The sequence below is a fragment of the Struthio camelus genome, chromosome 3 (genome assembly GCF_040807025.1).
Source record: "Struthio camelus isolate bStrCam1 chromosome 3, bStrCam1.hap1, whole genome shotgun sequence".
In the NCBI taxonomy this organism is placed as follows: Eukaryota; Metazoa; Chordata; class Aves; order Struthioniformes; family Struthionidae; genus Struthio; species Struthio camelus.
In genome coordinates, this window is record NC_090944.1 from 65,118,311 (window position 1) to 65,322,937 (window position 204,627).

The 204,627-nt window shown below is 40.3% G+C and overlaps 1 protein-coding gene and 2 long non-coding RNA genes across 16 annotated transcripts; 2 read left to right on the forward strand and 1 right to left on the reverse strand.

The window, feature by feature from the left end:
* Positions 1 to 7,798: 7,798 nt before the first annotated feature.
* CEP85L (centrosomal protein 85 like) lies at positions 7,799 to 168,440 on the reverse strand. Of its 13 annotated transcripts, XM_068938139.1 has the most exons (16): positions 168,325 to 168,411; positions 155,195 to 155,237; positions 142,993 to 143,225; positions 142,436 to 142,627; positions 113,697 to 113,858; positions 83,579 to 84,345; positions 42,552 to 42,673; positions 31,394 to 31,511; positions 29,159 to 29,335; positions 24,243 to 24,395; positions 23,808 to 23,962; positions 20,936 to 21,053; positions 20,561 to 20,611; positions 14,344 to 14,451; positions 13,739 to 13,952; positions 7,799 to 12,372 (listed from the first exon to the last, which is right to left on the reverse strand). In XM_068938139.1, the coding sequence occupies exons 4-16, from the start codon at positions 142,455 to 142,457 to the stop codon at positions 12,209 to 12,211; spliced, it is 2,331 nt and encodes a 776-aa protein (XP_068794240.1). In that variant the 5' UTR covers positions 142,458 to 142,627; positions 142,993 to 143,225; positions 155,195 to 155,237; positions 168,325 to 168,411; the 3' UTR covers positions 7,799 to 12,208. The 13 variants fall into 13 exon arrangements, 12 of the variants coding, with proteins under 12 accessions (XP_068794240.1, XP_068794245.1, XP_068794242.1 ...); XM_068938144.1 differs by lacking the exon at positions 142,436 to 142,627 and having other exon boundaries at positions 168,325 to 168,440; XM_068938141.1 differs by having other exon boundaries at positions 142,436 to 143,106.
* On the forward strand, positions 62,303 to 81,064 carry LOC104148475 (uncharacterized). Of its 2 annotated transcripts, XR_695118.2 has the most exons (4): positions 62,435 to 62,831; positions 68,060 to 68,094; positions 74,490 to 74,609; positions 76,104 to 81,064. It is a non-coding gene; the product is annotated as an uncharacterized lncRNA (long non-coding RNA). The 2 variants fall into 2 exon arrangements; XR_695119.2 differs by lacking the exon at positions 68,060 to 68,094 and having other exon boundaries at positions 62,303 to 62,831.
* LOC138066736 (uncharacterized) lies at positions 132,106 to 134,553 on the forward strand. The gene is made up of 2 exons (XR_011140181.1): positions 132,106 to 132,354; positions 132,542 to 134,553. It is a non-coding gene; the product is annotated as an uncharacterized lncRNA (long non-coding RNA).
* Positions 168,441 to 204,627: the final 36,187 nt, after the last annotated feature.

Below are 204,627 nucleotides of genomic sequence, written 5' to 3' on the forward strand. Positions count from 1 at the left end.
TACTAACCCTTACCAGAAGCTGCTTTCCAGCCCTGTTAATGGATACGCTAAGCAGTGTGCACTTTCCAAGCAGACTGAAAGTGCAAAAATGCTGGGAAGACTTTAATTCCCAAATGAGGTATTTTAAGGACAAAACCTCCTTTTGTTTACTGAGGCTGGTATTAATGATGAACCTTGTGAAGGTCAAAGGAAAGCTTAGCCAATGATTTGAGTTTTATTTTTTAAAAGGATCTGTTTTGTATTTATTCTTGCATTCTCAATATGTTTTTAAATCAGGCTACCTGTAGTTAGTTTAAAGCTGTCTAGGACCCCTAAGCTGTTCTCTCAGCTATTTGGGGTAGTTTGTGTGCTGACCTCCATAGCTATTGCAGCAGCAGTTTGGGGAAGATCTGGGATTTCCTGAAAATGCCAGCATTTTGAGAAGACAATTTTCTTTTTAAATTGGTGAAAAATCTAAGTGTTCTCAGCTCCTCTCTCCTCACCTCTAAGAAGCAAGTGGATGTTTCTGAAATACTGGGGTCTGAGCAGACAGATGTTATTCCTTAAATGATCTGCAATGCACACCATGCCGAGCCATAGCCAGCATCAGAGAGGCTGTTAGCCTGAAGTGTGACCAGGCTAGCCCATGCACATGGTAATTTGGACTGGCTGCATGTATGTATCTCCCAAGACAGCAGCAGGATCTGGGCTCTGAGACTGTCACTGACCAGGAGCAGAAAATATTCACTCACTGACTCTTTATGGTGGTAATTTATTTTTATGAATACAGGTGGGCGAAAGGGTGTAAGAAACAGATTGATTATAATTGACTTTTAATTAAAGTGTTTGAACCATAATTTACACTAAAAATATCCGAATACTTGTCTTCCCTATTTCATGGGTGCTAAGGCAGCGGGTGATAACGTAACTAATGATCTGATTGTGTAATAAAGCATGTCTCAGGGCTGATCAGATTATGCCATCAATCAAACCACTTCACAATACATCGCTGTGCAGCAGAGTTCGCCGCAGTGGCAATGTAAGCCTGCACCATCTTGCTGTTAGTCGTAACCTGTATTTAGTCCCTGCAAGTGACAAGCTCCCACAGTTCGGCTGAAGGGCCTGCATTTCCCCATTTTGGAAAGCCTTGCAAAAGCGAGGCTGCTCCTGTCTGAACTATGATGTTCTTCAGCTTATTATTCTTAAATGTCAGTGATGATTTTTTTCTGTGGCTGTTTTGTGGCTTTGACCTGCCATTGAATCATATTTATTATGTAACAGAGTTACTGATTAAAGAAGGGTCCAGAAACTGGCTCCTGCCACTCCAGGTCCCAACATAAAGAGGATAAGGAGGTGTTGTCTGCATTCATGTCCTCAGAGCAGCGGGTGTGAGGGGGCAGCAAGCATTAGAGATAGCTACCATCCCAGGATGGTAGTACTGCTGTAAGAGGAAAAGGGTGATGGTGCGCTACTAATTAATGTGCCAAGCTTATGAAATATGTCATTTTGTTGGGAAACAAGACGCGCTAATTAGAGAGGGGATAGTGGCTGGGTGTGCTTTAGCTTAGGCTCTCTGCTCGTTCAAGTAGAAAATTCTTCCATTTTTATTCCCAAAATATCTTTACGAAGTTCCCAAAAGTTGGGATCCAAGCAATTTAAAATGCTGCTTTCTTACTCTATGCCTTCCCCCAGGGATTACAGCTTTAGGGTGGAATACCAGTCTCTATTCCCTTTTTTTCAAGGAGGTTTATGGTGAGTATTACCAGGTGTTGCCCCTTGGGCTTAAGGCACCCTCCCTAATACAGATAGGCCCTTGTAATGAAAGAGTAGTGTGGGATACCCTTCTGACCTGGTTCAGGTTGGCTTAACACATTTATCTAGGAAAAAAATCTGCTGTTTCATAGTACTTAACCTCAGATTAGGACATGCATTTGTAACACAGAGCTTACTTAACCTGTTCATTCATCAAATATATAAATTGGAATAGCAATGAATACCCATTAGCGGCTCTCGAGATGAGACACGCCAATGCACCTACAAACCTGAGAGGTGAAGTCTGCTTTGGTGGTGTTGCCTCCAAAGCAGCTTTGCTGAGAGATGGAAGATGATCTAGACAGTAAGTAGTTCAGGGAGCGAATGCTAGACATCACATCTAACCTTTTTGTACTTAAACCTTTTTGTTTTCTTTACATACTCTGGAGTCTTTGTGAATTTCTCAAATACTTAGCAACGGTGAGGGAATGGCCATTTCCTGTCAAGATGCAGTAAAAGGACAGATCTGACACCCATTCGTACCAGCTGGCATTATGGTTGACAGTGGAGCTGACTGACACCGAGGGAGCTTTAAGGCCCACAGCCTCTAAAGGGTGTAGGTGATGATGTGGGCTCCTAAGGACGGAGTGGGTGAGGGGCATGTGGGTGCCCTACCCAAGGCCCTGACTAGGATGCTACGTTCAGCAACACGCAGCGGACTCGTTGAGCAGGAAGCTCGGGTTGAAAGCCCCATGGGAGCTTTCAAGTGACTACACTAAGTCCGTGCTTGAGTGGTTGCGTTCATGGTCACGGGCAGAAAAAGGCATAAAGGCAGTCACGTTTTTGAGGACCGCAGAGGGGTCAGATACTCGACTTTAGAGTGTGTGTCACAGGTAAGACCTGTTTGCAATGGCACAGAGGGCCTTCACTACTCCTGGCTGCCCCACTGCACAGCTGCCTTGTGGCTCCAGCTTTGCCCCAGGTGCTGGCTGTGCTTTCAGGCCACCTTGAAGCACTGGGCTCATCTGCGCTGGGTTAAGATCAGCTTCGTGACCAGCTCAAGTGTCCATGCCCTGGGGAAAGATGATCATCTGAAGAAAGTCAATGTCAAGAGTCACCTTGGTCAGTCAAATCTATTTGCAAGGCAGAGGCTCTCCCTTTCTATCGCTGGAACTCCTCCAGTGACGACTGATGAGAAATAGCCCTAGTATGATTTAAACATTACGATATTCAAAATAGCAAAAGGTTAGAAACTGTGCCAGTCCAGCAACGCCTGTCATCCACATTGCCCTGACACTGTATCTTGCTCTTATGAATAGCTAAACCTATTTATATGGCTAGGTGTTTCCTTGCTCTCCCCTGCCAACACCTGGTTACTATGGTTAGAAATAGTAATTTTTTAAAAAAATTCGGAGAGTGATTGTGGAGTCCTGTAAAATGATTTAGTAAATTAATGAGAACAGATATGATTACAGAGAGTATAGTAGGGCTATAATGTATTGCCTATACTCCTTGCTCAAATTACTGCTTTAGCTTCAAGCTCTTAGCTAAATAGATTTCTGTAATATGCTGTCTCCACAACACTGTACTCACTCATAAATACAAGTCACAGAAAAAAGACGAGCAATTAATTTGTCATCAGAGAATCAGTACTGTAGCCTGGAGACAAAATGTTTTAACTTGTTCAAAAGTAGTGATAAAAGGTGTTTGCTTGCTTGTTTCCCAATACTGTTATCATTAGTATTTATAAGTAAAGGGAATTCTTATCCTATTAGAGCAAGTGGTCGCTTGCAGAAACAGACTGGGGTCTAGGTCTCATTCTCTATATTTTCTTTCTGTTCAATTCCTGACATCCTGAAATATTTTAAACTAGACTGCTTTTATTGCTCAGTGTGACAGTTATAGGGACAGGTAAACAGCTAATTTGGATTTATACTCTGCGGCTTCATCTTTGTGCTAACATATATGGAATAAGGTTGATGTTTTCTGTCACTGAAACAACCTGTTGCAGTGCTTCTGTGCCACAGCCAACCCAAATCCCAAGTAAGCTGCTGCCAGAAAAGGAAGGTTTACCTGCTTCCCGTTTCAGGAGGGGGGCATGGTCTCACTTAGTTCTTTCTGAAATTTTAGCGATCCTCCTCTAGGTCAGTGATCTTCAACCCTTATATCAAGGATCATAATCTGTCCACCAATTTGTCGTCTTATAGTGTGAGGATGGATTGGTAACAGCAATGGACTGGCTTGGTGGATTTGAAGAGAGCCAGGAGGAGCACAGCAGTGCATCAAGGGTGGCAGTAAACTCCAGGTATGATGAAGGTCAAAGGCATCTATTAAAAGATCACTGAATTCATGATGTCCTGTACTTCAGGAAATTGTATCATTCTAATGATTTTAAATGGCTGTCAACCACACACCATTACTGCTGAGGAGAGAGTACCAATTTTTCAGTCGGGTTATAGCTTTAAAAAAAAAAAAAAGCAAAAAACTAGGCAAATGTGGTGTCTGAAGGTAATTCAGAAAGAAACAGCTGGATTTTGCTGAAGTCGCAGAGCTGGCAGGTCAGCTCTTTGAAAGAATGGAGAAATCAAGATGGTGAAAAGCAAGGCAAAACCTAGCCTCTTGCTCAGCACATGAGGGACCTCCGTGATAAATACGACAGTGCGAGGACAGAGGCTGGATCCGTACCTGCAGAGATCCGGGCACCACCGTGGTGTGAGCCCGCTGCACAGCATGGCACAGCCCAGGAACGCGCGGGCCCCTGTATCACAGCGTGGTGCTGACAGCCTCCGGCATGCCGCCAGGCTCTTGTTTTGGGCAGCTGCTGCTCGAAATGGTGCAATTATTCCTTAGCAGTAGCTGAGACATGGCACAAGGGACGTGTTTGGGCTCCATGCAAATGACTTCTGCTCTGTAAAGGTGCCTCTGGACTGGCTTTCAGGCTCATGAGGTGCACGACAGCTTTCCAGAGTGCTCCTAGGGGCAGCAAGGGACACCAGGCTCCTAGGAGCAGTCACCTCCCTGCAGGAGGGCAGACCAGGACCATGCAGTGCCCTGAAGTAGCTTTCTGGTTAGTCACCTGTGGCCACTACAAAGCAGTTTTCTGCCAGTCTCAATATAGCAAGTTTTGTTTCAGAGGGTTTCTCTAGTATCCTTCTGGCAGTCAGGGACTATCTGCTGCAGTATATTCTCAGTTTTTAATGCATGGGAGACACGCTTCTATGGTATCAAATTCCCTTCAGTTTGGTCTTGAGGGGAAACTTCAGGCTCAGAGATCTCCCTTTCTACAACCTTTAGCATTACAACTCACTCTCTCAGCAACAAATACCATTTTTTAAAACCAGAACTTGACACTGATATCGTTCTTCCTTCCTCTAGGCAAATGCTTTCACAGGTACAAAGACTAGTAAATCAGTTTTCTGGTCTATTAATATATGTGCTTAAGTTCTGCAGCATAGCTGCCAAACTGTTCATGAAAGATCCTAGAAGCATTAGCTGAACCTATCAAGTTTCCTCCAAACTATTTGTGCAGACTTTAACTCCATAACTTGAAGCATGTTTTTACCTCCATGAAATTAGGACATTCAACATCAAGAGGAAGAATGAGAAAAGCAGCAGCCCCCAAAGGGAGAGCAACTCACATAAAACAAGAGAAATACGCATATTTTATAATTAAATATTATAATTCACAGCATATGCTTTCCTGTGCCACTTGGAAATTCCCCAAGTATACATAACCCATTCATTTACAAAACAAATGACCCACTGTCCTTAGCAAATCCAGCAGAATCGTTTAATTTACATCAAGTAGGTGATCTACTGCAGGTTCAGCTGTTGCAGATAGCAGCATCTTGAAGGAGGACAATGTACAATGTTATTGTCTAAAGTTTAATTTTTAACCACATTTGGAATTGTATTTTGTTTGTGGCATAAAAGCAACAGAACATTTTCTACCACTACTATTGTTAGCAGTGCTTTAATCATGATACTTTGAAACCTAAACCTGACTTTGAAAAGTTCACAAAAGGTCACTCTCAGAAATCTTACGGAAAGTTGGCATCTGTGCAGCCCTTTACATACATTTATACAGAGCACAGAATGTTTTTAATTGAATTAGAAGCACATCACTCAACATTCAGTCACAGGGTCTGAGCAGAGCGAGTGATCTGTACCACATACAATGCATTAGCTAATTTGAGTGAATTTCCCAATGTCTTTGAAAAGATGAGAAACTGTTAACTTTTGTGCTCTGCACAATGTGACATATTGGCAGATGAGCACGACCAGTCTACGTGCAAAGCTCTATCAGCCCAAAAGGGCTCTGAGATATTTGCTAAGAGTTGTCAGAAGAGAACCATTTTCAATTGACTGCACCTTCCTTGGCCCTTCCTCTGCATTTGTGAATATTCCTGTTACATGTTTTAAAATCTTAACTTCCTCAGATCTTTTCCTCAGATTGCATTGACTAACTTAATATTGAAGTGCACTGCTTGGTTAGGTAGTACTACAGGGACTTGCGGTAGTTCATACAGATGATTTCTGACCACCTTAATTATCCTTCTGGCTAGTTTGACCTAGACATTCATTTCTGCTTTCTGAAACAAACAAACAAACAAACAAACAAACAAAGAGCCCTATATCTCCTTTGTGATCCCCAGTTTCTTCCTTGGTACCAGACCCACTATTGCTTTTGCTTCACATCCAGTTTTCTTTTTTTCTCCCCTTTTTGTTACTAGGTGGAGCAATCACACGTTTTGATGAATCAGCAACTTTGAAATTAGTTATCAGAAGCTTTTCCTGTTATTTTTTGCCAAGTTAGTCTGTTCGAGAGTCCTACCTATGGCCAGCAAGAAATGCAGATCTGTAGAAGCTTAAACTAAATGAGAGTCACCACTGCTGCCTTCTCTTTTATGATCCAGATTCGTGCTTCCTCCAGTTAAGGATGTAAAAAGGTAGGAGTTTCATCTTCTTCTCTGTGATCCCTGAAAAAGCTTTGGGATCACTTTTCCCTTTCCACAGCTGGCAGGCAGGAGCCCAGCTACAGAACTTATGAACCAAACTAGATTTAGCACTGATACTCCTGCTATGCCTTAGGGTTTGACTTGCACAGACTTCCTCTGCAGCCAAAACACAGCTCCAGGTTACCTAGACTGACTGTTCTACCCCAGAACTACTATTTTGGCAGAAAAGCACTATCCAATTTTGAGAGCAGAGTTTCGCTTATGTGTCTGGCTGCAAGATAAAGGATAAATGCCTAATACATATGTAGACTACCTTTTATTAATACAGGAACAGCCAGTTTATAAAGCATGTTACTTGATGGGCTTCAAGAGCAAAGGTGTTGCCATAAGAGGTCTACACAGCACCTGCCCTGCCAGTTATGTTGTCTGTAGTAAAGCATCCAGGTGATTTCTTCCAAATGAAACCCGTCTCCCACAGTCTAACACTTTTCATTTGTTATTTGGACTTTCTATAAGATGTGAGGAAAACCTGACTGTGGGGAAACAACCAGCAGGTCTCTCCAGCATAGCCTTTACATCACAAAACATACTGCAGCTTTGTATTTGTTTCCCATTTACCTTTTTGAATAGCTAGTGCTGAACTGTAATATGACAGTGAACTCTCCAGCTTGACTGACTCAAAAGCTCTCAATCTGTGTTTTACTGTAGGATGTGGAAATAAGATTGCACATCACTAACTTTCTCCTAGTTAGGTGTTTTTTGCAGCTTACAAATTTCTCTTGTTAATCAACATTCGAGGTAGGCAACAGCATCCTCCTAAAACAGCAGTAGGAACTTTACAAGCAATTCTTTTCTAAAATCCTTTCGTTGTCTGAAATACTACTTTTGCTACCAATGCTCTGTTTTTTAAGCAAAATTAACACCAGCAAGAGAGCTTGGTCAGCTGATATTTAGATAGAACATATACCCCACTGAAGGAAAGTTAGGGGTGGCTGCTGTGAGGGAGGTTCTTTCACACTGCATTTCTTGTCTCCAGCCACTGGTCTAGCTTTGGTCCCTTCTGTTACATGCCAGGTATTGGACACATGAAAACAATGAAAAAATCAGTTTTGTAACAAAATTTATTTTTGCTCTGTGGATACAAATCCCAAACATCAACAAAACAAATTCCAGTGGAAAAATACCAGTCATTAACAATGAAAACTTTTATTATTTATTTAATAAATAGAACTTTGGCATTCAAAATTCTAGCTGTAAACCCTACTTTAAAAAAAATTACAAAAAGAGGCAAGAACAACAAGCCTAAAGCTGAACCAGTCAGTGGCTCCTTTACTTTTTACAATGAACACATTTTGATTAAGTCATGACAACTCTATTTACATATGAGGTATTCTGAGCGGTTCAAAAATTGAACCCAATTTACAAAACTACCAGTCTTTAGGGACTGATCCAGTACATATGTCAGCTGTGCTTTTAAAAGTTAGCTCCAGACACTCCTCCCCACTGAACTAATGATATACTGTAATTAATATACACAAAATCCACACACTATGATTTGAGTTTCCTGCTCACACTTCATATTCAAAAAAGCTGCATACTACCACCAGCCTAACATCAAAAGCGTATACCTAGTACCTATTGTAAGTACTTATATTTCTAGATGTTATGCAAGAGTCCATACTACAAAAGCCTATAAACAAAATATTGGCAGGCAAGAGGGAAACAAGGTGCAGTCATTGACATTCTAACAACTTATCTATAGTTCATAGGGAATATACGCTTACTTCGGGCAAAAAAAAGGCACAAAGGTATGCAGCTGTGGAATCAATATTGCTAATGAGCTACTGGAATAAATGATCTCTTTACATAATATCCATCGACTTGTTCTCAATCTAAGAACGCAGATTAATTCAAAAGATCTTTTCCCCCACTCACGACAGAACTTGTTAGATCAGTCAGAGGAGCCCAGTTATATCTTCAACTCCACCTATGCAAGAACATTGATAACGACAGGAAAACTGGAGAAAGCTAAGTCCCTGCCGGTACATGGCAGCGTGCCAGTGCTGCCAGTGCTAGGGCAGCAGGCGGTGGAGGAAGCGTTTTTCTTTCTCTTTCTTTCCTCGTGCTCCCACCCTGCAAGCAGTCCAGAAGACTGTTTGAAACAAAGGAAGGAAAGAAACCTTTCGAAGTGAAAAAGGTCGCAATCACTTCAGCTCTTGCAATTACTGCACAGTCACAGGCAGTTTTAAGATGCTGAAGTCTGAGTGGGTGGTTACAGCAATCTCAATCATTTCACAGAATGATCACACTATAAAGCTACACAGCTGAGGCTGGGAACCTAAATCAAGCTTACACAATTGCGCTGCATTCCTTCTATGTAGCAAATACATAGCATCATCTATAGCTTGTCCAAAGACAGTTACTTTGAGTCTTTTTCAAAATACATTCTTGAATACAGTAGTTAATTACTGTAAGTATCTTCTAAAGGATTGTATAAATTCAATCTGAAACTATACAAAAAAACTGCTGTACAAATTTGCTGACAGACAGAACTGTACAGTATCCATTCATTAGCAGTTGCTTTTCAGCCCTTGAGATTGTCTAACAGCTACAGCAAAAAGTTGTCATGACTAAATCTAGGCAATTCCAATGTTAACATTCATTAATCAACTGTGTATTAAATACGCTGAATGAGACCACACACACTACTTTTTAACCAGTTAAACAATCATGCATATCCTAGACAAAGCTTACTCCATTTAGAGGCATCTGTAAACTGATGCATACATAGCAATTGCTACTACTACAATAGGCCAAATTTTAAGAAATCAAGCAAAATACTGTATTACTGTATATATTCAGTCGGTAATCTGTATCTTTGGCTCACACATCCATCATTTACCTCCCTACTTTTAATGTGATTTAGGCAGATAAACTCAGCGTGCTTTAAAATCAAGTGCTTTAAAGTCAACAAAAATATCACAGATTCTGTAATAAAAATTTAAAAATGCAAGTAGGTTGTAGCATCACAATCCAAGTATTACAACTAAAGTGGGACGTCTTTCCTGAGGGACTCTCAACTAATACTTAAAGAGCATAAAAGCTCCTGAAGTGCTTTCCAAATATTAAATTACTAATCTTAATTCTGCTGTACAGTATCACCATTTGAGAGGTGGGACAGTGGAGCCACACCAGTCAAACGACCAGCTTAATAATACAAAGTGACAGAAAGGGACTCAAAAAAAAAAAATCTCCCGTTCCTTTTAAATTGCTCTACTAGACTCATTATTTCCAAAAAATTTAGAAGAATGTGTTACTCGGTAGTTTTTATAACACTTCCATCTAAGGAAATAATGTGCGACTTAGGTATTTCCTCCCTCCCTAATACTTCTAGGTTACTATCTGAAATTCTATTGTTGAATTTCTGATACCAGACAAAGATGCCATGAACTGGGGCCTGTTACTTCCCTGCAGGGCCAAGAACAATGAATGGTATCAAAGGAACTAGCTGTTTAAAAAAAAAAAAAAAATACTGAGGCTCCAGTCATAAAAGCCAGTACTGCTAGAGGCACAGGAAACTGGGAAAGTCTATTTGTGCAAAGATCTTGTTTTCTCTATTTTGCACTAGTATGAAAGTATATCTTCAAAACAATAGAAACAGCAGTGTTTAGACATTAAAAATAAATGGCCTCCTTCCCCCCCCCCCCCCCAAACTGTAGACACTAGGCAATTTCACTTGAGATTTCATTTAGACAGTTTTTAGTGCTTGCAAGGCGGTGGGTCAGTCAGGTTAATCTACCTGAACATAATGTGAAGCAATAACAGAAATAGTAACACTACTTTTCAGATTAGTCTGGATGATGTAGGTTCAGGATAGAGAATACTGTCGAATAAATAAGTCCATATAGTTAAAAAAACAATTTTTAAATCACTAAATTATAAAAATAACATTAAGAGTAACTGTTTAACATGCAACAGAAAGTGAAACATTGCCAAGTTAAAATTGGTAACTTTAGTCTACCTTGCTATATGCTTTTTCTCCTATTAGTTTCGATATCATCAGAAAACTGAAGATGCTAACTCATTTGGTACAGGAATTTTACTTAGTCCTAACCATTAGGCTTTCTAACAAAGATTTCTGCTGTTACCAACGCTACAGGTCAGCTGACCAACTGACTTTCACCTCAGCCGTTCCAAACTTTCTTTAAATATCACATATAGTCGACTCTCCTATTTTTTCTTAGTAATGTAATTTCAGAGTGGTTTTGCTCTTTGCGGATTTTTGTTTCCTTCAGTAAAATGCTATTTTACGCCACACACAACTGCTGAGCTAACCTTCAGTATTGCTGCCGGATGGTGGAGGGGTTAGTATTCCAGCTGTCCCGCAGGAGGCAAATAGCACTGCCAAGTGACACTCACTGAGTAAACTGTGGAACATGTTCTTATCTTTTTTTTAAAAGGTAATCTCTTCCTAAAAATATGGAGGAATTGAGAAATCCCAAACAACGTGGAAAATTTTGCAGTCTTCAGATTGCAACTGAGTAGTCAACACCGGTAAGCGGAAACATTCTGTTCTGAGCCCTGATTTTGCAAAGTGCCAAACACCCGTTTCGTAGCTCTAGTCAAAAATGCTTGCAGTTGTTTACCATCTTAGCAGCGGCCTTCTGGGACAGAACCCTGCATATATAGACTAGCCACATTTTAAAGTGGAGTTAAAGGAAGGAAGAAAAAAGAAAAAAAGCATGGTATGAACACTAAAATAGTCTACTCTTTTTTCCAAACAGCCACATCCCATGCCACAATTTTTTACCTCCCAGCTTCTCTGGGTTTCTGACAGACTTCGTACTTTTGAAAACAACGGGAAGATTTGATAGTCCTAAATTTGATGAATTTCATGCACATGAAGAAGTTAAAACTTGTTTTTGCTTCTGCTATTGGGAGAGCATGCTTGAGATCCATTAGGGAAAATGGCACCTTTTCTCTATCAAATTCTTTAGGCGATTAAAAGAGTAGCCATTTTTTGTAGTGCTCTAGGATTATTCCAATTGCAATTCCTAGAATGAAGTGCAGTCGCAGAAGCCTCTGGCTTTATCACATACAGATCTAGCTCCTTTGACCCTTTGCTCCCATTTCAAAATACAGATGATTCCTTCCTCAAAGGTTTGAATGGCAAGGACAGAGTAGTAGCAAAACAGTAATTTTGATGCTCTCATTCCAGAAACCACATGAAGTAATAAACTGAGTCCTAATGAAGGAAACAAAGTATCCAACCGAAACATTCTTCACAGCTTGTTCCCACATTCAGTAGTTTGGAGAAAGATTTCTTGTAGCTTGTACCACTCTATTCAAACAATGGCTCTCCCTTCCCCACCTGACTCCCAAGATTAAATATGCACAATCCTCACGGATATGCATGTGCAGCTCTATTTGCAATCTTCCAATATGGCTCCTTAATAGAAATGCAAAGACCTGTGACACAGCAGCGTTTAATAAGTCATTTGCTGCTAGATGAAATGTTGTCATTGAGTAATGCAATTGTCCCCCATGTCCTGAGCGTAACGGTCCGACATTATAGTCCTTAATTCATCAATATCTTTCCGTAACTGACAAACATCCAAGAGCTTCTTCGAAAGAGTTTCTGTGCTGTGGTAATTTTCACTCTCTTCAGCTGAACAGCTCAGCGCTGTGAAAAGCAAAACCCAAGGTTAAAGCTTGCTCTACAACTGTGCTCTGTAAACACTTACCAGTCACCCCCCTTCAAAACAGGGTGGGGGGAGATGATGTTTTAATTACATCAAGACAAATCATGCGTCAGTATGATGAAAAGCCAAGAAAACGTGGTACTGTGTGAACATAAAGCCAATTCAGAGCCTACCATTACTTCTCTGAAAGACAGGCTTTTCGGTTTGCACTGAGATCTAGGCTTGCCAGTGGCTCTCAACAACAGTGCTAGGATGAAGAAACTGGGCAGAACCGCCAGGCTAGAGGTTTCAGCAGTATCTAGCCAATCAGAAAAGAGGGGTAGGAGGATTCAGGAAACGAGGTCACATTAGATTATGGAACAGTACTACAGCTGTATTACACCATTCTTCTTGCTGGTTGATGATGGTCTCATGAACTCTGAGACTGTCATATGCTGCACTCCTCAATGCCCCTGGGGTTGCAGCACAAAAGAATACATGTGGTGTGTAGCAGCTTTGCTGCATAGGACAGTACACTTTCCCCTTTCTACTTTGCTGAAAGTTCAGCCAAAAGTCTATCTGACTAGTTCTAATTAACATCCAGAAAACAATATAATACATTCATGTAAAAAAAAAAAAACCACAAATTATTTTGTGAACTTGTTAAAAGAAAAGAAAAAAAAACAACCTTAACACAAACTAATTACACCAAAGTTTTGTCTGACTAGCTTTAGGATGTGTTCTGTGCCTCCAGGTTAGGTTTAACAGCTTAGGAAATCCAAACAACTACATGCACAATTAACTGTCCTGAAGATGGCATTGCCTGGCAGTCAGGTTTATTTAATACATGTAGACTTGCCCCCAAAAACACACCCACAGATGTTTACACTGTAGATGTATACGCCCTCCATCACTTGAGCCCAAGGGCTTTAAAACAAAAAGCACACTTGAAGTAGCTACATCAGGCCTGCTTATGCCTAACCTCCCTCCCTATGAGTTTGTAGGTCTGAACATGCTTGGCAGAAAACACCTGTTAGCCCTCAAGGTGACTGCAGTGCGTCTCAGGAGGGAGAGACATCGGGGTACACACCTTTCTTTCTAACACGGTGAGTATATCCATGACTAGGTCCATAGGAACAGTCATCTGGCTACCTTCTGTCCTTGGAGCTGACAAGGACCTGTGTACTCTTACGTATTTAGTAGCCCAATGTTTCCAGAGAGCTCCAGTACAGTTCCTGCACAACTGCTTCAGTTGCACAGCAAGGGGAAGACTGTGGCCTGTCCAGCTGGCAAGTCTGAGCACTTCGCTAAACTTTTATTCTTCTGTGTCAAAACATGATTAAGCATTAGAATGACAGCATGACTTACATCTGATTCCCAGCAGTAAGGAAAGGTTGGGCTCCTTGCCCTGAGCTCTCTGGGTAAGAATACTGCACAGCGCTTTCAAGTCATACAAACAATGGGACATTTCCTTGAACAGCTGGTCTGCTATGGGCATCTTCTCAGAGACTGGCTGCCTGGCCTGTTCCACCTGCCGTATCTGCTCCCTCAGAGAGGCGTTCTCTTCCACCAATCTTTGGTTCTTCATGAGAGAGAAACAGGAAAAAGGGTCAAGTTGATTTGTAACATACAGTGTAGCAAAAAGTTTTCTGTTTCAAAGTACAAATAGCATTAATGAAAATTAATTAATTTCCATACATAGCATCAATACTTCTCTAGACTCCAAAGCATGACAGCTAACGAGCTTTTACCCAACTGTTTATTCCACGGGACCATTGCTTACTGGCTTTGACACTAAAAATGCTCACTTTTTCAGGTAGAGCTGGTATCTGCTACCTGACTGCACAGCATCCAGCACAATGAAGACTGTATTAAGCTCATGAAGTCTTTCCATGAGTCATCATAATCATATTCTACAAGCTTTTTCCTTGCTGGTTTAGTCTGGGGTTGGGTTTTGAAGGGGTTTTACTTACTTCAAAGAGAGTTTTATTTAATCGCTCTATATTCTTTTCTTTTTCTTCAAGCTCATTTGTTATCTTCTGAACTGCCAACTTTTCTTGCAAAAGTTTCTCTTGCATAGACTAAATTGAATGGAAACACAGGCAACGATTTCAAATTTTCACACTGTACGTTAGCACTGACAAAAAACACATCCTCAGTGAACTTCTACATTCTAGTTATTTATTGCTTTTGCATTACTTCCTCACTTATTTTCTACCATGTTCCACCTGGTAAGTATTTACCTGGAGCAACAACTAACATAACTACCTGCTAACATAACTATTCTAAATATCAGCCAAGCCCTTTAAATGAGCAATATCAGTTTATAAACAAAAAAAAAACCTCATGCAAAATATTACTCTAATAAAAAAATGCATGAAGTCTAAAATAATCATGCAGAACTGTTTATTCTACCCACATAACTTCACTTGAAGTAAGAAGGATATTAATGACAACTAAGGTCCATTTGTGTAATTACTGAGTTATAACTAAGGATTTTTTTGGTCTCTATTTTCCATGAATACTGTGGCAGGGGTTCTTACAGCCTTTCACAACACAGAAGTCACCTGGTGAATTTGCAGTGCAACTGAGAAGAAAGTCCTTGACAGTTTATAACTGAGCAGTGACCTCTGTTTAACACCATTCACACACAAGATCAATCACAATGCTCAGCATCTCTCTACTCTGTTCAGCAACAACTGCAGGTAACTTATTTGTAGTTTATAGTATAGCTTTAGCAGATGGAATAATTATTATTGTCAGTAACAAAGTCAACAGAATGTTTCTAGGATTCTGTTGTACTTAACTCTTGAAGCCTTTTGTGTTTATTTCCAGATCAATCACAAGCAGCAATAAACCCAAACCCAGCAACACTGCAATCAGCTGCTGCCAATTCCTCCAAGTCTTCTTGTTGCAAGTGACTTAACTACTCCGAAGCTTCTCCTTTAAGCAGTGCAAAGCCTACCTATAACACATTTTAATATCAGTTGCATTAGGTTTTGAAATATCTGATAGCTCACCTGATGCATATGCTTTGAGAAAAATCACACTGCTAATCAATTTATTAATTTGAATAACATATGGAATTGCTACATCTAAAACTTCACTGTACTTAACTGTGTTCCAGTGTGATTTAACTTGTATTTTACTTTTTAGTAAGATAAGGATAATCTTACGTCGCAAAGAGACATGGAATCTATAATTCATACGCAGTAGCCTTAAAGCACTATATTGCAACGGAGTTTGACTATCCCAGATTAAATGAGTGAACTGTATTTTGTTTTTACAGTGGATTTCTGATTTTCATCCACAGAGCTGAAACTCAGAAATCATTACATACTTCCACTTGAAATTTTGCGGTGAACTCCGCGTGACCACATTTTACCTTTGTTGTCACAAGCAGGCAGGTTTATTTTGCTACTCGGCTTTTATATCTTGCATGTAGGCCTTTCAAGGTCATTTGACAAAATTCAGAAGAAGGAATAGTCAACCCACTAATCTGAACACTAGTAGGAATGCATACCGATTATATAAACTCCTGATGCTTTATACCCCAGAGATCTTTTCAACTTTCACAAAGGAGGGACGGGAAATTTGTTGTTAATAGTATCACTCAGAAATCTGATGCTCCGCTACCACAGTACACAAAGAGTCCTCCACCTCCCTAACTCAGCAGCACATTAGCATGTAAAACCTGTTACCCAATTTCAATTATAAGATGTAAATCCAATCCTATCTTGCTCAAAATACAGCTAGAGCATTAGTAACAAAGTGGCAGGCTTTGGCACAGTTTTGATTCTAACCTTCCATACGGTGGAACTAGAGATTGTGACGGGGGAAGAGGAGAAAGAGCGTTTCACAAACCATCAGAGCTCACTTTACAGAATAGCCTTGTCTGGGAAGAATGTTTTTCTTGAATCTCTGCAGGTAAAAACCCAGACATTGATCTTCCAAAGCCCAAAACTCTCTTACAGAGAAACCTAAATGGTGGCTTAAATAAAATGCTATGGAAAGGTCAACTCACTCTTTAGTATAAGACACATTTAAATTGCTGCATCCTCATTCTGCAGCTTTATTCAAGGGAGTGTGGGGCAGTATACACGCACATACCTGGAAAAAATATATCAAGCTCACCACTTGATAGAACCACAGCAAACTGTGTGAAACTTTGTTAGTTTGGGGGACTTAAGAAAACAATTAAGCTTTGGTTAAAACAACAACAAAAAAGTGCCAGGCTTCCTATTATGTGAACTACTCCTTAACTGCATGAAAAATGGAATTTTCAGGGCACTAATATTGTGAATTGTAGAGCATACAGAGACTATGCCTATGTGTACAGCTGCCTTATACCATATATATGGCCTACAGAGCGTAAAGGAAGGCATGTATTTGACTTCCCAGCTGTAAGAATCATTAGTGCTGACAAGAAGGCTGAGAATATTGAGAAGCAAAGTAGGGTCAACGCTACGTGGAATTACTAATGGCCTGGCCACACACTGGAGGTACGCAGCCTTGACCAACAATTTCCTAATATAGTCAGTTCAACATCACACAAGCAGCAAAAACAGTCAGTATTTTTCATACCCTTTGCAAAATTGGAAAACAAAAGCGTTAAAATTTAGACATTTAATCTGGATTAAAAGCTTTATTTTTATGTAAGTAATAAAAAGCACTGGGTAGTACTCAGAAATGACTACTTGTTTTTAAACTATTTTCATGCATTTGACGTGCTTCTCAGTTCACGCACACCAAACACCTAGAAAGGAAGTGCCGAAATAACCTGCATCCTAAAGATAAGCTGCAGCAGAGAACACTACTTCGTACTAGGAACGAGGAGGAAGGGAAGGAAGAAAATGGGCTCTGCTCCCTGTCAAAGGAAACCTGCTGTGCCAAGAGAGGGGAGGAAACAGCTCTGCTTCATGCATTTCCTTTGTAGTGCTTGCAGATTAGCATAATCTGCAGTGATGTTGAATAGTCTTTTTAAATTTTTTCTTAAACAGTGTCTGTTGGAAAAACATGGTCATACTAGGCCACACTGAAGGTCCATCCAGCTCAGCATCCTCTGCCTGTGGTAATGGCTAAAAATAAAATGTTTAGGGAGGAGGAGAACAGGTCTCCAAAATACCCTCCCAGCTTCCAAGTATCTTCCCATTTTTATAGTCCTTCATTTATTTCTCCTTCATGAAGGAGTCCAGTGACATCCTGAGCCTCAGTTATGATAAATGCATCACTGCTACCACTACCAAGTACTTGTTTTATATTGGTGTCAATAACAGATATTAAAGGTTTGACTGTGCAGTCCTCCCTAGGGTGGGTAGGTGGCAGGGAAGGTAGGTTTAGAAGTGTTACTTTCCCTAGTGTATTTTCAGAATTACATTTGTTACTAAATTTACACTATTGTGCTGATTACTCCAAAAACATCCTCTAGAATATTCAAATCATATGAACCTACTCAGCTCATGAGTAGCATCATTTAATAGTAACTGTTGAAAAGTGTAAGTCAATGTTTATTTCTAAAAGATATATCTACCTATGCTACCCTAATCTTAAAAATCAGAAGAAGCACATATGCTTACCAGCTTAGCCGAGTCCACAGTGCTACTATGATTTCCCAGTGCTCACAGAGCTCTTCAATTCATCCTTACTTTTTCCCTTTTGCTTTCTAAAGTTAAAATTCGGTGGAATTATTCCCAGCCCTGGCACAATTTGGGTTTGTTGTGACTGATGGGATTGACAGATATACTTTGTGTAACACGGGCACCATACAATCTGACTTTCTTCTCCTGTTTTGTATAAAAATGTTACTTTTGTGATATCTAAATTACTCACATAAACATGGATTTTGTAAAAGCCACTTTAATTTATAGTTCTCCTTTTTCTGAAGATGTGCTTATATTCAGCATGACATCTTTTCAAAGCCAACTAGAATCTTAACCCCTCACACGCAGGAAAACAAACCAACCAAGCAAAACCATACAATGTATCAAGGAAGATCAAAATCACTCCATCATGCTTATAAGCAAACAGAAGCTAGTATTGCTTGATACAGTGCTGTTTGAAGCAGAATTTATTTTCAGTTTGCAAGTTGAAAACAATGACTGGAAATACACGCTCAAGCATAACGGCAAAACGTGGCTGAGGAGCTGGAGTAAAGATCATCTGAGCTGAAGATAAATTCCATCTCCCTCCTAATTGATATAGGGGATATCAATTTTCAATGAACTAATTTTTAAAGCTTGCCATAGAACAAAAGGAGGAAGAAAAGGAAAAATCAAGGAAACAAAGAAATTGTGGTGGTCTACAACTAATTTGAGGGCTAATATCATATTCAAGTCTTATTTTGTGGGGCTTAAACAAAATACATCAAATGGGAAAGATAAGAGAAAGTCATAGAGAACATAACACTACTCCATTCAGTATCATTCAACCTCCCCTACTTGGCATTTCCCAGTATCAACCCCCTAAAGCCATTTCAGACTCTAAGCACACAAAACAGCTGTCTGTATAAATGCACGCAAAATTGACTAATGTTTTAAAAGCCTCAAAATAAATTGATGGAGAGCAAGAGATCAGAAAGTTGAGAAAATAATGAAAAAATTTAGGAAGGGGAAGATGCACGTCGGCAAGTTGTGTATATTTCAACAAAACAATCTTAACTAAACTACAAAGAAGAAAAAAAGAAACTTAGAAAGATTATGGAGTTCAATTTGCTGCTTTTTATTTTTGAATTATTAAAGATACAGAACTACATTTGCTTGAGTCATAGGCAAAATTTTCACCTGCTCCATGAAAACATCTGAATTTGATAAAACGTTGCCTTCTTCAAAACTAGAGAAGCTTAAATAATCATTTTGCTTTTCAGGTAACAGATGTACATTACATTGCAAATTAAATTCCCCTATTGCTTCTCTACTGATGTATTTCATATAATACGGTTTAATTAAGCAACGATATGGTTGTCGGCAGGTATCAGGCTTCTGTTCAATGCCAGTTTTTTACCTGCATTTTAGAATACGGAAGTGCTCAGATGATGAAAAAAGACTTACTTTCCACACCTACAAATAAGCAGACTTAGTTGCAACGTGCAAAATGGAAGTAAGAAAGTACATTCGCTAAGAGTTATGCAAGCAGTTCTATAGCTCTTCATTATTTGGATTTTAGCTCCAGAGAGCACTCCTTTCCCACTGCCGAAGATGCAGGTATTGAGCTGACTGGTTTACTACCATTTTGCTGTTTGCCCAAGCCTACGGCACACGCAACCAAAGCAGAAGCACCTTCTTCACCCTCAAAGCACAACCCTATAACTTCAACTTTGCTGGAGGGCACAGAAGTGAGAAATGCGGAGACAAATGCTCATCTAGTAGATAAATTCAGAAACTAAAATTTATCATATTTGACTCAAATAATTGCTAAAAATAAATGATCTTTTTTTTTTTTTTTCCAAAAAAATGCTCAGCTTTTGTCAGGACAAGATATACTTTCTTCCCTATAACCTGTATAATGTTTCCTTTTCTCCACAACAAACACTGGTCACTAAGTACCTGTCAAGAATCAGGAGCCTGATGTGTTAATCCAACCCACAGAGCTGCAACTGACTCCTAGTAACCTCTGCTGTCTTGAGAAATCCTTGGCTCCAAGCTAGGTACCCAAGATCCACCAAGAGAGTTAAGGTACCTAAGTGAGCGACTGTCAGAAGTCAGCTGAACAGGGACCTGCCTAAACTGTGTGAAATGTGAACTGGTGTGCCTTGGAAAGGCACCTGCATCTGCTAGGGATCTCAGCAGTGAAACTTCTGATCAATGTCACTTTTGTGCTCTGGATAAGCCTTTGAACCCCTATGTTTGATGGGAGACTTTACTGTTATTTAAAGAGGCAGTTCTCACCCTTGAAACAGGCAACCCTACCTGTTGACATCCACCGGACCAGCAGAATAAGGATGCTACATAACAATAGTTTTCTGCTTTATTCTTAGCATCTGCAAAGTGCTAAACCACACCAATGTCAATAATAAATACAATGTAAGGCTGCAGGAAAATGAAGGTCAACTACAGGCCATAAGATTAAGTTCTTGTCATTTCTATCTTTGTTTCCTATGTGGAAAGATAAAAGGATGTAATTCAATTTTAATAGCATCATCTTTATGGACTAAAAATTGACAGCGTAAGTACCAAAATATATGTTCTTCCTTACCTGCAAGTCTAAAATCAGTCCAGCTATCTGATTTTGCTGATTGTCTATGACCTGGAAAATAAGATTGAGTAATTTAAAAGGCTTGAATCTCTTCAGCTCCCTTTTAAAATCAACTTATAGATGTGTAGCCATACATTTCAAATGGCCAATCATTGAAAATGCAAATGACGAGAGTGTTCAATTCTCGCATAACTGGAAATTCATGGAAAATACTTGCACAGACCAGAAACAGACAGGTATTCAAAAGAAATCTGGATTAGCAACAAATGTAAAATTCCTTAGTGAGACAGTTATTTTTAAAATAAATAAAATAAAATAAAATAAATGTATGACTCAAGGTTAAAGACACCACCAAAAGTTAATCTGCAGACTAACCTTACTGGCTTTCTCATTCTTTTCTTTGAGACATTCATTCTCATTCTGAAGCTGCTTTGTGTCCAACATGGGAAGGCGAATACCATCTTCCAGGCATTTTTCTACTTTCTGTTGCAAGCTGTTCAGCATGAAAGAAAGAATTAAGTGTCCTGACAGAAACCAAAAGGGCAGTGTGTTCTAATGACAAATTAGAAACATGCACCGTCTTCCAACCAGCACTGTAAAACTGTACAAAACAGAATCCAGCCTTATGAACGAGCAAACCAACAGAGGATGAATGATGCAAAATCCTGTGCTGGTGGTCTGTATTAGGATATGTGATAAAAAGCTCATCTGTGCACACTCAGAGTGAAGCTCAAAGGAGCAACGGCAGGTAGGGGGACTCCAATCACACCCTGCCCCAGCTACTCCTAGACCTATCACAGGAGCTGCTCAGCCTGTAAAAGGCCTCTTTCCACACACACGCGGGAGCTCAGAGAGACATCGGCAGGTTGGGGAGCCCGAGCAACAAACAGTTAGAGAAACAAGCCCCTGCCCCAGCAGGGCCATGCATGGGTGAAACCCAGCACCATGGGTCAACAGGAGCAGCTCTCCTGAGCCCCTCGCACACAGCGGGGGCAGGGGGCACTGCCTCAGAGCATGGGACACACTGGGGAATGCAAGGGAAGAGCACTTTGGGACTGCGCAAGACTTACTAGGTGATGTTTCAGGGAGGAACCAAAGGTGGAGAAAGAGAGGGATCAAGGTGGGTTTGGGAAGAACAAATATGGGAAAACAGAGGGGTATGTGGATAAAACAGGCCAGTGGTGTGTAAACAGGGCTGGTCAGTGTGTTTGTCTGGCCATACCCAGCACCTAATCAGTGCAGCTTGGCCTATCTTCTTATTCTTATTCTCCTTTTCTAACTATTTTCCTAGCTGAATGGATTCTCTGTTGCATGTGGGTGGAGGTCTGAGTGCCAGCAACTGGAGCCAGACCATGGCTCCCAGGGGCCCGTGTGACTGTGGGACAACAACTGGAGAGATCAGGATGAGTGAAACTAAGCATCAGCAACTGGAGTGGAACCACGGGCAAGAGGGCCCCCATGTCTGCAGTGCCAGCAAACGAAGCAAGTGAGGGATGCAAGTGAGGGTGTGATTGCTAGTGAACATCCAGCTGGACCATCTGGAGAATAGGTGACGTGACCTGGGAGCCAGGATGTGTGGGGGTCTTAGGGTGAGACCACAGAGGCAGTTGGCTGCTGGATGTGAGCCAGGAGAGTCCCAGTCAACTGCCAGGGAGCCCGTGGAGTCTGGGGATGGACTGAGACCTGCTTGCATGCATGCACTTGTGCATCTTTGTGGTCTATACCAGCAACTGGAGTGGGGCTGCCAGGCATCGGGCTCACATGTGCAGGGGCCAGTTACTGGGTGGACCAAGTGTCTCAGCCCAGCTCCTGGAGGGATCCACATTTTACATATGTGTATATTTATAAATACATAAGTATGCTCCGCTAACAGGTCTTTCTCCTAATCAGCCAGAGAAGGGAACAGAATGAAACTGCTGGTGCTGTTTGTGTTTCTGCGAGTGCTGCAAGCATCTGTACATGTTGACCTGTGTGGCCAGCCATGTGTATATGTACATATGTGATGTACACGTGTGCTTGTGCGTGTGCAAATGTGTGCCTACTGGCAATACGTGCTCAGCCTCGTTACTGTCTGGACCTGGGGACATGGAGCTGTGGCAGCCTCACCACTATCAGGCTACTGGATGCACAAGCCCTGATAGTGTATCCCTCAAGCCCTCTGGGACTGATTTGCTGGGGGGAGCATAAAGTCACTTCTGCCAGCTGCTTCCATATGAGGCCATGATCTTCAGACCCTCTGTAGCTCAATTTAAGTTCCCAGGTGTAGCTAAAGCTTTTGCCTGCTCACCTTCTCTCCAAAAGAAAATGCATTTTACTAGTGTTAATTTTGTTGTTTAATTTAGAAACCAGAGGCTACTTCAACTATTTGCAGGCTTTCAGAAAAGACAAAATGATCCCTCCAGATTATGGAGGCATGAAGAAAAAAGGCCTTTCACTTGTAAGATGGAAACAATGCGTCCAACAATTTGGCTGGCAAGGTGTCCCAAGCAGCTAGCCTTTCATCATGGAAACACTTTTAGACTGCTATGGCATGCACATTTACGCAACTGAGGGACACTGAACTGTAGCAACATCCTCATAAATTATTAAGAGTGATTCCCCCTTGCCTTTTTTTTTTTTTTTTTTTTTTTTTTTAATGAGACTAAGTAGTTCCCTTGATTTAACATGTGCCATAGTAATAATGGCTAGGTATCTCACCTGGAATCTTTTCATGGATATCTGTCCCATTTGTTTTTTTATAATCATTCAAGTTCAATGACAGCGCACTAACTGCACTTAAATCTCACTGTAAACATCCCTCAGCCTCAGTGAAAAGATAAGAAACCGTCACAATTCATCATTGACCCTTCCCTGATTTCCCCTCCAGCTGATATTCAGGGAGCTTTTCGACAGTTCGTGATAGGATTAGTTACTAAACAGGAATGCTGACAGCTTTTATACAGTGCTTCTTTGCTGCACATGTTTATTCCAGCCTCTCCCTGGCAGTAGTCCATGATACCACTGCAGCAGCGTGCACAACTTTTAAAAAAAAAAGAAAAAAGAAAAAAAAAAAAAGACAGGGAAGAGTTTCTAGACAGACTTTTCTCTGTGGCACTACTGCATTACACTGTCATTTTGCACAGTAATATATTTATGCCACGAAAAATCATTAGCACTCTAATAGATTAAGACTGCAAAAAAGTGAGGTCTTGACATTAGCTGGGAAAGTATATCCATCGCAGTACACAGTCCAAGCAGCTGTTCATACCTCTGCACTGTTGTGACCAGCTCTTTTTCTTTTTTCTTCTGACACACCAGCTGCAATTCTTTGTCCCTGCACTGTGATCGGGTCTCTCCAAGCTTCTTCTCTAACTCAGTCAGAGTTTCCTGGAGCTGCTTGTTCTTCTCTTCTAGAATTTGCAGCTAACACAGATTATATTAGTCAGACACAAAGCCACATTAGTAGAAGGGCTTGTGGCAGGCCATAGCCTTGCAGTTACCTTCTGCATAATCTTAGGCCTACTTTATCTATCTGTGCATGAGTACCTCTAATATAGCTACAGTGCTTTTTAAAACATTCAGCCACTTCTCTTCCCAAATAGATGATAAAAATATGTATATTAAAACAGTAAAACACTTCACAGCAGACATTATAGAGCTTACATGTATTTTTAAAATGTAAAACCAATTCTTTCTACCTTACCTGTTTAGTTTGACCTTCTATATCATCCAGTGTTGGCAGGTCAGCCAGGTATTTTTCTAAGGTTTCGATTCGTCTCTGTTTTTCTTTGTTTTGCTCAGACTCCTTCTGGCATTTCTTTTTTAGGCTGTTGATGTATCGGTCTCTAGTTTTAAGCTAAAAGAACGGAAGAATACATGTTTTATGATTGCAATGGAAAACAAACCTCCTTTGCAACCAGAGGCTGATTACTCTACGGGAAATGTACTCACAGCTACATGCAAGGGTTGGCTACTGCAAAAAACAAAAACAAAGAATGATTCTTTCTGCTCCACCCCAGCAGCTCCAAGTCACAGACCTGCACTTGACCATTGATCAGTCTCAAAACACAGCTCCTTCACCTCTTCTTAGAGCACATCACGTGCCTCGGAAACCAAAAGTCTTCCAATTCAATGCTTAAATTATATATAAAGTTTTCAGCAGTGTGGGTGTTCATATGCCACAAATGATCAGGAAATATTTTAATCCTAACTCTCCCCCTGGCCTAAACAACAACATAAAAACACAGATCCGCAAGAACCTCACCCAAGAGGAACTGCAGCCAAAAATCTGACCTTGATGCCATCTGACAATTACATCAGAGGACATCAGAATGGAAGAGCTGCTTTCTTAAAGCAGCTTTTCTACAAGCATCTTAATTGTGTATCAGCCTGCAAGAGGTTTTTTTTTTTTTTTTTTTTTTTAAATATTATGTTATGATCCTATGGGAGCCAATCACAAAACATATGCTTGCATCCCCACTATTTACTTGCTTTATTACCTAGGACTAAGAAAGGGGAAGAGAGGCAGGAAAGAGTATTTTCCAATGAGGATCTGATTTAATGGAAAACTATATCTCTGTTGCTGCAACCAACATGTAATAATTCACAGATAACAAACACTTGCCACTAGAGTAAATGTGAAATGTATTTTTAATTTGGTTGTTGGAGACATTCATCTCACTGAGAAAGGAACGTGTGACACTGTCAATGTCAGAGCTCAGTGACGGAGGGTACAGAAATGTTTAAATTGATAATATCTGAAAAGGTTTCCCAGAAACAGCCTTCTAAATAGGCCAGAAAACTTCAGACCGCCAAAATGCTGAAAATCTTTACATCATCTCTTTTTTCAGGACCTCAAAGAGAAACAGAGCTTTCAGGCAGCTCTAAAATCTTTCTGATTAGACAAAGCTCAACTAAAGCCCACATTCACTAAGGCGGAGTTACAATTTAGCCTCAATATTTTGTCACAACATATCCTTCAGTAGCATTTACTTCCTCCCTCCCCTCTAAAAGTCTTAAGGCAGCAATATACGTTACAGTGCGAGAATTCCCAGGAGTCTGGCCATTAGACCACTTGAATCCCTTCCCCTTTGTTTCCCGTGTACTACAAAGGATGACGAGAGGGACTGTTAGAATACTCCAGTACTTCCAGGACACAGATTAGTCCGTTTCCAACCCTTTTTCTTCTCTTGCATACATATGCTGAAGGTCTTCGCCTGCAGTCAGGCTCTGCAATTTCTCTCCTATTCTAAACGTAGCTACGTTTGTGTTAGGATTTCTCCCTTCCTCTCAAAATCCCCAGCATCACCCCAATTCCTTTCCTACCCTCTCTCTCCTGACACAAACACACACACACATTTAAAAAAAAAAAAAGGCTTGTTCATTTATTCTTGCTCACTCTACTGAGAGGAATGAAAGTTTTGGGGTTTGTGTGTTTCCCCCTGTCCATACACACTGCTGATGACTTTGTCAGGGCAGGAATAAAATAGAAAAGCTCTCACCTCCTGGCAATTACTTATTAAAAGGCCACAGAAACCATATGGGAGAACACTGCTCCAGGCAGTCAGTGGTACCGTACAGAAGTCCTTTGTAATTATCCATAGAGGAGGGAGAACGAGGAGCCAGCAGAGCGCAGGTGTCTGAGCTGAATCATTTCCAGCCTAGCAGTCAAATTCTCAGATGAAATGCCCCAGAGCTAAAGCGAGGGCTGCAAAATCTGCAAAAAATGCCAAGAGGCACATGCATGCTTGGCATGGGGAAAAGGTGGAACCCAGGCACTCATGACAAAGGACACTGATAGAGGGTACTGCAATATCTGCCTTAGCAATATCAGGAAGCCACGAGCTGCTACCAAGGCTCCTAGTCAGTCACAAGAAAACATCTTTTGCAGACCGGCATTCAGAGCAGAAGCCCAATTAAATTGCAGTCACCTCAACCCTACGCTAACTACACATGGGAGTCTCAAAAAAATCTTCTCATTCAGGCATCAGTATTATTTATAAAATGGTACAAAAACTCTCCCGGGTGGTATGTCTGCACAGGGCAAAGACAGGTACAATGTCAGCAGTGAGCACAGAGCACTTCTCATCTCTGCTGGCCCTGCAGTTTCTGAAAAGGAAAGCATGACATACATCTACCCTAATGTTAGAAATGACACAGCACTTCAGACCAAGAGGCTCTCTAGCCCAGTATCTTGTCTCCAGCAGCATCTGTAAACAGCTGCCTATGGTGGTGAAAGAACAAGGAAAGCATATTTTCCTAGATTCCAGTTGTTTTCAACTTAGGGACTGTCCTGAGGCAGCTCTGATTTCTGTGTATTTAGAACTCGAACTTCCATGAACTTGCCCGCTCTTCCCTTAAGCTCTCCTATACTCTTGGCATTCATACCAGTCTTTGAAAAATCGTTTTACAGGTTTATGGCCCTTCACATCAGGAATGAGCATCAGCTCCTTTTGCCGGTTATGTATACGGCTCCTACAAGCTTCACTTGATTTCTCTTGTTCACTGGGAGATGCAGGAAACAGCCGATCACCCTCCACCCCTCTGCTGCTGCTTATGATTCTGCAGATTCCCCTCACACTCCCCTTAAGTCACTTCTTCTCCAGTGCAGAGACTTAATCATTCCTCCTGTGATTTTTCTGATGGATATTTGTCTTGTTGCTCTTCTGTGAACCTTTTCCAGTTCCACTGCATCCTGTTTTTGAGACAAGGGAGCTCTCACCACTGAGGACTGACGGCCAATGAAACAGAAATGTCCTTATGTTTTCTTTCCTTCCACCTGCACCAGAAGAGCCATAGCTTGTCCCTTATTCTCAAAAAGTTATCATCTGCACACAATATTTAAATGCTCCATGTTAAAACCTCCGATATAGAAAACATCAATATTGTTTGCAAAAGTAGGGCAGCCAGAAAATTAAAAATTTATGCCAGTAACCTTCACCTGAACTTGTAAGTATTCTTTCAGGCAGGCTCTTGCAAGCAAAGCTCACCTGACTACTAATTTGCTTCAACTTTGTAGCATTTCCCACTCCCCAGCCAAACCTGGCTTTGGGCTGAAAAACCTTGTCCCCTTCAAAAAGGCAGGCACTCACCTGGAAAGAACTCCAGCACAGTTACACAGCAACAATCCCTTTGATGAGTACAGAAATAGTATCTTTTGTCCCCTAGCATCAGTCACCACCCAGGGACACCATGCCCTCTTGGCTTTGGGCTGACCTCCCTGTCAGCACAGCGGAGGGATTCCAGAGATGGCCATGCCCAAGCTCACCACCCACCACTGCTCAGGTCCCCAGCCTGCTGCATCCCTTGGGAGCACGGCACGTGTCCTTCCTCCCTCTGCAGCCTTTCCTCAAACAAAAGGGCACTAATCTGACTACAGAAACACACGTTCTCCCTCCCTGTCCGCTCTCTCCTGGAGAACCTCCTGTGCAGGGCACAGGAGGGACAGGAGGCGAGGAGTGAAGCTGGACCACACAGTGAATCAGGCTCCTGACTACAGACCCTTCAACCAACGCGCTCACTACTACACAGGTCCTCGCCAGTGCCACCACTCGCAGCAGCAGTTCCTACGTGGTGAGGAACACAAGCATTAAAAGCTCACACAGGAGGAAGCAGCAGCATTCGATTTCTTAGCGTTTCTTCTGCCCATCCTGACTGCCGTCTTTAGTGAAAGACGGACTTGCAGGGTTCAGAGGGAACAGGAAGGCAGAACTTGAGAGACAAACTATACTTTCTTCTTTTGCTTCCCACTTGTCACTTCACTGTATCATACTGAAATGGCACGACTCAGTGCCACCTGTAGGAGGAGGCTGAGGCAGATGATGCACCATCCTCTCCTCCTGCTCCTATCGCCTGAACATGCATTTAGGCAAATCTAAGCCCAGCAGTAGGGCCCAGCAATCAAGGCGAAAAAGATAACAGCAGTGAGGTCTCCCTAAACCTTAGGGACCACTGCTCAATTGCACGTTCTCACTTGCTATAAACGAAGGCTGTCAGGATATTCAAAACTACCTGGGGTATTGCTTCAGCTCCTAAAGAAGCCCCTTGTCAGGACAGTTCAAGTACATGGCCATCTAAGACCCTTCCCCTGACCCAAACTAAATTCTGCTTTGTACATCCTATAAAAGCTACAAGAGAATCTCACCCGTTGAGCAGCCACAATCAGTTTGTTAGACGCAACCCAGAGCATAAGGCCTGCATCTACCATTCTAACAACACAGAATGCATTGTTTCACCTTTCCTATTTTTTTTAAGGCTACTTTATTTACTGTAATGAACACTTCTAACTACATGAATTTTTAGACTTGCAGTTGAGCAGCTTTTCTTGAAAACAAGTTTAACTGGTACACGATTAAAACTGTCAGCATGAGGTCTGAAACATGTATTCAGATCATCATTTCTTCTGGTCAGTACCACATCTTAGGGCATTCACTAAAAATTCAAATGTATCTACTGCAACACCTACTACCAATAACTACCAATTTTTCCATCACAGATAAGTTTAGCTACCTTTCAAAAACATGTCAGCAACCCACACATAGTTCAGTTGCTTTCTAGCAGACAAAACATCTCCTGCTGTAACAGTGTCAAAAAGAAATCTGAAATATAAAAGACACTTACTTTCTCTTCCATCTTCTTTTTCTCCTCACTAGATTTGTTTGACATTTGCTTAAGAAATTCACCGAGTTGTAATTCCTTATTCTCAGCTGCTGCAATCTTTCGCTCAAGCTCCTCAAGGTGCGATGTTGGTCTTTCTGAAAACTGAGGTTGCAACGATGTGCTCTCATACTGTGGTTGCTTATAAAAAAAAAGAAATAAAATAATCATACAAGTGTTCACTACTTCAGTAGCACAGCAGAAAACATTCCTTCCACTGTCAGGAAGGATGGGGTTTGATTTTCAAATACTAAAACATGTGGCAGCAGTACGTATTTCAGGAGCCTTCATTATGTGGAGTAAAATATAAGCTGGACATCTCTGCGTTCACAGTGCATACAAACGAACATTGTGGTGCTATTTCCCCCTCAGATTAACAGGGGCAGGAGGGTGTCTTCAAAAGAGGAGGAAAAAAAAAGGAGGTGGGAGGGGGCAAACAAGGAAGAACCATTTCCAAAACAAATCACTGCCACTGCATTAAGATACCATCCCACAAAAACGCTCTGCAAAATGACTACGAATGTATTAAAATAGGAGATGCCCAAACCTCACAGATCATTCTTAAGCAGAGTGTTAATACTAGTCAAACTTCAGAGCCATCCCTGAGGTGCAGAAGGGTGCAGTGAATAGCCCGAGACGACACAGTGATAAAGCTCCAGGCAGAAGGTAGGAGGCCTCCTGCCTTCTGTCCTGTCTAGTAAAACCTGGCTTTCCACTTCACGCAACTAGGTATCAATCTTCTGCTTCCACTGACAGCACAGAGACAAGTTCAGAGTGGAAATTCACTGCATGAGGGACAAAAAGAACCTGAGATACACCCCACCAGGCTTTCAGGTTCATTATTTTTTTAAAAAATTGGTATACGTAAAGAAATTTTACAGACAGTCCTTTTGAATTAATAACGTTCCTTCAGGAAAGCGGATGCAATATCCCTACGTATTCACAATTTACTGACACAAACCATTAGAGATTTTCACTTGAAAATTAACCTAAGTCAGTAAACAAATCAAGTAGAACTCCTAAGACCCTTTATAAGCTCAAAATTTTTGTTTAATTATGAACGATGAAAAGAATCTACTGTTTTAAAGTGTATTATGGTATACTAAGATACGTATGCTAAAATTTCAATTTCTGCAATGTTTTTCAATATCTGAATCTAGCCAGAATTTAAGTATTTTATAAAGGAATTTCTGGAAGCATCAAAAGCCAAACTGCACATTCCTAGATGTCTGAGAAAATTCCTAAATACTTAACTTCACACTGAGGCTCCACTTGAGTCTCTCTTTCCTACCCTACACAAACTGGAGTCTTATCTAGCTCTGCCATTCTAAGGCAAAAGACGTTATTAATTGATTAATTAAGACATTATTAATTAATGTTATGCAGAAGTACGTTAGCTGAGATTCTGGTGCAGCATTTGTGACAAAAAAGTAATAAAAGAGGGACAGATTAACTATTTCTTTGCATATCTGCCTTGAACGTTCTCTTTCTATGAGTGCTTTTAGATATGCCTCAGTGCTGAGATGCAATTTGTGTGCCATAGTACCCACAGCCCTCAAATGAATCTGCACTTGGTCACTAGCCTATGCTACCTCATCTTTATACTTGCTGATATTTGTGCTAGCTAGACTGAAACTAGAACAGATACACCCAAAATACCACACCTTTCCTTTGAAACTAAGATATTCCCTAGGAGTACTAAACCATATCCTACTCCAATGTCTTGTGCAAAAGTACTCCACCAGCCTCTATTTGACTTTTCACATCTCTTCCACTTATTTTACGGTTACTATCTCCCTAGCACCATTTCCTTTTGCGTTGTACCTCTTTCTCCTCTTCAGAAAAACCTTTCTCAGATGTTTTCTGATATTCCCTTCCTGAAACACTCCCCTTCAACATCTCCCTGCATGTCCAGGCTATGTGCACACTGTTACAATCCCTCATTCTTACCCCATATTTATTATGTTTCAAAACAAATCTGTATATGATATTAACATAAATTAGACTTTTGCAAATATAAAGTGAATTACAACACTTACAGGACAGTCTTCTCTATGCAAGTTACAGCTATACAATTACACACCTACCTATCAGTTATAAAAACTTTGCATTTTGGCCTGCAGAAAATAGGCAACATGCTTTCAGATGTCAGTTCCTGGGCAGAAGCACACTTCACTAACAGAAAAACATCCATCTTACCTGAAAATCAGTCATGTAAGGTTCTTCACAGTTCACAAGATGGCTCAGTCTTGCATGTTGAGCTCGTAATTCATTTTCCCTTATCTTCTGATGTAAATTGTTAATTTGCTGCTTTTGCCTGTAATATACAGATTTCAAAAGAAAGGGGATAGAACAGATATTGAGATAACATAACAGTCTTTAGATTTACACTGTAACAATGCTATTCAACCTACTTTCTCTCTCCCATGTTGTCCAGTGAAGCAGTAACAAATACCACAGACAGTCAAATTATGTATTTCATAATCCTGAACCTTCATTAACTGTGGGCTTTCTCCACTGTATCCAGAAGGAAACTAACGTAGTGTAACTCTACAGCCGGAATCTTACCAGGATATGAACTACTAAACTATAGCTGCACGCAACTTCTACATTAAGCATACCCCAAATGACCTATTTTCAAATGAGAATAGTAAGTAAACTGTAGAAATATAATTTGAAAACTCTTTTTTGGGGGGAGAATGGTAATTCTGCCATCGTTTACTCCTCTCACCAAAAGCGCACACAGGAAAAAGCTTGTGAAAACAAACAAAACACACCATTTCACTTGGCCCTCTGCTCTGCACCGTTTCTCTCCATGAGAGCTGACTTTTGTCATAGGCTGGAGAGACTTACAAATCAAAGGGAACAGAAAGAAATTAAAAAGAAAAAGGGATTGTATAAGATAGACAGCATGGCTTTCCCATGAAGTCTTTCTTTTTGCTTCCCTTAAGACCTTTTCAATCAACTGCTTTATGCAAGACATTTCCTGCTACTAGGGTTAAACACTATGCTGCATACTAAACCAGAATTAACCTCTTAAACCAATCACTTGGCCAGTATACACCAGAAACATAATTATATCACTTTTAAATCACAGCTGAATTTGAACTACCATGCCTACAGGGCAAATAGAAGCCAGGTCTCAACTCCAGACAAAGTCACATTAGAGATAGGGAGTTGGAGGTTTGCTATATCCTTCATGGAGAGATGGGCACCTCAATAACTGAACAGGATGAGTTGTCTTACTGACCTATCAGAAATCATTAACATACATAGCTACTTTCCCAATTAATTTAAAAATAATTCTGTGTACTCCTTCAGCTTCACTTCCTTAGTTTAATTTTTACCGTCTTTTTTATACTAAGATACGTTTGCATGCAAGAATGAAATTGTTTCTCAAAACATCTCTAAACATGCAATAGGATTGCATGCATCTCTAAACATGCAATATGATTAGCTCTTCTGGAAATGACGATGCTGAACTGAGATGACTAAATCCAAAAACTTAAGAGCTGATAAACAGCAAATACAGCTTAACTTCAAGAAAATATCTGCCTTTGCACAGACATAAGGGAGTGTCTTAGCCATATAAGTTCTCCTAGCTAGCCATCAGCTGACTGTATCCCAATGATGTGGTTTATAAGAGGAATTCATTATTTAAAAAGAGAGAATGAATATATTAGAAGCTAAACTCTAAGCTCTGTCACAAACGTGATGTAATGTGATGAATCCCTAAAAGCACTCATCTTTCTATGTTGCCTTATTTTTATATCTATAAAGAATTGAGATTAATGGGAAATCAGTTTAAAACAGGATGCAATTCTGTAGTATCTTAAAACAATTCATGCAATGCAATTCATAATACGCAGTTCTGTTTGGGGTCTTTTTGTATGATGGCACTACAAATAAAAAGCCACAAACTTATTTTGGAAGAAGTAGATGAGAAGATTAGGAGAAAGAATATGCTCTTTGCTTGTAGCAGCTCATATATAATGAGCTCAACAGCTTGTGTAATAGCATGAGAAAATATAAAGCGTTGACGAATTTTGTTGCATGCTTGGTTACAGATTGCAAAGTCATTTAGTATGAGATGTCTTAACCCATGATTAAAAGTCATGTTTCCTTTTTTTATCATCTCATTACTTACTGGATAAAATATCTGTTAAAATAACTTTGCCATATTTGTTTTAAAATTATTTAGCCATTTGTCACTCACCCCTGGAGGATACTACATGATTTCCTCTTTGGGGCTGATCATATCTTACCAGCGCCTTCCGTAACAGACGGCAATTCAACAGCCTGAACCAAACATTCTGAAACATTTTTGAACTTCCAACTACATTACCATATTTCCTTTCATAATCCCTTCCCTACCCTACCAAACTCCTGCAGGAAAAAAGTGAAACAAATTAATCCACGACGAAAGAGAGCTGCACTAGCAAAGAGCATGACTATTTTTGCCTCTTCGTTCTGCAAAGGATGATGCTCTCCACCATTCTAACACTTGCCAACAAAACACACAGTACAAATATTTTAAGTCTGCGTAGATCCTGTACAATTTCTTCACGTAACCACCTCTCTTAAAAACGTGATTAACCTCATAGCGCCCAGAAAAAAAAAAAAATTTGAAAACAGACTAGCAGTTACAAGCAAGTTTAAAAAAAAAACACCACAGAAACATATTTACTATTTACATATAATCCTGTAAGTCTTTGGAGACCTCATACCACATGCATTTTATCACTGATGTTGTCATATGCTAAGACAGTTATAAGCCTCTGCTACCCCACAGCTGTTACTACTAATCCACAGCATAACCACGGGCTGTGAGCTTTATTTAAAAGGAGTGCAGAACAGTTCAGACGCTCTCGCAAACCCAGCTTGCGTATGGCACTGGCAACGCTGACCCCAGGGCATGCCTGTTCCCGGTCGATTGTCCTGGCACCTCCAGAAAAACCTTCAGCATTGAGACCCTTTTGAATTTTGACAAATGTTTGCAAACCCTCACCCACTGTTCCCCTTCTCTAATCAGCTGTTGACACTAGCGAGTCTCCCCAGGGGTTTAAGATGTTAAAAAGAGGTGGAATTCATGTTTATTTGCTACAGATACAAGAGTTACCACCCAGCTGCACTCACCTCCCTCCAACCAACTCATTTGCCGGTAATTTTTAAAAAAGACAGGAATTTTTACTGTCTTGCACAGGACTGGAAGTCTCCAGACATTAAGCTCCTCCAAATTTTGCGGTTCTAGAAGCCACCTGTGCATTAACGGGCCGAGGCTGCGGCCAACAGGAGCTCACCCCAAAGACGCTGCTCTGCAGAAACCAGGCCACAGCTCATACCACTAGGTTCAACGACAACACTGTGTCTACTTACCACAAAAATTAGTCCTGCTCACAAATTCCCTGTTTTCTTCTGTGAACGAGTGTTACAATTCTACATTAATGGCAAAACAAGAGCTACTGGCCCATTATGCAAGCTTCCCGGGATGTCTCAAATGATTTCACTCCGTTTCTCTGCCAATCAGAAGATACAAAAGCATTCTTTGTATCTCACTTTAAATTCCTGTCTGGATACCTCTCTCCCATTACCCCCAGGGCTTAAAGAGAAAAGAAAGGGAGGCAATACCCTGCTCTAACCTCTTACAACCAGCCAAAGGGACTCAAAGAGGAGGAAGTTAAAAAAAAAAAAAAAAAAAAAGGGGGGGGGGGAAGCTGCCAAATGCAGGAATAAAAAAGACCCTTTTGAGAGGAGCATTTAGAAGCGTTCACATTTAAACTGATGCATCAAAATGTATGCATCTTTTAACTAAATTTTCTTCTAACTTTTCTATCCATCCTGCGACAAGGACAGCGCAAGGTTGCTTCTCGTGGCGCATCCTGCCTCTGACACTCTTCTCTGCAGACTAAGGTGGAGAAGATTACACGCTAACGCCCCAGGAAGGGTCAGACAAGCTCACCCCACACCAGAGGGCCACGACTCCGCTGACCAAGCTTGCTAGTGTCCCAAGGAAAACAAGTGGTGCCGCTTGACACTTTACCTGGATCCACTCCAATAAGCAAAAAGAAAGGTACAGCCGTAACAGTGAAATATCAACGAGGGAAAAAACACCGATTTGGATTCGTTTGTAGCTCTGTGCTTTGGCTCAAACAATCCTCTTTGGGAACCCCCCTCTCCCCCCAATAGCAGCCAACATTTGACTTAGTACAGAGGACAGGGGACAGTGCAGAACACGGCTCAGCTCAACCGGCAAGCGCCTGGACTGTCTACAGAGACCAGCATTACTAATAAACAAACTGTTCAAGATACAAATTGCTTCTAGGTAGAACGTTAGCATGACATAATCGACTTTCACATCATTTTCTCATGCTCAGATAGGACTAGCTAACCGTAACTGTGGACACAGGCTTACACAGACGCTCACAGGCACACACATCTCAACAGCCCAGTACCACAAGGTTACACATTGTATTCAGCTGGAAATAAACTGCATTACCTGAAACCTGGGACAAACTCATCTGTTCTCTATTAATCCATGTTACCACTGATTGATTCTAACATGAAGGAGTTTTTAAAAACTCATGTCTGCCAGAGAAGCACTTCCTCCTCATAAATCCGTGTAAATTTAAAAGTTAAGTTTCTTAAGAATCCTACACTAGAGGTCAGGAAAAAGGTCCAATATCTTCAAACACTTCAAGGACTTTAGAAGACAGCTTTTTCCACCAGAAAACAGACATTGCTAACTTCATAACAAATCAAACGACAATTGACGCTCACCTTCAAAGATCACGAATTATGGAGAAGTAGCTGCTTTAGGCGAAAATGCATGAACAGATCTCCTCAGAATCGGGACGTAAAGCATAACATAGTACGTGTCCTTCTATAGTACAACTATTTCTTAAGTCCATGACACAGTTAGAGGTATCCTGCTTTGTTTTGTAGCTTAAGAAGCTGGACACTAATTTTCATATCCCTTTGTTTTAAGGGCATGATCTCTTGGGAGACAAGTCCAAACGTGCAGAGTACTGATAGGGAGAGAGATCAGCAGTACACAAAGTCCTAAAAACAATGCAAATACATTTTCCGTAACTCAGAAGATAAAAAGGCCAAGGACTTCTGGTATCACTGAGGCTCGGGAATGAAAACGGCCCCAAATTTCTTATGCAGCAAAGTCTGTTTTTTTGCAAGGCACTTTAAATGTCTGCGGTTCAAAGCAAACGCTACCTTTCCACCAGTCACAGAAGTTAATCTTGACAAGAAGATGGGAACACCACCTCTGGGAGTCAAGAGGCAATCTCTAGTCTGGAGGGATTGCTACTTTTTTTAATTGACCATTTTTCTAAATTGCACAGAAGCTTGAAATGCTAGTCCGGCCCCTGGGAGGTCAGTTAGTGGTGAAGTACAGGGAGGCCAGTTAAAAGCACAGTCAATAACTACGCTGTATCAAATGTTTTCTGCTATTTAGTCAAGCTGGGTGTTAAAAAAGAGCGGGATACAGAGACAGCTGTCTGCTCAGAAAGGACTGCACGCTCCCTCCCACTGCAGGAGTTTTTCAACTTGTGCTGTCTCCTGACACAACAAACACTGAGCAAGCCTTGCATTTCCCCTGTTCTCATCTATGCCAAAAATGAGAACTTTCTAAAAAAAAAATAAAATAAAATAAAATAAATCTACAGAATAGAAAGCAGCTCAGCAGCCTCTCCACAGGAAAAGAGCTGGGATTACAGCTGGTCGCAACTAAATGCAAGTCAACAATGCTGTGTTGCAAAAAAAGTAAATATCACAGGAGAATGGTCTGTACGATGCACTGACACGCAGCAGAAGGGAGGCCTCAACTGTCCTATTTGGACACTTCAGGAAAGATGTGAATCACGTGGAGAGAGTCCAAAGAATAACGAAAGCTACCAGAGGTCTAGAAAACATGACCTGTGAGACAAGACTGAGACACATCAGGAAAAGTCTTCTGATGTTTAACTAATAAATTACCAAACTATCCAACCTAGAAAGATGGTAGAACATCTGTTACTAAAGGCTTTTAAGCATAGGTTACATAAACATCTATGAGGAATGATATAGCTATAGTTTATCCTCCCTGGGGCCTGGCAGATGGATCAGATAGGTCCTTTCTAGCCCTACTTTCTTTCATTATTGCCAAACTTTAGGCTATTATGTAAAATCTAACAAAAGACTGTTAACAATTTCCATTTCATTGATATTAGTAGTATTCACGAGTGAAAAGGTGACATTTTAAAACAGCTAAAATAATTATTCTATAGCAAAATCATCCTGAAAGTTTACTAGTTCAAGATGCAAAAACCTCAATCACAAATCATCAACGCAACTAGCAATATTAAGAAAAAATAAATGTATTTTTTTCAAGTTATTATTGTGTGCAAACATATTTTACACAGCAAGATACTCTGAGAGGGTTCCTTACAGCCTTACTGCCTGCACAGAACTCCCATTTTCACATGCCTTCATTCATATCTAGGGTGGCATAAAACTTTTAACATGAATTCTTTAGAAATTACTGCATAAATATGTCATTCAAGCAGATAATACGTTAATAGTGAAGAATTTAACAAAGCATCCCAAAATCAAAAGAACTGCAGCTTTACATTAGCAGTAGCAGGGATATTATTAAAACACATGCAGTTTGATGTCAACAAATCAAGAGAGGGCAATTTGACAAAAAGGAAAAACAATTAATTCCATTGTCCAAATCAAAACATTTAAGTGCAGTTTCTCTACGGATGGAGAGCTAATGATTTAGCAGCCGTCTTAAGAATTTAGAAGTTATTATGCACTGAGGAATGAGAGCTATTGCCTAAAATTATAGCTTTTATATCTATCTTTCCTTAAAAAGCAGTTTGAATGCCCCTAAGCTGACTGGAAGAGAACATTGTGTTATTCTCAGCAGCTTATGTCATATGTTCAGATATTTGGCGTTTACTCACATACCCTCTCTGTGCAACCCTTGCCAACCAAGCAGTGCCAATACCACGTTGGAGACATCTACAGTGGCAGGCCAGTCTTAGAGACATTCCCAATCTTACCAAACGTTATAATTTCAGCATTGCTGGTGTACTGAGTGCAGGAACGACACAAAGAATTGAAGCGTAACACTGTACTTTACTAAACCAACACAAACACTGCTGGCTCCCTCTGGTGCTAAATACAACGTAGCGTTACATATTAAACTCCTACAGTAGTAAGGCAATGAAATAATCCAGTTTTTGTACAGTGGGCGACAGACGTTCTAGTAATAAGTTTTATAGCTGCAGATTCTTGTTACAGACAAATCCTTATTCACAGCCTGTACCAACACATGTTATGCAGGGAAAAAAAAAAAAAAACCCATCACACACCTCTCAGAAGGCAGTTGTGTTTGCGTGCACAGGCATGCAAGGCTTCCTTCCTCACACCTCATCTTCCCTCTCCAAAAGCAGGGTGGGAATCTCATTTTTTTAGAGCAGACTTAAAAACAGATTTCAATCTCTCATCAGTTAAATGGGCAGGAATCTCTAGGGCAGCTTTGCTCTAGATCCACTGAAACAAAACCACTCCTATACCCACCCATTTAAGCTACTATGTCATCTGCGCTTAAAATATGCAAACAGACTACACATGTCAAATGGATTTTAACCAATCTCTTAGTAAATGTGATGTTCAGCGGAGTGTATACAATGAAAACGAAGCTACTCATTACATTTTAGGAAGCCTAGTGTCTGTTTTTTTTTTTTTTTTAATTCTACTCATGCCTTTCAATTTCCAGCGACAAAAAAAGCCATCCAAGAACGTCAATGTACACATTATTCTCTGCATCTTTTTAACAACACTTTGAAACTCGTTTGCAGCTATTCCAAGCTATTAGACTGCAGATGTAAAATAAGGAAGTTCAGTAATCTAATCCGGAAGGGCTAGACTTTCATTGCCTTTTTGTTGTAGTGTGGAAAGAAGGGAGGCAGGCAGCAGGCTTCTGTTTCCTTTTCTTCTCTCTCCACCCCCCCCAATAAATAAATAAATAAAGGTAGAACAGCTTAAGGAAACTGTTAGGCATGGAGCCTGCAGGGCCTACGCATCAGCAGACCTGGGAATCGCTGCGCAGAAGAAGGCACATGGTGCAAAGCGATGTTAATCTCCTTCACCTCCTGCATTACTGGTGCCCTGGTGCAATACGCAACAACAGAAGAGGGTGCTTTAACCAAAAAACACTTTGATGAAGACCCTACGGTTAAAACTGCAGTTGGTGACAACAGCAAGATAAGGGGGTTTCCAGTATACTTCTTTTCATCCAGCTTTGCCTTGTACCTGCCAGCAGCAGTACAATATTCACAAGCGGGATGCTATACTGTTCCACCAGTTTCCAGACCCGAGGTTCATACGTCTCTCCCAAGTTTCTTTCCCCTCCAGAATTAAACTAGCCTTGCCGACATCTTCCAGTTAGCCATTTGTAAATTCACATTAGATATGATTTCAAGCAATTAAACTTTTTAAACTTCCATAAGTTTAAACCACAAATGAAGCAATAATTCAGCAAACACCTATTAGCAAAACCTCACTCAGTAAAAGAAATGCTCCTCCACTCCCTCAAAGCATGAAGTTTGCAATTTAAATACCATCACCTTGAATTACAATGAACCACATTTAGCAATGTTAAGCTTTTATATATTTATTTTACGCTGCTATTCCCAAGTTAAGTCATATTCTGAAAAGAAGTTTTAGGTAGGTTCAAGTAAACAAAGACCAGGAGCCGAAAGACCTATGTTTATTCCCCAATACCGTCTTAACTCTCAGTGCCACGGCCTGTGCCACCCAAGCGACTTAGCTGTAAAACCTGGATAACATGAAGTTTGAGCTTAGTGCCCTGAAGAAAGATATTACTCATGCTTAAGAATTATGAATATCAAATTTAGTAATAAACATAATACAAAACTAGTGCTTTGCAATAGCATTCTATTTCTAGGTTTTTAGATAGCAACTATATTTTATATTCTCCAAGAGCGGAGACAATAATATTTTATTTGTCGTAGAAGACTACATCTCCTTCAAAAAAAAAAAAAAAAAAAGAAAAATCTGTTTAAAAATCTTCCCTTCTAAATATGCAGCATCATTTTGTACTAATTTAACATACCACAAGTTATCAATTTAAAATAGATTTTATTTCTTTTTCAAATCATTACTTTTAATGCAAGTATTTTGCCAAAATGGAGGCTTACTATTCACAAAAGAGCCTTTTCTGTAGTGTATTTGTAAATTACAGTAATGTAATTTAACACCTGCTTAATGCTAGCACTAAGGAGTAGCTACATTTGCTACTTAAAGCAAATGAATGTAAAATCACTAACTGGTCTTTATTCACTTTAATAGCTTCCAGAATGCATCCTGTCTTTTCAGCCGCATGAAGCGGAATCATCTCAACTGACTTCTGTAAGAAAACCAGAGAGAATTGTATTCTCTATCATTAAGTCACATAAAAAAAATATGTCTTGCAGAAAAAAAAAAAACCTTACACATAGCCATTGGATATCAATAAATAGCTTTTCTCCCTCTGTATAGACAGTATCAAGCAACATCAGCACGTAACTAGGTTGCAAGTTGTCACTTCAGCCAAATGAAACTTCACCTTTGGCTGAAAACACATTTTCAGTGTGAGAAGAATAACGTGAGCTGAAGTTTTAGCTGCCATTGTATAACAAAACTTCACGTAGAGGATGATATGCCCAGCAGAGGTGCCAAAGGCAGCCCCTAGGCACCAAGAGACAGGCTGCAGGTTCTACAGCATTACTATCGATACAGCGAGCCTGGAAAAATTACTGCAGTTTAGACAGCCCTGAAGCAGCTGATCAAAAGGCTCTGACAGAGGAGCTCTCTGCAACAGCTGAGGATGTTTCTGTTCCAACTGCTATCCCTTTGGGAAATCCCCACCTCCACAGCAGAGCAGGATGGTGTGCCCACAGCTCAGCCACTGCACTCCACAACTGTGAAACATGCTAAACCTGGACAATTCCTTGCTCTACTGCAGGTCATTAGAGCTCTTGGTTGTTCATAACCTGGGCCTTTTTATTCACCAACAACCTGCAAGTAGGACTTGGGATTCTAGGTTGTCTCTCCAACGCCTGCCTATAAAATCTACCATGTGCTAGGGTTTAAACTACCACATTGCTGCATTCAAAGAGGATCAGATAAGAAAGACCATGTTTTCCCATTCTGTAACAATCAGGAAGGCTGAGATGACATGGCCCAATGAAACAGATCATACACAAGCCTAATCCTCCTGATCCCAAAGTAAATTGCACCAAAGTTATCTACTTCCACCCATTAAATGAGAGGAACTATTAGATGGAACTATAAAAACCTTCACAACAGATGCCTATCATTCCTGTGATTAACATACCTGCTTTACACAGTGCTCCTCATGCTGAGGGCAAAGCCTCAATAAGAGGGCAGGGCACAACTATTTCAAGATGAGAAGAGCCACTCCTCTTCTAACCAAGAGCCAAAAGTTTATTATTAAAATATAGACTAAGACAAACTATAATTATGTCAACTATAAAAATATCCTTCTTAGATGTCCTAATGCAGCTTCTGAGGACATCTTTATTGTAAGCTTCATTAGGGTAAAGCTCTTAAAAAAATAGAAATAAAAATATAAGGCAGCACACCCAGAGCGTATTTTCCTCATTAAGACTTCAATTCATCTAAACACCAAGAACTCCAGAAATTACTTCAGATGTACCAGAAACTTTCAGCTGTGCATTGCTGTCATGACCTATTTCAGACTGATAGCAATTTCAATATGAAACAAAGTATTTACTTACATACACATAGTAGGTTTATTATCTGAGTAACTTCTACAAACATTCAAATAGGATTTTACCTGTTGCACGTTTCCATAAAGGCCATTTTCTCAGCGCTTTCTCAACTGGTTTCAAATATAGTGAATTTCTCTACTTGCCATGGAAAAGAAAACCATTAAAATGCAGTTTACCAAGTTTCATCCCTTCGGTTACTTTCGAAGACCAGTACAAGCAGAAAGACGTCTGACACAAATCCCCAGACTTTCAAGAAGCTAAGCTAGGTAAGCCGAGAGCACAACTGGCTATTGGTCTCACTCTCTCTTTTCCATTGCAAAGGCACTAAACCCCTAAGTAAATATCCAACTTTGTAAAAGACTTTTAGCCAATCTTATTGCCTTGCAAGGACTAGGTCCCACATATTTGTGCATAAATATTTGCGCATAAATATTTGCTAGCCTGAAACCTAAACACTTTCCTGAATAACCAGCTCTCCTGAAAGTCAATTTTAATATCATAGCTTTTATGGCTAGTCAATGCAGCCAGAGCAGGTTACTCACCGATCGATTACAATCTCCTTCTGTCTTAGCAGCCCTTCTTTTATTTTCATTAGAGATTCCCAGTTGCTGAAGTCCCGATAGCTGGTAGCTGGGTAACTCTGACGAGATGTTCCGGTCAGCACCTGCACAAAATAATTGCATTATTAATCTCCAAAACAGTAATAGTTATCAATGTCTTAGATACTATGGAATTCACCAAGCAGTTTACTGTGTCAGAAACACAACATTTGTTTCGCAATTTATCCAGTTTTGCTTTACATAAAACAAGCTTATTTGAAACAAACAAACAAACTTTGTTTAAACAAACTTTAGTCCTGTGTCACTGGTTTAAAAATTATTTTATCATTTCTCTACAAATGAATTCACAGTTCTGAAAGCAGTCTGAGTTCAAAAGCTCTTTCAGAATTGGAATACGTAACTAAGTCAAATGCCACAAAACATGTGGCTCTTGCTACAATTTTTGTAGTTCTACACAGCAAGAGAGCTTGATCGCTTTAGGCCTGCTGCTATGTGCAGGTAACACTTACCCTACTTCTTGGACTTTCCCCTGGAACTTTAGCATACAGAAGAAAAGGAATTCTCTAAATTTACATGTGTTTGAAATATAGAATGTGGAAACATAATTCTGGTTAAATTCTAACCTTTTCCAATAAAAGCTTCACATGTAACAGATTTCAAGCTTTCCATTCATCTTCACAAAACCCAGGCTATGTGTCTCACTGCAAACGGATCTGAAGCTTACAGTCAAACTGAGCATGAACCAACATCATCATGCCTCAGAAGAACAGTAAATAACAAACTGGGATGCCTGTAAAAGATATTATGAAGTTCTATTTTGCATGTGAAAAAACTGAGCTGGAACACGGTGTTTCATTACAGGTTACCGCTGCAAGAAAAAATGTATTTGTATAATAAGAAAGCCTTCTAACTGTAAGGACTCTGAAATACTAAAGCAGATTGCCAGAAAGGCTGCTGGTTCTCCTCCCAGTAGGTTTTCAGAGCAAGTCAAACAAATACCTGTTTAGAATACACGTAATGGTATTCCTGCCCACTCGAAGGCCTTTCTGACCTTATTTTTCTATTAAGATATTATCACCAACTTCCACCAAAGTTCCCGAAAAGGCCTACTCTATTTGTGCTACTGTATAACGAAGCAGCCATCAGCATCTTCTTTTTTTTTTTTTTTTTTAATTTCTAAAGGTTTCTGTTTTACAAGATCCAGAGCATTCACAAATTGCGTTCATTTTATACATGAAAAGTGTGATGTTTAATTCAGACACAAAATGGAAAAGAATTCGTATAATGGGAATAGACCTTATATAATTCTGTATGGTAAACAGGCTTTCATTTTGAGAAGACTAAAATAACTTAATGAAGATAAAGGTTCTAGTTGATGCTCTGGATTGGTAACAAAACAGCAACGTTTTTGTAAGTCGTCTTGTTTGACAAGGGTAACACCACGTGTCAATGTTTAAGTTTATTCATAGGTAAATGGGTGGTTGTTGAAAAGTACCCCATGAAGTCAATGAATTTTGGCAGGCATATTAACATGCCGGACTTTTCATAAACTAGTGGCACAAGGGATGATAGATACCTGAAAGATGGGTTAAAAATCAGCCGGCTACACTCCCATTGTAGTAGACGGAGAGAAACAGACATCACTAAAGGGCAATTCAGTTCATCTCAAAATTGAGGTATTAAAACAGATAGGATCACTCTTCCTGCTAGAGGAGTCTATTTCTCCATGTTGACTAGAGAGAAAACTCAGCTATCTAGTTCAGGCTTTGACAATCACCTGGTAAATATCTGTACAAGTTTGAAGACTTTTCCACTCAGCAAAGATCACATCAACATCCCACAAAATGATCCTCTACCTAGATTTTCCAAGGTTTAGATATCTAAAGGAAGAACAGGAATAGGGAACTATAGTCCCTGCAGTCTTGCAAGGAACTGGTTCTTTCTCAAGTTGGTTGAGACAGAGGTTTTCCAAAACGACAAATGATGGTTAACTGTGATCTAATTTAATTTGACTAAGCTTGTACAGCTATCGATTCTTCTCTGGGTCTTGGGGAGGGAGGCAAAGCCAAGGAACCAAGGTTACTGAACCAAAAGCACAGCAGGTGAGGTAGACACATCTTTATATCTGTATTAGGAAGCCACAAGAGGGAAGATGTACGTTAGGACTTCTGTGATAAGATCGTAGTACCTCATCATCAAGAGCCACGGTGTATTTTCCCATCTTCCACCCATTTCTTTAATCACTGGAAGAAAGATTTCGCTTGGTTTTTATTATCTGGGATGCATCCTGGCCTGTTTTACCTTGTCATGTTTTTGGAAGACAGCAGGAGGAGCAGGGAGTGAAAATACGGCTAAATCTATTTTAAAAACTTAAAACAGACTTTTTTATGACAAAATGTTTTTACTCACATTTGCTTGTAAAGTTTTAAACTGCATTGGAAATTATGATCACCTACATTAAGAATGATACATATCATCAACTATTTAAATTAGATGAATAACACTCAAGTAATACCTGCTTCTTGTCAAAGCTTAATGGGAATTATAACTCTGAATGGAGAGAAATCATTGGCTAAACCCTAGAATCTCAACACAATGAAGTCAGGAACCAGCTCCTGACAGCTGCAGTCCTTCTGCAAGATGAAAGAGAGTATTTTTTCCTATTTAGTTTTGTTCATTTCAATCCCTAGCTCACTAAAGTTGATAAAATGGAGCTGAAAAAGCAGAAATATATTTTCCGTCTTTTAATTTTTAACTTAAAATTAGGTATAAGATGACAAGATCTAGTAGTTCTAAAATCTTTTAAGACTAACAAAAAAATCCCAACAAGTTCAACTCATTCACTTATGTATTTCCTTTGCTTAACAAACTGGATAGCTTTAACAGTAACATTTGTTACAAATGATGTTTTTCTTTCAATTCTACAAAGTAAAAATTTAATACCAATTTCTGGCCAAAAATAAACTGAAAAAACTAACTGGACATCAGCTATTTTCAAAAAAAGCAAGCAAAAAACCCAAAATAAAATAAAAATATCCCAAACCCCAAAACAATACCAAAAAAAAGTGGATGCTTTAGTGTAGACTGTGTACCCTACCCTCCCTGACAACAAAGGTCCAGGATAAGGTCCATATAAGTACTACAACTTTAATGAAAAGGCCATCTTGACAGGAAAAGCAGTGCTTTTTGAGGAAAAGTAAAATATGAGTAAATATTAAAAGCAAGTTTTATTCCAAAATGGTTAACTGTATTCCCTACAATTTATATTAATCTTTCTTTGCCCTATGCACATTCATGATTACGTCCCACAAACAAAATGAAACACAGAGGGCATTTGAAAATGCTCCCAAATAACCTGCCTAATAAAGAGTCTCACGCAATTGCTCCCCGGAACATATTCTACATTTGAAAGTTTTGTGAGAATAAAATTTGTCACTTCTGCAATTTCTAGTGAATACTTCCACTAATACTATGCTAGTTCAAGGAAGTTACGTTAAAGACGGTACTGCACTCTACTGGGAGGTGAGGAGTGGAAAGGGCAAAGTGCTGCTTGGATTAAGAGCTATGACAAACCTGTTGACATGTGAGACTGACTTAACAGTTCTCTTGCCTTGTTTTTCACGCACAATGATCAATATTAATATTATTACAAAACCCTGAATTGGTGATATCGCCCTGGCTTTTTTTGTTTGGGAAGTGGTCTTATGAAAGATACAAAGTGGTGATTCTTCTGATAAGTAATGCATGTGCAGAGCATTTAAGGATCTCTAGATCTAAAAATCAATCTGATCTGGGTCTGCGAATCTAGACCGGATAACTTCAAAGTAGTCTTTGGTGCTTACATAATACCTTAGGATTTTCACAGAGTCTTCTGTATTAGAGTTATCCATGTCACTGGTTGAATTACTGCGCACCAGTACAAAACTAGTTCAGTGAAAGTCTCCTTTAGTCATACATGTCATGCCGTGCAGAAGAGTGACATCAGTAGCTACCACTGTCCTTTGCCTCATGAGAAGTTTTCCTTCGCTTATTCTCCCACCGTAGTGCTAAAAGCTTTTCTCTGTTCAATTCAAGAGCCTTGGGTTACAGTCAAAAAAGAGAAAGCTGGACTAGATACTTACTCATTTTTCCTTGCTTCTCAGAGCCAGAAATTCCATCTCTACCCAAAAAAACTTCAATAGCTTGACACGATGAACAGCAAATATATGATTTTTTACAGTCTAATCTTCCCACTTATTGAACAAGGTGAGCTTTGTCTTTAAGACTGAACTATAAAAGTGAACTTTCTTCAGAAAAGTAAGTAAGCGAGGACTCAGGGGGGAGAAGATTAAAGACACCTAGGCAATTAGGAACTCATGTGATCCGAAAAAATTTTTGGAAGCCACCAGTGGCTTCTCTAGCAAAATTCTTCAAAGCAAGCCCATTACTTAAATCTAGCACAAATGCAAACTTAATAGTTTACACTAAATTAAATATAAACCCTTCAAATTCAGCATTATAAATGACTATGCAAGAAGTCAATGAAGTATTAAGGCTGCTAAAAAGCAAGGCAATGTTTTGTGAAGTTAAGAATTTTGCCAATCAGAAGCTAACAACAGGTTTTAAAAAATATCTACAGTATATGAGGTCTGCTTAGCTGACTGACCGAAACGTTTTTGACGTTGGAAAATATCCAGTCTTACAGAGTATATGCATGTTGCATATAGCTGTATAACACAACATTATCTTATTGTATTATCTCTATTAGCTGTGTGCTTCATCACTCCAAACAGACAAAAAAATATTTGTTTCTGATATCATGTTTCAGCAATTAAAAAAAAAGGCTAAAAATACTTCTCAGCACTACCCAGAATAACAAGACACTTAACACCATGTGCTCGTAAACGAGTGGACTACTCCCAACAGCTTTCTAGATGCTTTGAATTGTTTGGTAGCACACAGGTGGTTCACTTACATCTGAGAATTTTGACTCCTAAGGACATCAAACCAAATAGTGAGAGCAAGATACATTTTTAGGACTCAAGCACAGAAAACCATCCACAGCTCCAAGTACTCAACTCGGATCCTCCACAACTACAAACAATACACAGCATTCTTTTCTATCTGCCCTAGAAAATACAACTATTTTTGTCGACTGGCACCTCTTCCAGGCATATCAAGCCTGGACTGAGAACATCTGCTCAGTTAAAACATTATCCTTTGCACAGTGGCGTCCAAAGGTCCTCACTAGCTTGTTTTTTGACAAGGGCTTGGCCTTGACTTTCAGGACCTGGCAAGCCTTCAAGCCACTGCTGAGACACTGCTTGCTGTTGGGGGAAGAAAAAAAAAAAAAAAAATCTTTGCTGTACTAGCCTATACACAAATATTTATTGCTGGAACACACATTGCTGAGGGATTCCATCACGTATCTTAACAGTGGGAAAATAATTTTCTCGGGACTAGAGGATAACAACATTTGGATAATTTGGGCCAATAACGGCTGTGATTTTAATTATGCTAATTTTAATCATCTTCTCCAAACATGCTCATGGCTTCTGCCTGAAACTGTTCAGCATCTCAGCACAAACTAGCACAACATTCCACATAATAGGTTGTATCACATATTAATGTGAAACCCCCCCAAAAAACAATGGCCAATGTCAAAAAAGCAATGTTTCTTAATTTTTTTTCCCTGAAAGATGTAGTCTAAATAATTTAGCATTGTCTAAGCTCCAACAGTAAATTTCCCATAGCCCATTACTAACAGCTAGCAGAAAGTCAAAAGTTGTACTAAGTGTACTAATCCCTTTTGGCCAAGCGCTTGCAGTTCCCCGAGCAAATACAAAAAACACATTTTTGCAGAGAACATTCTTCTCTCCATAAATTTTATAGGCATTCAGTATTTAGGAGAAAGATAATCCCCTGCATACACAGCTAACCCAAGGTAGAGAATCAGTGCAGCCAATGACAGCAAGAGAACAAGTTCCTTTTGTTTGACTGATAGTTGAGGAAATGAATACGAACCTCCTCGTGGGCCACGCCTTAGGGACACAGCACTTCTCATACCACCTTACCGGACAACGAGGGAGAAAGAAGAGGTGGATGTGGCAGCAGAAAACCCAAACACATTAATAACGCAGAGATCCCTCTTATCATTTCCCCAGCTGTGATGGGAAAAGGTTTAACTCTCTAAAGGCAGAACAGTGGTCACCAATTTGCTCTGCAACTGCTCCATGCCCCAAGCAAAGAAAGAAGAGGAGGACTTATCCATCTCTTCCACCCCCCCACCCAGATGACTTCTTGACATCGGACTGAGCACTTCAGCACACAACTGCTCCTTTGAACGTGGACTATCCCACAAGATCCGCCCTTCTCTTGCCAGCACAGCAAGCCAGGGCTGGTGGCCCTCCTGCAGGAAAGGTGAGAGGAGCCTACAGTGGTTGAAGCAGGCCTTAGTTGTACCTCATTTTAAAAGCAAGGCAGTGAATCATTTTTACAGAAAGGTGTTGTGCCTTGCTGAAACGCACTAGAAAGAACAGCGACCAGGAAGCGTTATACCGCATGCACAGAAGGGGTAAAAAACAAGACTGCGGACCCAACTGACAAATCCTAACTCGTGGTCCACTTGTGACTGTGGACGAGCTGATCTCCAGAAGTCCCTTTTAACTCCAACTAGTCTGTGATTCTGGTGTCTATATTTTACTGCCACCTAATTACTGCTTCACTCTGCTCCACTGTTGCCATTGGAGGGTGACAGTGTTTCTTCTCTGTAAACTATCATCAGTAACATTCTTGGTAGCAACACCCGGGCTGCACCACATTTTGCTATACTTTTACAAATCTAAATCAGTTGTAGGGGTGAGAACACCTAATCTTACCCTTGTACCTTTACTCAACCAGCGGTATGCGTGGGGTTCTTTGGGGGCTTAACATCAAAAAAAATTGTGAGGTACTGAATGATACAGAAGTATCTTTGAGAAGTTAGCATTACCAACAGAGAGTAGTGAAAGCCGGCATGAAAAAAATTTCATAAGTCAGTAAACCTTGGGAAAATTCCAGAACACACTCCAAATTTAATATAGACATGTAAACTGCAAAGTAATTAACATATCAGGGACCATATACTACCAGGGAGAATAAACTTTAGAGGCATTCACAAATTAAACTGCCTGAAAGTAAGCTTAATGCAAGTCTGAATTGCCTAGATATGTCAGGTCACAGAGAAAGGGGGAGAGGGAGGGAATAGGACAGTGACTTTAAATATCTCTGGCATAAACCCAGCTGGAGGAACACGCTCAGTTCTGGGCACCATGTTAGCAGAAAGCCACCGAAATTAATAGAACATGTTCAAACAAGAGTAACTATAATGATTAAGAAGCTTAGACAGACTAATTTATGAAGAAACTTTAGAAAAGCTAAATACCATGGACAAAGGCTGAAGAGACACGAAATCAGTCAGCAAACACTTTCTATTTCTTAGGTTGAAGAACAACATAAACAACCAAATTTAATGCAATGAAATTTGAGATAAGATAATTTGGGATAAGAATATTGGGGGGGGAGGGGAGGATCCAAAGAAAAGGGGAAAAGTAGCCCAAAATCCTCACAATTATGGAAATTAGGAAAGAAATAGGAAATAAAGGGTAAGCCAGTTCTTATTAGTACATAGTTCGATGACATCTCAGTACCTCTTATCAGCGTTGGGATTAAATTATGTTGAGATTAAGTTAAGTGTGATCAAGGACAGAATTGACTACACTATACTGAGAGAAGAAGAGTCACAGTTAGGCTCATATGAAGGCTAGAAAACAAGTTCACAAATGAATTAAGAGTAAACCTTAAAATATACAGCCTCAGCTGAACTGCATGGATGCTACATAAGGGACTTCTATGGAATAAAAGGCCAGTATGACAGTTGGGCTAATTGCTCGCCCAGTTTGCAAAAGTTTAACATACTGCTGGTAATTTCGAGTCTCAAAACTGGCAAAACAATATAATGAATAAAGGTTGTTTTTCCTCCTCACTTTTGCGTGATTTTTTTTTGCCTGTGTAGAATCAGATCCGTTCAACTTTGCCCTGCAAAATCATACAGGACTTCATGAAGTAAGCACATGAAGTCTTTTGACAGTGCTCTATCCCACTCCTCTACTTTTTGCAGTGTGTTTAAAACGTCAATAATGAGTTGCTCTTGTAAGCGGGGGTCAATGTGCCTCTCTCTATTAGATGGAGCTACATTAGTGAATCTGCTGTATGACTTCTTAAAGTTTTTTCCAAAAAAAAAAAAACCACACATAAAATCAAAATACCAACGACTATCATCATACTGTTTACTCTTTTCCTTTTGAAAGCTTTCCACTCTCAAGAAAGTAACAACATTAAAATGTTTGCTTAAAGTAACATGCCCTCTAGCTATTAATCAAAAACTTTTTTCAAGTATGTTTGTTGAAGCCTCCCTCACAAATGGCATATGCATTGCACACCAGGCATTACACACTTACTAGAGACCTCATGCACTTGGCCCCTATCAGCCAGGGAGGAATTTGACTGTCCTGCGAGTTACTGCTATTTGCCTTCTTCCCAGTATTGTTTATTCTGAAACTAAGGCTTTTGAACTTTATCAAGGTCAGGTTTGATAACCACAGTACGAGAGGAAGACGCACGTGGTCCTTTTCCACAATAGTTTACAAAGGAATTAAGAGCAAAGCATAGCAAGTGAACGGTTACCAGGATACTAACACAGAAGGGAGAAAACAAATGCTAAGGTCAAGCACGCTAATCATCATGGAGGAAGAAAAATGCAGAATTTTCCTACTAATAGCATAGTTACGTGGTTTTGATAGCAGCTACATGGTCACTTAAACATAGCATAAGTTTACCCTGCGATTATCAGAAGGAGGCGTCCTGCTCTCCTGCCCTTTCTCCCCACTGCTTGACACATTCATACCTTTCAGCTCCCTCCCGGCAGCCCTAGCCCTGCACTCTCCCTCCACCCCATACACGCAGCGGTTACTTGCTTCTATGGCAGCCTCTGATCAGATTCATTCTGCAAGGCCTTGTGAAAGCCAGTGCTGGCACACACTGCTAAGTGGAAAAGCAGGGTACGAGGGCACTTTCTGCCGTGAAACAGCTTCGTGCCAGATTAAAAGGAACGCATAACCACAAGCTGAATTATCTCAGCTCCAGACAGTGCCAAACTCTTCAGAAATATCAGTTTACAGATCAAATAAATTCTAAGCTACTCAATAAACTATTATTAAGTAGTTGCTGTGATACTGTCAAGATACGAGCCAAGATACAGTGTTCAGATATGCACATTAGTTCAGGAATAAGGAACTTCCACATAGAGGTGAATTAAGAGAAGAAATAGAAATATCCTGCCCTCTCTGATTTATTTTTATTTTTAAAAATATTCCTACGACCAGTTATCTGAATTATGGTAACACATACAGCACCACAGTCCGAAACTAAAGTCAAAGACTACCGTTCCTGCCTCAAGTAGTTTATGATTTGTATGTGCTCAAAATCTGCATCTGACAAGGAGTTACTGAACATGAATATAACATGAGATTACGTGGAGAAGTGAACTGGAACGCAGGCCACTGCCTAGCTGGCAAGGTTTCATTCCCTCCTGCACCCTTGATGGTATCAGGCAAAAAGTCTCCAACAATAAACTAAAAAGCCAATATATTAACTCTGGAAAGACAGCTTTGCAAGATTGCTGCAGATGCACGTTGTTCCTACACGAGGCAAGGGGAGCCTCAGTGCAACAGGATGCTGGCCAGCCAGCAGTCCTCCCCGCCACCGTAAGCTAGTACACTCCTACCGGGTACAAGTGGCATTGCCAGGGCTGCAAGCTAGATTACATCCCCTCCTCTGCCTGTCTTCCCACTCCTCTTGCTTTTATGTGTTCTTATAACATGACTTTATACTCCACACAACACCAACTTTATTTTTGTCAGAAAACCTTTCTGTTTATATTCTGGCAAATGTTATGAACACAAAACACTTCTAGGTGCCACTTAATATGACGTTAAAAGCAACAGTGCCTGGAATTTTCCACTGATAACAATTGGGTCTTTCCTAAGTATAGAAACACTTGTTTTATTAAGTGTTCATATTATCTTCCCATTACACTTAAATTCAAATGTTCTTAACTAAGAATATACAGCAGATGAAAGGGAGCTTCCACAAGGAGAACAACTATGCTGCCATCCCGCCTTGAAACTTTCCGTGAAACAACACAAGGAAGTTAAACTGATTTTTTCAAGTCCCTATTTTGAGCAGGATGACAAAAAGTGACTGTAGTTATTCAAAGCCCACAAAAGGACCGTTGTCTTAAGTACCGCAAAAATGTGGGATATGTATTATTCACTTAAAGGTTTTACAGAACATGCAAATAATATAGAAATAGAAGAAACAGATCAATAGAAAGAAAAGTAATTGGAAAGACAAGATAAGCAACAGATCAGTCATGAATGGTATGCTAATAGCATCCAACAAAACAGTCAAAAGCATCCTCTGAAAGTAACGCATCTCACTCGCACTCAGACATCTTTAACCAAGTCCCGATTCCAAAAAAAACAAAAAATCCTCACACCCACTTTGCTGATATCTACAAGCACCAGTTTAGCAATGGCCTGTGCCCTTGACTGCTCGCTCGCTACTTATTTATTATTCTTGCTTATGGCCAAAGGAGAGCGGATGCAGAAAGGGACCTAGAAAGCAGCAGAGAGACTTCTATTTCTGCCAGCCTGCCTCCAACTCTGCAGGGATGAGCAGAGCTGGCACCGCAGACTTAGGCGGAAACGGACAGGAGCCCTTTTGTAACAACAGGATGAGGAGAAGAGTGTGCATCTTGGGGGAAGATTAGAAGGAAAAAAATACAAATCCTTGCTGTGCAAACACTGGAAAATTTAAAGGAACCTAACAAACATAGAACATTAGATTCTCTTAACAGAACATGCAAACATACAGAAAGAGGGGTAAGCTACTCAGAATTTAATATGAAGCAGGAATATGCATTTGGGGAAGACTGATCCTCCTCAATTTCTTTATCAAGGTTCCCAATTTTTCAAACAGAAGATCTTTAGATTCTGTGAAAAGTGTCGGGCTCTGAACCAGAAAACAGGGCCTTTCTTTTTCCTGCATTCTGCTTATTTTAGCTTTTCATGACCGTAAAAGAATCATCAAGCATGACCGTAACATTCATCAGATTTAACAGAAGTTAAAAACAAACAACAACGAAAAAGACAGCACAAAAACAAAGTACGGCTGTTCAAAATATTCATATGAAAACAATATCAAGTATTCACATAAACCCAGAAAAACAAGAAAATTGTATTTAAAAAGGGCAATCCAGAGCTGGTCTCAATGGGCACTCGCGGGATGGAGTCTAGCCAAATTACTTCAACCTGTGCATTTCAAGCTTTGCAGATGCAACTTCTCTACATGTTAAAATTGATAGCACATGGGGAAAGAATGACTAGGCAGTACACTATGTTTTCCACTCCCTTTTAGACTGATAAACCAAGAGAGTAAGAAAAAAAAAAATCTTTAGTTGTTGTTCTCCAGTTCTCGTTACTGCGAACAAAGACCAAAGAGGAGCAGAAGGAGGAAAAGACGACAAGGATGTTCTATTAATAGCAGCATTTGGGTGATTTATTAAAGGCACCTTACTGATGATTGGATGCAAAAAACACACTCTCTATAAAAATAGCCACATAGAGGTAATAAGGTCTATGGTCTTCAGAGAGTCTACACAAGATGAATACAATACTCTTACTTCTGCTCGTGAGTACCTTGCAAAACTTTAGCAGATGGAAAAATTAGAGGCACACTTATGTTTTCTGCTCCCATTGCAAGAATCCTTACAGTGAGGAACGATCTGTGCCTGAGACAGGAACTCAAGCAGCACAGTGGCATACGGGTCTGCTGTGAGATTTCCATTACTTACAGCTGGGCTTCTAACCACCTTGCCTGTACAGCATCACATACATCTCTTAACATCAGGTAAACGGCAGATATTCAGCCGCTTGCAGCAGAACTTTGAAAAATCTCCTTCCTGTTTGTTTGTTTTGAGGGTTTTTGAATCATATGAAGACACCACGTACCTGGGTTTTTTTTCCCCCTCTTCCTCTCCAAATTTCAGAGGGAATGAGAGATTTCTAGCATTTCTGAAAAATCAGGCCTTGGAACCAAAGGAAAAGAAATTCAAACATTTGAAAATTCTGGTCTGAAACTTCTGCCTTGTTGACAAACAGAAGAAACACAGCCAATTTAACACAAAGTTGCCTATGAAACCGAGAATCTCCTGAGCATGGAAGGTAGTCAAACAATTCGCGTGCGGAATAAGCAATGGATTTTTAAACTGTTTGGCTTCAATCCAGATTGTGAACCTTTTCCACTTGAGTTTATGAGGGGTACTTGAAACGCACTTGTCTCTAACAAAAGCAGCAGTATGATGGATGGGTGCATTTGAGCACCCGTGTCAGTGTGCAAAGGTGTTTTCTTTCCCTAGAAGATAGAGTAAGAGGAAGGGGAAGAAATAACAATAATTAATAATAATATAAAAAAAATAGAGTCCTAGAACTTTCTTAATACATGCCGAAAGGGAGGGAGGAAAGATTAGATTCTAAGAAATAATTTTCACCAACGTCACCAGCCATTTGTACTTTTCACTTCTAAATCTCAAAGCATCTCAAAAAGAAACTAGCCATATTATCATCATTTCACAGAAGGAAAACTGAGACAGAGAGCAAAGAGGATTTGTCTAGGGTTCCCGGAGGAGTACCAAAACACAGCAGATTCTCTAGTGTGGAGACCAAATTTAGTAAACAAAATACTGGTTTTTACCAGATCCATATAAGACTTGTCCTGCCTAAAAGACAAATGAACTTCAATTGAATAAAGTATTCTGCTGGATTAAAAAGAAAAAGAAGGGGTTATCCATTCATAAAGGCCTTAGAGCCAAGATGTAAACAGTGTAAGCTGCATCGTCTGCTGGAGGGGATCTGAATCCATTTTCCATCATGGTGTAACACGTCATTACTGCTACACTCCAGATCCCCGCGTCACCGCAGGAGGAAGGGCTCGGTTGCGTTATGCTGCCTGTGGCCTTACGAACATGGGAGGAGAACAGGACTCCCAACACAATGATCAGACCACTCTCCAGAAGCGGAGCATCTGCAGCAAACCATTCCTAATCTATTGCCTAATACTGCAGTGATACTCTCAAGCGGAGAGAGGCCGCTACCTCAATAACAGCATGGGAAAAGCCACGCATATACCTCTTCCCCCACTATCTCTGTGATTCAAGCCCAAAATCTCTTTCTTACAGTCTTCAAAGAAATCAAAGAAAACATCCCTGGTCTGGTAATGCAGATGGGGTTCAAAAATAGCTAACAATTTTCCAAATTCTAGTCCGTTGCTGTTTTCACTAAGCTACACCCTATCCCTCAGGCAAATCCCAAAGGCGCCCTCAACTTACTTTGCTGCACCCTTATTAGTGAGGCATTTAAGATGACTGGAAATCTGCAAATCCCCCCCCAGGTAGAAAGCAGCACCAAGCAGCCCTGGTCTCTGTACAGAACCTTGGCGGTTCTCCACCCTTTTGCCTTTGTAGCCTTCATTAAATTTGCACTGTTTCTCTGTTTAATAAATGAAAATATGAAACCATGAAAATATAAACCATGCATATCCCCAGATGACAGATCCAGGCACGATCACAGATAACAGCTATACAAGCTACACACTGAAAAATTCATATTAACTCTTTTAGCAGTCCTGCTTTTCAGTCAAATAACCCTAGAGGCATATTTGAAGACTAAACCTACCCTTTTGAAACTGGTACGCTCCCCTTCTTTCCTCTCTCTTTCTCCAATCAAATATGCTCATACTCTGCTCATAACAGTCACTAATATATTAAACCAATCAAGCCAAATGATATGTCCTTAATCTCTATACTTTTTGATCCACACAGGAATTATTGCAGGCTGCAGAGTTTCAAAAGCTGCTTTTTATTACAAGAAAATACCCAACTATAAAAATACAATGTTTATTCTCTTTTTTCAAAACAGAATAATCCAGTACAACATGATTATGTTTTAACATGAAAGAAGGCGGCCAGTCTAGAAGGTGATAGCATTCATGGTTCAAAAAGAACCGTCTTTGTTTTATATCTGCTTCACAGGAGAGGCCAGTACAACTTTTATACCAAATATTAATATAACCAAGTGATACAAAGGACTATATTTTAAAGCAACAGGACCAACTCCTTTTCAACAGAGGCCACGATAAGAGGAAAGCATACAGTCCCTTCTGTAAGAGGAGAGTCACAAAAACAAGGGAGAAAAGCTTTCCCCTCACATGCTCTTGGTGGTCAGACTGCTGTGACCAAAAGGATGTGCTAGCCTGAGCATGACAAAGTTCCCATGCTCCAGTTAGCGACAACAGCACTTCCACTAGGAAGCAGCTGCCCATAACAAAATACATAGTCAGAAAATATTTTCAAGACAGTGAAATCTATTTTTGCTACTCAGAGATGATCCGAACCAGAGGAATAGAGCCACTTTTTTTTTTTTTTTCCGGCACATTCTATAGTGGTTTAAGAAAAACACAAGCTTTTCATCTCTCACATTCTCAAGTAAGAGTGTTCTGGATTCTTTTATTTCTCTCAGAGCACCTGAAAAATAATTTTTATTTTTTAAATAAAGCAGCGTAAACATGAACCAGTACTTCATGGCTAGAGATGGAAAAGACATTCCGCTACTTAAACAAACTTCAGTGACCTCTAATGATTTTTTTTTTTTTAAATGACCTTAGTATTTTAGCTAGGAATTGCATATAATAAAAAAGGAAGTGATAAGTAGCTGACATTCACCATGGGGATTTTGCTACTCTTTCATTTATAGCTACATAATTAAAAAAAGAAGAAAGGTTAGGCAGCAGGCAGAAGAAAGAGTGAATGACAGAAGGAAAAGAAAAAAAAAAAAAGATGTCATTCTGTAGTACCAGTCAAGAGAAAGAAAGATACTTCTGTTTCATATTTTCCCTATGCACATCTCAGAGTAGGACTGACTAAAAATTAGCCTGAAGGACCTGCCTCGTACACAAAGGTTAGGCATACGATTTACGCAATCTCCATGCTGATGTGAATGAAGATGCCAGTGGGGCAGGACGAGCACTGTTGAGGCCACTGGCCTCCAAGTGATGTGAGAGTAGTTGCAATAGTCTGCACAAGACAACCTTTAAACGTCTAAATGCTGCTAATGACTTCATTATTTGGGCAAAGATTATGTACTTCTGTTAGAGATAAACTGCAGCTGAAGATACGTAACAGCCGACGCCAAACCCCAAGCATTTCTCCTCCATTCTGCAGTTACTCTTCAAGTGGAGATAATCCAGCACCACCACATTTGGCAACTGGGGCATGGTCTTCAAATTTTATCTCTCCTTCATATGCCTTTGTCTCTCTGTTCATCCATCACTCATAACATGTCAAACAGCACAACTAATCTCTGTGCTTCCTAGAACAGTTTATCTGAAAGACACTCAACACAGTTTCTTAGGTAAAAGGATCTCAGTACATCACCTAAAGCAAATTATTCGGCTTAACCAGTTGAGGACGTTAGGAAACATCAAAATATAGTTCTCCGAAGCATTTTATGAAAAGAAAAAGCCTTCCAGTGTAGTGAAGACCACCGAAATTAGCGCATTGAACTACCTATTCTGTATCACGTTGCTGTTATCAGGGCACTTTGCACTACATTATCTGCTACTATTCAAATTACTAAATTATTTGACCTTCATTAAGCTAGTAAAAAGTAAAGTTCACTGATGTAAAAGCAACCAGGTATTTGAAAGGGCGTGGATTTTTGCACTGTTAATATTTCATTGTAAAATAAAAAAGCTACATGGGTCAAATCTATGCTAACTGCATTTCAACCATGTGAAATGCATGTGCCTTGTCGGGGACAGGAAGGGAAGCGAAGAGCGAAGCCACTGGGGAGTTTCAGAGCAAGAGCCAGGAAAAGTTTCTTGTTCCTCGACCTCTCTCCTAGCATTAGGTCAAAGCATCAAAGATAATAAACAGGTATCATGCACTTCTCAGCCCTGTGACCTACTTTAATGGTTAAAAGCTCGTAGCAATAATACCGACTGAGATGAAAATATTCAAGCTGACCTTTCTGAAAAAAGTCTTTGGTTTGTAACAAATCAGACAAGTAACCTTGCCAGAGCCTTTAGCGTTCCCAAAATGAGAAATATTCCAGCCCAAGCTGCATATTTCTATTCAATTATTTTGTAGAGTATTTTTAATCATTGGGCAATGGCAGCCTTCACAAGCTGCAGTTTCACAAAGTTAGTTCGCCTTGTTAATACTGAAGAACATAACGTGAAGACTAAAGAACCCTAAATGACTCTCCAGTGCTTAAGAAAAGTAAACACTTTCTGACCCCAAAGAGGGTACCAAGACATGCAAAGACTAGGTTTCTCTGCAGAGCTGCTTCCTATAAACATGAACACAGATCATAAACCTGACTATAGAAGCAGGAAAATTAAGTTTCCAAAAGGTACCTCTGTCCACACACCTCCAAAAAACACATTGAGACCCATAAACATGCAACTATTAGAATATATTTGAGACGCTAGATCTAAGAGAGAATCAGTTAAGTAAGACAGGCATTAAAGGAGGCATCTGGCAAAATACACAGAGATTTGGGTCATAAATTTATCACATTCAAGCAAGAAAATTCAAAGGAGTAAAAAGCGTTATTATCTCCAAATTAATCAGGGTTATCTCCTTACCTGCTGTGCATCTGGACTGTTTATACCAGCTGGAGATTTGCTTCTTTCTGTATTTTTAGAAGCAAAAGAAATCCCCTCCCCACCTTTTAAATTCTATTATACCTGCACTACAAAGGTAACTGAAGGATACATTAGCTGGATCTTTTCCCTTACCAGAGGTTAGCAAATAGTGTTTCCTAAACTACATTTGCTTATGCCTCTATGGCTACAAATAACTGAGCTACACTTATTTCAGGAAGCATCTCAGAATTACTCCTGAAAAATACTCATTACAAAAAGGAGAGATTTCATTCTCCTTTTCAGCTTTCAATACTAAAATCTGGAATCGTGTCCCACCTATATGTACAAAGAAGTGCACATCTGCAGGAGCATCCATTTCTCCCTTCTCTTCATTTTGTAGTTGCTTCCAAACCAAGTGAGTGCAACATGACAACTTCAGCAGTGTGGTATGGTCATGGTGCACTCATGCTCTGAGAAGAAACCCCAAATATCACTATAAATTACTGCACTAACCTGAGCACTCTGATTTACTGCTGAATTCCTTTACTTTTGCATTTTTAAAATAACTAGGCTTGAGGTTAGGGCTCAGCTCATTTCTATCTAGAGTCACAGATTATTAACGGTCCAGATACTGACATCTTCAAATCTTTACAGAGATTATACAGGTGGCCAATGACAACAGCTGCAATTTTAAAAACTAGCACATGAAAGGTAAAAATAGTCTAGGAAGTTATTTCCAACGTGCATAAAAGTCTTATTATTATTTAAATAAAGGAGCTGGTATGCTGAAGCATAACACGTCTCTTCTTGGACGTTATCCCAAACATCAACCGGATCTCTAAATAAATGAGAAGAAACATGCTCTGGTGGCAGATTTCTAATCCCACTGGAGAAAACCCAGATCATCTCCATTTAAGGTCAGGCAAGCAACAGCTGCACATTTTTGCTCCTCAGAACAAAATAAAGCAGACCAAAACTCCCAACACAGATTCTTTTGTTAAAGCTTTTCTTTTCTGGTGTCCACGGGTGCTGGGACCCTGGGGAGCACAGCACTTTGGCCACTGCCTCAGGACCTCACCAAAATCCCCTCAGTTTACACTAGAGAGTGATATTGAACGGAATCAGAAAAACGTTCTGGAAAGGGTGCCCAAACAAGCTTCTTGTCAGAGAAACAAAATCAATACAAAAGCTACAACATTCTTGTAGTTTGAATTTAAGCATTTTATTCTGTTGCTTACAGAACATGTTTTCAAACTTACTCGATCTAAAATTACTTAGAAAGTTAGAAAATGTACTTAGAAGTTAGAAATGTACAGAAGGCATTTACCATTTTGGATGGTATACTATTATTTTTATTAATGCATTACCTCGCACACTTAGGCATCACCTAAAAAAACCCAAACAAACAAACAAAAACCCCAAAGCTATAACTGTAGTTCCATATTTGCCAACATCTCACCAGCAAAATAAGCATTGTAAGGTATCTCATTTTTAAAAAGCTCCAGAATGATGATAAAGTCCATTTCACTATCAAAAAGGAAAAGATGAAGATTTTGAAAAGAGTAACTCAATAACATCATCATTGTACTACGACTTTCTGTAGAAGGGGGAACTGACATTACAGCAACTGCAGTGATGAGTGCTAGACTTTAAACAACAGAAACTACAGAAGTGAATTTAAAGTAAAATATTTTCAGCACAGATTTCATGTTACATCTAATAAAAAGAGAACAGCACCATGATTACAGTACTTTCGCTCGATGACAGCCTGCGATAAAAACACAGGACTTCCCTCGTAAAAAGACCAAATAGTTTGCCTGGCTGTCAGAGATGTATAATGTTAGCAATGCCATTATAAGCAAATTATGGAGCCCTTTGCACCAGGAAAGAACTGTCATTCCTCCCGGCGGAGATACCCAATTAACTTCAACTGAAACATATATGCCTACGTTTCCTGGCTTTGATATTAAAAGATACCACAAAGCAGTCAGATTTATTATACTAGAACTGAGTTTCTACCTTCAATTGTGTTACAGCCTATTCTGTAAAAGGGCTCAACCGTATTGGAACAAAAATCAAAACAGCTTGTTCTGAGACAATATTACACCACAACATCTCGAGCTCTTCCAGTACTTTTCGCCCCTAGTTTACAGCGTCTACCACAGCATAGCTTATGGCGAAGAAAAACAAACAACCACCAACCCCATATGCAGTCTTTGGTTTCTTGCTCAAAGCCAAGCCCTAACCCATGCTAAACCCATGCTATTGTCAAAATCAGATCCGTAAGCGCTTCGAGGCGGGCTGAGCTTCTGTACTTTTGCCCGCGGTTTCCAAGACAGGAAAACTCATGTGCTGTCAGGAGCATCCACAGACCAAGCGGGATGCTGGATGCTCACGCACTCGACGGTTTAGTCCTTTCACATCCAGAAAATCCTCCTCTTCCTGGACGCACGAAACCTCCCTACGCGCAGACCAGGCAAGGGAAAACACAAGCCTCCTTACGAGAGCGCTATATACGCCCTGTGGTCACAGCTGGCCTTTCCCAACGCAGGGCATGATACACAAGACAACCTGCGAAGCAGCACCCAGCTGCTACTGCTATCCAAACACACAGAGCGGGTTCTCAAAAAACCCCTTGGACAGTTTCCAGCCACAAAAAGAAGATGTGTCTGGGGAGGGGAGAACAAAACACAGCCACATTTTACAGGGGGGGGGGAAACTCCCTCACCCATTATATCAGCTTGAAAGGGTGGAAGAGCCTTGAAATATAGAACAATAATTTCCTGGTCACAGGAAACACGACATGGGAAAACACACACCACACTGTAAACCGAACGCCAGCCGTGTGACAGCAATACCAAAACTATACACACTAAAAGTGTGGTTTAAGAACCCCCTTGTACAAAAACACATCTCTCCAAGTAAAAAATCCCCACAAAAAGTGATCACCCATACCAGAGCTTTAGCTTTTTATTCTTGACGAAACACTGTAGCATATCCAAAACAACTCCCTGAAGGAATTCCAATTTAAGTTTTTGTTTAAAAGTGTGTTGTGTGTGTGTGTGGGGGGGGGGGGGGTGTACACATACATACTTATAACCGTCTCCTTTCACTAACCCACTGAATCATACCACTTCATGAATTTTTTTTCATTCGCTGGCTACGCAGGTATTCTCCCTGGTAGACAGTTTCCTTTACGAAAGGAAAAATGTTGTTGATGTTTAACACATTACTGCTATGCACAAGTTTAGAGGAGCAACTGCCTGTGTCAGAGGCAGAAACGGGACCAATCACAACTTCTGAGCTACTGACTGACATCGGGAGTCCTGCCTCTGAAACTTTTGTTATTTTTTCCCTTCAACCGACTTCAATTGTTCCCACAACTTGGTGACATACTCGGACAAGTTGCCAGCGAACTACGGACAGTTCTCACAGCCCAGAGCACGCTGCCGTGTAGCTCGAGAAGAATCACCAGCAGAGGTAAGGAAGCTCTTTTTTCAGTCTCTCTCTCTCTGTCTCGCTCTTTTTTTTAAATTCTTACGGCAATGTACCGTAGCTGTAGTTTTCTAAATAAACTGCTCTATACAAATTAGTAGGCTGTTCCAAACACTAAAAATAAAAAATATGCAATTTGAGAGATTATTACAGCTCCAAGTCAAAGTATATAATGCTGTGGGAGACATATTTAAGAGACAATAAAGACAACTCAATTTTTTTTTCTAATTATCTAGCAGGATACTTTTGCTATCCTTGATAAGTGTTTTATACAAGTAGCATCACACCGGAAGGTGAGAAGCTTTCATCATTTTTCCCCTTCAGACCTTTGTCCCTCCTTCTAAATGTAATCTGATTTTTTATACACAACTCAATGAGAATAATTCCCTCATTAGAGTTTTGTAGATACACTTGTGTTTCCCCAAAGCTGCCTGTCAACAGCCCAACAAAGGGAAAGCTTTTTCCACTCAGAAAAGCTCTTTGCTTATGTAACACTAAGGGTCCTGCCTCATCATACCGCAAACTAAAAAGTTTTGCTCTCTCAATTAAAACAAGTAAGTGGTTTACAGCAGTAGTAAAATTTCAATTATACCATGTTACTCAGGTTTTGTTTTCAGCTACAGAATTCATACAGTATTTTTCCAACGAAATCCTTTAAAGGTTTCTTTTCTCCTGCTGGTCATTGTAACTGCCATGTTTGTCCTAGAACACTTTCAATAACAGATTAAAAAAAAAAAAAGTAGGTAGGATTTGTAACATCATGAACTGAACTTTAATGCAAAAAGTAATCTATTCAGTCCTAGCTATGGGAAGTGGTTAAACATTGTACAATAAAATATAACCCCAGCTTTAAGATGAGTGTGAACAGTAGAAAACACAGCTCAAATACCAACATGTGTCATATACAGGATATTTTAATATTTATACATACAAATATTTTTAAAGGGAGTATGATTCGTGAATAAGTAGGTATAGAATCTAATGAATTTCTTTGCACGTTAGAGAAAGACATGGTTTGAATCAGGAGCTCACAGAACAAACAGTTTATTCTTGCTCTCCTTACAACTATTCCCCCCCACGCCCTATCAACACATACTTTATGATTTAGCCATAATTAAGGTCCTGGTGTTAGAAAAGATAAACTTAATTTTTTTTTTTTTTTGAGGCATATTTTTCCCACTACTGAACAGACACATCTATTACTATTACTGATTGGGGAAGGCATCAGGCAAAAACATACCCAGGTATTTGCTTTTGTGCTCAGCATCTTTACGGCAGCTTGGACTAGACAACTCCTGGAACTGCCTGGATGTCCCGGTTTCATAAGCCAAATGACCTCTAATGAAAATCTCTAGGAGCTGCCTGCAGTAGGCAGAAGTAGTACTTAAAACCTCTCAGTACCTTCAGACCTATGCCTACTGGAAGCAAGAGGAAAGTTTTCACAAAGAGACTGAGTGTGACTTGTTCAAGCTAAACCTACATTAAATATATTTTTTAAGCGAAGAGGGGAGTCTGGATTTATTTTATCAGGTCGAGAATCTCTTATGACACATACACTGCATATATACTTTTTTTTAAATACACAATCTATATAGATATACAAAGATCAAGCCCATGTACAGAAACTAAAGTGCTATATGCAGCTCTTTATCACAATTCAAGTATAATTACAGCAGGTGAAATTCCTATTCACTGTCCATCTAAATCCTATCACTGTAATACAGTTAGTTATTTAAAGTAGATGACAATGTGGCTCAGTAGCTAAGTACAATCAAAAAATCTCACGCTCATAGCATCCCATTTTGCAGACATCTACAACTGAGTAATAACAGCAACAGTGGTGACATAAGCACATACTATATTGCGGATGACAAATGTTATGAATCAGATGTGAAACACTGCATTTAACTTACAGCAAATAACAATTTTCTGCTTCTTCACCATTCAGTTAAGACTACTGTATTATTAGTATTTAGAGAGAGTTTCTGTATACATCACTTTTCCTTTAAAGAAAGTGCATTTATTTCTCATTCTACAGAAAGATCAGGAGTATAGCATCTTTACTGTATAACGTGAAACTCAAGATTAGTTCATAAGCAGATATTATAAAGATGACTTTCACTGAATTTCAGACCACCCGCAAACTAAAACGTATATGACACACCTACACAGGAAAAGGAGCACCCTTTTAACTGTTTTAAGAATAACTCGATTTAGCAATAGAAAAGTATCCCAACTGGAAAAACAAGGAAAAAAAAAAAAACACACAGGAAAGTAATGTTATGTTCCCTAAACTACAGGTACTTTAGAATTGGGAAGCTTTTGCTTTCTAAAGATTGATACATGGCTGTAGAGGACTCTAGTGGCACCAAGTTACTTTTCAGAAGTTGAGTTTATCCACTATTTTCATCTTTGAATCAGTGCCACTCCGTTGTCCCATGAACTGCAGAAAGCTGCTGAAAGAGATGAAAAAAATTCCAAAAACCAAACCAACACGCAGCATCCCCCTTCCGCTTGCACCTTTTAGATGTGTTAGATGCACTTCAATTTTTTCAGCAGTTCAAATTACTTATTAATAGGAAATGGGTAAGTGCAATATCGTATGAACCACTAGAACGTACAGCCCAGCTTGAAACCACGAGATGTTCGGTGCTCAGTGCATACAGTGGAGGAAGGAGCTCATTCCCTGAAGGAGAGGTGTGATTTGCCTTTTTAGATCAGAACAACAACTGGCAAAAAACTGTATGGTACTATACATCTTGTTTGTATTAGGCAAACAGATGAATATATAGGCTGAGGCATCTGCTCAGGATCCAAGATGAATGGCTCTGTAGCAGTTGCAGGGAAGGGGGGGGGAAAGGGGGGAAAAAAAAATCTGAATTTAAACTGTTGATTTGAAAGTATGAGCTTTATTTACCCTATTCCCTCCCAAACCATGAAAAATATTGACGCCGGACAGACTTTAAAACAAAGGGAAGGAAAGGATAAACCCGAGTTTAGATCTCCTTTTATTGCTGCCCACAAACCTATGGGTTGAGTCGTCGTTTCCCACCACTCGAAGGAAACTCTTTCACTACCTGCGATTGAGGACATCACATCTTACAAGGCAGTCTCTAGCTCTTAATGTACTTCAGTTGCACTCTTCTTTTTGCACAATTCCTCGGTCTTTTTCTGCACTCCCCCTCTCCTTCTGTTTGTTTCTCTCTTTCTGTATTCCTTCCTCCATCTGCTCTCCCTGCACTGTTCTCTGTACTCTTGCTTTTGCCCATCCCAGCCTGGCTTTGACCTCCAGCTCTTACTTTCCTCTTTCTGCTTTCTTTTTAGCAGAAAAAGATCGAGCTTCCGTTCTCTGCAGTAAAGCTGCTGTATGGGCTAATGTCTTTCTTCCCTGGCACAGCTTGATCCTTACCCAGTACAACTCTGAAAGCAGAGTAAGAACCAGAATCCTGCATCCCTAGCGTAGGCAAATAGGAAACCATCCAGCCACGGAAGTAAAAAAAACACTCAAATCACCTCCAGATTATATTATTTTTTTCTCTCTCCTTAAAAACCAAAAAAAACCCACATATATCTATTCTGTACTCCAAAACTTGTAAGCTATTTCCGTGCTACAGATGGAAACTTCTGTTCACTGAACTAATCTGGAGGAACAGCAGTAAGACCCTCCAGAGGTCTCCAGAGTAAATTCATGTTCCTTCCTTCTCTTTCCCTCCCTCCTCACCCTGTCTCTCTCACATGAAAAAGGAGCAGTTTCACAGACTCACAGGCTTCAGTTCAAGTGACTCCATACTGCCAGCGAGGAGGCGTTTTACAGCAGGGTTCAAAACAACGCAATGCAACTTGAAATAAGATGCATGCATTAACATAGGACAAAATCTTCCTGCCCTGTCAGGGAAGATGACGACAAGTCTGCCTCCGTATCAGCTCGAGTCTCAGTGCACAGGGAGAGCTTTAAACCTTTACACCCTCTCCTTCTCCAGGATCCACATATTCCACAGGCACTTGTTACAAAGGGTCCAAATTCAACTCAACTAACTTAACTCAAAGCATTTGGTCCTATGTACTGGCTTCTTCTTAGCTCTGGCATTACATACCCAAACATTAAGTTTCCTTTTCTGAATGTGCAGAGAACATGCCTTCCCCTAACTGGGAGTATCACACTGCACACATTAAAAAAGATAATAGAAATAGCTTATCTGAAAGGACATTTTATGCCAGGTAGTTTATAGATATCAGCTTCAAACAGCTACTAGATAAAAGATCACATAACTCAATAGTACTTTTTGCATCACTATGTTTATGGACATAGAGAGACTAATTTTCAATGGATAAAAATTGGACTATTTTGGGGGTCATCTCATTGTAAAAAGCTATGAAATACACTATTACACAATATTAATTTTTAGCAATGGCTTTCCTAGGCTACAGCTTGATTTGTTGCTGTCCCATACAATCAAGTTAAGTATGTCAAACCTCTTCTATTCCACTGATATCACTGCTGCATTTAGTAAACGTATGACAGGAAACAGGCCGAGTCTAAAATTGCTGTGGCATTTCCAAGGGAGCCAAATTTATGCTGCGTGACTTCAGTGGAGTCAATGCAGTTACACCAGGAACGAGTGTGGCCCACAGTTTTCAGCTTTGGTTGCATACCTCCTCTCGTTATGAAGGACACCAAGAAACAAAGATAAAAATAGCCTCATACAAATCAGGGAAACGGTCATATGTTAGTGAAGAAGGAAGCAATAATTGTGATCCGTGACTCATTCTACAGCACTGGCTATATGGGATCCCCTACACAGCAGCACAGGGCGTTATGGCTATACGGCCACTTCCCGCAGCGTTGCGCTATGCATAACACAAGCCTTCCATATCCATTAGCAATCCTGGACTGAATACGCAACTATATAGCAACGCAGCCAAGTTTTCCTTTTGCAATACTCGACCCCATCACATATGAACGCAATACTGTTTGACTTCCAAAAAAAAAAAAAAACCACCACCAAACACAGCTTGTCCTTTTGCTGCACTTTTCTCTCTTAAAATTGACCAAAACCACAGTCAGTGGAGTGACCAGCAGAGAATCCTTTCTATTTGTGGTAATAATAGGCCAGAATTTTAGTGCAGTTATTTTGCAGGCTGTCCGTTTTGACCTTGCGAGCTATCCACATGCAGCTGTGTTACTGAATCTGTTTCTCTTTATGCACACTTAGGTGCGTGACAGCGTCATGGAGGATTAACAAACAAGGTATGTGTTTATTAGTAGAAACTACTAACCACACACCTTGTAAAGAAAGACTTGTGGAATTGCAGATGTATAATTTGCTTCCTTTGCTTGCAAGGAAACTTTTCCCATGGATGTAATAGGTAAAGCAACATGTAGGTATTTTTAAAATTCCTAAACCCAAACTTTTTGGTTTTTTTGTTTTTTTTTTAAAAAAAAGAATACCAGTTACTCCATTTTGACCTTTCTTCATCTCTTCTCTCCACACTCTTCTACCCATAAAAGATATATATTCTCATTTACACTATCCTGCCTTTGTAAAATCCTCTCGTACTACCCTTCTAGCAACGTATGTTCAAACAGCTAATGCCAACACGACAGCTCGAAAGTGTATTCTGATCTATTGTGTGCTCCCCTAGCAACGTCCCTCACTTATTCCAAAGGGAAGAAGAAGTGGTTTTTTCCTCCCTGAGAGATCTTACTGTCTTCCTTCATCTGTGATGGCTTTATACATGTGATGCCCTACAAGCTAATACTGCCTTTCACGGAAGCACTTTAAAGCCCTACATTGTTGCTCCTGGAGTCATATAAGTGAAACATACTCAGTGTAACAGCAGCATAGGTGCTCTGCGTGCGCACGATAATCTAATGGTCTACACAGAAATGGACTTAAGAGTGCATATGAGCAGGTAAAAACTCATCCTGTTCCAATTCTTTTGAGGGTCCCAAGAAATAGAGCCGCCGGGAAGAAGCCAGGTACGTTGCTTTAACAGGTCCCACAAAGCCCAAAGACCACAGGCGGCACATCTCTGCATTTAAAAAAAAAAAGTGACATAGCGAGTTGTGATGAAGTCATTCTCAGGAAATACTGTTCTCTGTGCAGCGTCAGTCACACAAGCTTATTTGTGCTAGCATAAATCTGTTAGTGGCTGATCGGCTGTGCCTTGTCTAGAAGAGGATAAACTGTCTAATGCATCCCAGCCCCTTTTAGGCTAGGGGAACAAACGTGCCTTAAGTTATCTGAGAATTCCTGTATGTCTGTCTTGCTTTTACTGCACTTGGGACAGACACGGACCAGAGAAGAGCTAAACAGGATATATTTGGCAAGCACTTTAACTGTTTAAATAGATGAAAGGAGGTACAGCATAAAGTCAAACACAGCTGAAAAATTATACTCACAATGGAAATAAGCTCCTGATGCGTGTTTTGCTGGCACTAAAGATAAACCATAGCTTAAAGCACCACAACAAAAACATAAAGTTCAGCATTAGGAGATGACGACACCACAAGGAACCCACCTAAAGGTATTAAAATATCTATGTGTAATCTGGTTTCTTTTAAAAGTCTCTTTTGAATGCCAGTGCTGCCACTGACACTAGCACCACAAGTAGTCTGCTCTTACAGTACCATTTGACTCTGCAGCCTCATATGAAGAAATTAAAAAAAAAAAAAAGTCTGAAAAACTCTTTGTTTCACTTTATGGTTCTTCCATTTTAGCCACATCTAAAGGGAAATTCATGGACAATATAAAGTATTTTGGATTCAGTCAGGATCATCATGGAACTTGTGCGGTAGATATCCTTAAGCTCTGATTTTCATTTATGTGGCATGAGCAGATAGGGATGACACGTGTCTATCATTAATTGGAGAAAAAAAAGGAAAGGCCTTCTGTCAGAGATATGATCATGATACACATTCATATCACATGTAAGAGCAGTTACAGCTTTATGAGCAGAGTTTGAGAGATGTGTGTACCATTGCCATCATCTTAAGTACTATTTTTTCACATTGTGATAGCAGCTGCAAGATCTATTTTGCTACGAGCTGAGCAAGCGCATATCAAAGTCAGCATCTTGCCATGAAGCACTCACATGGGAGGGTTTTACACCCCGACTGTTTATTGGGAGTTTTAAGACTGATACCCTATGCTTCCATCTGTCATTAAAAAGGGGGAAAACATACTTCAAATAAAACACACTCAAAGGACAAAAGCTATACATGTTTTACTTTGTTCCTCATAGCAGCGCAATGCCTTTGAACCTAAGCCATGTAATGTATGTTCCTATGTGTAGAGGACAACAAGTTTAGTTCTCATTTTGCTTTATCTGGTGAGAAAAATACTAAATACTAAAATTCTTTTTATCAGCCATGCATAGCTTTTACTTACACATTGTAAAGTATTTTTACTTAGACTGGGAATGCATCACCAAGATTTGTTTTCCTCCCCTTCCAAAACAAGGTACTGCAAAGTCAGATTATCTGCCCAGGTCAGTAACAGCTGGTAGTAATACCCAAACCTCCTGGCAGAAAGGTCTGTAGTTCTAGCCATTTAATCATGTTTCCTGGCATGCCTGAACTAATAGTAAGGGAGAGAAGAACAAATAAACAACACAAAAGCAACACGCAGCTATGGCCTTTCCACAGTCTCTGAAAGAAAGATTAGGATCTAAAGCAATGACATGCACAAATCCACAATTTCCATTTAATAACAGGCCAGCACTGCTAAGATGCAGGTGCTCAGTAGCCTTCAGGACAAACATAAACCTAATCTTGAAAAATAACATTTTGGAAATCTCATTTTAAATTAAAAACACTGTAAAGACAATTATTCCAGGCTTTTTAGAACTTGAAAGCAATCTCCATTTGCACTGATCAAAACCACTTTACTGCTCTGTTTCTAACTCTTCACTTTCCTGCTTTCCCAGCTCCACAAAGATTGTCTAAAACAAAATCAGAAGATACTAGGCACTTTGCACTGTTCCTGACAACTTCTCTTCTTTCCTGCACTTCTAAAACCTCTGACTTGTGCCCTCTGCTTTCTTGCTGCCATGGAGAAGGTCCAATACATAACCCGCTCTGCTCTGAGGAGAGCCTCAACTATTGAGGTCAACCCACAAGCACGCCAAAGGCTCCAGGAGCTCTTTGTGAATTTCTGCCTGATTTTAATTTGCCTCTTGCTGATCTGCATCATTGTGATGCTCCTCTGAAGCTCCAGCACTTCTCCGCACTGTCCTCTAGCAAAGTCACCCCAAAGGGAAGAGACCAGCACCAGAAACTCCCAATGCAAGGATCCTCTTGCGAGAGGGGCTAGCGCTTGGACTAAAGTCGTATGCCACCACCGCACCATTCTCTTACTACCCACTATATATATTAAAAACCCACTTCTGTGCCGAACAGTGTTGAGCGCCTATTGTTACAAAGCTGTGCATGACCTAATTTATTTGTCTCGGTTGAGAGATACCTTTTCTGAATGTTGTAAAGTACTGCTTTTTCACTAGTTGGTAAGCTTCCTCATGTTTTAGTCAGATCAATTGTACGCACAAACAATAACTTTACTTCTTTGAGCCTAAATGACTATAGGTTTCCCTGAACATTTTTAAGTCATTGGACATGTTTTTAAATTAGGCCTAAGTTCACTCAAAGAAGATGTATGCACACAGATTTGAATACATTGTAGAAAATTTTCTGTTCTGCTTACTTCAAGACACTACATCTTTGCACTACCAACTGAAGTTATTCAAAAAAATTGAGTATTTTTAAAATAATCTGAGAATAAAGCAAAACAAAGTCTTCTCACCTAGAAACAGAATATGACATAACTTCTTTACTCCTTGTTTAAGGTATCTAAAATATATACAACTTGGTATCTGAATAAAAAAATTTACAGATTCAACTACACTGTTTTCCATAGTTCCGCTTTCACCAGATACATCCGTAGAGAACGAAATAACACCTGGAAAGATTTGTCACCATGTTTTTGCAGAAAAATTGAAACTACTAAATGGGTTTCAAAGTTCTAATTTTCTGCGACCACTTAACTAGCATAACACCTGGCACAACTATAAACTGAAGAAGTGCTCTATGCTCTTAATATTTGGCTTTAGACAACTTCAGCATGGCCTGCTATAATATATGCAAAATTTCCTTAGTTTAACACCACAGCAAATTCGTTATTTGTCAATATCACTCAAGGTTCCTTATATTTGATATGGTAAATAAAAAGTTTTGGGCCACTATTTTGAGTAAAGTTACCTCATACAAATACAAGTAACACCACTACCCTCAACTGCAAATGCCTCGTTAGAGAATAGATAAGTATTTTGCTAAAATAAATGGTCCACGTCTTTATGTATAGGAGAGAGAACATGGCAGAATAATTTCTTCAAGTCTGCAAACCACAGTATATGTGAAGTTCTCTATTCCCACACTTCTCAGTAACAAGACTGAGCACTAAACTTCCAGACCTCCCATGTGTTGCTGGTGTTAAACCAAATTCCTAAAAACTGCAACATGTTCAAATTTAATGAAAGCTCAAAAATCAATATACAGAGGTCAAATGGATATCTATTTTTAATAGCTTCTTTCTACATGACTCTATGCAACCAATCCTATGGATAAACTTGTTTTGACTTCCTGAATTTATCTTTATCTTGAACTCTGCCTTTAAGACTTCACATGACGTGAAGAGAGGTTGACAACGGTAAACAACTCAGCAGGCTGGAAAGAAATCACTGGAAAACCTATACTCGGTGTAATGCAAATGAGTATAGTGGTGATGCACTTCCGAACTGGCAAATAAATAATGTAGAAACCAGATCCCCGAAAAGACAGTAAATGCTGCCGGAAATTAGTGACCACATGAGCATTAAGGCAAGCACTGATGATATAGGCAGTCTTACACCAGGAAAAAATTATGGGTCATAACAATTACTGATTACAAGCACTTCAAAACATAAAACATATTTGAATCTTGAATCCACCACTGAAGATCACACTAGACACTTGACATCATCCTCTCTCATCGTCATACCCTATCTTCACTATAGGAATTTTTGCCTGCTTTCACCCTTTTGTGTGAAACTAGTTACCAACAGACCATTATCCTAAGCAATATAGCTACATTTCTTGCCAGCAAAGAAAAGAATTGCTTGTTACTCTTTATTTAGTATATGGTTACCAAAAACGTCAAGAGGACAATAGGTTTATGTATGTGTATGTGAGTGTATATGTATGTGTATATATATATATATACACACACACACAAAAATACATAAACACTCATACTCTCATCGTTTCATGATAATGTATGAATATTGCTGATGAGAACTGTCAATATAAATTTCAATTTCAGGCATTCTGACTACTCTCACAGAAGTAGGAGATTTTAGTGAGCACATTTTCCCTATTAATTCTTCTTTTTAAGAAAGGAAGGGGAAAAAAAAATCCGCAAAAACACAGGGAACTACTTAGGTGGAAAGTAGTAGGAAAATGTAAAGTTACTTTCCTCTCTTTTTAAAATTTGTATTTTTGTGTATGGATAGGGTTTCCAGTTTTAGTTTGCTCTGAAGCAGTTTCAAAAAAACAAAACAAAACAAAAAAACCTTCCACCAAAAATACACAACATTTTTACAGTATTGAAAGTTTCCTGAGGAGGAGAAATGTTAAAGAGTAAATTACCAATACGCACGTTTATGAGAATATGTTGGGGTTATAGCCTCCACAAGAATCAATTCTATATAGAGGTCACAGCAAAGCACTCCTAAAAAAGTCATTATTTTTTTTAAAAGAGTAAGCAAGAACAAAACCAAGATATAAAGAAACTGGAAGCCCTACTGTTATTTTATGACAATGCAGATAAATCGCATGTACTGTAAGGTCACATTGGTGTCTTAGAGTTCTGCTGATATAAAAACTGCTATCATGCTCCATGCTACAAAATATCAACTGAAATAGAGATTAAAAAAAAGCCTTTTGTACATAGCACATTCTTCTTTGTATACTTATGAGAGCTTTAAAACTAGCACCTACTGTATTTTTTGCTAATTGTTGGAAAAGATATTAACGCATTAAATAAGATATTCAAATACAACAGAGTTTAGAAGAAGTGTTCACTGTAGTATATACTTATAAGTTACATGAAAGAATTAGTCATCAGGAAGCTTTCTGATTCTTTATAGCTCTGCTTATCCTGTTTTGGTTTTGAACAGTAAATTTGCTCACTTTGCTATGAGCAAATCATTTATGTATACTTAACTTATTCTCAACTAGTGCACATAAATGATGATGCGTTTTAGGAAAGTATAAGCAAAAAGTTCGCTACTTCTATGCGGCATAATAAAAATTCCAAACACAACAGGTGCCTTGGGTTAAGTTTTCATTTCTCCATTTCACTCCTCTCCGTGCTACATATTTTTGCAATTTTATCTTACATCCAGGTAATGAATAATGAAAATAAAAAAGCAACAGTCTTGTATCGTTCTTCCCATAAAATAAAATTCATAATTCAGTTCTTAATTCATGACTCTGGCATAAATGACCGGTGGCAGTTCTATACTGGTAAAGAACTGAATAAGGAACAAAAATGTCTGTCGTTGTTGTTGTTGTTTTGTTTGCTTTAAGAAATATGCTTTCTCTCCTAGATCTTCAGCAAATATTGAAAAAACTACTCATTTTTCTTTAAGTGAAGAAGTCATCCATTTCGGAATTAAAAATTTTGTTCTCGTCAAGATCAGTCAGCAAGGCAATTAGAAGGGCCGCAGGTACTTACCTTTCTTTATTAGCTTTTCTGCATCAGGTTTGCAACGACTGCCCTTACTACCAGAACTGAAGCATTCAGTGGAAAGACAAGTGTAAAATAGCCTTAAACGACATTTTCCAGAAAACGCATGCAAAATAGTCTGTGTAGCCTTCAGGCACAAAGAACTTTTCCATAAATTTTGCTACAAATGCATGTAAAATGACAATCGCGTCAGACATATACGCTCATGCCTTCCTCTCATGTCTTTCTCTCATGTCCTCAGACATATACACTCATGTACTTCCTCTATATCCAATCTGCCACAATTTGAGGAAAGAGTAATACACTCACTTAGAGAGTACGTCTTAAATCCTGGTTCATATCTGTCAGCATATACTACAGATTATAAACCAGACTCCGGTATTCATATGCCCATTAATAGTGTATCTCAGAATACAACTAGAAAATATTTGTCAAGTCCTCTACAATACATAGACATCCTTTATCTAACACTAAATATAGTCCTTTTGGCTTTCATCTAAATCTTAAAAACTAAACAAGTGGGTTTCATTGACGGAAGGAGACGAGTGATCCTCTGCTGCCCATCAAGAGAATGAAAAAACAGAACAACCTACTTGTAAGGATTCTTTTCAAAACCGTACTCAAATTACCATTTTTTTTTACTATTTAAAATAGATATAAATTTATTTTAGTATCCGACAAGCAATTTAGTCAAATTGATTGCTTTATAATTTTTGTTTTAAACACAAAACAACAATGCCAAAAGTTCTAATCTTGTGTAAAATATACAACTATAAAACACTGCCCTCTTGTGATCTTCCCTAAAAATCTCAACTGGTTATTAAAAGGAAATTCTGGCTACGTTTCAATGTTGGGGCTGAGTAGTTCTATTTGTTGTTATATATATAAAAATACAAAACCCACAATTGCTAAGTAATTAATATTAAAATAAGCTATTGCATATGTGCTATTAAAAGCACTAAAGCTGCATGGTCTGCCAACTTGCTCTGAATTCTTAATAAGGCATTTGGAAAGCTGCAGTAAATCCTACACAGTGCAATGTTGGCAAAACATTACCTACTGCGCTGCACAATGTTAAACCCTAGAACGGCAGGAAACACTCCTATTAATAGAGGTACATTTGGTGCAGAAGAAGAAAAATTTTCTTTTTTTGGACCTACAGAGAGCCTTTAAAAGTAAATTTTCTATATTCTAATATAATATAGAAATATAATATTTCTCATATTCCTACTACTAGAACTCAGATGGACCTGAAAAGCAGCTATATTTGTATATATAGACAAACTGTATACAATTCAAGTCCTTCCTATTAATCCAGTCTTCAGAAGTGCAGTAGTAAAATTAAAACTATCATTTTATTAAAAAAATATACATATATGTTTGAAGTTAAAGATATTTGCTTGGAAAAAAGAAGACTTATCGGAGTATGCAGATGATTTTTTTGGAGAAAAAAAAAATTACATTTTTTTTTTAGGCAGCTGAAACAGGTAAACAGCTGAGGACACAGCATGAAATTCATGCATTTCCAAATTGCTTACTATTGAACCAGCAATCCCAAGCTACAATCTCGAGTCGGCTGCAAGCACAAGAGGGCAGACTGCTGCACGCTATGGATCTTGCTAACAACAGAGGTCTCAACTTGCTACTCAATTTTCTGCTCATTGTCTTGGTTCTGGTGCTCGCCTTTATCCTTGTGAAGCTGATGTGAAGCTCTGTGACGTTCCGTTTTCCTCTCAAAGCCTGTTTTGAGGGGTTCCTTTGCAATGATAACTTAAACACTTCAAACCATCTAAGCATAAATATGCAAAGGCTGCATAGCCTGAAATATCTGATAGCTGGAGAAAGCGTTCCCATATGTATTTTAACAGAAAGCCATCCTAATTAGCTACACATAATTATGGACCTGCCATTGACTGAAAGAAGCATATAGTGCTTTGCTGAGTACAAGAAGAAATCCAAGTATGTGTAAGCACTTACTGTAGTTTTCTCACTGCTACGACTGCTTTGTACTTACGAGCTACAAAAGATCTGCAGCCTTCGAGGAACATAATTTCAGCAATGGGGACAGCAAAAATCAAATTCTAAAAATGGGGTTTCCCCCAAAAGCATCCTTCACAGGAAATGACATAAAAATGAGACAGGAAGGCAGAAGGAAACATCCACGTTTGGTTGACAGCAAGTATCAGATTACTTGAGGAAAGCAAAAGCACAGACGCTGCAAGCTCAAAAAGCATATCCCGCAGCAGCAGCTTGCAGCAGCCAAGATGCGGACAGGTTCAGTTCAAACATGAACGTGAAATTATTAGTTACTCCTTTTTTGACACGTATGGTCCACAGCAACACCTTAAAAGCCAGAAGCCATTAGTGTTAGGAAGCAGGATCGAAAGAAGAATTTGACAAAGAAAGAAATTAAAAATAAAATAAAAATAGTAATAAAAATAGAACGACCACTAACAAGGAGCATATGTCTGCCTAGGAAGCCTCTACCACGGCCACGCGAGCAGTAGGTTCACCTGCGCAAGAGCAGGCAGTGTGCTGCATCCTCGACAACTTGGACTTACCACTTACGCACAGGCCAAGCGCACAGTGGGGGCACCCACAAGCCACACGCGACGTACCACGGGTCACCTGCCTGCCCAGTTCGCCCAGTTCATAGCTGGTGCCCACGGCACGGTACGCGACACAACCTTCCTCCAGCACATCTACAACCCTTTAGGGGATGAGCTACTTTTCCGCGGTCCCTGGGAAGGTCGGTGCCCACTATTAGCCCGCTTCTACTGGAAGTACTTGCCCAGAAGGCAGCCAAGCTGCTCCACACACCTGAGACACGCTGAGAAAGACAGTGCCGAGAAGTAGACGACATGCATTACTTTGGGGCCAAACAGCACCTCTCTTTCCCAGGGGCAATTTGGGAGCAAAGATAACAACAGGGGTGGCTTGTGCAGTTGAGCTGGAAAAGACCCATATAAATTGAATCTAGAAAAAGACTTTTCACAAGAAAAAGACAGTACGCCTGGGGAAAACAACAGTATGTGTCCTATCCCGCAGGACGTTCGCCTGTCCTACCACTAACAGGCACCAGGGCTGCACTCCACATTATCTGCTCCAAATCTTAGACAACATCAGATGGGGCCGCATGGATAACTAAAATAGAAGTTTTTCTCTCATCTGCTCCAAAAATCTGTGCAATAAGCACTTCAAGTAGCTCCTGCAAAATACTGATTTACAGCTTTTTTATGTTAGCATAGTCATATCAATTTCTGTACCGACTGTCTGTTTGCATTTAAAGCAGAAAAAGTTGCACAGCTACTTCACTGTAAGCACTTTATCACTCATTTTGATTATCTGGAAAAATTTTGCTTTTTTTAAAAAAAAATCTGTACGTGTATATACAAGGGATATATATTGTAACAGTATGGTTACATATGTGGAAGGATTTCTGATAGTGCTTGACATAAATAAGAGATGGCATGAAACACACCAACAACTACAGAAACTGATATAAAGCCTGCTCTAGCCCAAAGAAAAATATGACCACGTAGTTTTCCCAATAAAATGGCTACTCACTGATATACTGCTCAGATTGCACAAAGCTTATTTTCTGTATGCTCTTCTATATAGACAAGAGTTTCCTTACCTAAGGAAACAGTGATAATCCAATAGTTAAAAACAGTTAAAACACATCTAGGGGAAGGTGGGGGTGGGGAAAAAAAAATCACATTCCCTTTCAATAAAAGGAGAAAGAAGAGTATTCTACATTTCCAAATTCAGAATTCCCTACAAAGAAACTCTACAATAAGCTCTGCCACTGGCCTACAGCCACCATCCTCAGAAACAACTCTAGCAACTTTCTCTCAGCCAACAATGAAAATTACAGAATTTAAAGAAAAATGTTGAAACACACTGCTGAAACCAAACACGCGGAAACATGAGCTTTCCCGAGGCGTCACATAAAATCGGCTAAGTTACCAGGATACCAATGCTGTTTGTTGTTAAAGGTCAAATCTCTTTTTTGCAATCAAGCTCAGCCCAAGTTCGGTTTACCATCCTGTGGTAGGTAGCCCTTACTACAGGCTGAGCCCAGGTATTCACTAGATTGAGATGAATCCCAGTTGTCAGACTACCAATTTCACAGCAAAAGACAGAACATAGAGCAGCTTAACTGAGGCACACAGCGAATGTGAGTTCATTCTGTTAACTGAAGGTGGTAGTTCTTCACGTTAAAAACTTTTGTTTTGCTGAAAAGTATAGTTTCATCAAAACATGGCACAGGAAAAATGCTGATATTGATCCTTTCCAGTTTTCTGATCAGTCAGGATTATAAAAATGTCAACTCAAAACTAGCGGAAAAATCAAAGTTGTCTGTGGTGGTAATATTATTTGAAGGATGTTTAACTTTTTCTTTTATTTAATATTTTACAACATTTGTTTACAAATGTTTAGGTATGCATGCATGCATACAATTTGTTTTCCTCTCCGTTTTGAAATATAGATTATTGTAATATATTTACATTTCTCACTGGATTAAAATTCAAGTTCTGGTAGCTTTCATATACATACTGCAAAAAGGCAGTGTTTTTCTAAATAAAGAGAAAAATTGGTAAGACCTGTTAAAGTGGAAAGATGCACTTCAGCAATTTCCATCTCTTATCTCTACTGTATTCTGACACATGCTAATACACTATGAAGAAATCAAAGAGACCCCATACTCTGGGAGAACAATCCAGAGAGTCATCTTGTGATGCCTACAACACTGTACAGACCTAATAAACAAATATGCAACCTTCTGAAATCTTGTTTCTTAATATATTAACTCCCACAGTTTTAAAGGCACACTTTCATTTTAAACACTGCTGCTGAAAGAGCATGCAGCATCTACCAAAGTACATTCGGATAACAGCATCAAAGTTTAAATAATATGCATTTAGAGAAACACATACAGACTTCATACCCAGATTTATATATGCTTCCCAGTTCAGTTAGTGGGAACCCCTGTCAGGTTATAACTTTTTTTTTTCCCCCTTAACATAGGCCCAATCATGCACTTCACTTCAGGGCTAAGAAAAAAAAACAAAAAACAACAAAAAAGTGCTATTAGGATGATGTTTGCTGAAAGATTTTTCAATCAGCTATACACAGGAAACAATTAGACATACGGTGAAACACGAATTCTGCATGGAAGTTATTTTCTCTAAAGTATTTTTAAAATCTGTCTCTTGGAAACATGTGGCAAAAAGTTTACCTTCACAAGGCAAACATCAAGCAGTACATGTTAAGTAGAGAAAAGAAATTCATTTACAATTCCATGATGTTACAAAGCAATCACAGGCTAGATCCTCCTTGGAGATTTATTTCAGAAACATGCTAACACTGCACCCACAGATAAACCATGCAGCTTCTCCAGAACAGCAGTCTGTGGAGCCACAGCATCTATTCCTGCAGGTTCAAAACAGAGCATGTCCTAAAAGAGGACCTCAGGAGAGCTGTAAGCCTTCTAGCCAACACTCTGGACGTCTCTTATGTTGCACAGTAAAGGCACTTGTTCAGAATTTGCATGGAAATGACACTTTAAAGTCTGTTTAATTTAGCAAGCAAAGTGTTAAAAGAAACCAACAACAAGAAGAAAAAAAAAAAAACACAACAACAGACAGAGCCTGAATTTGGCCAAATTCAGGCTATAAAGGAAGCAGAGATCTGCTGAGAGCATTCAACCTTTGGAACAGCTTTTAAGGGCCGCAGTAAGTTCTCTTTCACCGTCAACCTAAATGGAAATCTTGACTGGTTTTCTAAAAATAAACTCTAATTTGTAGTTTTTCAACTGTTGGCTATGAATGAAGGATAAATGGTTCACCATGGTCTGTGAGGACATAAAATGGTCTACAGATACTATGTGCTCCTGAACTATCAGGCCTCAACATCAGCACGGAAAAATGTTGCAGTCTGTTCTGACTTCTTTAGTGATAGTTGCCTTTTATGTTCCCTCCCTCTACCCGTCTGCCCTAAAGATTGACAAAGCTGCTCTAGACCCTTAGTTAAAAGCAGTTAGTTTTGTTTTCTGTTTGTGGCAATAGTGATTTTAAAGCAGAATCATCATAAATGGTAATTTTTTTCATTCCTCCAAAAACCACTGCATATCCATCAGTGCACGTACTCACTTGTTAAAAGTAAAGAGAATAAAAATAATCCCCGCTGACATGAAAAGTAAAGTAGTAATTCCAGAGTGGTGTTTTTTGTTTTAATTATCAACTTTCTCCAAAACTTTATCATGCTCTCCTAGGGTTATATTCTTCGGTATATATTCCGCTTAGGACTGTACTTATCTTAATTTTTCAGAAATAATGGCATAGCAATTACCAAAAGCATATACACTGTTCATGCATAGTACAACTGCAATGAGACTCTAAAAATACAAAATAAAGAGCATTAAGACAGGAAGTAACAGTCTCCTGTGTTTACGCTTCTCTATCTCAGCTGCAACTCCGCTGTCCTCCCTCCTGGCAGCCTCTCAGCAGAGAGGGGGCAGACGGGGAGGGCCAGCAGGGGAGCCTGCCAGAGCCCAAGGCCCGACAGCTGCACACACACTTTCGGTTTCTCTGCGTCCTGTTTCACAACCACATCTCCTCACTTGAGGAAGTCTAACAGATGGCACACCAAGGCCCATTACCACTACTCTAAGGCAGAGCACGGAAAGTGCTTGTTAAGCGACCAGGAGCTTCCCTCCTGCCCCACGCGCCCTAAATCACTGACGGAGTCCTTGTGGTCCCACGTCGTAACAGCCCGGGAAGCCAGGGGAGCAGAGGAAAACCTACGGAAAACACACATCTTAACAGCTTCAAGCACTTCCCTTATGATCGAGGGCTGACCCTGACAGCTGATGGGATCATTATTTCCTAAGTTAGGGGCAATCTGGATCCTGAACACTGATCTATCAATATGGATACAAATATAAAAATAGCAGGAGCAAGTCAATTTTCAATAAAACTTTATCCTAATGTGTTACTATCCCAAGACTCTGAAAGGCTATGGCACCATTTTATGAATTCAGCCAAGGAGATGGATGAGGTTTGTGCCCCCTCCTTTCCTCCCCGCTGGCTCTGTTCCTGAAACCCAGCTCGGCAGCAGTGCCGGCACACCTTTAACAGGAACAGAGGTTTTGGAACAGCAACCAGAATACATGCAGGGTTTAAACATGCAACTTTGCCTTCATACATAGAGGGAACACCTGTACTGAATCACAGTAGGAGCGAGACAACATTTATGAGAATTGAAAACAGAACCTGGAAGTTGCTTTGACCTAAGTAAAAACAGGGGCTTCTGAAACACCCGTCCTTCCAAAAGGAGTGAGGGGAAAGGTACATAACAGAGGATGAAGACGCATATACATAAATGTGAGACAGAAGGAAAGAAAGGTTACATTGAGCATGTATTTAAATCCCAAAAATAAAAATAAAATCCACACGTGAGCCTGACGTGCAGTGCTATGACTCTTAGGGCCAGCTGCACATCTCCAGCTGTTCGGGAAGATCCAAATGACTGAGCGGACCAGGATACCCACAGCGTGCGACAGCTCCCCGAACCTCTCTCGGCTCCTGTGGGATGCCGGTAGCTGCCAGGAGCTCCCCAGCAGCACCACCAACTGCAGAGTTAGCCAGCGCCTGACACTTTGGCTCGGCCAGGACTTGAGCGGTGCAGGGCCCGCAAGCTGCCCCAGCTCTGGCCCAGTCACTTCTTGAACCTCTAGCAAGCTCAGAAAAAGAACAGGGCTTCTGTCGTCATAGGGGTAACTTAAAGGGTGGCTAACTAGAATGATAACAGGTTTTTAGAGAGATCCTTAAGGACTAATATTAGTTTGGCTGAATTAACTGGTTTCTTTTTTTTTTTTTAAGCTAAAATAATAATAATTTAAAAATCCCATCACCATTAAGAACAAACTTGGATTTTTGAGAACCTCTAAATTTACCAGTCTTTCCTTCCAGACAAAATGAAAGAAGAAACAAAATTTAAGAGCCACAGCTACTATATCCTCAGGCTGGACAAAATAGGTATTTTACTCCTACAGCTAGATTTTACTACATGCAGCTTAGATACCTCTGCTCAGGGAACATCCTAGCCTAACTTTAATCTTTTTTCAGGAAAATTTGAGGATTAGATTTAGATTTTTTTTTTTGTAAACTAAATTTACCTACATACATAAACCTGAATATTTTTATTTTAAATCCTACCTTCTTCACAAACTGTCTTCTCCCATTATTGTAAAAGAATTGGAAACAAAAGGTTGTGCATTATCACATTAGAAAGTCTTATCTGTCTCTTAAAAACACAGGCTTGATGTTTTCTGCATGAAAAGACTTCAAATATGACAAAGATATGTATTATTTTATTTAAATAAACAAGACTAGTTGACTACTCTGATACTAATTTGTTCATTTAAAAAGTTATCAACCTCAAAACTAAATTCAGTTTTTAAGTCCTGGGTAGATGGCTATACTGAATATTCATTCTTTTAGTATACAGGAGTTGGTCTTATTTCAAAGAATACACAGACAGAAAAGAAGTCTCTTTGAAAATCCATTCAGATCAAAATAGACATTCCTATCTCCCCCACTCCACTGCCAACTAAAAGACTCTCTTAACATTTTGAATAGCTCTTATCTGATGAACCTCTTATGGCACCCAGGTTCAGAAAAAGAGACTCTAGTCTCATGCAGATGAGCACACTGTCTCAGAGTAAACTGTAAGTAGATTTAAGATTTTGTTGGTACTCAAATAATAACGAGAAATAAACAACAGTATCCCAAATCAAAGTCTAAAACCACCACCACCACCACCACCACCTGATTTAGGGGACCTGCTCCCCTTCCCATTTTATTAAAAACTTGTCTAATGTTATTCCTCAGGTATAGCACATGATGCCACATGATGGCAGCAAATAACAAGCTTCAGCCTTACCTGCGCAGGCTGTTCACTGCCTGTTCTGAAGTCGTCAAGCTGCTGCGCGTGCCACGCAGCTACGCTGTACGACTCCTCAGCACTCCTGCAGTCCAGGGGATTTGCACGTAACTGTTCTTTAAGCCACATCTGAGTCCTCACTGCTGGCTGAATGGGAACTCCACTCACAGCCTGTTGTCCCAGAGTTGCATATCTCGGTCCAAAAGCTTCACAGCTGGCTGCCGTAGATTTGCTTTCGGGTAAGGCACTGTAGGTCAAGTCTAAGGCATGTCTCCTACTTGAGGAATCTGAAACAAAGTCGTCTTTGCTGCATGATTCAAATTTGTATTTGCAGTCTAGTAGGGAAGATCGTTTTTTCCCTGTTTCTTTGTCCTCAATTTTTAGCAACTCCATGCTATCATGCAAACAGCTTGGCCCATTTGTCCTTAATTGTGGTGACATAGCTTTGTCTGTACTAGCCCTGGAGTCTGCTGAATGACTACTTTCATCCTGGCTGCAGGTATTTGGTGAGCTGAGTTTAGACAAGGAGGACCATTTTCTTACAGGTCTTGCATCTTTCATGTCAAGAGAACTGTCCAGGACGCCCTGATTTCTGCCTCCTCCCGACCGTACAAAGCTTGTACTCCATTTTGAGCCTTCAGACTTGAAAGCTTCCCTGTGCTTGGAAAGCGAAGCGCTGGCATTAGACGGCATCACATGGGCAGTGGGAATAGAAACCAGTGATCGGCTGGGCTTAAACGAGGATGTACCACTTGAAGTTGAATGATCTGGGAAAAAAGATTTATCACATAAGTAAGTGCAACACAGAACTTATACAATCATCCTTGAGCAGATGACAAAACATCAAGCTCAAGATGAAATGCAAAAGAGAAGGAGACCCTTTTTTGTCATGAAATCTATTCTTCTGTAGCATTCAAGATTATGAGAATGAAAAACCTACTGAAATGGGAATTTGTCAAATTCAGTTTGCCCAGGCACCATCTTTATAAAAAGAGAACTGTACTAAGCAACAGCAGCAGCTCTAGACACTGTACCAAACTGCAGACAGGAGGCAGTCGTCATTCCCTGGCTTCAAGGTGGCAGGCTGGATTTTTTCCCCCTCTCCAATTTTGAGGTAGCTTCTGTATGACAAGCACCACAATCTGAGAATCCCAGTACTGGCTCCTCTTCCATCACCCCCTCCTCATTCTTTAAAGGCAACAGAGTTCAATACATACACTTTGTACAGTGGAAGTGCAAGAGATAAGCCAGTTTGAAAACAGCGTCTGGGACACCACTATTCTTCCGTTTTGTAGCTCACTGCTTTCAAACTACACTTCCACGTGATACGCTTAAAAAAAAAAAAAAAAAAGGATTCTGTAAAATTCAATTTTTTTCTTAATTGACCCAGATAAAACATCACATAGAAATTGTGTGTAGCCTAATTTATGAAATCTATTCCAAGCCGATACCAAGAGCCAATACCAAGAACAGAAAAATTAGGGAGGTGATATGCAGGAAGTGAATGAAAAAGAACAAAGATGACAGAGGAAAAGGAGAGGTTCCTGAGGACTGACTGGCAGTTCTCATGTTCCCAGCAACAGCTGCTTAGCATCACAGGCTGCAGGCAACCAGAAATAGGCACCTAATCCTCTCATTAGAGCATCAGCTCCCAGCAGGTCACATGGCTGCACCTTACCCAAGCTGCTCGTATTGCTCTTTAGGTTTAAAAGCAGCCAGATGCAATAGAAGTGCAAGAATAAGAAAGGTACACTCTTATTGCTTTCATCCTAACCTACAGATAACTTATTTCTTTGGAATTTCTCAGTCAGTATTAAGAGTTCATATTAGGACAATTAAAAGATAACCAGTCGCTCTAGAACTACAACTGGCGTACTGTAGCCATCAAACTTGGTATATTAATGGGATTTGGTGAAGACCAGAACATGGTTTCAGTCAGGCACACCTTTCAAGACTATATTTGATCCAACACATCATGCCACAGATGGTAGCAAGAAAAGAGCTTCGAATGGTGTGGCCGCTTTTAGAAAGGGCAGTGCTTCTTCTGTTACACATCAAAATAAAGACCTCCTCACCCCCAATGCTCCCAGTCCCTAGTCCAGACTAGGCTTCCGGACCTTCCCTCCCACCACTCCTTGCACTTGCAGCATAACACAAGATAACACAGCCCTACAGCCACACTCCTCATATTGCAGAAAAAGCATTATATCCCACAGGATAATAAGCAGTTCCCTGAACACTGACTGATCCCTGTTTACTACACACTTGTCTTCTGGCTGATAGTTCAGGGATCCTAAGACGACAGAAATTCTTCCTGAAGCCTCCTCATGGGTCACTGTCCCACCAGGTCCTCTCCTGTCTCAAAGTGAGCTCACACCACATTGCATCTTGCCTCTGCTGCCCACTTTCACAGTAGTTGGAGGAACAAAGCTATCTTTAAGACTCCTACCAATCCGTGATATCTGGCTGAAATGGACCAACTATTTAAAAGTTGGTAAATATGGTAGTGATGATCGTCAGAAGATATACATAGCTTGATCACACCGGGAAAAGGGAAATGGAGCAAAGAATACTGCCAGGTTGTTACCTAATGAATTTTAACTGCCAATGAACGTGAGGCATCATCCTTTTCATGTATGACAGGAAAAAAAGATTTTTCCTCCTCCCTGCACTCTTCCTTAAAAATTCAGCCCTGCAGAGAGAAACATTTTTCTTGGCTGCCTTCTCTGCCTTGGTACTGCTCAAGACATGGGACATGTTCAAGAGAAAGACAAAGGCAGCTACACAACCCATTTCGACTGGGAGGAATCCCTGTCTTCCGACCAAACACATCTGCGCACACGCAGCTATGACAGCAGGAAAGGCAGGGGTATGCAACATAATAAGCTCTCAAAATCGCAATATGCTCACCAAATGCATCCAATCTGCACCGTGCCGGGTGCAGTATCAGCATCTCCCAACTCTGCCTTCCTGTCTTGTCTCATGGATCAGCAGACGCTTGCACACACGCAGCCACTGCAAATCAGGTACATCTTGCTATCGCGTGCAGCAGAGACTGCCAGCTTCCAGTTCAAGATGCGTGGGGCTGGAATCTCACAGATACACGTTGTGAGATGGAGAGTGTAGGGCTAGAGTCCTACTTTCACGGAGCATTCAATAGAAACTAGGGGAAAAACTCCTTCTCGGAAGGATGGAGGAAAAGACATAGTACAAACACACACAGCTCCTCTTGTACAGGTACCATTGAGTCAAGAGCAGCTGCCTTGGTGACACTTGAACCAATTTCAATACTATACCTTACCCAGAAGCTGAATTTGCCACAGCACAAAGAGCTGAAGGAAACATCTACAGGCGTTTTTTTTTTTTATCCAAAGGCAAAAGCGTATATTAGGATTGAAAAAGAACTTCTGACTGTGGGGAGCTATGGCACAGGCTACGCAGATTTCTAAGTGTCACATCTGCAAGGGAAAGGCAAGAGAAGAAGTCCCGTGCCTGTGTGTGTGCGCACATCTGTGCAAAAGTACAAATGCATACACATTTCTGTATCAGGAAAATTATAATAGCAATGTAACATTTTTAGTCTGAAATACTGACTTAATGTCACCTGCACATTATCTTAAACTGGAATTAAAAAATAACAGTAATTAGAAGCATTTATCTCCCTCACTTTTTTCCATTAGTACATACACCTAGAACTATTCATATATGGTGGACCTTTTCTTGTATTTCTCCTCCTTCTACTCAAATTTAAGTCCTGAGTTAGACCTAAACCTCTTCACTCACTTCCAATTCTTAACTTTTCATAGGAAGTAAACTTGGAATACACCACATACATGCAACTACAAATTATCTGATGATTTGTTTCAAAGTGAAACACTTTGCAATTTTGGCTTTAACTAGCCATAATTAGACATCCCTTTAGTGCTCACTGAAATATATGAGAAAACGCACACTTCTCCTTAAAGCACATTGCTTCAGTCTTCTTCAACTGCAGGCTCCGCTGGGAAGAGTCAGTCTTTGTTCTGAAGCATCTCTTCACAACACAGAAAGTTTCAAATTCAGGAATTTCATTGAAAATAAGAACAAACCCAAAAAGCGTTGTGAAGTTCTTAAAACACGTTACTTCTGCAGCCACGGGAATAAGTTCCATCTGGTCAAATCCTGCCAAAGAGGATTTTATCCAAAAAGCAATTTTTTCCCTTCCAAATAGTCAAGGGTAAGCACATGACTAGTTCAGGATTAGAAGTACTCTCATCCCAGCATTACTCAAACAGGTCTCACTTCACTGACCTAGTTTTTATTTGGAAAATATTACACCCGTTCTTTAACATGACCTATGCGTCTCAAGAGTTTTTCAGTGCTTAAGATTGTTCTTGCTAATGAAAACTGAAGGCGGGGGGGAAAAGTAGTAGGTTGCCACAAGTTTTCTTTCAAACAGCATCAAGATTATATTATTGCAAAGTACATGAAATCACACTTTTCAATTATCCTAATAGCCTTCTCTCTTTATCCTTCCTAAAAAGGCTCCCTAGAATATTTATGTAATAGGCATCCCATTTCAATGGCTGATCCAATACTTCCCAAACCATATAAACAAAAGAACTAGAAAAATTATTCTAAAAAAATGTTACAAGTTTTTTTTAAACTACATAATGCCAGTGGATGGAAACAAATACGAAGAGCTTTTCATACGGCTTTACTACAGTCTTGTGTTATACTTCTGAACTATTTCATTACTGCACATCTGGCATAGAAGTTAAGACAGGATCAATTTTGGCCTTACTAAAAACCAAATCACAGAAATTTCACTTAAATGAGACAAAATACAGCAGAGGCTTTGTTCTGAAGAAGGAGAAGAAAGGAATCCTCCAACACAGCGCTACTGAACTCCTCCTACTCATTTATATTTTCCTGTATGGGTAGCTTTTTTGTTTTTTTTGTTTTGTTTTTTAATCACTGGGGCCAATTATGTTTATCCTCAGTAAAAGGAAATCCCTGAAGTTATTTTTCAGGTCAGATACACAGCACAATCATTCAACTACTAAAAATCCTCACCTGTTGTCCAACAGTCAGTTATAAAGCAGAAGAGACAGAGAAGGTTCAGAGTAACCCTGAACCACTACTTTAGGGAGAAGAGAAACTAGCGGTTTACGAACCCTGCTCTAAAAGTAGCCATGTTCTTCTGGATGTAGCAGTTTCTTCCTCATCTCCAGTGTTTTTATTATCAAATAACAGCAGAGCAATCAGCTAATACAGTTGCCTAACTGTTCCCTTCAAATAAAAACCAAAATGCGTATGATACATACATCTATGGCAGGCATGCGCACTAACGTCACCGAAAACAGAGAACCTTCCTAGCGTGAAGGACTTTGAAGCCTGACATTTTATCCGGCCTATAATTAGAAAGCCCTGACCATGGAGAAAAATGCCAGTATTAAACACAGCTGACCTTCTCTTCCTGCACTGCCCCCAACATCAACATAAATTACCCCACTCTAGGAAAGGGAGTCAAATTTATTCTCATTAACTGAAAACAAAGCAAGAAAGTCATCCCTTTATAACACAAACTAAAAGTCTTAAACGTGACTGAGCTTCAGCGTACAGGAGCTCTTACGTTCATTACAGGAAGTCTGTTCTTCCAAATGACTCTGAACTCTTCTGTAACCCCTGGCTGCCTGAACCCCAGCAGTAAGCCACATGCCGTCTTAGTGTCCAATATGCAACTTACTGAAGGGACCATGAGCCATCACCCTACTATCATGCCAAGAGGCATGTGGCTGCCTCTCAGAAATCTCCAAGACAGCTGCTTCCAACCACAGAAGCGTCTGAGCTCTCCTGGGAGCTGGTCAAAAATGAAGACCACGAGATGTGCCACAGCTACTTAGCGATGCTTCTGTGGTCACCCTACTTGTCTGCTTACAAACTGGACTAGCCCTAACATTGAGGAATCAAACGAGGCAAGTGGGAGGATCTCAGACTGGACAAGCAGATGGCCAAACATAACAAAAGGCATTGAAGAGCCCGACTTATCCTCTGGGAAGCAAAAGCATGCCTTTTCAGGATGCAGTGACCACTCAAAGGAATACTTTTTTTTTTTTTTTTTTAAAAACTATCTACAAGTCTTCATCACTTGCCTGACAAACTCTTTTAATATTACTTCAGATTTACTAGTTCAAAATATAAGGAGTTAAAGAATGGAGGAAATCTCCGCAAATATATCTCTTCTAAAGAATAAATAAATACAAGCACACATCACAGAAGGCTGAAGCACTTACAAACATAGGAGAAAACTCTTCAGACATGTAACAAGCTATGTATGAGAGAGTGGGCCTGAATTATTCCTATAACTCCTATACATTATTTGTTTATAAAGTGCTGTGCTTGAACACCAATAAGTTAAAAGAAAAAGAGAAAGCAATCTCGCTACAGGCAAAACGTTCATTAAAAATACTAATCATACTTGCAGTCAGTAAACCGATTTGCTTGTATCACACTTGAACCTTTCACTGCAAAAACAGTCATGCGGCACTCAGAAGCAAGTTCAGTTAACACTGTGTGAGGGAAAAAAAAGGCAGCAAGTTCTGTGGCTTCCAGCAGCCCCAGTTACCGCGCTGGGAGCGTTCATCAGAACTCCTTTACCTAAGGAGCAGGCGGCAAAGACAGAGTCAATTCTTCCACACTGTTTGAGGTTGATTCCTGCAGTATTTTCTCTGATGCACTGTGCTGCATGCCAAAAAAGCCAAGTTGTGACTAAAAACTTATTTTTAAGAAAGAAAGTCATTCAAAAAATCTCCTTAATTCACAAATAGTACAAGACGTAGAAGCCGAAACTCCTGCAAATGAAAACTGAAGAGGTTACAGCTGAGACAGGATTTTTAAAAACTCAAGTAGTTTTGGAGCTTTTATTATTTCCCTTCCAAGTCCTGGCCTACCTACAAAAAAGAGACCCTCATAAAAAAAAGGTGTGTGATGAAATACTGGTAAAGCCACTACCCCTGATATGTCATTGTAGGAAGGATAAGGAAAGGAAACAAGCGTCAGGCCAGCCTCATAGGCCTCCAACAACCTCACAAAGAAAAATAGAAACAAAAAAACCCCACACACAACACAGTACAGGAGGAGTTTAAAGTATTCTCAGTAAATAGAGCAGAAAACAGTGCTGGCAAAAATGAAAGCTGTACACAGAGGTGTAAGGGTAGCCTGCACGCTTAATCTAGGAAGGAAACACCGAGGGAACAGCAAGTTCCAGTAAACGTGGAACAACTTCCCTGACATCCTCACCATCAAAACGAATATCACGTATGAAAAACATTTTAACAGAAACCTGCCTAACACATCCCATATAATCTATCAGAGACTGATTATTTGGTACTGTCTTCACTGTCTTCCTCCTCCCCTACAATTGATGACTCTCCTTTTTGCCATTTGCCACATCTCACTCATTTCCACAACCCTTCTGTCCAGCTTATCATCTCTGTGGCAAACAGAAGGCAGCCACGATCCTACTTAAGAAGTGAGTGTAACTCAACTTTCAAATACCTGTCTTCCACTCCGCCTTTATTAAGTATGTTGTAAAGTTTGGCTAACGAAGCCAGGGATAGTAACTGATTAGTTACACCTTGTCACTGAGCAAAAGAAAATTATTTTGTCATATATCCCTGTTTTCCTCAAACCGGAATCAGTGCCCAAATGAAGCGCACTATGGAGACTTTATACTTGCTTTTCTGAAGATCATACATTCTCAGCTTAAAAATCACTAAGCAGGGAAGAGATGTGCACAGTAGGAAGCGTTAATTTCCTCCCATGCTCCATTGCAGTAAGGCTCAACTCAATCTCAACTGAATTTAAAGGACATTTGGGAAAACAACTTGTCATCCAAACCACTCCTCATTAAAAATCGTTATGCCCTGCCCTTGAAATATACAGCAGATTATTTTGTGCAAAGAAGATGCCAGGTAAAGCATTTCACATTCTGCTTATAAGTTTGCTCCTTTACACTAGCTGTTTCACAAAATTAGCATTAAGTCTCAATAAAACGTCAGTGTCTTTCGACAAATAAACCTTTACAAAAAATTCCAATAAGTTTTGTGCTTTGCAGCAGCTGATCTCAGAGAGACAGTACCAAGCTGATGCAACAAAAAGGTGGTCTAATGGGGGAAAACAAAAAACAAAAAACCCACAAACAAACAAAAAGACAACGCACACCCATTAGTGGTACAATAGACCTCCTAGGATTTACCCTGGTAAAACTGAGGTTTTAACACACACGTGTGTGCCAGGAGAAGAACAAAGAGAAAACCCCCAAACCCCTTCGCATACCACACACCCACCAAGTACAACTGGGCTAAGGCAAGGGGGATCTTAAAGTAACTGATATTTTAAGTCTTGATACAAAGTAGTTCCGCCTACTGAGTTTTATGGCAAGTGACAATTTGCCTAGCAATATTACGCTAATAGTACTCAGCTGGGAAGTCCACAACCTCAGGAGGGAGGCATTTTCTAACAAATTTAACAACTTCCTACTCCTAGGCCAGCTCTGGGTCAAATTAGCAGGCTCACATGAATCCCATATAGAGAAGACTCTTCCATAGGGGAAAAGGGAGAAGCAATGCAGAGAGGTGGGATGCTGCTGCTCCAAAAGGAGGAGAAGCATCAGTCCTGTGCAACAAAGACAGCTTTAACTGAGTACTACACAGTTCAAAGAGCAGCGGGTGAAACATATTAAGACAGAAGATTATTCAGCAGAGAGAAAGAATTACAGCAGAGTCAGCTGCTTTGAGATTCTACTTTGTTTTCCTCATTAAACTCAATTATTTGTGTAGCTGAGACACGTGAACACATAGATTCATTCAGCGCATGCGATGAAAGTGGGCAAACACAATGCTCTTTTGTTTTACTGTAACTGAAGAGATTTCACACACTGTATCTCACTAAAGAGTTTAAAGAAAATAGCAGGCAAGCCCAAGACCAAGCTTGCACTTCCCTATCAGTCACTGTAAACAAGTTATAAATAACCACCATGGATCCAAGTTAGTAACAGCCATCCAAAATGAAAGTAGGGTTAATCAGATATACCTGCCCAAATTCTTGCATGAAGACAGAGGCTAACCTAAGCTATATACAATCTCTTCAAATAAGATGAGAAAACCGAGCATGTTTTAGGTCTTAAAAGAATGAGCTAGTCTCACCAAAACACTATGAACTTTTGAATTCAAGCGTTTCACCTCATCCTCAAGAATGCCATACACCCACAGTCAAATATAATTGTAATTTATAGAAACACACCATAATAAGGAATGCTGTGAACTTTCTGAATAATCCTTTTTAAAGTTAAACAGCAGTAACTGCCACACACACATGAATAGATATCCCACCCTCACTGCTCTCTCTGTGTACCTCTGTGCCTACTGCCTCTTCAGCAATCAGCTTCAGCACTGATACTACTGCAGTATATATTCAGTTTCTGGTAGAGAACTGCTACAGGATGTTCATATGCTGCTGTAGAAGTACATGCAAGTAACATGCAACTGGCTACCATGAAAGAGTAAAAAACATTATGTATAAAACGTAGATGCTCTATGTTAAAGAGCAGAAGCTGAACAAAAGACAACCTCGCTACCCCATAACATCTCATCTTTCTTCTTCAGTAATCGGAAGTTATTTTTAAGCAACAGTTATATAACTAAGTAGAACGATTTTTAGATTAACAGGTTCTACTTCCTGCCCCCCCAGATAAGAGGGCAGAAGTCACGTAATCAAGTAATTTCATTTTGCTGAAATAGAGCACCAAGTGAAAACTTATAGTCCTAGGGGATTTTTTCTTCTTTTTTTTTTTTAATTGTTAAGTTAAAGTCTAGATCTTAACTTGCATTTGCCTTCTTATGAAGGTTGTCTACAGCTTCCAATTCCATTTTCCTCAACAACAAGCACTTCAGAATGAAGACCTGCAGAAATCAAATATCCCCTTAGGAGCCCTCATTAAAAGCAATGGCTGAAGGAAAAAAAAAAAAAAAAAAAAGGCTTTGAATGTCACAATGTATCTATCCTCTTTCCAAATCTGCAGGAGACCCATGCCACAAATACCATCCACTTCAACAGCCATCAGATACTCAACTCTGCTGGCATTACTTCTTCATCCGCAGCTGAAAAACTCTCAAAAAAGAAAAAGGGGGGGGGGGGGGGGGAGGAAGAAAAACAAAAGGAAGGGGAGAGGAGGACAACCTGGCCCATCAGAAGAGAAATCCACTCCCTGCCCTCCAGAGGGAGAAATCCTAGATATCTTTGCTCTCCGAAAGGACATCCAGGAGCACGAACATACCTACTCCTCCACTTTCCTATACCAAAGGCAACAGAAGTTGCACTTTCCCAATCTCCAAAAGAAGCTTACTGGTATTACCCTGACTCACTAACTTACTTTAGGTACCAGCTTTGAAACCAGTACTCCCAGATTAGGTAAAGTGATGCCTGTCAGCACCAGAGCCACCTCTCCCAAGACACAAGCGGAAAAGGAGGTACGCGAATGCAGGGGGCCAGCCAGAGCCTCAGCGCTCCCAGGGAGCCAGGTCGTTCCATGCAGCTACAACCTCTCTCCCTGACTCAGAGGCACTGCAATCCCTTGCATTTTATTAAGGGCAGTAGCCAGTGCACAGCCAGAAGCAGAGTTTACAACTTAGTGTCAAGTAGCTTTAGAAGGCTAGACTCCACTTTCAACTTTTAAGGAGACCGGGATTCCTGGCTACGCTTTTGAGATCACTCTCCATTTCCGAAAGTTTAATCCCTGTTCTCACTAATATGAGTCTTTAGTTTAAAAATATCATTTTCAGGTTGTGTGGTACCCATTTTGCTTACCACTAGACAATGGATCCCTTATCTTGGCTTTTGAGGCACCAGGAGCCACCACCAGGCACCAAGCTCTTTCTAACGGAAGCAGCAGTTCCCAGCTTTATGCCAGGCTGTGTAAGTGTGGAAAGTGAAATACATCTTTATCTCCATTCTCTCTACCAGCCTCATCCTCCAATCCCATTTCCTAAACTAATTTCCCTTGTTTGCGCATCAGCCTTAAACACAGTAGTCATCCTCCCAGTTTATCTCTGTCCATCCTTGCCTTGGGACCCCAAGCCCAAACTCATAATAGGTGACCCTTCACCCTTCAGGAGCTCCGCAGGCTCCTGTTCTGCAAGGGCACCTATGGGTAAGCTTTTAAGCAGATGTAACAAGAAACCCTTTCCAAGGCAGAAGCAGGTGCTCCAAGCGGCCGCAGCAGTGAGGCTGCCGCAGGCAGAGTGCCCAGACAGGCAGGAGCACAAGAGGCAGCACTACAGACCGCCCACCACGGCTTTCGCACTCCATCACCAGAAGGACTCGGACCATCTCTTCCCTCCTTCCTTCTGCTGCAAAGGTCACACCAAGCCACTAAGCACAGCGAGCTTCGCAGGCTGCAGCCCTGCCACTGCTACGTACCACTTGGAAGTGGCTAATGTACCACAAGCAGTTTACTTAATACAGCTTGGGAACTCCTGCATCAAACGGTAACCCCTTCCAAGGGCCACAAACCATACCCAAATATCCCAAAAATTCAGCTGCTGCCTCAAGAATAATTTAACTCACTGGGAAAGTCTCTCCCCTTCAGATGCTGATCCCCAAAGGACAACAGAATAACGTGCTAATAGTAACTTATATTCAGTTGGAATAGGTCTGCTGAGGACACAGCAGTCTTGGTGTAAGTAATTACTTGGAAAAGGACGATATGTACACAAAAAAAATCCCGTAAAATAAACACTCAAAAGAGCAAAAAATGTAATGTTGCACAAACAAATCTATTTCTGTATTTCCTAACTTCCAAATTCTTAGCTTTGTAACTTTGCCATTCATTTACCATACAAGATTCTCTCCTTCCGTTCTTTGAAGACCAAAAGCCTTACGCCTTCGATAGCGAGTCAACAGACCACTCCACCTGTAGGTCACCGCCTGGAATCCAGCTCAGCTCACAGAGGATTAACCTTAAGTTGGATTTAAGCAGAGCTCTGCATCTTGGAAATGAGGTCACTTTTTATACTTTAAAAATTAAGCATAATTATCCTCATCTCCCACATGAGGAACAAGAGGCAAAGTGTCAAAACAAGTTGCCTGCTATCACTCACTTATAAGCCTTACCTGATTCCACCCACTACTCTCTACGCTGGGTAATACTAACTACTCCGGGATATTGCATGCATTTTAATCTTTGCCAATTCAACTAAGACAAAAAGAAGGAACCAAATGAAAAAATAGACCTGGAATTCTCAGGGTTATCCCATAGCAGCCAAAAACTTAAATTTAACCAAGAGAACAGAAATGTTTCTGAATGCAACAGCAGCAAAAAGGAGCATCCTCTTTACAAAAAAGATGAGAAAATGTATAATGAAATAGGGGACCATAAACACTTCAACTCTGGAAGCCAGTATTTCTTTTTTCAGGTAAGCCTGTGAAGACATGATACTAAGACAGACAACAACTGAACACTCCAGTTTCTAATACTTAGCTTTGCTGCAGCATGAAGCAAAAGAGAGGGATTCACATTTCTGTATTTCTGATTAACAACCCCCCGCCTCTGACCCCTCACCTTCCCCCCAATATGTTCCCAGGGCTGAATTTCGCTTTTCTTACTCGGACAGTTGATTGCTCCCACAAATGTAAATAATACCTCTGTAAAATTAGCAACCTTAATTCAGAGGCTATATTTAGAGCTAAACACAGCATTCTTCCTGTATGGTAAGAAATAACAAAAAACCAAAGACAACAAAAAAAATAAAATAAAATGAACAAGAGCCAGTTGAAAACACTGAAAACATAGGACTATTTTTCCTGTTATCTGTCATCAAAGCAGCCAAAGACGTTTTTAGAGGCTGAAGAAAAACCTCCTACATGGTACCATCTGAACTTTTCCTGGACACAGGAGATATGCAGATTTTAACTCTTACCAGTAGTTTTGCACCTGGTAGTGGTTTGTCTGTGCAGTAACGACAGTTACATAACAGTAGTTACTTACTATCTATCCGCACCTGTAAGTCACTTTTTTAGAACTATTCTGATAATTTAAGGCCATCTCTGACCTTTGAAAGGACTAGCTGAAGGATCTCATTTTAGCTGTAAACCATACTTAAATAAACGCATATCAAATCAGGAGAGAGCTATATAATGCCCAGTACAGTCTGTTATCCTGTTTTTTTTTTTTAAGTCCAAATAATTAGTTCATAGAAGTGATTGTGAAGCTATCAAAAGCAGTTTGCTGCTTCTCCATCGTTTTCACTGGTAATTCACACACACACAAATTGCTTCCCCACCTCACCTACGCCAGAGAGGAGATATGAGTTTAGTGCCCTCATGTTACTGTATGTTTTAGAAAATTCTATGAATTCTTTCGCTAATTAAGTGAAAGCGACACGTCCAACTAAATCACAAGAGCAACAAAATACAAATCATTAACTATGATGAAAGTTTTACTTTAACAGAACATTTCTCATCCTGAAAGACCAAAAGTTCCTTCGCCGACCAATACATCAGGCATCATTTGGTCCACCAAATCTATCTTCCCTGGCATGCAACCCAACGCTTGTTTACCAGATTACCCCACAGTACCAAATGATACAAACAGTCTCAGATAAAAAGACTTGACCCACTTAAGGAGACAGCAGAACTGTAACCAAACTGCAACTTGTACACTTGAGTCTATTTCTGTAGTCCTTCACAATAAAAAAAATAAAACATTAAAACCAAAGAGAGGCCAACACTTACAATTAAAAAAAAAAAAAAAAGAAATCCTTCCTCATTTAAGTTTTGGGGTTTGACCACTATTACTTTAAAAATTAGTTTGACATCTCCACTCTGAACAGCACGGGTTATCTTGCACCTAAACGGGATCCCGGTTCAACACCAACAACTGCCCCTGGAGTACCCACTGGATCGCCAGCATTACTGCGCAAAACTTTAATGTTTAAGCAAGCATAGCACATGACTTAAGAACTGCAAAGTTAATAGAAGCGCTGTAAGGAGAACCTGTAACGAACCTGTAAAGTTACCCAGTCTTTTGAGCACGACTTCCTATGACATGTAATATTAAAGCAAAATAGGGGGTCACTGACCACAAACAGCTAACAAGCTTGAACAAGAGCAAACAGAATTACATTTTTCTTTAAAGAGAGTGCAGTGATCACTTTTCTCTGCCCTCACATGAAAACTAGAAGCTGGTGGGTTTGTATATCTAATTCTTTTTTTCTGATGTGCACAGTTGCAACTACAGAGACAGAGGTGGGAGAGTAAGGAATGTTTCAATTACTGCCTTTGATAATGGAAAGAATTTAGTGTTTATAATTTTATTTCCAGTTGCTGGCTCATCTATCTGGGTATTTATAGTACTCGTCACTATGGTATCCAAGTACATTAGTAGTGCTCTGACCCACACAAAACAATACAAAACTTTTTTTTTTTTCCTGCTCTCCAACCTATTAGAAAACACCTCGGTACCAGTATTACTAGCACACTATGTTCCAAAAATTAAAAATAGAACTCTCTCAAAAACCTAGATCCAATTTCACATCTTACTTTTTGATCAAAGTAAACAGGGAACAAAGTACTTCATAAAAAGATGGTGTGGGAGAAAATGGAATACTTACCAGGACCAGCTCTCTGACTTTGACATAAAATAACAAAGTCAGCTCCACAACCACTGGTTTGGAGGTTCAGAATTGCCTGCTTACACCAAATACCCCCACCCCTACCCCAAATACTTTAGTCTGTTTTCATGATATTAATAATTAAAGTCTTCTTTCACCCCAGAGAAACAGAGAGCGCCATTTTGCGCAATGCAGTATCTAAAGTGTTTTCCCAGTGTTACCTAATAGTACCAGTAAATCCCTAACATAGCAAATTGTAATGGCATTCAGCCCCCATCCAAGCTACCCGGGTGAAATCTGAAACTCTGCAAGGGGTAGCAATTTTAGAAGCTACATACAGATCTTTACATCACCACTCAAGTGATAGAAGGCTATTAATGCACTTCAGCTTTAGAAGAGAGATTGACACAAATATTTTTTGATAAACCAAAACTAACGTGCTTCACGTTCCATCGAATGCTTCTAAAACTGACCACTGTTAAATTCCCTTTCACAGCTCAAGCTGGCATCTGTAGGAAGCTTAGGCACAACTACAATACTGAAGTGATGGATCCGTGAAAACACCAAAACCGTGCCAATAACGTAATTGTAAATACTGAATGCAAAAACAGCTCATGCAAAAAGGCCAATAATTGTTATCCTGTGCTTCTATACTTTATTTTTAGCTTTTAATTGGTACTCTTGCTTATTGCAGGCCAGTGAACTTACAGGTTTGGGGTTTTTTTTTTTTTGGTATTATACATATATATGCACACAAATTGTCTCTCATTCAACGCATATTCATGAAGCTACTCATAGAAGCACACACGAGAAATGAATTGACTTAACCGGCAGCATGTGTCAATAGGTTTCAGAAATAAAATCCATGTTTCCCAAAGTCTGACACACGACTTTGAAAACACAGAACTCCATTCATTACTTTCTCCTTCCCATCAAGTCCCACAGCCCAACAGCTGAAATAATACCCACTCATGTAAGTAACAATACATTTAAAGTTTTTAAACTCCTACAGTAAATTACAGGTATACTGCTCTAGGGGGAGTACTGTAAACAAGAACAACCTCTTGGCATAGAGTCACACATTTTAAGTCTACCAGACTATGCTACCTCGCAGAATTAAAGATATATATATTCATACCTATTCCCAAAGTCCCATTTCATTCAAAAATTTCAGAAGTATATATTTAAGAGCTTCTAGATTTTTCATGTTCTGCTACCTCGCAGAATTAAAGATATATATATTCATACCTATTCCCAAAGTCCCATTTCATTCAAAAATTTCAGAAGTATATATTTAAGAGCTTCTAGATTTTTCATGTTCCTTGACTCCTTCAAAAAATATTGCATCCCAAATTTCATTCAAAAGTAATCAGAAATCCAGGGATACATACAAAACCTGCAACTTTTGCTATTCACTCAGTAGACCAAATATATACCGCATCTGCCTATCACTTACTGATGCTAGTCACAATATTTAGAAAAATAAAACAACTCTCTCAAATACACCTCTTTTTAAAAATGAAAACAAAACCAAAAACAAGCACTCCAGCACCATAACACCATCATGAAGATATTGCAAGAGTAGAAATCTTACCTCTCTAAATCAAGGTCTGTTCCTTATTTATACCACATACTACTCTTTTTAAGCCAAAAGATGATTCTCAAGACCACAGTTTTACAAGGAGAATCGAGCCATTAGTATCCTTAGAGGTTATATGAAAAACTATAGAACACGTAGCCTGGCCAGCAGCAGCCTTTCACCACCGTTACGGAAAAAACTATTTCACCTGGGGCAGCTGTGTCACTTATGCATTGCAGGTAAAGTTAATCCATCTGAGCACACAGTAAAAAATCCCTTTAGCGTAGCCCCCTACGCATGAAGGAATAAGATAATTTGAATATTTGGTGCAGGTGAGACAGGTTTCCAAGAAAGGCCTGAGTGCGGGAAGCATGTCCATCCTATGGACTACTTCAGATCACCTTTTTCCCCCTTCAGTACCGCAGGGGGAGGGCAGAGGGGCTGTTATGAGAAGAACAGACCAGAAGTACTGCAGCTGGCAGAGCCAGTGGGAGCTGAAAAGGGAGATAAAGTAACAGAAGATAAAGTTCAGACCATATGTCACAGGGGAAGTGACTTCTACCTCTAGAGAAGCCATGAATCACCTCACTACGAATTTTCTGGAGGCTACTTTAGACAACCAATAAAACATTAATAAAATAACCCAAAAGCAGCCTCCGCAAAAACTGCTATTGTTTTATTCATGAGGATTTTTTAATTCATGATGACTTTTCTCCTAGCCTACATAGGACAAAAAGAGGTTTTTCTTCCACAAGCAGTGCCAACCAACAGAACAAACTTACAGTGCCAGTCACAAACTTCGAGAAAGGCGAGGTTTCCTACGAACCCATGCCCCAAGCTTCTGTCTGCTTCACTTCCAAGACTGGTCCTTCTTAACATCTCTGAAATCAGATCCACGTAAACGTGAGAATAACCACCTTTTCGGGGGGCTGATCTTTATATTCTCAAGTTAATAACTTTTATTTCAATGTTCATTTCAACTTCTAATTAGGTTTTCTTGAAGTTCTCCTCCCAAATGGAAAAGGGTTATAATCTAGATCAACAACGCTTTTTGCACATGTAAAAGCAGAAAGCTGCATGGAGTTTACAGAACTTAATTTACAATGTACTACCTATTCAAGTTAATTTTTGGTTAGGAAAGTCAGATAATCTACACGAACCACTAGCATGCATTACACATACGTTTGCCATAGTAATACGTAAAAGCTGATTTTAAAAGTATTGCTTTAAAGCATCAGGTTAAAATACAACAGTTAAATAAAAATATCATCATGCTATGCTATGCTACTCAGTCTTTCATCAGCATGCTTCTCTTACTAAATAGCTCTAAGATGAATTTGCCAGTTGTTAGTTTACTACTGCCAAAACTAAAATAAAAAACACTGTACATCATTTGAACTCTTTAATTCATTCTCTCAAAATTTTTCAGTAGACTTCCGGCCATTAAGCTTTCTCTAACACTTGAGCAGAACCACAACTAATGACTTTGGGCCCCAGTGAGCCACATCACCTTCCTTTCTTAGGCACTTTGAACACATTTTTAATTTACTTTTTGAGCTGAGCTAGTTAGAATTAAAATGTTGTCAACAGTAAAGACTGACTGCATATAGATAGCTGACGTAGTGAAGAAGAAAGTAATATTTCTAATAGCGTCACTTCTCAAGGAAAAGCTTACTCCAAATAGGTCTCTCGCCCAGTTAAAATTCAAGTGTCTGATTTTCAGCGTTTGTACATAAGCTAGAACAATAAACCATAATCCTGTCCAGAATCTCCAGGTGCTCCTGCAGTAAAACTCATAAGCGGGAAGACTGAAAAATCTCACGTCATTTCATATAAAAAAGGCCATCATTTAAGTTAGTCTAAAAGATCATTCTATTTTTGAAAATACAAGCTATTTTTGGCCTTTGACAGTGATAGGCTAAACCCTAATGCAAAAGGATATGCCACTAACAGCTTATCATAGTCTATAGGATTTAAGAAACATGCACAGGATGTTCAGTCCTATGATTCACAGATCCACATCAAGATTAAAAAAAAAAAAAAAAAAGTCTTGTATACTTAAGAGTAGCAGCCTAAACACAGCGAAGCCTCTATTGTTCTTCAAAGCAAGAGCCATTAAAGGAGGGGGGGAAAAAAAAAAAAAAAGTACTTAAACTCCATTTTGCAATATCTAGACTCGCTAAAAAACACAGGACGTAACACAGTGAATATACAATTTTGGCCAAAAGGGGAAGAAAAAAAAAAAAATCAAAAAAGGATCCAGTCCTCTAGAGAAATAAGAAAAATATTGTTGTAGTATAATAGCAATATGCAGAAAAAGGTGAGTTTATACTTGTGGATTACAGATGCATAACAAATAATAAATATCCGGCAAGTATATTTTATTGTTATTGGCTTTTCTATTTCCAGAGTTAAGTGGAGCAGCAGGGAGAACGGTGCACAGGAGAGGGTGCAATTCCTGGACATCACAGGAGTGTTATACTTACACTAAACAAAGAAATTGATCTAAAATTAGAAAATTACTCCTGCACCTCTTACAGGAAAACTCAGGTTCCTAGTAATCTGACTGAAACAGAATCAGGCCCTTAGCACCATCTTTGGTTTCAGCCCTGCCAGCATAATGGTATCATACCAGTTTACAAACCAAATAAATTTATCTTAAAAGCACATATAAATTCTTTATGAGATTTAAAGAAAAACAAACAAAAAATCCACCAAGCCAGGTGCTAGCATATCATCTATATGGAAAACATTATTTTGTTTCTCATGGTTATTAGAAGAGACCTAGAAAAAGCCGCACAGGGGACTGCTGTCTAGAAATAAAGTCTTTGCATTTTTTCTTCCTAGTCAATCTTTCCCCCCCCTCTAAAAAGCACATAATTTTATTCTTCCAAACACATCTAAATTTCTTTGTTTTCTTTTTAAAAACTTCTATTAGCAACCAAGATCAGAAACAAAAAACAATATACACACATATGCACAAGAGACTTCAGTTCTGCACAACTAACCTCTCTGGATAGGGTTACCTCCAAGTGGTTTTCTGCAGAAAAAGCCTGAATGCTCACTCAAAAGCTATGCATTACATAAGTTTTATTTGTTTTGATAAGCAAAATGATATGTATGATTTTCAACCGATTAAAAGGGATAACTACAACATAAGAGTATAAAATTGCAGTAGAAAGCCACCTTTAATGGAAGCCTTTTCCCTTCCAATTTTAAAACAGTCAAGACGCAAGTACACACTTTAAGAGGTTTATTATCAATAGAGGGTACTAAAATACACCTCCAGACCTTCACAGAGCCTACATATGCTCACTTCACTGCAGAAGATTCAGTTAATGGTGTATGTGAGGGGGAAGCATTTAAGGGTTTCACAGTAGAGAGGAAAGTTATGTTTTTGTTTGTGGGTTTTGTTTTTTTTTTTAAAGCCTCTCACTGGGACCAAGGCCTATTCTGCTGCCCGCAGGATGAATCTCTACTTCTATGTTCTAAGTAGGTTTCACTTTGAACAAAAGCAAGCAGAGGATCTATATCCAGACCAAAAAAAAAAAAAAAACTAACTTGAAGACCAATTTTAGGAAAAATGGAAAGAGCCTCACAGGCAGAAAACTGAGGGGTTCAAAGAGATTGCATGGAAGACTTATTACGGAAATAAAAATATCTGTCTTTCAAACCCCCTCTTCCAAAGCTTAAACATTATTTTTCAGTAATACTGCTAAGTCATCAAGACACAAAGAAAAAAAGGTTGTTTTTTTTTTTTTTAAATTAAAACATATCCTTACATTTTCGTAGCAACTGGCATAAAATTCCAGCATACTCAGATGCCTTGTGTCTGTAGCACCATTCCTTTCTCTTTCATCATGAAGTTACACAGGTGAGAAGAGCGTCTCTCAAGCGAAACAGGGAGAAAGGGACAAGAGTCCCAACCAACCCTTACCCTCAAATCAAAAGGTTAATTTCCCTGAGTGTCCCGCTGCCAGGAGGGAATGCAGAGCCTCTAGTTTCATGCTGCCCACCCACTTTCCCACCCACACATACTCCTTATTTCTTAAGCAGTATGAACACTACTGATATTGTTTAGGTCTTAACAACAGAGCAACAAGAGAATACATCTTACGTAAAGAGTTCAATGCAGCCCACTTCTGAACTCATATACCAACAGCTGATGCTCAGAACAGGTCACTTTGTGCGACCCCACGTATCCAAAGGAACGCAGTAAATAGTTCATTTGGGAGTTAGCAAAAAGCAGACAAGAAAGGCTCATCTCTGCATTTTGTATTTGGAAGACTATTCTACAGACTGACTTTTTTTCCCCCCTCCAGATAATTTTAACATTGTATCTGAATTATCTTTTGTACACAGCTGCATTTGAAATTTAGCTTTAAAGAAGTACAGTCTCTGTTCCCCTGATTTATTCATACTGATTCCTCTTTAAACATAACTAGATTTTGACCTGAAAAACTTTTTCCCTTTTCTAAAAAAAAAACCTTACTGCTGTGAAAAAAAGAACAGTAAAATTATGAGCTACCAGACCAAGAAATTAAATCCACTTATACCAAAGGAAAGTCTGTTTTCTCCGATAATGAATGAATTCTCTTCAGCACCCAGTTATTGTTCAGTTCTCTTCAGTATCAAACACTTCCATTTACAATGCATTAATAACATAGTACTGGCACTACTTTTACATTTCTGTATTGCAGCTGAAAATACAGAAGAGCTTTAAACTGAGAAGCATCACCCTCATCAGGACTCCCTTGCATAAGTCAGCTGTTACGAACAGGTAAGTGTAGCTGAAGCAAGACACCATTCCTCAAATTCTCCAGACCTGAAGTAAAGTTACAAGGTAGCACTCCAGGTCTGCAGGATGAGGCTGTGAAACGGCCACACGTTCCAGCTACTGCAAGGCTAAACTAGAAGCAACCCTGATGAACAACGTGAGAATACAAACAATGCGATGGTGTGAGAATACAACCATCAGCTCTAAGGGCTTTAAAAATCCACTGGCAACAAACACTAGAGTAGAGAAACTATTTAATATCACAGCATAGAGGTGATTGCAGTCCCATTTGCAACTTCCTTTTCACAGTGGGAAGATGACTTTTCATTTATTGCACACTTTCTCAGGTCTAAAATACTCATGAAAACTAGCATCTACAGTTAGAGGAAAAAAAATAAGAGATCTCTCTTTACTGTAATAATATCTAAAACAGAAGTGACTAATTACACAGAATAAACAAAATTCTCCTTCTAGATTAACAAATATTTTGAGGCTATCAAACTATTCTCTTCCTAGGATTGTGGCAAACCCTGCTCATCTCAAGTTATACGTTCTAGCGATCTTTCCAGCCTGAATAAGTAAGAAACACACATGTATACAACCTTTTAATACAATGCCTAAAAAACTGAAGGACTAGGAAGGAGGCAAAAAGACTGTAATTAACTGAAAGAGTACTGATAGCTCCATATAGTGTAAAAGAATATGGATAAACTCAATAATCCTTATCCCAACCCATAGGTTTCATATATTCAAATTAGCCAAGTGCACATTTAAAAGAAACTTTGTAGAATGAAGAGCTGCTCCCTTTCAGGGGCAATGAAACAACGTCCGCCTGGCTGACTCCACCTCCGCAATGCAGCCTTCCACGACCGCAGCTGACACACATGCGATCCTTGTCACAGCAAAATCTTACCATGTCAGCCCTTTAAAAGGAAGAAAGAAAGAAGGGGAAAAGGAATAAAGAAAGGAAGAAAAACACATTCATTTTTGCCATCTTTGCATTTGAGGGGGAAGGGCAAGCAACACATTTTTCTTCTAAGTTTGATTCTGTAAGAAGCATTTAAGATGATCAAAAGAAAAAGTACTGTGATAATAATAATTGCTTTAAAAACAAAACACATTTTCAGTCACAGTTCTCAAAGGAAGTCAACATATAAAAGCAACAGACCTGCACCTATTTTGCCTGAAAACTAACAATCTTGCTGTTACCAACCATCCTTTCAGAGAGGTTACTGCAGACTGAAAGCACGGTCACCTGTCTGCTCACTAGTTTCAGAGCTGGTTCCCCCCCCACCCCTTCAATCCACCCGCAAACCCGATTCAAAACTATTTCATTCCACCTAAAACCTTGGGTAGCTACTCATACTTTTCATGAGCTGCTCAACATGCATATTCTTCTCTCTTTCTCTCTCTCTCACTCACACACTTCCCCTAACCTGAAGGAAGCTGGTAAAGAAGGAAGTGAGACTAAGGAAGTAAACGCACTTCACGCAAGAGTGCTCGGTGCACGTTGTTCTTGCTCACTACTGTCTCTGTTGCTGTCAAAATCCATATAAAGAGTCCTCTGACTGAGCACAGAAGCACAGAGAACCCCAGAGAGGCTCTGAAAATGATTTTCTTTAAGAGGTAGTTTTTTACATTCTATTTTCAAAGCTGTTTATGCAAAAGTTATCATCATTACACTGAAATCACAGCTAAAATAAAAGGTGATGTTAAACACACCAACTTTATAACAAAAAGAGAGCATTATGTCTGCTTAATCACCAAGGTAACAAGAGATCTTTTGAATAAAGACTAAGAGCAAAGAAAAGTCCTGTGGAATTAGGTGGTGGTATGAAACTGTTAAGAAAAGGATTTACAAACCTTTCCACAGGGTCTACAACCAGTCTTCTCTGCCAAGTCAAGAGCCAGAAGGCCAGGCAGCTCCAGCAGCCCTTTCCAGGCTCAGCAGGAGGCTAAGCCACTCACAGCCTACATCCCAAGTGACTATGGTCTATCACTAATCTCACTACTTCATTTATAGTGGTAAGGATTAAAAAGGAGTCATGTGATTTTTTTTTTCCAGGCAAGGCTGCAAATGCTGCTTGAATTTATTTAAATGCATGCATTAGAGACTGAGTAGTTAAAGCGTCCTTCCAGTGATCATACAAAGGTAGTTTAAGGTTCAAAATTGTCCTCTTCTCTGAAGCTGATCTCTAATCTCACTCCTGTTATGCTCCAGAGGACCCCGAGGTACAGAACTGCTGAATGCATGCCTAAGGGCTTTCTTTGACACAACAGTAACAACTACATGTGCAAAGTCCTCCACGAAATTTCTCAGTAAGATATAAAATGCTTAGCACGCTGAGGTGCCACAATGCTAACCTAAATATCGACAAGATCTCTGGATGATCCTCCTTGAGTCAGTTTTAAAGCCAGTTTTCCCACCAGAATGCCAGACACACACCACATTGCAAAAGATATGGATTACGTGATTTATTAAAAATAACTCCCCTAGACTTCACCTTGGCTGGTATTACTTCTCTATATTGGTGTTTCACGTGACCACCTACTTAGAAACTGTTTGTTGTTTATAAGGCTTACACAGATTTAGCTTTTGAGATCCACCCTTAGCAGCAGAAGCTACACTGCAAATATGAATACATATTAAATCATTCCCTTCTTTACTCTGAAGACAAGTAAAAAGTTACTGAAGGGAGAGGGGAGGCAGGAAGGAAGGATATCCTTAACAAGAAAAAAATCTCACTTTATTTCCTTCCTCTAAAACAGGAATTCACTTTCACGGCGTGGGGGAACGACACAACACCAAAAACCCCAAGAACGGAGATGCTTATCCGCGTGGATTAGGAGAAAGAGCCTCCTTATTCGACAACTGCAAGACTGCATACAATTAAATGCATGGCTATGCCAGTGCTTTGATTATCAAGTGCCCACATTTCCTTTTCTGATGCAATTACTTAAGACAATTCCAAGTGTCTGAAGGCCACATTAAAGTCAGTTTTTTCAAGGGCACAATCAATTTCCATCTCAACATGTGTTGTGTGGACAGGGTCCATATTTAGCACATTAACTTCTTACACACCCTTACATTTACTCGCCATCTTAACCACACTCATTGTGCTCAAAGAGTTGCATAAGTTTCCAAAACACATATGACAGAAATAAATTTTTGCACATATCACAGTAAATGCTGCCACATCCTAAGTAAGCACATTTTATTTTCATTGAGTTATTTCCAATTAGAACAAACAGAAGTGGTCGTTTTAAAAATCAGGTACTGATGTTAGCTGAAGGCAAAATTCCCCAAGTTTAATGGGCATAAATATTCTCGCTAGTAGGAGAAAAATCCTGCTCATAATTTTTACATGAGGCAAACTGAGCATGTGCGTACTAAGAGCTTGCTCATATGGCAAAGCTTTCATAAAAGAAGGCAAAGGATGAAGTTAAAGCAGCATCTGTTTCTCTCTGCAGAACATGTTCACCTGGGGAACCAGTGAGTGCCTTTAGTTGAGTCTCATTTCAAGTTCAGAGTACATAAGTTCAGACAGGGAGTACTATAGCCATCTGAGGCAATTTCCCCATGTCTTTTTTTTTTTTTAACTGGAAACTTACTAGCATCATTTTTTCCTATCCATTAAATCCTGGAAATGTACTATTAGAAATAACCCGTAATTAAATCTTGGCCAAACTCTACCAAACCACTCCCCACCCCCTGCCACAGAAACAAACAGTCAAAACCCTGACCATCAAATACTTATGTTTCCCTCAGAAACAGAGGCTCTTTCCTCTCATCAAGGGATGACGGTATCTATCTTAGAAGAAAGTTTAATACAGGTTTTAGCAAAGCGTGCATTTTTGATTGTCAAGACACATAATATCCAAGTTAATGCAGCAAGCCTGACTCACAGCAGGCAGCACACTGCTGAAGACTTAGCCTTGGCAAGCGGGGAGGAAGGAAACCGAGGAAGAATGGCTCCAGTACAATTATTTGCTTCCCTCCAAATAGTGGAGCTATTCTACCAACTTATGCCATTACTTGCCAGGATCCAGAGTCTTAAAGATTGACTTCAATTCAGAGAAGTTCAGGGATTTTTCTGAAAATGCATCACATTCCAAAATTATCAAACACAGAACACAGTGAGCAGAACAGACACTTGCCAGCTCTCAAAATCCAGTATCCTGTGCTATTGTACCTTCCTGACTCGCATCAAAACGGACAGTGAAAAATCAGTAATATTTGACCTGTGTACATTCTCACTCCCACTATCTTTAGCAGAATACTGAACAAAACAACACAGTAACACCTCCAAGTTATTCATAACTACATTTTGCCTGCAGAAATTCAGCTCTATCTTTGACTAAGTTATGTTCAAATAGCTATATTTATTAACTTTTGATTTTTTACTTCAGCTAGGGAAAAAAAAAAGATTTTAAGAATACTACGCTGAGGAGCTGCTGGAGGAGGAAGGCTTGAAATAGCAAAACAGAGTAACTTCAGAGCTGGCTGCACCATGTTCCCTAGTGTATCAAGAAACACTGCAATTAAACTGAACTAATTGGATTTTTTTAATAAGTTTAAAAGGTAGCAAATTCAGCTCAAAATGAGAGACAAGAGACTCCTCTGGGTCTCGTAACATTAAAACGATTTCCTATGCTATCATTTAAATATTCCAGAGAAGTCACATCTATGCAAAATGTAACAACAACACCTCAAGAACGCTGCATCAAGCCCATACTCCCTAAACCACCACTTGTGAAATTACTCTCCCAAAGGCAACCTCTTTATCGAGCTACAGAACAACGTCTTAAATTGTGAACAGATCACATTTATTCAGATTTCTATAGGAAAACGGGCATACCCACTCAACCATCTTCAATCAGTGTTTCTACCAGGCTTATTTAATTAAGTTAAAATAAACTAGTAGAACACTAAATCCCCAATAAAAAAAGCGACAGCTCTGCCTTCTGCATCAGATCTTTTTCTCTTCCAGAAAAGCACAAATTTTCATGCCTTTTCACTTGCAACCACAAATGGCAGGCCAAGAACCACGTTTACTAATGACAACAGACGATCCAGTTTATAAGGATCTTTCTACTGCACAGCAAGTTCATCTGCCAGAGAAGAATGTTTTGGCCTGCAACAGCCCTGGACCCTGTATCTTGCCATATCAAATCCTAGTTCATATCCCTCCTCTCCAAAAGGCCAAAATCAAACACTGGTTCTGGGAAGGACCTTTGTTGAAGTTTACAGTCCATTTAAATTCTAATGAGGCTCTGATTCACAGATTAAGTGCCTGAAATAAAAAAAGGTCTGAAAAGTGTTCAAAATTACAGACTTCAACCTTCTTACATAAATGGTATCGAAGAATGGTTATCTGCAGACTGTTCGGATAGGTGGCTGGCACAGGTGTACAATGATTACTGAAAACAAAGTACGAGTGTTATTACTGCTGCTAGAGCATAACAAACATGGCTGTGTTTCATGAAAGTGTTCTAAGTTTCTGTACAGTATCACACTTTTTTTTTTTCCAAACACACATTTGAAAGGGTAGCAGAAGCACTTTAATCGGGAACGTGCATTTTAAGCAATCAGAAAAGTAGAAAAGCCATAATTCACAAGTTTACCATCAAGTTTCCTACATCAAAAGAATTTCAAATACTTGTTTTACAACTCTTTCTCAAATCTGCTTCCATTTGAAAAAATTACAAGTTGCACAAAGATAAGACACAAGATCCTGTAGCTGACAATGTTTTCAGACCTCCACTTTCTCCACCAAAGAGAGGGATTTTCTTCTGGCACCCATCCCTTATTAACCTTGTTTCCTCTCTTAGCTTCAGTTCTGAAAAAGTAAGGATAATCTTCTGGCCATGCCTGCAGTTCAGGAGAGAGCCTATATCCAAAGAACTACACATAGCGTAGCCATCAGCTGTTTGACGTTGGGAGTTATCTTTTGTCCCTATTAAGCACAGGCTATAAATTTTGTATCTGCCGATTTCAAAGTTGCCAGACAGAAGGGAAACAGAAATAAGACGCTTCAAATAGTCTTCACTGATAGTTGATCGACTGTTGGCCACTAGCTGAAACCTTTTCTTTCACGTGATTCTTCTTGAACACTCCTACGCCAGAAGTGCAGGAGTTTCAAGTTTCATAAGGTTCTACATTTCATTTCCCCTATCTTTTTAATGAGTATATGCGATTTTTCTAAAGACTCACTGCAATCACTGCCCAAGATTTAACTACTCAGTCAGACTTGTGTGAAAACAGTAATATTAAAGTTGACTTCCAAGTAGAGGGAAGTTTAAAAAGAAAAAAACCTGGAAAAGACCACATCCAAACCTTTTCTTCCTGCTCCTTGTAGAACGCAGTAATTATTTTTATCTTCCTCAGAAGCTGATCTGTATCTAAACCACTTACTGACAGGAACAAAATAAAAAACATTAACAGTACTTTATATAGAGATAAAAATGCTTTTTCACATGAATTCTTAATTTAAGAACACACTGAACTAGGAGTTTAAGATCTATTCTACCCAAATTAACATTCCAACATCTATGCTTTCTAAACATCCCTCCTCAGCTGTACCTCCCATCCCCCAGCTCACATCAACATTGCTCAACCTCAACAATGAAACACAACTAGTCATTTCATTTCCTAGTTTTCCTACCTTCGCACAAAACATTCAGACGGCCAGTGACATACATTTTAATGCAGACGATTCCTCCTACTGGTTTTGTTAAAACCCATTTCCCCTCCAAACCACAGAGGTTTTAGCCCAACACACAAGCCACCTGGCACTACTGTAATTTCACAGAAGGAATGCTCCTGAAATAAAGTATGATTTAGCAGATTAATTTAAAGGAATGTTTAACATACAAGGAAAAAAATCAGTGCAAACAGATTCAAAAGGTATTTGAGCTCTACTCCCTGCATCAGTGTATTTACTAGTAACTACACATCTGCACAACTGAACTAAGCTGCAATTTACAAAGTTAAAAGAGGTTAATGTCAACTCTGAAATTCAGCTTTTGATTTTCAGTAAGCTCAGTAGAAAGGAAACAGCAAGGCCACATTGTGTTCTCTGAGCATTGCTAAAAATTATAATGATCTGCTGACTTGTGAAAAAAATTCCTCTCTGCAAAATCCCCAAAGGCTCCTTTCCAAGCACCACGCTGAGAGCAGATGGCCAACATCAAGTCTGCAATTGCAAGTCTGGCCTGGCAATCCCACAGAAATCACAAAGATATTTCTTCCCCTCCCCTTTTTTTTTTTTTTTGGGGGGGGGGGGAGGTTTGAGAGATGCAGACAACTAGGTATCTTAGGCAACTGTATTGTGTACTAAAAATGCACGTACATTCAATTTCCAAACAGATCATTTACTCCTTCCATTAGCTTGCTTTTTACATTTGTTTCCCTCCTTTTTTTCTTTGATGTTTTCCTTTCTACTATTGTAAATTGTTCAAACATGGCAGCAGGAACCTGATGAGATTATGGATACAGTAACATTGCTTACAGTCAAAGTATTCCCAGATGCACAAACAATGTAAAAGATGTAGCAATTTTTTTCTCTTTTTTTATTTTCTGGTAAGGAACTTTAAAAGCTGCTTGTAAGAACACTATTAAAAGCATGCAAACAGATAGAGATATTAGTTAACTGGTAACCCCTGATTAAGGAACTTGTTCTGAGTTACTGTATCAGTGTCCCATGTCCCTCTGCCATTAACAACAGTTGCTCTGTTCTCCTCTTCAGTCTTGGTAACATCTGATGAAGAGGTACTATTTCATTTCCTCTCCTTCCTCCCACCTCTCAAATGGGGAAGCTCTCGGGGGGGGGAGGGGGGGGAACACCCCATACACTTGTTTTTATTCAAATGCTGCATCTTAAAACACTATTCTACAACACCTGGGTGAGTCAGCTTGTTAAAAAAAATAAAAATAACGCTTCCCTGTTGAATGACAATTTAACATTTCAGTTTTACACCAAAGAATTTGAGTAAAACCTTTATTTTGCCAGAGTTAATAAAGGTTTAAAAAATGAAAGCAAGCCAAAAGAAAGCTGTGCGGACTCTCCTCCACAGTTCCTTTCCAAATGCCAGATCCAAGACGAATGAGGCAAAAAAGATACCCTTATGCGCAAAGGAGTCTAACAGACTTAACTCTGATGGATTCAGACCTATCTTCAGGAATGCTCAGGCTTCCTGTAGATGCTTCTGTCTCTTACATGGATTCAGGGTCCCTTAATCTACTTTCGTGAATCTCTGTTCTTCAATTGCAGCTACCCAGGATTCTTTTTGCAAAAATTACCAAGTACACCTTGGAGAAAAGCCTACTACAGTCCCGCTTTCATTACCTTACTCTTGAAAATCTTACCAGGAAGTGAGGTTAGGAAAGGAAGACAATTTGGTGCCTTATTATTGCCTAGTCTCCTTCTTATTCAGACTTAATTATTACCACCACTACCTACAGGGAGGATGGCAATGTTCTGGAGACACTGCTACCACAGAGGCTAAACCCCTCCCTGACAAGAACAACTTCAAGCAATCATGACTTAGTCAAAACTGAGTTTTAGCAATCCTCAGATACTGTTTATTTACATTACGATCTTTGACTATCTGCCAAATGCCATGCAAAAAAAGGTAAACATATTTCTCAGCAGAAGTGATTTGAGAAATGAGAAGATAGCATCCCCCCTTTTTCCTCCCAGTCCCTCGAATAAGCTTTCTTTGCCGACACATACAATAAACACCAGAAAGCTTTGTCCTTTCTCCAACTCCCTTAAAGTTTTCCTACTTTTTCCCCAGTTGTTTATCAAGAGGTCTAGTAAGAGACATTACTCCTCTGTACAAATCTGGCACCCCTTGTAACTGTAATTATCAAAGGATACAACACCAGCTCAAGCTTTGAGGCAGAGATGCAAGTTAATGAACATAACCCACGAGAAAGAAAATTAGTTAACCTTTACCAAAGCAATGACTTGATCCAACGAGGAAAACTTATAACTGCATGCTCTCAACAGCTTCAGAAAAGTACCAGTATTCTAGGAAACACACCTTTAAAACATTTTGGATTGTTTCTCTTTCAGAAACATCCAGACTTTAACAGCATCAACTCACCTTCCACACTATCCGAACAGGAGGTACCAATCCCAGTGTCCCCGCTGTCGGAAGCTATACTGTGTCTTCTGACAGGATTGCTTTGACTGCTTGACGAAATGCTTGTGGACTGCCACAGGGATTCAGTACCAGGTAACCATCCCACTGAGGAATAATCTGAGCCTATAAAGAAGGAAGTCAGAAGTCTGTCATTACAGATACAGTACAGAAGTCAACAACAAAATACTGGTCAAGATGAAAACTGAGCTCTGTTTCCTAGTTCAGGTTTGAGTCAGACTCTGCACCAGCATTTTAAAGTTTCTGATTAGAATCCATTTCTTAGGTGGAAGTTTGTTTCCCAACAAATTGGGGTAAGTATATTTCACTATTTAAAAACATGAACCTTAAACTGTTCTTGCACTTATTTTAACACGATACTTATCATATGTTTCCTATCCTAGGACTGATTCTCAACCTACAGCAGGATTTTGCTTTGGAAGCATATGACTACACCCAGAGAGATGAAGGAGTTTTGGGAACAGAAAACAGTTGAAGATGCTGCTGTTGAAATATAAACAGAGTCATTTCAAACTACATAAGCTACACAGTCTAGGTGATAAAATAAATTAAGCTAGCAATAAAACAATTAACAGCAAAATTTTGATAACACTAAAAATTAGTTAATGACTTCAGATACCAGTATTATCAAAAGATGGACTACCAACTCAAGCAACATATACTGGCTGCATGCAAGCTGTCTTTGTGAGATATCTATAAATCTAACGGTTTGTTTGTTTGTTTTTAAATAACAGTTAAGATTCAGTTCTAAATCACAATTCAGATCTGCAAATAGTTCTACCATTCAAGGATTTTTTGAGACTATGTTTCCTATTTTACAATCAGTTTCAAAGAACAACTGAAAGTACACAGATTGCAACTCCAGAGGAGTTTTCATATAACATTTTCTATAACCAATATGTAAATCTGAGCATTGTTTAGAGGAAGAATACTGATTGCCATATTTCTGCTCCATTCCAGCGAGCCACATTAAAAAAAAAAACACCTTGAAGAAATACATAGCTTGCATTTGATTTTATAAATAATCGCGCACGCGCACGCGCGCACACACACACACACACGTCCCCTCTAGCAGTTAGCTTTGCATAACACTTTCAACAGGAAATGACTCATGAAGAAGTATCAGTTCACATATAGTATTCTCTTATGCTACATGTGCATATTTTTAGGTCATTTAAACATTTTCAGCAGTGTCCATCCAAAGTCAAAACAGAATATGCCTCTACAATGACAGCAGCAGTTCACTGCTAATTCCAGCTGGTTTTGTTTCCCATTAAACTAAGTATTTCAGAAGAGGATACTAAAAAAAAAAAGTTTGCATGTAACATACACACACACACATATGTTATATATATATTAAAGAAAAATATACTCCCTTTAGTAGCCAAAACACTCGATCTACCAGCCAGAGTGAGAACAGCTCCTCAGCAAGGAATACAATAGGTGCTTTTTTATTGTATGCACTATTTAATTATAACATGACATTTAAAACACTCTGCTTTCTGTAGGCGGGTTGCTGGAGGCTTTAAGCATGCCTCTGCCGTACTCTCATTGGTCTCATTCCCTTTTGTAGTCACTACCTTTTCTTTTCTGTAACACACTTTCCTATCTTTTCTCATAGCCTTCAGCATCAATCACTCCTTCACCTTCCTTCTATTTCAGCCATCTCTCCTTGTGCAATGTTCTTTATTCTCTTCCTTAGGCTTTTTACTTTTCCTCCCCAAAGTCTCTTGCATGGGCATCCCCACTCCTAATCATTCCACAGAGGAGCTCTCAGGTCCAAGGGTCAGGTAGCAGAAGATGAAACCAGAGGAACCAGACATGGACGCCACTGTCCGTGGCTCACCAGTCACACCTGGTAAGGAGGTCCCAGCCAAGATCCCTAAAAGGTGCTATATAGCACTTGAGGTGCTGCTATTCTTCATACCATCCTCTCTCTGTCAGGATCTAACATACTGAAACGTGATAGTTTCACATGCAGTTAGTGGGAAACAGGGATGTTTCTTCTTCTACCACCCAACAAAACTTCCACTAAACGTTTCTGACTTCTCTGAAGGGAAAAATCATTTTTATTTTCCTCTCTCTGAACAGCTGTACTTTCTCCAGCAGTTCTACTTCATACTTCTCAAGCTGTGTCTAGCTATTGCAGCAGAAGTAAAGCTGGCTTACAGGAGCCCAAACTTATTAAGCCAGAGACATTTCTGATTTAGGAAATGCTAAAATATTATAGAAGAGAAATGTTGTTTCATTCACCCTTTATCATGTTCTTCATCTCAATACACTTCCCTGTTGCCATTTCGGCTTTTATGACATTAAATGGTTAAAAAAAAATGCAGCAGATAATGCTGTGTTGATTTAGTATGCCATAGTGGTAGTATTAAGTGTCAAATGTCTCAGACCTCTTAGTTAGATGTTCACTATTTGTACCTGTACTGACCTATAGCTACCTATACAGTGCCTCTATAAGGGATAGATACTTTTGATTTTGGTGAGACTTTGGGCAACAAAGATGAAAATATCCTAGAATAATCTAGGTGGGGAGGCACCTCCAGAGGTCAGCTAGTCCTACCCTTGCTCAAAGCAGGTCCAATTAGATCAGATTGCTCAGGCCACGTCCTGCTGAGTCTTGGGCACACCCAGCAACAGAGATTTCACACCTCTCTGGGCAGCCTGTTCCAGTATTTGCAAATGGATTTTCCTTATATCTAACCGGAATTTCCCATGTTCCAAATTGTGCCTGTTGCAACATATCGCACAACAGGTAACACTACGGTGCAACTAGTCCCTACAAAAACAGCTAACATACTGAGGGGCAGATACTCACCCCCATCAGAATTTCTGTAAGTACTGCGACTTGAGGAAGTACAAAACACTCTACTAGAACTCATTCTCAGTTGTACACCTATAAGCACACAGCTAGCAGTCACACCAAGCCCCAAGCACAGGGCTGAAGCTTAGGTCCAGTAGGACTTGCTAGCACAGCAGGAACGAGGACGGGAGGTAATGGGCATGAACTGAAACACAGGGCATCCCATCTGAACATAAAGGAAACGCTTCTTTACTGTGAGGGTTGTTCAACACTGGAACAGCTTGCCCAGAGAGGCTCTGGAGTCTCCACCCTTGGGGACGTTCAAAACCTGACTGGACGTGGCCCTGGACAACCTACTAGGTGACCCTGCTCAAGCACGGTTGCTCAGACCAGATCATCTCCAGAGCTGCCTTCCAACTTCAACTATTCTGTTATTCTGTGAACGTTGTTTCTGGGCACACTTACACCCGGGGCACCACGGTATTTTCAAGTTAACTCAAAGCCTGAGTAACTCACAAAGCCAGTTCTTGACCTGTTAAGCCCAAAGAGACAAGTGCTGGTACAGGTGAGCAGCTACACACAAATCACCATGAATCTAAGCAAATTTATTAGCTTTGGCTTAGCATAAGGCCTGCCAGATCCCATCTGGCTCTCCATGGAAATACTCAACTCACTCTATATCACACTCTGGGCTCCAGAAAGGTCTCTTCACTTAGGCACTTACTCTCACTATCCCCTGTGATGCACAGCTTGCTGCACACAGCAGGAGCCTCCCACGGCACCATTGCTATGAACACGCTTCCCTTACAGCCATCCCATGCACAACGGCGTGGAGAAGGGGGCTGGGGCAGGATAGATCAGTCTTGCTTCCTCCACTTTCCTGGATTTTCGCTTTTGGCAGCCCCTGCCTTTAAAATGGGAATGTCCCAAGCAAGAAAATAGTTTTAAATTGCAATAGAATAGGAAAGCAGTCTGTGCTTTTTAATCTGGACACTTCAACAAATCATGCTTGCAGCTGATCCCTTCAAGAAGCTCTTTTTCTTAGCCTACCACAAAGTCCTGACAGCAGCTACCTTTTTAAAAATGCAACACACTTAATGACATATTCCAGGAATCTAAACTTTTTACTGTTTCATGGTGCATCGACATCTTTAATTTAACTTGCTGTCCCATGGTGAGTCTGCAAGTCTGCACGTTAGAACATCATTACAAAATAAACTTTCCACGTGGGGTGGGGGGGGGGGGGGAACACCTTTTCAACGGTAATTTAATCCATTCCCATAAATGGCTAAAAAAATGCAACAAGATACTATTGGGATTTTTAGTGAGTCTGTTTCTTCTAAGTCAAGCGCACCCAATTCAAAGTGCCAGCAGATCCCTTCCCACCCCTGAGGACAGGTAATACCTAAGCTCCAACCAGAAGACATAATACAGAAAAGATAAGACTTCAGAGGCCTCTTTACAAGAGCAACTCATTATTTGAAAGTTCATTTACTAGTCTGATTATTTGAAACAGACTTTCAGAGCAAAGTCCTGAAGAATCACCCAACACTATGCACCCTGTACTATCCTCCCCATCTCCTTTCCAACAGCTTCCTGTAAATATACAAACCAAGCACAAGATGGGGAAAAGATGTACACGATTCTCCACATCACTCCGCTAGCACGCCTGCTTTACCCCACTGCTGTGATCTCAAACCTGCCAATCATCAGCTAGTGCCCATCTGCCCAAAATTCATGATGGGGCAAGAGAAGAAAGCAAAAGTTTTTAGTAGATTTATGTGCTGCTAAGTTGTAAACTACTATTTTGGCTGTTATCATCCCTGACTGGGTTAGGAAAATCTACTTTTCATAGAAATCAAACAGAAGAGAGAAAGCATCATCTTACCCAGACATTTTTTTCCCAGTAGCAAATACAACACATTACAGACAACCAGGATCCCAAACACACCTCAAAGGGACCTCCTTTACACAAAGTTCACTAAATCCCCAAATGTGAACAGTTAAATATACTGATATGATGCTGTGTTTCCAGTCTAAGCATTTAAAACAGATCAGTTAAATAGTCCGCTTCTGGCACGTTATATACTTTATTAAGAGAGAACAGTTGTTGAAATTTCACTCTGCAAAACCATGCATCTTTTTCTGTGTATTAAAAGCAGGCAGCCACTGCTGAAAGGGAGGCAGCTAGTTAATTTTGGATCATTACTAGTTCTAATTTCAGTGGCATACACAGATCTCGCATGACCTACACATTCAAAATAATAGAGCCATCATCTTCAGAGGCATTTCAGGAAACAAACATAATGTGCTTGAATGTAAAAACTTTTTTTTTTTTTTTAAAAATATAACAGCTAAGATAATGTTATTCTACCCGGATGCTGGATAAAAAGCAACAGCAAGCAACTTAACTGGGTTTCACAGCAAATACATCCTTACTGAAGGACACTGATTTTGCTATTCTACACCATCGTTATGACACAGACTATGATCAGAGGAGAATCGCCAGGAAGAGACAGTATAAATTTGCACTACCACAGCGTTCTGAAGGTGAGATCTTAACTACGGTACTATGAAAACTGACAACTATGCACAGCTCTTTCTAGTCATCATGGATGTGACCAAGCTGTACAAGAATAGTTCATGCCTTGATGGCACTGCAGTCTGCCTGAAGCTCTTTTGAGGACAGAGAGTCAGCATTTCAGCCCAAACACACTGCCAAAGTAATTCAGTTCACCCTCACCATCAACAGCTTTACTCTCAAAAAATGAAAATTTCTCCTGACCATATGAAGAGCTATGGACACTAAGATGGTCCTGAAATATGCCAATCACTTCATAGCCCACCTCAAAGAAAAGATGCTAGATCACTTTCCATGCATAGTCTCACAAGACTTTTTTTTCCCTTCCCAAAAAAATCCAAAGATCACTCAAACACATCAAAAAGGCTATGACGTGAAGTCATGCCAGAAGACAACAACAGTCATGTCAGAAGACACCAACGCACTTTCACTGAGAATGCTCAGACACCTCCCTCTCCAGTCTAAACAGAATTTTCATCCAAAAGAATCAGCCTTCAAAAAAAAAAAAAAAAGATATTTCAAATAGCAGCCTGTTACCAAACACAAATTTCCTAAAATAAAGAAGGCAAACCCATTCATTCTACACTCGTTTATAATATATTGCTCTAAAACAAAAGTTGCATGGGGGGAAACAAACAAACAAAAAAATAGAATAGAATAAAAAAATATAATAGAAAAAATATATATATTCTTACACTGGAAGAGGTTGATAGGATATATTTAGAAAGAGTCCCTCCATTTTCATCCCATTCCTCCACTCCTACTCAAACAGCCCCTTTGTGTTGTTAAACTTATCAAAAGCAAGCTTCCATGATGCACTGAACATATTTTGACCATACCAGAGGGAGCACAAATCTTACTGTACAGGTCCATAACCAACAACACAGTAACTGCCTCACAGAAAAGAACTATCAAGATCTACAGACCTATGCATGCTCCTCGCATCCTTCATTCAGAGCAAATATGTCCACAAAAACTATGCAGACCCAAAAAAAAAAAAAAAGTAACCACTATAGACAAGGACAAATGTAGTCAATCAAGGGCAAAACATCCAGTTACGTATGGAAAACTTTTCACAAAGCAGTTGATCAATCTCTGACCTTTTGGTCCTTGCCCTTGGGGAAAAATAAATAAATAAATCATAACTAAAATTCATAGCTCTAGTAGGTACTAACCATTGAGGACTCAAATTTAAGATATGAATTTTATGCCCAGTTGCAATTTTCTGCACACTGCATTCTCAACGGACCTTTAAAGTTTCACAGGCAGTTAAGTCTGTCTTCTGCACTCTCTCTGTCCCATAGGGCTAAGTAACCACACATCATCCTAAAAAGAGAAGTCTATAAACACAAAGGGACTCTCACTGAACTGTTTTTTGTATTCTAGGAATAAAAGGTACAAACAGAAGTTTAAAATAATAAACTTATTTCAGTTGGAAAATGTTTACATTTACTTAACACAGCTACGGGATCATTATTGCTGAAAGGTAGGAGAAAACCTCACTTCAGGCTCTCGTGTACGATAATTCTTTGCCAATAAGTATTCTATTTTCCCACTGCTGGAAAGAACACACAAAAAGTGAGAAAAAGAAAAGGGGACAGGGGAGCTTAAAACAGGGGGGAGGAATGCTCCAAAAACTATACAGAAGAACAGATGTCATATCTTAACACGTTTAAAGAGTTAGAAAAAAAAGTTGGTAGTCTTCACAGTGATGCAACAGCAGCCTCCTTCAATCAAAGAGCAAGCAAGAGAGAGGCTGGGCTCATGATACAACACACGAACCGTGCATCCCTATTATACAGACATATAAATCTTCTTGGAAATAATTAAAAAAAATTGGCATCCCAACCCTGACACCCAGACAAATATTTGCTCGGTGCACTTCATCTCTATGACCTTTCTGCAAAATAAATTATAGTTTTTATTAATACAAATATCCAAAACAAGTTCTGGGTTTACAGTGCAACCTTTTTTCTCCAAAATCCTGTTTTCAGACCTGTGGCTAAGATAAGCAGCACACTGGTAAGAGAGGGTTGCCAGCATCATCAGAGAAGACAGCCAGGCGACAGATTCGGGACCCTTTCCACAGGCAACCTGGAGGTGGTGGAAGCTCCTGGCTCTACTAGCTGGCCACGAACAGAGGTACCAGAGGCCCCAGGTCCTACTCCCACACGAAATGTGTAGGAAGATGAAACAGCTTAGTCTAAGTGCGAAAACGAGCAGGGCTAAGTGAGACAAAATGACAACCCTAACTACTGAATTTAGATATTTCAGTTTCTCAAAAGCACTTTACAAGGTCATATAGATGAGTTAAGACTCATCCTGAGGACTCATGTCTTTATGAGTGTGCTTTCCTCACAGAGCTTGCAAGTTATTTAACTAGCTTTTTCTAGCTTTTCACCTGGAAACCGATTAAAGCAATCATAAACATGCAGAGAGACAAAAATATACACATATATAGAGGGAAATGTTTAAGGAGAAGAATATTAAAGAGAGGTCTTTTTTACCTGCATTTTCACTTGTACACCCTGAAAAATATACTACAGTATAAAGGATCATACTTGTATTCTGTCCTGTTCATTTGCTAGTGTCATTCTCTTTTAGCACTGCATTCAGCGATGAAAGACCAGCCCAAATTACACACAAAGAGAGGAAGATAAAAACATCCTAAAATAGTATAGAAGGGAAAAATGAGGGTAGGAGAGAGAAATGCAAAGACGAAAATCCTCCAAGTACAATCCTTAAAGTAAACATATTCCTGAGTGGCAGTGTCAATTAAGATAACTTGATTAGAGTGGTATTTTAAGGAGCATAAACTCATGCTCTAATTTCCTATAAGAGCTAAATTTTAATTGGATTGTGTCACCAAATCTCCAGTTTTATTTTGTCTCTAGAATTCCTTAATAAAGTTAAGCTTTTTTTCCAGAGAAATGGCTAAATGTACAATCTCTCTTCACAGATAATTATAGCTCTAAAAACTTTCCATCTTACATACAAAATAGTATCCCATTGTGAGCTCTCACAAGTTACAAATATAATGTTTTGGCTTTGTTTTTAATGCAGCACTAGCTCAAGGCAGAAGTTTCTAAGACTTTATAAATGTATATGGCACTGTACATGCTAGGCCAACAAGTTACAAGGTCTCTCATGCAGGGAAGCATTTGGTCTAGAAGGAAAGAGCATAACCAATTGCAAAGGAGGCAATTTGACAGATGAGCTTTAGAAAATCTTGCCATGGTAGTTAAAGACATAATTATGGACCTCACTCTCGGTCAAACCTACGTGCAAGAGTCAACAGAAAGCAAGTGGTACCCGTCTCTGCCTTTCCAGAGTCCAGCCAATTAGCTTATGCCACCAACAAAAATAGCACGTGAGCTGAGAATACTGTTTGACATTACAGCTAATCCGATCTAATGCTTAGCTGCTATGCAAAGGCTGGTCGCCTTTCCCAGCCACGTGTTACTGCTGCTTCCCTTGCACAAGCATTAGCACTCTGACCCCCACAGAAAGTGGTTCAGGAACAAAACTACCCCCCACCTGCAAAAAAGCCTTCTGCTAATTTCATTTCCCAAATTGGCTCAGCAAGGGGCCGGACTAGAGGCTGTGCCAAGGAGGGAGTGGGAACGTACAGGAGCACTTCTGATAGCCAGCAGCAGCTCACTAATGAACAGGCTTCTCCCTACTGTCAAACTGAATGTTAAGACACAGACTCTGAACTGGAGCAAGAAAGGCATAAACACACCTTTCTTTCTGCTGGCTTCACTGTGAAGGTCAAAATCTGTTCAACTAGCAGAACGCTGTGTTCAGCGCAGCATCTTGCTAGCTAAAAACACAGCAAAATCCTTAGCGTGACGCAGTATGTAAGTGACTCTTGGACTCATCCTCTGAGGTTTCCAGTCCATAAAGTATGCAAAACAATGGCTCAAATTCATAACCCACTTTATAACTTCTATACAGACACCATTTAACTGCATTCACTTAATATCAACCCAGCGATAAAATTCCTAGCAAACCCCTGACTTCCCTGGCAATGGTTTCATCACTGACAACAGCAGGAGCAGGCATTCGGTTCAAATGCTGATAGCACTCCTGTGAGTTTTCCTCTTCCAGATAAAACCTATTTGCATAAAGCAGAACTTCAAAATACAAACTACAGATGTTTCTCATTTCAGGTTTGGCACACAGACTACATACATTACCTCATGCCTGCTACGCTGGCTCGCCTCTTTGTCTTTGTACTCACTGCACTATTCACCCCACAGAAACACAAAATGACGTCCTTAGCTTCCATTCACTTCCCTACAGTAATTGCAGGCCGAAAGCCTACCTTTTAAACTTGGGAAGTTCATCACTTATCATGCAAAGAGGGAAATGTCTAGGAAAATAAACACATTAAGTTATGCTTAAAGGTAATACAAACTTCAAACAGCAAACCCTCAGGGCATGGAGTCAGCTCCTGGAGTCTGTTAAAAAGCTGCACATTGCAGGTAAACAGTTGAATCCTTTTCATATTAAAATGCTGATGATCCCAAATTACCTGATCAGCAATTCAAAACTGTGATCAGGTAATTTTTTCTCAAAATTCTTTGCCATTCCAACATTTTTCTTCCAAAATCAGCTTTGTCCTCCCTCTTTCTTTTTAAACAGCTAATTCCATCTCCTCTATACATGGGGAAAAATGAAGTAATCACAGCTGCTACAATGAGTACAAATTTACAGTGGTTTTATGCAGTTCACACACTTACCAAAATGGAAAGTAAAGGACTCTAGCATCCTGATTTTTTTCCCCCAAAACAGCATTAATATCTCCCTTCTCCTTGTAATCAGATCTGAAGATATCCTTGACACAATAAATGGTGAAGACTGAGACTATAAAAAAAAAAAAAAATCACTGAAACATTTTGCTCAAACAGAACAGTGACAGAATTTTTCCATCATTTTTCAGAGGGGTCTAATGCGTATTAGATGTGCACCACAGGATCTGCTTTAATATGGATGTACCAGAGACAGACAGAGCCTTCAGGCTATATTAAAATATCTCTTATAAAAGCATGTACAACACATAAGGGAGTTCCCACGTTGTTACATGTGGGTCAAAAGGATGAGATCCTGGCTTCACTTAAGTCATTAGGAGATTTTCCTTACAATGCTTATGCCACAGGGCACAACTTCTCTCTAAGAGTTCTCTCTAAGAGTACTTAAGAGTTCTTCCTCCCATCAACACCTAGCTAACATAAGCAAGGAGGACAGTGTGGAATTTAAAAAAGAAAGAGCAGTATTAAATATATATTTCCCTCACACTTCATCCTATCCCTCTTACCTAGGATACTTCCAGCCAAAAACAGTAATTTGTTTCCATCTACACAACTGCAATCAAACTTGGTGCAAAACCTATCATTATGACCATTTTACTGCCCTTGTTTAATCAATACAGTATTTAGGATGATGATGAACAGAAAGACATTAAGATCACAGCTGTTAGCTTTGTTTTCCATAAAAGCTTTAGCAAAAGTGATAAAGTATTAAATAATGGTATTTTCAATGCCTTTTAGTCTTTGGTCACTATACCCCTAGTTTGTTTTCTCATTATCCACAGAACCATTCAGCTTCTGATTGGTATTAGTCACTGAATTTCTATATGAAGCCTCATGGATTAACTCTCAGCTATAAAAGAATCTGAAAAGGTTCAGAATTGCCAACACATACTAATCGCTTTGCTGCGGAGCAGGCATTCAGGAGGAGGTACGATCTTTTAAAGAAAGAAGGATTTGAAAGTCTTATTTATTCTGAAACATTTTTGAAAGTTGCAACTTTCCACACCATCTGCTGGTGTGGAAACTATGCTACAAAAGGAGTAAAGCAGACATTAGAAACACAAGGATACCTTATAAGGAATCTCAGACCTGACTCCAGAACGATTCAAGAATGTTTCAAGAATGTTTCTTGTCTGAATACTACACCATGGGTCTCTAACATATTAGGAACCTGAAAATTAGAATAATGTCATCTGCTGTAAGCTTTTCTCAGGTACTTTAATCAATAAGGATTTGACACGACTTTCCTTTGGTTGTCACACTAGCTGCATTTTAGTTTATACACTGTCCTTCTTGAGCAAGGACTGCTTGAGATTGTCTCCCCCGCCATCATCCATTATTCTGGGCCGGGTTCAATCTGTATGTTAGTCCCCTAATAGGCGGAAGCTGCACTGTCCAGTGGAATTAGTGTCACTTTTTCCTGATCCTCTCTCAATCTTCCTTGGCCTTCACGGATAAGTTTGAAGATTAAATGCGTACTTCCTGAAGTCATCAGCAGTACGGCAGTGGTGAAGCGAGACTGTGCTAGGTTTTTTCCACTGTCTGTTAGCAGCCTTAACAGCTAACCTATTTGACACCAGTTTTTCTGCACCCACCAGACACCACTGCAGGCACTTTCCACTGCAATAGCTCACGCTGGGGTCAGACAATTGTAAACTCCCTCTTTTTTTCTTCTTTCTTTAGCATTAGTATTCTGCTGGCCTAGCTCCCCAAATCAGTTTGCCATAAGGTTGAACAAGTGCCAGAGTTGACACATGGGAAGCAGTAAGGATGTGAGAGCAGAGGTTCCCAGAGGGGCAGCTACCCATTAGATTATCTTAGCTGCAAGATGAAATCATGCCCTGCAACTCAAACACATACAACCCTTTCAGACAAAGGGAAGTGTTTATCCTTCGTATTTTCCCACATTACCAGGGACTATTATACCTTGCTGGAAAAAAATCCTCAGCACTTGTCCTGCTTTCATTTGTGTTTCTGCCTCCTTTTACAGCGGCCCTTCAATTCTCAAAAACCAGCAAAGACCACTGGGGGATCAGAATGGAAAGACGCAGTGCCACTAGTGACACAGCTGGCTGCGGAGGAATAACTCGCTTGAGTACAGCTGTGCAGGCAAGAGGACGTGCAAGCCCGGGGCAGCAAAGCCAGATGTTTTGGCCTGGGGAACATTAGCAGACTCACAGGCAATTCCACAGGAGTCAGCAATTTCAGGATGAATGAGAGAAGAGTCAGCAGTAATACAAACCTAAGCATACTTGTGAGCATATCTACACAAGTTACTCCCTTCATACGTATTCTCATCTCCAGCTATACACCTCTAGCTGTCTCTGGTACATATATTTTGAATCTCAACTCTTTCTGGACAGCAAGAAACTCTGAATGGGAGACTATGGCAGAAAGGAGAATCTCAGTATACTTCAATATACCTTCCCATGCTTTGGTTAGTGTTAGCAAAAGTAAATTTCAGGGCTACCTGTAGTATAACTCCAGGTCTACCAAAAGAAATATTCAAAATGAAAAGGCTTTCTTCCCCCAAAGTCAATGAGAAAGCCTCTTTCTGAATCACATAGCAAATACATTGAGCATATTTTGAAGATAATTACAACCACAGTGAGTCTGTTTTATTGTCTGTAAAATTTCAAGACACATTAGTGCCTCAGATAACTTAAGAGCTAGAAGTGAGTCAGTTAGCACTTTGTTAGCCAAAAACGAACAGCACAGGAATTGATAATTAGTTCAATTATCCCACTACTAAATGTCAGGCAATTTATATGATAAAAAAGCATCCAAAGAATATGGAAGGCGGAGTAGCTGATACCTGAACGTGTATTCCCTCTTTTCCTTAACTAACCTGTCTAAAACAAACAGGCTTCGCTTCCTTCAATGGCAGATGACCATCTCCTGCTACATACTCAATTCATTCAAGAACTATTTGACGTAAGAGGTTTTCAACTGCTCTTCCTACCAGAATGCATTGTTGCTATATTTGACAACTTCTCCACATTTTGAAAGGCACGCTTCCTTTAAAAGTTATTAAATGCCTGTCGCTAAAGCTTTAGCATAAATAATTTGTAACTGTAGCAAACAATAGTTGGTGGACATAAATCTTAACTGTTATTCTGTGAAACTATGCTCTCTCTTACCCAAAATAGCACTTCCTTCACCATCATCTCCTAAGATGGCTCAGGGCCACCTTTTACTATGCAACGTCTTCTGTGCAACTAAGTTAATTACTACTCTCTAATAAAAATTTTAAAAACACAGAATTGCAGAAACCAAAAGTCCATAGTTCAGTCAGTAAACCTTTATCATGTAGTAACTGTGCAAGAAATCAGAACTTCCGCTAACCCCTAAGAACAATGTAACGCACTCCTATATCTTTATAGTTTGAAAAAATCTACCACTTCTTTGTAGCTAAACAGTCAAGACGCTCGTGTTTTGTACACATTAAAAGAATAGGCACTGTATCATTAAGAATTACTTGCCTGGAGTGCAGGAAAAGAGAAAAAGGCATTGTTTTGAAGGGATATAAGGATATAAGTAACTCCTATAGTAACTTCTAGCAATATAAGGGATATAAGTAACTTCGATCAACCACCTTCAAACACAGACTCTCATTTCACTTCAAATGCAGACTCTCGTTTCACTTCATTGTGGTCTGTGAAAGACAGCAAAGGCCATTCTAGCATCGGGTCTTGTAACTGCATTGTTAAATTTTTAAGCTCAGGTAATCAGTCTTTACAATGTACTCTATATATACACACACACATATATATGTATATACATACACTTATTACTGGTAAACAAACTACATGAAGTCCATCCGAGGCGATGTGAACTCACCATTTATCGCCTAGCCTGCCAAGACAAGCCTGCCTTCCTGGTGGTCAAGAGGACTATCACATCTTTGCCTGCAGGTTTCCAGTACTGGACCGCTAACGCTTGCTACAGAAATTAAACCATTGGAGCCTGGCCCCCCTGCCCCCCACCCCCCCGCTGCTGTGTTACAAAGGTGCCTACAAATGCCATGGCGCCAGCCGGCAGCGGGTGACAAGCCCCGCGCTGCGCAGCCCTGCTGTCAGCGATGTCTCGATTGTGACGTCACCGAGTAGCCTGTGACGCTCACCTATACGTCACACTCGCGCCCAGAAGGTTCGAGCAAGGGAAACGGGTCTGTTCCCGGGATTTGCCGCATGAACAAGAAGCGCCTCCAGGTTTCTATGAGGCGAGACAGACGGTAACTACTTCTACAGAACGTCAACCACACCCCCTCGAGCACCTTATTTCTTTTTTTGATTGTTTTCTCGGGTCTTACTTTTGTCAACTAAATACCTACCACTACCTGTATTTCAGCGATGGACAAATATTGTCAGTTTTGGTCACTGAAGGGAAGTCGGACCAAAGGTGGTACAGTTTACTCAAAGTAATAAATACTCGCTATTTCATTTTAAAGCGAGTTTGTCTCACTGTCCACAAGCATTTGTCTGCTCAACACACACGGCCTAAGTGCCTGACTGCATCCTCTCGAGGGGCAACACGTCTAGATGAACACTTTCACAGCCTTAAAAGAGATATTAACCAAACGCGCACTTCAAAGGATAGTCTAGATGAGAAAGCAAAGGGCTTGAAACCCTGCACGTCCTTCACCACAGTTACTTAAACTCCTGCAGCACAGTTTACTCCTCCACAAAGACAACAGTTACCTACTATTCTGCAGGGTTTGCATGAACAGTTGAATGTTACAAGACGACCGTTAAGTCAATCACGTACATTCCAAAAATAGTGATTTCATTTTTCAAGACAGTTACTAAGACTGTCTGAGGCCGAGTTTGTTTTGGATGGGCAGCAAAATCAGTTATTAAATACACTGGCTACACAACAGGAACCCACCTAAAAAAAATAGATCTTGTGTTTGCACACAAGACAGTATATCTTTTCAGAGAACATACTTCTATTAAACTGAAAAGAGAGAACCATTTGGAAATGACAAGAGAAGATAAGAAGTGAAGGCCACAAATGAGATACTCCCAAGAAGTGATCTTGCCTGTCATATTTTAAGAAAATGAGAATATGCATCTGAAAATCTGATAATCTGATAAAATCTGAAAATCTGATAATTCATCAATATAAGCAGCTACAGAATTCTTCAGTAGGCATCTAGGTTTGTGAGTTGTGAGATGTTCAAAAAAAAAATCAGATAGACTGCTACGTACTGTGTTGAAAAACATCCATATCCATGATGACTAACACAGAACTAGCAAACTATAATGCTTTTCGCTAATAAACACAGTTTAACAAGAACATGTACGGTCACTAACTGTTACGCTCCTGCACCAATATCTAAGAGACAAAGCAATTAGAGTCCATACCAACCACCTGCTGTTACATAATTAAACACATTTTGTCAGAAGATAAATACCTCGAGCTTCAAAAATAAATGCTTCAACTTCTGCTTCCTAGTCCTGTGACAAAATACTTTTCCTGTGGACAACTTCTACCTCAAAAAAGAAAATCTAAGCTGGTAATAACAGCACAGAAACTTGGGAGCCGTCACCCTTTGAGCAGAACATTTGTATGCAGCTTATTACCTCTCTCTTACTTAGAGCAGTGCGGTGAATGGAAAAACACTCAGCAACTTGACTATTTCAAAATAAAGACAAATGAAGAAAGGGACTACTGTGTTGAAATTTATAAAGCAGAAATCAAACCTCAAGGTTAAACTTCATCTTTATCTACTTGCTTTCTAATCAATCACTAGCTTCTGTTCGCCTATCTTATCTCAAATTGAAATGTTAATCTATGAAAGTTTCGCTACCTTACATTAGCTTAGGTTGAAGAAACATATTGATAAAAATGCTTTAAACTTATTGACTCTGAGTATCTAAAGAGAAGGGGGGATATGGGGAGAAAGAAAAACAATAAGCAAAGTCATATCTCAAATCTTACAGCCAATTTTGAGAACTAAATCCAGCAAACAAGCAGAAGTAAAACATGCATCCAGTAACAGACTGAATTAGAACTGCTGACAAATTCAACATAGTACCAGAACATTTGATTTGACCCCAAACAAAACAAAGACACCAATGAATGGCCTAATTCAAAGTTCTCTGAAACAAATATAAAAATGAGTCTCAACCTCCGCAACAGTCTGAAGATAGTGAACGTAACAATCCGAGCATGCATGTTTGTGCCTGTGTGTATATAACATATTCTAATATTTCTGCTTCAAACAAAAATAATCAGGAATTCAAACATTCTAATTTCCTGCATTTTCCAGCAAATTCCCCGAAACCTGGGCAACAAAATATCCAGCATCTTTGTGAACCCTAGAACAAAGCTAACGCTTCCTGTAAAAGACCAAAGACTCGCATTTAAAAAAAAAAAAAAAACTCACAACACTTCAGCCAGGCAAACTTTACATGTGTTACACAGAAATTAATAACTTAATAATAGTAAAGAAAAAAGGAACAATGTTTTCCTTCACATTATAGGGAACGAACATTAGACTGTTTGTGGAGATTCAGGCAGCTGCTGAGAATGTCTTAGCAGCTCTTGTATCTGCAAGAAAAACCCTGTCAGCCTAGAGCAAAACAATCCTTCCATTTAAATGTCAACTAGCTGCATACACATCACGCAGTCATTATTTGGCAAACCCAGAATTAAAATATTAATCCAAATCTCTGAAAAAGCACGAGAGCTTTATTCCAACAGCATTACTTTGGACTGGCAACTGCGTAGCCAAACCGCAGATTTTCACAGTGATCTATTACTTTGATAAGTGAAAAATCACAAAATATTTGCAGGAACTCTGCCAGAGTGAAGCAGGAGAATTTAGTCTGTAAAACTTGCACATCCTGGAAAAGGCACCCAAGCAAGTTAGCACCTGGTCTTACCTGGACAAAAGTGATCCTTGTAGCTATCTGCAATCAGTTCACTTATTTTACTTGCCTACTGAGAAGATGCCAGATTTGACAGCCTTTATGGCTGAAAATTACCCTATCTGTAAGCGCTGTCTTCCCCGCGAGAACCCAATTGCAAACATAAAATTTAAAAAACCCATCCCTGCCAAACTGCAGGAACCAGACCCTAACTCGTCCGGAAACAGACAAGGAAAAAAAAAAAAAGAAAAGAGGCGAAAATTAGACGTGGGCAATCTCTCAGACTACCAAATCTGTTGCGGTCTAAATTTAAAACAAAAAGCATATGTACGGAGAAGCGGGCCTCCTGTCCGGACCCCCGGGGGGGGGGGGGGGGGGGAAGGAGGCACACGGGTCCTGCGGGCAAGCTCAGCCCTTCCCGTCACCTCAGCCCCAGCCAGGTAAGGCACCGCCGGGGCCCGCGGGGGGGGGACGAGCAGCCCCCCGCCGCCGCCCGCCCCGGGCCCGCCGCGGCCATGTGCCGCCCCGCTCCTCCTCTAAGCGAGGTTTAGCCGCAGATTACCGGCGGGGGAGGGGGGGGATTATTCGGGATTATTACGGCCGGCCCTCAAGAGAGCCGCAGCCCAGCGGCGCCCCGGGTCGGGGCAGCCCCGCCCGCCCGCCACGTCCCCCCCCCCCCCGGGGCCGCCCGGGCTGTAACGACCCCCGCCCGCGGCCCGCGCCGGCGCCAGGGGGCCGCCTGGGCTGGGCGAGCCGGGCACGGGAGGTGGGGAAGGGTCGACGAGGGAGGAGAGCGAGGGCTCCCGCTTGAGGAGCGGCCGGCGGCCAAGGAAACGCGCCGCGCAGGGGGAGGGGAGGCGGCCGAGGGCTCCTTACCCGCCTTGTAGCTGCGCAAGCCGCCGCCGCCGCCGCCGAGGCCGGGGTGCAGCCCGCCCCACATGGCGCCGCGCCGCGCCCCGCGGAGCGGAGCGGCCCGGAGGGCCGGCGGAGGCGGCCGCGACCGAGGGAGGTTTACTGAGGGGCCGCGGCGGCTCGCAGCCGCCGGGGTGACGCAGCCATGGTGCCGGGCCGGGAACGGGACCGGGGAGGGCGGTGAAATCCCACCGCCCCCTGGCAGGAGACAAAACTTGCTTTATTCCGGCGTCGCCGCCGCCGCTACTGCCGCCGCCTCCCTCTCCGGCGCTGGGAGCGGGGCGGAGACAGGGGCGGGAGCCCAGCCCAGCCCATGCTGGTGCCGCTCGGCCGCCACCGCTTACATAACGCGGCCCGCGGGCAGGGGGCGCGGGGCCGCGCCGAGCCGCCCGCCGCCGCCGCCTCGCCCCGGGTCCCGCCTAGGGCGACCCCTTCTGCCTTCAGTCTGGGAACCGGCTCGGCCGGCCGCTGCCGGCGCGCTGTGTTTCTTCACCTGGGATGGAGGAGGGGCGGCGGCGGCGTGGAAGCGTGATTTGTTCAAGCACGGAGCCCTGCATCGCGCCGAGGGCAACCCACGGGTGAACGCCAGCAGCCACGGCCAGGGCAGGAGGTGAGAAGGGAGGCGAGAGCACGGGGTTACAGCGTGAGCTCACCCCCGATTCACCAGTCCTTCGCATCTGCTGGGCGGCTCTGCCCGGGGGGGCGGCAGCCTCACCCGCCCCCGCCGCCGGGCTGCAAGCCCTGAGGCCGCATGCAGCTCTAGCGGCGTTTGCAATGCAGCCGCGCTTTCTCCCTAGGCATCCGCCGCTTTAGTGCGAGAAGAAAGAAGGATCCCAGCTTTCATCGCGACAGTCGAGTCCACCGAAAGGTTCTGGCTCTCACGATAAACCACGTCTAAGCTACGGGACTGGGAGCAGACTGTCCCCGGCAGGCATAACTCGGGGGCAGCCAGAGGCTCCCCACGCGAGCCGGCCTCGCTCGCCGCCGCGGCCGCGGTGCGGCGGTTCCACAGTCGCAGCGTTCATGTCGCTCTTGGTTCGCAACTGTAGCCCTGGGGTCCCCTTCACAAACTACCGTTGAACAAGCGTACTCTGACCCTATCAGCGATCTGCACCAAAACAAAAACACATAAATAGATAAAGAGTGAAAATACTCAGACAGGTCCTAACTCAGTGTAAGCGTCCCAAAATTACAAAACTCACCACAACCCCGACAAGAAAAACAAGCCTTTTGGACAACGTTGCACACAATGACAGCCATGGCAGCTCAGAGAGGGGAGGCGAAGCCTGGGCAGTTTTAGGTGGTGCGCATACAGAAACATTCACAGTAAATACAGTTTACGTTCCTACAGTGACCTTCCTGCTGACCCAATGCTTTTTTAATTAGTAGTTGATTATCACAAAATAGCTTGTATCTCTTTGGAACATTACTGTATGTTAGATTTCAGCATAAATCTATTCACGCTTAGCTAGGTATTCATAAGGTACTCCATAAAAGAGAGGCTTAAAAATTCTGGAATGAACATGTAGAAATCCACATTGCTATTTCAGCTTCTCTCGCATCCATATAAAGTCACTGAAGTGCTGATATGACACACATTCCTCACCAACTCACTTTGACCTTGGAGCGTAACTATTACTAGATACTTTTTAGAAAGATTTCTGGAAGTACAGGCTTCAGAAACTTAGTAAATGCTGAATAAAAAAACACAAATACTAAAGCTGATGCATGTCTGCTCCAGAAGATCCCCTCAAAACTTTCTGGATTTTGCCAGATGTCCTCTGAATGATACAGAGGTTTAAAGCATTTTCAAAGAGCCACAAATCCTGTGTTACAGGCATGCCAATGAGAGAAATTAAATTATCTGGGAGAACTTCACAGTGAAAATGATCAGCCTTCCTCTCCTGGCTCCAACCTCAATATTGGAGAACGTTAGCAAGATGTAGGTGAATATAAGAAGGGAAAATAAAAGCTGAGGAATCCTGCAAAATGCTTGAGATCAAGAAACACGTAAACACCTTTCTTCAAGATCTCTTTAGAGGACTTGTCTGCATGCTTGCCTTAAAATAATGTTAATTCTTGTTGCATCCTATTTTGGTGAGTTTGCTCAACTTCGGATAAGCAGGTGTAGCATGCTGAGCATACTCACAAGAGGATACGGTGGAAGGAAGCTGAATATGTGGGAAGGCATTGGGTGAATTAAAAACATACCTCATCATTGCTGCGCTCTGGAGTTTGTGATACTAAACTATCATGCAGCTGCAAGGCATATCCAAAGGCATATCATGACACCAGAAAGAAGCATGTCTGGAAAAGGTGTGACAATAGTTCTTTCATCTCGTATGTTATTTGAAATGCTTTTATGTATCTTGGTATACCTATACCTGAAAGTTTACAGTTTCCTATGTATCCCATGTCTACCCAGAAACAAGACCGCAGAGGAAAAAACAAATTTGAAGGACACATTCAGGGTTATATAAAATAACGGGTTAGTTTGGCTGAATCACTTCCGATAAGATTGCAACTCCATGTCTTTCAAGGAGTCCGAGATGACACATCTGTATTTCCAGAATGTAACTGCTCAGGGCAAAAAGAAAAAAAAAAAACACTTTATGTGCTTATATTAAAGCAGTCATGTAATAGAACCTGAGACGTGTTCATCCTTTACGTTGGATTTTAAGTTATTGGTATAGTAACTGAATGTAATTAGTAATGCTTTTTCACTACAAATAATCTGAGTGTCTCTCTGGAAATAGGGTCAAACTGAAGTCTTTTCTCTAGAAATAAATGTTACCTTGTTAATACTTTATTCACTCTCCAGTAATGTTTTGCATCTGTACTCTGCTTATATACGCAGTTCTAGACAGGGATCAATATTTATTTCATCTTCTCAAAAACCTCTTTAAAAAGCTATGCTAATTGGATCGGACCTCCAGCAAAGATGAATTTGTGCTATTTAATGCTGGTGAGGCGAGTGCTCACTCTCATATGGATCTCAGTGTGTAAATGCAACGGGCCCTGAGGACATCCTGAGCTTCTCCATCTTTTAACAAGTCTATGTCCTCCCATCCGCAAGGCCCAGCTGCGCAGAGCTAATGGGGAGGACTGGCTCCGCTCCATTTTACTGCTGTTTGTTCCTCAGCACACCTAAGGGGGCCCACCTACACTAGGACGAATTGCATTAGCTTATTACCCTTTAAATCTCGTGGTGATAAGGAGCACGGCAGTCTGTGCTCCAGTATTGCCCCACTCGAGAGAGGTCTAAAGTCAACGATACAGTAAACAGTAGCGTGGTGCAAGGGAAAGATGATGTAACCTTACACGTAAGTCAAGGATAAGTGGAAACAGCCTGCATCCCAGGGCAATTATTGTGAAACGCGATGCTCCAGACAATGAATGGACTCAGGTTCTCATTGTCTGAAAAGCCCTTTCCCCACCTCTTTCCTCATGATTTTGTGACACAAACTCCACCCACTTGGCAGACACAAGAAAGAAAAAATAACAATGGAAACTAATAGCTAAGCAGTGGGCCTAAGCAGATGCTGTTTCATTACTGTCAGTTGCAGCACATCTTGCCCAAAGTTTTATGATTTATTTCTAGGTTCAGAAATCACTTTTTTTTTTGAGTAAAACTATAATGCTCTAAATGGAATTAAGCTGAAGCATAACCTGTGAAAGCAGCGTTTTTCTTTGATTAAAGCCAGTAATGTATTCTATATTAATTCTACACGCTTGCTTTCACATTTAATAGAATTAAAAGATTATTTTAAAAAACAAACCAATGCTAAACAGCTAAAGATCGTTCTAAGAGAATGCAGCCTATTTCTACTAAGACATCAAGCATGCATGCATTCTATCAGTTCTGCAAGCACATCTATACGGTAAATGACTTGGAAATTAAAATCACTAGTTTTCAGTTATTGAGTTATTCCATGAAGTACAAAATTAATTTTCTTCCACTCACAACTTTTTCAGTTGAACAGTGTGCCCTAACGAAGTCCAAGCAACCTTTAAGAAGCCTTAGAGCAATTTCTTCTGCTTTGCAAAAAATCTTACATATGTTACAAAGCGAGATGTTAAACTCTATTGGGCAGGACTATAACTAAAAATAAGTTAGTTTACCTAATAAACTGCATCCCTGCTGGTAGGAACAAACTGGCCTATAAAAGACTGAAATGCTCTACTAAAAGTATATTGCATGTGTTGTGTAGCATTAACAACAAACTGTGTCAGCTAATATCTGCAAAGTAGACATGAAAAAATAGCCTGGTATATGCAATGTTTTTATTTTTGCCTTTTCTACAAGCCAGTTAGAGTGGATGTCCTTCACAGATAAACACAAATTGATATATATTTGATTCTACCTTGCCATGCACTTTCAGTAACAGTTTATACCATACGACAGGAATAAAACTAAGTTTATTGTTTCCATAGCTATGATTTATTACGAACCTCTTAAAATTTCAGATTCTTCTTAGTATTCCAGGTCTCAGAATCAGATTTTCACCTAAGAATCACAACCTGAAAATATTTTAGTTTACCTGGTTGTTTGAAAACCCTTGAGAGACAGGGATTTTACATGGTTTATTACAGATAGGCAGGAAAAAAAAATTGTTTTGGTCATATTATTTTAAAATAAGCCTAAGAGATTTAAAATAACAATCCCAGTGTCATCACCTCAATTACTCTTAGGACTCTGACACCACAGAAAAAAAACCACATTTAGGCTGCGGAATGCAATGACATCTAACTACTAACTTGCAAAGATAATCAGGAATTTCCCAGAAGTGTTTTTCTCAAGAGGAAAGTTTTAGTTCTGCAGTTCCACTTCCTCTCACCTCTGTCACCTCTTCTCCAAAAGGCAGTGGTCAAGAAGGGGAAATATAAGTGACTTAGGAGGGGACGGAGAGAGAATATATAAAACCCTACAGGTCTCAGGCAGACCTTTGGTTTCCTTCAGTGTCTGGGGTTGACTCCTACCACATTTCAGAGCTGGACTGTCTAGACTGGAGCAGCTAGCCCCTTCCCCTAGCCTAGGGGGGTTCACTAACATATCCAACTTCCTTTCAGGACTTAATGCTTAGACAAAATATATACTTAAAAATTGTTTCTCCTACCCATGTTGAATGACTTTTTAAAAATCTCTTCAGTTCACTTGTTCTTGAGCCTGCTGTAGTCACCTCTACTTTTTTCCAGCTAACACGCTATCCGATTTTATGAGCAGCTGTCCCTTTTTCCAGTGTGTCTAAAAAAAAAAAAAAAAGAGCAAGCTCTAAATTCTCCAGGTCATTAAGAGGCAGGCAAGCAGCCGATGAGCTAATTTTATCTGAATCTTAGCAGCACTTTCTGACATCATACTGAACTGCTTGGTATTGAAACCTCTTGGTAATATTCTGCACCTACTTACAACGCTGCAATGGAAGTTACATTTGAGACCTGTTGTGGTCAAGAGGCTTCTTTGGTACATGAGAGCAATTAATCAAAATGATAATTTGGTGCCTAACCCTTGGTATTCTTCATATAAAAAGACTGCCAAATGAAGAAATGAAGGCATGAGATAACTGCGCTACCAATCATCAGACCAGGCAAGTAAAGTTCGGTTTCAAAATGGCCATACCAAAGCCCTTTCAATTTAGGATTGTCAAAATACTAAATTTTTATATATTTCAACTTTCTGTTCTCAAAACATTTGCTAAAGCATAAGAGGCTTCAGCAGTGCTACAGTTCTGGCTTTCAACCCACTTGCCATTGGGAATGTTTGCGTTTTTACAATTGGCATTTTACTTCAAGGGAGGCTGGTTTGACTTTGCATTGTACACAGATAAATGAGTGCAGGAAAGATAAAGCGATGGACAATATTGCTATACCATAACGTGCAGATTTTTTAAGCCATTCTACATAGATTAGACTCCACCATGAATGTGAAGCAACTGCCATATTAGAAGCAGAAAACAACATTTAGCCTGATCTGTTTAAAACCTCTCTGCTTTAAAGTTTGATCAAAAAACCCACCCCTTGTATTCAGTCACTGAAATACAGGATCAGACCATGCACTGCCCCATCTCCACCACTCTGCACTGAGGAATAGATCCTGCTTTCCTTTTGCACCAGATGGAAACACACTGAGTACTACTGTTTTTGAGAAGTTAGGAAATATAGACTTTAAAACGCCAAATGATTCTTTACGGGAAGGCCAAACACACTACAACTGGCTAGCAACAGAACAACGCGCTAACACTTGGAAATGGAAGTCTCTTCCAAATGCTCATCGTTATCTGCTTATAGCCTGAAATACGGAGTTTGTTTACTCCAAGTCAGAAATAATACCTACAAACATTACCAGTTAGAAAATTATCTGGTCACTCGTGCTTGAGCCAGACAGAGTATTACTGCAAAGGGATGAAATTTCAGTTAAGTCAATGGAGTTGTGCCAGTGCTCAGTTTAGTGAGGTCACCCAGTGCGGTCTTATGCCTGTAAATTAAAAGTCTGATGGAAGAACTTATTTCATGTTTTAACTGTAAGTATGATTAACTTCATGAAGACCCTCCCGCCCCATTCTTTTCGCCATTGACTTTGATTCTACAATAATTGCTGACACTAATTCTACAATACTTTGGTACTATCTTACAATAAGAAAGCATCCGTACTGTAATACTTCATTTTTCCTCTGCAGCAAGTAGTTCATGCCTGAAATGAGTGGGTATTCTATACTGATGGAGAAAAATCCTGCTTAAAGGGACATTTCTAAACCCACACAGCACACCACCTGTGGATGTCTCTGAAGCAGCCCACTCCTTGTACAATACAGTCACGCTGGCTAGCAGCCACCGTGGTACTGCTGGGAGCTTTGCAGCGTGAAGAACAGGCAGGCTGGCAAAACAATCTCTGGTTTTGTTATGCCTGAGACTGCAAAGCACAATTTGCTTCTGTCTTGAGCTTCATATACTTCAGTCTTGTTGCAGCATTCTCATATGAAACTGACAGACATATATTAGCACACACTTTTTTAGACATACCAAGTTCATCAAAAAAAGGCAGAAATCACTGAAAAACAGAAAGTGGACTGTACTATTTTGTACTCTCAACAGTGTTCATGAGATTTCGTTTCACTGGGCCATAAACTTAGCATATGATATGCAAAATCCACCACTATATCCTTAGACTGTTTTTCTGTTGACTTAAATTTCACACAGACGAGGATGTTTATTAAAAGTAACATTGAGACTCTGACTTGGCTGTAGAGTTCTCTCTCTAGTATTCTACTTTTAACACGTTTTTTGAGTGACCAAATAGATATGGGAGGCTTTTTAGTAAATATGCAACTCAGTCTTTGGTCATAAGGAAAACAACAAAGAGAAATTCAGCTTGTAAGTGAGCATGTTACTTTAATATACATATTTAAAAGAAACATAAAAGTTTAAGTATTGCTGCTTAAATTTGGGGGTCTGTCCCACTAATTTAGGAATTCCATGGTTTAAGAATTGCATATCAGTGTAGTACACGAGTTTTCCATTCTAATATCTCAAGAAGGATAGCTGGTTAAATGAATTAAAATGGAATTGATGAACCATATTCTAATTTTCTAGTTAATGTAAGACAGTACTGTACAAAATGCTATATATATTGACCATTTAGTTCTCGACATTGCTGCCTTACTAGCTAATTCTCAAATTGGGGAGATCAGCTAAAAATCCAGAACATGGGAACATCACAGCTTCTGAAGGAAGCAAGGAGATGGAATCCCCCAAAAGAAAAACATTAACTGGAACCGATAAATAACCTACGTAAAAATCCAGAGCTGGCTGTATTCTTACAAAACAATGTTGTGAATATGTCCTCAAAGTGAAAATTGCGCAGAGCACAAAGGTACAGAAACAGGACACAGCAATCAATACAGGAAACTAAAATAAATAGTAACAAATATGCATCAAGAAAATGGAAAAAACAGTCATGCACAAGATTCCCATCGGGACTACTCCAGTGAGTGCTCCAGAAAGTCAACTCATTCATGGAAGTCCTTGCTGGAAGGCACTGCTGAGCTTACGTTACTTGAGCCTTTCATAATGTTGGCCCTGCTGGAATGCATTCCCAGCAGTCACCGTGACAAGATCTTTACGCACCACAGCCGCTACGATAAAAAATAGAACAGAAAAACAAGAAATGAAAAGGAAGCAGACAACTATAATAAAGTATCTTTAAACGCATGCAAATATGACTTGTCCTTCACTTCTAGGTTGAAAGACAATTGCTGAAGGATAAACTAACAAAATTTTGACAAAAAACATAAGAAAACCAGGCATTTCTCACTGTATTATGGATGGAGGTCAAGAGCTAATTTAAAAAATGATAAATTGAATCATATACTAAAATGATGCTTCTGCTAATCTGCAAAAATGTGGTACAGAATCACAGAATCACAGAACGGCTGAGGTTGGAAGGGACCTCTGGAGATCATCTAGTCCAACCTCCCTCCTCAAGCAGGGTCCTCTAGAGCACATTGCCCAGGATCACATCCAGATGGGTTTTGAATATCTCCAGGGAAGGAGACTCCACCACCCCTCTGGGCAACCTGTGCCAGGGCTCTGTCACCCTCACAGCAAAGGAGTTTTTCCTCAGGTTCAGATGGAACTGCCTGTGGTTCAGTTTCTGCCCATTGCCTCTTGTCCTGTCGCTGGGCACCACGGAGAAGAGGCTGGCCTCATCCTCTCGACACCCTCCCTTCAGATACTTATGCACGTTGATGAGATCACCTCTCAGTCTTCTCTTCTCCAGGCTGAACAGGCCTAGCTCTCGCAGCCTTTCTTCAGAGGAGAGATGCTCCACTCCCCTCATCATCTTGGTAGCCCTCCACTGGACTCTCTCCAGGAGTGCCATGGAGCAGTCTTGGACTGGGGAGCCCAGAACTGGACACAGTACTCCAGGTGAGGCCTCCCCAGGGCTGAGGAGAGGGGCAGGATCACCTCCCTCCACCTGCTGGCCACACTCTGCCTAACGCAACCCAGGAGACCCTTGGCCTTCTTGGCCACAATAATGAATTTTGCTGCCTCATGCTTGACTTGTTGTCCACCAGGACTCCCAGGTCCTTCTCTGCAGAGCTGCTTTCCAGCAGGTCAACCCCCAGCCTGTCCTGGTGCCTGGGGTTATTCCTCCCTAGGTGCAGGACCCTGCACTTGCCTTTGTTGAACTTCGTGAGGTTCCTCTCCGCCCAGCTCTCCAGCCTGTCCAGGTCCCTCTGAATGGCAGCACAGCCTTCTGGTGTGTTAGCCTCTCCCCCCAGTTTAGTATCATCAGCAATCTTGCTGAGGGTGCACTCTGTCCCTTCCTCCAGGTCATGGATGAATACATTGAACAAGACTGGACCCAGGACTGACCCCTGGGGGACACCACTAGCCACAGGCCTCCAACTTGACCCTGCGCCTTTCACCACAACCCTCTGAGCTCGGCCATCCAGCCAGTTCTCAAGCCACCTCACCGTCCACTCATCTAGCCCACACTTCCTGAGCTTACCTAGGAGGATGTGATGGGAGACAGTGTCCAAAGCCTTGCTGAAGTCCAGCATTCTGGACTGAATGCTGAAGTACATTCGTATATGTTTTTATTGCTTTCAGATATTATCAAATACACAGGAAATAGATGTATAAAAGCAAAAATATATGACCTCTGAAATTAAATCTAATAGATCTCTAAAATAATCTAAAAGATCTAAAACTCTAAAAGGATGTAACAATCTCTAAAACTGGAACATAATCAAAAATGTTCAGTGTTGTATATCTTTGAGCTTATATATTTCAATTTCAGTATCTCTTACATAGAGATAAGAAAACTGAGCTGCGTAAAACAAGAACTACCAATCATTTTACTTAAGTCTATATTTAGCATTTGCTGCATTGTGCTTTAATTACTGAAACTACCTCTAGAGAAGCATTAAAATATCACTAGAAAAAATGGTTTGTACTCATCATTCTACTATGCCACTGGAGGCACATAAAAAGTTCAGAACAAAGCTTCACCTTGCAAGACTCCCAGATCACTTCTGAAGCATAAAAAAAGTTCTAACATTGGAATGAATGATCAACATTTTGTTTCTCTCAGCTGAGCCTCTTGAAGTTTATCATCATAAACAAAAGATGATCTATTACAGATTCAGATTTGGATGAATGGAACATGTTTTTAGTTTTGTTTCTTCTTGACCAACATTAGCTAATTTAGTAAATGCAGTAGCAGCCATTGGGCTAGCAAGTCAAATTGTCAGCTAAACAGATCCAGCTATCTAGTTTGAATTGGATCTCCCTAGTATCTAATAAAGTACCTAATTTTCCCTGACTGGACTATTTAACACAATCTTTCAAATAATTTTTAAATATCGTTTTATATGAAGTTATATATAGGGACTCAAACTGGACCATATGATAAGAGACTAATTTGGTAAAAACTCATTCATTTCAAATACAAGCAAGAAGTCACTGACACGGCGTCTCCTGTATAGCACTGATAGTCTTGACCAACGTAATCTGCAGCTGCCCTCAAAAATCCCTTTTGCTCTCCACAGCAGTGACTGCAATACAGCTTTTAACAGCCCCCAGCCCTCAGCCCCTTCAATCATTTCCATGGCACACAGTGGAGGGGGGGGTACTGCAGGTCTTCCTTGCATGATCGTAAATCCATACAGAGCGACACTATATTGACTTACAAGCTCCATGACGCTCTGTCATCAAATTTGCTCCAAAAGGGCAAGAGGTAGGAGTTACTGGCGCAGAACGGGGCGAAGGCTTGGGGCCCCCGTGGCCCAGGTCAGTGGGAAGCTCTGCCGAGTCTCAGAACTTGAGTTCAGCCTTGAAATGGCTTGAAAAGTAACCTGTCGCTTCATGTCCCCCAGCCGCAACTCTCATGATCGTATGTAGGAAGCAGGAGCACATTAGGACCACAGAACAAAACATCCAATTAGTTGTGCAACTTAATCACGCTGTTTACCATCCCAGAAGACCAAATATTCCGGGGAACTCAAGGTCAGGTTTTCCAACGCACTCATCTCCCCATATGGTGAGCTTTTTGCAAAATCTGCCTGTGAGAGAGTGGGACTGTTTGGCAAAGAGTAAAAGGCAGATTTCTGAGCGTGCTCCTCCCCCATCCACCCTCATCAATTCTATTTTTAAGTACAAAACTAGCTCCATATAATTTCCTGAGATTTGACGCTCAGCCATGTTGTTACAGATTTAACAAACGAGCGGCAGACTCGCTTGGGCTTACTTTCCAGTGCAGAAAGGAGACAAAAGCGTCCCGTCCCTCTACGCACGTCACGGTGTCAGGCAGTAGCAACTGCTGGGCGGGAAGCGAGCATGATGCAGGTCTGCTCCGGCTTGGCTGAGGACAACACAAAGCCTTTCATCATGTTTCATTTTTGATGCAGGCACTGGCAACAGCTTCAGTCCTTTTCAACCACTATAAATGAGCAGTTAACTCATTTAGTGGATTACTATCCTCTGCAGAAGTAAAGCAACCAGTAAATGCATTATAAGATGGGCTGTTCACGATTATAACTCTGTGTACGTGTGTGAGCATGTGTGCATTGCAGGCTTTCAAAGACATGGTGCAAAACATCTGTCCTCCCAGACCTTTATGGTCTAATCCCACCTCAAAATCCTTCCCTCTCATTCTGCTTTGCTCTTTCCCTTTGCTCTGAATGCGTGGAAATGAGTACTGTTGTGTCTGTTCCAAAGGTGATGGAAACACGGTGCACAGCAAGCCACCATGGAGCTGGGAAAGGAGCTCAGCTCAGTGCTCTTCAGTTTTTAAGGCTTCCCCGCTGCACTATACTAAATGTACTAAAAAGCTGTAGAATTGTCTATTCATACCTTACTAACCTGAATTTTTATTAAAAATTGATTATGCTGTAACACTGATGTGATTATTACTAATCAGTTGTAAATCTATCATTTAAATTAAATACCTTCAAAACACATAGGGAGAACCAAAACAGTGCAATCACTTCTATGCTGTGTGTAGTAGCCATGAGATAAAGTGACAGTGCACAAAATTTAAAATTGAAGTACTTTTAAAGAGAATCACTGTTTTCATAATACCTTTGAATACTGTTTTCTGAACACTTCAGTACTACATATATACAGTTGGCTAATATGGAAAGACCAGTTACATTAGGAAAGAGGCTTTTACTAAAGGTAGTTTTAATTATTTAAACAGCACAGGCTTCTATTGGCTGGCAGAGTATCGGCTTGTCTGGTGAAAACTTGTGTTTTCCCTTGGAAAGAAGAGAAGGGTATAACATGTACCCAAAAAATGACAATTCCTCTTGGCTGACCTAAGCAGAAGTACTGGCCGATGTCTCTAAAAGGAGTTCTGTATTACTGCAAGGTAAGTTGTTCAGTACGGATGGATTGGTTTTTGTTGTGTTTGTTTTCTTGTTTTTTTCCAAAGAAAAGGAAAGAAAGGAAACTGAAATTAGCAGTGAGCTTATAACAGATTTTGAACTCTTAGCAGATGGTAAAAAACAGAGTTATGGGCAATATAGTAAAGAGGGAAATTTTCCACATGTGCAGAATAGAAATGATGGGAATTAAGAAGACAATTCTGAAATAACACTAACTTCCAAACAACAGTTAAAGCATAGCTGGCTTTTCAGAAATAAGGAACAGGCTCCTGGTAGGAGGCCATGAATTTTCATTCATGGCCTCTTAAACAGCATAAAGTGCGCTGTTGGTTCCTACTAAATAGCAGCCATCAGGTCTAATTTTCTGGATACTCCAAAGAAACCTATCTGTAATATCAAGTAATGCCTTTTTAGAAATTTGCTAGGATCAGCTTCTAGAGGTTTTATGTTCTGTTCAAAACTCCTCAGTGCAGCAACTGTTCAAACTTTCTTTGATGTAAACATTTTAGGCAGACAAACGAGAAGCAAGTAGACTGATGACCCTTTCTTTTCATTCTTATTTTCATGCAGTCAGTACTTAAACCCATCTTGGGAGCCCAATCTTGCTCCAAATTAAGCTGATGAGAAAACTGTTAAACTCACAAAGGATCAAAAGGACCGCCAGCAAAATATGCATTTAGATCATGAGCTCGCCTCACACACTGGGTTTCAGAAAACAGTAAACAAAACATGAAGGTTATTTTTCCTATCCATAGGAATGTAGTGACTTTAGAAAAAGAGAGAGAGAGAAAGGGAGAGAGAAAGAGAGAGAAAGAGAGAGAGAAAAGAAAGAAGGCAGCTCTTTGCTAATATTCAGTTTTAGAGAGACAGTTTCTTCATTTTGGAGAGGGAGGGAATAAGTTTGGAAAGTAGCATTATACTGATTCCTCTTTGGAATAATTTATAAAACTGTAAATGCAGATAAATCATATACATATATCTAAGGAAAATCGGCCCAGAGACCACAATAATCAGCAAACTGTAGAGACTCCAGAAGGCTCAGCTGCTCTTGTCTTTCAAAACGCATCCTTGCTCAATGCTTTTTCAGTTTGCTTACAAGCTAATGTCTTTTTGTCACAGTAAACAGACAAAGAGAAGTTCAAACCGAGCAGCCCACTTTGATCACTGGCTATGCAGGGGGTTTTCTAAGAAAGATGGAAAACAATCCCAGCTAGTCTGAAAGCAAAAGGACATTGCTTAAAGACAATTATTGCCCTCCCCCAACATATGTAGTCTTTACCATTCCTTGTAGTTGATTCATTGTTGAAGGACAGAAAGATACAATAGAAAGCCAGGGAAAAAATGTAATGGACATATTTCCTTCTGGGCATTAAAATAATCATTCAAATAGCTACTTTAGTTCCCTTGTTCATTATCTGCCATTGCTTCTACCAGGAAGCCACTTCCAGAGGTTTGCTATTCCAGTGATAGAGTCCCCCTCCACTGTACAACAGTGAACACACACAATATATAAAATTTATTTTTAAGTGGCTAGATAGTAGCTCTTGTTAAAATTTTCCTTCTAAATGCCTAGATTCTACAAGTGAGGATCAGGTCTTGGCTCTCTGCATGATTCCATCTAAGCTATTCCACGTCGGCATAATTAACTGATCACAGGAATAATCTCAGCTAAAATGAACCTCAGTAGAAGAGCAGGAACAAGTTAAGAAGGAGCTGCTCTAGCAGAACTGGATGAAGCTTTTCACTTAGTGCTACCTAAGCATACCTAGCTGTAGCCGAAAAGGTTTGTTATTGAGTTTTGATCCACGACCCTCCTCAGGACCCTTCTAAGCAAGACTGGGATTTGAATTTTTGCAGACTGAAAGCTGGATTCTGATTAAAAGTGTAATGCTTCCTAGTGCTGCACCAACTACATCTAGAAAAGTTCAGATACATTGGGTTTGGGGAGTTTTGTTCAGGTCACTGCAGAAAAAGGCAACCTGAGGAATTTACAAAAGACATTGTAAAACTGAGATCAGAAACCACATTCAAATGTTACTCTTTCTCACAATCACCCGAAGCAGTTTGGATTTAGAGTGCCTTCATAATTTGAACTAACAGGACAAAATTATCTTGAAGAGAAAGAATCATTAACATTTGCCTAGTTGCCTTAGCTTTATTTGTTTCCAGTGACTGAATGTCAGTTCAATCATAAATGAATGACTTTTTTGCCTTCCTCTTCTATTTTGTGGTGGCATTATACCACATGATGAGCTATCCTCATCTCTCTAGTATATTCACCAATACAAAGAGAACAAATGTTTCTGTTCTCCAGCTGGAGGCCTGCATGCAACAAAGTTTTCTACAGTAATCCAGTCAAGATGACATGTCCTGGTTTCTTAATGTAATGATGCAACACTGAAAGCATTGAATAGCAGTAAAACAAACACTTAACAGCATTTACAATTTAAACACCTTTAAACTAAAGATCCTAAAGTGCTTTACAAGTATAAACTAAGCTTCATAACTATCTCGCTAGAATTTTACACAGTGTCCATCACAAAGATTTTCCAGCAATAGATTACTTTTATTTCTGAGAGTGTATCCAAGAAGCAGAGTCAATTAGTTTAAACTCTATTTTGTATTTTCATCATTCAAGAAGTGATGTATGCTTAGATCTCCAGTGATAGAATAATGGTTTGTTCACATTGCCCTATAAATGAATAGTCCCACATGTTTATTCAGTGCAGGGCTCACTTACTTCAGTAACTAGTGCATATTAGCAAACTGAAAAGGAACGCAGCAGCCGATCTCCTATAAACGCCACTTGGCTATTTAAACGTACTCTACACTAGAAATAGACTTATATCTCACAAACGTGACCAAATGTCAGAGCGTATCATTTATTCATTGCATGCTATATTATTTTTCAAATCAGATTATGTGTGTCCCTTACTATATAAAGCTGGAGAAATATTCTCATGCACATGAAACGCTTCTGCACTGATGAATTTATACAGCTTTTAAATCAATTTACAGGCTGTATAGCAAAGACCAAACCAGAAGGCAGAAGATTCAAATTTTGATTTGGTTCCACTCCTCCTTCAGCGACTGACCTCAATCACCTTGCCTAGCATTTCTTTTTAACTCTGCCTTGGACTGAGGCTTCGCTGGCCTCTGCTTTCTTATGTCCTATACAATCTTCTCTTGCTGCCCCCTACATGGAAATGGTGAGGTAAGGAAGGCTTACAGGTCAAGCCGTAGCCCATCTCCTGCTTGCTTAAACATGATGTCTGGAATATGGACTGCTCCAGGCTGGATAAGGACAAACAGCCCACTACAGCGGTTTACCCACCACTTTTCACCGAGGCAAAGACCACATGTAATCAGGTTTGTAATCTGAAAACCTTCCTTCAAGTACTGTCTTCTTTCGGTCAAGGATGGACCAAAATCAGTTTTAGTGCCTAGACATGTAAAGATGGTTAAAGGCAAAAAAGTAACACCTGCTGCAGGCAGGCAATGAAGCTTGGGATACAACCTTATCTAATCAGCCTGTTTTGAATTGCCTGTATGAGACATGTTTTGGACTCTACAGTTTTGCACGCAGAGGAAGTGATCTGATCTTTTATGCCTCCTCCTCTAATTAAGCTAGGTTTTCACACCGACAGCAGAGCTATTGTGTGCATGACATTTACTGCTGGAAATGGATGCTGCGTCTTGGCAATGAATGGAAAATCTGAGCACAAGTAATGAAAAAATGTCTTCACAGTGTTGCCTGAACTCTTGTTAGTTATTCAACATAGAGGAATTCAGGATAGAGGAAACATGCTGAGTGAATGTCAGTGCTCTCAGCTCTGGCTGGAAAAAAAATGCCCACTAAAACTGAGTATGCACCCTGAGCACAACAGGCCCCAGATTTTCAGTGCCTGGCAATTAACACCTTGGTGACAGCAAATGAAGTCCCAACAACACAGCTGGGTTTTTGTCTCAGAAATATGCAGTTTTCTGCACAGGAGAGCAAGCTGGGATGTTTATTTTCAGGTTGTCTGGAAAAATCGGACTCCTTTGAGGGACTGGTGTTTGGATGCACATTGCAGTGTGCAATAAGAAGACACAGCCTACAAGCTAGAAGGTAGAGTGTCATCCAGATCAGCAGCTCCCCGACTTTTTGTAACCTCCCTTGAGAACAGTGACCATGGTCTATGCCTCACTGATTCCACTGGAGCCAACACAAGCTTAGCAAAACTTGTTTGTGCAAGACACGATTAGTTAATTATCAGTTAATTATGATTTTGGTCAAACAGTATGTGTTGTAAAAATGTGGCTATGGTGCAAGCAGCCCTGTTTTCCTCAAGGCCTGTTAAGGAAAGGGACAAACATGGAAATTCAGATTCAAAGATACCAAGCCCACAAAGGCTGATTATAGCTGTTTTTCTCCTGCCCCTGAAGTATATATAGACTAAACATAAATAACCACATCTCTATTAACATTTCTCCTCTTAAAAGAGATCTTGCCTTGATAAATCTTCAGTGTGAGTTTACCACACTTCCTAAGAGAGCTGTTCTGGGGTTTAATTACCCTCATAAGTAGGAAGTACATTTCACTTCAATGTTACATTTGTCTAACAACAGCTTTCAGACAGTGGGTCAGGTGAAGAGGCTCCCCTTGTCAGATATGTGTCTGCCATGGAGGCCTTCATACGCAGTAGAAAGCCAGATCCTTTCAATCATTTTCAACTGGGATAGCTGAGTTCCTTAAGCAGCACATTGTAAGGCCTGATATCCAGCTCTCAGACATTTCTGTGGCCCTTCTTTAAACTGTCTTCTGTGTTCACACGTTTCTTGTTGTCGGGCTGCTGGCAGTGGACCCAACGTTCCTGATGCCTTGAGAACTGCGAGGGGCTCTCTTTTACTTGGTTTTGCCCTTCCATACATCTAAAATTTGCATCTGCCATTTCTCCTGATTAAGAACTGCACTAGAAACTTATACTGGAGATATTCTCTGTACTACTAGGACCTCCTAACCTTTCTCAGAGTCCTTGTTTTACAGGAGGTGGTATCCGAGCCTGCAGGTCTAACCTGGATATTTTTTCCAGATATGTTATCTTGTATACAGCTGGACTAAAATACATGGTATTGGATTATGGCCAGTTCACCACGTGATTCTCATTACACTGAAAAAATTAATATATTCTCTGAATCACTTACTGTTCCACCAGTCTTTGTGCCACCTACAGACTTCACCAGAAAACGTGCCCTCTCTAGGGAGACAGGGAACCCTTTCCCACCCGAGGGACCATGCAAACTCCTAACAAGCGGTTCACAGACCACTTCACATCTCCAGTGCTCTGTGTGCGCCCAGCAGCCGTGGCCGCAGCCTGGCCCTCTGGGAAGGGTGGGCCAGTTCCTAGCTAGGCCTGCCACAGGCTGTCGCAATCTGACAAGTCTGTAGGGGTTTACAGGCATTTTCTTGAAATGCCTTTACAGATAACCATCTGATGACCTACAGAACGTCAATAGTCCACAGACGACAAGTCATTTAAAACTAATCTAGATTACTCATGAAAGCATGAAATGAATTGAATTTCTAATCCAGAATTTCTACCTCTTTCATGCCAGAGGCCAAATAAAAGGAGAGAAATTGGCCAGGGCACAAGGTGGTTGTTGCAATGTTGTAACGATATTTTTCTGACTGGTAAGTGTTGTGTAATAATCATTTACATATCATTCCTCAGGCAACTAGACGAAAGTTGCTGCGTAAAAGATGTCAAGCATTTATTCTCTTATTTTCTTCATATTTACATACTGAAATATGAATAATGTAACCAGCCAACTAAGGTGACTAAAGTTTTGCTCTTTTTGTGACACCATTCATTATAAATGCTACTTATAGCCTCCATATCTAACTTTATTCTTGCTGGTGAACTAGATTAAAAAATGAATCACATTTTAGATGTTTGCAGTTTCTAAAAAATATATATAATTATTTGGCTAGAGAAAAATGATCTTAGATGCCTAAAAACTGCTCCATGCATGCCCTTAAGAAATCAGGGAACAGGAGGAAGGTATTTAGTATGTTTTTTTGCAGGTCTTACAGAAGACTGAACTGAAGCAGAAACTATCAAGGATTTGACTTCCAGAAATTGTTACTGTATTTCTTTTAGGTAAGAGGAGAAACTTCCCTTTGTCTTTATGTCATTATTGCTGGTTAAGATTACATAGGAGATTTTTGTCTTAATGTCTGGTAAATCATGATGAGGTGCATCCTTGGCTTTTAAATGAAATCTAATTGTTTAATATTTACCCTTTTCTATTACATTTGTACTAAATGTATTCTAGTGGTTACTAGACAATGTATTTACTACAGAATGTAATTTTAAGACACTCATAAAAACACTGCTGCACGCAAATATTTCTGCGGGAAAGTTAAAGATTCGGTAATTTGGTGTCACAACACCAGGGTGTGAGGCACCTGGCAAGTTTTTATGTTGGACAACCGTGAAAATGTAGTTATCTGGAAGAAATAACTTAAAGTTAGAGTTGATAAAGTAAAATATTCAAACAACCCTAAGCCTAATCAAGCTGCTTGCTTCATGAAGCACTTTTGCATCAGGGCTAGTATACTAAAAAACACAAAGGAACTACATGAACATAAAACTGGACAAATGCATTTACAAATCAGGTTCCAGGTCACTGAACAAAAGTTGTTGCCATTGACATATGGTCTCTGGTCTAGAAAGAATAATGTATAATCTTAGTTGGATTTGCAGCAGGCAGATGACAGTATTTTGCAAAACCCATTGCATCGTAAGACCTCACCTCAAAATTGACAGTTTAGTAAAGTAAGAAATATTTAATAGATAAGAGATGCCCGACTGTGATGGCTTTTTCCCCCCAGAACTCTCTCCAAGAGAGGACAAAAGAGTATTAATGGAAAGCCAGCACTACTGCCTTCTTTTGGATAGCGCGCTTCTATTCACTTAGCTATCGGTCAAATGCAGCATGAATAGGCCGCTGCAGTGCAGCTCTCCAGGACGCTACGGAGAGGGAGAGAGATCTATCAGAGAATATCACGTCAGCTGATCTGCCGAGCATAAACGATAGAGGCAGAAGGGCCTAGCGTACTTTCCTTGATACCGTCAGGATGCCATTTGATGGAAACCAGCTGCTCTGTTCATGTTCTTCCTGCTAGGCAGGGCCATGCAGACAGAATGTGCAGACAAGAGCCAAGTGTCTGATGGTTTTATGAATTATTTTGTTTTCAGTAAATTTCACATACTATGTAGAGTGTGAGTATTACAATTAAAATGACAAACTACTATCAACAAATCTCTTTCACTCAGGAAGCTGATTTACACAGACTACATCAGCATTTCAAGCATAGTGTTAAGTCTAGGAAAATAAAAAGATTTTTCAAAGTATTCCTGCCTATTTCACAGGCTGAATATAGATTCACAGTGCTGAATACACCTGTAATACATCTAATAAGTGGGTTATCAGGGTAAGCATTACACACAGCATTGGACCAAGTCTAGAGAAAAGAGGCACGAACGTCGAACTGCCTCGAGCTGGCGGTAAAAGGGAACGTGGGGATTTTTTCACGGGAGGAATAAATCATGAATATTTTAGATGTAGGCTTGCTCCCTGGCCAGATAGCTGTTTGAAGAGCCAGGGATCTGCCTAAGGCGTCCCTTGAGGTGCCCAGTGTCCTAGGAAGCCCAGCTCCACAGGGGCTCTCCCGGCAAAGTCCCAGGCTCCAAAACCTCTGCGCTGCTGCCTCCCTTGGCCTCACAACTCAGCAGGCAGTTGCCCTCTAGTGTGCCTGGGGAAGCCCAAGATGCTGGGAGCCTGGCAGCCCACCAGGTAGCTAGCCAGGTCCTGTATGAAGGCACCTCCAAGCCAGCCTGCCTCTCTGCTTGCTTCTTCGCCAAACTTGCAAGCAAAATGGACATACTACTGCAGAAAGCCTCGATTCCAATGTATCAAGCAGTTTTCTGCCTGCAGATCTCGCCAGAAAGCAGGCGAGCGCCTCTCCTGCCACCTGGCAGGGAGCCACCTCAAAGCAGCAAGGTGTCCTGCTGAAAGAGATAAAATCTCTAGGCTGGGCGAGAGCCAGGGGCTTTCTGAAGGGAGAGACACTCCCCGCAGGCCTGGAAATGCCCAGGAACGCTGTCCTTTCTTCCTGAGACAACACAGCTCCACATTATCTTCCAAGCAGGATGCAGTCTGCCCCCAAAAGAGGTCTCTAGATATCACAGTAAATTTTCCTCAAGATGAAGGGCATTTCTATTGTTATTTGCTTTAAGCATTATGAAGAAAAAAGCAAGGCTGGAAAAAGACAATATTTGTGCATTGAGCAAAATCAAGACTAGAGAGCAAATGGGAAGTACTCAAAACACAAATCTTTTTTCTGCAGCAAGATCACAAAACAAACAAACAAAAACTATTTGGCAGAAGCACATTTATGATTTTTTTTATGGCGCACTCACAAGAACTGTTGTATTTGGCAATGAATTTAACAGTTACTTGTGTTGTTCAACTTTTTACCTTTAAATTAATTAGCTGCCTGGTTTTATCTGTGTTTCCATGATGCTTTTGCAGGAAAAGTGACCAGAGGGTATGTGCACCTCCCATATTTGCACACTGTAAAAATTATCTTTAGAAAAGAAACAGGAAAACCTATCCCCTTTAACTTCACACAGCCCGATACGTTCCCCTAAACGGCAGCACTGAACCACACCTCTGTCATTTTATCTTCCAGGGCCAGAGTCAGACCACGTTTTGTGCACAAATTAAGGAAAAGAGTCCCTACAGCTACAGAAAGTGCCTGGCTCCAGCAGCAGACAACAGCTGCAGTCTGCTCAACTGCGTTTCTGTATCTATCTATGTCTATATCTACATCTATGTCTATCTAATCAGTTTCCTGTCTAGAAAAAAACAGATAGGAAACCCCAGGAGAGTTGATTCATTCTTTCAAATGGACTACCTCCACCTTCCATCAGTATCTTTCTGGATTTTTCCCCCTTCCTCTCCATTTTACATCAATCCTGTTAGAACTGAAACAGCATAAAGCTTAGGATCTAAACCCAGGGAATTTTAGGAAAGTTTTGACCCAGACCAGCATATAAACCTTGAACTCAAATGTGATTTATATTCTATTACTTTCCTTTTTTGATTTTTCTTCTCTGTAGAAGCACCTCACCTTTCCTCTAACCTCCCTAACTAGTTACATAGAAATGCAAGATGTGCTTTATAGGTTCACAAACATTGCTCCACTGAGCCTGACATTCCACTTGATCACTCTCAGCTGCTTCAGAAAATGAGCAGACCACCTGTGCTAAACATCTTCTCCCCCCTGCTGCCTTTGCTTCCCCAAGACCATTGAATGTTGATTTACAACCTGAAGCAAAGGACCCTACCAATTCCTCTGCGTGATCCGAGATTGTGAACATGCTCCCCATTACCTAAGTGCTGAAAGACAAACGAAACAAACCCAGGAATCTAAACTGTCCCAGCAGGAACTCGGCAAACAGACACCTCCTGAGAGCTTCTGGTTCTCCAGAAGATTTATGGCCCTGCCTACAGATCCCCAAAAGATAAAACAGATCAAGCAGATAAACACCACAAAGAGAGCAAGGTTGTATTTGTAAATCCTATTCTGAAATACCCTACATACAAAACTGGTCACTGTAATCCCTACATAAAGTATTCACTAGTTTTATAGTCTGTTTTAAGAAAGGAAACAAAAAAAATTGTTTTAATATTAAGCAATGTTTAACTTTTCATTTTTTGTCCTGTAGCTATTATTTTATATTTTTGCATACTGAGTCTTTTCTTTAAAATTATTCTGTGCAAATTACACAATTAAAAGCATGGCGCCATGTTCTAAACACACTTATTCGACTGTTAATCCCAAGCAACTCTGCTGACCTCAATGGGTATAAACTGGATTTACAGTCAAATACAGCATTTGTCCTGAGGTTCCACTGATTAAGCTTGAGAACCATTTATTTATGACCTTTGCTGAGTACAAAGACATTTTAGACACTGTGTTACATAAACTTATTGGTAGCTACAGCATATGTGACCTCAGTTAGAAACCAATGATGGCAACAATTACAGTTTCTCCTTCTTCAGTGTTGTTTAATATTGCTGGAAACAAAATACAGATTGCCTTTTTTAAAAGCTGTAAATTATTATCTTTGTTTCTAATTCTGTTCTCTCTTTCAAAGAATCATAAAGGTAGATCTAGAAGAAATCTAGTATGTGTCAGAGTTCATCTCCCTGCAAAATATCATAATTTTTCTTTATTTAACATTATTTTCTCCAGCATCCTCTCAGATGTCACAAACAATACAGTTTCTACCGCTTCTCAGGAAACTATTCTATGTTCTTGCCGTGATCTCAGTAAAAATAAGTATGCTGTTCTTGGGATTGTGAAATAACACCTTAGTCCAGAGTAATATCTGATCTGCACAGAAAAACGTAAGAATGGAAGAAAAAAAAGTATCCAAGTCAAGACCAGGCTCTTGACATATGCCTGAGACAATACTACAAAATATCTCAGCAATTTTAGCATTTTGCACTTTCCTCAATATTTTCCCTTTAGAAAGCCCTCTCCATAGTCTCTGTGATGGAACATATCCCTCTCACAACGTCATTCAGTGACGCCACCACCCACTGCAGTATTCCCAACATGTAAGATAGCTCCTCAAACCTGGCTTGTTTTTGACACTATACCTGTACAAAGCATTCACAACAGGAAGCAGTCAGGATTTGGAGGTTTACAATGTCAACATAATTGTACTGGAGTTGTACGTTCAGAAGGAAGTTGTTGAGAACCATAGTACAAGCTCAGTAACACGGGTATAGTGAATGAAGACAAGGAAGATCATGACTTGATACATGCAAATTCATACTGAAAACTCTGATTCTCACGTTCACTTTCTGGTCAGCTATCAGTGGCAATGTTCTAATCTGCACGGAGCAGATATTTTGAAGTTAGGAAGTCCTTTTGGCTACACTGAAAAGGAATTACTACCTTTGTTAAGCTTTCATTCATGCTACTTATTAAGCTTTACTCACCAGAGTAACAATAACAGAGCTCTTCCATCAAAAAGTAGTCCCTCTAAAAAACAAAAAACAGAGCATTAATTTTATTTAATAAAAGTAAAAATTTAGATATTTTTGCAGGAAAGCACCACTGTCCTACACTTAAAAAAAGACCTCTGTTATGTTTCATGGCACCGATTCTCAGTCTGCTGTACCTATGCAGTTGTTTATTAATTTTTATTCTAGTCTCACATTTTGAAAATATGCAATTTGAAAATGTGAATTTCACATTCACATTTTGCACATGCTTTGACTGGATGTGAATGACAATAGAGTGGGGTATCTGACGCTATTGAGTCAGGTATCTGACACTATTTACTGAAGCATCTACGCAACTAGATTTTTAATAAGACACTGCTTTGGCTTCCTCCCCATACAATTTTGTAGGACTTTGTAGGATTGTATTCATGTCTTATCATTACTCACATATAATGCTTACAGACTCATTGAACAAGAAACTATGTCCTCCATGCAAAGGTGAGGCTGGCACTTACACGTTTAGGAGAAATTCAGCCAAGACTCTTCCTCACAAGAGAGCCTCTTTAAAGTCTGTCAAGTTCAGTGTTAATTCAGAGAAAGCCAAGAACTGACCTAAAAAGCTTATGTCTCAGCATTTTTTCTCCTACTGAGTGACAGTAAGGCTGAGCATGCTTTCACTGAGCTGTCATGTAGGTCTGGACTGAGGAAAGGAATGAGTGAGGAGGAGTACATCCATTTTTGTCTAGCAATGGACAGGCAGACTGTGTAATGCACATTACAGTCCTGTTGACCGTGTTAGCAAACGAGTCCAAACACCCTCACACCTCCCAGTTTCCTCCCAAGGCATACAGGGAATAAAGCAGGGTGTTGGTAGATGCCTAGATTTCACCTCAGCATGGAGCTGGCAGGCTCTCCTGGGTCCCACAGTTTAGCCATCAGCTCTAAGAGTCTCTTTCATGCAGAGCAAGTGAGCCCCTTCCCCAAAGTATCCTTTTTTCACCCCAAAGGCCTGGGACAAGCAGTACCACAGGTGAAGAACAAGTCATCCTTATAAACCTTCTATTGCAAATAAAAGTTAGACTTCCTGTTAATCTACAGCTAGTCCGAACTACTTAGGTATAATGTATCGCACATTATCAACTTGATTAAAACTGCATTTGGGATATGTACTACATTACCATCTATCATATTTTAAATAACAGGCAAATAAAAAAAGATGCTAGGTTATGTGATAAAAGCTCGTCTCCACAAGCACAAAGGAGCACAGACGTGGCAGCTGGGGGCACCCACATAATACACTGCCCCAGCTACTCCCAGGCCCAGACACAGGAGAGCTCTCAGCCCACCAAGGGCTCATCCCCACAAGCGCAGAGATGCACAGAAACAGGACGGCAGGCAGGGGACCCCGAATCACCTACTTGGAGAACACACATCCTGTCTGGCTCCTCCGGGGCTGTCCCAGGGCAGCATCAGGCCCGTGGGCCAGGATGAAACCCAGCACCATGGGTCAACGGGAGCAGCTCTCCTGAGCACCTCGCACACTTAGGGGGGTCACCGCCTCAGGGTAAGGGACACAATGGGGGATGCAGGGGAAGAGCATTTCAGGATTGCACAGAACTTACTATAGGGTGTTTAAAGGGGAAACCAAAGGCAGAGAAAGGGAGGTAACTAGGTGATTTGGGGAGAAACAAACATGGGAAACTGGAAGGATATGGGGATAAAAAGGGGCCGGTCACATGTAAATGTGGCCGGTCAGTTCACTTGCCTGGCCATGCCCTGCACCCGGTCAGCAAAGTCTGTCCTATCTTTTAATTAAACTCCTTTTCTCAAGTAGAGAAAAATCGAGCAGACCAGTGAAAAGGACTAGGTCAAATAGAGTCACATTTTCATCAGCGATACCAATTTGAATTGGAAGCCAATAAGGCAAAATATGGCAGCGTATACATCAGGAGGAAGTACAGTGGCAGATACACTGATAGGCATGGTGGTAGCAGGAAATCTGTTCTGTGCAGTTGTTGCCACTGCAGATACAGAGAGTTATCAGGAGAGAATAATAGATTAGGCAGGGCAAGGTTCATCGAGTACTACAGCATCTTTAATTTTTTTTTCTAATAACTTTGTATTTTAACCAAACAGAAGAGCACCGTTCAGAATGCACATGGTTTGTAGTGGTACAGAAAGCAACCGACACTCAGCTTCACCAGCAGCTACTATATTAAAGGCCACATCTTCATTTACATTAAGGTCATTCAGAAGGAGGGAGGAGATTGTATAAATGAAGACCTTCCCCTAAGAGCTCAGTCATGTGTTACTTACTTAAGAAATTACTTGATTATTTGCTCCAAACATAAACATGTTGTCTTTGCCTTGACATATGTTTCTCCATTAATGTCTGATCATTTATGTATCTGCAAGATACCATTATCCCGTGAAAAGACCCATCTCCCTGATGCTACCTTGCAATGATACCAAACAGAGTGTCTGTCTGCCCGTCAGGCTGTCAGACAGCCAGCATTACTTGCAAATAAGTTATTTTAAGACTAGCTCATTCTTAAATAAAGAAGATTTCTACAATTGTGAGGCTATAGAGAAGTAAATAGCCTTTTTCAGAAGAACTCAGAGTGCCACTTGAGTAATGATAGGTTGGTCAAGTGTCACCAGCAGAGATTTCTCCCTGATAATAATGTTCAACCCCCTTCAGTCTTTTTTCCATGACAAAAATAAAATAATTCTACTACAAGTGCAAATGTATTACATACTGTGTGTTTGTACCCCTTCACCTCAGCATTTGCTTTTACCAAGCTAGTTAATTCGGTCTTTACATTTACATGTCACAGGAAACTATTACCCCATGGAACATCCTTTTTCATGGACATGATCTCCTAATTAAACATAGAATTAATTATCTCTGCCTTTACAGCCTTGATTAATTACAAGTTAACCTTTATTTCTCTAGCCTGTCCACTACAAGGAACTGTTTGGTGTGCTTGTTTATTCCACTGAAACTGCTCCTTCTGAACAAGCCTCCCAGTTACAGCTCTCACAGCCTTGGGGAAAGAGGGATGGGCTGTCTTCACAGCATTCCTGACTTCTCATCTCCTGGATTTGCAAATAGCTCCACAAGTCCTGCAAATATGGGAATCTGGGCTGAACAGAGACTAGACTGAAGAAAGATGCCTCTCATCTCATCCACTGCCTTCACAGTTCCTTCCTCAAGCCCCAGCTGAGTGAGTCAAACCTGTGTAAAAGGTCCGTGACACATAAGAAGCAGGCAGTGCTCGGGAAACATGAATGGCAGATTCCTCCCGCCAAAACATACAATACTCCTTCGATGCCATGAAAGAATTGTGCCTCACAATGTGAATTTACAGCCCACAAGCTTAGTCTGCACTAGGCTATTGCATGGTCACTTTGAAAGTACAATAAGTTACAATAACCTGTACTGTATATTAAGAACATCTATAGGGAATATAGCATAAAATAGCTGATAAGCTGTATATTCACACCCTAGCTAAGTATGCACTAAGTTTCATGTAACAGGGCACAAGCTAAGTTATAAAGCATCTGAGTTCCTTTTGTGCTTCAGGGAAAGTGAAAATAAGAACACTAAAAACCAAGGTAGGAACAGGAGGAGGGTACTGCATTCCAGAAATTGGTATGAGGATCAGAGCTCAGCTCTTCTCCCGTCCAGCTTCTTCACCCCACTTTCCTCCGCACAAAAGCTCTGTGTCCTACCCTGTGGTCTGGTGCTGAGCCCCTCTTCCCAGCTTGGTCCCCCTCTTTCCTACCTCTTTAGGGTTTCCCACAGCCCAGTGCTTGCCCTAGCCACAGCCCCAGCAAGCAGTCTGTTTTCCACATGTCTCCTGATTTTCCCTTGAACTGCCCCATGATCACAGTAGAGAAAAAAAGGAATAATCAGTTTAGCCAACTTAATTTAGTCTTTAAGTCTTGTCAAATGCTTTTTCCTCCTGATGCAACTACTGGGAAATTCCAGGAAATCATCAATTAAAACTGAGGAAAGTCAGACTGGACCTTTGGCCTGGCTGGAGATACAGAGAGTGACGAGGCAGGACAGTCCTGGAAAACATCCCCAGCATGCTGCTAAAAGTTTTCAGAACACTATTTTGTCCTAGATTTTAATTCAGGCTATGCAATTTTCCCTGCCTCTCCTTACCAAATCATGGCCATGGGAACTCACACGTTCCTGGTGCTGTGGGAGGAGAGCGAGGTTGCTGCCCCAAGCTGAGACGCCTACCTCCATACAGAGATTATCCACTGCTTGATGTCCCACCAAGGATGTGTGCCCATGCCTAACACCAAGGCTAGGTAACGGGGCCCGATATGGTGAGTGTGGCCCTCATGAATTTGAGCAAACATCTTGTCACATTGGATACAGATGATAAAAGCAAAAAAGACAGTGGTAAGAGCTACAATTACCACCCCTCCCACCCCCCCAGTCCGTGTTATGTTTATTTACCCTGCAAGTTTTTCAAAGCACAAGCTCTCTAGCGCCCTGTGTTTGTATAACCTCTTGTTTAGGACAACTTGAGTAGTAGTAACTGGAATACTAATACAGTATTACTCATCCTCATCATCTCCAGCAATACTTGTCACCAAGAAAGTATTTTTTTACATGTGTAAAATAGGTTTATTTATTATTTAGATATATATTGTTTTATTAATACCATATCTATAGAATAAACAAAAGTTTAGTTTTAAATAGTAAAAATAATATAATACACTCTGTTTATTATAGCTGTTATGCTTTCAGAAATATCTATTAGAAACTATAGGAAATAACCACTAGAAATATACACATACATACCAGCACTACTGTCATTCGGGCACACACGTTATGTTTTTTGGAGACTAACTCCCTTTGCTCATATTTTTTCTGCTCAATTTCTGTGATGGGCCTCACTGTCATTTCCCTGAGTCCTCTTCTTCTCCGAATAATCATTCACATTCTTTTCTCTGCTGCCTCATCCCTTCTCATCCTACTTTTATGCCCTTTTGGTGGGGTCACTCCTTCATTTTCTGGCTCACCTGGTCACAGCCCGCATTGCTTTGGCGCTACTCAGAAGAGAACTCGCTTTGCTAACGCATCCTGTTGCTAAGTGACCTCTGCGGTGGCATTGCGGCGTGCAGCCCTGGCACCCGGCCCTGCGCCCCCCCCGCGAGGAAGGGCCTTTCCCCGCCCGCCCCTCCGAGACCTGGGCACTGGGCCCCTCTCCCACCTTGGGAGCCCTCTGTACAGGGCTGAGCTGTGCCCACAGGAGCTTTGGGAAGCTGAATTAAGGAATGCGGACGGCATTATTTGTACAAGGTGCGAGACAGTTTATATACAATTGGACGATGCACGTTGGAAAGATTTCAGCCTGAAAGCAAAGCTCTTTCAAGACATTTTGGTGCCTAACTGCTTATAATGCTACAATGCTTTGTTTTGTAAATTAAAGTAAAAATAAACTCCATTACGTGAAACTGTAACACCCTCTTCATCATACAAGCTTAGAACTATGTGTTGAAAGCTCCAATTGCGACCACTTGAGTGACAGTATGGGACTAACTACAAAGTCAGCTGGCAGCAGTCAGATGACTGTTTTCATTCTTGGAAGCAGCGTAGTCATGTTAGCAGAGCGGCTGCCCAAGTTTCCTAGCTTCGCTGCTCAGCGGAGCGGATTGGGCAAGGCAGAGCTCTGCTCCACGTCCTGGTTCCCACTGCAGAACTAGCTCGAGTATTTCTGGGGCACCTCGGCAGCACGGTATTCTCTGAAGGGGCACCCAGAGCTCACAGTGATCGTACTTACTGCTGGGAATTTCCCTAGCAGCCTACTGCTAGGATAAGAATAAAAAAATGGCATGAGAGAAAAGTGTATTCAAATAACGTAACTCCTCACATCCACAGCAAAAAAAGAGAAACATTTATAAATAGTTCGACTTTTATTTATATTGTTTCCTTGGTTGTATTCTGTCAAATTCCATCTGTATTTTCCCTAAGATATGTTTTTGCATGCTGCATTTATTCTCCACCTGTAATTTGTCAGAGATTAGGGGAATGTAATTTCATTCAGGGACTGAACAAAGTGGAAGTATGAAAAAATGCCACTCATCAAAGACGATACATTTGGCTAATTAATTACAACATCGGATATCAGAAAGCAATCAAAAATGCAGAAAAAGTCATTAGTGACATAAAAGACCCTATATCAATGCCATAATGTCTTGAGGTGCTATTGTATCCAATAACATCTCCTACAGGAACTTGACTGGGGCAATGGGGCTACTGTACAGAAAGCGGCCAGAAAAAGTTAACCTATTTCACTCAATTTCCAAAGGAAATACTGCATTGCATTCTACAAGAGTCAACCTGGTCCTGGGCGGAAGAGCTTTTAGCTTCCTGTCCCTATTCTTGTACATGACACACATTTTAGGTATAGGGTAGTGCCTCTACCCACTCTTCAATCATCATTTCTACCGATTTGCATTGCTGCTATATAGGAAACAGGGACTGCAGTGCAGGGTACTTTCTGGAGATTAATGGCTGGATGGGAGCAAATGGTCATCCATAAGCAAGGTGAAGGATATTAACTAGGAACAGTCAATAAATCCGTAGGAAATGCCCTGACCTCTCTTGGTTATTGCTATTAAAAATGGGGGGAAAAACCACGCATTTTTTCTATATGACATAGCCATAGTGGTACGTGTAATATAAATTTTAGCAAGTCTTTTGGCTTTCTCTCTGTACTGTAGTCATCCTAATTTGTTATTCTGAGGGAAAAATTTGTTTATGTGGTGGGAGGAGTAGGTGAAGGAAGCCATTTTTTCTTTGAAAGCCACAGTCAGAATTAAGGTTCAGTTTTTCATTTTCTAAAACATCTTCACTTCCCTATAGCATCAGTTTTTTAATTCTTACTCTTGTTTAAAGCTTCAGACTCCAATCCTCTGAGCCATTTACTGCACTCCTTCCCTCAGGTAGCTCCTATTATTTTTGTCTCAGAGGATTCACCGGAATATGACTCTATGATGCCTTTATGACATACTTGTGTGTGCAGAGGAGGAAATGAGAAGGAAAATGCATAATCAACATTTGAAAAAGGATAGTACAACCCTAAAACCCAAGACACAGCTATGAATGTGTGTGGTAATGGGCTAAGCGGGCAAAACTAAATCTTTGCTAGAAGAAGGCGTTAAAAGGGGGAAAAGCTTAAGAAGGAGATATTTATGTCTGCTTACTGCATAGGGCTTTTCCTGAGATCTTTGCCACATAAACTTTTCTCGCCTGTGCATTTATTTCATTGCAGTATATGCTTCTCCTATCAATCTCCTTTACAGACACTTTACTGACACGCTTTTAAGAACCTCTCAGAAAGCACTTTAGCTTATGCGAGGACTAATAACATTTCAACGCCCTGTGTCCTTGTTCCTCACAAGACATCATCACACAAACTATTCCAAGGAATACTTACAGAGGGGACACCATTCTGGGATACTTTCTGAAAGATTTAATGACTCCTGGAATAGTGCCCAGAAGTCTAGGGAGAGCATTTGGGAATATCAAACTATGAAAACACTAAGAGATACAAATTAGTTAAACAAGGCAGAGGATTTTTTTTTAACAAATGCCATTCTGCCACAGAGCCCACCAATATTTTAAAGATAATACTATCATATTTCCATCAGAGTCAGTAGAAGATGCATTATTCTTTGGGTAAGACACTGCCTCCTGGCAGACGGTAGAGGTGGATATGGCGACATAACCAATGCCTGAAGCGACTGAGAGGATGACTGTAAGGGTAAGGCGGGGGCACCGCCTGGACTCCTGGCAGGGACACATACACAAACACAAGGCATACTAGGGTTGATACTGAGCGTTTATTACTTCTGTGCCTGAGTGCGGGTTCCCCAGGGATTTCCCGATCAAGGCAATAATAGAGCGGAAGAGTCCCTGGCACTGCTGAGCGTTGGTCTATGGCGAGGAATGCTGGGGGGGCACTATATGAGGTTTTTATGGACAACACACACGCGCAATAAGCATATTGAGCTCATCGCTACTTCAGATTCAAAGCCCAGGTGCAGCACCACACTGGCATGGGCTCAGCCACATGACTATGGGTCAACATGCCCTGTTGATGCTCCTTTTCCCACGGAACGGTCTGGCTAGCTTCCATCGCCTATCTCCTCGATGTTCTTCCACATTTTCCCATACAATGATGAATATAGTGAGTAGTCCAACCTCAGTTTAGGTACTGATGATATACATTGAAAAATGTCTTCTCTTTAAAAGCTACTTTGGCAGCAACATTTTAGATTAATGGCAAGTGACAGGTCTGTATTATTAAAGCAACTTTAGCTACAGACCCAGGGAGAGCTGAAAGTTTTAACAGATGTGATCCTGGCATTTATAGGTGGGCCTAAAATGTAACATATTGCTTCTTTTTTCCTTTTCTCTAACGTCTTATCTGCCCCCTCAACACTATTTACAAATGTTAAGTCCATTGACAGTAAAGCTTGCATTTCTGCATTGTCATGCATGGACTAAGTTGTCCACAGACTCCCATGGATGCGTAAACCACAGATTGAAAACTATTGATTCCTTGCCTCTCTATGGAGACCTCACATAAGCCAAGACCATCTCTACCAAGCAGTTCCTCATGACTTCCTTCAAGCATTTGCTATCCTATGTGACAGAACACCCTTGTTAACATTCATGCAATTCTCTTCCTCTCTGTTGCAGAAGGCCACTGTCATTGTCATGCCTGGTACAGGCTGACATGCAGTTCAGATAATTCACTAGTCTGAGGAAGCTATTGACTTCTCTCTTCAAATCTATATTCTCTGTGCTTGCAAAATAAAGGAATCTTTTTGCTGTGACTCTTTCTGTCATTATAACTCCATTAATCAGTTTCTCCAGGAAGGCTAAGAAAGTGCTGAGAGATAACAAATAGCCTATGCACTGCCAGTTATCACCTTGAGCCAGTTGTGTAGTCTGTGCTGTTCACCAACACTACTGATCTCATTGCATCTTAGATATTTTTAGGAGCTACCCTTGTCTGTCTCCTGTGAACCACTAGCACTTTGTGAACCACTAGGTAAAGTGCTTTATTAAAGCAGAATGACTGATGACTTTCATCTTGTTAGTTCCAGACACTGAGCAGTGGCTTGTTCCTCAGACATACTTCTCTGTACCATGAATCTTTTGAGCAGGATATAATTTCACTGATCATCCATCTTACGGTGCCTTGTGCAACTTGGCAGTTCACCTTTCGTAGGTGCCATCAGCAGAAGTGACTTTCCTTATTAAGAGGTTTTCTTTTCTTTCCACATATTATAGAGTACACGTGACTTCCGGAATAGACCATCTCCTCCTTCTATCGCTTATCTCTGCTTAGAGCCATCTAAGCCATCTCTTTGGACCTTGTCTTCCAGTCACTTATGGTCAACACTCTTTAACTTCCTCCAGGAGGATGCCATCCTCATCATCATCTGCTTGTTCAAGTCTACATTTTGAATATCATATTGTCTTTAGGATGTCTCTTTCCTGAGATCATCAAAGTCTCAGCCTTGATAATCTAGAGTCTGCCTGGTAGGTCTTCCTTCTCAGTCCTTATTATTATTAATACGTCTCTCAACCTGGAAATCTGAAGTTAATTCCATAATTTCAAAGTTCCCAGCAAATTGGTTTGTTTCCACCTTAGCTGCTCACTTGCATTTTCTGCAGAGTTTTTGATAATCTTCCCATTCATAGTTTGTAGGCCCATTCATAGTGCCCCACGGCCTTTGGCTTTCCACAGGCCAGGATATCTTGTGATATCAAAGACATCTTAGCTACTTTCCTAGCATAGCTAAGCCAGAACTTTTCAGGATTAATTTAGTTACCTGTAGGTACTCTTCAGCACTCTGTTCTGGACTGAGTCCCAAAAGCTTGTGGGCTCACCATCTTTTCACAGTCCAGTTTTACTACAAGTCTTTCTGGTGTCTTCAATTAGTTTCTTGTTTTGCCTTCACTGCTCATGCTGCTGGGAAGCAACAGGAGATTTGCTGCAGGGAAGCTTTGTCACTGAGATAAACAATGGGCAAGTAAGCTTTTAGGGAAGAATCAGCCTTGATCTTGTCAATACCAGGTGGTTAAGTCAATTTCCTACTTAGCTTGAACATCATAATGCACATGTAGGTGCTGTAGAAGCTCGTGAAGAGAAACAATCATTCATTTGTTAATTTGTGGCTCCATATCCGCATTTAATCCTGACAAACCTTCCTGCAATGCTATCATCAGTCTTGATATTCCAGTCATCAGTCAATACACAAACATTTATCTTAAAGTGCTCTCTAGACCCTTGCCCTCATAATAGCATCATGTGATTTCCTGAAGCATACAGAAAATGTAAATGGATTTCATATATGTCAAGTACACAATAGACAGAATAACTAGACTCTGGGCTCCTCTAATATCTTCTGAAGATCATTTAAAAAAAATCTATATGTCACAGTCACCAGGTTTTAGGAGTACACTCTGCCTATCAACTCCAAACTTCACTGACTTGTAACAAAAACAATAAAAAACACAACTTAAACTGCACAAATTTGCTCGGTATAATGTTGGTCTATACAATCCCTTTGCAGAGGCATTTGGCTCACAGCACTCATGAGTTTTATGAAAGGTACAACAAAAAGCCACATCCTCATTTACATCTCCTATCACACACAAAAAAAATTGTAAATTAGATGAACACTGTGCAGAGAGACAAGCACAGAATCGTATGGCTAATCAAATGCATTATTTATTATTTAGTAGAGCTTCTGTAACACAATTCTGTACATTGATTTATTTATGAAGTGCAATAAGAAAGAAATGGAATTGGCCTATGAATAAAATAAAGTTTTATATTCAGCTAAAATGTTAAATAAAATTGCAACTAACAAATATGAGCGGAAGAGGTGCCATAATGTTCGTATTTATGCCTTGGGAAATACTGACTTAAATACATCAAGGAAAATGAAGGAAGGCACATACAGTATCTGTGAAAGATGACACCCAGCTTCTGGTTTCTCAGGCCACCAAAGAGCTTGTGCATTATACGCAGTAGGAATGAGAGCTACTCTTTACATGAAATTCATCATCATCCTGAGCGTTCATGGAAAACCATTCACACCACTGCCAAGCTTGGCACTGAGAGAGGTTTGGCTTGGCACCACCAACACTAAAGCCACAATAATTCTTAAAATAAAATTTGTCACCAGACACCGGGAAGGTGACTCAGAACACAAGATCCTGTTCTCCACGTTTGTTTGGTCTTTAGACCCTGCTGGCACTGTCAGTAGTGATGATCCCTAGCATCAGTTCTTGTGGTAGCTTCTCTGACATAAAACCTTTTGCAGACTCATGGGAGGCAACAGAGATAAGCTGAATAACAGTACTGAAAAATATCCTCTCTTTTCATCAAATCAGAGTCAGAGTGTTAGTACAGTATCAGTGACTCTCCCGGAGAGCAGCTCTCTGGCTTCCTGCTGTCTGGAGTTGGATTTCTAATTTTGTAACTGAAGTGCCTTAGATTGCCTCACAGTATACTGAAATTGAGTGTAAAGCCCAGGGGCTTTACTTTTCTCTCCACTTTATCTCAGAAATGGAAATTAGTCCCAGTTAGTGAGATTCTGAATGTTGTGGTTCTTCACACAAACTACAGGAATCTTTGTGGGCCTGCACATGTCACTTCATATCTAGTTAATGATGTTTTAAGTTAGCATAACTGTACAGGAGAGTACTCTAGTTATCCTTAAGCAGAGTTAACTGAATGAACCTATAAAGTGAAGAAGCACATAAAGAAATTGAAAAAGTGTCATTGATGGGTGTACAGCTAAATAATTTCATTTCTATATTATTCATTGCACACACTAAACTATAATAATTTTTGGTCCTAGTTTTTCCATTTGCTACATTTCAACTTCACAGCTTTCTTTCATTTTCTAAATCTCATTTTTTCCAGAGCTGCCAATGGAAGTTTTGTTTGACTGAACTGGAATTTAAAAACTGAGTGAAGATCAGAGAGGTGTTAAAAACTGAAAACTTTTGGGTGACTGGAGAAAAAAGTGTAGCAGACAATTTATCAGTTTCAGAGAGCAGTGGTAGGTGGCTTCAATGGTTTCCCTAATGCTCAGACACTAAGGAAAACTCAGAGCGCAAAGAAACTGCTAAGGCTTTTTGCTGTTATGTGGCCTGAAAAGAATAGTCTTTATGACTTGCTCTGCATTGGCTTAGTTCCTGTATTACCAGCAAAACAACTGCCTAGCAACCCAGATTTTCCCACAACATTTCCTCACACGCATAGTATGCCCAGAAAAAAAGCATAGCACCTAATAATGTTTCTGGATAATCCCCTTATTTGAGAGCTATACTTAGTCCTCTGTGCACATTTGTGCTCTAACTACAGGGCAATTGCTGTTGTGACAGGAGTGCAGGCAAAGTCAAATCAGTCACATCTGTGCTGCGAGCCGTGCAGTAACCCTGTGCACCCTAAACAGGTTATCTGTGTATCAGACAGACAGCATACTTGCTGTTTCCCTCCACCATATTTCCCTTAACAAAGGCAGGAAGCCATAACTGTTTAGCAAAAAGTTACAAATATCCTCTATACTGAAAAAGCTGCTTTGTTTATAGTAAGGGAGATCTCTAGCTCACACTCCACAACTGTAGGAAGAGTCCGTCTGAAGGCATAAATAATTCAGTAATTTTTAGAAACATGCTAGTCTGAACATACAAAATTGCTTTTACAGTTACTACCTTTAAGGAGCACTTATAGTAATACAGTAGGTTTACTAATGGCTGCATATTCTTATCTGACATCCCAGCTGCAGCAATATCTTGCAACTGAATATTCACGCTACTTTCCTCATAGTTACAGCATCAGTAAATGAAGGAGTCGCCTCAAATCTTCTGCAGCTGTTTTTGAGCAACATGCTGGGAGGACTACAGAATTTCTGAGCTTGCCCATGTGTGTTATATGGCAGCACAAGGCTTCTCATCTCTCCCAAAGATATTGCAGCTTGAGAAGCATTGTAAATAAGCTTTAGGCAGCACAATTAAGACAGCACTCTTAATCAAACACACAGAAATTAAGGCAGCAACTTACTTGCCCTCCTCATAGCTTCCTCAGGAACATTGTCTTTTCAAATGAGTGTAACAGGAAATTGTGGTAATTACGGGTAAGCTACGCGCCTGCAGCTCAAACCACTCACTGCAAAATGCAAAGGCAGTCAGCGCTGGCTTGTTAAGTTACAGCCGACAGCCCCCTCCCCTTCTTCTTCTGCTTTACATGTAAATCTTAAACAGACACCATGCAGAAAGAAGTTGCTTTAACTAAGACCCACGGGAAATACGTCTGCAAAAAGGCTTTATTACTCATGATAGCTGTATGCTTAGAATAACAGTACTCATGGAAACTTTGAGACCTACAGATGAAAAGCATCCTAGATGTGTTATCACTTGTTATTGAATTTATCTGGAGATGCGTTCACTGTCCTTTTTAAAGGCAATACTGACATATAGAGATGAACCTAGACCCTTCTTGCTCCATCTTTTGCTGCAGTCTGCCACAGAGGCCACTGAGGAGAGATGTCTACACCCATGAGTTGAGGATTATGACCGACAGTAAAGGGTTACAGAGCAGGTTCAAAGCCATTTCCACAAGCCTTTGCATTCTCCGCATGAGGAAACCCAGACAGATCAGGAGAAAAGGGGCAGGCTGAGGCAAAACTTTGTCCACAGTGAATCGGGATGCTGTTCCTGCTTCTTGCAGTAGGGTTTCAGAGTAGGGCAGACTGTTAGTTGAAACAGTGCCAATCTCCTACAGCCCTTAAGATAGGAACTACAATCTCCTTTTTGTCTCTGAATTAGCACCTTACAGAAACAGAAGGCCACCATTAATACCTAGCTCAGAGAAATATTTATGTGTGACTGTGAACCCGTGGAAAAGCTCTGATAACATCAGATACTGCAGGTGGTTTGGCACATCTTTAACAACTGGATTGCCTCACCAAAGTTTAAACTTTCAACTCTGCAGCTGTGTCAAACTCAGAACCCACTGGATGGCTAGATAAGGTAGAGACTAGCGGCAGAGCAATCAAATATTCAAGCAAGTGGATGAAATGCTGTTAACTAAGTTCTAGCTGTAAGATCAAATTATTTCTCTTGTGACACCTGAAAACTCATGAGGGGGTGGTGTGGCTGCACAAACCAGCAGAATTAAGAGAAAAGAGCAATTGCACAGGTTTGCTGAAGGGCAGATCTTGCCTAAAGAATCTGAGTTTCTGGACACGAGTCAAGAAACTTGCAGAATGCCCTTAGAATTGCAGGCTGACTCTGCAGGGATAGTGATTAGGAAAAACGTATTTCTGTTTGTAAGATGAGTCAACACCATGACATAGACCCCGGGAGGCCCTGCTTACGCAGCTACATATAAGACCAAAAAAATCACTGGAGATGCGCATTTAAAAGGAAACATCTGTGCCGGCAGCTAAAGCAAGTTAGCAATGCTCTGTTGCGTAACACAAGTAAAGGGACATAGAGAGTCCCAGAAGGAAGAGTTTTACCTAGCTTCAGTGAAATTGCATCTGGTTTCTTCTCGTTTCTCCCCATTAAATATTTCCAGTCTTTCTTCACTGCATCTGCAGACAGTCTGAGCAGCAGTGAGTATCTGGGAAAAATTAGTTTGAACTGTCCTAGAATACTCAGCTCCACCAATGCACCTGTCATGCAGGTTATTTGATACCATAAGTAACTTTGCCACTTTTTGAGGAACCAATGAATCTAGACATAGTGGCAGGTCCCCTGCTGCCGTTACCATCCTATCAGCAGGTATATGAGATTCAGAGGCTCTTCTCTGAGAAGAGGGAAGTAGGATGAATGCAGCCGTCCTTGATGGTTGTGTGTGTGAATGTGTGTGTACATGTGTAAGTATGAGGGTATGAGAGAAGAGTAGGTGATAACTGCAGCATAAGATCTGACAAGAATGGAGGATGTTACTAGCTGGCTGAAACAAAAAGCTAGTCCTCTGAAAAGTCAGAAGTATTTCTGCAATTGATCTAGAGCAAAAGGCCCTTTTGCCCTTGAGTTTCACCTTCCATTTTCTCCCTGGGTTCCTCTTATTGCCCTAATCCTTTTTACTGTTTCCCTATCAAGCTCCCCTTCGCTTTCTAGCTTCCTAACTTACCTCTATTCCTGTTACTAGAAAGATTTTCTAATAAATAATGATATGAATGAAAACCAAACTAAAGGCCTTTTTATGCCTCAACTATTTCCCTTTCTCCCCTTCAGTGCAGACTGTTCTATGCGACCCTTTGGGATTGTGCTCTCTCTCTTTTATTTTTTACTCACAGCTTTTACAGGTATAGCCACCATTTCTCTTTCTTCTGTTCAGTATTGCTAACTCCTTTGTGGAAGTTCATCCAACCTTCCTGTCCTCTCTCTCCTAGCCCATCACTCTGCTCAGAAATTATTTTCAGCCATACTGCCTTCATGTAACCGAATAACAGAATGGGGAGGAGAAGAGGCCCCAGCAGTTACATGCTAGGGACCAGCTTCACAAAGGGCCATGAAGGACTCCAGAGCCCTAATCCTCGCATGTTTGTCCCCGACAACAGCTAGCGCTGAGTGGCATCTGAACAAGCTAGTAGGAAATGCTTTAATCGTGAACTCTGTAATGGACTCAAACATAGGTTCTGGTGGTTATTTGATTACCTAGCTGCCAGGAAGATTCCCTTGAGAAGCTGGGTATTATGCACCTAACTCTTTGCTACAGGCAAGCACTTCCATCCACTCTGTACTCACAGACGTGAAATCCCTCCTGAAACTAAGCACCTGTGCCAGTCCTTATTCAAAATCTCACAATCGCTTTTGTCAGAAGACCTCTGCTTTTTAATAAGCCACAGCTTGGAGCTTCCTATTGGTATATGGAAGGTCTGAATTCAGTTTTACCTCCTCCTAAAACACTGCAAACATGTATTTTCCTATCTAGATGCTATTATGGAACACAGGTGGCCATATTGCTGGCTTTAAACGCACATCAAAAATTTCATTTGGCTGACAGCCGCAAGCCACATATTAAGAACTTCTCTGGAATCAGTTCATAGGGAAGAGATGCCAACGCGGCCCCAGAAGACCTACCAGCTTCGGCCTCAGCATCATCTGATGCCTCACTTTGCTCAGGAGCAGATTACCGAGCATCCCCAAAGTCATTTCACTTCTGCAGATGCAGGTCACAACAACTTTAAGTGACCTGGAAGCTGCAGCCTCTTATGGCTCAGGATTCACTAGGAATTCACTTAGGATTGGCTGCTTTTGCAACAAAATCTAATGGGATGGGGTTCCCTCGATTCCTCCTGTTGAAAGTATCTCACTTTGCCGTGAATATTTAAACATTCACAGAGTCTTTCTATAACCTTGAGGTTTAAGCATTCATCTGTCTTTAGGGACACTCATTTATTTGTAGGATTTAGTGCTATTTTTTCACAAGAGTGGAGGGAAGAACCCAAATCTTCTTTCCCTTCTTCAATCTAGACAAGTGGTCTGATCATGAAGTTATTGTCCTTCTCTAATTCTTTCATGAAGCTGTTCCATTTTGCAGTAGAAAAGATTAAAGCTGCCTCATCCTCCAACATCCTTTAGCTAATTTAAGCATGAGAAGTGAGTTCAAAAACTTGCAAACAGAGGATGGACTTGATCTTGGGCAAGTGTTTGAACTACCATGCAATGAGGAAAATATCTTGCCATTGAAGGAGATTCAGTGAACACCAAACGGAGCTAGTCTTACACATGAGCTCTGTGGATATTTGCTTAAAATAAAGATCTCAGTGTAGCTTAGCTACATAACAGGTAGCAACAGACTATACACAAAACATGCATTTAACTCCTGAGGGAACTTCACTGCTGGAAACTTGGCATACAGAAACTCCCATCTGGGTTGTGCAGAAGTATTGCAGGGGTTTTGGGGACATGAATTTTTAACTTAGATGGACAAATCTTTTTGTTTTTCTGACATAATACTCTTGCGGCTAAATGAAACACTGAAGTATTTTTTCTTGCTAGCAGGTATATTCCCTCATGGGATTAGTGGGGTTTAGCCACTGCCATTTTCTCTTGGGATATAGAGAAATGTTCAGACAAATATTTGTGAGGCACATTCTTGCTACCACTTGATTGCCTTTGGATAATGCTAGGCCATTATCTGCCTATAGATTAATCCCTTCATTGCATTAATCCAACGTGTTTAACTTGAGTGAGATCCCTTCCTGTCCTCATCCAAGCAAATATAACTGCAAAGAATCATTTTCTCTTCAGAACAAATTCTAAGAGTTCTCAGAATGATCAGATCTGCTAAACCAGAGTTCTGCTTTCTGTAGTTTAGGCCTGAAAATGAAGACTGTAAAAGTTCACTGGGCGGATGACAAATACCTATAGGTTAAATAATTATTCTCAACAGGCTGTTCTGATATACACTGCCTGAAAAACATAAAAATTAGGCCCCAGTAATTAATATTAAAATCTTGGTTCTCTAGAGCTGATAGTACCATGTATAGTAAAAATACACTTTTTTTTTTTTTTCTGAATGAATAAAGAGCTATTTGGGAGCTCAGCCTTTCCGCTATGCAAAGCTGTCTTCGTATTGGCTACTCTAATAATGGAGACTTTTTTGAGTAACATTTCTCAAATATGGTTACTGCTTCTTAATTTGTTTCTTCGGTTCAAACGACTGCTTCACTGTGTAGGAAGTATTTTCGTTTCAAAGCACCCTTTTTAAGGAAAAACTTCTGAAAATATCTGAATCATAGAAATGACCTGAAATTGATATTAGACATTTCCTTTCCAAATTCAAAATGGTGACTGATTTTATCAAGTTAAAAGACAACACCCAAACAATTCCTCATCAACTTATCAGAAAATTTATTATCATCACAGCTGGAAATAATCACTCATTCAGAAGGAATCCTGCAGTACATCTTGGGGAAAAAAAGAAAAAAGAAAAGAATTTTCCTGACCCACGAGATTGATTCATATCATTGTAAAGGAATGGTTAGCAATCTAAGGTAAGTGTTAGAAATGTAGCAATACTAACATTGTACGGCAAAAACGTATACAATATGATGCCCAAATAGATCCAGTTCCTTGATTTACCTCAACAATAACACAAAATATGGAATACCTGTGAAACTGCCATATTCCCAGCATTTCCAGCTGTGGGCTCACATGGCTGGAATTGCTCTTAACATTCAGGATTTAACTGCAGAACAAATTTCTTTAATTTCACTTTTCCATCTCCATACTAGTTTATCTTGACTTTACACCGCCTATACCCCAGTTTAAAATCCATTGACTTTAAATGTATCTTTACTCAGAAAGTGGACAGGAAAGCTTACACTTCTGCATTTTGCTCTTTGGAGGCTTTTTGTTAAGTTCACTGTTTTCACCGGCAACAATATACATTTCTATGTTTTTTTTAATTCTAAATTTCTAAATTTGAGACCAGCAGAGACAACACTCTGAAGACAGAAGAAACTATGAATCCTACTCCATGTTGTGTATCATGAACAAATTCTTAATTCTCTTACAATTTACAGAAACTGTGCAAGTCATGGCATTCCACAGGTTTCCTTCAAGTATAAGTCCATTTGAAAAACATTTTTTAATTTTGGTTATGGGCAATTTGTTAAAAACCCAGTTAAAATTCAGATACTTATTTGATTTTGCAAGTTTGGCAGCCCAACTTTGTTTTTCTTCCTATATGCACACACAGAATATCTGGCTCAGTGGAAAGAGCTCCCTTCCAGTGGGAGGCAAACATAGAATCTAAAAATGTACAGTAATGACTCAGAGAAGAAATGCATTTTCAGCTGCATACTTTCATTCATATAAGTGAAATTTTTAAAAAATGGGTCTCTTTAAAAACTTTTAAAAAGGTACTGCATTGATATAACAAATGCAACATCAGGCATTGACTTCAACTATTCTTTCACTTGTTACATCCACTTTAGTTTATGACAAAATGCTACCTGCAAGGCATATCTAGGTGCTGGAATCTCTGAACAGTGCAAGATACCACATGAAAATGTACATAGACTCTAGTCTATGTATTCCATAGAGGAATAATTCTCTCTAATAAATTCAGATTTAATTTACTTTCTAAACTGTGAAAAGCTTAGCCTCTTATGAAATCATCTCTCAACCCACTTCTTTTGTCAGAATTTAGGTCACTAAAGAGACATAAGAAACATTCACAGTCATAGAGAATCTAAACACCAAGACTTATTTCAAAGTTTAAAAAAATACATTTCATATTTTTAAATGCAGGCTTTTTCTATATTTCTCTTTGGTATTTAAGGGTCACATGGCCTTTGCAGAATACAGACTTCAGATACCAGCACCAGTCACTGAGATTTCACTCTAAGTAGTTTGCATTTGTAGGCCAAATCTTCTCCCACTGAAGTCAGTAAGAATTCTTCTCTTCATGAGAAGAGGATTGAGCCGTGCAGAAAAATGGCTTCTGCATTCATGAAATGTTCATTCATGAACTTTAGAGCAACTTCCTTAGAAAATTACTGTTCTCAGGGTACAGGTATCATCCCAAATTCCCATGCTGACCTGTTCAATGACTTTGCCAATCAACAGTATCAGATGCAATTTCATCATCTAAATGATACACTTCCAAACTATTATGATGTTTCTCTTGTTAACTTTAATCCCAGTTTCTCAGCTACAATGTTTTAATCACTGGTTATTGAGATTCTACTTAGCACTAGAATACTGTTTCAGAAGTGAATAGGGCATTTTGAGTGCTAATAGGTGATTACACCATGCATTTAAAGCACAGAAAATTAGAATTTTGGCATTAATAGGCTGCCTCCCTCATCCGCTAACACACAGTGACAATAATGTCTGATTTTTAAAGGTATACTTTGCATTTCAAACTCATGAGAATATGCTTCCAATGTAGTGAAAGTTATTAATTAAAATGACACAAACTTTTAGTAATACTAACCAACACAAAAATGATTGTATAAATTGCTATGCATTTGCCCAGTTCTGCAATGATGAAGATGAAGCAATTAACTTAAAAAATAATCTTCCTGCAGGCTAAAAAAATGCTTCTCTCTGCCAATGTCTCAGGACATGGCATGCCAGTATTGTTCACTGTGTCATTTTTTTGCATAAATGAGAGAGTGACTTTTGAAATAATAACTCCTCTGGTATAAATATAACCAAACACAGAAGCATCTATGCAGGTCAACTCATTTTGGACCCACCAGTTGACGTTGCTAACTAGAAACCATTCATACTGAAAGAAACACAGGGTCCTGTGACATCCGTCGATAACTCCTATCACTAGCACTTTGTTGTAGGGTCTTTTTGCTACTGATGGGAAAAGATCTAGATTGGGAGCACATAAACTTTTCTGTTGTCTCAGAGCCAATATATTTCTTTTACCAGCTGTAACCTATTGATCAACCTATTGATCTCTGCCAAAAACAGAGAATTACCATAATTGACTGTTTAAGTTGGAATGTTATTCCCAAACTTCAATTTATGGACAATTCTCTGTTGGAAGTAAAATCAATTGTTAAGCAATGGGATATGAAAAGAAAATAGAAAGTGCAGGAAAAGAAAACAATAAGAAATGTTTTCTGTAGTCAGATTTCTACAATATATTCATTTTTGGCATTTCCAAACAGTTCCATTTATATGCTATATATTAGACCAAGGCAGACCACCAAACTAAAATGTAAGTAACAACAACAACAATAGTTGCCCACTGATGAGCTCATTTTCTCTTTTAGCATCTGGGTTGATAGCCAGAGGATAAAAAGCCCACACCTATCAGCTATAACAGCCATACTTACTGCTTAATAAATCAGCTGAGTTTGAGGACATTCTCTGTAAAAAGTTTTACTAGCAGTATTATAAGCAAAATAGTGGCACTGGGGGACTCTTCTTCTACATTGACAAAGATTTGGTGGGACAAGATCTGTGAAACAACTTTCCAGAGATCATGTAGCAGACCAGTGACAAAAACACCTGTGACGGAAACAACTGGTTCCTGTCCTTGTTTGTCTCCTAGAGCACACGAATGGAAAGACTTGCTACCAAAGACATTTGCTTGTATGCCAGTTATTATCACTTTAATAACTGGTGAATGAATGTTTACTATTCCCTGTTTAATGATCATTTACATTAATACACTCTTTATTCCCTGTTAGAGCTCTACAGAACAACTGATAACTGAAATTTTGAAAAATTGCCAGAACTCATTAATTACATATATAATAATATAGGCATAGTTTATATATATACACACATATGTGTGTATGCATGTATATATATGTGTGTTATATATAGATATATATTCTTTCAGATGTTCTGCAAAGGTAAGAAGCAATAACATACTTTAGTACTTATATGACACTCAACAGGTATACACATTATTATTGTGACAAGCAGTGCTGGCTCTTCTAGAAAATGTATCATCTGCTTGAAATGCAGTAACTCTGCGCTACAGAAAATAAGAAAATGTGTATGACACAAAATAATACATGAACATTACCTCCAGAAGCTATAGTAGCAACTGCCCAGTTCTGCTCTCATGGTCTATGTTGTCACTTTATACTACGAAAGGGCTGTGCAGTGCCTGTTCCAGGGATTTCAGCGTAAGACACAGCTGTTGTAGCCACAGAACTCCCCTCATTTACTTATGAGAACACATTAAGCCTGCTGCAATTGAAGGCATACTTTTAAGTTAGATTTAGCTTTTGAGGCAAATTGGAAGTTCGCACGGGGCATGCATTAGAGTGACTTAACCTAAGCATTGTAACCAGGAGCTTGGTTAAAATCACAAGTAGCCTGGAAAAAAAAAAAAAAAAGTGAGAGGAAGAGAGAGAAAGAGAGGGGAAGGAAGGAGGGAGGGAAGGAAGGAGACAAACGCCCGGGAAAACTGGACATCATAACCTATGTCTTTGAGAGTAGAAACACTGGAGCCAGAAAAGTATGCAACCAAAAAGATAAGCTAGAAGCCAAACGTTCTGCCTGTAACAAGGGGGAAAATATCAATATACAGCTTGATGTGTTTGGGTCTTGGAGTGGGCAGCTTCCACCCGGAAGGAGCCCACCACCCCACCGCAGAGCGTGTGGTGGGAGTAGCTCAGCAGCACTGCCGGCAGGATTACTTGCTGTATCAGGTCCAGCAACAATTTTGCAACGGCTACCTTCTGCACTTACTCCAGCAGCTAGAGGTCTATGCTTCATTTCCACTTCAATATTCATGGAGGGATTTCACTGAAACTACTGCAACTAGTTAAAGGCATAAGGATAGCAGGATTTACCATGAACAGCCTGGAAAGACCAAAACAACATTTGCTATGGTTCTTTTAAAATGCTGTTAGTTTTTTCAGTTCCAAGAAAATTAAAATGATGGCAAGAAATGTGATTGTGCAGATTGCCTGAACTAGTGTTAATTACTTTTTAATCACTGAAAATTAAATTAGGCTTGAAATATACATTATTTATTTCTTGTCTCTGTTTTCCAAAGATGGTGTAACATGCTAACAGATATTGAATTATAATTACGAGAATATATAATTATATCATTATTAGAGACAATAAGAAGGCTATACTGGCTGATGAATATAGAATTTGTCCAATTTACAGCACAATTTATGCAACCAAAAGAACAAAATAGAAAATGCTGTAAAATATTATCTTTCAGCCTAACCTATTTTGCTTTTTTTTTTTTAATACCTTGGAGAACCTGTTAACATGTTTTCAAGCACTGCGACGATTTATTTTTCTGTCTGCTTTACAATCTGACGGAATGTTTTTGGTCACAACCATCAGGAGAGAGTCATCCTCAGCTGTCTGGGTATTGATGAATGAGGTCTAGGAAGCTTCAGGTAACACAGACTGTGAGGTTTTGCTCTGCTTCTGTAGCACTCTTCCGTAGTCATAGGTCTTTCTAGAGTACATGGATGCCTGGTATTTAGAAAATGGATCCCATTTTAATTAACATAATAGCTTTCTTTTAATGGCATTTAATTTATTACATTTTGAGAGAGAACATCAACAGTCTGGGCCTGCTTCCACCAAAGTCAATGTCAGTATTATTATTAACTACAGGAGAAGGACTGGTCAGACTGAGGTAATTATTAAGCGTTTCATTATATTATAGTCCAACAAAACTCAGCACAAATGACAATTTTAGAAAATTCAGTTCTTAATGTTATGTGATCTTCCTCAAACAGCCAGAGACTGAGGAAATGCAAAGAGAATATAGAAGCTGTGACTGCTCCCAAGAACAGTGCCCTCTGACATCGCTTCTCTTCCAGCTAAACAAAAAGTCAAATCTATTCTGTTCTGCAACACACAGCCGTTTTGTACCACATGCTTTTATTCAGTTCCCCTGCCTTTTCCTAATCCAAGTTGCAGTAAAAATGTCTGTCATCTACTGAAGTGTTAAACCTGAGAAGTTTAGGAAGGTAGTCTGATAAATTATGGATGTTTACCAGGGCTTTATTTACATTGCTAGGGCCATCTGGGGTTCTGAAATGAGTCTCTTCTTTTGAATTGGAAGCTTGGCTCTGCTCTGTCACTTGCTTTATTTCTTATTTTTAATGGTAGGATTTCTAGTTAAATTGAAATGGTGTCATCCATTCTGTGGTGTCATCCATTCTGTTATATACTTGTTCAAAATTAATAACTTCTCCCGTAAAAGTCCCTCTGTGAGGTACATAACTGTTTTCATTTCTTATGAAAGCCTGAAGGCCTAGCAGGTCAGGAACTCTCTCCTTGCATCTTCTGGTGAAGAGCAGAAAGGAGATGAGGCAAATAGCATAAGCAGCATGCCTATAATTCAAACTGGATGGCTGAACTCTTTCCCCAACCATTTGCGCCTGGGAGGAGCAGGACTGTAGCTCTAGATAGACCTTCTGGCCAGACTTTCTACAGAGATTCCCTGGGAGTCCTCCTCTTTTATACCCTGGGGTAACAGAGCTGAACTTAGGCAAAAGCTAGTAAGGGCACAGCACCAGCCTGGGCTGCTAGATCCAGGGGAAGGGACAGCTTGTGGCTCTGCCAAGCTGACTGACCAGTTATGCCTCATGGCTGGCTATCTGGCCAGGCAGATGTGCAATGGCTGCCCCAGAGGCCTATGTGTGCTGAGGGGTCAGTCTGTCAGGTGGGGACAGAAGTATTGAAGTGGCGGTGGAAAAGGGCACGGGGGTGTATGGGGAGCTGTTGCAGGGTGAGAAGAGTTCAGACTGAGATGGGTGTTGTCACAAGAGAAGATGGTTACCGGGGAGCTGGAGTCTTCTGTGGTCTGTTCACTGATTTGAGTCAGGTAGCTCTGGGCTGGAAGAACAGTTATGGAGACAGGACAGAAGAAAGACTGTCTTGAGAGCACTTCAGCCTCCTGGAGCTTGACTGACAGTACGCTTTGAATGCAGTTCAGCAAACGGGGATGGGATGTGGTAAAGGCCTGAAGACGTTTTGCACTAGTGGTTGAGGAAACACGCTAGCAGTCTACTGAAACAAGGGGTTTTCTTTTTTCCTTAAAAGAAACGTCCTTGTTTCTTAACTATGGCTGGCAGTTTTGAGGAGGTAAGTATCGCCAATTAGAGGTTCCCAAGGAACATACTGAGTAGTCCCAGAAATACCAGATGATGATGGAGTTGGGACATTTGTTAATTTCAGTGTAAAATTTTTTCAGTAACCTTCTTGCTTGAAAACACCTAGCAAAATAAGGCATCCCTATATACGGCAAAAACATGCTTTCAAGAGGCGTCACACCATTTGTAACAAGCTACACAAAAAGGCAATGGCAACTCTGAGTTCTCTCTAACCTTTTCAGAAAAGTAATCTATTTGGTGAATTAAACCAAATGTCTACCCTTATACCTACCCTTCCCTATTCAGTCCATACAATTTATTCATTTTGGCCCTCAAATCAGGACTGAATTATATATCAACCAAAACTGTTCAGCAAGCAAGAATTTATATGTAGAAAAGATCAGTCAGAGAATTTGAAAGCTGATCCCCTTGGTGAGCCTTGCATCAGCTGGTAGTCAGCAAGTAGGACAGTGCTAAAGATCCCATTTCAAGCCTGAATCTCAGGTTAAAGTAACAATAAATACTTGGTGAAACTCAATGCCAAGTTTGTGACAGCTTTTCCTACAAATTGCTATTGTGATATGCCTACCATTTCCCTCCTGAACTCCTGGAGAGTCCCTCCATCAATTTTCTTCTCTCTAGAGGAAGACTACACAGGATAAAAAGAAGTCATCTAGATTTCTGTAGATTACTTCCTATACTCCAGATACCAGCAATTTCACACAAGCCAAGATTCAAAGCGCTTCGGCAACAGCTGGCAGACCTAGGTGGATATTTCGCAAAGATGTGTGCAGTCTCCAGACAACATGCAAAAGCAGAAAAAAAGGTGTGGTGTGGGCAAAGCTTCCTCCCTCTCACCATCACTCAAATATCATTGACAATCACTTTTAATACCTGAAGAATAATCTACAGTAAACTGGGCATTTTGTGGAACAGGACTCGATCTATAACAGGAAAGAAAAGAAATGCCCATCCTGCTCTGGAGTACCAAAATGCCAGAGGCATCATATGTGATGGACTAAAGCACTAATCCACTCAGACAAATCCCTCTGCAATTGCTGCAACGCTAAGCAGCGGCTGGATGTAAATCTTGGAATTATACGTATTTTCTGGTCATTATTAGTCTAACAAAGAATAATTTAACAATTTATTTCATAGCTTTTAAAAGCCAAAGGCTTCTGAATGCCTCACTAAGGGGTGCTAGTGAATTCTCAGAAATGATGAAGATACACAGCTGTGTAAGGAAAACAATATTGAAGTAAATCCAGCACTAAACCCCATTGGAAAAAAGCAATAAATTCCCACAAGCAGGGATTACCTGGAAAAGAAACACTATTTTTCAATTTTTAGAAAGCCTCTAACTGCTGACCTTGAGTCATATACCTAAGGCGAGGAGGAACTCTTGAAGATGAATGAAAGAGAGGAGAACAACCTTTTTTTAACTAAATATAAAAGTGATTTGCAGTCCATTTATTGACAGCAATGTAACACTGTCTGGCAAACAGCTACCAATCTGGATAAGAAATCTGTTCAATTAGAATGGAAAGATCACTACAGATGGAAGTGGTTGGACAGGAGGGAGCCAAGCCAGAGAGTGACAGGGTTGCTTTCCTCAGGAGTTCCAAAATCTGTAAGAAAATGATGGGGCCAAAATTTTATTTTGCATCAAAGCATGACAGGATTTTCTGCCATCTGCTCCCCACTATTCTCTTGAGAGACGCAAACCTTTGACACACCAGCTTTCACTAAAAGAAGAGGAGTGGCTAATTTGATTTCTAATCCATTAATATTAATCTTTTCACTGAAGTGACAGTAAGTGTGACCTGTCATTTTTGCTTCCCCTGCTGCTTTATATATCTGTGTAAAACTGCAGCATGGAATTGGTTGCTGCTGCTCACACATCACTGGCATCATCTCCAAAGCCTCTGTGCAACCTGAGCTAATGAGATGACAATCCAGAAATTTCAGGCCAAAGTCAACCCCACAGGGATAGGGTTTACTTGTAGGTAAGCCCATCCCCTGGACTTTGGAAGGAGTCACACATATTTTCACGTGAGCCGAATTTGGTTTACAGTTTAAAAGTTTATTTACAAGCACTATCTCTTGTAATCTACAGAAATCAAAAGTTAATTCTTTTTTCCGTATAAGGGATGAGCAGGTTTTACAAATGAGGCTGTGATGCAAACTATAACTTTTATCTTTTAATGAGTCAACCACATATTGGTAATTGTATTACCAAGTTGCGCTATTGGGCTTTTTTTCTCCTGTTCGATTTAGTGGGACAGACCAAGAATTGCTACATGCCCTGCACGATGCTGCAGGCATCTATCAGCCCAGATTATTCAAGGGAATTGCTGTAAGTAATCTGAACCTGCAAAAATGACCCCCTTTCTACTCTTTCATTCTCTTCTCCAACTCATCATCCAAGGACAGCGCAGCATTACCTACTGTTATACACATACAAAATAAAAGTATTGGAGAGGAGCAAATACACGATAATAGTGCAAGATCTATAGGCAAAATGCAGGGAACTGAATTAAGTGTTCTAATAAGTTATGTATTTTTGTTAGAGAATTCCCAGGTGGATCTCATCGAAAAATGCGTGTTGCAGCAAAGCTTTCCAGCATTTGGTGTGAATTACTTCGGGTGTACAGATTTGAGAAGGGATTTTTAAGATGATATACCATTTTTAATTATATTTGGAGAGCTTGTAGTCTGAAAATTCCTCAGTGTAGATCATCACTCTACTGGCATGCCTGAAGGAAGTAGAAAAGTATGAACAAAAGAAGGGAAAATATGAACAAAAGAGAAAGAAAGGAGAAAAGGGGAATCAAGCCACCTGAGGGGCCTTATGCCAGTGGCATATATCAGTGCTGCTGTTCAGATTCATTAGTGGGAATTGTGGTAAAAGCACTGACTAATCATCTTGGAGCAAGGCTAGATAAGCCTGAATATAAAATGTCAACAGCTGCCTGCATTCTGTCTCTGCTGAGGTTTCCACTGTGGCTGTACCCAGGATTGTAACAGGTGACAGTAACATTGAGGAAATATCTAATGTGGACAAGGATTTATATCTTCAGACAAGCCTGCAATGAGATGAGGACAGCAGCCAGGTCAATTGAAATGAATGAGACTACAAAGAAAAGTTTGGTTTCCTGTCCTGGAATAAAAATAGGGACTTCCACAGCATTGGCCCACAATCTAGTCCTTTTGTAAACAAACTAAAGCCCTCAAACTACAGCCCCTGCAACAGTTTAAGAAAGGGAGGAGGTTCCCTGGTAGAAAGACAGAAAGTAGGTCTCCTTATCGCATTCCAAACATTATCCATACATCCATGAATAGGCATTTTATGTTCTTTAGAAATGAAGTGTGCTCCAAGGCTAGACTTGCTGAACTGGAAGAACAGGGAAAGTGGAATTGGAGACATTCAGGAATGTTGTAGAGTCTGAGTGCAACCCTGGCCTAGATTCTCTGAATGTCTACTTAAGGAAGTTGGTCTCACCTTCACGGGGGACTACAACAGGACTGAATGACAAGCTCTTTTAGCTGGACTTGAGTATTACAAGCTTGGGCTTATAATAGAAGGAAAGAAAGTGGACACATCAGCATTGTGTCTAGCAGGTCAAGAAGTGGCTATGACATCCATGACATGGCAAGCTATGAGATGGTGATAAGAAGGGAACATGTAGTTCAGCTGGTGCGGAGCTCAGGAGAGAGCCAGAAACGTTTCTAGTGGGAGCAGAGCCCACAGCCTTTACACATATTGATAGCAACCCCTTTATGGCCCAAGCTGATCTGGGGTGCTCTGATCCCATTCTGGTAGCATAGAAACGAGCGTGTGCTGCAATGCCAATCCAAGAAGCTCAGTAAGTTATCAAGCTGTTAGTTTAAAGATGCCTTTGGTATGCCTACATTAACTGAAAAAAATCTATTTTGACACAGTCCTGCTTATTTACCTTTGGACAATACTCTGCTTATTTTCACAGAAAATAAAGAGTCCTGTTTTCTTTTACACAGCAGGAATCAGAGTAATACTAGACATTTTTGTCAGCCAGCATTGGGCAACACAGCCCAGTATATATTTAAACTTTGCTGTGTTCCTGTGTTGTGAGTGGTGTTTCTTGCTGTCAGGGATATTCTGTTACTATAAAGAGCTTGGTTGCTTCTTAGGTTTGTCTCTTATGACCACCGGTCTCAGTTAGGATGTAGCTATTCCCCAACTGAACAATGCTAATGACTTTGAGAGGCAGGTAAATGGAAGATAAATTTCATTTACGAGGTTAAAAGCTTAAGGTAAGCTACAGTAGGGCTTTTTTTTTTTTTTTTTTTTTTGAAGTTCGAACTACTCATACAAATCACTGTTTATATCTGTTCAGTGTACACACCCCACCCCCACCAAAAAACCAACCTACCCCACCTTCCCAAGGTGTTAATAAAGAAATGAACTGAGAGGAAAAAATATGAAAATGTGTCCTTGCATAATATGTCACTGTCATTCCTAAGTCGGTTGGCAAGTTCTATTGTGGTCCCCCAGCTCTAAACGCGTGAGGGGGTAGCAAAATGAGTGCAAGTTATTATAGATAATGGGTACAGTTCATGTGATCATAGCTGAAAGATTTATTAGAAGTGATGAACTGTATAACAAAAGTCAGTTAAGTCCTCCTATTTCTCTTGTTGCATCATAAAAGAGAAAGAGGTCAGCATGCAAAACAGGAAAAATGCATTCAGAAGTAATAAGTTGAGACGCTAAGCAACTATACACTATTTAGTTGGTAAAGCAGATAAGGATTAGTTTTTATATTTATGTTGCTTGTAATCTGCTGTTTCTAGTCCAGTAACTGAAAGCCTGACCTGAAATCTCGCTTCAATAACCTTTTCATCATTTTATCATTAAACTTACCCTTCATTGCGAGGGAAGGATGCACTGGAATGAAATGAATAAACTGTTAGCTACGTAGCAGTAGCATTCCACAGCACATAGCGCTTATAGATACTCTGAGATATGATTATGAGAGCCACATAAGAAGTACTTTCTGAGAAGCCGGTGAGGACCAGTGAGACTGCTGATTAAATCTAGTACCAAGTTTTAGCACCAGAAATTCCATTTGACAGGAACAAATCATTGCCATTCTCACAGGAAGCAAAGTGTTGAAAGGTGCTATGAAATTCCAGACAAACCCAAAATCATCACAGCACGGTACCAATTTCAGGCTAAAATCCTGATCTTGTTGTATTTTACAACACAGTCCAACCTCCATATTTGGAGTTTGAGAGAGCTTCCAGTTATGATTTCGTTATAGATCAGCAAGAATGCTGCTTTTGTTGCTGCCTATTGTAATTGTTTTTAATCTTCTTTTCCTTACCCTGGCCACAGAGTTGACCATTGATCAGATGTAGGATACTGACTCCTATTTTCTGGCGTAGAATTATTTTCAAACCAAAGCCAGAGGTTAGTGTATTGGCCAAGAGAAGGCGGGGCAACCAAAAACATTTGCAAAGAGATACCCAGAACGGATCAAGGGACATACCCAAAATTCCACTTGTGCTGGACAACAGTCCGTGATGCACTGAAGGAAGTAACTCTATGAACAATTCCACAGGGAAAAAACCTTTAGTATAATGAAGGGGAAGAGTTCACAGTTTCTCTTCCCTTTCCTCCTGTTGGATGAAGGAGCCATGAGGAATGTAAGACTATATTTGTATGAAGGGTTCTGTGTACTGGCCCAAGGAACGATCAGAAAAGTGGCAGGAGCGCTAAAAAAAGCGTATTCTTAGAAACCACGTCATCTGAACAGATGCAGCGCTGTTAAAGTTCACTGGATAAACTAGGTTTTATTTTCTACAGCATCTCTTTAAATACAGTAACAAGAAGTCAGCAGGTTCACGGGTACATACCCAGTGGAATGTTTTGCTGAACATTAATAACTGCACAGCACTAGGTTCCAGCTACACGGGCCAAAACAAACATCAAACAGTTTTTAGTTTCAATCCTGCACATAACCTCTGGGAATTACATTGAAACTTCCTGTTTTCTCTGTTACCTACAGTGCATTTCACAGGCTACAAATGCAAGCTGGTGAAGAGCTGTAAGAGAATCATACTTGGAAAGAAACCAAGAAACAAGAAAAGAGCTTCAGAGTAATGCAAATAGCTTGAAAAACCCGCCTGTGAAATACTGGAAGTGAAAGGGTCTTGTGAAAAAGAAACCATTCATTCCAGATCCCGTTTCAAAGCGACTGTCCCAGTCCAGCAAAGTACTCGCAGCTTCAACACAAAGCTGCACTCCAGCAGCCTACTGGCTCTTCACAGACACCTCCACCACACTCTGTGGCTGTGGGCACTGAGAGGGAACGGAAACGTTGTCCCTGCTTTGCAATTTTGAATGAAGTTGGAAACACTTGTTTCCCTGAATATTTAGTAGTTCGCCATATACGAACATGCACTTTGAATGGGCTTCAGATGCTGTTACTTTGCATCTTCTCTGCCTCTGGATGTTCTCCATTACTCTCTCTGCCTCTACGTCAGCACAGAAGGACAGCCTGGAGCGCAGGGAATGCCATTTGAGAATTACTTGTTTTGTAAAGAGTAGATTTCCACATTATAAAAAATTACAATAACACTGAACAAAGCCATTAGTTAGCAGTAGGCAGCTAGTTCAAGTCAATCCAGAGTCAGTAGTGAGAGTAGAGAGAGAGCAAAGTCCTGAAAAATTTTGTACTTCTCCATATATAATATTTCAGTTTGACTAGGCTTCAGAGGCTATTACTTTACTGTGTGGCAGATATGTCTTGAGGTATGTGAAATAAATTATAGCTCAGCTGAGGGCCTAGTGAGCTCAGCCATACAACCAGCATAAAGGCTGGACCATTTTCACGTTATTTCCTTACTTTAAACAGGGGGGCCCACAATTTTTAGCAGTTTATTAAGCACTGAAAACATCTCTCACTAACAGGCACTTTAAGAAGGGCTCGGTATGAAAAACAATAATCACCTTCTTTCCCTACAGTATATAAGCCTCGTGAGTATCTTTAAATCTGCTCCACTAATTCAGCAAAAAAATGAGGACATTCCTTTATGACCTATTTCCTATTTTTATGAATAAATCAGTTTGAAATAGTAACAGACAATAAAGCCTGATGCTGTGATAACAGAAGACAATGTATTAACATTTATTGCACTAAAAACAGGCGCATAGGAATGTTTTATCTGGGTTCTGGGAAGCTGATGGTCTTTGTGCCATTATAAGTAAATGCCAAAAAATACTAGGTAGAAATTTTTCCATAGGTCATGTTTTTTTTTAATCCTTGCTCCAATACTTTTTTTAATCGCTAGGGCAATTATATTTCTTGCACAGATTCCAAATGCAATGGACTTCTAAAAAGCAGCAACTAATAAGGTCAACGGATGGATAGTTCATATTACAAAATATTTTCAAAAGATACCGTTGACAAAAGCATATCTTTGTTTTTATAATGAATATTATCTAAGTATTCATTCCAATCGATATTCCAGGTGTAAGGGGGTAGAAGTTCTGATTTACACCGCCCCGCCCCCCCCAATCTTTCTGCCATTACTCAGCTTGGGCAAAGGCAAAAAAAACCAGATTGCAGTTCAATTTCTACTCTGACTGTTCAGCAGACTATTGCCAGTATGAGTCAGGCCCACGCCTCTAAACCAATGAGGTAAGCACCAAATGACAGAATTCAAGGATAAATAAGTTCATGTTTTTGGTATGCTTTCTAGCATTAGAACCTCTCCACCACACATCTAGGCTGTCTGTGAGTGCAAGACAATTACAGCATCTCCCACAAGGGCCCTCAGTTGAAGAACTGATGGATCCCATCAGCCAGCACATGATGTTCTCAGAGTGTTGCTGCTGATGACAAGGGCTCCACTTATTCAGATCTCATTATGTTAATCACCTTCACATCCTGCTCCTCCCACTCCTGCATCTATCCCTAACTCCTCACTCCCAGGGAAGGGCACACGTGATTAGGGACAATTTAATGGATGAGAAATCCACCAAAGGGAAAGGCTGGGAGAACATCAGGGAGATGTACCACATACATCTGACCTGTTGTCATTTTCTTCCTTCAGCAGCTACTTCTTCTCTTTTTTCCAAACTTTCTATCTTTACTAAATAAATAATTACACAATTAGCAGGAATTTACACCTACCATTAACACCTTCCACCCACCAGCAGGGTGCATGTCAGTGTGCTCTGGAGCTCCTGGGAGCCGGCTATCACCATGTCAGGGATGCATGACACTACCTCTGATTTTCTCATGGTTCCTTTGCATCTTCAGCACCTGATCATCTTTGCTCCAGGATTCACATTTGGTCCAGTCTCTTGTTCGAGAGCTCCAGAAGATGTCATCTTCTCCTTTCTTGAGAAGGACCTTCAGTTTATCCACTTCTTGCCACAGCAGAACTCTCTCCTGGACTAAGCATTTTGGGGTCCTGCCCTTTCCATTCAACTCACAGCACCTTAGCCTCCATCTTTGCATGCTGGAGTAAGTTCTTCCACTGACAGACCTCTCCCTGCAGCCTCAAGACTTCTTTGCTCTTCTTGATGCATTGCAATATTTTCTCCTCCCGCTGTTTTGCGGCTTCCTGCAGTATCTTCTCATTCTGTAATGCCCTCGTTCAGCTTGGTGATGTTCAAAATCTGGGCTACATAGACCCTGTATTACTTTTTATGCTTATCTGGCCTGACCCTTCTATATCCCTTCACTTTCCTGAACACCTGTACTGAGTACAGAAAAGAAACTGTACAGGAGTTCTGGCCTTTGTTTCTCCAGTCTCTCCCAGCACATCTGTTAACAGCTGTCCTTCTCTTTGATGCTCCTATTACCCTTTCTGGAAGTGATGCTCTTGTGGTGGCTCCAGTTGGCTGCTATTCCCCAGGAAGTAGGGATGTGAGCCAAGGAGTATGACTGGGCAAGGCTAAAGAACTCAGTCTTCAGCGTCTTTCATCTTTGCTAAAGACTCCAACAAGGGCCAGACCCACGTGACTGGCAGCCATGAACACACTGGCATTGCAAGAGGTTGAAACCAGACCACAGTAAGGAAATACTTCTCTGCCAATTAGTCAGATGGCTCTCTCCCAGGGAATAACCATCAGCCAACAGCACGTAAGAGATTCATGCTCCGCTTGTATATTTTTTAAAAATCAACTGTCCTTGTCTCTGCTGAGGCATAAAGCAAAAATCACATTCAAAGTAGTACTAAGCTAACAGTTTCTAAAACCTGTCCTATAAGGCCCTGAAGAGACAAAAAAAGCTGAATGTTAACTTGGCAAAAAAGGAGCCCAGAATTCACAAGCCAGAAATCTCTGTAACCAGCCAGAAATACTGTAAACCAGGGAACTTACACAAGACTAGCCTTGTCTTTGGGGCAGCTCAGTTAGGAAAGGTGTTTTACCTCTGCTACTAATAAAAAGACAAGTGAACAATTAATGGTGTTTTACTGGCATAAACTATTTAGCAGATATCCCCAATTTTTGGTAAAACTTCAGGGAGCAACAAGAACAAGTTAACTAATTTCTGGCAGATCTTTTTGGAACAGAAGATGAAGTCTGCATTATTGGCTGTATTAATAATTGCTATTTCTACCTGAAGAATCTCTTTGTCAGCTTGATTGAATTGAAATACAGTGCTCCCAAAGAATTTACAGTTCCAAAGAAGTTGATTTACCTCTGTTTACAAAAAGAATGATCAAAACAAACAAAAAAGATTAAGTGCACACCACAGCCATTTCTGTGACTGTATCTTTCCTCATCTGGATTAAAAGTTGCCAGCAGTCTAGGATCAGCATTATAGCCAGGCAGAGTGCCACAGTGATTAAAATCAGTGGCAGAAGTAAGGGTGAAACTGTAAGACTACATGTCTACTAGTAAATAAAACAGGCTAGTCATTGTTCTGTGGCCTGAAGCCACGTGGCATGGCCTGGCACATGTCCACAACGCTAACCTCTTCCCCTTTGCCTCCAGATGTGTTGGTCATATCCGAACCATCCATTAAGAAAGGTCTGCGGAATACGATCCCTTTTGCTTTCTGGGATATTGCTAGTTGGTGTGGACCAAATCTATGCCATGGAGCATGGTAACAATTAAACAAGATGATTATGGGCCTGTGTGCTGGTTCTGTTTTATTTTCTAGTATAGACATAGCCTATGGGCACTCCCCTTCCAAAGCCTTTTAAAAGATTCTTTGGAGCCAGTCTAGTTTATCAGCTTTAGTTGTTTACCCCAAAGGTTCCTCATGCCTTGCATGAGAAAAATAGCAGTGCCCCACACCTCACTTACAAATAGGTAAAAAGCTTATTTTTCTTGAAAACATACAGCCATGAGCATTTTTGACAGTGCCACAAGGAAGCCATGTCAGAAAAATCAATGAACAACCTATATTTAAAAATAAAACTAATAATCCTGGCTGCCTGGTTTGTGAGAGGTTTGGAAGGAAGAAGAACCTGCAAGAGGTAGGTGGGGTACTTTTGGAGAAGAGCCCCTTAGGGATCCTGGGGTCAGGAGACCCCGGTGACCTAGACACTGAGGAGACTGGGAAGAAGGTGAGCAGGTTTTCCTGGTGATTTGGGGGGCAGAGGGAATGGTGCAGAGACACGAAGGTACCCATGAGAACGGTGGGGTGGCTGTAGTCAGGGAGGGGAGGGCGGAAGAGACCGGGCAGCTCACTCCCCTCTTTTCTAGCATTTGTTAATCTACCTGTTATTATCAAAGACTTACCACAATTATAAGCTCCAACAGAGACATCCCATTCACCTCTTTCTGAGGATACTGCAGGAGCCTCCCTGACTAATTTGGTTAAACCGAATGCGGTTAGGCTTAACGTAGGCCAAATTTCCTCTCCATGATATTAAGGGATGATGTTTGTGATCTGGAGAAAAATGCACTGAGGTTGTTGCACATGTGTTATTTTATCCCCTTCTATGATAGCATAATCCTATAAGGCATAAAAGTTATATGGAAACCAAATAAAAAACCTGAAATATTTCTTCATTTCAGCTTTCTGTATTTCTCCTGACAAGAAATAAGAATGGATAAAACAGAGTTCTCTCATTCTGCTCGTTTTGTTGCTAACATATGCATTGCAGACTGGATCCAAAACTCACTAAAATTTAAAAGGCACTTCAACATAAGGAAAATAGCCTCAGAGTCCTAACTATTGAAATGCACATTTTAAAAACCTCAACATCTATGAAGCTGTGGGCTTCTTTGACTTAGTGCTTAAAAACAGAAAGAACAATAATAGAAAAAACTATATATCATATTGCATTTATTAAGGGTCAGCTCACTTTTGAGTGGGCTTTTTGATTTCCGTTGGAAAAAAGCTATACAATTCAATTAGGTAGTAGACGATACCAATACCAATGCCACAGGCATAACCTGCATCCCTTTAGGACATGCAATCACTTTTCTGTGGAAAGGCCTGACACCCATTAGCTCAGTGGTTTGTGGATTGCTGAAAGCTTTTAAACCACATCGTTTCTGAGTAAAAGGGTATGCAGGAAAAAAGGGAAAGAAGAAGATAAAAGTAATCAGAAAAGATTCCCACTGAAGCATCTAGACTTTGATTTCAACATAGACACCAACATTAAGTCTGAATTAAATTTCACATTGCCCACTGGAGAAGTACTCTAAACATGGTGATATCCTAGAAATAGCGATTCCTGCCCCAGGGATCTCTGTCCTTCACCGCAGCCCAGCACAAGGCTCTCCATCCCCTCAGGCCTCCGTCGAGCCCTCCCTGCAAACACAGCCTCTTCCTCCCCTCCTTTCTCTGGGACTCTTTTCACAGGGTTTCCGCTGCTGCTCACATGCCACATCTCCAGCTGACAAACAGTATACTCACAAGCACAACTTCAGCCTCACCACACAGAGAGAGCAGCCACACACACCAGGAGACAACTGGCTGCCATAAGCAGCTCAACATTACAGGGTGGCCATTTTGTGAGTATCAGCATCACAGGTGTGGCAGCCATTTTGAAGAACAAGATGGGGGCAAGGCAGCCACACATCTTTCTGCTGTCCTCAGGGTGGGTCAAAGCGCCCTGCAGATGAAGTATGTCAGCAAAGGGAAGTGAAGCACAGGTAAACTAAATGATTTGTTTAAAATCACAGAGGCACTTTACATTGTGCAGGAAACTGATCCCACATCTCTCAAAACTTCCCTAGCTCCTGCCACTCTGTCTCACTTACGCAGACAAGCCTGAAGCGGGGGCAAGTGCAGCACTTTCCCCGGGGGCAGCAAACGTCTGCAGGGCCTGGCGGTGTTTGGAGCTGGAGAGCAGGTCGGGCCTGTACTCAGAGGCTCAGTGGCATTTGGAGACACAGGGCTGCCATTTTGTGCGCCTGCATGTGTGTAGGCTAAATGGTCAGCCTGCGTTTGTCACACACGGAGGTCAGGCCGTGGGAATGTAAAAGAAGAGAGAAGCCAGATCAAAAGAAGGATTTCTTCTGTTTGTTTGTTTCTCACATCTCACCCTCATAGGGCAAGCTTGCTGGATATGGCTTGAATAAACTGCATGTTTTAGATAGAGCGGGTTGGAGGATACAGGATGATACTGGAAGTTACAGTAGTACAGCTGAACTGAGAGAGGGAATTAGATATAAAGCTCTAAACTGCTGAAAAAGAAGAGCAAGTGAGGAAGAAAACCAATACCTAATGCAGTGAACAGATCTCCCCTTTTAACACTGATCTTTAATTGATGTTAGACTCTGCATGGTTGCAAGCAGGAGGGAGGGAAAAATTGCAGGAAAAAAAATCTTAGGAATACCTCTATTTTTAAGAAAGAGAATATTTCTTTGGGCAGGCAAGACGTAAGAGAGAATGAACTTGAAGAACTGATCACTGAAATTAGCCTTGCTGAAAAGTATTTCAAGAGGAAATTCAGCTGTGGTTTGAGGGCATGAGTTGTTCCAGGAATTAATCTAATCTCCCGGCTCTGCTTGGCACCACGTCAGAGGGAGAGGAGCTGCGAGGTGACCAGGCTTCAGGCTGAAGGTGTCAAATGGAAGTTTTGCTTCTCCATCCTTTGTGAGGAGGGCTGACTTAGGAAAGCATCATATTTATAAGCAATAGTTTGTAACACAACATTAACATTACTCAAAATGTGCAAATAAATATGAACCTAAATATTTACTAACTATTTTTGCAATATGACAAATAGTGCTTCAATATTTGTATGCCCAGGCATCAGTAGACTTCCGAAAAAACAAGCCTAAAGCGCTATTTTTGCACCTAAAATAGTGACTGGCTTTTCAGAAATTCAAGGTGCCCAGCCATCCTCATTGACTCCAGAGGAAGCTCTTGGAAGCAAATCAAAAAGACAGAGGGAAGAAGGAACAAAACAGATTGTGGAGCCAGACTCATCTTTCTGATTATTTGTACCCAGTGCAGCTACTACACTCCCAGAAGTTGGCAACCGGAACCTTTGAATTGCATAAATGATTTCCAGCTCTCTTTTGTCTGTAGAGCAGAGCGCACAGAAATCAAGCAGTCAACAGCAAACTAACCTAACTGCTTTATTGTCTGCAAAGTGCAGACAATAAAAAGAGTGTGCAAAAAGCCACACACTCTCCTGCATCTAGGGGCTGCTGCAGCATGATTGGAGATGGGGAGGAGCGCATCATAACATTAATTCTTTTGCAGAACAAAAAGTTAAAAAGCAGTGGCACACTGTTTCAAAAGGACGTTCATCCCACGCACAGCTACCCGGACCTGTCATGCACACAGAGCAGCTGCCAAAGGACAGTCGTGATGCAGCTCTGTACTGCTGCAACCTCGAGCTTGCAACCATTATGTCCCTTTCTCCTCTAAGCCTGAGAAAAAGCACCAGTAGACTGGTTATTTTAGTGGCATGACATGGCTGGGAATCATTGTAAGAATAAAAGTTGAGGGCAGCAGACATGGTTTGTTACAAGTTACTTTGAGCCTCAGGAAATTTAAGAAGTCGTAGATGAGGCCAAAAGGGAGAGCTAAGCATGGTTTTGCTCTCCACATTTCACTTGCTCAGCACTTCAGCCACTGGGCCAGTGAAGCTTGGGAGCCAGTTGGAGATTTAAGTACGGTGAATAAGAGACGGGCAGTGAAGGTTTTTTTTTTTTCCAAGCTGACTTGATAAAGCATACTTACTGGATGTCATATTTATTTGTGAGAGCAACAGCATATGCAGATCACCCTCCACTTACTACCTCAAATTAGGTGAATATCCATTTGACTAGTGGCAAAACACTATTAGAAGCAACAAAGTGGCCTCGGGATCTGCAGCCATTCTTTGATGAATCTGAACAATGAGGGAAAAGCAGGTGCTGATGGCAGAGGAAGGTGAGGCTAAATATTCACCAGTATCATTTGCCATCTATCTGCTTCGTCTGACATTGGCTGGCTTGACCAGAAAATGAAGTATATAGGCATTTTTATAAGTGTATGTGTGTGTATGTTTGTATGTATATGTATGTGTGTATACAAAATGTATATATATATAAAGATAATGCAAATATCTTTGCTCATTTTCTGAGCTGAAATAATTTCCATGTGGATTTAGAGCCAATATGGTTGTACAAAACTTATTTAGGAAAATGCAAATGAATAATTCCTATGCTATGATTGTTTCTAGGAAAGCTAAACAGAAACATTTTAGACAAATGTTCTGGGAAAAAATAATGTTACCTGCTGGATTAAAATTTAATTTGAAATTAATGCAAACATATAAATATTGTTTAAAAATTTTAAGACAGCCTAAAAAAAAACCTATGTATAGAAAAAAACTTTACTGTTGTGGACTATGAGAGATGAAAAACGGGAATTTCTAATGGAAGGGAATGAAAAATCGTCAAAGGATATATATGTTAGCAGCATTCTACCAAAGATCATATATTTCAAAAAAAAGTGCCATCTGTCATCCCTCCCCCCCTCAAAAAACAAACAAACAAAAAAATCCAGATTTTGGGGCTCCCTCTGCTGGACTGCATTTAGTTTTGTTTTCCCAATCCTTGTCTAATTAAATGAACTTTAAAAAAAATCAGTAATAAACTGCACATTTCACATGCATATGTTACAGCAGGGAATAAGACACCTTTTTTTCCCCACTACAGAGAAGAGCATGCAAACCGGTACTGATTGCCCTACAACTGGGAAAAAAAATCAAACGTGAGGATAACAGACTTACTATATTGCCTGTTAGATTTCTTTTGCTATCTATCCTCTTTTTTGAGCTTTGGAATTCACATTTACGAGTTTTTTTCTCTTACTAAATCAAATGGGGAAAAAAAAATATTACTATTTACAAAACAAAAGAGAGAATTCTCGGTAACACTGCTGCCAGAGTAGGGCTTAATACTACTAGTATTAAGAGCCAAATACTGCATTACTTACGACATATGCAGCAGAGCTGACTCAGTTATAATAAATTTGCATCTACAGATGCAGTGCAATTGGGCACTGCCCCAAATGCTTGAGTTCGTTCTTGGTGCCCTGCAAGGCTGGCTTTTTGGGAAGAGAGCTTGGAGCATGTCAGAAGTATGTCAGCTCAGGTGGGTGCTGTTTTAGACAGCCATCTGTCTAAACAGGATCAAGCATGTTGTAGAAGATTTCTTTCTTTGCTGACCATACAAGGCATTTAAATGCCTTCCTCAAATGGATCTTTTGGCAGATCCTCAAATGGATCTCTGCCCCTTTATTTCTCAAGCCGTTTTTCTGCAGACAAGCAAGGATGCTGGCTTCAGCTACTCCAGTGTATCAGCTGTCCTGCTATAGTGCGACCACTCTGTTCAGTGAATGTCTAACCAGGCTAATGTCAAAGATACTTGGCACAGCTTTTTGGCACGGCTGGCTACATGCACCTTCACAGAGGTGTTTAAAAAAGGGCATGTTCATAATTCCATATCCAGCATTCAGAAGTTGCAAATGGAGTTTTTTATATATACGTATATACGTATATAAACACATTTTATTCATATGTAATGGATATAACCTCATGGCAGAAGAGATAAGAAGTGAAGCAGCATCCTTTGCGGGGGAGGGAGCATGCTCTGAGAAGACTGACAAAGCAGTGAAAAAAGCTATATGATAAGAGATTGAAGTTGTGAGACCAGCACTGGATAAAGTAAAAAATGAGAAAAATGGGGCCAGTGAGAAGGAATGAGAGATGGAAAAGCAAAGGAGGCAGGAAGTCTCAACATCACAGGCTGGGGAGAACAAGGATACTATAGTGGGGACAAAGGCAGAGCCTCACCATAGCTCATTATTTTTTTTTCTGAAACACCCCCTCTTCTCTCCCCCAGCATCAAACTACATGGAGAGGAACGTTAGAAGTCACTTTTTTATTTTTCCAGGCAGGCAAAAGTGTCTGATACTTTCTAGCTTCTCTTTGCTTTTCATCTTTTAATCCCATAAATACAAGGCCTCCCGTTTTAATATTATGTTCAAATACTTTGCTGAAAATCTTAAACTCTATACGATAAATTTGAGTCATTAAAATTATTCACTGCTACATTGTAAGTATTGGCTAAGATTGAATGATATCAGTAGGGCTAACCCAATGCCAGTAGTAGCACTGCTGTAAATACAGACAGAGTGGCTTTCCATTCCTCTTTGATAATTACATTAGACTGTTGATTTTAGACTGTTTTCTTACTGTTATGAGTTCTTTGACTATGGGATCATGTCTGATGATAACTTCATTTAACTTTATTTAGTTTATTCTGTTCAAATTGAGTAGTAAGAGGGATGTAGTCTCCAGGACAGCTGTTAAGAGACTAATATTTATTTCTTGGGTCCAGTTACTTGACAGAGGATAGATTTACGGAATGGTAATACCACTGCTTAAGGTTAGAGGTCAACATCCATTATTCTAGGAGTTAGTCTTTCATCCTTCCTCCCTCTTTGTTTTAAATATCAAATAGAAATGAAATATACAACTGTTAAAAATAGCGTATTTGAGAATTAATCACAGGAGAAGAGAGAGCTCTAATAGGGAGAACAGGATAGATAGGCTGAGTCCCCTATCAGAAGAGATTATTCTTCCCTTTATTCAGTACCCACTCTCCCTGGAGTTCACTGGCTTGCTGAGCAACAATTGTTTCATGTCTACAGGGTATTATTTTCACGGCTGCTGGTCTAGGTCTGTTCTGGGGATCCTCTTGGATACAGCTGGTGGCTGCAGTTGTCAGCAGCTGCCTGGCAGATCCTAGCTTGAGCACCACAGTACGGTCGGGAGCCCCCCCCCCCCCCCCCCCGAGAAACAGAAGGCCAGTGTTCTCAAATATGCTTTTTTTTTCCCTTACTTATTCCCCAGTTGTGTTTCTGACATACAACTTTGATTCAGAAAGCATGGTGCAGTAAACATATTCCTGGGTGTTGCTGCCACTTTATTTGTTGCATGACCATTCCATTACATCTATCTTTTGTAGTTAATTTGCCCAGTTCAGTAAAGCTTGTGGGTGGGATAGCACAGGAAATTGGCCCAGAGCTTTAATTGACAGCCTGGCCTTTAAACCCATCCAGTAGCCTGTTTATGAGTCTTTATTATCATACTTTGCCTTTTTTGAAAGTTTTTGAGGGAATTCTTGACAGCTGTTTCTACTTTCTCATTAGTGAGTCTGTAACATGGAAAGGATGCCTTATGTTCAAGTTCTGCTGACGGTGTAAGCTCTGCAACTTCCTAGCAGATAAATCGAGGCCCACACTGTGTTAGTCTCTGAAATGCCTTAAGAGGCAAATAGATATTGCAGAATTCGATGGTAAATGTCCTTGTTATCAGGTCACAGAGGTACAATCCTGGTAGTCTGGTAATAAACAACAATAAACCTGGTAATAAACAAAAATAATCAATGTTGATTTCCTTCTTACCATCAGTTCACTTTCCATTTTGTAAGCACCCGAAATAAATAGCACCACCTTGTACACTAGTTATTGACTAATGGACTGTGCGAAAGAGTGTGACTATACAGCTTTTTTAGGATGCTAATATTTTAGCAGCTTCTGTATGTTTACAAGTCTTTAGCGATTACACAGTCTGGAACACCTTTTGGAAGAAAACATTAACAGAGTCCACCTTGGGCAGGTTACAGAATAGAGCTGATATTTGTTGTCCGCTTCCCTTTGGCAGTGTTTGCTTTCATATAAATACTTCAAGAAAAAACCAGTTCCAAGAAGCATAAAGAATACAGAGAAAAACATCTATTTTTACTCCAACTGTATTTTTACAGCAATTCCCCAGTGCTTATTGTTTAAGTGAGCATAAGTTATACAATGCCATCTAAAAATAAGCACAGGTACAGTTCTTAGTACCAGAAAACAAATCCATTCATGAGAAAGCATATTAGCTGCTCTTCTTACTGATTCTGTCAAGCTTTTAAAACTAAATTGGGCTGGTTTTGAGGTACTTTTCCTTTCTAGCCTCACTGGATATTTCTCACAAGTTCTCCCCTGTTCTCTCCCCGGAAGGCCATAATGAGCTGTGTCACAGAATGTTCTGCAACCTGAGCCAACAGTGAATGCATGAACATTTCGTATCCCAGGCTATCCCTGAGGCAGCAGTGAAGGACACAGGGTGTCCCCAACCTCCCTTTGCAATTTCATGAGCCAGGCTAGAGTCGCTTCCCCTCTCAATGGGCTCACCTTAGACTTCAGCCTTACTAGGGAGGAAAAGCAAACCACTCCCTCTAAAAGCAATAAATAATGAACACATCAATGAGTATAGGAGAATAAGAATAATCTTAAGGGTGATTACTCATAACCAAAATTTCACTTTATGAGGGAGTGCTCTAATCCTTATGTTGCAAAATGAGGGCATAACTGCCCTCTTCTGCCTGTCTTTTAGAAGAAAAGTGAGCTGCTGCCCTATGCGCATGTTGGTGACCTAAAAACCTGAATGTGAGAGAACACTTCAGGCTGTGAATCCCAATTGCTAAGAGGATGTATCTAGGCTCTGGGCCAGGTATGCTCTACAACATTCCCTGCTCTCCTGATTTCACAGTTGAATTCTTGCCAGAAGCTTGCAGTGCTGCCTTCTGGGATGTGCACCTAGATTTTTCCACTGAAATAAGCATATGGCCTAGGGAGCAGGGTGGTGCCTGTTCAAATCTAGTCAGGACAAAGACGAAATGCTACAAGAGCAAGAACCAAGACTCAGGGCCTAGAAGGTGCTCCCATGTATCATGATTTACTGCCTACTAGAGGTACATAACTCAGGTCTGCAAAGGCAAGTGTGATGCACGCGTTACAAACATGTTGCTTCTCGTAAGCTTTTTTTGGTTTATCTAGGACTTGCCCCAAACTCCAGCCAAGCCAAGCCACACCACCTAAATGCTTGCAGAATGTCTATTCTGAATGCCCTCCATGTCTTCAGTCTTTGCTGGGCTTTATAATTTAGATAATGCAATAAATATAGTAAGTCTGACTGCCACTTCATTTTCCACGTGCATTTCAATATTTTGGTTCTGATTATTTTAAGGCCAGTGTCTGCTTCTGCTCTATCCTAGAAATTAGATGTTCCAGATCCAGAAACAGACAGTTACATTTAGTAAACATTCAATGCTCATCTCCCGTACAATTTAAACTGGCATACTGACCTAATTAGCTTTTTGGCACCATAAACATACTCAGCTTAGGGAGGATGGCTGTTGTGTGGCAGTAACAGGAACCAGATATTTCTTGCATTGTTTGCTGTTTTAGACAGCTCAAATGCAACAGCTGAGAGGCTCTAACAGTGGTAGTTTAGATGAAGGAGCAGAATGAAATTGGGCTGAGAGTCTCCCAGCAATATCAATTTGGGAAGCCTGCGTTCATGAAGCAGATGCTTTTACCTATTTTTTTTCTTCCTAAATCATTCCTAAATTCATGATTTTCAATCATGAATTGTAACATAACGGTTAAAAAGGTTAACTGATACGAGGTAGCATGTTAGGACTAAGAATAAATACTGTATGTGGAAATTTTTTTTTAAAGGCAGTTTTGTGATACTTAGATGAAAATCCTGAAATTCATTAATAAATTAGATAAGGTTAGAATTCTTTTAGAATTCTTCTGTTAAGATTAATTAGCGGTCTGAACTGAAAATATCAATGATTTATCAACATTAGCTTCTTTTAATAATTAAACCTTTTGGAAGCATAATTTTAACTCAGTCACACGGGAAATGTGTTTAAAATTTTTTATTTACTCACATCCTCAAAAATAGCCATGCTCCCTTGAGTCCCAAGCAGTGTGCCTTAAGAAACAGAATTATTTGATTTAGAGTGGTAACTGGACAGTGAATGAACAACGAACTGTTTAAAATCTGCAACTCGTTCCCCACAACATTGTGGCTTGCCAATCATTAGACATTAAAACCCTAAAAAGAGGTGATATTAATTCATGGGATAGTGGGCACGTAGGTAAAGTGGGTAGCTGTACAACAGTTACACATTAGCATCCAACCTAAGCAGTAATTCCCGCAGCATTCATAGTATAATTCCTAGATCAACATGTCAACAGTCACTGTATATACTGCTGCTGAAGGCTGCGCCTGAAGCACCCGGACCGCGCTTTGTGCGGATATCTGCTGCTGGACACGTCTGCGGTGCCCTCAGGCTTGCTCCTGGCTGAGCTGTCAAGCTGGTGGAGCTTGTGTCGAAGTGCCAAAACCGCGTGGGCTCCCAGGCTCCAGGAACTGTTGACTTCTATGAAAAGCAATCAAGAGATTGTACAGATAGATGCTGGAGTTTTACTTTAAACCTAGTATCTGAGAACGAGAAAAGTCTACATAATTCTATCCCAAAACCCGATAGGTGAGAGACCTGTCTTGCTGATGAGCTGACGCGTAGTCACTACAAGATGCTTTAGATAGGTGAAAGAGGGCGCAAAATAGCTGAATTTGGCAATTTTTTGATCACCTACCCAGCAAGCATTGGAAAGGCAGAGAAGCATTAGGGTTAAGTAACAGTCTCCTTAGCCAAAATATTCAAGGGCCGCTGGAAAATCCATGGAACTGTAGACATTTCATGAGAATGGAGGAGTGAAAAAAGGTAAATGGGGCCAGTCAGAGAAAGCATATTACTACTGTCATAATTTGGAAGAAGAGGGATCAGTTAATGGGTAAGATACAGGGAAATTGGTGATACTACTCTAAAGATCGGGGAAAACTGAAGAGATAGAAATCCCCATAAAGGTGGTTTTAGCAGATGGTGGCAATAACTGATGTTATTGTACTGGTCAAAGCTGTTTGCCTGTATATAATGCAGAAAGCTTTGCGCATTGCTATCAGTAAAAGAGAAGGAGAATAAGACATTGTGGGTAGGCACACACGACCCCACCTGTCCATATTCCCTATTTCACAGAGAAGGAAAAAGTCTCTCACACTAATATTTGAATGATTTTTTAAGAGCATTCAGCTCAAACTCAGTCTGCTACCGATTAAGCTAATGTTAATCAGCTTATTGCTCGTATTAATGCATAATCAAGTTATTGAGGAGAGGATGAGAGGCACCAAAGCCATCCCAACCTCAGACACTGCTGACAGCACTTTCAATAGTGCAGCAAGTCTAACATCCCTGCGGAACTGAAGCATATGCTTAAATGTTTCCCAAACTGACATCATGTCTAGGACTTCTCCTGAGATCAGTGTGCTTTCCTGTTGTATGAAAAAATCTCTTACTCCTACTTCATTCATTTTCCACAGTCTTTCTCCCCTTTTTGCTCACCTCTTTTCTCACCATTATAGCTTTCTGCATGGAAGTAGTATCTTGTTAAACTGTAATGATACTCTCTCCCATCTGGAAATCTCTGTCCCCAAGATAAGCCTCACAATGATGGTATCTCAAAAGTATTCTTCCTCAGAAGTACTTGTAAGGCCTTGCCTTTGAGCCATAATTTCCTCTCTATATTACCAAACTGCCTCTTTTGTCTCATTTAGCCTGTACAAGTTTTGGTCAGTAACTGTATTTTCTGGCACGAGCTCTGAGCATGCATATATTCACTTCTCAGTACTAATGTATCTCCCTGAGGGAGTATTTAATCTCTCTCCAGTTCCTTTTGCTAAAGGAAATAATTAAAGGTAGAAGCAGCCCATCACTGTTAGCAAACAAATTTGGAGAGAGGCTGACCAGATCACCACATGATCACACTGGTTTTCACTCTGACATTTTGACGATGAAATGATTTCCAGTAACATTTATCCTTGTTCAGAGCATTATCTTACCCTAAGCTGAGGAAGGTGTTTCATTTAATGCTGAGAGAGTCCAAGTCTACGTAAGTCCATGCTGGGGAGATTGTAGAGGCATAGTGAGTTTGTTCGGTGTTGGCCTGCTCAAGAACAAAAGTGCTCCAGATCGGACTCTCAGCTCCAAGGCCCTTCAGTGTCCTGGCACCCATCATAGCGGAACTAATTCTAATAGCAATAAAACGTGTTGTAACCCAAAAGCAGGGCACTCTGTCGAGATATCAAATATTTTGGTTTGGCAAAGACTGTTTCAATGTTGGAGTCTGGCCCTTAATCATAGCTTTGCTGTTAAGTGCGGTGGATTTTCCCTTCATGCTGTAAGGTTATGAGGGCAATGGTGCAGATAAACAGTGTATTAAAAAGAGTTTGGCATGTTATTTTATAAGTGTAATATCTTACTATTATACTAGGATCATTTCTTCCAAAGACAGATAATGGTACTACAAAGATCTTTTAAATTGTATTTTAAGCATGTCAGCAGAGTACTGCCTTTGTTATTGTGATTCTTGAGATGGAGTAATCAATGCAGACAGCCATAAGGTTCACTGGCCTGCAAATGGCTTTTTTCAGAACATTCATTTCCAAAGGATATTTCCCTCTGCAAAAAGGAATTCAAATTTTGGAGCTCCCTCTGCTGGCTTAATATCAACTTTCACTCTCAGCTACTTCCCCTTCTCGCCTGCTGGTCGGCGTATAAACAATAGATTTTATGCATTGTTGTACTAAAAAAGAGAAAAGTTAATACCTTGCTTATCAGAGTAAGTGTCTCCAGTTACACTGGAGAAAAAGCTGACTTTCCTTTAACAGGAGAAAGAATTTCTTCTAAGTCTATTTTTCTGGACTTGCATGTGTGCAGTACACGCATGCAAACATTTAATTTGCTGGTTAGCAGAGAAGCATATGTCCCTATCACGCCATTCTTCCATGAATTCCTAATATGTGTGCATTCATATTATGTGACTACTTTAATATATATTGAGAGAGAGTCTGATTTACCAAGTATAAGCAAAGTAGAACATGAAGAAATTGTGAAGATGCTGTGCAAAAAAGCATATCTGCATAATGCCAGGAAACTAGGTGTATGTTTTTGTAGTCATCCTTTACACAGCCTATTTAAGTGTTATGTGCTCTAGGACTTTACTCATTTTTATGTTAAGTATTCACTTTTTGTCATGGATACAAATAGCACTACAGAGTTTAGGAATTTGCTCCTCTAAAATGTAAGCAGCAACCTACAGGCTCAACATTGCACACAGGGGCAGCCATACAGGTATTTGAGGTGCTGTGTTAAAAAAAACAACCAATCAAATGAGAGAAAAAGTCATATGTAGGAAGCAGTACAAGTCCAAGGTATTGCTCAAGTTTCATTATCTTCATTATCTTCAAAGAGATCTGTTTTTATAGTATACATTGATTCAGTTTGACTCTGACTTTAGGGGTGTTAATCCACGTTCTCTGAGATTAAAGTGGACCTTTCCATTCGATAGGCTGTGGCTTATCTCCTATTGCCTTGCAACTGACATGTCATTACAAGTAGTTTTACAGGACAGCCTTCAAAGCACCTACGATCAAATTTGAGACTAAAGCATTTCTAGGAGATGTTTTTGCTATACATGCAGCAGTCTCTGCCACAAAAATTGTAGTCTTGTACTCCAGCTTTGTTACAATTAATACCAAATAACTTTAACTTTAAAATGTGAAATTTCATATTGTTTAAGTATTTTCTGAATGGATTAAAATGGTCAGAAAACAGAATATGAAACTTTTCTACCTCTTTTCTTGCAGCAAACCCACTATTTTCAAGTTAAGCTGCATTGAATTCCAACCAACTTGTAAGTTTGTACATCAAACTGCAGCCTATAAAAATTGTAATCCTGGAGGTACACACCCCCTCAATGGTGCTGACAAAATACTAATAGGAGAGCCACAGTGTAATCACAGGAGCAGCTGATTAAATCAAGATAGCACTTAACAGAATAAGAATATTTCAAATCTAATGATTACATTAAATCAGATTATATCATCAGTTAAGTTACACCACTTAGAGATGACTAGAGATGGAACTTTGACTTTCAATTTTTGAACAATTTAGTTTACATTTTTCATCACTAAAACAGAAAAAAATCCCTTGTATTTTCCCTAGGCTCACTGACAGAGCAGTATGTTTTCAGTTCCAGTTTGCTTGAATAAAAGGTAAAGATTAAATTTCAAAAGATTAGAAGGCTACTTAGTTCTGAATATTGGTAACTGGATAATGGACCCATAAATATGTGTCACTGAGCTGAATTTAATGAAAATCATTAGACTATCCCACTGAAGTCACTAGAAATGTTCCTTTTGATTGCAAAATGTTCCTTGCAGGAACTAGACTGAACCAACAGAGACTTAAAGTTTTCAATCTTCCTAGCATTTGAAGATATGTTTAAAATGATTTTGGCTCATGGTCTTTGTTATTTATTCAAGAAAGGAAAAGTTATTTCAGTGTTGCTGTTAATGTCCAGCTATATACGAAAGCAGAGCTGTCAATCCTAAATATTCAGAAATTGTAAACCAGGCACCATAAAAAGTAT

What these genes read in the sequence shown, in the direction of transcription:
- CEP85L (XM_068938136.1), bottom strand. Translation starts at nt 131,772, where the DNA reads ATGTGGGGCGGGCTGCACCCCGGCCTCGGCGGCGGCGGCGGCGGCTTG. An exon ending in CTGGTCACAACAGTGCAGAG is followed by an intron (nt 21,054 to 23,807) that starts GTATGAACAGCT and finishes CATGCTGAACAG; the next exon opens with CTTGCAACAGAAAGTAGAAA. An exon ending in CTTACTGCTGGGAATCAGAT is followed by an intron (nt 12,373 to 13,738) that starts GTAAGTCATGCT and finishes TGCTTTTCACAG; the next exon opens with CGCTGAGCTGTTCAGCTGAA.